At 40.7% G+C, this 288358-nt stretch overlaps 4 protein-coding genes, 1 long non-coding RNA gene and 1 other non-coding gene across 14 annotated transcripts; 2 read left to right on the top strand and 4 right to left on the bottom strand.

Moving 5' to 3' along the window:
• The first annotated feature begins 409 nt into the window (after positions 1 to 409).
• Positions 410 to 134651, top strand: PIP4K2A (phosphatidylinositol-5-phosphate 4-kinase type 2 alpha). Of its 6 annotated transcripts, XM_069006651.1 has the most exons (12): positions 22910 to 23089; positions 24392 to 24602; positions 24696 to 25010; positions 81526 to 81623; positions 82738 to 82834; positions 99155 to 99307; positions 110999 to 111145; positions 113773 to 113811; positions 123419 to 123532; positions 127014 to 127257; positions 128147 to 128250; positions 130014 to 134651. In XM_069006651.1, exons 4-12 carry the CDS (start codon positions 81559 to 81561, stop codon positions 130092 to 130094), a joined length of 1044 nt encoding a protein of 347 aa, XP_068862752.1. In that variant the 5' UTR covers positions 22910 to 23089; positions 24392 to 24602; positions 24696 to 25010; positions 81526 to 81558; the 3' UTR covers positions 130095 to 134651. The 6 variants fall into 6 exon arrangements, with proteins under 6 accessions (XP_068862754.1, XP_068862752.1, XP_068862753.1 ...); XM_069006652.1 differs by lacking the exon at positions 24392 to 24602; XM_069006649.1 differs by lacking the exon at positions 22910 to 23089 and having other exon boundaries at positions 24322 to 24602.
• Positions 134652 to 168548: 33897 nt separating this feature from the next.
• On the bottom strand, positions 168549 to 176876 carry LOC138106285 (uncharacterized). 2 transcript variants are annotated; one of them, XR_011148959.1, is made up of 4 exons: positions 176730 to 176876; positions 175818 to 176057; positions 171016 to 171151; positions 168549 to 170502 (listed from the first exon to the last, which is right to left on the bottom strand). It is a non-coding gene; the product is annotated as an uncharacterized lncRNA (long non-coding RNA). The 2 variants fall into 2 exon arrangements; XR_011148958.1 differs by lacking the exon at positions 168549 to 170502 and having other exon boundaries at positions 170726 to 171151.
• A 14859-nt stretch (positions 176877 to 191735) lies between these two features.
• On the bottom strand, positions 191736 to 226081 carry SPAG6 (sperm associated antigen 6). Of its 2 annotated transcripts, XM_069006655.1 has the most exons (11): positions 225983 to 226081; positions 225787 to 225882; positions 214895 to 215061; positions 211346 to 211529; positions 204449 to 204654; positions 203428 to 203601; positions 200927 to 201079; positions 198406 to 198597; positions 197089 to 197205; positions 194190 to 194335; positions 191736 to 191979 (listed from the first exon to the last, which is right to left on the bottom strand). In XM_069006655.1, exons 1-11 carry the CDS (start codon positions 226005 to 226007, stop codon positions 191913 to 191915), a joined length of 1527 nt encoding a protein of 508 aa, XP_068862756.1. In that variant the 5' UTR covers positions 226008 to 226081; the 3' UTR covers positions 191736 to 191912. The 2 variants fall into 2 exon arrangements, with proteins under 2 accessions (XP_068862756.1, XP_068862757.1); XM_069006656.1 differs by lacking the exon at positions 203428 to 203601.
• Positions 226082 to 236237: 10156 nt separating this feature from the next.
• On the bottom strand, positions 236238 to 246884 carry BMI1 (BMI1 proto-oncogene, polycomb ring finger). The gene is made up of 10 exons (XM_069006657.1): positions 246377 to 246884; positions 241235 to 241368; positions 240732 to 240828; positions 239969 to 240024; positions 239796 to 239846; positions 239427 to 239535; positions 239291 to 239336; positions 238654 to 238752; positions 238254 to 238334; positions 236238 to 238168 (listed from the first exon to the last, which is right to left on the bottom strand). Exons 2-10 carry the CDS (start codon positions 241344 to 241346, stop codon positions 237839 to 237841), a joined length of 981 nt encoding a protein of 326 aa, XP_068862758.1. The 5' UTR covers positions 241347 to 241368; positions 246377 to 246884; the 3' UTR covers positions 236238 to 237838.
• Positions 246885 to 248347: 1463 nt separating this feature from the next.
• On the bottom strand, positions 248348 to 251917 carry COMMD3 (COMM domain containing 3). 2 transcript variants are annotated; one of them, XM_069006658.1, is made up of 8 exons: positions 251738 to 251915; positions 250736 to 250847; positions 250568 to 250631; positions 250445 to 250479; positions 250072 to 250132; positions 249930 to 249986; positions 249769 to 249828; positions 248348 to 248707 (listed from the first exon to the last, which is right to left on the bottom strand). In XM_069006658.1, the coding sequence occupies exons 1-8, from the start codon at positions 251868 to 251870 to the stop codon at positions 248648 to 248650; spliced, it is 582 nt and encodes a 193-aa protein (XP_068862759.1). In that variant the 5' UTR covers positions 251871 to 251915; the 3' UTR covers positions 248348 to 248647. The 2 variants fall into 2 exon arrangements, with proteins under 2 accessions (XP_068862759.1, XP_068862760.1); XM_069006659.1 differs by lacking the exons at positions 250445 to 250479; positions 250568 to 250631 and having other exon boundaries at positions 251738 to 251917.
• A 28938-nt stretch (positions 251918 to 280855) lies between these two features.
• On the top strand, positions 280856 to 280929 carry TRNAN-GUU (transfer RNA asparagine (anticodon GUU)). The gene has a single exon. It is a non-coding gene; the product is annotated as a tRNA-Asn (tRNA).
• The last annotated feature ends 7429 nt before the right edge of the window (positions 280930 to 288358 follow it).

Consider the following 288358-nt stretch of genomic DNA (forward strand, 5'->3'; position numbering starts at 1 on the left):
ACAAGTATTAATTTGAGACAAGAATATGCATAGAAGTCCTAAAGCCAGAAGCTAAAGTTCTTCAAAACCATAATCATATAGACACCTTATTTGCTTACATACAGTGCTTTATAAAATGTTTTTGATAGAGATCCTGGTGTATTTCCTGTGTAAATTAATGGCAACCTATCTGTTGATTTATGGAATTTCAGGATCAGAGCTAAGTACTAAGGTAATTATAACAAAAACATGTAGGCTTACAGGAAAACAAAGAAAATTCTAATCTGTTGATTGATACATTGTGGCAAGTGTTTAACCAGCTTGCTTATTAATGGCTGTAAGCTAATAAACACCACTTTAATTAGTTTAATCAAGTACCTTATTCAGAGTAGTGATAGCTGAAATTGTAAAGTGCTGTGTAAGCTGAATATGACAGAGCTCTCCTGGACACCCAGAGTGTGAGTGAAGTCAGGCCAAGCAAATCTCTGAAAGTATAAGGTATATTGTTATTTATTTATTTACTTGTTACCCCTCTTGATCCTCTCAGAGAATTGACCCTGGCACAGCTTACTTGTAAACTTGCCCATTAACTTCTTAATAGAAAAATGTCCTACATCTGTATAGACACTGTCTTTTTGGAGAGGCAGACATGTGCTTCATGTACCGGAGTGCTAAGGAATGATCAGCTTTTGTACTTGGAAGCGGCTTTTGTACGATAGAAATGGTGCTTCCGTGCATACTCAGCAGTGTGCAGTATGTAGGTAGGGCAGATATTTGCAGGGGGGCTACAGGAGAGATGGAAGTGCATGTGCTGCACATGCTGGCCCAATGGTGCAAGGCAGCAAGGAAGGAGGGATAATCTGCACTTAAAACGATGTGACAGAGACAAAAGAGAACAACATTTGGGATCACTAGAGTAGGATGAATTTCAGAAGCTTTTCTCTTTGATGAAATGTTGCTTTAATTGTTTCTCTTTGAAATGTGTCTCATTTCTGATGGCTGTTTGTGTGGAGTGGTAGCAATGTTCAGCACTTAATGCATTAGATGGAGAGATCTGGGATTTATCTCTCTATGATTCCCTGTGTGACCTCCAGCTAATCGTTTCCTCTCCCTGTCTCAGTTTCCTTATCTGTAAAGTGGAGTTAATAATCCTTTCTATCACCCAGTGCGTAGTGAAGTTGGACAATTCAATTAATAGTTGTAAAACTAATTTAGCTGCTGGGGCAGAAAGTGATAAAAAACTGTAAGGAATTATTCATAAATGTGGTAAGCTATCACTGTCCAAATCTGAGGAGCAAATGTTCTGCTTCATATTTTTCCTAAATTCTGCTAACTTATTTGCATCACCATTTGTCTTTCTCTTTACTTAACATGTTTGTATTAATGTAAGCAAAATCTTTTCATATGGAGTATTATATTAGCTAACTAATATTAAACAGGATTAAAGATATGGGCCATATTCTCCCTCAGTAGAATACCAGTGATTTTAAGTTTGAAGTTGAGACCCACTGAGCTATTGGGTGAATTTGGCTTAGTCTTTGGTGTGGTTTTATTTATGTTTTTCAGCCAAATAAAATATTATCAGACTATGGACTACAGTGTTTCACACTGGTACTAATTTAGTATATTTTGATTTTCAATTGTAATAACCATACATCCTGAGGACTGTCAGAGATATTCATATAGTTTAAAGCTTTATATTTACTAGCTAGCTGTACAGGCTTCCATAGAAGTAGACAAAAATCCACTGTGTCCTTAGATGATTGTTTCTCTACATGCAATTGTGTGTATAGGAGGAAGGCTAAAAGCAAGTACAGTATTCTGTTAGCTGCCTGGCTTCAATATGCAGGTTGCAATAAAGAGTAATGAGGGGTATACTGGTGGAAATCCTGTTGAAATCATAAGGCTTTACAAAAAGATTAAGATATTGCAGGGATGTGAGGGCTGAGAACATAGAATCATAGAATCACAGAATCATAGAATGTGCTGAGCTGGAAGAGACCCATTAGGATCACCGAGTCCAACTCCCGGCCCTGCACAGGGCACTGCACTCCAAGAATCACACCACGTGCCTGACAGCATTGTCCAAAGACTTCTTGAACTCTGTCAGGCTTGGTGGTGTGACCACTTCCCTGGGGAGCTGTTCCAGTGCCCAACCACCCTCTGGGTGAAAAACTTTTCTTGATATTCAATCTAAACCTGCCCTGACTCAGCCTCAGGCCATTCCCTCGGGTCCTGTCACTGGTCACAAGAGTGAAGAGATCAGTGTCTGCCACTCCTCCTTGAGAGGATGTTGGACCAAAATGAGGTCTCCTCTCAGTCTCCTCTAGGCTGAACAGACCAAGTGACCTCAGTCACTCCTCATAAGGTTTCCCCTACAGACCCTTCACCATGGCCCTTCTTTAGACACTCTCTAATAGCTTTATATTGTGGTGCCCAAAATTGCACATGCTAGAAAAAGCTCTTCAACATGCTGGGAGAACAGACTGCAAAATTTGTGATGAAAACCATTATTGAAACTCCCCCCCCCTGCCCCAACCAATCAGTTAATATCTGTGATACTTTTCCCAAATATGCTGCTTCATGACATCAGCATAAACACCAGCATTCCCTGTCCGTGTCTACATTTCTGGTCTACACTGGCAGTACATGAAGTGTCTCCTGATGGAGATAAGGCTTGCTGGATCTACTCCTCCTTGGTTTCAAGGCTGATTTCATATTAGCTCCAGGCTCAGCAGATGATACTTTGTAGGACTACAGAGTTTGGTCTACCCTCTCATGCATGAAACATCAACTGAAGTGGCCAGGATACGAAACTGCTATGACCAGATCTATGACTCGAGTGTGCCTCCCATGTTAGAAGCTGAGGGATGAGCTTGGGGCAAGATCGAGAAGTCCCCAGTGAACAAGACTTGCGTCATTCTTGAGCTTTGAGTGACTAGGGCAGAAAGAGCAGAGATCATGGGGATGGCAGGGAAAGTCAAGCTGTTTCATACATCCAACACTTGCAGTGTTAAGAGCAGAAGTAGGGTAATATGCGTTCCTAGTAGGGTGGTACAATGTTGGTTTTGTCTGTAGCAAATGGGTAAACAACGTTTCAAATACCTAATTCATTGTGCTATGGGTGTTGAGCCCTGTAGGTCTGCAGATGACTGTGAGGCAGGGCAGAGAGCAGCATAGTTGTCACAATCAGCTGATACTTTCTGTTATAGATTTTTTCCCCCCTGTTACTTGTAGCTTTGCACATCCCCGGTGATTTGGGCTAAAAAGGTCCATCTTGCACAGAAAAATAATATTCAGACAGTCAATTTCCCTTCTTGTAAGATTTTTAATTCTTATAAAATCACAGATTGCTCATGCTCAGTAGAGAAATTTGCATTTGGAAAATAAAAAATGTGCAAATTCCACTTTCCTTAGGGTACTCACGTGTCTGACAGCTCCCAGGATTGCCAAGATTTCACAAGAATATCTTTGCAACTTGAGGACTCAGGGACAAAGCTGAACTTTCTTTATGATGAGCTGTACTTTGGAAGAGGTGAAGCTGAACTTGAAGCTGATCCTGTCCTATGTGAAATCCATTGATACACAATAAATAACAAAAACACACATAATTCTGGGTTAAGAAGTACTGAGAGCTGAGAGTATTCTACTCGGGAACTTGTAGAGTGACTGCAAGCTTGCCCTGTGCTTGTACAGTTTCCCAGGCATGTATCCCATCAGTGGACAAAGATAATGAGCCAGAAAAGTGCAGTAGAATAGGAAAGTATGAACCAAAAAAACCCAACAGAACAACGAAGAGGCAAGTGGGAGACTGGCAGTCTAAGCCATTACAAATATGGTGCAAATATACCTGCAAATGTTTTTTCTTTAATTAAATAAATATTTCATGGCAAAACAGTATCTTCAGAAAATCCCCACTCAGTCTTATAAATAACATTCCAAGTCAGAAGGACTTCTCAATGTATTCTCTCTACTCAAGGACTTCTTTCTCTCAGGTTATATCTTGTTGGTTGAGGCAGCTACTGCACCTTTGAGACAGAGTTAGATACAAGAAGAGTGAGGGTGGCTACATAAAAGCAGCTGCATTCCAGTATAATCATGCAAATTGGGTTGGGGTTATGCCCTAAAAGTTCTGTACCAATATAGACTATTCCATACAATGCCTATATGACCCAAAATACCAACTAAACTATAAGTTTTCCAAAATGCTGTGAGGTATGGGGGATTTTTCACCCTTGAAAAAAACACTCCATATAACACTCTGGTTACCCATCTAGAGAGATGCATGATCACCCACTGAAGTATAAAAATAAAGTGCACATTTTCAAAGTCATAAAATGGAAGCATTTGGAACAGAAGTAATTAAAAAGACAGCCAGTACACTTCCTGTGAGGAAATTAATTTCTCTTGGTTGTATCATTGACCTGTCCTCACTGTTCCCTGTAATAGGAACCAAATGCCAGATGCCTCATAGTGTTACTCTTGCTAGGTTGCCTCATCAGAAACAAATCTTTCCCCACGTATTGTATTGGTTTGGTTTTTAAACAGGCTGGTCTTTCTTCACAGCCAGAACTGACAGTTCCCAGTGGCTCTTTTATAGCTGATATACAGGTGGGGCTCTGGGAGAGCTTCACCTCTAACTTTGGATGGCAAGAGCAAGAGGTGTCTGTCAGACCAAGTCATCCTAACCTCCTTTCCTAATTCACTGAGAGGAAATAGAAACTTTCTAAGCATGGTCCAACTGTCCTGCTATAGCGATCATTGGATCTTTAGTGCTTAGAAAGGAGTCCAGATGACTAGTTCAGATGAAGTCTTCTGAGTTGAAAAGAACACCCTCTTTTGAAATTAAAATCTCCCTGTCCTTTGCTATTCTATAGTTTTTAGTATCAATGTGCTTCCAAGCATAAAAGCAAAGCTTTTAGAGAACTACAACCTCTCAAACTGAAAAGGAAAGGAGAGGGGAAGGGAGGGGAAGGGAGAGGAAATGGGAAGGGGAGGGAAAATGGGGAGGGGAGGGGAAATATGGAGGGGAATAGGGAAGGGAAGGGAAGGGAAGGGAAGGGAAGGGAAGGGAAGGGAAGGGAAGGGAAGGGAAGGGAAGGGAAGGGAAGGGAAGGGAAGGGAAGGGAAGGGAAGGGAAGGGAAGGGAAGGGAAGGGAAGGGAAGGGAAGGGAAGGGAAGGGAAGGGAAGGGAAGGGAAGGGAAGGGAAGGGAAGGGAAGGGAAGGGAAGGGAAGGGAAGGGAAGGGAAGGGAAGGGAAGGGAAGGGAAGGGAAGGGAAGGGAAGGGAAGGGGAGATAGCAGGTTTCTTTGACTTATTAAAAGCAACTGCATTTCTTTAGAAAATTATAATAGTAAGGAATATATTTAGCTTCCAACACTTCCAAAGGAAAAAAGAAAATAGATACATCTAAATAAACATATTTAAGAGAATAGATGTAATCTCTTGCAATGTTGATGTTAGCCATGCTATAACAAGAGAAAGGAGTGACAGCAACTCATTATGGTGACATGCCTTAATTTTCCAGATCCAGACATTCTTAAAATAATACTTGCAGAGTAAGTACTAGATGAACTCAGAAAATATATATGAAATTATACATTTCATTATATGAAATATAAAGTATTATTCTTTCCTGAACATTTATTTCTATATCCAAAAAAAGGTAATAATGCAGGATGAAAACTCTGAAATTGCTTCAAAAATTCATTAAATGAGTGCCTAAATAATTGCTTTGACAACTAAAGAAAAAAGTTAAACTTACTTTTTTGGTATTTCTCTTTGGTACAGTTACCTTTTCCATTTCAACCAATGTCTTGAAAGTGGCAATTCACTGCAATAATCTAATATCAAGAAAGCACAATTTAATCTGGGAGCAGAAAAACTATTGAGCTTTATTATAAGCTATTAAAAAAATGTCACTGATATGAAGAATAAGATATTCTGTTCTGTAAGAAACTAATGGTGAGCCCAGGTGAACAAATTTAACAATGATTTGGGATGAATTTTCCTTTACGTTTTTTGCTTTTGTGATATTCATTATCCAACCAAGATTTAGAGAGACCACAAAAATATTTAGAATCATCAAAATTTCATCGCAATTTGTGAAATAAATGTAAGTTGAAGATGTGCTTCAGATGCTTGTGTTTTTTCTCAGCTATCATCGCTTGATTATTCAGGTTCATTAGTTAGTCAAATTACAGAAATGTCATTGAAGTCACCTTGTAAATGTCAAGCTGAATGTCAGCTGACAGCTGAAATGGTGGCATTACTGAAATGCTTCATATGAGGGTACTTTTTGTCACAATAAAAATGTTTTCTGTCCACTGAGACAGCTGTGACTCAATGGTACCTAATTTTACATTTGTGTACAGAAATACAGAAAGGATGGTTTCTGCTTTCAAAGGCTGCAGGGGAAACAATTTCATGAATCTCAGTATGAAAATCTATTGTAGAACCTCTTCAACATTTCAAGTTGCACACTTCAAAATAATTAATTCATGTGTTATTTAATATTATGTTGGTGACTTTCAAAGAAATTAAGTCAATAAGTTTATGTTCCAACCTCAATGTTTCTTTTTATATACTAGTACAACCCCTAATTTGGGGATGAGGGGGTTAATTCCACCCTATTTATCTAATTGTCTACCCATGCTGAAACAAGCAGAGCAGCAGCACTGCACTTGACTGTAAAGTGGTGGAGTTCTTGATTCTGCTGGCACACTGGAAGGCTTTTGGGCCATTGTGCAAATTACAGTATAATGCAATACCCTAGAAGAAATAATTATACCCAGCCTCTGTGAGCCAGGAATCGCTCACAAAAAATTTGAGCCTTTTAATTTGGTTACATATAATGTATGAAATGCAGTTCTTCCAAAGCTAGTGGAACCAGGGGGAGCATTATGATTATGACTCTCTTAATACATTTTTCCATTTAAAAACTGGGATCAGGCCTGAACAGAACAAAAGGATGAAGTACGATTTGAATGCTAGAGACTGTGTGCAGGATAATATGAAGGGAAAACCACAGTTAGCATGTGAGTAACTGCTCAGTGCCTCTGCATGTCCTGAGTATCTGCTCCGTAAGCTGCCCTTTCAATAGCAGTTTATACATTACGAGTATGACAGGTAATACTGAATCATTCTCTGTTTTTTTTCCAAATCTTTAGAAAGGGTAAGAAATAAGGTCACTCTCTGTGTAGTGGGGGAAGGAGGTCTTTGTGGTTCTTTTTACTATCTCTTTAAAATAAAATGTGAAAAAGCTACTTTGCTTTGTTATGGCTAAGTCAGATTCTGATTAGTTATATACCAATATGGTTCTCATGTCTTTTGAGTATCTTTTTTTCGACAAGTTTGTAGCCAGCACTGTAGCAGGTTCCTATATTGCAAAAGATGAAGGATATATTCTCATTAATTTAGTGGTATTGAGTTGCACCTTATTTAGCCATTAGCAGTCTTTGAATTTAAAAGCAGTATTTGGAGAATGAGGTGTCCAAATTTGTCCGTTTGCAAGGGAAGGATGCATCCAAGCCTCTGAAAGTGCAAAAAAGCAGCAATGTTTCAAAGAGTACAAATGGGACACAGAGGCAGTGTGCCACACTGGCCTCCGAAACCAAAACTGCATTATCATCATGGTGTGCATGATGTGTGAGAGATGCCAGTAATCTCAAAAGGCTGAAACTTCCACACAGTAACAACATTTTAATTACACGTGATTCTCAAAATTAGTGAAATTACAGTGAAATATGTCTAAATTTCTATTCCTAAGACAAAAGAGTGGAAGAAACAGAACTTTGCACATCACAGGAAGGGCGCTCTCAAGCAAATTTCAGGTTATTCCATTTCATTCTCACAGATGTTGAGCAATTAATCCACACCTTTAATCACAGTATAATCAAAGAGCTACAGAGATAGAGAAATACAGTGTCTGTAGAGAAACAGAAGGGTCTCAAAAAAAATTGTTGACTCTCTCTGCATATCCAGTGGCAAACAGAAAACCTCCACATTGAATATGTTTATGGGAAGGGAACATACTCCTGAAGATGGTGTTTTAGAGGTGTAGTGCTGATGAGATGGCTCCTGGCTATTGTGGCCAAAACATGCCTTGGAGCATGCCTAAGGCTGTGATTCACTGATAAATCAACCCTGCCTGCCTCCTTGCCTCTCTCTTATGCGGGTGTTGGTGCTCCTCTGATCCACAGTTTACCAGTTCAGGGACTTAAACATAATGCTGGTTTTGTGAACTGGATCTCCTCAGTTTGAACCATGCAGCAGTGGTAGCACAAGGGAGGGAAGGGGGACTAGTGTGGGAGGGGTGAAGGGTGAAGAATTGCTAAATTGTGATGGAACTGCAGCATAAGTGAAAGTTAAGACAAAAGATTATTTAGTGACATGTTTTATACTTGTTAAGGTTAGAAGGGACCTCTGGAGGTCATCTGGTCTAACCCCTCTGCTCAAGCAGGGACACCAACAGAGTTGCCCAGGAACATGTCCAGAAGGCTTCTGAATATTTCCAAGAGGGAAATTCTTCTGTAATTATGCCATGAATAATTTTTTTTTATTCCATATTAAGTTTTCTAGGAGTAAAGTGGATTCATGGGAAGCTGACAGATAGATGGTATGTTAAGCCCCTGAAAGGAATGAGTACATAGCCAAGTGGTTTTATGAAAAATGTTTTGAATATTTGCAGAAATTTTCAGATTTGGGACTCACAGAAGTTGAGCTTCTCCTCACATGGAAATGTTCCAAGAATTGAGTAGTCCAACTTTAGCTTAGGAAAACTGTTACCAAGGATCTGGATTTTAATCCAGACAACAGTGCTTTGGAATCCCAAGTCCTTCTCTAACATCAGCAATTTTCCCTGTAGGTACAATTAGGCCTGCTGCTGGTCTGGCAGAAATCAAGCCTAAGGGGCTGAGCTTGCAATATGACATCCCTCCTGGGAGTAGGGTCAGTGTTGGTGTTGGCATCCCCAGATAGCAATGAAGTGAGCATCCTGTACAGAAAAAGGGAGGGCATCAGAGAGGTTTTTTTAAATGGTCTTTAAAGGTTTCATGTCATCCAGAGACATGCAAAACAGATTCCAGCCTGAAAGGGGAAAACTTGACAGATTTTAACAAAGCAGACCAAGCCATAGGTTATAGACTGTTTAAGACAATTGTATTGAACAGTTGTCCATCATACCTGAAATGCATTAGCTGAAATTCAGTGATGTCAGGAAATTAAGATTTTAATCATGTAAATCATCTCCTAAACAAGATAACTTTTTAGAAAATGACTTAAAGGGTTGAGGATTAAAATGCGTTAGTTACTTTGGATCAGGTCTCTAAGGGTTTTGACATTGGTGTGAAGAAAGAAGCTTGAACTTAAGTATTGAAAAGTCAACAGTGAAGGCTTTTTTGTACATGAACAATAAAGTCCTTCACTGGGTAAAGAGGACTGGGGTAGAGCAGTGACTGTGGCCAGCCCATCCTGCATGCCAGGATGAGGGGCCTCCCAGCAAGCATAAAGCACTGCCTCTTGGCAGGAGGCAAACAGGAGCAAACAAGCACAGGGTGGGTACCAGATTAGCCATATTGTCACAGACTGGCAAAGACCTGGTGCCCCGTTTGCCAGAAGATACTGATTCATGTTCCTGACTGCCATTTACTTGTATGGCCAACTTATTCTAACCTCTCAATGTCTGTTTTCCCCATCTGCTGAGTATCAGTTAATTAAGAAATCAACTGTAATTTATTCCATGCTTTAGAAAGCTAATATGATACATAAATACTAAATAATACTAGTAACTTCCTTTGGGATACTTTATAAACTTTTCCTAAGCTAGCAACAGGTCCCATATGTCCTGTCAGCTAAAACTTCAGGTTTCTCTCAGCCGAAAAATGCTCAGCAGGGAAAATGTCCATTCTGGAAATTTCCAGTGTTGGGAATTTCTCCCCATCAGGAAGATAACAAGGCCCAAACTGGTTGTTTCTAGCCTTAGAGATGGGAGGTGCATGGTTTCATTTAATTTCAGACATGAAGGCTGCCTGCTACCTCTTTTTTCACTGCAGCAGCTTCCCATGCTGTAGTCACCTGCTATGCACTGAGACCCTGCTGTATCCAACTTCATACTGGCCCCAGGGCTTTCTTCCTTTTGGACTAGGGCCTTTCCTTTAAGCCATAAATTTTCATTGCCAAGGCAAAAATGGTTTTGCCAAGGCCAGTGTAAGTAAATCCCAAGGCACCCAATGGATCTCATGCTTCTTTGGGTAAAATTCTCCTCAATCAGAGTGATGTTCCTGAATAAAAATCAAAAGAATCAGTCCTCAGATGCTGTTATTCACATTTTCTTCACTTTAGGTACCAGCTTGCAGTAGTTTTACCATAGGATAGCTATTTTTCAGGTAGTTCTTTTTATCGGAATGTTTTTCAAGTGCACTTCTGCTCAAGTGATAAATACGTAATCCATGACACTCCCTTACTCTTCAGATGCTTGCTTTGTGTCTATTTGGTGACATGACTATTTATTGAAGTGGTTAAAATATTGTTATAGTGCTTCACTACCTCCTACAACACAGAGGTCATCTTTCTGAAAGGACTTTGGGTGTGACCAGAACTCTTTACTGAGGTCCAACCCAGTCAGTTCACCAGGTGAAGTCAATGAGGGCACTATTTATGCTGCTGAACTTTTAGTGTCAGAGATAAGTGGGGAAAAAGAGAAATTTTCAAATTGGAGGCTGATTTTTGAGATTGATCATTACTTTTAAGCTTGAAAAATTTCACCTGGACATAAAAAATATGCCTATTTATGGACAGTTTTCAGGAATGAGATTTTAAATCTTAAAATTTTCTACTCATGTGAAAATCAGTTATGAAATTCTCCAGGACAGTGGGGGAGCCTTTAGAAACTGAAAGTTTTAACTGTTTCAGCCATCAACTTTAATCCCCTGTGCTCATGTTATTTACATGGCTGTAAATTTTCACATATATGCTACATTCATCTTACATTTAATGTATCTATCCACTTTGTTAGACTGTTGCCTAAAATTGTTACAGCATCGTTATTGAAACATTTGGGAATAATCTCAGGGCTGCAGTACAAAGAAGTTACCTTCTCCTGTAAGTTTCATAGGAGAATATTTTTATCTTTCAATGTTTAGTATTGCTATATTCATAATTACTATTTAGGTATTACTGCTATTATTACCTACCAAGTGGAGTGGTATTTGGAAGACTTAGGAATTTAGTATGTAATTTCCTTGTGTACCAGCTGGGATACTCTAAAGCTAGATGGGGAATACTGTCAGGGAACGGTGCCTGTGATGCTCCTAAAACATAGTGAAGAGCTGACCCGTGTAGCTCTCCATGCATGGGACAGAGGAGGTCACATTTTCCACTCCAGCCAGTCAGGGTTAACCACAGCACAACCACTCCTGTACCATATATTGTGCTCCTTGTCATGAAATTACTATTTTCTTCATAGAAACCAAATTAAGATAGAATAGACTACATATATTTTTAAATAGTTCCTCATCCAAAAGATACTCTGACTTGGCTTTTTTCCTACTTTTCCTTAGAGACTGCTGGAAGCAATAATATTTCAGGTTTATTAGAATGCTTAGAGAAATACATCTTTCTCCTTGAGAGATTTGTTTCAAGCTAATACTACTTTCTGCAAGTGAACATAATGAAGGACAGAGCCAAGAGGAACCTGGTAACTGACAGAAAACATCCCAGTAATGGATAAGAAAGCAAATTAGTAAAATACTGACATGATAGGTTATACAAATTGTTTCTCTTCTCTGAGCAAAAGGGGAAACATCACTTGCTACCTGACAGAGTAGGTCACTTTGATCACATACTTTATGACACCTTCTGTCCCAGCAGAAGCTATTTAATTTCATTTATAAGGTAATTCTTATTTCAAAAGAACAGTCTCATTCATGGTTTCTCTGCTACTTTTTTTTTTTAATATCTAATGCTTAAACCTCCGAAGTAATTTTCTCATCACAAAGAGCATGCAGAAGAGGAAAGAAAACACCCACAGCTTCCTCCCTCCCTCTTCATTATATTATGTACTTGTCTCTCCTCCGTTTCCCTTTTTGTGAGCTCTTCACTGCAGCAGTCTTTCTGACTCATGTATTTGTGTGTGTTTCTGCCTTTGTGCAAGCACTAAATTACAAGAAATAATATTTTCTTGTAATTTTTAATGGTGTCTTAACACTATTCTTTGGTACTCAGATAATAATCTTGAAAAATAGATTCTGCCTGACAATTAGTGAAAAGAGCTGACCTGCTTGCCATGTATAAGAATAGCTAAAGCCTCTCCTTTGCAATATTCAGCAGCCAAAATAATGCAGAAAAAGACACAAAAATATCAGATTACATAGTTATATTTACTGGTGTTTACTCTGCTTTGGAAATAGAAGAGATTCCACAATCTGCCCCACGTTTTCTTTCTTCCCCTTTCTTTCCCAGCAGGATCTGAACAGAAACCATGTGGTTTGCAAACAGTGAGTAGAATGGAAACAGTTTCTTGCCCCATCACAAATATTTAAGCATGTCTGATTCTTATTTTTTTGGAAAATTTTCTGTGAGTAAATATTGGTTCTATAAGTGTCTGCAACAGTAAGTGTAGTGTTGGTCCAGTGTCACCAATACCCTTATTCTGTACTCAGCACAGCCTTAAAGTCTTGGAGCCTTTTCCTTCCATGGGTAGCTTAAAACATTTCTTAAACTTGAGCTCAAACAAAACTATAGCTATTCAAGGAACTGAAAAACACATTGGAACATGGGAATATTTCATTTGTAGACAGCCTCTGTTTATCTTTGCTTCAAAGCAAAAACAAAGCCTCTTGGCTTCCTTGTTGTCTTCTTCAACACAGGATGGGAACTCTGCCTTAATTTCTGCAGGACTATGCAGTACCTAACATCAAAGAGCTGACATTTACATCAGTATGAAAACTCCTGCAGCACTGCACTTAACTCTGCAGTTTGCAAGCTTCTCAGCTACCCTTTCTGCTTGCCTTGCAGAGGAAACGTGGCTGCAGCTTCATCTCCAAGTGCAGAAACAGCGACAGCATAAGAAAGCTGAGGGCCAAATTAGCTGTGGTTTGCGGTATTTCTTCTTCTGCTTCCATTTTCTGCTCTCTAGTCCTACCCACCTCACACATGTAAACCCATTTACTTTAGACAGCTTTGGGAGTACATCACTTGTTCACCTGTGATTTCAGTCCTTCCCCCCTCAACACCCCCCACCCCCACAATGAATCAATCACCAAGTCTACTTTAATCACAGATAAGATGCTCTCCTGGTACTAATCATTGTAGCGTCTTTGATTTTAAAGGAGCTATGTTTTTTTTTTTCTTTTGTGAGAAAAGGAAGTAGCTGGGCTTAAAATATGTTCTGTGCTTAGAAAAGACATTCTTTTTTGCTTATAGTAACTCACATAGATAATTCTCTACCCTGACTTCCTCTGTGTTATGTCAATTGTCATCCCACTCTGCTGAATTTTGCTCTCATGCAAAATAAATACAAACTGGATTCTTGAACATCAAAAGAAAAAAAGTAAGGAAAGTAGTTAAAAACAACACAGAATACACTAATAACCAATTTTAAGCTATTATAAATCACATGCTTATATTGTGTCAGTTTAAAATAAAACATGACTCATATTATTTGGCCATAATTTTACAATTTTTACAACTTGCCCCCAGTGAAAAACGGGGCAAGTCTACTTTCATTTACTTGTCAAAACAACATCTGCAACGTAAATAGTGGTGGTCCTTGCCCTGGCCATATCTAGCTTTCCAAGTCCTCTACTACATACTGCTAGTGATGTAACATAATCAATTTAGAGTAAACAAACTGATCCAGCTCCTATGTACAACTCTTTTCCTCATGGGACCACTGGCTTTCTCCAAAGCTAAATTTCTGGAAATCATCAGGCTTCCCTAGTAAAACTGACAGAACCTAAAACCTGTTAGCTCTGATAACAAACCTGGGAGATGTGCTGCTAAAAACTGCTATGCAGTTTTCTATGATGTTGTATAATGATCAAAGCTTTGTCTGCACACAGGTCACAGTGCTTGAACAACACTGATAATCCCTGCTAATTAATCCCATTCCAGGGCTCTGGTTACTGACACCAAGCCACACATGCAGACTGAGCAGTATCTTATCATCCCCATGATCACCAAGAAGTGCCACCTCCACTGCTAAAGCTTACCAAGGAAGAAACCTCGGGCAGAGGCACCTCCTCAGCTCTAGATTAGCTGTAATTATTCTGTTTAGTGTACTTTTTAAGGCCAGGACAGGCAAAGCACTACAATATCTGAGGGTAGAAGATGTCATACATGTAAAAAGGTGCTCTTACAGTGTAGAACAGGAAATAGCCTACCTTTGCTAGTAAAATGGTTTAGTGTAAACAGCTGCAGTTACCTCTGCACCTGGATAACTCTTTACATTAAAACACTACTCATCTAATGACAAAACATTAGCAAAGAAGAAATGTGTAGATCAGGCCTCATACACGTGTGCTTTCAAACACGTGCAAGAGCAGAGTTTTAGTAAACTGAACAAAACCATTACCATGGCCTTACATAAAGCAGTGGTGGCCTTGTGGCTTGCAGTTGCTTAGACCTTTCAAAGATGAGTCCAAGTACAGCCTTGCAGCATATTACCATGCTCTCAAACACTTTTCTCTTTATTCAGGTCTACAGCATTTTGTGCAGTCTCTTGGAGATGTCACTAGATTCTCTTTTGGTCTTGTGCCTAAGCAGCTCTTACACCAATCTTCCTTCTGGTCTCATGAGAAATCAGTTTCTTCTTCTCTGAAATTTGAGCTTTATGTAGTAATTACAAAGTAGTTAGACTGACAAGTATATAATTTGTTTTCTCTCCTTTTGTGTTCTGGTATTTACCAAGCTGATTGTTTGCATTTATTTTATAAAAAAGTAATATTTTAAATATCTATTGGCATCAGGAAAGTTTTTTTAGTAATTAAAAGTGATTTAAGGAAATTACTATGTCTGGTTTTCATTTTCTTACAGAATATTTATTGGAAAATATGTATTTTTCATGTAAATCAAAAGAGTTTGAGACAAGATTGCTAGTTAGGGTAAAAATTTCTTTAGCAGAACCACATCACAATTTACTGAAACGAAAATATTGCAAGTTTTTTACATTAGAATAAAAAATTCCCATAAAAGAGAGACCTGATCGATTTTAACCTTCTAATAGCATATTGGGGTCCATTGTAGGTTTTTTTAATTGACTGAAATAATAGTATTTTACGAAGAAGCCAGAAATAAAGAAGGCAAATACACATCCGTCTTTGAGATGGACAAGGAGAATTTGAGGCCATGCAGGCCACTCAGCTGAGCTGCACTCCTTGGGAATGTTACATACTGAATCTCCTACAAGCATTTCCAAGCACAGGAAAGATAAGAAGGTGATTGAGACCAGCCAGCACAGACTTATCAAGGGTAAATTATACCTGAACAACCTGATTGCCTTCTGTGATGAGATGACTCGCTCTGGGATGAAGGGAGGAGCAGTGAATGTTGTGTACTTTGATTCTACCAAGGCCTTTGATATGGTCTCCCATTATCTTCTTAGAGCCAAATTAGTGGGGTATGGATTCAGTAAGTGGATGACAGCAGGGGTAGAAAATCAGCTGGACCACCATGCTGGAAGAGTAGCAATCAACAATATGAAGCAGAACTGGTGACTGGTTGTACAAGTGGCCTCCATCAGGGATTCATAGTGGGGATAACACTTTTATATCTTTATTCATGACCTGGATGGTGGGATGGAGTGAGCTCTCAGCAAGTTTGTAGGCAGTAAGACATTGGAGGGAGCAGCTGTGGTTCAAAGAATCTGGACAGACTGGAGAATGATCTGACAGAAACTCATGAAGTTCAAGGGCAAATGGGATCTGGGATCTTGCATCTGGGACAGATTATATAGGCTGTATTAACAACAGTGTAGCCACTTGTCTGGAAAGCATTTATTGTCCTCTGTTCAGTACTTCTGAGGCTGTATCTGAAGTGTCTGTTTGGGGGTACTCAGGATGAGAAAGGCATTGACATACTGGAGCAGGTGCAGTGGAGAGCTATAGACACCACCAGGACAGCTATAGAGCTGCGTGACGTGCATGTGTGAGCAGACTGAGTCACCTGGGTGTGTTAAGCTGTGAGAAATGAAGGCAAAGAGAAGGTCCTACTGCTGGTTCCAAACACCTAATGGGAGAAGAGCACAGAGAAAACAGAGCCAGGCTCTTCACAGAGAGCCCAGTGACAGGACAAGCAGCAGCAGCAGCCAAAAGTTGGGCCAATTAGATTCTTATTAGATATACTGAAAAATGTTTCCTCTGTGCAGGTGGCCAAATACTGGAAAGGTTGCAGGATTTCCTTCTTTGGAGATTTCAGAACTGGAATGGATCAAATTGATGGGTGGTGAAATGATGACCGTGGGATTTCTTTAAATGTAGGTAGGGCAGATGTTAACTTGTTATTGAGTTTAGATACTGTATGGATACATGTGACGCCTGATTTTCACAAGAGCTTCAGCATTCAGTTACTGTTCTCAGAACTCAGGGTCTTGGTATCTGAGGTTTTGAAAGGAGGCATTCAAAATAAAAGGATGTTTCTGTAAATTGAGCTTTGAAAACTCTGTATCTTACTTTTCCATGACTTTCAGGAGAATCTCCAGGGCTAACCTAATTGTTATCAGCGTAGCATTTCAAGGTCTCCAGCAGAAGAATGCTAGAAAGTCCTAGAGCAACACTGAAAGAATGCACAAGCATAACCTTTTCTCAAAACAAAACCTGCAGTTCCAGGGACAACTGTCTAAATTAAAACACGTGGGAACAACTGTAGTTCTGCAACAACTCTTCAGCTATTGTAATTGCTGTGATTAACCACAGTAAGCACAAAATGCTAAAATGGCTTATGCTAAGGAGCCTGTAATTCTGGGCTATGAATTGAAAATACTTCTGAAATTTTGACAATTATAAAAATAACAGCTAGAGGAAAATGGAACCTGCAGTGTTTGGGGTTTTTTTACGAAACAAGATAAACTCTCCACCAAGCATTTTTTCTTAAATGATGTGCAACTGAAGAATTAAATACTAAATCTTATTTCTCAATCTATTATTCAATTGTGTGTCCTTTTATGTTTTAGGAGTTATTAAAAGCAGACAGAGGAAGCTTTCAACAAGATAAAGAGCATATTTTGGGAAAAAAAATAAAGCTTTTATACAGGCAAGAGAGCAATTAATAGATTATTCAAAATGGCATTTATTACCTGATGTTGAGCAAAATACCTTTTAAGTTGAAGAGTAAACAAGAAAATTTATATACAGAATGTCCTTATTAAGCTTATATTCAATACCTTTTGTAAAATATCATTATTTTAATAGTGAAATCTAGTAAGTTCAAGGAATTTGCTGGAGAAAAAAAAAGGTTTCGATATTGTATATACTGCCCTCTAACCCCCCAGCTGGAGTAACAATGTACAGGAACAATTCTGCAATTTCCTAGCTGATAACACGTGATAAAACAGGAGTTGGATCAACAGAGAGACACTAGAAAATCCCAGTTGCTCTAGAAAGCTGCACACAAACAACTCCCAAGGTTGAACTGTAGGGTCTGTGAACCTAAAAAGGGTTAAAAGCCTTTTCTACAGAAAAAGGAAGAGGTTAGCCCTTAAAGACCATATAAGCTGCAAAACCTGGCAGTTGTGGCTTGTTAAACTGCTGGGAGGTGGAACTGGCAGCTGTGCTGCCAAAGTGGGGAAGTCATAAAAGGGAAGCAGAGGGCCCCAGAGGGAGCAGGACAGTTGGGTTTGCATTTCTCTGCCTCAGAGAATTGACTTTGAACTAAAATGGACACTGCTACTGCTGGATGCCGGTCATAGGGACGCTCTTAGTCGGCTTGTTTATGGAGAGCCAAACAAGGTGAAAATCAGCTGTCTCGGCTTCCACAGTTTTTAGGATTGTGACTACAGGAGCTGCACCGGGCTGTACTAATTTCCCAAGCCCAGACTAAAGTGGGATGCTATTTTTTCACCCTTAAAAAAACCAACCAAACAAAAAAAAAAGCAAGCATTACTTATGTTAGATGTCTGGTCTCAAATTGGAGCTGATAATCTCTTTGCAGGGCTTTGGTTTAGTACTGTGCTTCCTGTTGAGAAACAAAAATAAACTGGTATTGCTTAAAATGAAATGTCAGAATCCTTTTAGCTTAAGAAATTATCTTTGCAAATTAATTTAAACAATTTTGAATTTGTATTTTAAATTTTGTTCCATAGACCATTTGGAATCTTCTGTAATAATGTGAAATTCTGTGACTCCTGTAGCTCTTGATGGCCTATCTAAAAAGTGCAGGCAATGCTTTCTGCCTGTAAACATATGTATCCATGTAATCATTCCCCCATACAGATTGATTTGTTCTTCTGAATATGGAGCAATTAAGGAGTCTGCATTTTAAATAGTTGGTAGATACTGGTTTTCTATTTCTCCTTTTCTGTTTTGCAAATGAAGGAAAGTACATGTCTTAAAAATATTTGGTCTGATCTTTTCATATTTCCAAAAAAAATTGTAATGGTTAATAATTTGACATCCTTGTTGGTTTTGTGCTCTTGTAGAATATTAACCCACTTCAGACATTATTTATTTTCATTGTGTCTTTAACATGCGTTCTTTTTAAAAACTGACAGCATTTTAAAACTGCAGGGTAGATTTAAAGTAACCCAGCTTGGCTTGAAGTGACATGTGCCCAGACCAATTTATGGAGTAATGGAACAATTTATGAGTCTGTCTTAGCTGAAATTAGTTTCTATGGCAGTTGGCCCAGGGAAACTCTGTGAGCCTTCTGTTCTTTGCAGCTGCAGAAAATAATTGTGAAGGGAAATATTACCTTCCAGTAGCTAGGCAAAGCCTCTCAAACTATGTGATATCCCCATCCTTCAAACTGGAGACCTGAACTCATCAGCAGAAATCCTCTGGGTGACCAGTGAGAGAAAAAGCAATTAATATAATTTTTCATACTGAAATAAAGTAACAAATGAGTTTTATGTTTAAACAATAATGCTAAACAAAACTCTGTGGCAAGCATCAAAAAGAGCACACAGGTTTTAGAAGCAAGCTTGCTAAATCATGGCTAATCCCAGGCCTTTCTTAAAATCGAAGGTGAGAGCTCACACTCTTGTTTTAATTTATTCTAACCATTGATGAAGTCAGTCAAGGGCAGACATTCATTAGCACAGTCTTGCTAGATTGTTTACAGTTCTTCTCTCTCCCTTGTCCACCAGCTTCCAGTTGGGAGTATCTTGCACCAAAAAATGGGACAAAGCAGAAATTTTAGTACTAATGGCAGCAAAAGTGGAGCAGAATGGACAATGCAAAATAAATAGTTTACCCCAAGCCGACTTTGTTACATTTTACAAGCCTAGAGGCTCTTCCTTTTGGTCTCCATCGATGCTTCTTCATACACTCTGTTCTATTAAGGATAGTAAACTACTTCATGAGAGGCAGAGTACGTTCTCTGCTGGCAGAAAGATCTGCTTAGTGATCTGGTGGTATCACACCTCTTTAATAAGGTTTCCAAGCACTGAGTTGTCCCTGGTTGTGCTCTCTTATATTCAGTCCTTGTGGAGTGCAAAAACTTTATATTCAGTTATCAAAAGACTGGACATTCCAAGTCTCAAATGCCTGTATATATTGAGGGGTGGATTTCTTTAGAGTAGGAAGTGCCAGTCAGGATTTGAAATGCACAGTAACCCAGAGAATTCATCTCCTCCCCTATTTTCCTAAGTGCTTTACACAGGAACCAGATCCTGTCTAGATTTCTAAGAGGCAGCTAAGGACTCACTGAAACTTCAAAACAGGTTGTACTTTCACATCTTGGTCTTTCATTTTGCTGTCAGTGCCTGGACCATCATCACAACATCTAGAGTTAGTTTGCTCACCAGTTATCAGTGAAGTGAAACAAGCAGTGTTGCCTGCAATGCAGCATGAATACAGTTGTGGAGATATGTGACCCAAGAGATAGAATTATAGAGTCATTTAGGTTGAAAAAGACCTCTAAGAACTAGTCCAGCTATTAACCCAGCACTGCTAAGTCCATCACTGAAACATGTTCATAAGGGAGATGTCTCTCTGTGGGCATTACAGGCAAAAAAGCACCAGGTTTAGTCTTAGCTCTGAAGTGTTTTAATAGTGTCCCAGAAGGTCTTTCATCTCCCATTTCTGTATAGGCACCATGAATGCTGACTGCAACATATATTCACGTGTCATGCTATAAAAAACTGCTAACGGACTGAAATACAACTTCCATGTCATGACAGGCTGTATGAATGAAACTTCCCTCACACCTGCACAAAAATATCCCTAAGGCATAAAGGAACAAAGAAAAGACCTGGATTGTGTACTCTCTCTCTGTAGAGAGCCTACCTCCAAGTCTTAGCTTCCAGTAAGGATTAGGGTACAGTTAGAATTAGGGTTGAGAGGACAGCCTGCTGCTGCAGTTGGAATAGGTTTACAAAGTAGCTTCAGAGAAAAACAGTGCAGAGAGAATTTGGAAGGGAAAGAGTTTTGGTGTGGGCATTGGTGGGGTGTCCTGGTCTAAGGCTCGCCCTGTGGTCATAGGGCTGAGAAAAAGAGAAAGCCAAGGCAAGGGCTAGACAGTTGGAAGGGGCTTAGAGGAGGGCTCTCAAAGTGAAGGGTGGGCTGCAAAGAGAAATTGGCTTCAAGAACTTCCTCCTCTGGGCAGTGGCTGAGGGTCATGTCTGAAGCTCAACCTCTGAGATTAAAGTCAGGGTTAGGCTTGAGAGAGGGAACCATGAGCTTCTGCTGCAGTAGGACTGTGAAAGAATGGATAACTGGAAGTGTTAGCAGCAAGGAGAATTTGATTCCCAGAAGTTTTCTGTTTGACCTAGCCCAAGGTGAATTGTAGCCCAAGGCTCAGCCTTTGGCTGGGTTTATTGATATGGTTGAGATGGGTTGACCTTGGTTGGATGCCCATCAAGTTACACAATCACTCCCCTCCTCAACTGGACAGGGGGAGCCTCCTTCCCAGGTTCAACTTCACTCCCAATTTTATTCACCTTCTCCCCCCACTGGGGGCATGGAGATCTGTGGCCAGTTCGTCACACACTGTCTTTGCTGCTCTTTTTTCCTTCTTCCTCCCCTGCTCCAGTGTGATGCCTGAAAGATAGGCTGGAAATAAATCCCCATAGACTGATGTCTATAGAGCAGGTATTTGTTTATTGCAGCACTCGTGGTGAGGGGGATTTTTCCTCCTAACTCACCCGCCTTTGTCAAGTGCTGTGGTATATTTATACAGTAAATTTTGTTTAATGTTGCTATGTCATTACAGCATCATCACATATGCACCGGAACTAATTTACATAGCATGATCTCATGGTTATTAGATAATTCTTTGCACTGCGCATGCACTTCCCCAATTTGGGGTCTTTGGGGGTCTTTGATGAAGGATTCTAAAGTCTTCGAACTTGAACTTCTCAACTTTGTCTTCAGGGCATGTGCAGTTACGATGCTCTTCGGTCCATCTGGTCTTAACCAGCCTGAATTCTTTGTTTTGTGGCTAATTGGCTTTGGCTTGCCAATTTCTCATTAGTACTACACTTATCTATCTCTAAAAGTATACTCCTGGTAAGTTTTTTTGGGTTTGGCTTTGTTTTTTTTTTTTTTTCTCTTTTTCTCTATTCTGCACATAAGCAACTAGTTAACTATATACTAGCCATTATATTGTATAAAAAGTTATTAATATTAGATTATATGGGTATCAAAAGTTATGATTAAGGTTATATAAGCATCAGGTTATAAGTATAGAAGTTATGATTCAGGCTACATAAGTAAAAGCTATGATTCAGGCTATATAAGTATAGAAGGCTTTGCTTCAGATTATATTGATATTCTTCAAGTTTTATTGATAAAAAGTCATGATTTAGGTTATATTGATATTAAGGTTACATAGATATCTTATAACTCAAGCTATATAAGCACTTTGTTACTTTGACCTAAGTTATATAGGTATCAAGTGTGAGGTCCCGCCTACAGGAGACAGCTCTCCGTGAACTTCTGCAACATGAGTCCTTCCCACAGGCTATAGTTCTTCATGAACTGCTTTAGCATGGGCCATTTCTGCAGGATGCACATCCTTCAGGAGCAGACTGCTCCAGCTTGGGTTGACATCTTCTCACAGAAGCCACCCCTATAGCCCCCCACACTACCAAAACCTTGCCATGCAAAGCAAGAGAGCCTAGAGCGGCACTGAGAGTTGACTTAGAAAGGAGGTGGGCTGCAAAGAGAAGTTAGCTGGGAGACTGTTTTGTCTTGGGAATTAAAAGGGGGGGCGGGAAGGGGAGCATGACACCATTTGATTATGTTTACATCAGGATTAGAGTTAAGGTTGGGAGAAAGAGAGAGCCTAACAATCCAGCAGGAAGGCTTTTAAGGGGAAGTCTAAGTTCAAGGAGAGCTTGGCACGCTGCCTGGTCTGAGGCTCAGCCTACTCTTGTGGCTGGAGTTACAGCTGGGGTTACTTCTGATAACACAAGAGAGTGTAGTGCTGCAGTTAGAACGGGCCTAGGACACGTGGGGTGCAGGAACAACTTTGTTGCAAGAACTTTTTGTTGTGACTGGTGCTCAGCAGTCCTGGTCTGAAGCCCACCATACAGCTTGTGTGAGGGTTAGGGCTGGAGCTCAGAGCTCCAGGTGGAGGGAGGCTTGGTGAGAGCAGCTGATAGGGAAAAGCTTGGGCCACAGGGATAGCTTGCCTGCAAAAACTTGCAGGTGGAAGCAATGGCTGAGGGGCCTGGTCCAAGGCTCAACCTAACTTCTAGGTGTAGGGTGAGGTTTGAGGTTATGTTTGACAGAATGAAAGAGAGAACAGCTGCAGCTGGCTCAGGGCTAGAAAGTGACAGTCCCAGGAAAGTGTAGGCTACCAGAAGAACTTGGCAGCAAGAACTTCCTGGTGTGGGCACTGGCACCACATCCGAAGCCCAGCATATGGTTTGTTTGAGGCTTAAGGTTAGAGCTGAGAGACACAGAGGACCTGGAGCTGCAGCTGGAACAGAGCTAGAAAGGAGCTCTTAAAAAAGGTGTGGGTTAGGGAAAATGGGGCAGGGACAATATCTTCTTGAGGGCACTGGCTGGGGGTCCTGGTCTAAAGATCTGTGTTAATGTTAAGGTGGGCATTTGGACAGAGAGAGCCTAGAGCTGCAGATGGAGGGAGCTTAAAAGGGAACATGTCAAAGGAAGGGGTAGACTGTGAGAAGAATGTGGCTGTGACAATGTTTTGGTGTGGGCAATGGCTGGGGACCCTGCATTGTGACTCAGCCCTCAGGGCTAGTGGTGGAACTGGGGGAGAGGGAGCCCTGGAACTCCAGCTGAAGGTGTTAAATGGGGTTTGAAAGGGAAGTCTAGGCTGCAAGAAGTGGACTAGGAAAATTTTTACTTTGGGCACTGGCTGGAGGGCCTCAGCCTCTGTTCTATTTTAAGAGATAGGATTACAACTGAGGGAAAGAGACATCCCAAGAGGAGTGTAGGCTGCAAGTGCAAGCAAGTTTTGTCTCTTCAAGTGACCTCTGTTTCCAGCTGCATCTGTGTCATGGATTCAGTGGAAAACCTGTGCCCACAGTGGTTCCTACAGGAAAGACAAACACAGGCAACCATCTTTGTTCGTGGTACTTAAAACTGAAGAGGACAAATCTTTGCCTCAGACTTTGTCATGTAGATAGCCTAGACCCTGGAATTTTTAAAATTCTGCTGTAATTGTTATGGTCAACATCTTTTGTTCTTCTGATAAAACAACCTTCTTTAGTGAGAACTCATATTTGCAGGGACGAGCTCTTTGGAATCTAGGCCAAGATGACAAGAAAGTCTTCTGGAAAAAAGAGCAACTTCTTTCCTCAGCCTTTCCTATAAAAAACCTACTAAAATGTTTGCTATTTATTATTTATAAACCAAAATGCTTCACTATTTACTCTGCAAAGATGATGAAAGACACATACGTGGCAGATGTTAGTCATGTTGATGTGTGCAGCATTGCACAATGCTCAGCTGTCATGTTCTAAGCATAATGTAAAGGATAAAGTGGGTACTGAACTCTTCCGAAAGTCTGACTTCAAATCTATATTTAGGCATCTAAGTGACCTGCTTTTATTCAAAGGTGCTAACTACTCAGCTGCTTCCATTGACTGCAGCAGAATATAACGGATTTTTTTGTTGTCGAATCTATTTTCGAGAAAAAAATTACAGTTTAGTATCTTTGTAACTCCAAAGTAATTCTGCTAAAAAAAAAAAAAAAAAAAAGACAGAAAATTAAATACATCTCTCTTTTCTCCTACTCTCCATAAGATGAAGGGATGATATAATAAATCCCACTAACTGTTTCTATGCAGGAGGGAGATTAAACATTACTGGTTTCGATTCCAGCATGATAGATAACTTTGCCATTGAGATCACAATGACAAAAGAAAAATAGAGACATGCAACACATTTTTAAATTTATGTAAGCCTGCGTTGGGGTCCCAGACTCATGTGTTGACCTTAGTTGTCCTGAACAGCCACACCTGTGAACACCTTCTGCCCAGGACCTCCAGTTAAGCTCAGGTAGGGCACGGTTTAGGTCTTTGCCTGAGCTATGTTGTAGGAATACCTTTCTCTAGCTCTGTATTCTGGCTATACCTTGGACCTCTCTTGTAGGTGGCTTGCCTGCACGTCCATTTCTGGCCCTGGATAGACTCTGTGCCTACATTGTGCCTTCCTGGAGGGACCTGGTTCATCACCTCAGCTTCTCTGGGACTGCTGATAGGACGTGTGCTGTTGCCAGCACCCTGCTCACTGAGTGTGGGCCCTTTGGGACCATGCCTTGTCACTGAGGGCACTGGTTGCACTGGGATGACCCCCACTGCGGGTTTGTCCACCTCATGGAGCAGCCCTGCTCTTGTTTCTGCCTAAGGATCTGGTTACCTTGCTGAAGTATCAACAGATGAACAAAGCAAGATCTACAGCAGAGAGGTCAGTTGATATTATTCAGAAGCGGATGGATGACTTATTGTAAAGGCACAGGAGATGTATGCTCTGTGTAACCCGTGGGTACTGACCCTGAACAGTGACGGCAGGTGTCATGGGGGTTCCTCATTATACAGTGGAGCAAAGTGTATGTGGTTGGTATTTCTGAGCTGAGCAGATATGCTTTTGCAGGATGTCGCCTGTCACTGCCCACATCCTCTGTGGCCGTGGAGGCTGTTAAGAAACATTCTGCTGGGGGTATAACGGGACAGTGAGGTCACAGGGGTGCAATACTCCTGCACAGGACCAAGCTTTCTGTATTAACTGCACGCCGGCTGCAAGGAGCCGCTCTGCTCGGGGAGCCGAGCTGGGGCGGGAGCAGCTGGTAAAGCCCTGCCGCAGAGATCCCACTCATTCCTACAGGTCCCTTTACAGAGAGGGATCTGGAAACCGGAGTAACTATCACACAAGCCGCATAAAGTTACGGTGTGAGGGACCAGCTAGCTAAAGACTAGGGCGACGACAGGCCTGGTTTCCCAGAGAACTGGAAATGAGTGTGAGGAGCGGACGGCAGCGGACGAGAACCACCTTCCCCCCCGGGCGGCACCGAGCCGCAGGCCGCTCTCCCTGAGGGGAGGGAGGCGCGGGCGGCCCCACTCCCTCACCGCCCGCGGCCGCGCAGGCGCCGCGCGCGGGGAACATGCGCAGTGGGGCGGCAGAGCCGACGCTCCGCGGCTCCCGCGGGGGCGGGGCGGGCGCGCTGTGCGTGGCGGGCGGGCGGGGGCCGCTCCCCGCGGGGGGGCCGGGGCGGGGCCGCCGCGCCGAGCGGGGCCATTTCAGCCGCCAGGCCGGGATGCGTTCGGCGTCCCGTGGCTGCCGGCCCGCTGACCGCCTGCCCGCGGGGCTGCGGCGCTGATCGCCGACCGCCCCTGTCCTTCGGTCCTGCCCGCCCGCCGCTCTGCCCCACACCAGCCCCTTCCACCTCTGCCGCCGGCAGCGCCATGGCGGCCCCCAGCAGCATCGTGCCCGTCATGGCGAGTAAAACCAAGACCAAGAAAAAGCACTTCGTGGCGCAAAAAGTGAAGTTGTTCCGGGCTAGCGACCCGCTGCTCAGCGTCCTCATGTGGGGGGTCAACCACTCGGTAAGCGCCGCGGTTCGACGCACACGAGACTGCCCGCCTCGCTGGGGCATCGCACCCGGGGGCTCTGGGGGCACGGGCGGCACCGGGGCAGGCACGTGCCGCCAGGAGCCCCCCGCCGGCTGTCGCCTCTCGCCACGGCGGGGCCGGGAGCGCGTTACCGAGTGCGGCGGGGAGCGGCTGCAGTGCCCTGCCCGGGCGCGGGTGATGCGCGGGGCCGTGCCGAGTGCCTGCGGTAGCCCGTGTCCGCCCTTTCGCCCCGCGGTTCCGCTCGGTGGCAGCGAGCGGGAGGGGACGGTGCTGTGAGCGGAGCCCGAGCAGCTCCGCTCTTGCCGCCGGCCGCGCGCGGGCGGCGCATGGATGTGCTGCAGTTGGGAAAAATCCCGGTTATCAATGGGAACTGGCCAAGTTCGTCCGGTGTCCGTGCAGTTTGTTTCGGCAAGTGTCCGCTGCTCTGGTGTGCGCGGGGGAGGGGAGGAGGAAGGGCTTGGTGTGGTAAGGCGGCAGAACTGCACCATTTGCGAAGTGCTCCATCACCCTGCGGGGACGGGCGGCCCGGGCTCCGGGAGAACCCCCGGCCGGGCGCTGGTCTGCGTTAAAATTAGGAGCCTGGTAAAGATGTCACATGGTTTGGGCATTATGAGGCTCAGGTCGCAGCTTTGCATCTTTAAATAGCCACCGTGGTACGTTAAAAGTGTAGAGCCCAAAGATCGCCAAAAATCGGGTATCAGGGCAGTTGAGCAAAAAAACGTATTCCCTTCTGCTGGCGGAGCGAAGCCTGTACCCCTGTGTCGGGTTTGCACGGGTTACATCTGCTGCTGTGTAACGAGCCTGTAAGAAAGTCAATGTGCAATTTGAGATTAGACTACAAATTTTGTAACAGCCACATGAAACCGGCAGAGCAGCCTGTAGTATTAACTCGCTGCTCCTTTTGTTTCCTACACATCCATATCGCATGAGGTTTTTTTCCTCTATGGATGTTTCAGTGGTTTTTGCCCAAAGCCTGGAGTCTGTACATCAAGCCTGAGCTCTGTTAGAGCTGTGCTAAACAGGACAGTACCTGAAGTGAGGATCATGGGGAATTGCTTGGGCTGTACATACTAGACAGAGGAGAAGCTCCAGTGAAGTTGAATAGTCTGCTTAAGGTAGCTCTGTGAGCCGTAGGAAATGGTAACAAAGGATTTCAAGTTTTCTGTAGGTCAGTTGTGAGCAGTGACATCCTATGTCTTGAACTGATAAGGCAGTAGTTGTTTATCTACAAAGCAGAAATATCTTTAATTGTAGATATTATATATATGATATAATGTATTTATAATATATAAAAATGATATTCTGTTTGCCTGAATTGGGCATAAATACACAAATTTCTTTTGCTCCTTCTTTAGTGGCTAGTGTTATTCATAGAAAAATTCCCAAACAGGCCTCTTTAATGAAAGCAAGCAAGCTGGTAATTGCAGGGTGAGTGACTTGTACTGAATGGCAGCATGTGCTAGCTGTTCACTGTCTCCCTGAGGACGGAGGGAGATCACTGATGAAAACAGAGATCTTCCTGTTGCAACGGCTCATTGCTATGTGAGTTCACACTGGAAATACCGTTACTTCTAGAGGAAAGACCTCTTCAGTGCAAATAATAACCAAGTAAACAGTGACAAACACAACACTGTATGTGATCACTATCCTGCAAACCATCTGCTGTAGTGTGCATAGCTGTTCCCACTAGAAAATGTAATAAAGTGTGTTGGTTCCTGCGCAGAAGATTCAAAATTGTGAACTGAAATCCTTTCATTGGAGAGACTTGAAAAACAATGCCAGCAACACAACAGGCTCAGAGAAAAGAGGCTTCGTTTTCACATGAAGATGGTTGTAGGTGTGAATATCTGTTGTGTTCTGCAGATAGCATTCCATTTCCTTACCCCATGCAAAATGTGGTGATGAGTAATGCTTGGAGGCCCTGTGGAAGCGAAATCCCTCTGAATGAGAGAGCATGGAAAAAAAAGTTAATTTGATACACCAAATTAAACATCTTTTCTTGGCCAAAAGGCAGCATTGAAGTGTTGCAGGCTCCTGTTAGATGCTTTTCCTGTCATTTTGTAATGCTTCATGTGGCACTGTCCAGCAAATGAGAATAAGTGCAGCATGATTTAACTCTGTTATCACAAATAAGAGTTTCTCATGGGAGAAATACAAACAGTGTGTGGATTAATTAGGAACAGGAGTTAAGGATCCTTAGGTTTCTCAGCAGAATAAACAGAAATCTATAAGCAAAGGCTAGACTAGGAACTGAGCATAGACCATAGTTCATGATGATACTAATTAAACTTAGAACATAGTAATAATCTGAAAAATTGTATTTAAGACTACCTGCAGTGCCTATCTATTAATGAGACAATAGAAGTCTCTGAGTCTTACTGTCTTGGGGAATACATATATATCGAAACAGTGAAGTGAGATGCAGTTCCTACATTTCTGACACTGCTGCATGTTTTGGAAAGATATTAGTGAAGATATGAAGGAAAAAGATTATTTTTCTGTGGGTTTATTAACTTTTTAACCTCAGGACTATATTTGGTTGTTGAGTTTTGGAGGATTTTCAGAGTTTGAAATTGAATGTGTGAAGAAGTTAAGGAAAAATATAAAAACTGTTCTCTTAACTCTCCTGTCCTAGGAGACAACATGAGTCTAAAGGGAAAACTTGAACATTGGTGCCACAAAGCTGAGGGCTGACACCAGAGATGTGAATTCTTAATGAGGGAAAAAATTTGCAGAGGCATGTCTGTTACCCAAGGTCCTTATCAACTACCCCCCCTGCCCCCCCCTCCCCTCCCCCGTCCCATTCAGGAAACTGTAAGCAACTCTCAGTTGCTGTTTACATAGAAGTAGAGAGATACCTAATGCAAAATCCTGCTTGGTAATGCAGTCAAATTCAGTCATATCTTCAAAGGGCATGTGAGAGGAAAACATGTGAACATTACCCAAATGTCTTACGAAGCAAGAAAAAATGTGTTCACATTCAGAGCCATAAATTCACTTCTCAGTGTTCTGACATATGCTGTGGAATGAAGCTTGCTGCTAACTGAAAGGGAAAGCAACTGTGTCCCATTTTGTTGATCTGATTATAATACTGATGACTTGTAGCAGCAAAGACTAATTGTCAGTGCTTGGATCTTGCAGGCATCTGCATCATTAACAGTTGATTTTATCTCAGTCTTTTACCCTGTGTCAAAGATAATCTGGCTGTGCTACTGAAATAAATATTTAAACTCAGTGGTTAGTATGACTTAAAGCTATATTTTTAACAACCTAATGTGATTGTATTTCATTTACAACTGATGTGGTAAATAACATCCCTCTCTTACCTTTGTAATGTCACTGCTGCTGGATTTCCAATAACCGTAGGAAGGAGGAGAGGAAGGAAGGTGGCTGGATGTAACTTGTTGCCTAGTGCTTTTGGAAGTAATTCTTCCATCCTTATTTCCTGTGCCTAAAAATGAGAGCCACAGATTCTGTGTTTTCTGCATCCTATGACAATCATCCCAGGCACAATGATGGTGAGTGTGCAATTAGAATTGGTTGCCTGCTTCTGTTAGGAGCTTGTTAGGAAAGCTGGGAATTTGTAGACTTAGGCCCTTCAAAACATCATCCTGAAAGATGGCAGAAAAGTAATACAAGTGTGATTTTTTTGTAACTGATTTTGAGATAAAGAACAGACTGCTGGAGAGCTTGCCTACTGTGTCAACCATTAACTTAAATGTATTTAGTAGAAGAGCATGAATGCCTAATGAAGTTATTGAGCATACTGTACAAGTTAAAAAAAAAAAAAAAAGCCAACCAAAAACAAGCAGCCCCCCCCCACCCCAGCCCCTGGAATCTGTAATCGCCATCTGTTTCTTGGAAGATTACAAGCGGATCCAAAAATTTAACAGTGCCTGACTTCTCACTAGCACTTGCGGCCTAATAAGCAAGCAGAGCAACAAGAATACATGGATAAAATTACTTCCCCCCAGCATTTTGAGAAGTACATCAGAAAGAGTGTACTTTCTGTGTCTAGAGAATTCAACACGTAATAAACTCCATGACCTTCTTCAACTGCTCACATGAGGTGCTGTGAGCTTGATGCTACTGTTGCACTCTCACTTGTAATCTTGCTTGATCTTTTTAACAGAAGTGGAGCAACACCAGGACAGAATTATGAAAAGAGAGGTGTGGGACTCCTATCTATCAGTGTACCTCCTGGATTCCTTCACCTTTAGAGTTAGAAACTTGGGGGAGGGGGGGGGGGAGGAGCATGACAAGTAAATGCATCTTTCCTCCCGTCTCATGCAGTAAGATATGTTTGATCACATTAAGAATGCTTCTGTATCTGCAGAAAGCTACAAAGTGTCTGTTCTAGTCAGTTTTCAGTTTGGGTTTTTTTTTTTAGCTAGTATGCTGATCTTTACTGTTACAAACTTTTATCCAGATACATACACAAGTAATTCACTTATTAATGCCTGTCCTTATGTTTTAACATGTCAATAGAGAGCTTGTTAGGTAAAGTGGAACTTCTTGGTTGTGGCATAGATGACTTCTTAGTCCTGACTTGCCTAGCATCTCTCCTAAGAACTTTCTAGCCAGAAACATTGTAAATATAGGAAAATGATACTGAAAAAATGTTATCGAATTGTTCCACAGAAAGATGAAACCGAAATAATTGAAAACTAGGTTATGCCCTTTGGAATAAAAACTACATGTTTCTGATTAGTTTTCATTAAACAAAGGGTGAGATCAGTTGATGAAAACAAGCCCACAGCACTTAGTACTGATGGTATGCCTTCATAAGTTAGAGGAGTTGATAACTTCTGTGTCCATATTTTTAATACAGTCTTAAATGATGGTGTGACTGGTGGCACCCTGAGGATATGGGACCATAATGTTGACTCATGGCTCTGGCTGTCAGCACAACAGGTTGGTTAGAAACTGTCTTGGGGTGGAGAGGGCTGCTTGTCACTTGACAGCTGTGTTCTTACTATTTGTATTTAATGCAGGACATCGCTGCTGCAGCTGTGTTATAAGTGGCTTTTCAAAACTAAGGCTAAGTAAAACTAAAGGTACTAATCAGGATTTTAAACAGTGAGCTTGGAAAATAAGAACATCTTATGAATTGTTTAATGTTGGACTGTGGGAGAAGGCTCTTTCTAAGAAGCCGGAAGAAACAATATTAAAAAGCATTGATTACATTAGAGCAGATAATAAAGCAATTAAAACTATTTTAAAACAGTCAGTTGGGCACTCAGCCCAGATGTTTGCATATAGAAGGAAGCAGAACAGGAAGAGAAATTTATTGAAAACTTGGTTCTTTTTTGGGTGTCAAGCTCTGTGTACTGCAGAAATTAATTTGATACGGCTTTTGCAACTTAATGGATGGACTAGTAAAAATTGTAAATATTATGGTTAGGTTAAGGGTAGTAAACATGCCTCCATGAAATACAAGTGGGAGTGATATTTCATGTCCTTCTGTAAACTATTGAAAGGGACACATACAATAGCTTCTGTTAGGGATGAGAGTGGAGGAGCTATGAAAGAGCTCTGACAGCGGTTTCAAAATTGCTTTCTGTAGTTTCTCCCAATCTACAAGATAAGGTGCTGCAAAGGCTAGGGTCATTTTTTTTCCCTGTGGGTTTTTGAAACTGAATTTCATTAACCCCAGCAGAGAGGGCTGGACAATGTTCTGTGAAGCAAATAGGCAGTGTGAATTTGTTTTGCTGGTTCAATTTAGTTGTCTTATTTGAGTATCCTGCACCAGATGCCTTAAGAGTCTCTAGGGTATTATTTTTGAATTCCTTGCTCATTAAAGCAGATACTTGCATTATGCCCATTGGCCAGGGCCCGGTAGATGTTTATTTTCCTTCTGTAGTTTCATGGTGGCAAACTTTGTTTACAATAACTGACTCACCCCATTTCTCAGTTTCTGCTCTACAGTCCTGTTTTCTGTTCTTCCTTGAAAACATCTTGTGCCTTAGGGATCCATACACTAGCTGTACATTGTGCAACCTCATGACAACTTTCGAGTAAGGTGAAACTAGTCATTATTTACAGCTCTCCAGTGTAATCTTGCCAAAACTAAGCACTCGGGAGTTGTAGTCATTTTGGCTTAGGGATATCTTGACTTGTTGAGAGGTTAGTCATCTTGGTTGTTAGCTATGAGGTTTTAAAGGTTTGAAAGTAGTATATATTCATATTCCAGTATGAACTCATTATTTTATGTTTACTTCCAAGGCATATTTCCGTGTGTTTCCATTTCTTTTACGTGGTACTTACTATACAAATGTCTAACACAAGTTCTGGTTTCTCTTCTTCATTATTACTGTTGGTAAACCATGTGTTTGCACTTAGCAAAATAGTTGAAGCAGTCCAAGAAATTGCTGCCTTGCTATGGGATGGTAATGACAAACCTTGTTAGTTTTCATAGTCTACATCCTGGTACGTGGTGAAATGGGTTAGCTTTGAATTGTTGAGATGGTGACTTCTTGCATGTGGTTTGCTACGTGATCATCTGTCTTATGATCTTCCTGTAAAGTCTGGGTTGTTCTATAATAAGTTAATCGTTTTATGTTGAGAGATTGCTTAATAAGGGTGTTGTGAAAATTGTTTGAAGTAGCTGAATGCTGTAGTGATGGATCTCAAACTGAAAAGAAAACATTAGGTTTATCTTCAAAGGACGGGGTTGAATAGTTTGCAGTAGAAGTACCTAATGACCATACATCTTGTAGAGTACTTGATTTTCCTCAGGCTTGGTGAACAGCTACCTTGTGTACTGAGGCAAGGTAATTAGTCTAGTCCAACTCTTTTGTGTGCATTGTAAGCTCCCAAGGCAATCCTAATATTCACAGCTGTGAATATATGCATGATCCTTTTAGATTGTAAGACAAAACTGAAAAAATCACATTCCCTTATGTGCCATTATTGAAAGCCTGTGGAGCTCCTTGGTGAGACTGAGACTTGCAGAACCACCTTTCAGCTGCTTGAGCTAACTGTCTTCAGTCTTTTACTTTTCCTCATCTCACTCCTGATGTCTTAGTCATATGCTGTCTCACAACTCTGCTATACCTGTGTTTGCATTTTATCAGTCATGTCTCTGCCATTCCAGTCTTCCTGGTTAACAAGTTCAGCCATATCTGTTTTCCTTATCAGTTATTACTCACCTCCAAAGTAATAATCCAGTAAAAATAATGCATTTTGAGGAGTTTTTTAGATGGACCATAATTAATTGAAGTTCATGGCCCAGCTATGCAAACAGCTGTGCCAGCACAAAGAATGTGGAGTTGATGCAAAAACAGAAGAGATGGAGGAAAATAACTTCTTTGTAAGGAAGTGCCAGTTTAAGCTAGTGTAGGATTAGACAAACTACAGCCTCCATAGTACTGAAGCCTGTCAAAGCTGGGGCTGCTGGACTGGTTTCCATTCTCTCTGGTAGTGCTCTGATCCTGTGGCAAGTTCATTTGGGGAGATATGCTAACAGAAAACGAGTGCTGAAAAGTGAATGGGCTAGGGGTTGTATACCACAAAAGGCCATATTCATAAGTGTCAGTCCCAGCTTAAAAGAGGAACTGCAAACACTGCAGGGAGCATAAAGGGAAGAGTCTGATGTACATGTACTTTAAGGTGATTTTTTTTATAGTAGCTTAGGACAGTTGGAGGGACTTTTGTATAGCTCTAGTGTGGGCTTTTTGACTGACCACTGATCTCCTATCTATAGCTCAGTTTCATGTGTAGTGACCTCAAGTTAAACTGTTGTCCACAGTAAAAAAACCACACTTGAGTAGAGAACTCACTGTGGATTCTGCACTTTCAATGAGGAGACCTTTCTCAACTATTTTAGCCTCTTGAAATAGTAGTGTATTTTGAAAAAGACAGAAGTGTCTATATTGTACCCATTGGTTTCTGGTCACCTCTACATCTTGGATTTTAGAACCATCTGACTTCATAACTTGCATATCCAGAGACTAGATGTCTTCAGAAAAGTAGTAATGGTTTCCTAGGGGCTGGAGTTTTTGAGGTTTCTTTTAGAGCTAAATGCTAACATCTGGGAGAACTTCTGAACAATATCAGTTCTTGAGAATCCTACCTTAAATAGTCTCTTGCAGGCTATCAAGTATGTGGCTGTAGCAGTCACTGACTTTTTGGGATTTTTTTTGGAGGGGGGAGAGAGGAAAATACCCAAGTTGGTTTGCCTAAGACCAGTTAAAAGAAAGCGGCTTATTAATGGTTTTACTATACTGAACTGAAATTGAGAAATATCTGATTAGCTTGTGGTGCCAAGCCTCAATAATCATGTTGCCCACTGTTTTGTAGACCTTTGCTAGATCATGTGGGTACCAAAAGTGTTTTTGGTACAGCAGGCTATGATGTCAGTGCTGCTGGCTGTGCTTTTTATTTGTTTGGTATGCTTCTTTTCTCTCTCAGAAATGTAAGTTTTCTGTAGTGTTTATTGGTGTTATGGTGTGGTGTGGCCCTTTTGGGTTGGGTTCTGGGTGATTATAACAAAACTTTCTAGAGGAGCTAAGAGAGAAATACCTGTTAAAGTTTGTGGTTGCTGGGCCCTTTACAATGTGCAAATCTCATGTATTATGGTTTCCTGGAGCTGAGCAAAAGTCAGAAGATTGACATAACGAAAGCAAGGTTGCTAATCTCTGAGCTTCCCACTTAAGTCTTTCTGACTTTTTGTATTTTGAGCTGGATATAGGGCTAGTTTTGGGAGACCAAGTTGCAAAATACCAAAAATTGAGAAAACAGTTGAGTTGAGGAATGGGATATCTATTTTTACTTCTGGAAGAGGAAGGACGTATCAGCACACGCTGTCTCAGCTGGCTATTCAAAAGAGCTGGTTGTCTCTCTGGGAAGGACAGCAGTCTCAGACAAGCTGACTTTACTGGAAAGTCCATACCAAACCGTCTCAGTCACTGTAAACTTGCAGGTAGAGGACTCAGAAATGACTCACTCAGACTGAAATGCAGTGTCAGATGCTTGACACCAACTTCCTGTGCAGTGCCTTGGGGTTGATGCAAATTAGGGTCTCCCTGCTGCTCTCAGTGTGTGTTCCCCCCTGCCCTCAGCAGCAGAGGAGAATTGAAAAGAAGTTTTCTTGTTTAATAATTCTTTTCAGTCTTAAGCAGAATTGTCAGATTAGTGTGCTTCCATTCTGACTCATGATTCAATTTGCAGTGTGTGGTATATTAACCAGCCTTATCCTATGATTACACAGTGGACAGGACCAAACAAGAAAAGCTTTCTGGATATTTGTCAGGCTCAGAGAAGACAGGTGGTAAAAGTAATTTACAGAAACAAAACCTTAATGCTTGTTAACAAACCCATGTACCTGCTTGCAGGCAAAAAGCACTGCAGCCACTGATTCTGGAACCTCTTGCCCATTCTGTTCCTGATATAGCAGCTTTACCAGCTGTTATTTTGGGCTTCAGCTGATTCAACAATGCTGCTTTCTCTTTCTACCTACAGCTGCAGGCAGTTGTGGCTGGTTATTTCATTTGAGTGAGCAATGTCCTTCAGGCTATGTTGGCTCAGGGATGTTAATAGGGTTCAGATGTCTCTGAACTCACAGAATCCCAAACCCCTTGTCCCTCCTCTACTTGTTCTGTTGCAGTACATCAAAGCAAAACGGTATAGAAATATTGAGTATCTTGACTATTGCTAGTGCGCTATGCCTTTTTCTTGGTGTGACTGTGGTGGATTTCTCTTCCTTCTCCACAATCTCTCCCACCTTTTGAGGTTATTTTCCCCATGTTACAACAGTTACCTGGGGTTGGTATTGGTGCTTTTAGTCCACTTTACAAGCTAATTACCCTTCAGATGTCTTTTTGTGTACTTGATGAATCTTTCAGAGAAGTGTATTGCAACTTTCTCCTTGGAAGATGTCATTCAATAGGATATTTTTAATATTCCTGTCTTGTTTAGGAAATCTCCCAGACTTTCATATTTAAGTCAAGTTTTTTATTTTCCTGTGAATGACTTGCTGAGGTTCCTGGCTGAATGTGACTGACTTCACAATTAAAGGTTAAGCACCTAAGAAGTTACTGGGAGAGCCTGAAAGTAGTGGTTGCTCCTGCATAATGTGCTGGTCACCTGAAAGCTGAAGATTCATTGGGTTCTGATGGGTGATGACTCCTTTACAATGTGCTGCTTCTTGCTAATTACTCTGGAGCAATGTGTCTGAGGTCTTCTTTACCCCATTATAAATGCCCTTCAAAATGTAGAGACTCCTTCCTGAAAAGCCACGTTTCTGTTTTACAGTAGAATGTATGTAATGATAGGTAGTTTGGAGGATGTCTTTGTATTGCTGAAGTTGCTAAGCCATCCTTATAGTATTTGACATGTAAAAATGCTTGTTTTATCCATGTGCCTTAAGGCTTACTAGGGTCATGAAAACATTCTTCTTGTTTGATTTTATCACAAGATAGCACACTGTTCTTGTGGCAGTGTAATGCTGAAAAGTTCAGAAATGAAAAACAGATGAGGGATATAGAGATATGTCTAGCTGGCAGACAGTAATTCAGTCACTGAAGTTGCTGTTGCTATGTGCATATGATTATCTCAATAGCAAGGCTAAAATTCACTTTAAAACTGCATTCACTGCTTAAGAGATCCCGTGGGTTTTTTTTATTTACAAGGTTTAAACCATCATATTTTAATATGTGTTACTTTATGTAGTTGAGTTGGCCAGGATGTCAGCTGAAACCTGGACACAAGGGCATAGACATCTTTGTATTCAGATGGTGGAAAGTAACACCTGAAGTAACCTACTTGCTTTTGTTTGTGTTGCCATGGGACCCCTTTTGAATTGAAGACATCATCCAGGAGATCCGTGTCACATATAAGCACATAACTGAGATTTCAGGATTGCTTGTTCTTCAGTCAGACTTGTATTCTGACCAATAGTGGCCTTTTGATAAGCAAAACTGAAAGGAATCTGGATCATCTGCATCTCGCTGAATCTTGAAATATATATAGCCTATTCCTCAAAAAATAAAAGCAATAAAAAGAAATAAAAAAATAAAAAGTAATAAAAATAAAAGTAATAAAGTTCTGTGAACATTGGACTTGCTGGTCAAAGACTTTGAAAAGAGTTAATTTGGGACACACTAATTTCTGACATGGGAAGCACTGTATTTAAAAAACAAAAAACCTAGGCCCTTCATTAAAGGAAGAACATAGATTTGGTTGTGTGGAGTTATCAAAATGAAGTTGTATAGCTACTCATAAAGACAAGTAGTTTTACTGCAAACGTTTCCCTGATTTTCTTCACCTGCTATTGCAAACAAACTCAAATAGTGGTGCAAGCTGGCATGGATCATTTGGATGATGAAGTTTAATACAATCGCTTCAAGTAGGTGGAAGAAGTAATGGAGAGCCAAGATAGTAAAGCATGGTCCTTGAGCTGCATTTTCTCTGCACCTTACCATTGCTTCCCTAGCTGGCAAGTCTGAGCTCAGAATTAGTTTGTCAGATTCATGCTTGCTGCTTTTCCCCTTAACTTGACTATAAGTTTTTCACAGAAGTTGCTGTGTAACCTCCCGTGTTAGGCAGCTCTGCTGAGGCATGTGAGTACACAGCTTTCTGGGCACTATGGAGTGTATCTGGGGCTTGGCTCCATGCTTTTGATGCATCCTGCTTTTCCGTACTGTGCAATATGGACTGATAGTAATTGTTTGGGTAGTAGTGTTTTTCTCTCTCTTCAAGTCATTGATATGTCAAATACTTGAAATATTATTCTGTGAGCTGTAACCATATAGGGTACTTAGTTTAGGGAAATTATCTCTCAGTTGTTGAAGTTTTAGTCTAGGAATGCTGAAGTTTGTTACAGCACAGTTGTTGATGTAATTATGCCATACATCAATCTCTCTACAATTTGTGCTAGACTTCTTAACCACTCTTTGAAAAACATGCAGTTTTTCAAAGTTTTATTTAAGTTTTCAGGTATATCTAGCGTCTCAGAGCTTTGAGGTAGGGTGGACAAAAGGGGCGAGACAAACCAGCAGTGAAAATGCTCAGCTTTTGGACTCCTTGAACATAAAATAGTGCAGTGAGTCACAGCACTGTCACTTCATAACTGAGGGGAGCTTGCAAGTTTTAAAATTTTTTAAAATGAACTATCCAAAGGATTGGTATTGTTGAATTTTACTGTGTCTTCCAGGGCAGATAAGCTGATTTCCTGCCTAATTAACTTATTGCTTTCTGAAGTGTTTTCTAAAGCCTTGAGATCCTGTGTATTTACATGTATTTGCATAAGTAATGCACAAGGGAAAGTGCTTAGGAGTATCTGACTGGGGCTTCTGGTGGAGTTGGCAGCGCTCACTGTTGCACAAGGTACCTGTTTCACAGCTCCCCCAGTGAGCAGACAGCTTTGCAGCCACCTTGGAGGGGCATGGTAAATGGAACAGTGATAGAAGTGCAGTCAAACAAATCCAGCCTGCAGCTCTGCTTTTGGGCCAGTCAAGCTGGCACAGGTCATGGACGCTGAAATCTGCTCTTAAAGCATCCAGGGTGATTGATTAGAGAGAGGTGCCCGTGCCGTGGATGTCTGAAGTTTTGGAATGGTAATTGCCACCAAAAAATTTGAATGAAATAAAAAATAGCGCAAGATTAGTCCAAATCTGAGTTAAGCTAACCATCAATGAAAACTCCACAGCATTGTTAGTCATCTTCAATTATCCAGGCCATGACTTTGTTGCACGACTATTGTAAATATAAAATATATCCTATGTGAGTATAAACATCATCTACCTAAATGACACTTTCCTTGTCACTTAGCTCCAGCAGTATGAAACCAAAGACATTTAATCTTGTTAATTCTCCATGGTGGTTTAGTAATGAACTATTTAAATTATTTATTGGTTTCCCCCCCTTCCAAGGTGTACTTAAGGTCAGGAAGTATGAAATAACTTAACCTGACACCAGTAATACTGCACTGTAATGCCTTCACTCCTAAAGATTCCAAGGATGTAAAGCTGGCATTGCACCTTCACTCTCCACAGGTGGAAGGGGAAGGGTGTTTTGCAAACTAGAGGGGAATTTTCTTTGGGGGATTACGTAGTTTTTGGTTGTGTTTTTCTGATTTCTGGCCAAGTTGTTAAATATAAAAGCATGGCTTCATTGTGAGTGTGGGCCTCCCTAAAACCTGTCCTTTCCACAGGTGAGCCCAGCTGCTAGCAGTGTGTGTGTGTCTCTGGCCAGCCAGGTCAGCTGCTTGCCTGCTGAAAACTAACCCTGTGTGAAGGCAGGCAGGGAGGAGCAGAAAGGACAGGAATGGGATGCCAGCACTGCTGGGAACAGTGGGCAAGAGAGAGTGCTGGGAGTTGAGCTGTTTGATGCCTTGCTGCAGAGATAAGGCTAAGCCTTGGTCTCTGCCAGCTGTGAACCAGATCCTTTTTGGTATGCTGTTGGTTTCTCTTCCCTGCACGGAGAGTAGTGATTTTGAAACTTGGAAGGTTGTAATGGTGATCCCCGAGAGGAAGAGCAATAGATGAAAAAGTGAAATCTCTCTCAGCTGCTGCTTGAAGTTTCTGCTTCTCTAGGTTTTACCAACAGCATTGTCCTAATAAGCCTCTCTATTCTTGAGCTTGTTGTCCTCTAACAAGAGATACCAAGTCTCTTAACACTTAATCACTATTGTACTTTCTATGTCAATAAAAGAAGCAGTAAAATACGACAACTCTGATTTTGGCAGTTTAAATATCCATCTTTTAGGGGAAATGTTTTTAGATGTATATGCAGCAAATTCTAAGCAACTAAAATGTAAGGGAAATGGAGGTATAGTCTCTGGCATGGGATTTTGTAAAAAATCCCTTTGGAATACAGATAGTCCATATCCATGGTAGCTTTTGGTATCTTGGAAATGCTTCTGTTTCTCCCAGTGGGAGACATTGACACCAGTTTTAGTCTATAGCTGAACCTAAAAATGTATGTGTTGGACTTAGTCCATCATAGTATTCTGTCTGTAAAGTTGTGGGTTTTAGTAAGTGGTAAGGAAGCCTGAGAAAACTGTTCCCCTGTCTCTTCATCATGAAGTGGAAGAATTATTCTACTTCTTTTGATTAGTCCTCTGATGAGACTCCTTTCTGGCATTACATGAGACTATGGAAAGTCTTCTTTACAGAAATTATATCCTTTTCTCCGTGCCTAGAGTCTCTTCCCTTCTATTTTTGAATGTGCATCACTTATGCCTCCATCGCTGTGTCCCCTTCCAGTCTAGGGTTGTGTCTCTAGTAAATCTTTTCCCCTGAGGGACAATTTATTACTTACTCTGAATAACAGTCTTCCAGATAGGCAATGCTATATTAGCTTGCTTGCATCTGTATGTCTTTAGGGACTCTGACTATATGCTCCTAGTAGGAGTCTTGGAAGGGATAACTTGTCGTTCATTTTGAGATGTTGCTTCACTTTTACCTCCTTTTAGCAGCAGTTGTTGGTCTTGGTTCTATTCTTTCCTTTTTTTTTCCCCCACTGTTCTAAGTATTGTGCCTTTGGCCAAACTGTTTTCTAGAATGGAGAAAATACTTTTAGGAAATTAAGTAGTTAGTTTCTGGTGGGATCTGACAAGTACTGCAGTCAGTGCAAAAGGGACAGGCAGAGCTGCCTGGCAGGATGCAGGAACAATGAGTCTGTCCCGTTGTGATAGGAGCAAACTCTTGGCTTTGGTGTCTTGCATCCCTTCAGTCTCATCCTTTCCAGTTTTAACTTCACTCATGTTGGGTACACTTACAAGACTCTCACAGCAGTGCTACTCTACAAGTATCTTGGGCAAGCAGGTATAGTATTTACATGGGAAAAAAAGAGAACTGTAATTGAAATTACATATGTTTGTGCAGCCAATGTGCACCACTGTGTGTTTTACATCTAATAGTTTAACTGGCTTACTAAAAATGACCTTCAGCATCTACTATTGGTCCAACACGCTGTTTTAATTTGCCTTTGTTGAGAGACTGAGGTCTCCTCTCTCTGCCGCTTCAGTAAGAGACATGCTTCAGATTCAAGTGGTTTCTCTCCTGAGTGACCTATTTGTATTTTCTCTTGTGGTCTTTCTATTAGGCTGTGTCCCAGCAGTATGAATTGCAGCAGAGCAGCAGTGCTACCTGTGGCTTGAGGTACAGGGATAAATAACTCTGATCAAGCCCTTCGCAGCTGTGTCTGTGGCTTTAATAAAAGGAGGCTGAGTTGCTGTTGCTTAGTTTATGCTGGCTCTAGTATTTGTCTGATGATCCAGTAAATCAATTCAGCTTGCTAAAAGACCAGAGACTAATCTGGCAAAAAGTCTGTGTTTTGGGCTTTTGTTTAGTTCTTATTTTTGCTGAATTCATGGGCTGAATCAACTTGTTTTCTGATCGAAGGGGTTGTTCACAGAAAGGGGGAAAAGGAGGCAGGACTATTCCCACTTGCCAAGTGGCAAATCATGTAATTAAGCTTAGCTGGGAAGCAGAAGGCTGGAAAAACCACAGCCTGAGCTGGTCTTGCTGCTGGCTACTGTCTGGGTAGGTCACCAGCTGAGCTCAACAAAAGGCATGTTGAATGCCGGGGGGTGGGAGGCTGGATCTGGCTGACAAGCTGGGTTACTCTGCCATGGAGCTACATTGGAGAAGGCGATGAGCAAAGTTAGCACTGTAGTGCTGCATCGTATTGTACAGTAGTCTTCTGAGCTTGAAAGAGTTACTCTGACAATGAGTAGTCTTCTGAGTTTGAAAGTTATTCTGACAATGAGTATTTTCCCTTTCTTATGCTGTTAGGCTTCTGTACATCAAACCTCATACCTGGTGGTACTTAGATACTTGGACTGATGTGCTTTCAAGAGCAGCTTCTAGTCTGTGTGAGTTGTAATGCACACACTTTGTGCAAATATTCTAGCTCTTCCTTAAATGATGGCAGATCTTGATGTGGGCTAGAGGAATTCAGAGCTGAGTTGACTCCATGTATGACATGTGCATCAAATACTTCCAAAGTATTCTGGACCTGCAGCTGAACGAGTATTGTGCTTTGTGGGGTGTTTTGTGCTTCCCTTTCTACCACTGTTTCTGCAAGAGTTTTTAGTCATCACTACCTACCTTGATTTTTATTTATTTTTCATAACCTGGATGTTCTGATATCTTACCTGAGTAAATACTGTGAAGGTCTCCAGAGAGAATTATGACTGCATGGCAGATGTTCTTGGGAGATATTATACACATCAGATTTCTTGGTATGTGGCAAACTTAACTTCTCATTTTGATATTAAAGACTTTCAGGTAGTGTGGTTAGTTTTAACACTTCCTGCTCTTTTCAGGATTCTCTCTACAACACTGTTGTAAGAGCTGTGTATTGGTGCATGCCATGACTAATGAGCAGTAGACTTGAATGAAGCGTTTGGGACAAGAATTTTGAGGCTTGTCTCTAACATACCAGTAGATAGCTCTGCTAAATGCTTGAAAGCTTTCATTTTTGTCTCAATAGGTTAAATTTCATACTTGAATTAAAATCTTAGATGCTGCTTATGGTTTGTTGATGTTAGGTGTCACTAGTGCCTTTCCTACAGTTCATTTGTAAAATGTACCAGAGTTGCAATTTAGGTGGCATTAAGTATGTCTGACTGTGTACATCTGTAGCATGCAAGTGTACTGGTGGTGAGGTAGACAGCTACTTTTTATATGTGCCACAAAAGAAAATTGTAAATACAGTACCAAGAGTGGAGAATGGCATATTCTAGTAAATCCTTGTAATTTCAGGGGACTTAAAACACAATCCGTGGTCTTGGCAGATGGCCAAGGACCCAGGCGGCTTCTGGAACTCTTCCAGCTGTTAATGGAGTGTGGGTTCTGATTAAATTTACTGTGGCCACCGAGTCTTGGTCTGCTTGTCTCTGTGTTAATGTACGCTTTTCTAACTATTAATATTTAATTTTAAAATCTGTTTTAATACTCAAAAGTAGCTTTACAGTATCCTCATGACATAGATCTCTCCTTTATGTTAAGCACAACAAAGATTGAAACACCAGCGTGTGAGAGGCCCTACCATAAAAACTAGCTGTTGTAAAAGCCTTGAAATATTTGTGCTGGCAGCCTTGCAGCCTCCTAAGAAACACTACTGCATTAGTTATGTGAAATCTGTTCTACAGTTGACATAATTAACTGGTTACAAAAAATAAAATCTAATATAGTAGAATTGTGGCATGGTCAATGGGGCCTTTGACAAGACTTCAGGGTGGTAGTTTGGACATGAGCCTGCTGGACTGACTGCTTTTCCATTTTACTATAGCTGAAAATGCTGCAAAGAAATGGAATGGCGGGACAATCCCTTATACTTCCAGATATGTCAGTGAAAGGAAGATCATGTTAAAGCAAGGTGGTTTTAGGATGAGGTTATTCTTTTAATTTGGAAGAAATGGGGAGTTTGTTAAACTTCAGACCCCACAGAATAAATACATAAGAATTGCTAGGCTCAAGTTCAGTTCTGCAAGAGCACTCTTGTTAAAAGGCTATAAATGCTTTTTACATCAATAACACAAATAGTTTGAGACAAGGGGAGGAGTAGATTACTGTAACATTTGTGTGAGCACTGGTATGATCCTACAGAGTAGATGGCTATATATTGGATTAGTTCAGCTTTCTACATAGAAGTATGTTAGAATTTTTAGGTTTTTTACATTATGAATTTTTCAGGTCAAGGAGTCAATCTAATTGAAGTCAGTAGTAAAAGGTGAGATAATACTTTTCATGGAAAATATCTTAAACAATTAATGCGAGAACATAATTGTATGAAAGTCTACAAAATGAATGGCTATGCCTCAGTAAAATTCTTTTAAAGAATTGTTGATGAGAAATCTTCAAGTAAGGCTGTATCTGTAAGAGAAATAGAAGTCACCCATCTGAATTGTTTGAGGAACTTTTTAGGTTCTTGAGTAGATGACTTTTGTTCCTAATTATTAATATATCATACTACTGGGATGTAACTGCAGTGATGTCATATAGATTGGTTTTAGTGTCTTTGAAATGCCTTTTCATACCTTCAGTTTTGTTACATTCTGTAATATTTGACATGTTTTAGTGTGCCGTTACATGTGATATATTATAGAGGTCTATGAATTTTAAATAATTACTTTCTGGTTATGAAAAAAAAATCTGATTTATTGCTGCATTTCTTTCTCCAGTCTTTTGTTACTTACACTGGTTAGCTTACAAATTGTTGGAAGTGAACAGACTAAGGTTGTTTGTGTAGCAAAAGTTCCTGCTAAAATTCCCAGTTTGATGAGAGTCCAGCAATACTTACTGTGTTATGTCTTTAAGCAAGACTCCTTTGTCTTCACTATACCTTTTTTTCATGCTGAAGAGATGGACCAAGACTCTGTAGTGAAGGGAGGCTATTATGTGCAGGGTAGTACCTTGATTCTTACAAAAATGGGAATGTTTATTGTGCAGAGGAGCTAGAAAAAATTCAATTATTTTGAGGCTAAGGCTAAGTCTAAGGGAGGTGGAACTAGGGAGCTATGTTCTGTCCCTCACTGAAAAAATGTAGTTAAGTGACTTGTTAGTTGCTATGATGTGGTGAGCATTAGATACACCTATTTCAGTGTGTTTTAAAGTAAGTGTTCTACTCTGAAGGAATATTGAATATTTGGAAGTGAAATGTGAAATGTTTGGATGTTAAATATGCCAAGTACTAAAATCTTGTTTTAAACACTGAGGTTTTGGAGGCAGACGGAAGAAATATTAGTGAACTTCCATCTTGTCTTATGGGTGGATCAAGTTCCTGCCTTCACAATCTTGAACTACAAGGTAAACTGTTTTGGAAATGCATTAGCCTCATTCAAAACACCATTATTCTGGAAACTGATGAGAACCCATTCTATAGCTAATGTAAATTTAATGTTGTGGTGTAAATTGCAGCTATTCATATCTCTTTTGTATAAGAAGTGATGCACAGTCTGCAGTCTGTGGGTGGGAAAATGAACAAAATTAAATCTGAATGATGCTCTGTTCAGTCTTTGTAGTTTAGTTCTTACAGACTTTTAACTGTTGTTGTTCAGCACAAGTTTTGTTTCATAATTTGAATGTAATGTTACCAGTACATAAGAATTAACTTATGTGGAAACTTGATTTATTCCAGTGCTGTTATCTTGCAATGAGAGAATAAGCTGATGAACAACTAAAGTTCAGCTGCCACTCTGTGTTTTAAGCAAAACAGAAAACAATCTGGCAGACATTTAGGAGAGCCGTAAATCTAATTTTATCGAATCGATGCCTCTGTCTTTTGGTTAGGGTGTTTTTTTTTTTTGTATTGTCCTCCCTGCCCCTGTTTGGTTTTGGTTTTTTAAGGGTGTTGAAGTCTAACTTGAGTCAATGGAAGTGTCTGCTTGTGTAACACATACACCACACGTGGTGTGGCCCAACTGTGCTTATTGCACACTTATTGCCACACAGCATGGCTTAAAGAAATGGTAGGTGAGAACAGACTAATTTGCATTCTTTAAAGGAAGATTTAAGTCATTCCAGTCTTTTGTGCCTCATTAAATACGTGTATCAAGGTCCATCTCATTCAAAGAGATGGTATAGAAAATACAAAAAAAGAACTTATTAAAAAGAACGTAACAGACAGCTCTTAAAACCTAAATCTCTCAAGGTGACCTGGAGCATAGTGAAGGAGGTGGAGATATGATGTGGAGATCGATTGTGAAACAGAGTGCCAGTGTGTGCTATCTAGCAGAATTACAAGAGAGCAGAAGAAGCCTGGCTAGCATGGAGACAACTGCCTTCAAAATGAACAAACAAAAGAGCAGAAGGAATGTTCAAATGTGTTAAAATTATGAGTCTAGTAATCTTAATGTAGAAACACAGTGAAAAGATTGTGGTTAACAAAAGGCATCAATGATGCTTTCTTCTTACAGATCAGAAGGGTTCCACTGCCTGTAGGAATTGCTGATGATGAAGATGTAAACATATTATGAGGATGGAAGCATATGTAGTAGATACAGCTTTTTCAGGGAAGTTAAATAACTTGTGTCTTTGTTCAGTGGGGAGGAAACTGGAGATTTCAATTTCTGAACTTTTCTTTGTGGGGGATTCCTCAACTGGTGGCTCTAATGTGATAGAGGCAGGAGAAGAGTTTGTGGATGTAGCTGATAACATTATCAGCAGTGAAGTACAAGGATAGGGTGGTATTAACTCTGGTTCTAGATACTCAAAGATGAAATAGCAGAATGCTGCTGATGTGTAAATTCTTGTATAAATCTGTGTTGCCAGTGCTATAGAGAATGGCAGGTGTGGTGCCAAAATTTGCATAAGGGAGACTATAGCACTTGTAAGGCTCTGATGCTAATGTTTGACATAGTCCAGTTCGTAGTGTTGTTTAGCAGCTATCCACTACTGTCCTTATAGTCTCTGCCTTCTCTTACAGTTAGTGTGACTTTTGTAAGGAAACCTGTCTTGCAACTTTATGGAGGCTGATGGAGGATCAATAACTATATGGATAAAAGTGATTTAGGTGTCTCTAATTTCTAAGTGAATTTTGAGAGGGTCCCTCACTAGCTAATAAGCCATAGCATAAGAAGAGAACGTCTTTGTGCTGATAAATAATTCCTTAATTTGTAAAGAAAATAACGTGGAAGTAAATGCTTGGCTGTATCAGTAAAGAAAGTCACTTCTAGGCAGAACAAATTGCTGTGGGAATCTAAGACTTTGCTAAATTACCTGGGAAAGCCCTAGTGACTAGTGGAGAAGAAAGCTTGCTGCTGATACTAAACTAATTGGGATTGTAAGGGTCTGAAAGCTGAAAAGAACCACAGAAGAAGTCATATGACTGAATTTTTAGTGCTGTCATTTGTCAGGAGAACAGGTAGCTGCATTGAGGAGAACAGCTCGAGCTTTATGTATAATGATGGATGCTAAACTGGCCATAACCATGCAGGAGCAAGGTCTTAGTACTGTTATAATTTAGTAGGTATCAAACAAGCAATTGTCAGTTACCAGAAGAGGAATACAGGGTAAACTAGAAAAGCTTGCTGTGTTACTGTGTAAATCCAGTTTGTATCAGCATTATGAGTACTTTGTATGGTCCCCTTCCTGCTAAAAGGTATAGTAGAGCTTAAAGCTCAGTTGGGGGCATGAAGGATGATGAAAAATATGGAACAGCTTTGGTGTAGATACTTGACTAAGCGTCAAGGGTTGTCAGCGTGGAAAATAGATCTGAATAGAAGGAGAGCTGAAGTCTCTAAAGTCATGAGTTAAACTGGGGACTGGGCAGGAAGTGATTTCTGCCTTTTTCCATGAAAGATGTAGAAGTCAGGTTCAAAACCACCAAGTGGTTCTTCGTGCAGCTGATTTGAGACTTTAGAAGATAAAAGCTAACAATCTTTATTTAATCTTAGGGCACAAATCGTTGTGATGTACTATAGACTTGATGTCTACATTGCAAGAGAAGGAATGAATTTTAAACTATCAAGGTGATAGATGTCTCCTTTGTCAATGACAAACTATTGTTGCTACTCCAATTCAAAAATAATGCATATTTTCTATGTTCATTCTTAAACATATTACAGCACAGGAGAAACTTAATCTGATTCTAATGATTTTACTGTAGTGAATTTGAAACCAATCCAAAAATAATGCTACCTTTGTTTTTAATGTTTCTTTTGCTTACCGTAAAGCCTTTCCTAGCTAATTACTTGAAGTTTGGTTATGTGTTTCATATTTGTTCTTAAAATCCGATGGAAAATACTACTGTTTGAGAAGTGTTGTGATTTGTAGTTGCTTTTATGAGTTTTTGTGGGAATGCTACTCTGACCAAGCTTAATGTTCTCTTCCTCAGTTTAAGCTGTAAGACTTCAATCAGTTTTGTTAGACACTGTAGAAAAAGCTCATCACTGTGGGGAAGGTAGCTGATAAGGCCTGTGTTTAGTCTTTGCTTCACTATCTAATCTTGGTGCTTTCAGTTGCACATCTAAATAATTGAAGAGATGACCCTTCTAAAGGGACAGATGGAGGGAAAGCTCTGCTGAAGAGTTTATTATAAGAAGTAAATCTTGCCCTTGTCCTCAACACACCATGTCAGCTAAAATTAAAGATTGCTTTCTTTATTCAAATCATGTAGCTGGCAGCTTGGTTAATTAGCTTTTTTAAACACAGGATTTTTACAGTTGATGAGTTTCAAAACTTCACCTCAGTGCTGCATCATCCAGGAGTGGCAGTGCTTGCTTCCATGACCACTGGCTTTGTTTAGCATATATGTATTTGTGATGTGTTATTTTGACTTCATACCGTTTTTTGAAAACATAACTAAAATCTGGTCTTGCATGGAGTAATACCATTATTTACTTTGTGTTGAGATACAAGACTGAGCTGTAACTTTAATTTTTTATACAACTTTTAGGAGATGAATAAAGTACAAAATTATGAGAAGTGACCTTTTATCAAAGTCTGAGGTTGCCGCTTGTTCTCTTTGAGTCTTAATGAAAAAATGTAATGATGAAGTGAAAAAAGGAACTACAATGAGTGGTCAGAGGTGAAAACTATGCAATCTCTTTACAGTGTCTAACAAAAACAGTAAAATTGCTTTGATGCTTTTACTTTGGCTTTAACAGGATCTGAGCAGTTACTGAAATGACTTTATGACATAAAACATCAAAGCATTAAAGGAAATCAATTAAGGACTACTTACCTACTTCTCTACATGATGTGTAGTTAAAGGCTTTCTGTTCAGTGTACTCTCGTTAATGTGAAAGGGGATTTTTTTTATTATTCAGATGAATATTTTAATAAAAAGAGGCTTTTGTATGACAACATGAAATTTAAATGCCTTGCATTCATTATGTTCTGGTGGACTTGTAGTTTCTGGATAGTTTGTGATCAGATTCGCTTGCCCACTTATAAAGCAGATCTTATATGCTCTGTAAGACTATAATTTAAATTGCTTAGACTGAGCTTACAGGAAAAGATTACTTGAAAAATTAGTAATTGATATTGCTGAAAGTTAGACATACTTTGATATAAAAACTCTTAAATTTCGTTGATATGACCATATGCAGTCTCAGCTATAAATAAACTTCCGTGTATTCTCAGCAGCCTGTCAGTCTAATTGCTGTGCCTGAGAGAGGATAAAAATGTACTTAAGTTTATCTCTGTGATAGCTTCTCCCTTTCTTCTGTTTCTCACTTCTTATTTTATTTGGAGTTCAAACAGTTGAATCTGCAAGCTCCTCAGCATCAAGCTTCATGGATGTGGGCAACGTTGGTTCTGTTCCTCAATGAGGTGGCATCCCAATGTATTATTGAAATGTGCAAAACTGTTCCATGTAGTGGTCCTGAAAAAAACACCCTCTGCATTGTTAGACTTGTAATCTGTAGTTTGATTTGAGGGTATTTAGAGTATGTTTTAGAGTCATTTGAGGATGATTAGAGTGTTTTAGGGTCATGAGAGTCTCATCCCTTTGCCTTGCTCCTTAATGCATACTCCAAGGCAGTTTATGGTTGTACAACGCCTTTGCCTTGTACAGGTCTGATGTGTTATGCTGTTAGTTATCTGATAATGTTTATGCTCTTTGATGTAAATTGCTTTAAGGCTTCAGAGTATATAAAAGAACTTGGGCTACAGTTCTGACTCCTGTAATTTACTCATATGCTGATGCATCTTGTTAGGTCCAGTAACATTAAGTCTTTATAATAATTTCCACGCATACAAGGTTTTTTATTCCCTATTACGCAAGCATGTGGACTAGACATTTTAACTTTGCTCTTATATGGATACAGATGCCAGCAGTGATCCTAGAAACGGGAACTTCCTGATCCTACTTTTTATATAAATTAGCAGGAGTTACTAACTTCAAACCAATGTTGTTGCACCATAAAATTCAATAGTAATGGATTTGTGTAGGTAACCAGAGCAAGTAAGGATTTTGTTTATAGTATACAACAAGTATAAGCTATTGGTTTTTTTTCTTTAGATCTTTGGAATACTGGATGCAATTTTTTTTTTCTTAGGGGAAAAAAAGAGACTTTATCTTACTTTTGGAAGACAGTAATCCTTTTAACCTCTTGCAACTATACCATTTTAGATACGTATCAAGAGATGAATTCACAAAACAGATGGTAGGAGTAAGTGCTCGTGGCAAAACAACAGTGGAATAAACAGCAGCAAGCAATGGTTTTTGATTTGTCCAGGATTTGCCATGGGTGTGTTTTGGCAGAAGGTGTGTATTCACTTGATCGCCAGCTCTGCTGGGTCTTCTTCCTAGCAACAGTTGCCATCAGCTTTAAAGTGTAGCACTAGTGTCTGAGCTTTTAATATTAAAGAAATGTTCTTGAACATGTAAATAAATTCATTTTTGAGTAGGAGAATGAAGAGCGTGGTAAAAGCATAAATATGGCTTATTTTCTCTAATGAATTTATACTCTCATTTGACATGCAGTGACCATTATTGGAGATAAATACAGTAGGAACTGAAATGACAGAAAAATAGTGATTTCTCTGAGAAGGTATGCCATGGCTTCCCAGTGGAATGACCCATGGTTTGACTGAAGCACAGTAGAAGAGCATTGTTATAAAATCAGATATCTAAGGCTTTATCTAGTTTCCAGTTAAATCAATAAGACTAACTGATCTTAATGGAGTTCTGATTCTCACTCCATCCATTTGCTGATAGCTTTGGGAACACAAGGGACTTGATTTTCTTCCCAACTCAATGTAAAAAATTTTTTCTGGCACTCCCTTCTCTTCCCAGATCTGACTGCTGCCAAATGGACTATCAGCAGCTTTGTCTGGACCCAGAATTTGGACTGCAAAAGCAAAGTGTGGCTTGGATGTGTGGTTGTTTTATTTAAAGCAGAGATGTGAAGGTACATTCCTGCTGTACATCCCCTGTGGCTCCCACCTGCCTTGGGAAGGTGGCCTCTCGACGTCAGGCCTAGTGCTCACCACCTCTCCCCACCTAGGCACAAGAATTTGTCCTAGTACTTCAGGAGGTGAAATGTATTGTTGAAGAATAAAAATAACAAAAAAGAGCTTTTGTCTAGGGTTTTAAAAATAGCTTGACAAGGAGTTGCCGATGAAGGCATCATCTAATGCCTCTGCACCACTAAGTTACTCAGGCAAGCAGTTATCTCTTACAGATTAGGTTAAAACCCCATTTTAAATTGGGGTTTTTTTGTGTTTAATTGGTACAATAGGCAACACCATTACTCTTTTTCTAAAGCTAAAAGTGTTAGTGCCAGTAGTGCTACAATACTTGAAATTTTAGGGTGTTGTATGCTTTTTTTTCAGATTTTTAAAGATCAGAATGCTAAACTGGAATAAAAGCTCATTTACAGTAAGTACCTTGATTCAAACTTTAGACTGTTAAAATTAGCTTTGTCTGGCAGAGGTCTACTTGTAAGTGTTAAGAGGGTTTTTTTATTTAAGCTTATTTAGCTTGGTAATTTAAAATTACAAGAGTCTTCCCTTCTTGCTCCATGTATGAATAAAACCAAGGTATGAGAGAGTGAAATATGCTACCTCCAAAGTCTTGAAAGAAAGCAAATAAAATTAACCAGGTTGGGTAGTGAGGCACAGATAACTTGAAAAAAGCAGCTTTGCTAAAGTCATTGGTCAAGATTGTTTAAGCAGTTATCATTAGCTGGTTTCCATTTTAAAGTTATTTTTCAGTAAGCTATAGAAATTCTGAATTAAAAAGCTACTTTATGATAAACAATTGTCAACTGCTGTTTTCTAATATTCTAAAAAGCTGAGGAAGTCTTTATATCTCTGTTATACAGGTTTACATGTGTACTTGCATATACCCTATTACTCAGCAAAACATAAAAGATAGAATTAATACAGTGGAAAGTATATGTAGTCACTGATCAATTAAAATAATAGTTAAAGCTCAAGCATTAAGGTTAATAAGTATTATATAAATCAGAGGGTTTTTGACGTAGGTGATGCATCCCTTCGTGTTATACCCATGCTGTTTTATGCAACAGTAGTCTTCTGTTCTGAAACAGGCTCTTCCTTTGACCTCTTATTATTTTATTACTGAACAAGATTCAAGGCTACAAATGGTTAATTGTGACAACCCAAACATGTTTTTCAGCTTGAAATAGTGCTAATATACTATTGGGGATTTACGTGCAGAGGCAAAAGGAGAAAGAACAAGATATGTTGTGTTTTCTGTCTCCTTTTTGTAGCAAAACTAGACCACAGAAAAGCTGAAGATAATCTTAGAGACTTAATCCTTTAAGTATATGTAGGCATGAACTCTGTGATCATTTGAAAAAATTGTGGAATTGAAGTTTTGTAAAAGAAATGTCAAGATTGATCCAAATGCAATAGGAATAGAAGTGCGCATAGTAAGGTCTTAGAAAACTGCAGAAAAAAGGGTTAAAAATACGGCCTGTGTTGATAACCAAGGTCACCATTCCTAGCTGTAAAATGTGAGGAATGTGCTGTTTATGTCAAGACCAAAAGGCTAAAAAAAAGGCCCTGAGGATGCTGCATCCCAGCACCAGGAGAATAGTCATGAAGGAGCAGCACACGTTGTGTGTTCCCTTGTCCCTCTTAACTGGGGAGAAGAACCTGATAATGGAGAGACAACCTGACCTAAAGCTCATGAGACTGAAGTTAATGATTTTAAGACAAAGGACCACCTAGTATTAATCAGTGACTCCTAAAGAATGCCAAAAAAAGAGCCTAAAATTCATTTTATCACCAGTTGAGGACCCCAAAAATTTCAGGAGGACAAGACTAATTGTTTTCCCTCTGTCAAAACTTGTGGTGGAAACAACATCTTCGTACTTTGGGTTATGTGGGAGTGAGAGCGAGTGAAATCTGAAAGTGTGAAGGTGTAAAATCAACTTGCTTTTTTTTCCTTTTATTTTATCTATCCTGTAGTTTTGTACTGGGCTGCATGGTGCTAATTCCCCTACAATAGCTTTCTGGAAGATAAATATTTAACTTGCTGCTATTTTATTTTACTATTTTTGACTGCTGAAGTTGTTAGGGAAATTTATGTTTGTTAAAAAATGTGTTAAGAGATGCCTGGACTTGGAAAAGCAATACAGTATCAGATGTCTTTACTTACAATCCAGCTTTCTGCAGGCAGGGAGGTAGGTAGATATACAGAAGGGTAGCTAAGAACTCTGTGGTCTTTATTATACAGAAAAGGGGAATTATCTTACATTTGGGGTTCCTTGTCATGCTGATAGTACTTACCATTAGGAAGTAGCACCTCCTCTGCCATCCTTATCTAGGAATGGACTGTCCTAGTGCTCTTCAACATTTGTCTTGACAGCACTTATGACGAAAAACTGAGGGATAAGACTGGGGTTAAGAGCACCTAAGTTATCACCTGAGTATGTTGGTTCTAAAAGATTTCTGGAGAACAATTTGCAGTAAAACATTGGAGGGCTCTGAGTTCTTGATGTGGTGTCTTTCTGCCCTCGTAGCTACAGCATTACATGAGGCTGCTGAAAGCAGTGAGGACTGCCAAGGGGCATAATAGAGATATGCCAGATGTACTGGTATGTGAAGCTACCACATTAAACTGTGAACTAATTAAAGTGGATACAGGAACTTGCAAAACCTCCAACCTCCAAAAAAAAAAGCAAGCTCTGATTTGCAGGGGAGAAGAGGTGGTTCTTGATGGACGAGTGAGCAAACACTATCTGTGGGTCTGCATTTGCAAGACACTATATAGCCAAATATAGGGACAGGGAGGAAAAAAGGCTGCTCTTCGTTCTAGGAAATAACTTTTTTTTTTTTCTTGCTGAAAGCAAAGACTTAACAGTATTTAATAGTTCCATGGAACCGAAGGTATTCATATTACTACGTAATGAGCACAGCTAATTATTTATGGTTGATGAACATAGTTAATTCTTACTTGCTTACCACCACCATGATTGAGAAATGAGAAGAATAAAGTAATCCAAAATTCTCTAACAAAACTGTCAGCCATTGTTCTCTACAACCCTGTGAAAGTTTTACTTTTCGTTTCCTTGTGTTAATAATGCATTTTTATTTAAAAGTCTGAAAGACCACAGGGCTGGTTTATCAACCTGCATCAGGGTCAGACTGCTCCCTCAGTTGAAGAATTCCCACTCTTGCAGTGGTTACTCAGTTACAGGTGTTTGGTTCTGCAGGTAAAGCAGAACTTGTGCTTGTGCTGCAGGACCACTGCAGCTCAGGTCCTTGTGCTGCTGCTCAAGGCAGAGTTTAGCCACTTAATCTCAGGGAAAGATCTGGTACAAACTGGTTAATGTGGGGGGCTCTAGTATCTTCATTTGCCACCAGCTGTACATTTTAATCCACATGCATTAGAACCTAAAAAGGGGTTTCTGAATAGAAATTTTACATCTTGACACCAGCAACATAGTCTCTTTTACTTTTTTTAACCAAGTTTTGCTGCAAAATTGTTGTCCGTGCAGGGTAGTTCTTATCATGGCACCTGACTCCAAACTGACAAGACTGGATTGCGGGAATGGGGGTATTTCCTGTCAGTAAAAAAAGTCAGACTTGCACCATGGTTCTACTTAGGATTATAATCACTTTACACTGGAATTTGCCATTTTGGAATGGAGGATTACAGTTCTCTATGGTTGTCTTTAAAACATTTCAATCTAATTTTGTTACTGACTGTTCATAATGCATGCCTTTGAGCTATTAAAAGGAATTTGATCTTCACATTTTTCTTACAATTTCAATTAAAATAATACTGCCAGACTTTTAAATGCATCATAAATAGCAGCTGTAACAACTTCGTCATGCCTCTCTTTAAATGCTTTTTGCAAATGATGAATGTTTAGAAAAACATCCTTTTGGGACAGGAAAATTAGAAGAAATACAGCTTACAGACCAGCACTTAAATATTTTTACACATAAATTAGTCTAGGTCCTACAGTTGCTGCTATAGTGACTGAGAGAAGAGCAGAAACTGGCCAAGCCTGACTGTGTTTATGCAGCCTCAGAGCACTGTGCGTGACAGTTAATGACACCATGTTCCTCCCGAGATGGGAATGGCTAGTACAGATCCTCTGACAATGAAAAAACATCCTTGTGTAGGGAGGCAATTGATGATTTCATGAAAGAAATCAAACTGACAATAATTTCCATTGAAATCTCATTTTAAACCCTAAATATTGAGGCCCAGAGGAAACAATAGTGAGCCAGCTGTAGCATAACCTTTACTCAATGAGTTACTTGGGTTCTAGAATATAGTGCTTTGTTCACAAGTTTCTGTGGAAACTTAAACACAGTAAATATTAAATTCAGAGTTAAATAGCTTGTAGAGACTTGAAGTCTAATGGAAGTGGAATGGAATATCAGTTACTACTTGCTCAGAGAATGAATGCTGTCTTCAGGATAATGTTTCTGAAGTAAATAGCACATAGCAGGGGCTCTTGCAGGAGCAATTGATGCAGCTGTGACAACGTGCATGGGATTTCAGTGGAAGATTCCAGATCTGTGCAACAGGGGATCTCACTCCCTCCTTACTCCTTCAAACACCTCCAGAAAGAAAAGAACGAGCTGTTACCAGCAGAGAAACTTGCTGCCGAGACTTTCCTTAGTCTGATAGTCTTTACTCATATGATGTACCCTAGTGAGCAGGTCAGTTTGCAATCTTAGTAATAGGTTGCATTTATGCTCTCTATCCTAAATATCTGTCATAATTTTAAAAAGGAATAAAAGGAATGCTAATTGTTCTGATATCTGGTTGTGGCTACTCCTGAATTAGATGACCGATAAGGTGGTTTTAGTTGTTTTTTTAAGCATCTTGGAGATAGAGATTGCTTAGCAAGCGCCTCAGAAAAACTTGCTGCCTAGCTCTCTTGGTGCTAGAAACAGCACTCAATTTCTACTTTTACTGTTTCCTTAGGGTTTAAAAACATTAGTTAACCAAGTGGTATGTCTTAGTAATGATGTTATTTGTGCAACTTTCTCCTTACTTTGGAAGTTTTATCAGTGAAGCATTTAATAGTTTTTCTTTTTGCGTGAAAAGCAAAAAATCAGTATGTTAATCTGTTTTTCTGAAGTTTTTCTACTGGAAAATAATGCATGTTGAAAAAGAGGGTAGTAAATGACAAAGGATATTGTTCCCATTACCAGCAGTAGATGTTTTAGGAGTGAATTTGCTTTCTGGAGAAGAACCTTGCTCAGTCGTGGTAATTTGTGTTTTAGGAGGAGGTGTTCATTGTTTGAGAGGTGAATACTTATACCTTCCTCACATTTTAAGATACAGCTGAGATAACATGGTGTTTATCATTCACTGCAGCTAGACCTCAGGAGTTTCAAGCCCCTTGCTTTCTTCTTGCTATTGCTACTCTTCCATACACTTGTATCACAGTCTGTAAATGTTGGTTTCATTATATCATACAAATAACCAGTAAAGAGGTTTCTGTAGTTATCTAGGTGCAGAATGTAAGTGGATATTCTAAGGTGGAATAAGGAGTATGTGAATGCTGCTGTAAGCTGCTGCTGAGCTGTAAACTTTCAAAGAAAAATAGGCAAGGCTCCTGTAATGTTCTGCATTTTTCCATGGAAGTGCTTAGAATATGTGATGTCTTGATCAAGCACCAGAGCAAACAAAATAGACCTCTGTTTTTATGGGCTGAAGAATGTATCAAAAATAACAAATTCAGTAGTATCAATGAAAAAATCCTATACAAGCGCCATCATCTTCCTAAGAAATATCAAGTCATTCCTGTTGTGGTATCTTTCTCTTGTAAATTACATGCTTCCTTGTCACAGCAGCATCTACAGCTGATCTGACAACAAGTGGTTAGCAATTAAATGGATCCTTTGATTTCTATCATACTGTCAGCTGATGATAGTTGGCTTGAAACAACAGAGATTCTTGTGGTATTGTGTGATCTCTACAGCTCCGGATTGTGCAGAAGGGAAGAAAAATGCTCCTTTTCATTCTGGCATCATACAGAAGCTGATCAGAGCAGCATAGTCTGCTTCTTTTAGCCCACACTCATCTCTGATGCTTTTTAAAAAAGTCACTGCTTCTTTCTAAGGTAATTTATGGATATTGTCATTGTCCTTGTCATGATTCACTTTCTTCTTGTACCAAGACAAGCTGTAAGAGAGTGGCAAGTCAGGTGGCAGTGGTCCTGACTGTTCCAAAACAATTCCAGCAGCTTGCAGTGCTCAGTGGTGTGGGAGTTAATCTCCCAAAACTGCCCTTATCCACAGCCTTAGAGGAGCTGCACAAGCTGCTGCATTTTCCTTGTCATCACTACTGTAGGAGGAATGGGAATCTTGTCTGTAGTCAGCTTAGTGGTTTGGAAAATGGTGCTTTCTCCTCTAAAATAAAAACAGATTGGTCAGACCAGTAGCCCATAACTAGAATGGCAACTCCTGCCCTGAGGTGTTGTGCTTGCTGGGAATTCAACCAAAGAGGTGGGACTGGGGGGAGCTTTGAAAAGCCTGGGATACCAAACTGCAGTGGTGATGGGGCTTCAGGAAGGAATAAAGGGATTTCCTCCCTGTGGAAGAAATGATTCATGTAATGAACAGTCAGCTTCTTACATTTGATGTGCCTAGTTTCTTTACCAAGGAGAAAGTGTGTGAGGGTGTTATAGAAGCTCTCTTTATTATATTTAACAGTTATTTGGTAAGATGGGACAAAAAATAGGTCTGCAGTATTTTGTTATATTGCCTGATCAAAATTTCGTAAGTTGCACTTCGAAATGAATGTATTAAAATCTATAAGATATAGGTTTTCTACATCTTTGGTTTCCTGTTTATCAGGCACTGTTTTGAAAGTGTGCGCTGAGTAAAATATAGCCAGACTACAGACGTGCACTACATCTTCTCTAATCCTAACCTCTGTAAGGACAGAGGAAGAGTATTTTGTGGTGTGACTTCACTATTCCTATTGTAGATATATGATTTGTAGATATATAGATTTGTTACTTTGAAATTTTTGGTGTAAATAGCAAAGCTTGGCATTTGTTCCTTTTTAAGGAAAAGTCCTTAAACCTTTAATTCAGTCAGAGTATGTGTTTTGCTGCAGCACCCTGTAGTTGTCAAAAAGCACAGTAGGGACGTGTAAAAGTCAGGAGTTGGCAGTGTGTGCTGGTATGCTCCAGCAGACTTTCACAAATGAGGTTGTTATCTTCTCTAGCAATTCTGGGAAAAAAATGCTGGTCTTGAATTCATGCTAGCTTTTTCATCGATCTTCAGGAAATGTAATGTGATTTGTATACGTGAGAAACTCCTATTGAAAAGTCAAAACAAGCCTGAATTAAGTGAGAATAGAAGGACTTTTTAGAGTAGTCCACTCTAAGGTTCTTACATCTGTCTGCAGTGATAAATATTTATCATGAGAGCAAAATTGTTGTGTAATTTCAAGTTCTTGAGTTGGAGGGAGTGTTACTGGTTTTTTTAATGCGCTAAAATAAGGAAATAACAATAGTTGAAGGCAGACTCAACCCTTCTATTTCTGTCCTAATTCTTTTTGCTTTGAGGTTTAACCATCAATGTGAGATAGCATCTCACTCCAAGACTTCTCCTTGCTTGATTAGGGATTCCTAACGCTGTTACGGACACTGACAGTGGCGTTACTTACTTGGACTAATCTGTTGCTACTGCAGGAGCAAGACGCAGTTCTGTGCTTCCTAGAAGTGTGAGCTTTATAGCTTCTGGGATGGGTTTTGTGGCCTGGGTTAGGCTCTAAGTGGGCCAGGTTTCACTGTTGTGCAAGTGGGGCCTATTTAAATATATACCTGTGTGAGTTCCTATTGCCTCTGTGTAGACCTTAGTCAATTTTTGGGTCTGATAAGGCTGAAATCACTTACATGTATATTCTCAGCTTTGCAGCTCGCTTCTTTAAGTGCTGCAGGAGGAAACTTGAAAAACTTGCCTTGTGTTTCCATATCTTGAAGACCTGCTTTGGACTGATCTATTGGATCTGAGCCACCTGTGGGGCTTTCAATGCATTTTATATTTTCGAGCTGGGGCACTGTATTTTTAAACTAATTTTAAAACTTGCAGAAGGATGAGTGCTATAATTAAATACATAATTTCTCATGAGAATCCCTGATTTCATTGTATTTTTCAGGGAAATAGTGGTAGCTTACTACTGGGGAGTGCAGTTTCACACTGTTTGGTGTTAAAGCTATCTTTAAACAGGCAGTGAGATGTAACTGTTTAACAAAATATGATTTTCCTAATATGAATCATTTATTATGGCTGTATGTAGGTAGTACAATGGGACTTAATACATGAGTTAATATCAACCAATAAATGTGATGGCTCATAAGGATTTTTGTCGTCCAAGGAAGCAGAAATTATCTAAAGAGGTGAAGTAAGAAATTGGATGAACTGTAGACTCCATGTAGAGCACTGTTTAAGCAGTCTATAGAGTGGATTTGCTACAAACATTGGTTTTTATTGAGGGCTTGTATGTTTTTTTGTGGTTTTTTTTTTTTTTTTACCATTGGGGAAAAGCACCTCTGCATTTCTTTGCTAACTGAAGATATTCTAGAATAATCAGATGCTAGAACCTACTGCTAGCTTAGCAATACCAGATAATATGAGAAGAATTAGTTCTATTAATTCAGTCTTTGAAAGCTTTGAAAGCTCAGCAAACTCCTGGAGCTTCAAAATATATGCTATGTCATTTGCTTATTTATATCTGTGGTCCAGCAGTTGGGACTGTCACAGTCATGTCCCATTGGTCTCCTGGAAAAGTCCCCTTCAGTCTGAGGCAAGACACCAGTAGTTTAGATCCAGTTTATAACTTGACACAAATTAATGGAAAGCCTTGGTATGGACAGAAGGACTGTCATGGGGTCATGCTGTGCCTTGCTCAGGGTGAAATAATGTACAACAGTGTAATACTGTGCTTAATTCACTCCTTGCCATCGTGCCCTGTATCACCCCATCCCACTCTCTCACACTGGCTGTGGCACTGATGTGATGCATCGATGAGCCATTTCAGCCAGTTAACCATTGAAAGGAGGAGGAATCACAGTAGCTGTTCCTGTGACTCAGCAAAGGGAGAGACACAAGGACGGGATGCACCAGATTGTCAGGCTCTTTGTAGTTCCCCACCAAAAAAACCTGCTTTGACATTAGGATTTGTATGAAAAGTGTTTTTTAGGAAAAAAGGAAATACCGTTTTGAGGCTCTTTGCCATTTGTTGTTACTGAGGCTTTATAACTTTTGTTGTTCAGGTTATAGAAAAGCAGTTAAATTTAATTCAGAAAGCAGCTGACTTAGCTCTTTCTTGCAATAACAAGATTTGGGGCAGAAAAGATTGGAACAAGAATAACGCTGTTGAATTTGCAGTGCTTAACTTACAATGCAGAATTGCTGTTTTACCCATATTATTGTTCAGTCTTTTGTTTCCCTTCCAAATCACTGTGTGTGAAAGGCCAGGTAACCTTCTGTTGATTTATTTTAGAAACATGCAAAACTAAAAAGGTAGTTGGGCAGATGATGTGCCCAGAACAACTTGTAATTCCAAAAATAGCTGGTTTAGTTTGAGCGTCATGCTGATACCTTGGGAGTTGCCTGGGTCTTTTTTTTGTTTATTCCTTCCTACCACTGAGCTTCTGTCTCCTTCATTTAGTTTCTTTCTACAGAGCTCTTGGCATTTCTTCCTCTTAACCTGTGGGTTATTTCCATTAAGTTACTGTAGTTCCAATTCTGCAATCTAGCCCTCATTCTCTTGGATACAGGGAAGGCAAACACTGAGTGTCTTTTTTTTTCAGTGGTTTTATGAGGCAGCTCCACAGATATCATTTGTAGGTATTTTTGATCCACAGCCTTTGGGATAGAAAGTCAAGCAGCAGCTTATAACATGATGACTGTGCATAATGTCCGGTGTCAGGAGACATCAGTCTGCTACTACTACATATTAGCTGAGACACTCATGGTTGTAGTTATGTCAAAGTCAGAAACACTAAGGGTTTCTTCAGCACTGCGTATCTGTCTGAACTCCTAAGACTCCAGTCAGAGGTACTTCAAATGTCTTGTCTTTAAAGTATCTGTCCTACCTTGGAGGTTCCACACAGTATTAGGTTGTCTTGAAACTGAATATTGACATCAGCATTCATTCTATTGTGCAAACAATGGTGGCTTTTTTCCCTTCTAGATAAAAGAATTGTTCTTTCTGTTTTAAAGGCTCTGGCTTGTTTTATCATTAATTCAATGTCTTGGTGTGGCATTTCAGAGAGAGAGGAAGGCTACCCACAAAAAACCTGCTGTGAAACTAGTTTAATCTGTTCTGCTTTCTTTGGTTACTGGTGATTCAGCAGAAAACCAAGAGATTATTTTGGAAGAGATCCTGACATGCATTTATAAAAGACGCCATTGAGATGAGTCCCCATTCCTGACTGCTGCGAAGTGTTTGCAAGGAATCTTTCTTGTGACTGTAAACTTCTACTCACTTTTCATAATAACTGCTTGCCCGACTTGATTATGTCTGCAGCCACAGATTTATGTCACACCTGGTCTAAAGCTTCTTGTAGGGCACAATTTGAGAGGGAGGGGGGAGAAGGAAATGAAGATACTTGGATTTAAGTGCTGCTTTGCCCACAGGCAGAGATCTTCACTGGAGCTGTAACACTGGGAGGTGAATGACTACTGTGAACAGAGCGTCCTCCTGATTTGTTCTGGTCCTCTCAAAAAGCAAATCCATCCTGTAATCAATTAATTATTTGCATTGCATGTAGAAACTGTATTTGACTTTCACTGCTGTTGCATTCATCCTTTCCTGATAAGGCAGACTACCACTTCTGGAGGTTGAGTGTGTTGTGATTTTTCCAGAAAAAGAAAAAGTGGATATTTTTAGCACAAGCCTGCTTTCCAGGGTGCTGTTCATCACCATGTTGCTAAATGGCTCCTCACCAATGTGGCAGCAGGTTTTTGCCTCTGTGCTCTTAGGATAAAGGTGTGTTGCTTTTTGTAAGAGTTGCTCTAAGGCCTGTCAGCGCTTTCCAAACGTACAGTTAAGCACCTCCAGTTCATTAACCATTTCTCAGTGCTGCGGCTACAACTAAATATTTTAATTTGAGCAGTGACTGATGATAAGAGCATAGTTTATCCTTGAATGGCAGCACTCTTGCTTTTTAGTAACTTAGATTTCCTAACTAAAAATCTCACAAAATCAGAGTTGATGTGGTTATAGGTTAAATAGTGCACCCAGGATTGTATATTTAAGGTGTTTAGGAGTCTTTCTACAGTGACAGTAGGGGCAAACTAGTGCATGAAATAGAAGGGTTTCACATGGAAATTATATATGCTAATGATTATATACTGATAAAATTAGACTCATTCCACGTGAGGTGGAAAGTCTGGCATGGTTAAGACTTCAAAAAAGAGTAAATAGTTTTTGGTGGTATAAATGTATTTGCTAGTTGCTCTTTCTAGTCTAGGATTATTTTAGCTAATGACTTCTTTTCTTTTTTTCTTTTCCCTACTTGTACTTTTATTAAAAAACAGTTAATAATCTGTGGCTAATTGTAAAATACAACTCTAAAAACATTAGAAAAATACTCAGGAAACATAATATATTTATTTAAAAAGAGAACAGATCTCAAACTAGTTGCAGTATAAATGACTGATAATTCAGACTTGGAGCCAGGAAAATATTTTTTGTCAATAACACTGCATATTTCATGTTGAAATGTGTTGACAAGACACATGCTTATTTATAAAAGTCTCATCAAATTAAGTTTAAGAAACCAAAACTAAAGCTTTGTATTTTTTTTTCTCTTCTTTCCTTTTCTGCCCCCTCCTCAGCCTGCAGTGAGCATTACTGTTAGTTCAAAACACTTGCAGAGGTATAATTCTTGCAGAAGGAGTAGCTGCTCACAGGCTTTCTGCTTGTCGTGTGTCTGGTTTGGGTTTTTTCTCCTAACACCTTTGTACGTACCCTTTGCTGTTTGCTTGTGTGCATTTATACTCTCTGCAAGGTAAAATGTATTTTGCGTGAGAGTCAACAATCTTTGTCCTTGGTCTCCAAAAATTGTTCATACTGCATAATAGTTCCCATAAGTAGGTGCTTTGCAAATATTTGAATAGCAGAGCAGCAGAGGAATGATAAATTAAATCCTCTGTACCTCTACAGCAGCAGATGTCTAGAGCTGAACTGGTCACCCTCAACTCCACGGGGAATTAAAACACCTCTTTCTCTGCACTAAGGACAGTAGATCTTATGGCCTGTTTCAAACACTTGGCCATGGCAGGATCATTCTGGACCCAGTTTATTGTTGACTAGGTCACTGCCGTGGTAAGTTGGTAAGTGCATCTGAGTCTTGTGCTTCGTCTCATGTTATTTCCATTGTCAGTTGAATTCTGCTTAATTAATAGTTGCAAAAACTACTTCTAACTTAAATGATTGCATTGAATCTTAGCAGCTTACAGTTAAATGTTTCAATCAATGTAATTTCTTGTCTTCTTGGGAAGACTAAGGTTTGTTGAAGGAGGATAGAGGAAGGAAAGTGAAGCGAGTGAGAAATTATGTAGGTGTTTGCTGTATTTCCTGTACATCAGGAGTTGTTAAAGGCTGATTTTGGTTGGATCAGATGAAGAAGAGAGAAGGTTAAGAGGGTGTTAACAACTTATTATGAATATTTGAGGTTCTTCTTGGTCACTGTATAGCTGTGAGCTGGGAGCAGGCTCTGGCAGGTTGGATCTTGGATTTGATTTACACTCATGAATGGGAAGTGTTTCATAACAATTGAAACAGCAACCAATCTGACAGGTAAGTAGATGCTAGTGAAGTGTCTCAGGGGTTGTTTTGGGAGTGGGGTGTTTGGGTATTTTTCTAGTAAAAGCACACAAGTAAGCTGCTTTGGAAGTGCCTCCACCTCAGCTAGTGAAGGCCAGATTTGCTTTTGGTTTTACTGCTTGCCCGGAGGCATTAATGTAAGCAGGGCACTTAAGCATACTGTTAAAAAGCACTTTGTGGCCAAATTCAGCCTGTTATTCAAATACATTAGTAGCACAAGGAAAGCAGGCAATCTGTAATTCTTATTAAGGTAAAAAGCAAGTTGCATAAATTTCTTTGTTGAAACAATTTACTTAATGTTTTGAATATTATTTTCCTCTTTTTTGCACCAAATGCTTTCCATATGCTTTTAAAGTGTTAACAATGAAGTGGATGCTTTAAGGATAAATTATACTTGTATTTTCCCCTAGGTTCTATAAAACAACAAATTTGCAGTAATTTGTGAGCTCAGGAACATCTTTCCTTTAAGCACCCGCTTCTCAAAGAATCTACTGTAAAAAAATATTAAAATGACTAATTGTATAAAGATGGGATAGATGCTATTAAAGAGCCACATAAGCATTTCAATAATTTTACTGCAAATGCATTTCTTATCTCTGAGTGGGACCTTAAGTCCTCTGGATGTTTTGCTTCCTCCAGAGCACTTGTTAAAATACAGCTGAAATGTCTGGTGTGTGAGATGGTGTCAGGAGCTAAAAGAGAGGTTATTGCAGTTATACTGGTTTAAAAAATTGTTCTTGTTTTTTTCAAAAACAAACAAACAAACAAAACCTTATAGCTGGTGACAATCTGTGAATTAGCAGTTCTGAAAGGTAAATTGGACAATAGTTGTTTTCATATCACTCTCTCCAGCATTTGCTCTATCAGGAGATTCTTTAAATAGCAAAATTCATGCTTTCTCAAGTTAAAGTTGTTCCTGTTTTATGTCACTGACCTTTTATTACTTTCTTAGGCTCTAAGAGCTGTATATTTTACAGAAAAAACATGGCTTGTACAGTACCAATAGTCAATAGTAAATTAATCATTTAATGCTAACTTATGTCTGTAGTGGATTTTTATTTTGACTGTAATTTAGAGACATCTCAACAACAATTAATGCTATCTCAGTTTGAAAGGTCTGACTTAAACCTTATCTGCAAAAGTTTATTTTTCATGTTCAAACCTCAGTTAGAAATGTTGTCCGTCTAGTTCTTGGAAGCACAGACTTTCCCAAAATTGAACACGAGTCAGTGGGAGCTGTTTCTGTTGCGCTCTCCTGAAAACCAGGTGAGAAGCACTCTAAAGTGGGCACCCAAAAATCTTTGTAAGGTTGGGTGCATCAGCCATCCTTTCAATGGGAATTGGTTCCTCACAAGCCTAGTTGATAGACAAGAGCTGTTTTCTGTTTTCAATTTGTTTGTGAAACTGCACTCATTCCAAAACAGCTTGTACTGTTGGTGAAGTAAGCTACACTCACATGAGGTGAAGTAAGCTACACTGGCAGAGGTGAAGTAAGCTACATGAGGTGAAGTAAGCTACACTGGCAGAGGTGCAATTTTTTTGCTGGCATAAATTAGGCCTGCTTTGTGGTTTACTGATGACATTGTCAAGTGCAGAGCTAGCTCTAACTGCATTACAATCTGAATAAAACAAATTTCCAGATGGTAAACCAAAGTGAAATATGAGAATACAGTATTCTGTATATATGTTTCATGTGTACTAACACTTCAAAAGAAGTAACTCAAATGCCTTCCTGGTTGGTACTAGTCCTTAATTCCACCCAACTGTTGAGGAAATTGGGTTGCTTTCCTTGTGGGATTCATCTGAGCTAGTTGTATTCTCTTTGACATCTTTTATTTCATTAAGAAGACGCTGAGAAACAAAACCTCTGCTTCTTCAGAGAGATGAATTACCTTGATTCTTTGTGAATGCCTATACATTGGTTCCTCTAGAGCCAATTTGCACTGCAGGTGATGTTCAGGAGTCCTTGTGTTGGAGGAAACGGAGGACCTTTCCTCTTAAGTAGTGGGCAGGCATGAACAAGATACGTGTGCTTGCTTTTATGTCTTTCAGCCCTGTGTCTGGTAAGCACAATCGCTGCTGTGGTTGGAGAGATCGCAGTACGACAGCGTCTGTTTATCCATCATTCAGTATTTTAAGAGATTAGTACAAGGCTATTCTTAGCACTGGCAGATAGATGGTATGTTATTCTAGAATGTGTATTTATTTAATGTTTTCTTTAATGGTATGTGTTAGTATTTGAGGTCACTTGAACTAGCCATGGCTGTATGAGTCATTTTTATCCCATTGGATTTAGACATTGTGGTCCAAAACATTTTTTTTTACCCTTTTTTTCTTTTTTTTTTTCTATTTTCCAGTGGTGTTTTTCCCCCCCTCTGGGATTATGACCCTATAAGAACAACATATTCCTCATGTTGTGCCAAGTGCAGCTCTGAAAATTGGCTTTAGTTGATCTGTCTTGCCTTCTGGGCTTATCTACTACTAGACAGTAGAGGTGGGAGGGAGACAATACAGGGAGCCTGAAGACAAGATGATGTCCTTACAGTGCTGGCAGCCTTGCTGTGTTTGAAGGCTGCAAAGATGTCTTCAGTCTAAGGGAAACAGAGATGAGAATTGGAAAGATAATCTTCCTAGCCAGAAGTTCGGCAGAGCTTTTGGTTTCACTGCTGTTTGAATTCAAGTTTTAAAGTTTGTGATACAAAGTTTGTTGGCTGATAAAGAGTTTATTGTCATAACTGCTTCTGTAAGCCTAGGCAGAGATGGTGTGCTTCACTATTTGTCGCTTCAAACTTTAAAAAGAAAAACTTAACACTAGGTTTGTAGAACTTCAGAATCATTGGAGTAAATGATTTTTTCCTTAATATCTGGCTGTCCAAGAAAGGATACATTTGTCTTGCATTTGATAAATATGCAAAAATTTTTTACAAGTCATCTCTTATATTCAGACAGTATATTTACCTGGGAAAGATATGTAAATATTGAAAACTTGTCATACAGAATTGAATTAAAGAAGGACAATATTTAAAGACGAAAAGAAACCTAATGTTTTTCTTTTAAGTGATGTATACTTTTTCAGTCTTGTTGATGCTTAGGCATAGCAGTTCTTAGCCAAGAATTGAGGATTATTCTATTTTCTTGATGACTGCTTAGCAATTGTACATATCCTTGCTGTGAACAGATGAAATTCTGTTTACTTGGGCATCAGAGAAATCTCATCCATTCAGGTTCCAAAAGGTAGCATGAGACAAAAAAAAACATGTCAAACCAGGCTCTTCTTAAGTGACTCTGAGCAGACTTGTGAATTCTAAAGCAGAAGTTTAAATGAAGCTTAAATTGATAAGCAACTGATTGATATTGATATGTAATTGATTTTAATTCTGTTTTGTATTTGTATTTAATGAAGTTAGCACTATCTTTCTAAGTAGGAAAGTCCACTGTGTGCCAGTCTCCTCTGAAGATTCTTGACAGTGGGCTGGCAGGCAAGAGTTTTGTTTTTTAAGAGAGATCCTTTTTTAAATCCCCTTTGTCAAGCTCCATCTGATAAATTGCAAAGCAATGCACTAAACCAGCATTCTTTTTCCTAAGTTAAATAAAGCAACCTTAAATATCCTGGATACACAAACTGGAAAATAAGTTAATCAAACCAAGTTTTATACTTGACATCATAATATTTTTTTTAAACAAAGGAAGTATTATCTGAAGACTATAATCAGTTCAACTCACAAACATGCTTTAAGATTTCAAAACTAGATCTCTTCTTCCATAACACTTTTTAATTAGGGGGCCAGAAAAGGCAACCAAGTCTTTTTTTGCTATTTTGACTCCCAGTTGGTTTCTCAACTCTGAATGACCTATCTGTTCAACTTCGTTAGCAGAAAGGAAGAAAATATTCTGTTTGCATCTGAAAAACAAGTTAGTTACCTAAAACTGGTTTTGCAGTTCAGCAAACTTGGGGTTTTCTAACTACTTAAATGTTGGCAGCAAAATCAAATGTCAAAATAGAGGTTTAGTCATTAGTTCTGGTTACTGTTATCTTTCATTTGTCATATGTTTTACAAGGTATTGAAGTTAAAATTTCGTTTAAATTTCAAAGTACATTTTTTGGATGAATTTTTATTCACTTTGTAATAATCACATCTCAGACTGCAGGCAGCACTCCCAACTTGAGGGGCTTTAGCTCATAGTCCAAACACTTTAAGCTGAGGAATTGCAAAAGGAAGCATTTTCTCTGCTGCCTCTGTTTCCCTGCCACCTTGCAGTTAGCAGGTTTGGCAAGTCATCCAAATGAACAAAAAATCCTTTTTTTGGCAGGTTTAGTTTGGGTTTTCGCTCTGCTTTGTCACACAACTGACCACACACCTGTGTAGGTCAGAAGGGGAAAATTTTCAGTGCAAAAGCAGGCAAAAATAGGGCAGATCTAAAGTGTAACTTTTATGGGGATAGTGGCAACACTGACTTGTTTGAAGCATGGGCCTTTGTATGTTTTTCTGAGAACATCTGTGGCTCACTGAGCCTGTTTTCTTCTCAAAAGCTTTCTTGTAACACGTGTCTCTTCTAGATTTCCTGGAAGTGCCCCAGTATTAACTGCATATTTTTAGTCAAATTTGTACAAAATCATAAATGCTTTCATAAATAATGGGGAGGGATCAAATGCAAGAAATAAAAGCCTGAGCTTACTTGAAGTAGATACTTTTAATCCATCCTGGGTTTTTTATGTTTCCTGATGGATTAAAAGCGACGAGCACAGTCCTTAACTTGCTGCATGTGAGCTTCCCTCTGACTCCTTATGGCTTAGAGGGCTGACACCTCACACCTGACCCTACAGCCCCTTCATTTTTCTGCTTCTGTAGAAATTAATAGTAGAAATCAGTGGCTGTGTTGTCATTAGTGCAGGTTACTGTTACTTCTCATTTTATGATGTATTCTACAAAGGTATGGCCGCTTGTGGTCTCAGTCGTCTTAAGAAAAATGCCAGTGTCTTTTATTGTGAGTTTCTTTCAAAAAAAAAAAAAAAAAGCTTTTCAGATCTTTATATCTAAATGAAAACTAAGGGCAGTATTTCCTTTTTAACACAGCTTTTCAGAAAATATTTCTCAGACTGAAAGTGGAAAAATGAGTGTGTGTGCACAGAGGAACGTGGAGGGCATGAGGGTGCACATTCCAAATCATTGCCTGTGCTGGTGCAGTGATGCAAAGCAGCTGTGAGTTGAATTAACTGGCCCTTGTGCTGTGCAGGCAGCCTGCTCCTGTCTCTGGTCCCAAAAATACTGCTTGGTTTGATACCATGTAGCTTCAGGTCTTCAAAAGTGTAATGTTGTGCTCACTGTGGGTGCATTATTCAGAACTCTTAATTTTGTAATTTTTTTTTTTTTAATTTGCATTGGAGAATTTCCTGTATTCAGATTAGCATTAATGGTTGAAAATGTGTGTTGGTAGCTCAGGGCTTTTTTTATTAAATTATTTATGTGTATATGTAAGATATGCATGTATGTATATGAAATTCTTGCTTAAGGGGTAAATTAAATCATTAAATGCTTTGAATTTGGATTTTCACGTAAGGAAATAATCAGAAAGCTAGACTTTTTCCTCATACTGTTCATTAGCAATACATAACCTGAGTCAAGTGTCAGTGATAGAGAGTTTCTGTGGGGTGGTTCTGCTCTCTGAGTCTTGGAAATGTGTTTCCTGAGTTCAGGAGAGGAAATGAGTGGCAGCTGATCAAATACTGTCACCAACCATCTCATCATGGGAAATGCTTTTTGACTGGATTTGGAGCAGTGTTACCATGGCCAGCATAATAGAAACTGCTGCAGAAAACCTCGTGTCATTACAGTTTGGTTTTGTCTTTACAGTTTGAAGTGATGTTTTGTTGTTGCCGTGCTTACTGAATGACAAAGTTAGGCAATTTCTGTTTGATCTCCTTTCAGAGGTACTGTGGCACTGGTGCATGTTCAGATTAACAGCACTAAAACCACTGGGGTTGCTCTTTATTTATGGGCTATAAAAAGTAAAAATAGAAAGCAGATTTATGTCATCTTGCCTATTGAACATGTCCTATTGTCCCCCTAAGCTTATGAAATCCTCTGATCGCAAAATTCTGACCTGTAAACTGAGGAAAAAGGTTGTGCAATTATATTATGTTGCTTTTAACAAATTACATTTTATTTCATACCAAGGGATAAAGAAGATATTTACCTTGAGTTGTATAATTATCTCAACTCCCAATTTTGTTGGACTAGGAGGGTAACAGGACTTGGGAGCCAATGAGCTCCTGGTGGGTCTGCTCCACCCTCCCCTTACACCCCTCCTCTTATGCAGGGCTGGGAAGGCTTTCTGGGGTTTTGAAATAACGTGCAGTAATTTAAATACTTGGCCTTCAGCAAAATGAATATTGCAGTTGTTATATCTGGGCAGTTAACATCTCACAAGTAATGATAATAAATTAATGAAATTTTGTATATAGAATTACTGCCAAAATAAATTGAGATTCTGTGAGGAAAAAGGATGTCCAGAGCAGAAGCAAAACAGCTCATTATAACCCCACCAGGATACTGGTCTTTCCCAAACACTGAAAAAGTGGCATGTCGACTCGTTGCTTCAGTAGCCAGGAGCTGCAGAGTATATATATCTGAATGAATGTGTATTTTAATGTCTGTGGGAAGGGGAGATTGTGTGTTTAGAAACTGTACATAGGATAAGTCAGTGAGCACGAGGTGGACAGGAAAGTGCTGAAACAACCTCTAAACAATCCCAGATACCTGTTCTGAGCTTCCTACTCAGCTTGGGCTCTTTTTGGTTTCCTTGGGACTTAAGGTCTTTCATGTCTCCTCCCAGATGTCATATTGTCTTGACTAGCAAGAGCTTCTGCTTTTGCCTTGACAGCATTTTCATAAACAAAGCCTGTACAGTGGCTTCATGCAGCAATAACTGTCTGGATGGCACTCTGTTACGAATGAGTGTTTGAGATCGCTTAAAAAATCATCAGCAAGGGTATCAGCAAAAGCCAGATTTAATATTAAGCGACAGTATGACAAAGTTCATTGGCAAGATTCACTCTACCACTTACAGGACAGTTAAGGCACAACAAGGGAAAACAAGCAACAACAAAACCAAACAAAATCCAGGCAATCAAAACAGAAATGAACTGACAACTATCTAGGGGTGTGTGTTTAGATGCTTGTGATAAAAGAGCAGTGAGGCCAAGGGTGGCCTAAAACATCCCTTAACAGCACTCAAGCTTAATGGTACTTTAACTTATACCTTAAACCTAATAATTTAACAAAGGAACAACACTTAATTTATACCTAACTTAAACTTAATTTATAACTTAACCATGACAATTTAACAGAGGAATAACACTTAATAGCATTTAACCTAACTGTAACTTTGAAGTTATACATAGCAACTTAGCAACAGATCAATACTTAGCAGTATTTAAGTAAGGTTAAGTTGTAAGTCACAAGCTTACTTACAGGCCTAACTCACTTCAATATCCAAGGTACTTAAACATCTAAGAAAGCAGCATTTCTCTCAGATTTGCTGTAGCATATGCGTATGTGCATGCACACAGATCTAGAGAGTCAGTGCAAACTAGGTACCTGTGAAAAATTCCCCTCAGAGGTCAGTGAAATACTTGCTTTGAATGCCCTGCGTCTCCTGATGGGTGAAGGATTGAGCCTCAAGGAATGGGGCTATAAGTCCAGGACTCATTGTTCGGCAATCCTCCCAGTTTGGCAAACATGAGAGTTCACTGGCTCTGAGAGGCCCCACTCAGAGGGAGATCACTGGTTGCAGCCCAGAAGAGCTCAAAGGACTCATTTTGGACCACTGCTTATAGGGTTTCAAGCGAGTGGGCTTTAGTCATAACAATGTTTCATCCTGAGCACGCTTTGGGTCGGCACTTTCTTTGAAAGTGTGAAAACAGGAACATTATGCCATTCAGGTAAAAAATTTCCAAGGCTATTCCTAAGGAAAACAGGAGCTCATCAGAGTTCCTGGGAGCAGACTGTTTCTGATAAGCTTGGGAAGAGCTGAACCCAGGTGCTGTTTTCAAGGCTGAGGCCTAAGGAGCATTTCTCAGAGCTGTGTGGCCTGGAAAGGGGGTGGAAGGGAATGCACCACCACACATCCTGATAAAACCTGGAAAGCTGAAAACCCTCACAGGTCACTACAGACCTGTTAGCCCAACCTCAGAAATTACACTACTTTGAAGTAAATGATTTTATGGTAAATCTGAGAGGAATACAGTGCAACCAAGGTGCATCATAGAGGTGTATGGAGGGATTTCTCTAAAGCGAGGAAATGCAAGTCTTACCCATTTGGACATCTAGGAAAGTATTTTGCATAGTGCTTACATGTGAAGTTATTACTTTTCCTGAAGGATGTAGGTTGAGGCTGGAAAAAAAAGGCTCATTTAGCTGCAGGCTAAGACATGCTGGCAGAGCAAGTTCTGTCCCTTGTGCTCTCCAGTTGCTATGTTGGTCCATGCTACCGAGAGCAACTGCTGCACCACTTTACAGAGTGCAGAAATATGGGTAGTTTGACCTTCGTGTACTTCCAGTGTCACTCTTGGTCAGTTAATTAACTTTTAAAATTAGATTTCTATCATGCAAATAGTATTGCTGCTGTTTGCAGAAAATTTGCCTCACAGCTCCAGCCTTCCCCTAATGGATAGTCAGAAATGGCCAGAAGGAATCATGTTTTAATGTCATCTTTTCACAAGTCAACAGTTTTCTAAATAATAACATATTTGTGAGGTTGGAAATATGACAGCACATTAAAGCTCCTTCACAATTGGTCTTCCTCCTTCTTTAATACTGTTGCTACTAGTAATAATAGTAATAATGTGAAATGCATTACCTTCCTTATAGCAGCGTAAAAATAGGCAAAAAATTGCCTTTTCTACATTTATTATAACTTGTGAAAAATAATGAGGCCCATCTGATGCCTTAAATTGTTGGTTTATGGCATTTGTTCTGCATACTTCCCAGTTTGTTTTTCTTAGGCAGGATGCTCTTAAAGCCTTGCTTTTTATTAAGCAGCCAAGTATTATATGCAAAAATGGTTCCTTGGGTTTCTTTTCCCATTATACTTTGCCTTTCTTTGTTGAAGAGAATTTTTTTTTTTATTTTCATTTTTGAGTTACAGCATTCAGGTAAGGCTACAGCATTTCCATGTTTGTTCAACTGCTTCCTGGAATTTTGTTTAATTTCATGGACTCATTTTTCCTATTTAGAAATATTATACTTGAAAAATATAGTCTTCAAAGCTGTTATGAGATGAGCATTATTTAATAGACTCCTTTAGGTTTGTTTTCTGGTTGGTTGGTGAGTTTGGTTTTTCTCCACAACTGAGTAACATGATTAATGGAATATAAGTGTAATTTTATTTCATTTTGTTCTTCCTTGTTGAATTCTACTAGAATCCCCAATAAATAGACAATTAAAAAACTTAGCAGCACATCTATCTGTGAGTTGTATATTTTACTTTGTATATAGAATTGAACTTATCTTCTTTAAACCTTTCCCTATGTCATAATAAGCACTTGGTGCCTCCTAGCATCTTCTTTTTAGTCATTCTCTTGTGAAGCTTTTAGGACAAAGCCAAGTGAACTAAAAGTTTATCTGTTGCCAGATAAGCATTTTGTTTTTTAATTAGAAAAATACAGACCAGATGGCTATCAGACCTTGTGACAAGTGTGTGTATTTTAAATCAGTATTCCAAACAGTAATTGAGGATGCCTATTGCTGTGAAAGATTGTGAAAGTGCATTGACTTCCCAGCATAAATTTAAGTTTCAAGAGAACGACTTGATATTTTTGCTCAAAAAATAAAATGTTCTTTTATCAGTTTTGTGGCAAGCCCACTAGCTAATAGCTTGCAAATTATTGTCTGAGCTGTGTCCCTTGCCATCTTGTCGTCTTAACAATTGCATTTGCAAACAAGAATGAGCTCATGTGTAAAGCATGCCTCACAACTCATCCAAATATGAAGAGCTTACAGTGCTTTACAATTTTCTTTTGGCTTGAGATTGGATTTTATTTTTGTGTGCTATTTGCTACTAGAAGTGTTTAGCTTGTCAAAAATCTCCACTACAAATAAGTTATGTTTCTATTATTCTATTTCCCATTTCATTAATGGGCATAATATATTTGTACATATTATGACATTTGACCTATCTTTTAGGAGAATGAGGGATTATCATGGCAGACATTATATCTGAGCTGCTTAATTTATTTTTGGCCTTTGATTATTTGGCACATTATGAGGTGTTAATTTTTGCACTTATTGAAATGTGTAAGGAGATTCATGGTAACTTTAACCAAATCTGTAGAAATATGACTTTACGCTTGTCTGACAGTATACAGCAGCTGTTCTGGATATTCTAGACTGTGCAAATGTCCAAGACACTTGAAAGACTTAAAAGCTTGCTTCAAAACAGTTGTGACAGGAATGTGATTTCAGTGCTTTTGTTATAGATTCTTTAAACCCTGCCGCTCCAAACTCTCTGAACAGGAGTGATAACAAAGCTATAAAACTCTTTGTCTGGATTTTTGGATCCTGATACTCTAAATTTAAAAACAAACATGAATGCTCTTTGAAAACGATTTTTTTTCCCCTGTTTTAGGACTGTATTTGGTATGTCACAATATCCTGTTCAGAGCTTTCTTGAGTATGTCGCAATATCCTGTTTTCCATATGGATGCATGTACTACAGACCTTCCCTGCCTAAACAGATCCTTTTGCTGTGAAAAACAGCAGCTAAGAAGTCTTATGAAAATACCTGGGGTCTGCTGTGAAATTTTTTGTTTGCTTGTTTTAATTCAAAGGCAGACTATAAGATTTCAGAAAGGTCTTGCTGTTCTTTTTGATAAAAAGTAAAAGCTGTAATTGAGGTGTTAATTTCTCAGTATTGCTAAATATGATATGTATTTAATACTTTTTCAGAGTATTTCAGATATTCTGTGGTTAGTACTTTAGGAAAAGTATGTGTTAAGGCAGTTTGGGATACTTTTGGTTCAGTTGGGCCTACTTTTCTAGTATTAAATTATTGAATTTCACTGAAAGCCAAAAATCTAATTACAGGCATCACCTGAACTGTAAAAACACAAAGCTGCTCTGGTAATTTGTTCTGTAAAACATTTGTTCTGTAAGACATGTAAAACTTAGATTCTTTTATGTAGCTGCCTATTACCTGGCAAAAAGGTGGTTTAAGTTGGTTTTTTTGAATTTTCTTCTCTTCATGAACCTTAAATTGAAATTATTCTAAAGACTCAGAGAAGGTTAAATGCTTTACCCTCTGTTTTTCTTAGTCATATAATTGCATTAATTTCAGAACTTGACTCTGAATAGGTAACTGGAAATTCCTTATACAGAAGTTTTTTTATGCCTTCTAAAGTCTAGCGCATTGTGAAATTAAAAAAGAAAAAGCCAGTATAGTTTTTACCTTGCAGGGTACTGGGGGGGAGGTAGGGGAAAGAGATGAAGTTTTGTGTGATTGAAATGATGAAAACCTCATTTAAAACAAATTAAGGAGTATTTTGCTGAACTGATTTATTTCTCTGCAGCAGAACTTAGCTTAACCTTTTATTTCTCTTGCAAGAATGGGTTTGAGTGTAATTTAAACTGTCAAATGACATTTATCAAATGATGGTTTTGCCCTGTAACAGGCAAATGTCTTCCACAAAATTGATTAGCTGCTGACCTCATCCACCCTTTTCAGACCCTTCAAGGTAGATTTCAAAGAGTTGTAAAATAATCACTTCGCTTGCAGTTTATACTTCAGCACAAGGCGTTTACTGTCCTGGTAGCAATACCTCAGTGTGTTCCACATCTGGGAAGGAGAGGATGTAAATGCCTGCCGATAGCTCTGCCTGTCACCACTCGGCCTGTTGTGCTTAACCTAAACCTCTACTCCTTACAAAATAGGAACAGCTTTGGAAATGGCTTTTTACAGGACAATAGAATGAATAAGTTTAAGAAACTTTATCTTCTAGGTGATTGTGCTCTAGTGATCAGGAAAATACTCTGTTTCGTAAGATCTACAGGGTGTTCAGTATCAAGAAGGTGCTGGAAGAATGAGAAATAATAATCTCCTAAATGTAAAGTTTTATACCCAAAGACTTTTCCTCCCTTGTGTTGTTACTCTGCAGCCTTGTTGTGTAAGACCAATCCATTAGAAGCCCAATAGGCTTGTTTTCATAAGCATTAATCTACCAGTAAATGAATTAACTGTGCCATTGAGGAAGTCTGTGGCCTGTTCAAAATGGTGACTTTGTGTCTGAACCAAAAATATTGTTTGATATTTTTTCTCTTCAGATTTCTGTGCGAGTTTCTTTGCCAAAGAAGCTGTGATGCAGAAAGTAGAACCATGAACATAAAAATCTCAGAACTGCTGGTGGTGTTAAAAGTTCAGTTCTGTTTTTAGATCCCAATAATTTCTTTCTTCCGAAGTCTCCACCACTCCCACTTCTTCCAAAATCAGTGTTTAAAAATACACAAATTTGTGAAAAATGAACTTGACTTTCTCTTAGAGTAACAAACCAGTTGTAGCTTGTTTGTCTCAGATGATGAGACTGCTGTGAATTAGCTTTCAGTACAGAAATAGAGCTGGGAGATAAACAGCTGAAAAGAAAGTAGCACTTCCACAACTTCTGCCACATCCAGCATCAGGAGCAGCAGGGATTTTCCTGTGTGTGAAACTGCCAAGAGCTGTAACTGCGATTGAGACGTTTTATCAGGCTGTTCGGTGTGAAAACACCTCATCCCTCCATAGTTTCAGCGAGTCTGGCGGGCTGATATGTTAAATTAAAAGGAAACAGTATCTATGCTGTATACTAAAGCTGCAACATTAAACGTGAAAAACTCCATAGAGGCTGGAGGTTTTAAATAATAAGAGGGTTTCAAAAGAAACCGCTAGGCATTGCTAAGTAATCTCAGTGTGATTTGTGGTCTATGGGGATTAAATTTTGGACATTGTGCATGGCTTCTTTGGGTTTTTTATGGGGTTGTTTTTCGTTGGTTGGTCGGTCAGTTGGTTGATTTGGGTTTTTTAATGAGTAATACCAGCTGTAATGTGTTACATAGGTTTCTTGCTATAGGATCATAGCAATAGGCATCAGCTTGTATCTGTTGGAGAACAGGATTATTGTTCTGACTCCTCTAGCTAAACATGTAATATATGCTGTAAATTGCCTTTATTATATGCTGTTTAAATATCTCATTGTCTGCTTTGCATACAAGCAATTTATTGCTGCTTATGTTCTGACAGAATGAAAACTAATGCTTAATTATGCATTGCCTTAGTAATGTGGTGTTTAAGGTGAATGTATCTGAATTAAATAAGGGCCATTAATAATGCCTAGCAATTTATGATATATTCATTGCTTGATTTCAAATCATATAAATTAGAGAAGCTTATTTGAAATGTCACCAATATAAGATGGCTTTGTGGGAACACCTCTCTGTGTGCTAATTTCAGAATCATTACCAGCTGAGTCTTACTATTTATTCAATGTCCAGTAGGCTTTTATTATTCCCTTATTTGCAGTTTAATTACACCCTCTGTTTTCCTGACAGTGTGAATTCAATCCTAAACCTGCAGGAGCAAAATGAGTTGCAATCAGTCGTTTTTTGCCTGAAAGCTTCTTTTTGCTGTGGCTGCCTCCCCTGACCGAGCAACCACTCTGAGCCACATTTTTTTCGTATGTGTGTTTAAAGGGGCAATGGCAGTCTAAGGCTTTTAAAATTCTTCTGTCTTAAAGCTTGTAAGTTGTTGGGAGATGTTTCCAACTCACATAACCACCTGTGTTTATACTAATATCACTGAGATACTGAATTAATTACTTAAAGGAAGGTTTCTGGGTTGCTTATTAATATTGTGAGTGCATGAGTTTACAAATGTTATTAATGCACAAGGTGTTTATACATAATATGCATGGTTACTGTGCAACTAAAATTTTAGTCATTCATATTTAAAATAGTACATTCTCTAAGGCTGTTATATGGGATTTAAATTCCTCAAAGATACAGTGAGTGTTGTCCATTTCAAAAAGGACAAACTGCAGCAAAATTTTGCATTGGCAACAATAATTCAAGGCAGTTAAAGGATGCAGGTTGCAGGACTAAAAGAATTTTCCTTTTCAGTATGATGCACATGCATTTATTATAGAGATGCTTTAAATGTGGGTTCTCAGAAGTAATTGTAGTTAAATGAGTGTTTGTCCAGTGAGCTCTTTTTGCTTCATTTATGCTTTGCAATTATCTCTTGTGGGAAATTGTTTCTTGCTTATGATTTTATTACATTCAAAAGCACTCCTTAGAGGAAAATGGGTATTTCTTAGGTAATTATTACAGCTATTGTTACACAGTTTCTGTTGTAATTGGGAGTACTGAACTTTCATCCTTGCACACACATCTCATTTGCTATTGCTAAGGGAAATAGTGAATATGCTATATATAGTAAATATAACTGTATTTAATGGGTAACAAACTTGTCAAAGGTATCACATGCATCTTAACACATTTTCTGTTGTGCTTAACTTTCAAACTCAGAAAAAGAAGCAAAATACTCATTTGAGATAAGTTGGCAGACTCAAAATGTTTTCTTTGCATTTCATATTGTGTCTTTCAGATGTGACTATTTCTTCACACAGTGATGGCGAAGTAGAGAATTGATCCCTCTGACCTTTCCCCTTTTCTTTTAGCTCTTCAAGAGCCTTTGGGGGGGGGGGAGAGGGGTGTCATGGATATTGTTTCTTCTCCCTCCCCCCCACAATGTGGTTCCAGTTTCCACCAAGATCTAATGACACGGGTATTCCGTTCTGTCTTGTGTGCATTTTCCAGTCTGGCCTCATCAAATTTATCCAAAAATGTGCTATTGCACAAAGAACCAGACCTTATACTTGAAAGGTATACATTAATTTTAAAAGGTTTAAATTAATTAATGGCCTGTACTGCTGGGATATGCCATTACTCAGCTGGTGTGCTATAACAAAGGTCATCTCTACTGTGTGTTCATCACCTGCTTTTTTTATTTTCCCATTCTGCTAGAAAGGAATTCCCAAAAATATTAGAGAAATTACTTCTACTTACCCCAGAGTTGGATGAATCTTTAAAAAGCACCCTGAAAAATTCACTCCTCCTGTAAAAAAAACCCAAACTGTCAAACCTTTTGTTAGTATGCATTTTTCTGCTTGACTGGGGAGTGGGGAAGAGTATACATTCACATCTTGGAGGGAACTTCGTAGGAGAAGTATTTGGGAATTTTTTCCTAAAATCAAGGAATCCCCAAAGTGTGCACATACCAAGGCTTTTTCCTTCCACTGTGTAGATGATGCTTATAAGGCCTACAGGCACAAGTAAAACTGTGCCATTATACAGCACAAATTTAAATATCCACAGCATGAAAGCTAATATATAGATGTATGCAGAGAAACTTTATATCAGCAAATTAAGAAAGCGAGTACACATAAAAATTTGATCAATGCAGTTTTGTTAATCTAAAATGTAAATTTGCAAGTGAACTTTCTGTTGTTGTAGATAGTTGAAGATATTTGAATTCAGCATTTTTTGACAGTATTCAGCAGAAGTTGTTCTTGGGATCACTTTGATCTGGATTGTGTATGCATGTAGGTTTCTGCTACTCTTCGTTCAAGTGTGAAATTTGTTGTGTGATCTGGCAATCTGAAAAAGATGGTAATTCTGTAAAAACAAATTCAGAATTTCATATCTCTGTAATGTGTCTACATGTCCCTAGTTTTATTTGTACAGCAGCTAGACTGGTTCTGCAGACTTGTGGCTTCAGGGTGAGATCGATGTGCGGTGGTATCAACTTCAGTAAAGAGCATGTATGTTGGATGTAGTGATTTTTCAATCAGTGTTTTGTTATTTTGTTATATTTAATGATGTGCCATCATGATTTGTTAGGCTTGTACAGCTGTGTTTTCAAAAATTTATTGGAGTTTCCTCTTTCTCTCCCTTTGGAGTGGGAAAAGAGTGTTCTCCCTACAACTCCAAGGAGTGGAGCACTTTGAGCTTATCCCAGACATCTTTCTCTTTCCTTTCTCTGCTCTGGTTATAGCTGCCATGCTTCTATCTAGAACTTTTCAGGGCTTTCCAAAGGAGTGTTCTGTAAAATTCAACAGATCTTAGCAGTTTTCATGTAGGTTGCAAGGATCTGAATGATAAAAATTGAGACATGGCAGGGAACAGTACTGGCACTTTAAAGTATTGAAAGGTAAGGAGACCACCTGACCTGCCTGCCTGTGTTGGTTTCTTTCTTCTGCTTAAGAGCTAGAAGACTCTTCACTCTTTGCTTATTTTGTTTAACTTCAGTTCTGCTAAAGGTCATACTTGCAGGGAGTGCAGTTTTTTTTCCTCCAGTATTTTTAACCTATAGCTGCTTCAGTGACAGTTTCTCCAAAAGCTTTTCTTAAGCAGGGTAGAATTTACCAGCAATTAACATCTTCCTAGTTGAAAAATAGTGGATAAGCAGTGCTAGAGAGTAGAGGAGCACACCTGTGTTGCTACATCCAGCCCCAGTATGCATTTCCATTAATAGAGAGTGGGGCTTCCCTCTAAACCATGTAGAAAACTGCTGAGAAAAAATGTGCTCTGTGTGAGCAAAAGGATTTGACTGGGTAAATTGAGATGCATGACCAGGGTGTAGAGTGCCATAAAAACATGGATAAAACGTGTCATGGGTATTTTGTGACTGTTGTTGTAATGAGTATCTCATTCCTGGTTTGGAAGGACCACTGCAAGCTTAAGAATTCTCTGTCTTATATTTATCATGATTTAGTTAAACTTAAGTAAAGTAAAGGTAGATTAATACATGCAATACTAAAAATGTGCCAACAAACTAGGTCATGGTAAAGTTGTCCACATTTTATAATAGCGATGTGGTCAGAAGTACATTAGAAATGTAAGTGGAAAAATCCTAATCTGGAGAATACTGACCATGCTCATTTCAAAGCTAGAAAGAGGAGGTGGTCCACATAAATGTAAGAAAATAAGGAAAACCTTGGGACTTGCATGCACATCTATTTCTAAGCAAAAATTTACCTATTTAAATGGTTTGGCCAACTTGAACAATCAAAGAAATGCCTGAATACTGTGACTTACGAAAACTTGTCTGAGTTTTGCACTAGTGTAAGCAACAAACCCCTGCTTGTTGAGCTGAAAGTAAGTGCATTCATGTGGATGTGAAATTTCACTTTGTTTTCTATAAACAGTTCAAGATGCAGGTGTGTAAGATTACTTCATAAGTTGCAGGGGTAAACAGTCATTGGAAATAAAGAAGTTGAATCATCTTTGGAAAGCACAGCTTGACTGACAAAACAAGAACAATGTGTTGGTATAGGAGGCCATTTTGCTGACATTGTCGTTGACCTTCCATAAAAAATATACTCCAGGTGTGCTTTCAAGCACTTTTTTTGTTTCTGAAACAAGTATAAATATGGAATGCTGTTTCTTTTCTTCCAAAGTGTCACTCTTGAGATAGTATTTGATCTGGAAAGAATAAAACTGCTTTTGCATTCTTTCATTACTTGCATTCACTCCTGGGACATATACACAAGAAATAGTAGACTTTCAGAATTAAGACACATATATGTAGCATCTTCACAAAGACATCAGCAACTAAATATATTCTGTTTTCTCTAGATCAATGAACTGAGCCATGTTCAAATCCCTGTTATGTTGATGCCAGATGATTTCAAAGCCTACTCAAAGATAAAGGTGGACAATCACCTTTTCAACAAGTAAGTACAAGTAACAATTTTGTGTAGAAGTGGATAGTGGCAGTGATATTTTTATGAAGTACTATGAACTCTGTTATTTTTCAGTGCATGGGACTGAAGTTTTGATGATTAAGTTAATCCTGAGATAAACATAACCATCTGTGCTGTTCTAAAAAGCAACAGCAAAGGCTGCTGGGTAGAATTTTTCCTCCATATGGTTTATTATTGCCTTATGAGTATCTTAGATATTGAAGGTGATCCTTTCTTGGTGTGATTATTTATGGCTGATATAAGCATTTATTTGTGAATTTTTAAAAACATAAATTCATGTGCACGTGCTCTTTATTAAGGGTAGTATTTGAATAAGAATGAGAATCTAAAGGATATATCAAATATGAACAATGTTCAGCTTTTTATTTTCCATAATACAAAATCATACCAATCGTATAGAAGCTTCGAAAGTATTAAGGTCATTTAATGTAGTATCTATTGTCTCTTAAAAATAAAATGTCCCATGAGCAGTATGTACAGACGTATAAAACTGTTAGTATTGGTTTGTGTATAACCTGAATTTTTTTCAAGAATATATGTGGAAAAGAAAAATTCTGCTACTTTGGATCTTCTGCTCTGTGACAAAGGTCAAAATAACTTTTCTCTTGTACAAGTCTAAAATGAACACTAGGATATTAAAACTAGTTCTGTACTGAACAAGTCAAATTTTCTTGAAGTTTTGTCACTGTTATTACTTTTTGATGTCACAGATGGTATAGTAATTCTTGTATAATCCAATCTAATATTTCACCTTTGAAGTAAGTTTAGGGCAGTGGGAAAGCACTCTCTTCTGCTTTTGAGTCCATGTTTCAGAATTGTCAAAATACAATTTGTGTTCATTTCATCGTTGTTGTAGTTCCTTAGCTACAACATAATGATGTTATAGCAAGCTAATAAACATTCATTAAACATTGTGAAGGAAAACAAAATAACCCAATCCCATTGAAAAAAGGAAAGCATTAGAAGAGATTGTAAGAGGATTGTTACCCTCAGCTTTCTATGAACAGCATTGAGACAAAATTCTCTAGAGTTACTTATTATATATGCACAATAATGAAGTTGAAATGGTTTCATCTTCTTTCAGAGAAAACATGCCAAGTCATTTCAAATTTAAGGAATATTGTCCAATGGTTTTCCGCAATCTAAGAGAAAGATTTGGAATTGATGATCAAGACTTTCAGGTAAGTTCTCTTTGAAAAAGCCTAAACTGGCAAAATAAATGTTTCTGTTTTACCTCTTGGCTTGCCCAAGCTGTCTTCTGGTTCCTTCTGCCATATTTAATCCTCTGTGTTTCCCATTAGAGTACCTCCATATAAGCCACGTTATTGAAGTTGCAGGGTAATATCTCTTGCAATAAGGAGGAAAAATAATGTCTGGACACTACTGACAAGAGATTCTATACTCAGCTGAGTCACTTCAGTTGCTTCAGTGGTCTGTCTGTATGAGATGTGGTTTCTGAAATGACCACAGATTTTTTTTTTGCTTTTTATTTGGTTTTTTTTTCCCCCCCCCTCCTGCTCTTTTTGGTTAGAAGAGTGACCTGTGGCCTGCCAGCTTCATCCTGCTTCATCATGTCTTATTTTCTTGTTGTTAAGAGGATAAAGCAGATACTGCAAACCAAGAAATTGCTCTAGATTTGGCAGGGTTGTTCCATGCAGTCAGAGTTTCTTTCTGCCTTTGCAAAAGAAAGTCCTTGAACTCTGCTTCAGCCTCATTTGCCAGTTCTTACTGACAGTTCCCTTTTCCATTAACAGTTCCTAATGCACAGCGTTTCAGTCACAGAGATAATTCCTTCTGCAGTCACACTGCAAGGTGTCCTGTCCTAAAGAATACTTGCTGTGTAACCCAGTACTACTTCTTCTCATGCTCTTTTAAACTATTTTGGTGTGAGCTGCAGTTGTATTTATAATGTCACTAAGATACATTAAAGAATTTTTAAGAAATGGTTTAAACTAAACAAATATTACAAAATGCATTTGTACAGTAACGCTCCCATTCTTGCTAATGGAGCAAGCTAAATGTTGCAGCCAGAACCTATATCTGAGTCCTTCAACAATCCTTTTTACCAATTTTCCCCTTTTCAATATCAAACAATGTGTTAGAAATGTGTAGGTGGGTTAAAACGTGCAGGGACATAGATGGAGATTAGATTATGGACCTCACCATACAGCCACTGTAACCTTGCTAAGACATTTTGCCAGTCAGGGGAGAAGAGGATTGTTGGTTTATTTTGGTGGAGCTGTCATGATTGTATTCCACAATTTTTTATTATCCTGTTTGTGAAGAACTGTTTAAAAGGAAATGCACCAAGACTGAGGCCAGCAGTTTAAACAGGTATATCAAATTACATCCCTGGTTCAGTTCTGCTCATGGACCCAGGAGGATCCTATTGTTTGAGAAGTTACTTGATCCCTTTATATGAAGATTTCATTTTTCTTGACAAAGGAAAAGGATGAGTGTCAAAGAAGGAAGACATGTGATTGCTCTTAAAATTGTGATGTCAACTTAATGCTTGCTATCTTTAGAACATGGGCTTTTGACATTACTAGACAATGGAAGTCACAGTTCAGTAAATATGTTGGAAGACTTAAGATGCTATAGTGAGTTAAAACTGGCAGACTTGGCATAATCAAAAATGCTGCATTCCACAGCACTGTGAAATGTTTCCATCTGCACTGTTGTTCTGCAACAGAAATTCCTGTTGTAACTATGTTATAGTGCTGTTTGGATTTATTAATGATAACAGTGATAAAACGGCATTAAAGAACTGTCACTGGATAAACTGTCCATATTTTCAGATTAAAACCAAAAATACTTCTTTGTAGCTATGTGTTGTGGGTTTTTGGTAATGTAACCAATCAACCATCCAAAATAAGAACAAGTAACTACATCCTGGTTTTTGATACAAAAAAATTATGTATTAGAAAAAAATTTTAATGTTACTTAGTATTTAAAGTGTATTTAGTGAAAAACAGAAGATAATGAATATTAGTTTTAACCTAAGGGAAGACAATGTTTGCCTTCACTATTGTTTTTCTCCTCAGCCCAAGCAATTTATCACTCTGAATTTTGTTTCTACTGGACTAATCTGATTAAAAAGAAACTAAATTAAGTGCTCAAAGTATTAATGTATTTTGAACTCACTTCCAAAATTAAATTATTTTTACAGAACTAAACATAAAAAAAATTTGTGTCACCCCATGTGCAAGATAGGGATTATCCCTATTAAAAGTAGAAGTTGCTTTCATTTTAATGTTACAGTCTCTGTGATTTAAAAAGGGAATCTAATTTTGACAAAAGGAGTTTCAGTATATGTACTTATTTTCAGATAATCTTCATCTTCAAGGAAGTTATTCCAATTATTATTGGTTAAAATGATTATCTTAGAATCAAACCTGAAATTGAAAAGTTCTTTGCGGTGTAGAAGTGAAGGCAAGCTTATGGAAGAAATATTAAGTTACTTTCTCTGGATAGTTTTTCTTATATAATGGTTTTCAGGAACGGAGTCCTAGTCAATTGTGAACAATGTCATTGCTATTACTGAGCCAGAAAGGATCGGTTAAGATAAATAAACTCAATTACCTTGTTCATTAGTCAGACACATCAGTCACAGTCTCAAAAAACATTCTTTTTAAATGCCTTCATTTTCAGAGTGTTCTGCTGATATCCTTGATGAGTTGTTCCAGAGGGCAAATAGTCTTTCCTTATGAGTAAACACTAAAAAAACCCAAAAAACTACTCATGAAAAATATTGGTAGCATATGCTCTAAGTAGTCGGCTATACTAATTTTAATTTTTTACATTGTGTTTCTCACTTTGTAGTAGTTTTGTGGACTGCTTAACCCATAGACTTAGTTCATGTGTGGAATAATTAAAATATGGGACTTGACTTACAGAGACCTCCTTTTCTCTCTGAAGAGAGATTTAAATCTCACAAAGTACATGTTTTTCCTACAAGTAGTCTTGACTTTACAGTCAGAGGAATTCCTTAAATAGTGTATGGTTCATGCCTTACAGGAAGCCATTTCTAGCAATGGCAGTTAGAGTTCCTGGGATGAGCTCCCTTCCTTCACATGACACAAACCAGCTCCCTTTTTTGAGATGTTTTTGATAATCTGTCCTGCATCTCTCTATCTTTCATAGCTAGTTGGGCATCTCCAAGAGATATTTAGTACTGAACTGGGATTGAAGTTTCATGGAGATACATACATGGCTGCTAATACTGAGTGTGGACTTCCTTGTGATTCGTGCTTTATTATGGACAGCAGTGTAGAAAATACAGCATGAAGTTAATGAAACTTTGAGTTTTATTCAAAGTTTGCCTGTAGAAACTTATGATAAACTAAGTCTTTAATCTATGTTACGAAATTTTATTCTTATATAAAAAAAACTTCTAAAACAATTACTGCATCAAATTAAAAACTGGTCTGGCTGTTTTTTCTTAAAAAGGGGAACACAAGTGATGATTAGTCAGTATGAATTAAAATTGCATTTAAATGATGGAAGAACTTTGAAACCATCTTACCCATTTACAAAGACTATAAATTATCAAAGGAAAAGAGACTATTGTTTCGCTTTGTACTGTTAGATGTTACAAGAAAAGTACATATGGATCTCTGATTGAAGATACCTTTTTTAAGTGTCAAAATAATTCTAAGAGCCAGAGCATTAAGTAATGACCGATTTTGCCTTGATAGGGTAAATTATGTATTTTTGTTAGTGTTTTCTTGTTTAATTGAAAAAATCCTTCTAAAATTCACAGGAGAATACTTGAGAGCATTAACTGTTTCTAGTAGAAAAGAAAAAAATTGATTAGAAAACACATACTGTAAAGTCCCTCACTACAGCACTAAATTAATTTTAATTTCTGCATTCCCCCTCAGCTTTAGACATTGTAAAGGTTATTCTTCAAAAGATTTCTCCCCCCCTACCCCCTCCAATTAATCAGATAGCTGTTTTTCTTTAGGGTTTCTTTTCAACTCAGTTGACATAATTTTTTTAGCTTAGAAAATCCATGAGTAGAGTTCTATTAGAAGAATTAGAGGATTAGCTTCTGTAAACTGCAAAATTATGAGAGATTAGCAGACAGGCAGCTCACCTAACACCCCCCCAACAATCTGTAGAAAAATAGGATCTACTACTGTTACAAATGCTTCTGCTGCTGTTGCTCTGGGAAGGGAAACTTTTTTTGCTATGTTCCAACACATCTGTTCTTGCTTAAAGTTATTGCTGAATCCTACATCTGGATTCTGCTAGGCAAAAGAGGAAGACTGGGTTCTTGCCCAATAAAGTACAATTGCTCATACCAGAGGGCACCAGCGTCCCTAATGAGCCTTCTACTGGGGATGAGGGAGAGCACAACTGACTTCCCTTGAAGTTTTAGTACTCGGTGTAATAGGAGACAGGCTCAGACCTGACTTTTCCTGTCTGCAGGAGCAGTTTGTAGGGATTCTCTGTACAGTACAAAGAATTCATAAAGAACTTTTAGCAGATAGGTCTGTAAGTTCTTTTTAATTTACTTATGCTTGATATTTCTCTAAACATTTTTCTATATAAAAGATTGAAATCTAAAATAATAATGACAATTCCTGCTTTTAAGCAATTTCCCTAAAAACAAACCATATGAACTCAGTATCTTTCACTTCTTCTGATAAAGCTGTTAAGGAGACTTTTCAAAATCTCGCAGAGCTCTCTATGCAGAAGGATTTGTAGTCCAGACTCATAACAAGGCATCAGGAAAACAATGCGAATTCTAGGCTTGTTTTATAGATGTCAGCCTTCAATATAATTTTCTTTTGAGGTATCTATGCTTCAGATCATCAAAATTCTTACCAATCTCTAAATATTTTTGCTCATTTTACATTACTTATCCAGTCCTAAAACCATCATCTTAAGAACTTAAAAACTACTTTGCAATCCAAGATGATTCTTCAGACAAACAAATATTAATCAGAGCTCTCAGCTGGTGCTTCTGCACTGAAATTCATGCTTTAATTTCTTGGCCCTTGCTTTGGGAAAGAACAAGCCACCTCTAGCATCAAACTACAGACAGCAAGGTCAGCAACAACTATGTTCGGAGCTGGAGCTTATTCCTAAGACAATCGCTTCAATTAATTCAATAAAGTACATTAAAAATCATTGGAGCAACAACTGTCTTGTACAGAAAATACCAGTGGTAGTAATTTTATTTTAGCATGGTAAGTCTGTCAGTGCATGAAAAGTTCTTGGGCTTATCTGTCAGATGAGATTCCTGTAGCAGAGTATACAGTTTGTGGATCCCAAATGGACATTGACACCAAGACATTCAGAGCTGCTGACATTTTGTTTGACATGGGTATAGGCAGTGGTGGTAATAAAGTGTTGAATCAGCCATAGTAACAAAAACTGTGCTTTTTGTAGTCTTTCCAGCACATAAAAAATGAACTTTGCAATCTAAATCTAATGTTCTAATATTTAGTGCTGTAAGTGTCAGCCCAAATAATAATTTAGAGGTGGTGGAACTTAACCTTAGAATTTCTGTTGCCATATGTACTAACTTGTGGTTTCTCTTGGTTTTCCCTAGAAAACATTTAATTTGCCTTGCTTTCAGCTGTTCCTTGCCTAAACTGAGTGTCATTCACAACCGGGCATTCAAACTAGAAAATAGTAATTTAGCATGTGCTGGCAACATCAAAAGAACAAACTGATAGATGCTCCCCAAGTTCTTACAGACACAGCTATTGAAAGGAAGGCATCAAGCCAAGCTTTGCAGGGCTAAAGGGAAAAGACTCCCAGAAAAGGAGCCCTAACTCTTTCCAAAGCAAGTGTATGCCTTAAGCTGACATTTCCAAATCCATATCTACGGTCTCAATAGGATAACTTGATTTAGGAAAGACCCTCATGTTTTATTCATTAACTCTCATTCAAAAACGTTAAGGAACCCATAACCTTTCTCTTGGTGGAAGGATAGCTCAATGCAAAAAAGAAAAAGTTCGTGTTTCTCCTTTCTCTGTCAAAGTTTTTCACATCTTTCACCATAGCAATCACTCCCTGAATACAGTTTTCTTACAGATGTTCATAGGTGTTTGGGTGTGTACATTCACATCTTGGCAAGATCATAGGAGAAGCTTCATATTTCTACTGGGTGCACCACACGACCAGTGGTATCCTGTTTTCATCTTTTGGCACTCCCATGCTATTCACCATAGGCCTTTTGAGAGCCATGCTTATGAGCTGACAGAAAATCATAATGCAAAATTGTCCATACTTCTGGCAAAGGCAGGGGGAGGTTACACCCCTGAATGTGCTTGTAGCGTGTTACTGGTAGGTCAGGTATGCTTTGCTCCATGCCAGATTCCTTACACACCTTCCAGTGTCAAAGATCAGTGTTCCCTGGTCGTGCTTCCACAAGAGTGTTTCCAGATAGGAGCCTGCTTAATGGAGAGAATGCACAGTGCCAGCATACAAAATAGACCCAAAGGTCTTCCCTACCTGTCCCTGTATGACAAGCCAGACATCTCTGAGTTTGGTGCTTCTGTTGTTACATTGAAACACCAGTGCTTTGCCTTTCTTACCTCTACAGGTCACTGACAAAACACTGTCCTGAAAATCATCTCAGAAGTGGGCTGCTTGTTTCAATTTACAGCAAATAACCTCGGAGCATCTATGTCAGTTGTATGACACTGTCTCTCTGATGTCCTTTGTAATCAGTAATCCAGATCTAATTTCCATATCCACGATTCCTGAGGTCTTGTAAAAAAGATTAAAAAGGGCTGGGGGGAGCTCCAGGCTTGTCCTGTTGAGAAGCTGTGCCTGGGCCAGAGAGCACCACTGTAACTGCTGTGGCAGAAGAACAGCCAGACCGTGTGTACATCATCCTCCAACAGTGATGAGCCACTGCCAGGCTTTTCCACTGACCTATGATTTCAGTCATCACAGAGCATCATCTGTGCACTTGTTTTTGCCTATTTGTTCATGCAAAGCTTGCCCAGAGGCGCTCTTAAATAGTCTGGGATGTGATCTGATTTGTCTTTAGGGTGCGTTGAGCTTGTGAAGCTCATTTTAGTTTTCCACAGCTTTTGGATGAGATCACAGCACCAGAAACTGTTGTTTGCCTTTGTTCAGACGTTATGAAATGAGGAAGATTTAAATCAATGAAAAGCTGTTAAGCCAGTCAGTTTGAAAGATTACTGTTGTTCTAAAGTTCTCTATGCTTTACCACCAGAATTTTCCTATTGCCCTTTTTCTTAGGAAAAGCTCTGACTCAATGACAATTTTTATTAGGCTTCCTTTTTAAATTAGTTACACAGAGTATTTGTATTAGATCCAACACATAGTTCACATGTTCAAAGTTTCTAAAATACAATCTTGTCTGCTAAAGTAGCAGTTAGAAAACAATGACATTTACATTAGGCGTGCGAGAGATTAGAATGAGCTAATTAAATTGACCTTTAAATCTCTCTACCCTCTTGGAGACTGGGGCTAATCCTTGGCCTCCCACTGTGGAGATAAAAATTCGTGCTGTGAACATTTTAAGCAAAGTGGGCAGACGAAGAAGAGCCTCACCAGCAGTTTGAAGAGGGGGGCAATACTTTGCCAGTTACAAATATAGTTTGCAGTTATGGTGTGAGTAGGGGGACAAGTTCTTCCTGTACTTCAGTGGCTTTGCTCCATGTGTCTTCTTCACAAAAATAGTTTCAATTGGAAAAAATAGCTCCAAACAGCTTAACTTATTACTCTCAGAAACAATCAAAGCCTCTCTGGAAATTAGCTTAGTTTTTTTGATATCTGCTATTAGTATAACTAACATCATGAGTAATGTCATTACTGTTATTTAATTACAGTAAGTTGCTATTTGTATTGACCAATGTGCAACATAACAATAGACTTCCAAATGATAAAGCATTAGGTAGTGTTTTAGATGGTTTCTAAGGATTCTTGAGGATGCTTCTTACAAAGTATTTGTCTTGATGTTTTGTGTCTTGGATTTTTTAAATTCTAATTATTGCGGAGCTTTGTAATAAAAACCCCCAAAAATTATATAAATAATGGATGATTAAATTACAACAGTCAAAATTTAATTGTCAGTGAGCAATTGACATTTCATGTAGTGAAACCTTGAGAGGATGCAAAATCCATTCAAATGTCAAAGTGGAATAAAGACAAAGATTTTGTACAAAATCCACTTTGATCACTGGGCATTCTGAGCCTGTCCAAATGAGATCCTTTTTAATACAGTGAGATGAATACTTATATGGATAAAAAAGGAGTGCAGAACTACAGAGATGAGGGCTGTGTTCAGGGAGGTGGTAGCTCTGAGAAGGAACAAGAGGTCAAAGAGGACAAAAGAATTTAACACTGGTGGGACCTTCGGACTAGAAGGAGTAACTGCACTACCCTAGGGTAGATAAATTATAAGGCATAAAAATAAGATCATAAAGAGTTGTAACTTCTTTTTGACATCTGTTTGGTTTATACCTGAAGCTAATAAGCATAGTTTTGATGCTAGCAGTCTTTTAAAAAGGAAGGTGGAATTTGGATGTAGAAAAAGTGTGAAAGGAATTGAAGGACAGAGAATGCCATGTGCTTGGGAGTGAAAGAGCCTGACCTGCTCCACTTGAAAAAATTAGAGTTAAGAAGGAAGTAGTATGTCAGTATTTTTGCAGAAAAAGAATACTAGGTACTTCAGGGGAAAAAAAAAAAAAGAGTCACCAGAAAAGGAACTAATTAAAATTCAAAATTGGACTCCCCTTTTCAGCAACACAAATGGCTGAATACTAGAAAAACTACAGTGATGAATCTCGGTCTTCTGAAAGTGGAAAAAATCAGAACTGCCTTTCTGGAACACGCCTAATCCAAAAGTAGAGATTGGAGTTCAGTTTAGGAACTGCTGGGTGAAATGAAATAACTTCTGATGGGTAGCAGTTGTGTTGGATTCTAGTTTATGAAATTTTGTTAAAATCTCCAGAAGCTCCTGTAAATGTCAAAGAATTGTGGATCAGGTCCTAAAAGCCCCTATGGAAAAAACCCTTTTTTCTTACCTAACACATATTGTAGGAAATAAAACTCTGTGCAGATTGCTGAGAGTTCGGGAAAGAGGAGATAAGAGTGGGTCTATAGTGAAACTAAACAACCTTTCAGGTAATTTGCTGAAAAATATGCTATTATTGGGTGAAATTATGACATGTAATTTAGGTGTGCTGATTAACTTTTTTTTTTAATCAAGAACTCTCTGGGAAGTTAAGTACTAGTAAATGGTGTAGCTTTTAGTAATTTATATTTAAAGCTTTTTTTTAAACTTTTATTATTTTATCAAAATTAATTCTGTGGCATGGGACAAATTCTTTGTGATTTGTAGCCTCTCAGCACTGAAGGTCAAATTAATATTTCTAGTTGCCTGCTAGTCAGTGCAGTATGGGTGATATTTTTAATATTCATTTATGTAAGGGCACTTAAGCTTCCAGCCAGTGACTTGTCAGAGGTAAATTATTTGGGAAAGAGGGGGATGTATGGAGAAATTTATCTAGTAGAGGTATCTGTGAGCTTGGCATGTTAAATATGTCTTCAGTTGTATAAGTAATTACACAAGTAATTTAGTGTAGTCTTTAAGTGACCTCATGAAAGTATTCACACTTTAAAAGTACAAAACCTTTTCTTTCTCCTGAGACCAAAAAACCAGCAGGCACAAGATTAAAACTTCACAAATGAGAAGTGAATCGGGAATTGGCAGAACACGCACACTCGGAGCAGGAGACTTGCAGTGAGTTGCTAAGTGAAGCTGTTAAGTGGAACAGGGTATGCGTGGCTGACAGATGTTTTAATTGTGCCAGAGAACCAAGGCACACTGTGGAAGAGTTGGAGAAGGCTGGGAAAATCTGAAGAGGACAGGGCAGTCTGACCCTTGTTTCTTTGAATTTTGAGCTCACTAATGCTATTGTATAAGCAGCTGATTTTTATTAACTTAATGGGGTTAGTACCTCCAACATTGTACAGCTGGACACGTGCTCTGCTGGCTCCTGGCGTGGCAGGGAAGTGCTGTGTCGTAGCAGAAAGTAATGATACAAAGGTTGTTAGATCATCAAACCTGTGTCTCTTGGAGGGTAAGAGTTGGGCATTTTTTGTCTCCATCTGAAGGATATCCTCTCTCTTCTCACTTTGTGGCTCATAGATATGTCTGTACTAAGTGAGGAGTGGCTCATTTCCCATCTGTTCATATTCCACTTAGTCTTCCCCTAATTAAGAACTAGAGCCAGAGGGAATTCAATCTGGTATTTGCCATGATCTCTCTCTCCGTGTCTCTCCTTTCCCCCTCCCTCAACCCCGTTTATATTTTCCTTTTGGAAAAGGGAGATGCTTATGTTTCATTATTTATTTCCTCCCTAGTCCACTAGAGATGCTGCACTTAAGAAGGAGATACTGCTGCCAGGGACCCCAGTGGGTCTCTCTTAACTGAGTTTACTGCTGGACACAAGGAAGCAGAGGAAAAGCCCTGCAGTGATCTCTTTAGACAGGTTAAATTAGCTTTGCTTCCAAGGAATTTGTGCACAGATGTCTACAGTGCAACTTACCTTTCTTAGTTTTTGTACAAATCATCACTGAAATTTATCTGTGTTCTGGCAAAAGCTGCCTGGATCCCAGGAATGTTCTACCATGTATCATCTCAAAAAATGCATTCAACAGTAAGAGAAAAGTCTATACATTGTGTCCAATGGCTGTCTGAACAGGACAGTACAATTCAAATAAATGGGTGTCTTTAGTCTGTCTAATGAGCACTACTGCATAACTTTCTTATTATTGTCTGCATTAAGATAAACTTCATTGACATAAAAACTTGCACAAGATAACCCCAGAATAAGTTAAACTTTTTTACTTATCTGAATATATCTAAAGCCTAACTTAAAAGTGAAATTTGATACCACATGTGGTGTTTCTGATACTTCTTCCTGGTTATAGGTTTTCTAATGGCTGCGCTTCAAAGCGGCTTAAGTATGGGACCTTCTTGGCTGTTTTGTGTCTTAATTTACAAAAGAAACATTTTCTAATGAAGAATCTCTTCAATTCCAATATATGTATTATTAACTTGTTAGTATTTGGCTCCATGAGATGCCTGAACAGTTTGAGTCCAACAGTAAGTTAGCTTCACCTACATCAAAAGGGAAGAATCACGGTGGATTTAAAAAGCCATATAATTTCCTCTTTGAAGCCCCTAAAATCTCCTAGTTTGATCCTTTCAGTGAAGCTGTTTCCTGATCTTACTTGTTAATGATGATTTACCAGTGCAAGCCAATTCTTGTCATCTCTCTACTTAAAGATTCATTGTTGTCATCACCAGGCAACAGTAGATGTATTTTACTGAAGACTGATTTCTATCCATAAACAAATATAACTAGTATAGTTGAGAGACAGGGTATTTTGCAAGGTACCTGGAAGCTTTACTTTAGAAGGAATTTGAACTTTTCTCTGTTCACAGAAGTGAGAATTAAACATTACAAATAAAATAATCTACATACAAAACTTAGCTGTGTATTTATCAACACAAAGTGGCAATTACCAGTAATTGCACAATATTATATAATTAGATTTATTTTTCTGCTTTTTAAACTGTGCTTATTTAACAAACTTGAGCATGTATCAAAACAAAACACAGAAAACAGTAATATTAAATGTCTTCAATGTTCCACATGCTTTTAAAACTCAAAGTAACTACATTCTGTATCTGAAAAGTGCATTGTACTGAGAGACTTATCGCAAGAGTGGGGAGTTAATAAAAATAAAGTATCAAAGAGGTTATTTAATTAGATTTAATTATTTAATTGTTTTTATTTAAACATGTTTAATGTTTAAACATCTGATCTTAATTTATTACTAGAGTCAAAGTATTGTAGAGAGGGCACTTGGGTTATCTGTGCATGTATGCTGCTTAGCATAAAGTTGGTTGGTTTATTCTGACAAATTAATATGCATGTGGTAAAATGATAGCTGTGTGCATTCTTAATTAATCTTGATATAGATAACTCATAATAAAGTAGCCATCTACTAAAAAATAAATGTATCATTATTTGTAACCCATTAAAACATTAAGAAAAAGTAAAGTGCAGCTACATCATTATCCAGATACATATTATATTCTCTTGTTAGTGACATTTTTGGTATGATAGTTGTATTTGCAAATTGACTTTCATTGTAGTTAGCAATCAGGCAGAATAAATTTTCATTAGGGGAAAAAAGCTACTGCTGGAAAAACAGGCATCTGTAAAAAGTCAGTGTCTTTTCAAGGTTTTCTCAAGATGATTTAAAATACGGCTTTATTAATTTCTTCTGATGGAGATGTATTTCCTTATACTTAATCTAAACCTCCCTTGGTGCAATTTAAGGACATTTCCTCTTGTCCTATTGCTTGTTACCTGGGACAAGAGACTGAGTCCCACCTGGCTGCAGCCTTCTTTCAGGCAGTTGTAGAAAGCGATAAGGTCACCCCTGAGCCTCCTTTTCTCCAAGCTAAACATCCCCAGCTCCCTCAGCTGTTCCTCATCAGACTTGTGCTCCAGACCTTTCACCAGCTCCATTGCCCTTCTCTGGACATGCTTCAGCACTTCAATGTCCTTTTGGAATTGAGGGGCCCAGAACTGGACCCAGGATTTGAGGTGTGGCCTCCCCAGTGCCAAGTACAGGGGAACGATCACTGCTCTGGTCCTGCTGGCCACACTGTTGCTGATCCAGGCCAGGATGACACTGGCCTCTTGGCCACCTGGGCACTTGCTGGCTCATGGTCAGCTGCTGTTGACCAGCACCCCCAGGTCCTTTTCCAGCTTGCATCTTTCCATCCACTCTGTCCCCAGCCTGTAGCACTGCAGGGGTTGTTGTGACCCAAGGGCAGGCACAGGCACTTGGCCTTGGTGAACCTCAGAGCTCTGGCCTCTCCCCATCAATCCAGCCTGTCCAGGTCCCTGTGCAGAGCCTTCCTGCCCTCCAGCAGATGAACACTCCCACCCAACTCAGTGTGTCTGCAAACTGCCTGAGGGTGCCCTCGATCCCCCCATCTGGATCATTGATGAAGATACTAAACAGAACTGGTCCCAGCACCAAGCCCTGGGGAACAGCACTGGTGACTGGCCACCATTACAGCTGGATCTAACTCCATTCACCAGCACCCTCTGGGCTTGGCTTCCTGACAGTTTTATACCCATCCAGCCAAGCCTTGAGCTGGAGATGCTGTGGGAATTGATGTCAGAGGGTTTCCTGAAGTCCAGGTAGGCACATCCGCAGCCTTTCACTCATCCACTAAGAAGGTCACCCTGTCTCAGAAGATGAGGTCAGTCAAGCAGGACCTACCTTTCACAAACCTGTGCTGACTGGGCCTCATCCCCTGGTTGTCCTGCATGTGCCATGTGATGCCATTCAAGAGGATCTGCTCCATGACCTTCTCTGGCACTGAGATCAGACTGACAGGCCTGTAGTTCCCTTGATCTTCTTGCAGATGGGCATCACGTTTTCTAATGTCCAGTCAACTGGCATCTCTTTCATACCCAGTACAACCCAAGCCTGTGTTTCACTTAAATATGAAAATGTTTTCATGAAGCATATTAAAATACACCTTAAGAGTATTTGAAACTTTGAGTTCAGTTCCTTCACATTTGCCTCCTTCTCCTCCTTCTGATGTTCAGTGGCAGACTAGCCAATACCCTCTTTTGTAGCTTTTTGTAGCTAAACAGCTTAAATCTCCTGCCAGGTTAATTGCTTTCAAAGTTTATATTATATGGATTAGTTTGAAGACTAGAGTTCTGTGGGAAAAATACATTCAGAATACTGTGGTTGCTGCTTTATTGCAATAGTTAACCTCAGAATAATATACCCTTTTATGCTGAGAACAGTAACAAGTAATTACTTAGTAGCCTTTGTTATTACTAACTGAATTATAGCCTAATAACTTAGCAGTAGTTTAATTCACTACATACACTAATGGTTACCCATGCATTCACTGTTTTAAAAATTAAAAATAATTAAAAATAATTATTACATTACATCGTATTTTCAATTTGTGATAAAGGCAGCTGAATTTATCCTCTTTTTTTGGCTTTTAACTTCTATTATCAGCTCTTCATCTTGAGCTATTAAATATAGGCCTGGAAATGAAACCAAGTTCTGACTGTAGAGTATAAAGGGTTTCTACCACAACTCCACAATTCAATTTGAAAATTAATGGAGTACTGGTTTCAAGTGTAGCATTAAGAAAATTTACTTGGTTTATGGTAATTGTTCCCTTGAATAGACTTCAGTACATAAAAACTTTTCAGTGGTGGAGTGGTGGGAAATTAATTTCAACAGAAAACATCTGAAAACAGGCAAAGAAAACTGCTGTAATACTTAAATTCTCTACTATCTTCAATATCATGTGAGGTGATGGTGTATCAGGACTTATATCTGTTAAAATGTTTTGCTGTCCAAAAGCCAGTGCAGAGAAGGAACTGCAGTGTCTGCAGTGGTGTCCTTAAAGCTCTGTTCTGATTAGTCTGGGAAAATTGTTGATTTATAAACCTTAGGGAAGCACCCCCATCCTTTCTTTCACTAGTGAATAGAGAGGATAATGGAGAAAGATGTCAGTTTTTATCATAGATGTTATTAATTATTCTATTTCATTGTACAAGCCTAGAAATATACAGGAAGAAGTGCAAAAGATTTATTTCTCCTACATGTCATAATTAAGGTTTTCATTCTAATAAGCCCTTGTAGAGCTGTGTGCTTTTAGGTGATTTACTGTTATTCCTGCTACTCCTGAGTATTTCTGCTGAACTCAGTAACCTTGTGGGAAAATGGTTTTATTTCATGTTAAATTGATTTCAGAAAGCACCCCACAGTTGGGATAAATTTAGCAGTGCTTGAAGGCCTGTTGAAATCAATGGATCTCCAAAATACAGAGACATAATTGTATGTGTTCAAGTGTCTTCTTAAACTGGGGGCTATAGTTGCCCTAACTTCTTGGTTGAGGTTATTACTTTATAATAATTACTGACCTTCTGTCGCAGGGGTTGAATCTGCATGTCCAGCTCCTGCTGAAGTCTGTAGAGTGTGTGAACAGGTTTAACAATGGTTAAAACTTCCAAATAAAATATAGGTCCTACAAAAATAAAATTGTGTTGGCTTGGTACCTGAGTGTGGTAAATGAAGTGTATTGGTAATGACTCTCTCAAAGCATCATTGTTCTTCTAGTGTAAATCTGTTTTGTGACTTAGTTCACAGTGCCTTACCACACCACACAAACATTAATTCTGTAACTGTTGGAGCTGAACTTTTGCTGTTTAGGAATCTGCAATGTTTGCATTTATATATAAAATTTTATTTAAATTATCTTTAAAAATAAAATGGCTTTTCACCTAGCAGGGAGAACATTATGCTGTGTGAATGTGGAAAGAGGGAAAGTGTATTTCAGTTTAGCAAGAGCTGTTTGTGCAGCATGGTACAATGAGGGACGATAGCAGGAGCTGGAGTTTTGTGCTGTGAGTAGGGATATACCAGATGGTTACTGCAAGTTTGTTTTATAAACATAGAAGTGTTCCAGTAGTCTATAATTAACTTGTTTAACCTTTTCAGAGTATGTCCATATTTATGGAAATACATGAGGGGTCCAAGAACATGGTTGTTTTCTCATGTCTGTGTTGCTGCTTATTTTTAAAGTGCAATTCAAGTAGATAACAATTGGCGTAAGTTCTTACTGGTAAAGAAAGATGTTTCCAGGCAAAAACAAGTTGTTATACTTAGCCTGATTTTTTTGTTTGTTTTTATAAAGATAAAGAAATGTTACCTGAATACTACTTATTCTCTGAAAAGCAGAGGGCTTCTCTTGCTTCTGTTGAAGTAATTTTAAACTTCACTCTAAAAATAGTTCTTAATCTCTGGCAGTTTTTCTTCTAAATGCTATACAGTCATTAATTAAATTTCCCCTTCTGAGAAAGTATGGAGGTAGGTCTATTTTACAAAAGGAGGTATCGTGCAATACTATTTGCTTAACTCTAGATATGAAATCATTGGAATAGCTCTGGTGCTAGAACTCAGAAATGTAACTGTGGTCTTGGTTATGTAACAGATCTTGGTTATGTACTCTGTCTCAAGAGCAAATCCTCCTAGTTTTTAAGTGAAACTGTAATTATGGATTAATCCTCTATTTATAATTATTGTGGTGTAAAGCAGCGTTCCTTCTGGATTTTTAATTACTGTATGTTTTATTCCCAAAAGCTGATAATGTTTATGTATCAAAGTCCAATAAATTCTCATTAAATGTTGAGAATGAGTTTTGAACCACTGATGAGCAATACCTTCCTCCTCAAATATGCTTTTCTTCTCAGAATATTTTTGAAGTGTTTTCTCAAGATAATGTAGTCTGTGAATACATGCTTTGTGGAATTCAGCTTGGTGCTTATGTATTGAAAAATATCTTTATTAAATGTAAATTGTTTATATTTGCTCTAATTAAAAGTTACATACTTTTGTCTGACATGATGCTTTTTTTGCTTTAAATCAATTGACAGAATTCATTAACAAGAAGTGCACCCCTTGCCAATGATTCCCAAGCACGCAGTGGTGCCCGCTTTCATACATCTTACGACAAAAGATATATCATCAAAACTATAACAAGTGAAGATGTAGCAGAAATGCACAACATATTGAAGAAGTACCATCAGGTAATATATGAACTCTACCAAGGTGTGGGATGTCGTCTTAAATATTATAATGCCAATCTCTTTTAGAGTCTTAAAAGTTTTAAATTAATAATTATGGAAAAAGAATCACTTCAGACTTTTTCCTGTTTGCATCAGCAATTTATTGTATGTCTGTAATTCACAAGGATGGACTTTTCTAAATATCTGCACTAGCATTTCATGAAAAGATATGTCTATATGATAGAGATGACTTGGAGGCTGTGAGGTCCTTTGCCTTACTAGGAAAGTGGTCTTTCTTTTGGCTAGTGGACTCCCAGGCCTGAAGGTACTTTATTCTGGGCTTGCTTGGAGATGTCTGTGTACATGTGTATAAATGCTGCAGGTGACCTCTTCTTTCTGATATGATCAGTGAATGTTCTGTGTTTCACAACAGATTTCGAAGGAATAAAGTTGTATTATATAAGAAATTAAAATTGGATATGATTAATGTAAAATTCCTACTATTAAAAAAATTGGTTTTGATAACGTGAATTTTCATACACCACAGTAAAGTTAAAAATGAACAGTGGAGATCCCTCAAATCAGCCTTGATAGCTGCCACACTGTGCTGGTGTATAGTTTGTCTGGTTGGCAGAGAGGGGAGCAGAACCTGGGAATTACAAAAAGCCTTAATAAAATCAGTGCTAGTTTTCTTAGTCCTACATGTTTGAATAAATTCTAAAGCTGCAGAAGTCAGAAAAGCCTCTAAAAATCACCTAAAATATGCTACATAATAGGAAGGGGTTTTAGTCCCTCTTTCCATCTTCCTTCTCCTTTCCGTGAGTTGGAATTCCAGGTAAAGACTTAAGGACTTTTGGGGTTGGGCTTTTTTATTGTTGTTTAGGTGGTTTATTTTTTGTTCTGCAATGTTCTTGTTTGTAGTAGGTTCTTTATAACACATTACTTTTGTAAAACCAGTTTTAACTTCTGAAGCAGGAGGCTGAAGCATTCTTTCAGGGTGCTTGGAACTGAAGGTATTGCCACCCATCTTTGTAAATCTCTAAGTGAGATCTCTGAAGGCCTTCCAAGTCCAGAGTAACTTGGGAAGCCTTCAAGGAAGTTAGATGTGAACTCTTCTCTCTTCCTGTGGTGTTCTTCTGTTTAAATAACATGTAGGACCATTGTGTGTTTTTTCTAATGTGAAGAAATATTACTTTCAGAAATATTCTTAAGACATCTCCTAATGACAGTTTTACCAAAGAAATTTTTAAACCATTATCTAATTGTATTTTGGGGTTTTTTTTAATGTGAGTTTTCAAACTTATCATTTTAGTTTTGAACTGAAAGGGTTTAATCTGTGGAGCTGTACAGCAGAATCGAAGTTTTAGTCTGTTTCATGTTTGGCAGTAGAAGCTGCTATTAATGATACAGGTTTTGAGACTTAATCCAGCTGAAAAGTCGTTTTGCTTTTCAAAACAGTAATCTTTCAAGACTATCAATGAAGACAGTGCTAACATGAATTAACTTAATAATTTGGAATCTTTTGTCATTAATGCTTTTCAACATCAGAGTTCATATTAGGCTAGGTTACAAGGAATAATGATCTGAAATTTATCTCTACCAGGCACCTAATTCCACTTTATACTGGAAAATCTTTCATGTAAAAAAAGCTCTCATTGGTGCCTCCAAGAGATTCATAAAGACACAACTTGTGTTTCTTCGTGTCTCGGAACTTGAAAGCACTGTACAAAACTGTAAATATGGAAGCACTCAAGTAGAAAGACAGTTAAATAGCTGGACTTTTTTTTAAAATAAGTTCATTTCAGTATCTTCAGCAATGTACTGAACAAGACCTACATTAAATCCACGAGCTCTAATGACAGCTAGCACAGTGTCCTCTGTGTTGCTGCTGGAAATTGAATGCTTGGGATCACTAGATGCAGCAGTTTGTCCTCCCATTTCTCTAGATGTTTTTCAGGCATGTGAAGCTTATCTTCACTTGCTTTTCAAAGTCTAGCAAACCCCCATTATCCTGGTGGGAAGGTATTAATAATTCCCCTGACCAAGTTGTCCCACACAGACTGGCCTTAGCCTACCTTTCTGCTAGCAAACAATGCAATGTCAGACACCATCCACTGGCACTTGAGCTCATTAATGGTCCCTACTGTGTTTTTGATTTGGGCCAGTTCACTATCTCCCAAATAATTCTGGGCAAGAACAAAGGCGTTAATTAAGGTGAGTTAATATTTCTACTTAGGAGTTTGAATATAAGCATCCTTTTTTTAGAGGGGAGCTTTGTAATTTAGATGTGAGTTATTCCATTCCAGCTGCTACTGGTGCCTGAAGACAAGCCAAGACCCTGTCTATTTCACTGGTGTGGATGTAACTATGGTTCTGTAGGATGGCACAGTTGCAGTAGTACAAGACTTTTCAGATGCTGCACTGGTACTCCTGTAGAAATCTTTGTTAATAAAACAAGTTCTCATGAGTTCAGTTTCATTTTGGCATCCTGTTTTCCACCAATAGAGGAAGTGTCAAGTTCCTTCTGTTGATTTTCATACCTTACTGTCCAGTATCTTTCTTGATTGTTAATAATTGCACACTGGAGTACCAAATATGGGATTTTTAGGGAAAAGTCTGCTTGCTAGCTTTTCTCCAATTTCAGTTCACTGATTGCCAGCAGCACTCACCACATACGTGAAAATTCCTGGCCGAGCTAAGTGTGTTTCACAGCCCTAGTGTGATTGGGAATGGTTTGGAACTTCTGGAAGCACGCCTCTGCAGCATACCCTGTGCCAGCCTGCTTTGAGAGCAGAGCTGTATTTGAAAGGTTCGGCCTTCTGAGAAAGGGAGTGTGCAGACCCAATTATGTAGTACAGGGATCATTCTGGAAAGAACAGCCTTTTTCAGGTGCATGAAGTCTGGGGAGGTGATCCATGTGAATTTTAGGCTTTTTCTCCCTTGTTCCCCCAAAGGAGAGAAGTTAGATCATCTGTCCATTAAGAACAGTGGCTTGTAAACTTTCATTATCTTGCACCCTCTTTCACCTGCCCAAGAAGGCAGTAATTATCTTCTATTACTTCTGACATAAATATGAGTGAAATTTATGCCATTTATGACAGATGATCTTTCAGGTTTTGTTTTTTCCCCTCTGCAAATTCATTCCAGGTTTCTTTCCCAGGCTGAAACTGTGTAAGTTTCATTTAAACCATAATATTTACTCACCTGTTTCCTTATTAAGGCTAATAGGACCAGGCTGATAGAATCATTCTAGACCTTGAAAGCACCTTTGTCCTTGCTTAGGGACCAAACAAGCCTTATCAAATATTTTCCGAGACAGCTTGAACTGCTTAACAATAAACACCAGAGGAGACATCTATCTTGAAACTGAGGATGCTGGAGAGGGGACCATCACAAGGCGGAAGTGTGACTGGATGTGTCCTTCATTCACCAAAACAGTTTTCATCCTGGTATTTGCAAAAAAAGCTGTTGTTTTCCTTGCACCCTTTTGAACTACAGAGCTACCAATGAAGCATCTGGGTGTTTGTGTGATTGGCAGAGAAATGTAGCACAGCAGCTTTTCCCATGAACCTCCAAAATCTAATTCCAAGTACTAGTTATTTTTTTGTCAAGTCACCAGAGGGTTATATAAAGACATGTAGACTGCCACTGGCAAGTAGAAATAAAGGTTATTTTATCAGGAACTGGAGATCATGGAGAGGTACAGTTCACAAGCCCATCCAGTTCTTTTAGTCCTTCCCCTCTCCATCTGTCTGAAGGTGTAATAACCTGTCAGCTCTTTGGAGCTCAGAGGAACCGAGGTTGTAGTTATACAGTCTGTGTATGTAGGAGTTTAGAAAAGGAGTGGGAATAGTTCATGGCCTGTAGACACTTGTAAGTTTAAAAATCCCAAATCTAGATTGGTATTTTTAAATCATCAAAGACAATCTGATCAAAGATAATTTCCAAGCCTAGGGCTACATGGTAGAAATGTGTAAATAACTGGGAGTGAACTGGGCTTGAAGAAGTGTCAGGAGAAGTTATAGAAATAGCATATATGTATACATAGTGATTGCAACTTAAAGTTGTTGAATTGTAAATAATAATCTTGACAATTGTAAATTATACTTGCTATCCAAAATGATGAGTTGCATTAGTTCATTTCCCTGTTTATGATGCCTTTTTTTAGTGGCAGTCAGGCCCACAACCTCAGACAGATGATGAACACTTCAGTCTAAACACTGACTCTTTCTGTGACCTCATCAGATGAGTCTGACGCTTTTAGTATTGAGTAGAAACACTAAAGATAATTATTTTCTTTCCCAAAGTTAAAAGGGGAAAAAGCTAAACAAACCACTAAGCAAACAGAAGGAATAATGCCTTTCTCCATGTTTAAAGCAGCAAAGCGTCCTGTGGTTTATGACTAGACTATAAAGTCCATCATGTATGGATCAGCCTTCTATCTACATTTCTAAGACAAAATGGCCTAGAGCTAGGTTTTGAAGTGTTATGGTAAACCCAAATACATATGTGACATGCTAGGTTCTTAAGTGAATCTCCATGCTAGTCAGGTTCTAACTACAGTAGTATTTTTTGATACATAGTTTGAAATACTCCTTTTATTCACATTTTAATGATAATTTGCAATCAGTTTGGACTGCTTGTATTATTGGTATATTGTCCAATAATATATAACTCTTCTCATCACTCTTAGGTGTTGCTCAGCTGAATGTCATTTACTTATCAAAGGCAGTAGAACCATTGATATGCTCAAATGGGTCAGACTTTCAAGTATTAGGAAAACTATTACTGTATGGGCTCACAGATTTAGTCGGGCCATTTAAAATTGTGTGAATTAATCAAACATGTTTATATTAAATAGTACTTGAGAGCAAAATCAAATATTCATTGGAAATACCTCCAAATCTAGTGCGATTTTGTTTTAAACCTAGGATCCTGACCCCAAGAGCATGGACTAGAAAAATGGAGTTAAACCTACTGCTCCCCTTGACATTGTTAAGGGAGAGTTCAGCGAAGTCATCTGTGATAAGTGTATTGTCAGGATTTCACCCTGTTTAAGGAATGGGTAATAGCCTGCTTCCTCCTAAAGGAAAACTTTCTATTTCATCATATATTCAAGTTATGTTTATCTGTTTCTTTTGCATATATTTTCAGGTGCAAAAAATTTATTAATTTATATAAAATACGTATTGTATATGTTACTATATTCGTAGGTATTTTCTAAAGTACAAATATTATTTTCAAAGGCAGAAATCAGTAACAGTTGAATAAAATTCTGAAGGCAGATTTTATAGTATCTGAAATGTCAGAATCAAGACATCCTGCCCTTTCCAGTGACATTAACTTGTTTTAAATCTTAAATTGGTGTAAATTCATCTAAAAGAGGAGTACTGTGCTCTTTGAGAACAGATGATGGACAGGATAGAAATTTTTAAAAATAAATGAAAGCAATTTTAGTGTCTTGGATAAACCAACACATTTTAAACCCTTTCTTTCTTTCTTTTTCATTAAAATTACTTCAAAAGGGATGACTTATTCCTCAGTGCTGACACCCAAGTAACTTTAGTAAAGAAGAGAAATGCCTTCTCAAAGCAGATGAACAAGAGGGAATTGTTAGCGTACAAACCTTCAGCATAAAGCTCCTCATGAGTGCAGGTAGCCTTTAGGTTTTCTATAGGCAGCTGTTCCTGTTGGTGGCACAGTTCTCTTCCCTGCGCAGGTAATTGTATGCAGAACTGACACCTATTGCACTGCCTGTTTCCCTGGCAACAGCAGAAATAGTGAATAGTGGTAAAGGAGAGGGACTGCCCATTTACTAGAGGCAGCAAACAGTGGAGTGATGGGGAAGTGAATGGGAGGAAAGAATAGAATGAGCAAAAAAGGGGAAATGGCAGCATACAAAACAAAACAAAAGCAGAAAAATATGACCTTAGCTTCTGGAGGGGAAAAAAATATGAAAGAAACAGGAAAGCAAACGCAAGGGGGGAAAATGTAGGCAATCAGGTGAAAATAGAGGAAATTGTACCAAGAACAGAGTTCAGGGCTGCACAGGAAGCAAGGAACAGCAGAAGATTGTTGTGTGGAACATAGGAGAAAAACTAAAATCATAAATAGATAAATATTGAAACAGAAAAACATTATAGTAGACTAAAAACAGTTTTGTCAAAGAATTGGTGACAACGTAGGCTGGAGAATATCCCAGAAAAGAAAGGGACTAGGTGCCTAGGAATTTGCACTGGCATGGGCTGGTCAAGCTGGTAGGTTGCTGAAGCAGAGCTACATTTAAGTTTGTATCATCTTTCCTCCACATCAGTGCTTGCACAGGTTATCAGTGGCTTCCTCCCAATCCCCATCCCTGCTTTTGCTTCATGAATTGCATCCATATGCATCACAAAAAAGGGAAAAGGTTAAAAGGCAAAGCAAGGCAGTATAATGTAAGGTTATTTAAACACAAACATGAATGAAGAAGGATATATGCCATGTAATGGAGACCCTGATTCTGTATGTCCTGAAAAAGTAAGAGATGAAGATTTTTTGGGAAGTTTGCAAAGAAATGCAGTTGAAAAAAGCCTTTCAGCAGTTCTTGTAAGAATTAAGAGGCAGCATAAAACACATCCTCTGCCCTGTGCTAAGATAACTGACTTGTAAAGCATCTTTGATCTGAAAAAACAGGAGAAGCAGGAAAAGTAGAGATGAGAATGTATGTGTTCTCATCCAAGCAGTCTACATTTCACTTGCATCCATGAGGCCCACTCTTCCCATAGAAGACATGACCCTGAAAATGAGAAACTCATTAGAGTGGTTGTCAGATGGAATTGCAGAGGGGTGATATGCAAAGAGACCACACAGACTGGAACTGTAACCAAAAAACACATTTAAAGTCTTCCCTGAAAGGTGCAACATTTCATAGGTAAATAACTACGCAAAATGGCAGAATGGACTTGGCTGCACTGGCTCTGTTGAGGCCTGGGTTTCACCAGCAGATGTTTTCTATGTATTTATTGGGTTTTGTATATATAAGCTATTGCTGCTGTGCACAACACTTTTCAGAAGAGGTTAGTCCACACAGTGACTCAATTGCATCAATAACAAGTATAATGATCCTGGTAACAGATCTGCACCCTGGATAGTCACCTGTGGTGGTAACATTGAGATTACACTGCACTTTGAAGTAAAAATAACTGGCCATGTCTGAAACAATGTGAAGTGTAAGGCTGTGAATCACAGGGCTTGTATATAAAAACCTGTCTATTTATTGAATATTTCTTCAAATGAAATTACTTTCTTACATGGCTTATTTGAAGAAAACAGCTTTATATGCCTTGAAAATCTGTAACTTTCTGGTGTGTGATGTATTTTGGCTAATTAATCCTTGCAGTGTATCACATAAGTACTCAATGCACAATACTCAGTTATTAGGGTACAGGAAAATGGCAATAAGCGGAATATTTATAACTCTTAACAAATTCTCAATCCTTTTAGAGGGGAGTGATTCCACATATCAATGTTTGTGCACAAAATATATTGGTGAAGGGTATTTCTGATTGCAGACAAGAGGATACAAAAGAAAAAGTTGAGTACAAAAATGACTATCAGTGTCTAGTCCTGCACAATGTCCAAAATGGTTTTAAATCTTTATGTAACTTGCTATTCAGTTTCTTTAATGGAAGTATCTAGGTGCATATATAGCATGTAAAAGCATTTGATAATTCAAGCACAATTGCCTTAATCATGATACAGAAAATTGTGAAAATAATATATAAAGGGGTAACAGAGAATGAGCATGTTGTGTATTTCTGAATTAATTTTGCAAAATAGGGCTAACTGTGAGAAATAGGAATGTTGACTTTTCACACGGAACAAAGATAGATATAATTCAGATTTAATCTTCACTGATGTCAAATCATTCCACAGATGATCTCCAAGTGGAGGAGGAGAAATGGTAGAAGCAGAAATTTTACTGTTTTTCCAAAAAGAGCCAAAAGTAGTATAACTTCTTTGCCAATAAATGGTATGCATTATGTTATCTTTTTATGTATCTGATACCTTACTAGCACTGCCATACAGAAAGAAGAAGCTAATGAGATAGGAAAAGTTTCATTCTTCCTAAGGAATCTTGAAACTGTATTTATACAAAAATTAATGAGAAAATAGGATCATAAAGAATTTCTTCCTAATTTTCAACTTGAAGCATGGGGTTCAAGAGAGCTCAGAAATTTCCTTATTTGAAACCTGTGCTGCACAGCTGATAAAACATGTCAATATGCTGATGTTACTTTAACTATGTTAATGATAATGTTGTCCTCGTGCTGTGCACAAACATGAAAATTGTCTGAATTAATAAAAAAATTATGGGGTGTTTATTACAACACTCATTTAAAAAACGATGAATTTTGTTACTGCATATAAAGACTTGTAAATGTATTAGCTGAGTATCACAGTTTTATTTAGCAAGTCTGCTTAGTACAATTGTTTTAATGTTCTTTTCAGAAAAAATTAAAGGAGTGAAGGTCTTTTTCTTTCACTGAAATTTAGCGGTCCTGTTAAGCATGTACTGGCTTATTTTCTAGGCTCACTTTTTTTCCAGCTGTGAGTGGGAAACTTCAGGAAATCATTCCTAAAAAGCACCTTGAGGTGACTAAATTGCCACTTCCTTTATATCAAGATGGACAAATTGAAAATCTGCCAACCACAGTCACCAGTGCAAGTCCTGCTGGACTCCCACCCAAACAGATGACACGTTTTGCCTCCTCTGTGATGCAGATATGGGGGATTGATAGTTTCAAAGGTAGGAAGTTCTAGACCAACCTTGTAGATGCTGAAAGCAAGTGGCATTCCTCCCTCTTTCCTTTGTCCTCCCACCAGGATAAGAAATACTGTCATAGGAAACACTGAAATAATTTTAGAGGCTTTTCTTTAAATTGCAGTGGCACAAGTGTCCCCAGTCAGCAGCAAATAGGAAACAACTGTGCAGTACCTGGCCTGCTTTGAGAGGGTCTCTTAGAAGTCTGCAAGAACACGGCCGTGTCCCTTTTTATCAAGAGGAGTGGTACTAGCAGAGCTTTTTATGTCTTGTGTTGCATTCTGGTAACACTGCCCTTTCAGAAGGCTTTGTTTGCACACTATGAAAATGAAACAACAGTGCTAGCAAATGGCAAACCCTAACTTAAAAATAGGACTGAGGCAACTCTCATTAGTGGCCTTTTTGTCCTCGTTGCATAATACAGAACAGTCTGGGAGGGGGTTATGTACTGCTAACCAAATAATTTATTTTCTGATATTACAGTGGGTATGTTGCTCGTGTTCTGTTAATGGCAGTGCCGTTTTACAGATGGGTACACTCAGGACCAGAAAGGTTAAAATCTGAGTGTTAGCAGCAGCTAGGGTTGAAGGGATGGTCTAAGTGTCAATACTGTGGCAGTCACAGCTGAGAGGAAGGGCAGGGGGTTACTAGTCTGGTACTCAAGATGCCTAGCTGGCATTCCTTCACATGGCACAAACTCTCTGTGTGATTTCAGATGAAGGTTCTGCATCTCAGATCCTCATATGGAAAATTGGAACAATAGTATTTATTTTAATTCAAATTCTGTAGTTAAAAGCCATAAGATTAGGAATGGCTGGGTCCGTTAAAGAGTTGAGTAGCTATGAATTCTATGACACTAAACTCTTGTTAGAAGCTAGATTCATTTTCATCATTCTTGTAGAAAATAATCATCTTCAAGTAGAAGTCAGTAAATATTTTTGTAGAAACAACCCTTCCTACTTTTTATAAAGCTTTGCAAAAGTATTTACATTTAGGATATATGCCAAGTACTTGATGTTTATAAAAAAAAAAATCAATGTATTTTTGCTAGTGTGGATTAGTGCTTTAATGATTGGTTTTATGATGTTGTTAACAGCCCTGTGACTGAAAATCCTCCAATTTGAGAACTCCAACTTAAAACTTCTGTTTCTTTTAAATACAGAAATCTTCTCAGGTGCAAACTGATCAGTCTTTGTCCACCGCTTACTGACATTGCTTTTGTGGCCTCTTACTGCCAAGCTTTTGTTTGCATTTTGGGGCATTACAGTCGTACTCCCTTCCTAAGATTCTGATTTGTATTCACTGAGTCTCTACAGCACCTTAAGATATTTTGCCTATTCAGAGGCAGTTTGAGCTTAAATGTACTTTGCTGTGAAGTGGCACAACTACATCATGACTTTGTTCCCTGCTTCAGGGCTTGAACCTCCAGTACAGCTCCAGGGCAGACAGAAAGGAGAGTTACAGCCCAAAATGTGCCAGCAAGATTCAACAGGGCTCATGTGTGTCAAAATTGGGTTCAATTCACAGTCAACAATTTCTGTATTTGTTGTTCATTTCCTTTGTTTCTTGGTGGACAGGATTGTCTCAGGACTCTTAAGTCTTTCTATTTTTATTTTGCCAATTAAAAAGTCTGTCTGTGATATGTGCAGATTCCCATTTAAAGTGAGTGAGAAAAATTCCTTAGAATTAGCAGAGGAACCCAAAATTGCAAAATCTCCAGGATTCCGAGAGCTTTGTTACATACAGTATTTGTTACCAAATACTACCTGCCTTTGTTAAACAATTCAAATGGCTTCTTCAGTTAACTTGTTCTAAATGCTTCTAAAATCTGTGTTTCCAGTAACTGAGTCACTTTGGCACAAAAGAAACAGCAGCTTCAGTATTCAATGAATATTTAAAAGCTGACTGTTGGTTAGATTTCATGTTTCCTATTTGGGCCTTGAATTTTTACATTTTCTCCAAGTTCCTCTATTTGAGACCTGGTACTAACAGAGAGGAAAGCTGGCGAGTCCTTTTCTGGTTTGCATCATTGTGGCTTAACTTTTCCTTGGTTCCACAAAATACATAAGTGAATGTGGTTGAGTAGGATTAATATAGTACGGGCATTTTTATTCTGGGAATTAAAATTCATCCTTCAATAGTTCTCATCATCAGTGTGTATCTGCTTTGTCTGCTTCCTCCAGTGGTCTTTCTAATAGAAAAATTACTTGTAAGCCAAGTGATTAGAAAAAAAAAGGCAGGTTGCAGGTGGCAAATTTTTTCAAGGTTAATAGCCCATTTGTAATGGAATATAGTGACCTTAAGGAAATATAAGGATTTGTAAATAAAAAAATACAGGGAATTTGCACTTCATTGCTCAGCTCTATTGACCCTGAAATGCAACCACCACATAGGAACTAGCAGAAAGCTGGTGATAATAAATAATACCCCATGCTGGTGACAACACCATAAATGTTCATCATAATAAACAAATACTGAGAATGGAGAAACATACAATTTAAATATGGTCTGGGATAACACAGTACAAATTACAGCAGTGTGATATTAAAAAAAATACTTGGGTTTTGACATAAGCACCAAATATTCTATCTGCTTAGGTTGCTTTTTGTGTTAACATGGAAGTTAAAAAGTCTGTCAAATGGAGTCTCCTCTTTCTGTGAGATTGTCTGTGGAAGTCAAGAGTTATAAGTTAAGCAGTTCAAGATTTTCATTTTTAAAAACTGGCCTAAAGGCAGAATAACTTCCTGATGAAGGGGTTTGTTTTTGCATAATTTTTTTAAAGGTTTGTCACCACACAAATACTCAGCAAATAAATGTGTTGTTTCTTGGTATTTTATGTCTAAAATCTAAATATAGATTTATATAATATATGTCAATCCTCATTTCTGTGTTTTCTTTTCATTCTGCAGTTTATTGTGGAGTGTCATGGGAATACACTTCTTCCCCAGTTTTTGGGCATGTACCGGCTTACTGTTGATGGAGTTGAAGTATATATGGTTGTTACAAGAAATGTGTTCAGCCATCGTTTATCTGTTTATAGAAAATATGATTTAAAGGTGAGAAATAACTGCTGATTAAATAACTGACAAAGTAGCTGAAAATCTTTATATAAATGTTAGATTATGCTGATGCTTGAATATTGCTCAGAATTTTAATTAAAATTGTGTTATGCAAGAGCCAGCAGAACTGATTTAATTCTACACCTAGGTTTATCAAAACTAAAGGATGGTTTTGTAGACATTATACAAGTTTATTTGTTTTGTGCGTTTTTATGCACAGCAGTTTAGCCCAGTAGGTTTGCTAAATGTTGCTAGTGGCTAAAGGTAAAACCTTCACACTAGTACAATGATAATTCTGCTTCTTACAGGTTTTTATCAACATTATGGAAAGCCACAGTTGATTCTGCAGAGGGCTTTTATGAAACGACTAAATAACATCATTTAAGCTAATAAATGCTACTAACAAAGTACATCACTATTGCAAAAGCTTAATAATTTATGTGATTTTTTAAAAATAATTCAAGTGAAAAGGAGAAGAGTCTTTAAAAAACCAAAACATCTGCTTTTATCATAAGATCTGTTTTAGTTTTGTTTCAGAAGCTTTATCTGCTCATTGTAATTTTGACAATAGTTAATATACAGTGCTTACAACAAATACCCAAAATGTAGTCTTAGTCTTTCTACCTAAGGGATTGTATTTTAATTTCCTTGGTAAAGTATCCCCTTAGAAACCTACTTCTTTCTAATACATTTAATTTATATGTGCTGAACAACTAAGTGCATCTGCAAGCTTGGTTTAAGATGTTAATTTATCATTCTATATTAAGAGATTTATAATGCTATGTAGTGCACCATTCTTTTCTACTGTCAAGTCTCCTTAGCAATTGCTTGGATAGTTGACTGAACCTGATTTATAAGAACTGATTTCCAGATTGTCAACAATTTACTTTCTGATATTTAGTATTATTGGCAGCAGTTGTTACCAGAGAAAGTTATTTCTTTTAATTTGAGAGAACTGTGATTTAGATCATCACAACGCCCAGATGCATTAAAAAGGGCATGAAAGCACAACAGAAAGAAACAGTAATTACATACAGTATGTTCTTAACATTGATGTTAACAGCTCTTGCTGTTATTTACCTCTGTGAATGCTTCTGTACTCTATTCAGTTTGTCCAGCTGGACAGCATTGCTTTAACTTCTCATGCAATTCTAATTTAACACCAATATCATATTCCTCAAGACAAACTCCTTCACTGAACAGATTTATAATGACACTGCATATATTATAAATTACTTTTTCTTGATATTCTTTGCTATGGCATCTGCAGTTGTAGATTCAGAGTTCTTTTTTGTACATGAATATTTTTGACACCAACTCAGAACTCACTTTGTAGCGCAAGTCTCTACCTCTGTAGATATGGGAAAAATAGACCACAGATCAGCATAGGATTTCAAAGATATTTTCTTGTCCATGGATGCATTTTGTTACGATGATTTCAATGTCATTTTGTTGCCAAGTGTCAAATTTGACATCCTCCTTAATTTTTACTATTGTGACTCCTTTTTTCTTCAGTTTGGTTTTCAGTTGATCTTTTTTCTGGCCTAATAGTCTGTTGGAGCACAGAAGACAATATAAAAAGTGTCTCCTGAGTAAACTAAAATGTTAGGCTTTTACCAGGTGTTATTATCAGTGGAGAATAATTCAGTGAAATCCCTGCTTGCTGGGCCAAACATAATAACCAAGAGATACTGTCCCATACATCTTTTCTCTTCATCCCTTCTGAGTTTTCTAAGTTTCTGTAAACAGAGTAAAACATGCTATAAAAGGATGTGGTTGGGTATCCTCACATTCTTTAAACTAGTAGGACTCCACTCCAGCACTTCTTTACACAATGCACACCTAAAAAACAGCAGAGCTAATTTAGCCATCTTTCAGTGTCCAGTTACCATATTTGTAGTTACTATTTCTTGCAGTGCTATTATGTGATAAACAAATGCTGGGTATTTAAAGGTGTGGTCCTGCTCCAAGAAATTTGTAAGGAAACATATACAGTCCTTTTTTGTCAGCTCCAGGTTATTCAGAAAGCATTATATTGCCTACTAGTTTTAATCTAAAAAAAAAAATTTTAAAAAATCCAAAATGTCTTTGGCAAGCACTGTAAGTCTTGTGAATCCACAGTTGGTCTCTTCTTTTTACTCCATGTTGCTGTGAGATGCATTGTTCTTGTTTGTACTTTATGATCTTTTAAATACTTTTTGTGTTTATATTGTGTGACATCCTTTTCAAATGCATATTACAAATGTCCAGTTATACAGAATAGGCTATTCCATATCCATGCACCTAAATTGGCACAAAAAGAGGAGAAGTCTGCCAAACTGAACTTCCAGCATGAGACATTCAAAATGAGGATGAGAGATGAGGAAAAGCTCCAGGAATTAGGAGGACAATAGATGTAGAGCATTTGAGGATTTAATCCATCTTTCTTCTCTCATGATGCATCTTCTTCACATGATTGCAGCAGTTCAGCAGTTCTGGACATTCTACCTACTGTATCACCTTTCTTTAAAACATTTCTCAAGTTCAAAAGGATACAGTTCATCCACTTTTTGACCTGTTATCATAACATTTTCAAATTAGTTTCTGACATATGCACATTTTTAGATCCATTTTTTCTGTTTCAGGGCTCTACTGTGGCTCGAGAAGCCAGTGACAAAGAAAAGGTATGGTGCATTTCTGTTTCTTTTTCAATTAATTAACCTGATAGCTAGACTCAGAACAAACATAACCAGTGCTGTTCTGTCCCTTTCCTTTTTTTCTGCCATATTCTTCCCTCTTGAGTTCTACCTTATCCCTCCTTTATCTTTCCTCTATTTCCTGCAGACCTTTGAATATTGGTTTGCAAAGGTGTTGAAATTTCAGAGGTAAGTGAGCCAATCCTCTACCTCCTCCTTTTCCTTTTCTCTTCTCTTAGTTTCTTCAGGGCCTGCCCTGTGCTAGGAAAACATCAGAACTTTGTTCCCTTCTCTCCTGCTTCATCTTCTTTCTCTTCCTCTTTTAATATTGAGATTTATGAATACTCTATGTCAGTTAATGGAATTATGTGATGGGACACCACTTCTAAACTGAATGCGAGGATGAACCACACCTTGTATTATGAAAACCTTTGGGTATGTAGACTTCGTACAAATGAGCAAATGACTGACAGATTTGGATGTACATGTAGCTATAATGAGAGACAGTCTCCCCCAAATTCTGGGCTGAAACTTTGCTCTAAAAGGAAATAGGTTGCTTTGTTTTTCTTCACCTCCAACTTCAGTTTATTTGGGAAATTTAATGTTCTCAAAATCAGTTTTTCTTTGTGGTTTTAGCAAAATAGCCAGATGGCATTTTAGGAGAGGTTTCTCTGGAGATTCTGCAGATAATTGGAGTGAAACATAGTCTCCATCATCTAAGACTTCTTAGAGCTCAAATTTGGGTAAGGTCTAACAATCCATGGCCCTTGTTTTCTTAATTTGTCCAAGCACATTCCTCCTGAATTAGCATGAGATCATTCAACAGTTCTTTTAAGAGACTTCATTTTATGTTGTCCCCAAATTCCATTCAGATAATTTGGTTTTTTCCTAAGCAGTAGTTGTACCATACCTGCCTCTCTGAGTCTTGTACAGATCACACAACTGCACTAAGTAGTAAGGGACATGCAGTAGCTGTCAGTTCTTGCTGCATGAAAAACTGTGCCAAGTTTTTCCACCTTTCCTAAGGCATGATGGAACACTTAAAATTCTTCTTCCAGCAGTAGGCAATACCACACCCCACATGCCATCTGCAGCTACAATTGTCAGCATTAGCTCTCTTTTGCTGTACTAGGCCCTCAAGATCATGTCTTGAATGGTCTCCATTCTTTCCTTGTCATCTGTTTTTGTTCTTGTTTAGTGGTGCAACTGTAGTGTTTTTAAAGGGGAGGGATTAACCCTTCAGTGTCTTGCAAACAATACCTAATGTCATTGAAAATCTCTGCTGTACTATTAAAATAATCTGACAGAAACAAGGAGGCTATTATTTGGATGGGACTGCTTCAGGTTGCAGCATTAATGCTTGGAATAGTAGCATAAAATTTAACAATATTATGTATAGTCAGCTATACAGGTGCTGATACTATACAGATGTTTACTGAAGTACTTTTGAGCAGTCTTAGGAATATGCCTCATAATAATAAATAGATTATTAATAGTACACATATACTGTAGTTAATACATTGAGTGAGAACCTCAAAGAAACAGTGCCTTAATTTTGCTCCTTTGTAAGTTCATGGCAAAATTACTGTTGAATTAGCTTATAGCTAAGTTGAAATGAAATTATGTAGTTTTATATAACTGCATAAAACAATTATTCTCTAAATTTTATGTGAAACCATAACTTCTGTAAGGCAGATAACAAAAATTCTTATCAACTTCACATCTAGAACCTTCCCTTTGATTTTGAGTACTTCTCTGAAAAATACACATAAAAACCTCATCCCCCTAATTCTTATTCTGCTATTTTAATAGTTTGATTTCTTGGGGATGGAACTGCGCAATGCTTATTGATGTTGGAAGCAGACAGTGTGAGGCTTTCAGAACAGCTTTCTGTCCCTCATCATTCCCCTCAAACCCCAGTGCAATGCAGCAGGGAAGTGACAAGCTTGCATTCAGAACAAAGATTTCTAAGAGAGGGAATTACTGGGTAGGCTTCTGTGTTCATAGAGGGAACAACATTTTACACACTGAGACTCTTAGGGATTCAAGCAAGGGAAAATTAGTATTTTCCTTATTACGTGGGTTTTGTTTAAGTTTTGGAGTCTGCTGTTAGATTTGAAAGGGCCAGAATACATTTTGCCTGTGGATTGCAGATGTTCAGAACATTTGTCATCACTATGATCTGACTCTCCTGCAGTAGGCATGACAACAGATTTACCCACTTAAACTACTCAAATGTTTCTAACACACAGTTTCTAGGCTTAAATAAAAAGGGTGTTGTATATTTATATGAACAGACAACAAAAGTTTGGTTCTGAAACTGAGCAGTGCTAAAGAGCTGCTGTCATGAGATGTATCTCTGCACATGTGCCACTGATTTCAGGACCTTGAGAACTCTTGACCTGAATATGTAAATGGTCCATTATTCCTGAGTGGCAAGTGGAGCCCTGTAGCATGTTTTTTTACTTCCATTTTCTCTTAAGTAGATGTCAGTATTTCAGACCTTTTGATGTTATCTATGAGAATCTCAAATCAATCTTAGGATTTGAAAACAACTGGAAAAATCTGACTTGAAAAGGGGGTGGGGGGAGGGGGGGTAAGGCATTTTAGCAAATTCTCTGAAGAGATTTTGGCATCTCCTGTCATAAAAGAAATTGCCCTGAGTGATTAAACAAAACCAGACAATCTGAAAACCTTGGCTAGTATAGTAAATTATTAGCTAATTTTTAGCCAGATGCGAGCTAAATCATCAATTTATTATCTTGAAATTACATTAATATTAATAGAATTTCAATTAATGATGGTAAAGGTATGGTTATTCACATCTGAGAGAGTAATAAAAGAAAGGAAGCTTTTGGTGCTAAATGTATGGCTAAAATGTCTGGCAATGGCTAGTTTTTAAATGGGCTTTTAAGTAATTCATATTGAGTTTCAAATGACAACATTCAAGTAATCAAATGGTTTTCAGAATATCAAGAATAATATGTTTACTTCTCTTAAAACTGCAGAAGTCAGAAAACAGAAGAGCTAATATTTCAGTCACATTCTAATGCAGACTGTAAATCTTAGATAAATTACTTTGTAAAGGCAAATTTGGTGAAATTTATGTTCTCAAGCCTTCTTCCTATCAAACTAAAAGTTTTATTTAATTAGTAAACAAGAGACAAATATGCAAAAATATTTAATGGATAAGAAAATGGAGAAAAAAATATGATTCTACTTTCGTTTGGTAGTGTAAAATAGGTGTTAGTATTCAAACATTTTTTAAGATCATTTTTTAGGAAGAAAAGTCTGATTGAGAATGGTCCTTTTCCATGCTGTTTGCAGTTTACCTCCTGTTTGACTGTCTTCAGCTGTTTAATATCCTAACATATTGATGAGCAGCTCTGAAAACTGTCATTTCAATATTTCGTGATAATCAGTGCAGAAACAAGCACCATTCCTTTAAATTTCACCTTAACACACAATTCCTTTTATTTGTGTTACAAATTATACTTTCAATAATAAAGTCCTTACTTTCTTGGCAGCATGTATCATAACATGCACTTACAGATGCCTTGGATTTTGAAAGAACAGTATGTTTCAACAGTTGTCAAATTCTAACAGCTGCTCCTTTTTATTTTTCAGGCTTTACTACTTTTTTAAAATTTTTATTATAGTGGGCATTTTCTATTTATTCTTTGGACAATTTTGCCCTCTTAAGTGAAACGAGGATAATGCAGAGCTCCCCTGGTGGTCTGGCTGCTCACAATTATGCTCTACTTGCAGCAGAATATCAAATTAGCAGTAACAGCTGAGTCTACTTGTACTGATAGAATCTAAGCTGTTGCTTGTGAGTGAGCAGCTCAGAAAGAAATTTGAAGAAGAAAAATAAAACCTAACTGAACTGATACCCACCACATTTCATCTTACTCAAGCAATTTCAGAGATTATTACATGTTTTTAAACTATCTAAAACTGGTTGCATTGCCACCTCTTTAGTATGTGTTGTTTCATAAATCACCATAAATGCAGAAAAACTGTAGTAAATACAATTGAACAAAGGATTTTCTATTTGAGTTTCTTTTTTGGAAAAAGATTGCCATAGTTGACAGCTATGTTACATCTTAATTAAATTGTGTGCAGAATACTTAGCTGTGATAATTAGATTGGAAGTTGTCACTAGACATTAGCTTTGTGTTTTACTTTATATATTACAACATATAGTGATTAACTGATTTCTGAGGGGAAAGTATAACCCAAGGAAGAAGGGCTTTAGTAGCAGAGCATAGCAACAGCATCACTCAGTCTTGTCTCAGTTTTTTTTTTTACTTTTGGTGTTACTACATAACACTTAATTTGAGGTAGATCATTCCAAAATGTGAGCTATATTTTCCTGCTGTTTTAGAATTGCTAATTTCAGAACAGCATTTTTTTACTTATCTTATTAGTGTTTTCAGTCAGCTTCATGTGCTGATCTCACACAACAGACTTGTGAAGTGTCTTAGATTTATCTGTGAAATAAATCTCGAGGTTGCAATGTACAGAGATTATAACTTTCAAAACATCACACTGCAAAGACAGGAATAGACATTCAGGATCTTGTTTCAGCATTTAGCCTTCTCATGACACCCAGCCCCATTACAGTTTTTCAAAACAAATCACTAGTTTGCATCTGTTTGGTTTTGGGGGGTGAGGGGTGTTTTGTTTCATTTTTGTTTAGAAGTCTGCTTTCCATGTGTTAAAAGAATTTTTAAAATAACCGGAATTCTGTGTTGCATTTTATATGTTGCAAGTTCATTTTGCAGCAGGAAGACATTAATGCCAGGGGTAATTCTGGATGCATTTCCTTGAGCATTGAAAAAACAGTTTCTATTTTGGTGCAGGCTTGAATACCTAGCTAATTCTACAGCATCCTGCAGTTTTTTTTTTCTCCTACAAAAATACTTGTTGTACTGGTTAAAGTCATTCCAGTGTTTCCCCTCAAGCCCTATTTTGGGATTACAGCTCTATTTCCATTGCCTTTTATAGACCTGTGATGTCAAGTGGAGCTGCAGACCCTTGTTTGTATAGAAACCCCTGTCTAGGGCAAGACAATTTGTACAACAAATTTGTACAACAAATTTGTACACAGAACTATTGGAGGCAAGAAGCTGCATAATTCAGCCTTCCAAAGGAAGTTATTCTTCCATCTTGTGTATCTAATGACTCCAGACTTTTGATTCAATTCAAAATCTCCTGTTCCAAATTATTGCAAACTATATTTAGCATTATAGCCTTTTTTTTTTCTAAATACTGCCTTCCATATATGCTGATGAGCCCAGTACTTTAAAAAATTAAGGTGTATGTAGGCCATTTGCTGTTAAAGAAGTCCTGAGTGTGGACCTTCACTTTTGGCAAATGTTTTACATAATTTTCAAACGTTATAAATTGTAAGCCAAATTTTTCCATGGTTAGCTGTGCAAATAATGTGACTTGTGACTAGTTCCAAAGAAAAAATAAGGGTGCTGTGCAATGCTTCTCCTAAAACCTAAACTTTGCCTTTGTTAGATGAGAAATTGCTTCTGGGTTGTTAGGACAATTAGTCTTTTTCCTTTTTCAATCAAACACTTACTTGGAAACCTACCTGACCTACATCTATTTTAGCAAGCTGCTTCCAAAATGTCAGCATTAATGTTAGCTAAGACCATTATTTTTGATGTCATGATGCACACAAAATCCTTTTAGGGAAACAAAATTGATAATAATAATAATTTCGACTCATTAGGATAGGATGCTGAATTGAGACATGCTAAGAAATATGCAAAAAACTATTTCCATGTTCATCTAGAAGTAAAGCTTCAGCTGGTTCCTACATTCCAAGATTTTTTTAACTCAAAACAGTATCAGCTCTTAACCTATACTTTTATTTTGAATAAGGCTTTACACATTCTGTCATCTGAGTTACTAAGAAATCTTTATTGATTTTCAGCCTCTCAAAGGCAGTGAAATCTTCCTGCCATTAAAATTCTCTGTGAACATGATAAAATTTGGAATGCAAACCTGAAGTGTTCCAATAACATGCTTTTTTAATAAATAAATATTTAATATTTATGAAATCTGTTATGTCTTTCTTGTATCTTTAAGTAGGGGATTAAAAACAGTGGAGGTGGTTCAGAAAGAAAAGCTATTATTAATTTAGTGGAAGTAGTTAGATGCTCATCTCCTGTGCAGCTCTTAAAATATTTAGTTCTTTAATGACAGTAATATGTTCATTATAATGAATTACATTCTAGGAGAATCTTTTTCCAACAAGGATTTTGCTTCATTGGAAATATTTGAGACATCATAAAAAATTAACCATATCAATTATTTCATTAAAGCAAAGTCTCAATTTTTTTCATTCAGATAATGTTTTAAACTTCCACAATGTGATTCTATTTGTGTTTATTTCAGTGTGTAAGAAAATTAACATAGTAAGATTTTTTAACATGAATAAATGTATTATTAATTTTGCATAACTACAAGAGTGCCTCCTAGTTGAGTATTTCGTAGGTTTTGATTCTTAAATTCACAAATCAATTTTAAGACAAATTTCAGTTCAAGTACTACTAGAATCACTACTGCTGCTGGCTGTCATTAGTAATATATGGGACTACAACAGTATCCTAGGACTATTCAGCTTTAAATGAATAGGGAGAATAATATTGCTTAGCACACCAAAAAAAAAAAAAAATTCTTTGTCTAATAACACCTGGAAAGACAGAAGAGAACAGGCTGGGAGGCATGATGCAAATAATGTGGTGAGGGCAACCACACACTGGCACAGAGCTTTTTAGCTTCAATTTCTTAGATGAGACCCATTGTTTTTCTTCATCTTTTTTCTTCACATGCTTCAGAACTGGCTTTTAGCTTATGTGGTTCTACACTTGCCAAGTCCTTACAACTCTGGATATTTGGGTGAATAAAATTACCTCAGATAAATATCTTCAGAGGTATTACCATGGACTGGGGGAACCTGCATACAAAGGCAGTGGAGAGTCTGGCTTTTTGGAAGTGCTGACTCACTGCCCTGACCGTCCTTGGGAGTACCCCATGGGTCTTGTGATGGCAGGCAAGAACTGCAGCAGTGTCAGCTTTGTGAGCTCACTTTTATTAAAAATAGATCAGAGACAAGGTTAAAGTGAAGTATGGCACCTGCACAACTGGCTTACCATCCCTAGCATCTTCCAAAAAAGACACTGCTTGTAATTTTATTTTTACTACCGTAGGGCTGTCCTGAGTGGCGAGGCAGCTTCCCCTCACACCCCCGCCGGTGACTGGTGCTGTGCTCTGTGGGAAGCCTGCGGCAGAGCCTAAAGGCAAAAAAGCGTCTCAGTACCTTAACCACAAGCACATCCTTCCTCTGTGCTCCCCCCCAGCTTTAAACGACATTAGTAGGGTTTTTTTCTGTGTTAATGGGTTTGTTTCACTTTAACCTCTGCCTAATTTAATCAATAACTTGGATATACTTGGTGGAAAAATAAGCTGGGGATTTTTTTTTGTGATTTTGGGCTAAAAATGAAGGAAGCTTGGTTTCCTGCATTCTTTTCACTACTGCTTCATCTTAAATTATTTCATCCAAATCTCCTCTCCGTTCTTAAGCATCCCACGCACTGGATTCCATCCTCCGGTGTTGGCAACATCCCGGCATCCACAGTCCTGCCTCTGCAGAATTAGCCCTGTCCATGGGACAGTATGCTAGTTTGAGTATGATAATCTCTACAGCTGTTAGCCTGGAATGCATATCTGATGTTACCCCTGCTCGTTTGTGTCCTAAACCTCTTACTGAGTAGGCCAGAAAGAAAATCAATGCATGCTGTGCAGTCATATTGTGGTAAACAATGCATTGTGAGCTTCTAAAAGTGTCCAGCATTGTTTTTGAGTAAAGCAGGAGAGCACTGCTGAACAACTCCTCCATGGAGGTGGAGTCTGGGATGAATGAATGGTTATAGCTCCATCTCAGCTGCTTGGGTGTTTGTTTTCCTTTTGTTTCAAATATAAATAGAGGATCTCTATTAGAGGGTATTTTAATGTATCAGAATGTTCTAGATGCAAGACAATAATAATTCAGAGCAGCCAGACTAGGACCTTATTTTCTTCCAAACTTCTTAGGTATCAGGATGCCATGGATTTAATAAATGATTCATAACTATTACAATGTTACTAATTTCTTAAGTGGTTTTGAACAGTTATTGGAAGAAAAGGATCACTTTTCGAAACAAGAGTAGCATTGTGGGATCTCAAGCAATTCACAAATTCCAGGTCCAAAAAATGAATTCAGGCAGTTAGGGAACTGAGTATTTTGGCCACCTCAGTGCACACAGCCCAACAGCAAAAGAATGTTTGGCCACTGTGGAGATCTATAAGGGCCTTTCAGAGTCTGCTGTGATGCTCGCATTTTAATGCTGTACTTTCCAATATATATATTGGAGCAGAGGAAAGAACCTCTCAGATTCTTTTCCTTACTATATCATAAGAAGAAAATAAACTTTATGAAAAATACCATCTCCAATAAGATTATAAGCAATGTCTGACTAGTTAAACTTCTGAAGGACACTTCTGTAAGCTGATGTTAGCTGCCTTTTATTCCTAGCAGAAGGACTTTCAGATTAAGGGGAAATTACTTATTCGGGATACTCACTAGTTCATGGCCACTGACAGTTCATAGGAATTGCAGCACTGGTTGTTCCATAACATTTTCTTTGTAAAGAAAACCTGTTCTTCCATACTGTTGATTGAAGCTGGGGTGGGGAGAAAGGCTGTTCATTGCTCTTAATGGGCCAATTCTTTAAAAGCTCTGATTGCAGGAGTTACTATTGCTACTAGTTTGCTCGACCAAATGCCCTGAAGGAGCTGCTCTTTTGTTTGTTGGTTCGCTGTGGTTTTTTGAGTAAACTTCCAGTCACTACCCTTTAAAAACTGAGCCCATTGGAGCTGTGTTAGTACTGAATGCAGTGGTTACTCTGACTTTCCTTAGCACTGTTGCAAATCACTTCCTGGGGGAATTGAAGATGATCAAGTTGCTCCAACATCAAGGAATATTTAATTACATATTGAAGAGGCAGTGGTCTTCTCTGGCATTTGCCACTTTTAAGCAGGATTTCATAATTCATGTTCATTTGATGCTTTTCAGTAATTATTTGGTATTAATCACTTGTAAACATTCACAGTAGTTGTGCAAAATGCAATCCAATCTATAAGATCTGATGTAGGCTCTTTGTTATGAGGTATAGATTGTGTTTTGACTTCATTTATTGCCAGTCGCTTTGACAAGTGACATCTTGGAAGAAACTTGTTGCAAATCAGTGTTCAATGCAAATCCAGTATTGAGTTGGAGATTTTGTCCTAGCTGCATTTACTGCCCAGTAAATATATACCTTCTAGGCTGTTTCCAGGAGGGATAAACTAAGGAAAGAGCTCCATGGGTGCAGTTATGGAGAGCTGCATGCTGTGAAGGAGAGGCAGCTTAGGGGTGCCCTCTCAGGTACCAGGAATCTCTGGAGGCCCTGCTGCCAGCTGGGGCTGCGCCAGGGCAGCGGCTTCACCACACTCCTCTTTGCAGTCCTGCTCTTACAGGAATTTTTATTTGTTTCAGGCCAAAGATCTGCCAACGTTCAAAGACAATGATTTTATTAATGATGGCCAAAAGATTCATATTGATGAGAGTAACAAAAAGATGTTCCTTGAGAAACTCAAGAAGGATGTTGAGGTAAGAATGTGCCTGTTCAGTTGCATGTGATTAAAATGTGTGGCAAATTACGGATATCCCAGGAAATAATACCTGTGATTCATTAATGAAAATTCTTGTTTATAAGACTGTAAGCACTGACTGTTTTAAATGAAACACAATTTAAACTTTCAGGAGTTGATCACTGCTTTGCTGATGTGATAAATGGCTTGCTGCCATAGCTGGTTGCCATACATTGTTCCTGCCTTGATGATGTGATGTTAAAATGATAGTACTGCTTAGTACTTAAATGCTTTACAAGCCTAGTGCTTCCAAATGCCCCTGAGAGAGAGGTGAGTATTGTGGGTTGTATTTTACAGGTGGAGGTCCACCAGGGCTAAGGCCAAATACAGACTGTAGTCCATAAGAGAGGAGGGGCTTCTCCCCCACTCACAGCTGTGCATGTCCTTTTTGTTTCATATTAGTAATCCAGTTTTAAATCATTCGTAGTATCACAACAGTAGAGTGCTTCAGTAATCTGAATACAGCAATTGGATTCTCATTATCTCAATGTAGTCTTTCATATAAATTTGTAATTTGCTGAATATTGTAAATACTTGAAAGAAAAGTGTTAATGTATGAGTTTAATGTATTATTTTTACTGATTTTATTTAGCTAATAAAATAAATATCAGACTAACTTGTTCACACAACTTGCCTTTAGTTTGCATAATCAAAAATATTTTTCCTAAACAGAATATTTTGCAGCTTTATACTCAAAGCCTAAAATCTGTTTTCAAGTAAAAAGGCAGAGACTTGGAAGAGACTTGGTAGGAAAATGTGTCTGTGACTTAATAAGACTTCCAGCTATTTATATCAAAAGAGCTCTGTGAATTGACTTTTCGAATTCTTCAGATCTGTGTCTCATTAGTTGCACAAAGCAAAATACTGTTACTTTAGAATTTACCCAGTAATTTGCTTTTGAGAAAATCTAATTTCCCATCATAGTAACAATGGGAAATTTATGGTGGTGAGGATGATGAAAACGTAAATGTTTTGTGAAATATCAGTGTGTGTTTATTTTATATTTAAAATACTGTGCTCTACTGATATCACAGCTCTAGAGATAAGTTTATTTGGGTTAAAATTTTGTGCTCTTTTAACATGTACTGCTGTTGCTGACTACTGCTTTTACAGTAAGTATGTTGCAGATAATATCTTAAGTATGTGGAAGGAATGTGGAAGATACTTTCTTACCCCAAAAAGTGGATAGTGTATGATCTATATCATTTACCAGACTGGGAATATAATGGTAGATTCCAGATTATGTCTTGAGAGGCTGTTTTTATGGGTTTGAAGTTTACACAGAAAATTGTTTAATATCCATGTAAACCACTGGTGTGAAGTGATCTGGCTCCTGATTTTGACAATGGCAAGCTGTTCTTTAACCTTGCTTTTCTTCTGCTGGTTCTTTTGCCCTTATTAGATAACCGATAGACACACTTTGTAACCAATGTATAAATGCTCACGTTTCACTACAATGAAAAGAAATGCAGCAACACTTAGCATATGATCATCCTATCAGGCGGTATTTATAGTTAAACATATTATGGAGTACTATTCTGAGTTATATGGCTTTATTTCTGTTTTTCATTAAGTTTTGTTTCTATATTTCTCTCCTAATCAAGTCATATGTCCCCTTTCTGTGTGCAAACACAAATTATTACTGCTGTTTTGGTGTCCCCTTGTCTATTTTCCCACCTCCTTACTCCATTGCAGGTGTCCATGGACTACATATTTTTTCCATTTAAAATCAGATTTTTTTTCCTTGTGCTGATCTCCCTAAGTCTTTTTGCTAGCAGCAGCACACTTTTTTCCAAGAGCCATTCTCTTCTAATCTGTAGCTCACTGTTTTTTCCCAAGGGCGCACTCTCTTTCATGCTGTTCTGTGTTATTATTGGTAGATTTTTTTCCCCTGTATTTAGCAAGTAGTGAATAATATGCCTGGAGGTCTTTCACCCCATCACCTTTGGCTAGTCTCATCTGTTTGTCTTGTGTATTGTTGTGCATCATCTCTTCAAACTTAGATCCCTTCTAGTCTTGTGAAGAGTCTATTGTTGTATTATATTGAAATCATTAAAAAACAGTTTCTTCTTCTTAAAACCTCTTCTCAATCTCACAATATTTCTTCTAGCACTTGAATTTACAGCTATCTCCAGCTCACCTCTTTTCTCAAAATCAGATTTTGACAAACTGGACTTTCTCATTACCTAGTATTTTATACTCACCTTTTTCATCACCATCACTATCTGTGCCAAAGTCTAGCTTAAATGCCTTCTTTCCTGGTCTGCTGTAACTTCCTTTTTATAACCATTTAGAGTTTATAAAAACTGAAGCAATTTTTATTTTCAGCCACTTTCTCTGCATGCCATAAGCATGGACTTCACAAGTCTGAAATCACAGTACTGCTTTTAAGCTGCAGCATAGCTCTCTCCTGTCTATCCCTCACCCCCTTGAGCTGTTTATCCCATTTTCCTGCTTTTATACCTTCCTTATTTCCATCCTCCTCTTTCTGCCTTATGCTGTTCTCCTCAACTAAAATAATTTTGTACACAAGTGTATTCATCTTTTAATTTTCTAAAATCTCCGAATCTTATTCTTTATTCAAAACCACCGTTTCATTCACATACATGTTTTGCTTAAGTGATGTAAATCATGAGCCTGTCACTGTGAAGAGAATACAACATCATCTCATGTCTTCAGGGTGTAAAACTTCTCAGCTTTCTGCTGCAAGAATAATTGAACACTTTTTCATTATTCTTTAATAAGACTTATAAGGGATTGAGAGGGTAGGTTCAGCACCAGACCATAGCACACTGTGCACCTGCTAGCACAGAAGCTGGTCTGGGCACTGAGCAGTGGCAGAGCAGTCCCCACCTCAAGTGCTGTGTGTGGTCTTGGGCACCACAACATAACAAAGATATAAAGCTGTCCAGAGGAGGGCTGAGAGGATGGTGCAGGGCCTTGAGGGGAAGCCATATGAGGAGTGGTCACAGCACCAAGCCTGACAGAGTTCAAGAAGCATTTGGACAATATTCTCAAGCACATGGTGTGACTCTTGGGGATGTTTCTGTGCAGCAGGGCCAAGAGTTGGACTCGATGATCCTTGGGGGTCGCTTCCAACCCATGGTATTTTATGACTCTGTAATTTAACTGAAACACAAGACAGGAGTAACAGTCACTGGTTTGCAAGCACACTGCTCTTCACTACACATTTTTTTTTCCTGAGGATTTTGGAGGAGTGGGCTACAGTGTAAGTTTAAAGTCATTTGTGTGCTGTTACTATGTTTTAATAAAATCAAGTATCTCTTTGCCAGCTTTATCACTTAATCTTCCCTTTTGCTCTCTGTCAGAAGTGCCTTAGAAGTTTTCCTCAACTGGTGACACCTTTGTGTAACTTCTGTTTGTAAGTGGAGGTTATGCTTTTCAGCAATACTGATAGATTGCTTATTATCACTTTCTAGTTCCTTGCTCAGTTAAAACTCATGGACTACAGCTTGCTGGTTGGAATTCATGATGTTGAAAGAGCTGAACAGGAAGAAATAGAGTGTGAAGAGAATGATGGAGAAGAGGAAGGTGAAAGTGATGGGACCCACCCCATTGGAACCCCTCCAGACAGTCCAGGAAATACACTGAACAGCTCACTGCCTTTGGCTCCAGGGGAATTTGATCCAGCTATTGATGTTTATGGAATAAAATCCCATGAAAGTAAGCAGTAAAAGAAATATTTTTATGTTAAGGTGGTTTGATTCTTGCATCAGAATCCTAAAGCCCTCACACCCATATAAAGGCAAATGTAAACTGGAAAATAGAAGTTTACTCTGTGGAAAAGGAAACTTGCTCTTTGGTGCAGCAGAAAGGAGATTTCTGTAATGCTTAGCTGTTCAGGTTCACCAGTTTTCAGCAGTTAATTCATGGGGTTTTAATCCCTTTCAGGAAGTCTAGTATCTATAATTGGTCTTTTCTGGCAGATAACACTGTTAAACACAGTCTAAAATGAATGAGAAAAGAAGCATTCCAGGTTATATTTCACTTTTTTGGTTGCTTTTTGAAAATTTGTGCACTCATACCCAATTTCTATGCTCCAGATAAGAAAGTCATCATAAGGAGTGTGTAAGAAGCCTGAAACTGAGTTTGATGTTAGTGTGTAAAACTAAGTATAACTAGTTACCTGTGGCTGTTCAAGACAGGAGAGTTACATGGGGTTTTTTTCCATAAGCATTGACACAGATAAATACATGGTTTTATTCATAAAGAGAATATGATCTTTTTGTTGACACAGAAGCATTACCTTTCATATAACACTTCATTATTTTTCCACAAAGAAAGATGTAATCCACATTACTTTAACTGAGCAATAATTCCTATTTCTGTATGCTATTTTTTTCTTTTACACTCATTTAGGGGGTTTTGCATTATATATGACTGCAGTTAAACTCTCAATTAAGGAGAGCTTGAGCCTGTGGTTTTTACAGATCTTCATTATGAGTGACATTGACCTGTCTTAGCTGCTGATTGTGTCTCACCAAGTCTCCTTTGTTAGGAGGCGGACTTGTTTTCAGAAGTCATTCTTACTGCCCTGTGTTTGCCTTTGCAGATGCACCCAGGAAGGAAGTGTACTTTATGGCCATTATTGACATTCTTACTCATTATGATGCAAAAAAGAAAGCTGCCCATGCTGCAAAGACAGTAAAGCATGGGGTAAGTATCTGGGTTGGTTTCTTCCTCTTACTCCATTTATATTCATGCATTTTTGTTTACAGGACAGTTCAGTAAATCTAGGGAAAGGGGAAGAAGATCAGAATTTTTTTCAAGTTAATTGTGCAATAAAAATGTACAGAGTAACTGCTACACATGACATGTTGAGAGTGGAACTCCTTTTTCAGCTGTATGCACAGCTTTCTCACCCACAAAGAGCTCTAGTGAGATGCTTTTTAAGACTTTGTCCTAAATTTGTGACATGCACCTTATTCTTGCAAACAGAGCTGTTCACTGCTCTATGAAAGCTGTCATGAATCTAATTTCAGATGCAGATCCTAATGATGGTTTCGTTATTTGGTACAGCCTGATGAAAGTTAGTTCTTCAACATATAATGTGGCTCACTCTAGAAGACTTCTTCAGAAAAAAAGAAATACCATTTGCAAAATCAGGCATAAAAATAAAATGTACATATTAAATATTCAGAGGCTGTTCAGTGAAGGCTTCTGTTTGATGGCCATTATTTAATTTTGACTGAAATTGCTGCTTAGCAGCAGACAGCAAAAAAACATGGTGAAACAGCCCAGTCTTCCAGATTTATGATTTATATCTACCATTATCACTCCTGTGGTGATTTAAGGTTCAAATTTCATAAACTTTTAAAAGACAGCATATTCATTCATGAGGCTAAAATCCCTCCTGTGTCTAAGTATCTGAAGAGTCAGGGCATTGTGGGAAGTTTTACGCAAAGGGCTCAGGGCTTTTTAATTACAGTAGAGAATGATGTGACCTGCAAAGGCCTGTAGGAGGTATTTTTTTGTCTGTCTAAAGCAATGCTTTCATTACTCTCTCTGCTCTCTGGGCAGCTGAAAGTTGATGCAGACCATATGCAGCCATTATCTGGCAATTATTATTGAACTTTGAAAGTAGCATACTTTAAAAACTCACACTTCTGGCTTAAATAATGGATAGAAATAAGTTGTGAGCAACAGCTATGATTATCGAAGCTGATTGTGATCAGAACTTATTACAGAAAATTACTTTCAGATATCCATTTTGTTTATTTCACTGTCTCCATCCTAAGCCACATGACACTGAAGTTCATTCATGAATTGCATGCATGCAACTTTCCTCTTTTGTAAAACAGGAAAAATATAAATAAAAATGTGGGTAAGGCTCTGAAAAACTCGAGTAAAAATATGAATGAAATCATGACTTCGTTGAAATAACAATTGTATGGTTTATTCAGTGAGTCCAGATTTAAATGCATAAACGTTGAAAAAGTGTTACTGTTACCATGTATTTCAAACCAGGCTATTTAGCATTCAGATAACAGTACATGTTACACAAGTGTTGACATGCCAGATCTAAGTATGGCAACTCAATCTTCTCTGTATGAAGGCACTGCTGCTCAAGAGACCAGAATCTGCTGGTGAATCAATGGGTAGCATGGCTAATTGTGCTGTAAAAATTCACATAGAGGACTGAAGTACAATAAAAGTAAAGAGAAGTATGGAAAGTAAAAAGTATATTTCAGAAATGGAAGATAGCTATTGCAGTGGTGAGTACTGGCTATCAGTGTCCTCCTGTGAAGCCTAAAAAGGCACCAGTAAGATTCTGCTTGAGGGCCATTACAATTTGTGTTTCCAGTCTTTGCTTCTGAAACTGCATATGAAATTTATTGAGTAACATCCTCAGTGACAAAAGCGTGAAATAAAACACTGGTTCTTCCTTCTTTCTTCTCTCCTCCCAATTCTCTGTATAGGCCGGTGCAGAAATTTCAACTGTTAATCCTGAACAGTATTCAAAGCGCTTCTTGGACTTTATTGCCAACATCTTGACGTAACCTATCATGTTACATAGGACAGACACGAGACCTGGGGACAGCAGCAGTGGCTACAAGTGTAGGGAAAAAATGGAACTCAGAGAAGCGCTCATCTTACAGAAAGAAACCCCTTTGTTTACATCTGCTGGCAAAGATGACTGAAGTGGGGTGGAGTACTCGCTTTAACAGCTGCCTGATATTCCCAGCATAGTTCTAGCTATTTCTGACTCTTTTGTGTGTGCAAAAAAAAATTTTAAATAATTTAAATAAATAGAACAGCTTCCTCAGAGTGCACTGTGACAGTAATACTCTGATGCTACCAGCTGAAGTGGAATAAATGAGTAAAGAGGCGTGGGGTGGGGGTGGGGAAGAGTAAATGCATGTTAAATCTACAATATTGATATCAAATTGTAAACTGTGGATCAGTTTATTTTTTGAAAAAAGATACATGACAGTATTCTTCATGGTGATGATGATGATAATAATGAAGACCTTACTGCGAATGTTACACCCTGCACACTGGCACTCCTTAAAAAAAGCATCTGGTGCCAGAGGCTTTTCCCATTTGGTTTAGCAGTTGGGTTTTTTTCCTTTTCTTTCCTCCCTCTCCCGTTTTTGTCTTCTTTTTCAGCACATTGTGTCAGGAAGTTCAGCCTCTCAGACGTCTGAGAGCTGGCATCTCTTACCTTACAAAGAGCTAACGTAATTCATGCTATGTGTACATTTTTGCTATGGTAAACTTATATTAAGGGAAAACTTTGCTTATTTCACTTTGTTACCTGAAGTTTTCATTTGTTTTATATTCTTGCAATATAGGAGCTAATAAGGTTACAAGTGTAAAAAAAGCTTATCTGAAGAAGCGCATAGTTTTGGGCAATAGTAGCTCCATCTGCTACCCATCCTGAAAGATGTGCACACTGATAGAAATTCCATTCCCTTGTAATTTACTGGGAATTTGAAGTTTAAATGCTTATGTTGTACTGTTGAAACAGCGGTATTTTATTATAGATTATCCCTTGAAAAATGAACCCTGAATTTTACTGTTTACATTATTAGGAAAGCAGGGATATTTCTGAATTTCAGAGCCGTGTACAATATATGACTTTTGAGTTTACATGTAAAGTTATTTTGCAGTACAAATGAAGTAATGTTTGTCATCTTCCAAGAGGTAATGTGCAGTAGTGTACTAAAGTGAATGTCTCGCTCACCTCCATCATAGACTCTTTCACGATAAAATGCGAAAGGATATTTCAGAGGGATTTTTCCCAAGGTTGTCTTTCAGCATCAAAATGACCTGTCCTACCATTTACTCAATTTTGATTGTATAGTACATTGCCTGAAACTGTGCTGATCATGTTTAACTTGTTTAAAATTTTTAAACATTGTATTCCTTCTCCTCTTGTATTTTCCCTGAAAGACTCCATGCTTGAAAGAGACAAATTTACATATGCTTAAAAGTTTATCTACTTATACACTGTGCTAAAGCTGTGCCTTTAAAATTTCTTTATTGAAATTGTTAGATTTTGTAGGCAACGTAAGAGAAGTCAAACCTCCCTCTCATCGTTTCTAACTGGGATCAGGAGTGCCAGCATGCCTTCTCCATAACTAATGTCAGTGCTGCTCAGCTGCAACTGTGCATAACCTGTGTTGTGGTTCACTTCAGACGAGCCCATACAACAGCAACCCCTTAATTACACTCTCTTCAGCGGCCAAAGGCAATACTATTCCTGTTGCTGTGTACTAATTTTTTTTTCCTTTCCCTGACCTTTCCCACAGGATTTTTTGTTATGTTTGACTTAGTGATGTCTGCAGCACTGTAATGTATGTGTATACTTTTGTATTGTATGTATTTAAATAAGTTGGTACTGCAGCTTGATTTTTTTTTTTTGTCCTCTCCCTAAACACCCCCGTTGTCGACGTTCTCACCCAAGTTTCGTTTTCTGAAGCTTCTGAAGGTATGAGGCCACAGGGAGACCTTGGAATAAAAATAAGGTACTTGGAGTACATATTTAATTGCGGCCAATGAGTGTACATTTTTAAACCATTTTAGACATTTACAGCAAAGCATTCTTTTTGTCTGTGTAGCATTTTTGTCACTCATTCTTGTTGATAAACTGTTTATTTGGACGGGGCAAGGAAGACTCATTATTGTGTATGTTAGTGCTTAGATTACACTCCAAACATGAGCAAGGCTTTATAAAATAAAGCACTTTGATGACTCACTAGGTAAATCCTTTGTTCTTGTGTTTCACCTATGGTTTTGATTGCTTACAGGTGAATTTTGGATGTTAAATGCCTGTATAACAACGGAAAAAAAAGTAAGACAAAACATAAACTTGAAAGTTTTCACTAGATTTTAACATGCTTCTTCCATGCTTATGTTAAGGGGCTTGAAACATTTAGTCTGGGGTTTGGGGCTGAGACTGCCTCTGGGAGTGAATACTGAGGTTTGTAATTGGCAAATCTGTGGACTAAATCCTAGTAATAATAACAAAAACAGGAAGATCATCCACAACAGTTAATTAATAGAAGGATTGGCAGAACTGTGCTATCTGTGATCTTACGCTAAAACAATTATTTTAAAAGTGTTTGGGAGTAAGTCCAAACTTTCATGGGAAGGAGACAGGGATTTTTGGTCTAGAATTTCAAGACTTTGATTGTCGGGGCTTTCAGTGCATGAGACAGCCTGTGCTGCACATTGTGGGCAAAAGGCAGAAAAGTGTCTTTTTGTCTTTATTTTGTCTTAACTTTTAATTCTTTAAATACATTTGTCACTTTCTAGTCTTTTCAATTTATTGCACAGATGTAGCAAAAAAATATTTTCAGCAGTATTACCCGTAAAATACGTGACTTAATTAATGATAGATATACCCCAAAGACGAGGTGGCTGAGGAGCTATTCTGTTAAAAGTAGGTGAAATGATAGAGAGTGGAGAGATTCAGCTTCTTAATTGCTCACTTAATGATGTCTGTAGTAATCCAAGGTTGCACTTCATACAGCTGCTCCAGCTGTTGAGGGTTTAGTGTGAGCATGGTGCTCAAGGAATGCTGCTCAGGTTACGTGGACCATTAGCCACGGGGGGCAGCAAGCAGCTGCAGGACCCTGTCTTTAGCAGAAGTGTGTATATAGCAGTGTGTAAGGAAAGGTTATCTTTCCTGAAGGCAGTGATGATATTCCACGTAGGAGATCCAGCTGGCTTGTTAATGCAAGACTGCAACAAAAGAAAAATGAAAAATTCTTGGAAACAATAATTTTCTATGTCAACTATATAACCTAAACATATAATCTGAATTTCTAGCTCCTTCCCTTGTGCACACTTCTTTTCCAAAGTAATACTAGTTGGCAAGTCCCTGCTTCAAGTGGGATGATTGCATTCTGATGGTCTCAAAGCCTACCTTTATCCAGTGTCTGCTCTCTATGTGCTGTCCTTTTGGTTTCTCTCAAACTCATATATTTAATAGGGAGAAAAATACAAAAATAGAGAGCAGTAAACTTAGAGGGGAAATCTGTTTCATCTCTGTCTGTCCTGATGTCTCTATGGCAGGAATTGTTTCTGGCAATCAGCATATCCCTTACAATGCCAAGTGACAAAGGCCATTTGTGTGAGTTGAAATCATTAACAATTGCTTTATTAAAACTGTTAAAAAACAGGTCTGGAGAGGACTTGAAGAGGTAGTTGTAGACTACCAGAGCAGTTCAGCTGTAAATAAACATTGGTGAAAATCGGGTTAATCTTTTGCAGGGAGGGTAGTTCCGTGACTTCCCTATGCTATCTCTTCCCATGCCTCACTAGCTCTATCACTATGAAGATTTTTTTCTAAAATCTTACCTGACTACATTACTATGCTTTAAGCTCATTAATATTTGTTCTGTCTACAGTGGACCCTAAGAACAATTTATTCTCTTCCAGTTTCTCTTAATGTGATCCTGCCTCTATGTACTGAACAATGTAAATATTAGCTTTTGCACATATTAAATTGAATATTCCCTCTCTTACTTAACAAAATTATCAAAATGCTTTGAGCAAGGCAGAATGGCCTATTCCATTTTCTGTAATGCCTAATTTAAAAAAAAAAAAAGGTAAAATGGTGCTTCTTGAATTTCTGTTTTGAGAATTTCTTAGCCATTCATTTACCATCTAATAAAAAATAATTATCATAATTGCTGTTTGCACAAAATGCAGTTTCAAAATGAGCACCGCTAATGCTTGGCTGTGGTTGTTGCTATAACTGCAACTATACTGCTTTTCTTTTTTCCCAAAGTAAATAATATCATTATCTTAGCTTTTCTCATCATATTCCCTTTTCACAGCTTCTTGTCTCATCTCCGTTAGTGATAATCAAATAAAATAATTATTTGGCCATAGGTATTAAGATACAAAAAATACTTCTTGCAAGGTGGCATAAATTCATTCTTACCCAGTGCTCTGAATATTTGTAGGCATTTTAGTTATTGCCCAATATGCTTTGAGCTTATAAAAAGCTTCTACTTTGTTCCAGCTTGATCTGATTCATTCGTAGTGACTCATTTTATTTAGCAGTGTATGTCCTATTGGAATAAATGGTGTTTGTGTAAGAACCTTGTGTTTTGAAGATGTTTAGCACTTCCACACAAGCCTGGAAGGTAATTTAACTCATTGCATTTCTGGTATTTCACCTTGCCCAAGGCCAGAGCACTCTGCTTTCTTTTCCATTTTATGTGTTTTTAAGTGGATGCATAAAGCTATTTTGTTACGAGGGTATCTCAGTCACTCTAATGTCTAGAGTGCATGTGTCGTACCAGGGCAGAGAGAAGGGCTGGCTCCAGTTGCTGGGCTGACAACAATTCTAGTTTGTCTTCCACCACCTGAGGATAACAGGGTCATGTTTGATTCTGGTTAGGAGAAAGTCCTGTGTTCCTGAGATGTGCCTGTTTATCCCAGCACCTTGGATGTGAGTGATGCATAAGAATCCTTTCTGCCAAGTAGGTCTGATTGATTCGTGCCTACTTTAACCAGGCTAAACTGAACTTTACACTCTGGGTCAGGGCCCTATCTTCCTTCACACTGTGGAATTGCATAACAAAACTAAATATTTTATGCCTTGAAGGGCTTTACTCTTTTCTCTTAGTTCAGAAGTAAGTCTTAGATAGAAATTTATTTGTACATCAGCTGCACCAAAGACTTTGTATTTAAGGTGTTAAAATATCAAATCGTACTGTGCAATGATGATCATCTCTTCATAGGGAAGAATGGAGAGAATCTGCCTTTAGTTAAGCAGTGACATGCATGCTGGGCTGCTTAGTACTGCTCTGCTGCTTCAGTCAGCAAAGATCTGTGTGGAAGGAATTACAGTGTTTGATCTGATAACACTGTGAAGTGCTCAGGAGCAGAAGTTTGCAAGTTGTGTTTCACATGCCACAAGCTACAGCATCACTGTGCTGGGCTGCTCTTTCACCCCAGGATGCAGGAGAGTGGGATGGCACTGAGTCAGTTGAAAGGCAGAAAGCTGAGTGCATTTGTGGCCTTGAAACTGGACCCAGCAGTACAATGGTGCTTTCGGAGGTCCTGGTCTGGAGGGAGAAAAACGTGCTTTAGGTACAACACAGTCACTGGTCACAGCCAGCATGGCTTCATGAGAGGAAAGTCCTGCTAATCAGATGTGATTTCCTTTTGTGACAAGGTAACCCACCTAGCTGATCAAGGGCAGCCAGTTGATGTGATCTTTTTTTGGATTTCAGTAAAGCTTTCCATGCTGTCTCTCACAGTGTCCTTCTGCACAAGATGTCCAGCTCACAGCTGGATAAACACATCATGTGGGAGGTGAGCAACTGGCTCATGGGTTGGGCACAAAGGGTTACAGTGAATGGGGTGACATCAGACTGGAGGTCTGTCATTAGTGGGGTTCCACAGATTGTGGTAACAAGGATTTTGGGTAAGAGGAGAGCACAAACCAAAAAACCTTTTCTAAAGCAGCAAGGAAGAGACAGTACTGAGGCTAGTAAAGAAATAAAGCTGAGAATGAGAAACAAAATACAAAGAAACTACAGAGAACATACTCCCTGGGTTTGGCATCATCTGCATCTGCTCTGGGGTCAGGGAAGACAATCCCATATGGGAGCAGAGAAAAATCTCAGACCATAAAGATTATAATGCAAAAGGAAAGGCATAAAATATTATGTTGACAACACCATAAAAGCATTTTTACAATAGTTCCATTCTCACCTGAAATAATGGGAGAAGTGCTATGGTGTAGGATTGGAAGTAGAGCAGTGGAGCAAATCAGAGAGAACTGATCAGCCTAGAAAGTAGACAATAGCAACCCTAAAAAACAAACAAAAAAACCCCACCCAAAACAAAACAAAAAAACAAACCCACAGCATATTTGAAAGCAAGGCAGTAAAAGCTTCAAGGAGATAACCCTGTAAAACATAACTAAACTGCTGGACTTGTATCATATGCTAATACAGGAAAGACTGAGCGGGAAGATGGCCACGTGAAACATTTCCGTCATCAAAATAAGCTTTTTCTGTGACCCAAACCAGTCTGTGGAAACATTGTTTGGATGGGATATTCTTCTGACAGAAACATTTCCTCAAGCACTGTGTAGCCTGTATCTCCCACTGTTTTAACTCAGCCTCTTCGTCAGACAGTCCCCAGAAGCACACCTTGTGGCTCCATTCAGAGTGCTGAGTTGTCTGGCCTAACACGATTGTTTTCATGGGCACATTTGGGCAAGGGAGAGCTGATAAAAGGAACAGGCTCTTCAGATGAGAAGATGGGTGTGAAAACACTGTCATTCTCTTAAGGTCCACTATGGAGCAGCTGTTCCTTCTCAAGTATTGGGGGTTTGCTTTGAACCCTCAGTTCAGCCTTTAAGTTATCAAGCAGGGCTCTAACTTGCCCTCTTGGGGAAGGTGCATCAAGTGTCTCATCAATTCATTTCATGATGCTGCAGTGGAACAGCAGGTCACAACTCATATCCTAAAAGTCACCCAGTCTGATAATATCCATTGCAGTTGAAGGCTCATGTTTTAAATGTATGGTTATTCTGAAGAATTAGAATACAAATGTTTTAAATACAAAATGCTTCCCAAAATGGGGTTCTGTACTTAAAAACATCCAGAGATGAGCTGCTGTTGATGCCTTTTCCTGGTCTTAAAATCAAGATTCAAATAGAAGGGGAAAAGGGATTTTACCTTGGTATTTATTTTAAGGATCCTTAGGTGCACCACATCCAGATGGAATGCACCCCAATGCACACTGCAATGCACACCCCAAAAGATCTGGTATCACATTATAGGTATTACTAATTAGCATATCTATCAAAAATTCCCCAATGAGAGGCTCAAGTGAGCCCCCCTCCCCAAGGAACCTTCCCCTGGATGGTTCTATCTTAGTTTACAGAATGTGTTCTGGAGAGGACTTTGGGGTCTGAGGCACACTGATCCCTAACTACGAAGCTTCTAAAATGTTTAGTCTCAGCTTGGCAAGCAAGTCCAAGAATGTAGGCAAAAAGCACTAGGAATACAGAAGTTGTAAAAAAGGTTTAACAGGGGTATAAAAGAAAAGGCAAAAAATCTTCCTGGCATCACTGTCATATATTTTCTTGTGCTGGTGAACAGGGCTCATTATCCAGACCCTCTCCAAAGGCACAGTGCCCTACATTACCACTGAGCAACTGTGCATTTACTGCCAAGATTATTACTGAAACAGCATTTGTTGGATTCTTGACAAACATGGCTTCACAGAAGAGGAGAAAGAAGTTACAGAACTGTTGTTACTAGTCAAATTCCATTGCATACTAAAACTAAAAAATAAGCTTTTTCAAACAGGTGAGAAACAAAGCAGGTTACACCCTGGTAAGGAGGAGTATAGATCTCTAATTTTGTGCAAGAGGGTGGGAAAGATACGCAGATACCCAGAAGGTGATGGCTGAAGATGATCTGCAAACAGCCAAGCATTATGCTGTTAAATGCTTTATAGATCAAAATTATCAGCTTAAATTAATCTGTGCTTTATAGGCAGACAGTGTAAAGAATGCAGCTGGGACATAATAGGATCAGAGTAACCAAAGTCAGGGAGTAAATGAGTTACACAAGCTGTGAGTAGAACAGAAACCCTGCTGAAACCCTGCTCAGAGAGAATTGTGCTTGCTGGACCTTGTGGGCACCCGGGCAGGCGTAGCTTTTACAGCCACAGCCCACATAAATACAGAGGCTGTGTCTGGGAGAAAGGAGTGGTTGGAAAAACTGTTGTTATGTTTCCAAACGTACATTCTCTCATTACATGGAGCAACTAAAGAAGAGAGTTTTCATAAGAGAGCTAGCAGACTTGCCAGCTCCTAGAAATCTAATTTCACAGCCAAGCATAACCAGAGGGCTACATTTCACAGTTTCTCCTGAAAATAAAAGGTGGAAAAGTTCAGATAGTTCAAAGAAACCAGGCAAGGATCACATACAAACATATTTCCGGATATTTTCAGGATTTTTTGACCAATATTTGGGTTTAGGTCTTTCATATCAACCAGATATTTCCATGAAGTCTCAGCTAGGAAATCAGTTAGATGTTAACAGCCAAACTGTTTCTAATTGTAATTGTTGCTTTTTTGCTAAACGAAGTAATTTTAAACAGACCTCCTATGTAGCTTAATGTGGTTTTCAAGCAAGCTGCTCACAATAACTGCTTTAGCCCCTTCTTGTTTATTCCACAAATCAAAATGTTACCTTCCAAACTAATTCACAGCCTGGAGTGCACTGCTCTGGTTTTTAATCAGAGTAATAGAAAATGGTCTCATCAACTTCCTTTACACTGCCCCCTGTGCAGTCACAATCAGGTCTGGCTTTAGCTATGACTTCCCTATAGCAAAGATTTACCGTGGTAAAAAGCAAGTTGTACTATTTCTGAAGTTCATTCTGTCAAGCACATGTTATTCCTTCAAACCATTATTCACTTTGGAACACATTCAACACATCAAAAGAAATCCAGAGGCATTTGAAATATTTTCTAACTTACAAATAACTTGAGTTGGAAATTATAACTTGATCCAAAGCCCAGGAAAGTCTGCATCTAAATTCAATAGTTATTGAACCAGGTTCTTCAAGCATAACCTTTTCATCATCCATGACTCACGCAAATTAGTCCCTGTGAAACTAAAAGGTGTTGCTGTTTTAACAGTGCCAGCATAAACTCATATTTCCAATCTTTCTTACCATGGATCTAGATACATCTTGGTAAAAGTACTTATGTTGTTAGCCCCCATCCCAGGATTTCCTTAGGATGCTTATTGAAGTTATTCTGCTTTGTACCAGCATAAGAAGTATGACTGTTCTTGTACTAAAAGCTTTACAGCATAACTGCAGCTTTAAAAGGAGAGTCAAACTTCTCACCAAAAGGTTTACTGACTATAACTATATTGAGTATAAATAGTTATCAAGACAGATGTTTGAGCAGACCTTCTCCTGAACAGAATCTTCAGTCCCATTTGCCTAATGCTCCTGTAGTACTTAACAGCCAGCTCAAACATCCTTTCAACTGTCAAATAAATTCCCACAGACCAGATGAGAGCAGAACAAATCCAGCTCCAGCACACACACAGAGTATGTGCTAGTTTTCCTACAGTGTAATTAGTACCGTGCAGCTTCTCAATGCAACAGGAGAACTCTCTATCCTAACCAAGGGAAGGGAAAGCAAGCTCACTGTGTTAGACCTTCTCAATTCCAAAAGATGATTAAATACATAATTTAAAACACAAGCATGACCATTTCAACTCTAAGTTGACTGAAATGGTGTAGTAAGATGATGCTCTTCAGCTTCAGTTGCTCTGAAACCTTCCATGGGAAGTAAGACATGACAGAAGCTTGGTTTACAGCCAGACACAAAAGCTTTAATGCAGTGTTTCTTTCACAAATGTATAATATGAACCAATTTTTCTCAAAACCTTTTCAATATTACTCATTTTTGACCAAGAAAGAAATACCACAAAATCAACTCAAAATAATTTTATTGGAAAAAAAACCTTGGAGAGCAATTTTAGTCCTAACAATGTACGTGTCAGTTTGCACCACTGAAGAACCTATTCCTTTGATAAGTATCTTACCTGTAATGTGGACCTATGTCAAGGGACTCCTCCTCCAAGTTCTAATACAGCAAGATACAGAAGAACCTGCCCAGATGTTCTGCTGACTTTCCTGCTGTCTTGCTCTGGTGAAGATGAAAAGAGTACCAGCAGAGTAATAATTACAGTTGCATTTATGAAAATAAGTTGGAACAAGAATCTCGATAATTGTAAGCATAAAACTCTTTCACTCACCAAGTTTCATCATGCAAATGAACAAAGTATGTGGGAGGTGAGCAGAAGAGAAATGAAGGGTGACAGCTGTTAATGTACTTGGATGTCACACACCAGTGGATGTTGTTAAAGAGCAGAATGGTGTCAATTCCCATTTTTGCAGCTATGGCACACCTCTTTATTCATGCAACACATGATACACAATTATCCTCCAGAGGTCACAGAAGTCAGCTATCCCTTTCATCTCATTCACATCAATTAGAAAAATATGCCAAGGTTCATTGAGATTGATTTTTTTTTACTTTTTATGGCAGTTAAGGGACTGATCCTTGACTCCAGAAGTTCACAGCCTACTATCATGTCCTCAGGGCAAGGGTGGGGGCTGCAAACAGGGGGAAATATGCAGCTGTTGTGGTAACAAAGTGAAAAAAGTTGATACCTTTGGTGGATGTGCCAAGGAAATGTTACTAAAGATGCCCTGGAAGTCACTCTAGACAGAAACAGTAAGGACAAAGAAAAGGGGTGTTCATGGCCTGACTTGATTTTAAGGCAGCAATTTCAACACCCACAATCAGCTACTTGTAGGGCAGAAGTACCAATTGTGCTGGTTCTGGGACAGCTACCAGCTATTGTGCCCGAAAAATCCATCTGCAGCAATAGTATTAGCTGTGAGTGCATGTTTCCCAACGTGGTGACATTCCTTCTGCCCTCTGGCTTTGTTCGGGCTTCAGCCGTGTGACCAGTGCAAATCTATGTGTGCCAATGCAATGCACAGGAGCAGCTGGAAGCCATTGTTCAGCAGGAAAACTGTGACATATTTGCCATGACAGAAGTGGTGGGATCACTCACACAACTGGAGAGTTGCAATGGAGGGGTATAAACTCTTCAGGATGGATACGGAAGGAAGGAGAGAAAGTGGGGAAGCCCTGTATATTAGGGGCAGTTTTGACTGGAGCTTAATGATGGTACCACTGGCATTGTCTTTATGATTAAGAACCTGGCAGGTATCATGATGGGGTCTGTTACAGACCTCCCAACCAGGCTGAAGAGGCAGATGAAAAATTCTATAAACAAGTGGGACAAGTCCTGCAGTTGCTAGTCATGGTTCTCCTGAGGTACTTCAACTTAAAATGTGGGAGTTGGTCTCTATTCCCAAGTAATAAGTGACAGGACAAGAGGAAATGGCCTGAAGTTGCACCAGGGGCAGTTTACATATTGGCTAATAGGAAGAAAATCTTCACCACCAGGGTTATCAAGCATTGGAACAGGCTGCCCAGGGCATTGATGGAGTCCTGTTACAACCCACCACAGAAGGTGAGGGTAACCCAGGTTCTTGTTAATAGATCCCTTTGGGCAGATTAGGGTGAAATGACCCTGAGTGATCTGTGTCTGTGAACATACCTACATAGGATTTGTTGTAGAACAGTTTGGTTGCAAAGGAAAGGTGTGTAGCCATTTTGGTTATTATTTTCTATAGTAATATAACAATATAAAAGCATTGCCACATGAAAGTGCAACATCATCATCCAAGGACCTGCACAAGGGAAAAGAAAGAGAAGGGACGAGCATGAAGCACAAAATAAAGGAAGAGAGACGGGAGCAGAGTGAAGATCTCATCTCCCACAGGCCCTGCAACAAGATTTGGCTGCTTATAGTCTTGGTCACGGAGCAGATCCATCGGGTGGAGGAGGAAGTCCTGAAGAAGTGGTGGGGGAAAATCTCTGGAACACACCATCTTCTGGGATTATATCCACTCAGGTTCAGGTGGGAATGCCCAGGTACCTCCTCCAGGGCGGGGAGCTTGATGCAATAGCATTGATCATGGGATGCTTGGAAGTCTTTGACACCTTCTAAGACAGTACAGCTGCCCATTGCATCAGCGCCATTGAGTCTGTTATGGCCCATCAGCAGAGATGAACACCCCAGGCCACAGCCAGTGTGCCAGTATTTCCCCAGAGGCAGGAAGGGGCAGCCCCACAATCCAGTGGTTTGTGCAAGGGAGGATAATTTAGCATGAGGAGAGGCACAATCTGTCTCCACAGGATCTATCTTGCTCAAAGCCCTCATTCTTTCACCCTCTGTCTTATCAGATCAGAGGTGTAGCTATTATATGCCCAAAAGCTCACCTCCATCTCAACAAAGCACCCTTACACACTCCACAAATAGGGGAATGGTTTGAGCCATTATCACTTAACAGTTCAGTCTTTTACAACTCCGCGTCCCTGGAGGTATTTAAAGACATGTAGATGTGGCACTAAGGGACATGGTTTAGTGGTGGACTTAGCAGTGCTGGGTTAATGGTTGGAGTCAATGATCTAAAAGGTCTTTTCCAACCTAAACAATTCTATGATTCGATGATTTTCTTCATTGTTTTTAGGAGTCCATCCTCAGATCCCCTGTCCTGTGCTGGGCAGTTTTCCCTTGCTTCTTCTCCAAGATGCTTTTTATGCAATATGTGTATTTCTACATATACAGTGACATTCTGGATATATATAAGCAGTTGGAGGACTGCATGGGATCCAAGTATTTCTTTGGCATGTAAGTTGTAGTGTAATGTTCGAAACCATAAATACACATGCAGAAAAGTGAACAACGATGTGTAAAGTTAACAATTTCTTTTCAAGCTTCCTTTTTGTATTACTAGGCTTGACTTTAAAACAGAGCTGAGTTAGACCCTCCTGTGCCGTTTTAGGTTATCACCTCATCAAGAGAGAAATCCTCTTTAAAATTAAGAATAGCCTCCAAGTTCAAGACTAGAAAGCAAAATTATTTCCAATGAGATTAAAAAAAAGAAAGAAATCCATTCTTCAGCTGATTCATTGAAACAGGCAGAGCACACTTTGCTTTCTTGGATGAACACCTGTACCTGTTTCCCCAAAGTACTTCGTCTCCAGAAGCTCCACATTCTCCACTCCATCACTGCCTCATACACAGCTTATGGGAAAGCAGTGCACAGCCATAATGAAAAAAAACCCACTTTTAAAATTTTTTCTGGCGTTACACAGCCCTCTTAAAGGAACAACAAACCTAAGACAAGGCTGAAGTCTCCCTGATTGTCAGAAGGCACTGACCGGCTCTGCAGCAATCTGCACTAGACAGCCTTAGCCCAGATTTCCCCAAACAAGGCCCCTTTTCCAGCTACTTGTCATTTGGAAATAAAATACATTTCCTGAAGTTTTTGTCCAGATCAACTGTGATAGGGCCAAGGGTGATGGCTTTAATCTAAAGAGGGAACCTTTAGATTAGGAATAAAAAATGATTTTTTTACAATGAGGGAGGTGAACGTGTTGTCCAGAGAAGTTGAGGGTGCCCCATCCCTGGAAATGGTCGAAGCCAGGCCAGAGGGGACTCTGAGCAGCCTGGTCTAGTGAAAGGTGACCCTGCCCAAGACAGGAGGGTTGGACTGGCTGGTCTTCAAAGGTCCCTCCCAAGCCAACCCCACCAGTGATTCTGACTGCACATTTACACACCATGGGTCAGACACTGCCTAGAAGCTTCAGATGTGCCATTAACAGGCTGCACAACTGTTAACATTAACAATGCACAACTGATTCACACACCCACAGTAAGGCCAAAATACTTCTGAGTGCTAAATTTATTGCACATTTACAGTGGATCCAACATTTTCCAGAAGCTTCAGGCTCACTGCACAGGCTAAGCACAATAAAAGTGTAGCAGTTTTGTCTGGGGAGCCCCACAGGCCTGGCATGGCAGCCTTCACTCTGTGGTTAGAGTGAACACGGCACAGCCGCGGCATCGTTGGTGGTGCCGGGCCTGCGAGACACAAGGACACCAATCCCTGTTCCACAGTGTAATATGAAGCAAATCCATGAAATATATGTAATATGAAGCAAATCCACTCCTCCCTCCACTCCTCTAGATGCTGTAGAGGAAGGTGCACCGACTGAAATCACTTACCACTTGCAGCTGCAGTTTCACTGGAAGCAGCAAAGAATCATAGAATCTGCTGAGTTGGAAGGGATCCACCAGGATCATCGAGTTCAACTCCTGGCCCTGCACAGAACCATCCCCAAGAGTCACACCGTGTGACTGATAATATTGTCCAAATGTTTCTTTGAACTCTGTCAGGCTTGGTGCTGTGACTTCCCTGGGGAGCCTGTTCCAGTGCACAGCCACCCTCCAGTGGAAGAACCTTTCCCTGATATCCAGCCTAAACCCCCCCTGACACACCTTCATGTCATTAATCCTTGAATTAAAGTCCACTGACCTTCATCATGCTTCTGCTGGTATTCTGGCTGCCTTCCCAGGGGAAAGATTCTTGCTGGCTGGCATAAAACCATTAACAGTATGTACAGTTGTTTAATCAACATTATGTACAGTTGTTTAATTATAGGTGTTTCTTCCACTTGTTTATCAAAAATTAGATTCTACCATTATAAAAAAATTATCTAAGGACTTCTATATTCATATAATTGTCCTGTTAATATAATGTATATTATTGTAACTAATGGCAATGGGACATCAACAAACAATTGAAGTTTTGCTGACATTTGTTATTATCCACTTTTGCAATTACACAAAATCCATTTTTGAAGGTGTACTCTTACTACTGTCATGATAAATGCAGCATGTTAGTGAAGCAGCTTACAATTTCAGTTTAAAAGAAATACAATAATTAAAGCAAGAACTTTCTTTGCACAACAGAGGCTGAAATTCCTAACATCTGGAAAATGAAAAATCTCTCAATCATCAGGCTACAAAGTCTCATCAATTACTAAATCTATCTAGATATTCAATACTGTGCTGCATTTCTAAAGCTTCAATGTAGTAGTTTATGAAACATGTTCTTCCCCCTCTTTGTATATAAAACAGTTTATTTCAGGTAGTATATGGACTGATGATATCTCAATTATTTTCAAAAAGTTATGTTTCAACATATCACTTGCAATAGTAAGTAGATTTTGAAGCTGTCTGGCAACTACTTTTCTTAAAGCCTTGGTTTTGTGAAAATTGATCAAAACTGGTTTAAAAGCTGAACTATGACCCAAGATTGCACTGCTTGTCCTGAAGAAAATAATTTGCAATCTATGTCATCTAAAGGAATGGCTTTCAGACTACCATGGTGTTTCCTTTTTTTTCTCAGAATATGTATTATTGGGGAAAATAGAATACAGAGGCAAAAATATTTTCGTTAACTCCCACAAGTCTTTTATTAGACTCAAGAGGCAAAGAAAACATGTAACACCTGGAAGTCTGATGGTAAGAGGAAACAGGAATTATTTTTATCTATTTTCCCTCTACACCTCCACTACATTTCTTCAGCCCCTCATTAAGTCATATGTCATCTTGGGAAGATACTTTTTTTTCCTCCAAACTTCCTCTGACAATGCATTAATTCTCCAGCTCATTTCTGCAGCATGGTGTTTTTCTTTCACGTTTAACCTTCTTAACCTTTTTGCCCAAAGTAATATGTTCACACACACACACCCCCCTTTGGTTTTTAGTTCATCATTAAAATGGTATTCTGTGCTTCAAACAGGTTAATCTCAAGTGTGCACCACAGACATTACCTCATCTGTGCAGCATATGCAGCTCAGTACATGCAGTCTCCTTTATGTGACAATCTCTTCAAGATTGCAAATTATCATTTCCCTATCAGAAACATGAAAGCATTTTTCACAATATGAAGAGAATGATGGCACATAAAGGCACCATCAAAACTTGCATTATCTTTAAAAGACAATGAATGTGGGGTAAAAACAACCTACAAGTTCCTGTTCACTTAAAATCAACAATGGTGCCATTTAGTTTTAAAAAGAATTTAAGATTTTTTTTTTATGTATGAAGTTTATTTTTAACTCTGTAAAACGTTCAAGGCTGCAAACTTTTCTGTGTCCTAGCTATAGAGACTTCATTACACCAGAAAGGATACCAACAATTTAAAAAATTAGGCAACTTACGCACACAGCAGTTGTGCAGTTGTGCAAACTTAACTGCTTTGTCCAATACTAGAACAGTCAAACCTGCATTGAAGAAATATTTTTAGTGCTTTTTGTGCATTTTGGCACAGATTATTTATGACCCAGGATAGCCAGAAAATTATTTCCATAAGCAGCTTGCTTTTCTTCTTTCTTTTCATCATTTTTCCTCTAAATGCTGAAGCTCACCATAACCCATATGTACACTCCTTTACAAGTTCTGCTGGTGGTATTTTCATTACTGTATGTAATTTGTGGCTAGCTAAATTGCACATATTTAGCTTTGATAATTTTAAGCATTTATGGTTCAATCCTATTCATGTTGATAATATTCCACTAGATTTCCAAAAAGAACAGAACAAGTGCCTCAAAAACAAGTATTGTGTAGCCTGCCTAGAGCTGAATCTATTATACTCTCCTACATGCTATATTATTTAAAGGAAGCTACGTAAAGGGTACATTTTCTTTTCTATCTCTGAGAAATAAAAACCCTGATAGACTTGCAACACTCATACATGACTTAGTTATCTAGAAAACAGACACACACTAAATAAAAATATTTCCAAACCCACATATATAACACTACAAAATCTTCTGATCTAACCAAAGAGTTTGCGTTTGGAGTCCCCATCTCCACTAACACCACAGTCGCATCTGGGCCATTATGTTTAATAGCCCTCAGTGGACCCACCCAGCTCTGAACCCTTTAATACCTTTGGCCTCCACAAGTGTTGCATGTATTCTCATACTTTTCTCTCACTCCAGTCCTAGGAGCCTGAATTAGCTGCACTGGCAGAAACATCCAGGAGGCTTGAATATTGTGTTTAGAGGATTAAAATGGTCAATAGGCCAGAGCAGAACAAAATATTCCCCCAACAAAAAATAAAACGGAAGGAAGAAATATCTCAAAAAAAAAATTAAATAAAATAGGAATTTCTGTCTTTAGAATTTTCTTTTTGGTAAGTTTAAATATAAATTGGAAAAAAAGTCTGCAGAAAAAAACCCCTGCATTTCCTCATCTCACTCATTCTACTTTTTCCTTCACACTGTTCCAGGCAAACTCCAAAGACAACAAAGAACTGACCCTAAGGTTGATCTCCATCCAATGTCTTGTATGATGCTTTTAAGTCTGACTAGATTTAGATAGCATATAATATACAGCACCAAAGCTCAAGGAAAGAAAGAAATTTCTACATTAAACACAGATAACAGCTATATTACTTACTAGGAGACATAAACTACATCCCTGATAGTAAAAGATAAATCGCTCAGTATTTCCAGGGCTATGCATTGACAAAGTCAACAGAAGGGTACAAAATATAAAAATATTTATTTAAATAATAAAATTAACTGAGTAAAGAGACTGGCTTTGTATATGGCTTAGAATTCACTAAATCTCACATTTCATTGAGGAAAAAGAGAGGTTGAGGGAGAGCAAGTACAGGGCTATGGGGATGTTAAGGAAACACCTCTCCCAACAAATACCAGGGAATTATGATAACATTGCACCACTACATTTCCAACATAAAATTGTTCCTGAACTCTCTATTCCTCAGCCTGAGAGAAGATGAATAACACAAGAATTTTCTGTCAAGCCTGTTCAGATGCACAGATACCATCTGCACAAACTCAGCAAACAGACACAAGCACAACAGAAACATGCAAGCAATTGTAACCAAGACACAAATTCTACACAGTATAAAATATTTATCATCGCCACAGGTGGTGTAACAGTTTGTTGTGCAGATGCTCACATGCCTGTCTATTAAACCTATGAAAGAAGCGGGCTTGCTAGCTTTACCTGGACTCAGGGCAGTGACTGAAACACAAAACCCTTAGGTAGAGTCCCCCGAATCTCTTCTCTTTGGGTGATTGTCCTTTGCCAAAGTTTTCCTAAAACAGACAACTGTTTGTGGACACCAGTGTTACTAGAAGGTTGATAAGATCTGAAAGGGATCTAAAACTTGTGGCTGTGACTATTGCAACTGGAGTTGGTATCAAAGTAATTCCTCTGTCTGTGCTTTATCCAGAGCCTCAAACTCACACGGTGCACAGTCCCATACCCAGAACAAAGTCAGGTATGCTGGGGAATACTTCGGAGCACCTACTTAAAAGCTGAAAGGAGAGATCTGATTGCAAAGACCCCAGAGTACTAAATCAACCAACAACCAGAGCTACAGCCCAGACTCAAGTCTCCAGATGCTCTTCCTCTTTTCATTTCCTCTCTGAATTGCTCTCTAACATCTGTGTTTCCTTTTAAATACCATGCTACAATCCAAACCATTTGTAAAATATGTCAGTTTATACCAGAGTAGAGTGCTACTAGATAAATACAGGGGTTATGTGGAAGTATACACAGAAGATATGGCAGAGCAAATGTCCAGAATGAAGGATCTCCTGTCCACAGTCCCTCCAGGCAGGGTCTCCCAGCTCTCATACACATGCTCATCTCTGGTCGTTGTTTGCCTCAATTGCTGCAGTTTCTTATTTTCCCACCTTCAGTGGTAAGGCAGCCCAGGGAGCAACACACTGCTGAGGAAATGACATTTCTAAAAGCAATTCAGTTTCGTCAGTTTTTTCTAATCGAGTCTCCTCACCTTCAAATTCATTCTCAGAGCGAATGAGTTTTCAATTGCATGTTTACATAGTGCTGAGCCCTTGGAAGGCAGAACTGACTGGAAAGACAACGACCAGGAGCTGTCTCGACTACGTAACAGTTTTAAAACCCAGGCGGAGACACAGAAAGTCATGGAGGAACGGCACAAAAGCCTGCTGTTCCTGCCTATAGCAATATCTGCTCGTACTCCCACCTCATTAATTGCTAGTTTTCCTGATTATAGAAACAGCTTTTTCTGCTGCTGAAATGTATGGCGCTGTGCCATTTGCATATGCAAACTGACAAACGAACAATGAACCAGTTGCACAGTTCCTTAGAGAGCAACAATGTAGAGGATTTACGACATGTATAAGGCAACAGGCAGGGAGCGAGTATGGGGAGACGGACACACAAAACAGCTCGTGATGTTCTTTATATTGTTCTTCTGATAAATAATCTTTCAGGCAGTCTATTGAAATAAAATATTTAACACTTCAGTAGATTTCTGACACTGTATTTGGGAAAACAATAGAACTAAAGATCTGTGCAACTTTGATTTGCCTCCAGATGCTTATCTGTTTATCAGATTTTAATATATGATCTCTGATCATATGATTGCACACTGTTCAGCCACAAGGCCTTTATGTTATTCCATGCAGAGAAGACAGTGTTAATTTAACAAACACAAGACCAGAATTCTGTTTTCTTCCTGTTATTCAAGGTATAATCCAAGACTTTATTTGTACATGCTATTGAAACTGTACTATCCTAAAGGAATTACTCATTTCCCTATGGACATTCATCACTGCATCAAATGTATAATTTCTCTAATTTTGTGTTATTTTTCTCCTACATTAGATGTGAGACATGGTTATTACTCCCATTTTACAGACCATGAACTGGAGACAGGTTAGGGGAAAAAAGATAAATAATGATTTTGTGATGCCTGTGACCTATTTTCAAAGCACTGGACATTATATAGAACTTCATAGATTCAAAGCACAGCTCTCATCATACCAACTCCACCTCTGAGTGTCTTGCATTACCACAGGTCTTATTTCACAAACATGAAAACAGTGATTGCTTAGAGAAGATTTGGCTTAAATAAAAATATCATCAGGAAAATGTAGAGCCCTGCAGCAGTGGCAAGGATAGGCCTCTGTTTTCCAGACCATCATTTGGCTGCTTTAATAATTAAACAATGGTTATTCCACCTCTACGGCAAATGAAGAAATTTTACTGAAGGCAAAACCCCCCAAAAGCAGCAATTGTATTAGATGGAGGGATGCTGAACCACAGGGCTCACCACCACTGGGGCTGGCATCCTTAAGTTCACCACAAGCACATCTGCCACCTGAGGTAAGAAAGCAGCTGGCAGCAGGAGTATGTTGTTCCATCTGCATGGACCAGCACTGGAAGGGAACATAAGGCACAGCTCACCAGAAAACTTCTCAGCTATTTTGTGGTTGACAAAGAAGGGCAAGATTTAGGCACCATAGATCCCATCCCTGCTTTAAAAATCAACACAGACTTGCAGCCTTCCTCTTTGGGATTGACCCCTTTCTGCCCCATCCTCCACTCTGCATTTCAGGCTCACCCACAGCCCTTGTACCTACACCAAGCTTCTCACCTCTCTGCCTGGACAGCCTGGTTCCCTTAAAAGTACAGAAAATGCCAAATTGTGCCTCCTTGTTTTAAAACACAGAAAAATTATTCAGAAGGTATGGACCATTTTGCCTGACCTCAGTGGACAGCTGAGTAGAAAGCAGAAGGAGGCTGTGCTGGTACAGCTGGATCTCCCCTAGGTGTCTGACTTGGAACCACACAATAGGTGATACTTAAAATAAAGATAATAAGGCACATATAGATTAAAAACTATCTTAATGAAGAATATCAAAATGTAAGATGACATTTAATTAGAAAATATCTGAAGGGGCTTCTCCCGGGAGTAGTTCTCAGCCTTTTCATCTATTCATCAATGGTCTACTCAATGTCATAAGAGCTTGGTCAGTAAGAGCTTGTGCATGGCACTAAAACCAAGGTCTGCAGAAAGTAGTGAAGGGAACATGTTGTTCTTATGAGCTCTGATAAATGGACACAGGACATTTACCAGAGCTCATAAGGCTCTGATAAATGCCCTACAGGATATTTCAGAAAAGTCTAATGGAAATCAGAAATGCAGGGGATGCTGGAAGAACAGAAGACTATGTTGAAAATCAGTTTCTCAGAGGGAAGTTGAAAAGGCCATCCAGAACACCAGCCTGTGGCATAAGGTGCAAATGGAAATATTGAGTGAAAGGAATTGATTTTGCTGCAGTACAATTCATTCCCAAGACCACTACTATGTGCAATTCTGATGCCCACTTTTCTAAATCTCTCAGCTTCCTTACAGAAAGCTGTACAAAAGTGATAAAAATTTGGAAAACAAGTCATAAAAGTGTGAGCCAAGGAACAACTGCATGCCTAGGTTGGGCTGGATAGCTGTTCTCCTTCCTGACCCTGGAATAAGTTTTCCACCCAACTCTTTCATGGACACTGGCCAGACCTGTACGTTTTGTAGCCTCTCATGAAGCCAGCTATTATTTTCTTCATATATCGCATTTAAGTTTTCTGCTATTAAGTACAGGAATCACAAAGGAAGGATTTCCCCATGGACACAGATGTATTAATTTGGCTTCTGATCTTAGGAAAAATACGGATGTCCTTTTTAACTTCGTTTCCTAAGGAAACCGAGATGCAAAGGCACCATGTGTCTCTGTATGTGTATGATCCAGTTCTCATGCAGATTCTCTGGCCAGCTTTAACCAAATGTAACAGGGAGGTACAGACTGCTTTGAGCTATGAAGTTCCTATACATCTTCAGAGGAACAGGAGTTCAGTAGAAGAGGGGGTCTAAGCACCCTGCACAAGGAAAACTGGAAGTACAATCCCCCAAGGTAACAGGCACTAATACACCACGTGAATATTTACTCACAGTAAAGTTCCATTAGGAACTCAGGATCAATCGCAAAACACAAATCTGTAGGAAGTGCTGGAAGGGGTGAAGGCAGATGGGCAGAATTATTTGTTCTGGCTCCCCTCAGAAATAGCAGAGCTTAGCCCCAGATGCAGAAAGGTGCTGACAGGCCAGAAGTCAAGGGAGGGGAAGAAAGCTGTCCCTCCAAGATGTGCCTGGCACGACTGCTCCAGGACAACCAGGACAGAGCAGGCCAGGTCAGGGCAAGGTGGTGCTGCCATGTCAGAGGGAAGAAACCGTGGGGAAGGTTCATCTTCCCTGCAGCTGAGCTGTGCCTCACCTGCAGGAATCCCCCGCCCATATCTTCTCTGATCAGTTCCCTTTCATCACAGGAACCTGCTGAGCTGGAAAACGGATTATAAGTAACTCCATGTATGAAAAGTACTCAGCAGATTCTTCTCCATTGGACTCCTTTCCTAATTCCATCTATGAAAGCAGTTGGCAGGTTCTTCTCTGCTTGACTCCTTTACTAGCTAAAAATGCAGTCACCTAAATATAGGTGAAACCTGTACCAACTTAAATGAATCCTTCTGGTGTTAAATATATGCAGAAGTACTAGATACATTTTTTTTTAACTAGGAGGATATATGGTCCAACTCACTGTACTGTTATGAACAGGGTATTTTGGATAACATTTCATAAACTTCCTTAATTAACTAGCTTTGTAGTAAAGTATCTGAATAAATTCTAATGCTCTATTTGGCTGGTAATCTGCAAATAACACTGGTATCAGATAAAAACAAAACAAGGAAATAACTAAATAATTAGTAATAATTCTATAATTATTACTAAATAATATTAATCCTTTTGTTGAAATTCTATGAATTACTACAAAAAATTCTAATAAACTATTAACAGCACTTCCTGGAAGCTCTGGAAATACTATTTCCCCAATAATTTTCTCTTTTCCTCTGTTTTCCTAAAGATTAAGTTTACATAAGAGTAAGCAATCCTTATATTTTTAAAATTTGTTAGTATTTTTCTCTTGTTTAACTGTCATTTTCATGGACATAATTTGAAAAAAAACAGCTTGTACTTTTTGTTCTGATCCCTTGAGACAAATATTAGAGGGGGAAATTTTACAAAATCTAACACTATCCCAAGGGTATAGAAAGAGCAAGTGCTCAAGCGGTATCAAACTCCTTATGTACCCAGCTATATTTCACAGAGATGCCACACCAGAGAACCAAATGTTTCTAGAGCTAATTTGTCAGTTCTAAGACCACAAAACAGTCACTTCACATATACATATTTAATATGAGAGGATGTTTTTATAGAAATAAAATAAATGTTTCTGCTTAGACAGCTATAGCATTTTCAGCTGGTAAAGAGTTCTGTATCTACAGGCAAAATCCATGAACTTTAACAGTACTGTAATCTGATGGTACCTCTGAAATAGACCTATGTCACAGCAATATATTCCTTTAAATATCTTAGGTGGAAAAATCCTCCAGGGGAATAAGTAGGACAAACATGTTTACGATTATTCAGCACTGTAGATTGCTGAACTGGTGATGTCAGCTATACAAGGCATTTCTGCAGGGGAAAAAAAAGCCACAAGATAGCACTCGAATGGCCCTATCTATGTCCCCACACTGAAAGAAAATGCCTCATCCTGCTGACCCAGAACAGGTGAGAGGGATCTGTGCCCTCACAGCTGCGTGCAAGAAAAATACACCAAAAGTAACAGTGAATGTATTCGACTTCCAAACAAATATGTTTCAAAGATAAAACAATTTCTGTATTAGCAGAAAGCATGCTGTTAACAAGAATTCTTTTATATTCAGTGCTTTTTAACATTTCTGGAAAGATGAGGCAAACCGATTCCCTTAAATTTTCAGTACTGGGTGTTGAGCACATCCTCCTGAACGGCGTCCCTTCTGCTGCAGGCAGGAGCGAACGCTGTGTTACGGGATGACACGGGCTGTGTCCCCGACGTGACATGGGGCATCTTGACAGGCCTCGCTGCCACTGTGCAGCCGTGCCAAGGAGCTGCCTCGGTTCCGCAGCGGCTTCGGCGCTGCGCTGGCTTGGCATCACAGCACGGCAGCTGTACAGGGGTGGGTAATCAGAGCCGGGGCTTGGTTTTCTGCCACTCACAGCCCCGCTCTGCTCGTCGTTAGGGTAGGCAAGTTAACAGCATCTAATTATCCCGGCCCTCTAGTAATGAGACTGTGCCCCCTGCAGTTTCCATGGGATACGGTCCCTCTCCTGCCTTCCTCTCCTGAGCTGCGGGGCACAAGGCTTGCTTCCCAAAATTGCTTTTTTGGGGGGGCACAAAGAAAATCTGGGTTGAGACTATGTTAGAACAGCTAGCAAGGGCTGGATCCTGGCAAGGAGTGCACTGTGAGAGCTTGGGCAAAGAGGAGCTCTGCATCTCATTAACCGCTTTTCTTTGCTGCGAAGGTACTCAGCGGAAATTCTTCATCAGCACAGAAATATATTCTCCGGAAAAACGTCCTCTTTCTTCTGGAAACGTTCTCTTTCTTCTCATATCCTCCTCCATTACCAAGCAGGCCAGAGACATCTGAGTGCCATTTCCATGCTGTCAGACCGACTTCAGGCACCTCAGAGCCACCACCACTCCTCCGGGATCCCTCCTGCTGTGGCGCCTGCCCATCGGGGTGGGATGCTGCTCCCGGGACAAAGCTCAGGCTGAGCTTTAGTGCTGAGGGCATTATTCCTGCATGGTGGCCTTTCCAACCAAGCCTGCTAATTAATAACTGCAAATTCACAGGTGATATGTTACTGGCCCCACGAGTACCATCCAAAACCATTTTCTTGCAGACAGTTCAGCACAAGTTTACAGAACTCCGGTACTATTAGTATTGCAAACAATGTTATTAACACTGTTGCAAATAATACACAGTACAAATAAAATACACAGCAGATGTTAACTCTGCAGAATTACTGAGAACTAACAACAACACAGGCGTCACTGACTATCTCGGTTTCTAAAGGACTATGATTTAATCTAAAACTTCCCTTCTAAACAAACTATGGTTTCTGTTACATAAATAAAACACTTCTCTGGCTCAAGCCTAGGAAGCATTTTGACCCATTTACACCGTCTTGGTTTCCTGCTCATAGGTGGTAATTCTAACATCTGTGTATGTTTCTAAAATCGGAACTTAAAACACAACTCAGTTTACCTCAAACAGGGGCAGTATCTGCAGGCTCAAGGAAAGAGCTTTCTGTAACACTTAGGACTCACCAAATCTGCACTGACCTCGGCTGAATTTAAGAAGGCAAAGGAATGCAAATTTTTTTGCCCTATGGGAAATACTAGCACTCATGAATCAGGGGGAAATTCCCATTGACTTCAACAGGGCCAGAACAGCGTCACCTCTGCCACTGTAAACCACTCCAGCAAGTAAAATTTTGGGAGGAGGCAAGTAACAGGCCACAGACTGAAAAATACCACCGCATAACATTATTTTGCTATTTACAGAGCAGCTAATATGTCTAGTGACTTTCAAAGGACCTTTTTGTTTTTAAGAAATTTAGCTGCTCACGACAACAAGAAAGAATGAAATGAGAAGTATCCATTTCTTCACTCCCATGTGGTTGCCTTAAGATGGGAGCTGCTGTAGCTGTGTTCAAGCGGGGGCTTTCCAGACTCTCACTTTGCCACCACTTTCTCTGTGGGGCCTTCTCTGGCCTTCCCACCTCGCCAGATCATTTTTTTAGAAATACTAATGTATTTGCACTACATCACTGAGAGGCAAGGTGGCATTATTCTCTTAGTTGTATATGCAAGACATAAAATGAAAGAAAAAAATTAAAGCTGAAACATCAGATCTCTCAAATGATTTTCTTTAGGGAACAGTAAGGGCTGGCTGCTCCCTTGGGGCCAGCAGGGCCGGGGCAGGGACCAACAGCCATGGGCTGGGCTGGCACGGGGTCTGGGCCATGGGCAGGGTCAGAGAGGCCCCAGGTGAGGCACAGCGAGACATGTCAGTGCCTTGAGTTTTGGATCTTCAAACTGGAAACCCTCAGAGCTGAGTCTTGTGATATTTTCCTGTTTTGTAGTACTTCGTGGATTCACAGCATAGCTCTCAACAGCTTAAACAGAAGCTTTTTCCAAATCAGATCCCCTTCAGTTCAGGTCTCAGCTGCTCGTTAAGGGCCAGAACTAAGCACAGGACAGAAAAGCCATCTCAGAAAAGTTTGTGGCAGGGGCCAGCTCAGGTGACAGATGAGCTGTCTCATCAGAGGCAAAGCTGCTGCCTGTGGGGCTTCCCCTCAGGAAAAGCAGTGCCTGCTCCTGTTCCCCGCCCAACACTGCAGTCTCTGCCGGGGAAGGACAAAGACTGAAACTCAGTCTGGACTCACTTGCAGGGCAGGTGGCATCTTCTGCCTTAAATGAGAGAGTCTTGCAGCAAAGATAAGGTAAAATTTCAAAATCTAAATGGACCAAAAGCCCTTTATAGTAAGGCCATAGTAACTCACAGGGAAAAGTTTCATCCTGTCATTTCCTACTTTTGAGTGCTCCATTCAATGCACTGTTTCTTTTGATGTGAATTCTCTTGTGTGAATTTCTTACTCAGAAAAAACCCTTCCACTGAGAACACTACACATCACGAAAAGTAAACTTTTCACTGATAGAAATTCCATCTATCCTGCACTCCATCACATGGCCTGGAAAATCAGAAGCTGCAGATGAGTCCTGAGTGACTTGTGCTAATGAAGGCACATTTTAGGAATGTGCCTAGGAAAGGGAGGTGCACAATTTCCCAGTAGAATTCTGAGTTATTAGAACTGGGGGGTGGAAATAAAATATAGCCATAACAATCCTTCAGTCCTCATTGCTCATGGCCACACAAATAGCTCTGGAAGTCCAGCACAGCAGGCAGCACAAGGACAGGAATGAATAAACTGGAGATAAGGGGGGAAGAGCTCCTTACACAGCCTTGCCACCAAACATGAGATCACAACTAGAGCCAGCAGCATCTCCTGCCTGGTTAACAACACTTTGTGCTCACATGGCTCTTGCACCTAGTGCTGTGGTACATCATTTCCTGAGCCCTAATTTAAAAACTTGTGGTTTTAAGCAGTTTTCTGAAAGCTTGATGCCATGTTTCCATACAAATTATTAGTTCTCACCCTTTCAGCTTGGAAGGCAGGATATAACACTCGCAAACACTGGCACTAGCAGATCACATGCAAGTGGACAACTCCAGCATCTGACATAAAGGTTCCTTATGTATTTTGTATGAGAATTACTGCATGAAGTGCATAAATCTCATAGGGGAGAGAGACCTAGCCTCCCTTCATCCTGGCAGAAGGTCCTCAGCATGGACTTTGTGCTCCCTTCTTTTTGTCTGTCTTGCTGGCCCAACAAACCTGGTATTCCTTTCGGCACAGCACCCCAGCTTCACAGAATGACGCATGTCCTTGGTCAGGAATAGAGTCCTCAGTTACCACCGCACTGGGGAGAAAGACAAAGCTTATCTCCTGAGGCTGAAGAAGGCCCTAGAACCCAGGTGCCTTGGGAAGGGCTGCAGGCCGCAGGAGTAGCGCTCTGCCCGCTGCTCAGAGGGATGGTTGAGTGAGGAAAGAGGCGTGGCTGGAACACTATCTGCAGCCCCGGCGCTGCGCTGTGCCCTCCGGTAGCCTTGCTTCAGGCTCAGCGACAGGGGCCAGGCCACTCAAGGGGTCTGTGTTGGAGACCGACTCGTTCTCTCACTCCCAAAAGACGATGGGAACAGACACGAGTCTGGGCAGCACCTGCAGACGGCAGCCCCCACACGGGCGCTGGAAGATGGCTCAACACCCAACTGAGGAACCGGCGCTCGCCCAGCCCGTCCTGCCTGGCTCGCAGAGCCCACCCCAGGCCCCTCCGACCCCCGAACAAAGGGCCGGGGCGAGCAGCGGGAGTGGGTCGGTTCTCCGAGAGGGGATTTCCCGGCGGCCGCGGGGGACGCGACGCCGGTTCCGAAATGGGGCGGCAGCTGTGGGTGCCGGTGCGGAGCACCGCCCCGCATCGCCCCCGGTGCCGGACGGCGCTGCCGCGGCCGGCAGACCCCGCGGGACTCCGCGAAGGCTGCTCCGCTCCGCCCGGACTCCCTGCCTCGAGCCGAGCCGGTCCCCGGGAGCGGGGGCGAGGGGCGGCTTCTCCCGGCGGTGGGGTTTCCCGAGCAGCGGCACAGCATATGGTTTACATGTTGCACTACTGCACACAAGGACTAACATTCAGCCCAGGGATTCACTTGACATAAAAAAAGCCCTAATTACAATAATTTAGAGGTGCCTGAATGACAGCAGGCTCAATTTTTGGTTGAATTTGCAATTAAGGGGAGATAATTATGCCTCGCACTAGAGCAGAGTATTAATATTTATGGTAGGAGCCAGAGGCTCCTGTGGCTGGGAGGATGCGGAGGAGCAAAGGTTGAAGCCCCGCGGTACCGGCGAAGGGAAAGTTCGGAGCCCCATAAACTAGGGAGACGGCAGCTGCCTCCATCGTGCCGATGGAATCCAGACCCCGCCAGAGCAGGCAAAGATTTATACACATCCTTTTATATATATTTATATCGCCTGAGATACGGATACTTCCTCTATAAACCTTGTACCATTCAGCAGGCACCTCCTTTACCTACTTCGGTTTTACTCCCGACTATCGATCCCGGGGGCTTTCCATGCCTCATTAACAGATTCGTGACTAAATGAGTAGAATTAATTTTTAAACCCCTTTAATTTACTTTATTAATTACACACATGCGCCCTTGCCTACCCTATGTGTCCGGCTCACTCGGCACTCCTTGTGTCGGGGAACCGGTCACGACAGGGTGAGAGGGGATTAAATGGGGAAAGAGGTGTCTGAAACCTCCCCAACATGTCTCTTATGTCCCAGCGCCAGGCACTGGCCGCCCCCCCGCCCCCGCCGCCGGCTCGCCGGGGACCGGGCATCGCCCGCCAGCGCCTTTTAAAGACAATTTACCATTCATTTAGCGGCGCCTTCGCCGGTGCCGGGCTCAGCACAACAAAGGCGAGAGCCCCAGCGCGGGGGCGGGGGCGCTTCTCCGGCAATTTCGGCCTCCTGATTTCGGGGAGAGAAAAAGGAGAAGGCTGTTAAAATTAGCGGGAGCGCCCTGGAGCCCCCCTCGCCCTTGCCGCAAGCCGGCGGCTCCGGGAGGGCGGCGGGTGCCGGGCGCGGAGCGGTGCCGCGGCGGCGGAGCGGCGGACCCGGGGCGGCCGGCGCCGGTCCCATGGCAACCGGGCGGCCGAGCCCGCAGCGGGCGGGAGGGCTCCGCGCATCCCCCGCACCGCAGCCTGCGGACGGGCGCGGGCCGCGCACGGAACCGCCCCGGCGGGGCGGGCGGGAGTGCGGTGAAGCCGCGGAGGAGCGCTCCTGGTGCGGGGGTGGTCCCGCGTCCCGAGCCGGGGCTCTGAGCTCTGCGGGCCGTGTCCGCTGCCGCGGGCACCGCGGCGTGAGCGGCACTGGGGGGCACACGGGCCGCCTCCCAGCGCGGACGTCTCATGCGGGTGTGTGAATGACTCAAAAGCAAATGGGCCCCTGTATTTGTATATGTCACATTCCTGTTGCCGCCGGGAAAGGCTCATGTATCTTTCTCCAGGACAACCCCCACCAATTAAAGTGGAATATTGGGAGTCAGCAGCCATAATTTGTTTGGTTTTCCGTCTCTGAGGACTGCCACTTGCTCGCAGTATAGCCTTCAAACAGCTACATTCCCAGCCCCCAGTTCTCATGCCAGTAAATTAAACCATCTTTATTAATGTTTATTCTTTTAAAAATTCTTTTAAAATCCTGGCAGATTTTATCACTATGTTGAAATTCTGTTTTATTTTCATGAACTAGAAATAAGAAACTGTAGAGAGAAGTACAGCTCTGAATAGTTACATCATTTACAATGAAAGTCAGAGGTGTATTATACCAGTCACCATTGGCTTTATAGAGCTTGTATCCCTTTGTATGCCTCACCATTTCCTGACTAAGCTGCTGTTTTCAACGAAAGGGAAAAAAAATAAATAAAACCGTGGATCAGGTTTTTTGGGGTTGAGAGATGAGTATATATACTTTTTACACGCACAACACCATGCAAATACATTGTGTTGCTAGTAGAGCTGGCTGTGCCATTCAAAGACTTTATGCCAATAGGATGATTTATTAATGGAGTTTGCATGACATTTCCCTGCACTGCCTGCAGAAAGGCATCACAGCATCATTGTAAACTCATCAGCACTGCATGGGGAAAACAAGGGGATGCTGAAACTACAGCTGGATGGAAGAGAGGACTGTAACTGGAGAGACTTAAAGCATCTCCCTGTGAGGACAAATCCTGCCCCCAGTTTTCCACATTTTGAGCACTCCAGTCCAAAGGACTAACAAGAAACCTTTGCAGCTTTTAAGCCTGAGACTCTGTGGGATTTAAGTGATTCAGTGACTTTGTACCTGTCTTTCTACACAGAATTTAGGATGAATTTTATCCATGGCTAATCCCATTGACTTCAAAGGGAATGCCTGCATAAGTGAAGTGGTTGATGTTTATTTAAGTGAGATCTTAAATATGTTTTAAAAAATGAAACAGCTTTGCCATTTAGTTTCTGAAGTTACTTCTGCTTTGATTCTCTTTCTCTGAAAGTTCAGTTTTTAATTTCTCTGTAATTGAGTATTTCTCATCAAGTCCTCAATTTTTCTGCAAGCGGAAAGCCTTGATATTGTTCAGAATCCAGTAAAAAGTGAACTATGGTATAATCTAATCCGGACTCCGTCAGAGAGACCCATGGACAAAACATATGTTGTTTGTTTTGGCTTTTAAAAGCACGAGTTAAATGCAGAGAAAACAGCATGGTGAGGTTTTAATCAGTGCAATAATGTTTTAAATCATAGAAAGAGAAGATGTGTAAATCTGTTCTTGTCTGGTTTTCCTTTTCACTTTTAATTTCAAGAAAATCTCTAATTGTAACTTCATTTTCTACTTATCCAAATGCTCCTTGAGACAATTTCTTTTACAGTAATTCAGATTCCCATTTCTGGTAGCTGGATTAAGTCAAGTCTTTGATGTCTTTTCTCTTCTGATAAGTTCAAAGTTTCCTGTTTTTGCAAGGTCCTCACGTTAGTTGATTTGTTTATTATTGGTTTAATTGAAGTGCCATTCTCATCACCCCCAGTCAGCACCTTTTTCCAAAATAGCTACGAATTTCAAAAAGTTAAACATGTCATCTTGTTGAAACCGAATAAAAACCACATCAGTGAGCAAGAGGGCTGTCCACTGAGTAAAATAGTCTCCAGGCTTGCCCATAGGTAAATGGATTGTGTAGGCATGTAACATCCTGGAAACACTGAAGATTCCTAAGTGCAAGAGAAAAAAAGCCTGTGCCATTACCTTAAAATGTAAGTAAAATGCACAAATCTACAGGTTAAAAAACCAAGAAAACCAAAAAAACCAAACCACTTTCCCTCCAGAGAGGAGCATCTTTCACCATCTATGGATTACCATTTTTTTAAGGCAAGTGGGCAAAAAGATAAATCAAGCTGCAGAGTTTATCTGACGAATGCTGTCTTCATATGAGGACCTGTTTGGTCTTTATCTTTTAAGCAGAGAGTGACTTCAATTGCAGTTAATATAAAGATTTATTAACTTGAGAAGTAAATATTGACCAAGGTGAAGCCAAGGTCAATGTTTACCTAGAGGACTAATAAATCTTTGCATTAACTTAAATATGGAAGCTGATGGGCCATATTTTGCTCTCAAATCAGTATCTACCCTAAATTAGCCCTACTAAGATACCTTTGTATTTGCACAAAATATGTTTAGTTTACAAACTGTTGTAAAATACATTCTGTGTGGATTTATCAGAAATAGGAGAATTAGACAGGATAACTGAATATTTCTTCACATTTGAAAATCTGACAAATACATAACTGTAGACAGCTAGAATTATTTTCTGCTTGAGGGTGAACAATGATTTAAGTGAATATAGGTTTGGGCAAGGGTTTTGTTTTATTTTACACTCTGGTAAATATTATAAATTATCATGGAGATAAGAGGATACTGAATTGATATTACCAACTTCAAGAAAGCACAAGCTTTTTTCTTATAATTTATATCAATACTAGTGTTGGCCCCATCTTTAGGACATGACAGGTGCCTGTTGTAGGTAAAACAACTAAAATATTCATCAAATCTGCTGGCCTGCCTTTCTACAGAGCCTCTTGAAATAATTTCAGTGTTACAGAGGTTGAGTGCTTTTGTCTTTATGACATTTAATTTCTAAGCCACACAGCTGTGCTGTTTTGTTGACCCTCACAGATGTAGCATTTTAGCTTATTTCATAGGGATTACTGGGCCTTTAACTTGTAAAGAAATCACCAGTCCTTTGGACCTACCACAAATATTCTACTATAGCTGTCTCTACGTGCCTTAGAAGAATATCACCTTTGTAAACCTCTCAGGATGCTTCATGAGTTTTGACAGAATTAGTATAAGTGCTTTTCTCCTTTGTTATCTCTTTAATAGATTTTTTTTTCTGGGTTCTCTGTCTCAGTTGTCTGGTTAAAATGCCGCTTTCTCTGTTCTCAGGAACAAAGAAATGGCTCCTGTTTAATTTAATCAAATTCTCTGGTCCCTTTCTGATAGAAAGAATAGTGGCCAATTTACCTCTAGCACTATTAAGTCCCCAACAGTTTTCCTGTGTTTGATTTCTGTATGTGCTTTCAGTACAGCCTTTTTTTCCCCTACCCATTTTCCTTTGTTTCCCTCTCTTTAGGAAGACTGACACAAAAGAATATCTTACCCATAACATATTCTTGTAGCAAAATCTAGTATTATTTCATTAATTTATTTCTTGACATTTATTTGCAATTAAATTAATTCTACCTACTGCACACATGAGGTTTTAGCAAATGAAAGCATTACTTCTCCAAGTACCAAATCTTTCTATCTTTGCTTTGCTTAGCCTTTGTGCAGCAGAAATCCTGTTGGCTGTAATGGAAAAGCAAAGTATTACTGACTTTAACAGTCCTGCTTGTGTGAGAAATGAGTCTTGAGTTTTGTCTGTTAGTAAATGTGTTCTGGATCATATTTCACAATCAGACTTTCATACTCTCACTGCTAACATTAGATTTCTAGGCTCAATTTTTTAGTTACGCTTCCCATTCATCACACAGAATAACTGATCCTATAAAATGAATCTGTGTTGGATGAAACAATAAAACGAGCATCCAGTCTCTGCTGCTCACTTTTCTCATGCAAGTGGACCCCTTGAAATCAATAGAATCATTCAGGGGAGTCAGACAAGCAAGAGCTAACTCAAAACAGGTACTCCATGCTGCCCAGAAACAAACTGCTTCTGTCCTCTCTGCCTCTATGAAATAAAGGTGCCTCAGGTTGTACCAAAATTATGAAAGGAAAGTAATTTTTAAAAGAATTGTAGGGGGGAGCCTATTTAAACCCTGATGGCTAGCTTTTGCATGCAAATAGTACAGTTTGGGAGATGAGCAAAAATGCTGTGGTCAGGAAATGTTAAATGACTACATTTTTAAAGGAATTGTACAACTGTAAATAATGCACAGTTAAAGCTTTTCTCACTTGTTTGGAACAGCAAATGCAACCTCTAAATTGGTCTTTTCTTAAATAGTGAATGTTAAGGCAGAAGGCTGAGAATGCATTAGAATGTTACTGCAAAACAGTTCTGCTGTTTAATTGATTTGTTTTCAGTTTGTTTGCATTCCTTTTTTATCCAGTGTTTTCAAATGCACTTCAGAGGGATAAAATATTGTCCAGTTTTGGTGACACTGTCACTGATACAGTAATTTTTAACTTAAAGTGAGAAAATCTTCACAGAAAGGGAATCTGGAATTTACTATGGCACATGGTGGAAATACAGATTTCCAGGGCTGTGTTTCATGGAAAGAAACATTCCTCAAGGCTCAGTCAAAATACCTCAGATGCTTCTCAAAAACCCATGAAGAAGCTGTACACTAAGATTTACTTGCTTATATATTTTAAAATAACAAATATATTCAGATCTCTCAATATGCATTTGTGGTTGAGATTCAAACAGGAGAAGAGCTTAATTTTGTTTATATAATCGATGGAATACAAATTTTATTTGTGAGATTGGTGGAATATAAGTCATACTACACACCAGTTTTCTGTAGCAATGAAAATCTAGTCAGACTGATGGTGTTTTATCTCTTAAGACCTGAATCTGCAGTTATTTTTAGGTATTTTTTTAAGCATGGATTGCTCCCCTAAGTAAAGCTATATACATGTTCATGCTGCTCTAGTTTTACTGTATTAATCATGATCTAAACATTTACAAATTGCCTTCTAATTTCTACTATATCATGATAATTAGGATCTTTACAAATACTACTCTGAAGTCAAAAGCCTGGCTAAAACATCAATTAAAACCTTAAGTTATGTTACTGCCAATAAGTGGTCATTAAGGGCACGTGAGGGCAGCCAGCATTGTTGTAGAATCACATTGTTAGGGGTTGGTCTCTAAAGCAGATGTTTCTCATTTTTATTTCTTTTTTTAAATGACTTATGAAATCTTAAGACAACTGAAAAGATAGTGAAGATTTTTTTTTCTATCAATAATTCATTATGAATGCAGAGATAATATTTTAAACACTAAGCGTTAGTATTGATGAGAAACAAATAGTCCCTGATCTGTGGAGAGAGAAACATTGCAATAATGCTGATGGTTTAGGAGAATGCTCACTACATTTTAATGGAGAGAAGAGGAATTAGTAGCTTTCTCTAGTGTGACAATTTTCCAGCAACATGAGAAAGGAATTTCTTCAAATACAATATACAAGCAGAATACAATTTCTTCATGCACTGCAATTGTTCCTACTTATTGGGAGGATATGACTCATTTTCAATGCATGCTATGAAAAGGTAGATTTTTAAATCTGTTCAGTAAGATTTTTTTTCATTTAGTATATCATACATAGTCAAAATTAAAGTACTGATCAGCTTTCTGATGATCTTGTGTTTTCCTGCATGACCTGTGAAGTGTACTGTTTGCCCAAAAGGAAGTATTACTGCTAAGAAATAGTCCCAGACCACCACTTCCAAATGAAAATAGTTAATTAAACAAATCTCAGAGTAGGTGAAAACTGTTAATTTCACTCACCTCCTTATTCCTGTATCACATTGCCATCCTAATTAATTTAATCTTCACTGAAAATGAAGTATAAACTCTTGTTTGGGAAGTAATAATCACAGCATGTAACAGGCTGAAATACCGTTCTTAGTCAACACCAGCTGTTTGGCTTGAGGTAGTTTGTGGTGTTGAAAAAGCATTTAAATTATACAGCAGCAGTGGACTTTTAATGGAATATCTGTTTCCACTAAGCAGAAACCTCTCTGTTGAATCTAAACATGAAACAGAGAAAAAGACTCACTCTCACATTTTTAATTTTTTTTTTGGTCAAATTTCAGCACGAAGTAGATGAAAGTATAGGGGATAAAGCCCACTAATGTAAGGAAAAAACAATGTCCTTCCTGCACATGCAATAAATGGGATTCTGAACACAATTACTTTGTAAGGTAAACCACATAATAAACAGAAGTTAGTGGCAGGCTAATGCCCAACAAAGAAACAGGGCAATTTAACATGCCTTGTGGTATCTTCAGTGTACAGCAGAGAATATTTCCTTTCTCCAGCTATTTTCATCTCAACTCAAAAAGTGCAGAGTTAATGGAATGGAAAATTCAGGCAACCCCATGCTCCTGATTTATGCATGAGAAACACTTCCTCTTACATTTCTATGATCAACCATTCTCTTTTTATTACAATTAAGTTATTTGCAGTTTGTTTGCTTTTCATGAGCATGGATGTTACCTGTCACAAGTTAGACAGGACACAAGTACTTCTGAGATACTCCAGAGTTCTGCTGACATAGGCATGTAGGTCATGGTGGCTAATCCCCTAATATAAATGCAGTTTTACTAGCCTAATTTTGCTTTTTTTGGTCACAGTACCTAATCCCCTAACATAGACTCAATTTTACTAGCCTAATTTTGGGTGTTTTTAACCTCTAAATTCCGTGGAAAGCAATCCCATGGTTGTATGGTGGGCATTCACAGCTGTAGGACTGTACTGGTACATCACACCACTCTCCCTACCTTGGTAGCATCTTCCTAGCATAGCCATGACAAAAACATCCACCCTAGCACTGCCAGTGTAAGTGCAAGCAGCTCAGGTGTAAAAGGCAGGCGTTGTGTGGAACTATCTGTACATGCAAACCCTGACCCGCAGCGTTATTTGCAGCCCTCCACCAGATACCTACATTTGACCCTTCAATGTCAACAGAAATATCTGACTACCAGAACCTCGTTGTCATCTCCTTTCATTATCACAGGATTTTCTTGGGCCTTTTTTCTGTTCTTCATATTCACAATGCTAAGCTTCCATATTAATTAAATGTCAACATTCACTAGTCTGAGACAATGTTATCCAATAAATACCTGCCTGAAGCCAACTACAGGAAGGGTGGAACTCACACAATTTTTAATACAAATTATTTGTTCACAATGTTTGATCAAATTAATCAGTAGCAGAGTAAATGGGAGCTGTAACCATGTCTGAAAAGGATGCCAAAAGAAGTATTAATGCTGCTGTTGTAGCTCATCTCTCCACTTTGCCTCCAACAGCCCTCGTTTTGGGGATGTTCTTCCTCTCAACTGGAGCTGCGTTGTTGTCTGTATGCACAACAGAATAAAGACAGCAGGAAGCCTCACACAAACAGAGTCTTATCTAGATCCCATGGGGATCTTTTTCTTTTCCAGGTGTCTCATTTTCAGTTCACGTAGATTTTTACTAATAAAAAGGGGGGGGAGGGGGGCAAGAATCTTGATGGGAAACCTAACAATGCACGGCCCTTTTCTCTCACTTGGTTTGACAATTTTAGCCACTGGCTGTAAGTGATGAAGCTCTCACGGGCAGATGTTATTATCTTGATTCCCCAGGTGAGGAAGCTGAACCAGGGGAGGGGAGGGGCTGCCTGGTCGCCCCAGCCCCGCGGAGAGGCTGCAGGGGAGCCCCGCGCTCGGGCTGCCCTTAATCTGCAGAGATAAGCAGCGCTTTTGGGCAGGTCAGAAATAGCATGTGGTGACATAGACCTGCCGGGAGCCTCAGGCCCGCTCTCCGCAGCACCTTCCTCCAGGCAGAGGGTTGGATTCTGCCCCATGCCGGATCACTCTCCCGCAGCTGGGAATTAATGGCTTCCGCGCAGGAGGAATGATACGTTCCTCATCAGTGCTGCAGATGGAGCTCCAAGCAACAGCCAAGGCAGGGGACTTCCACCTCCTCCTAACCGGAGGCAGATCGAAGCGGATGCCCTACACGCAGAGGGCTCGGCAGCGATTTCCCTAGGCTCTGTGCCATCCAGCCGCGCTGCCAGCTCCTGGCAATCTCAGCAGCCATCCAGGTGGTGAGAGGAATGGTGAGCCCAGGGTGTGCTGCGGGGCTAGAGGTCTTACTTCCTTGCCAGGCTCTTTGGGATTTCCCGCCTTCCACATGCTAGATACCTTCCTTTGGATGGGGTTTGCTGGGATTCCTGGGAGAAGCAGCCTCAACCAGCGCCTGCTGCCCCTGCACCCCCCAAAGCACGAGGTGAGCGGTGGGACCGTGCAGCCCTGAGCCTCCGCTGCATCCCAGCTGGGAGAAACTCATTTAATTGTTTGTTGTTGCCTTTTCTTCTGGGGCGTCAGCGAAGGACGAGGCAGCTCCGAGGCAGAGCCGCGTATATGAGCTCAGTGCTGTCCGTGGGTCTGGCTGATACCTCCCTTGTCCCCCTGCACCATCCCCACCCTGCCTTACTGCTGCCGTGCTCTCAGCTGTAGCAGAGCTGAAAGCAGGGGGTGGCAGCATCTCATACACGCTGCTTCAGAAACCCTCGAAAAGGACCTGGGATTTCAAAACAAAATGCTGCCACTGCCAGCACCGCAGCATTCTCATTACAATTCCACAATATCTATATCATCTATCTAAAACCTGGCAATTTTAATGACAAAGTACTGCGATGCCACCAAATATTTTTAGAACTAATAAAACCTCCGCAGAATATTTCCCTGACATGTATTAAGATCCAATTTCTGCATTCATTAGTAATATCAAATAGAATGTGGTGGATGGTTATTGGGAAAAAATTCATTCAATGTAAATTGATTTTGTATTATCAGGAATAATGTGGAGAGAGGCTTTTCCAGCTTCTTGAAGCTTCAGCCATTCCACTGCCTGCTGCAGTTTATGCCCTAATCTTGTGAGATTTACATAGCATTTTAATTTTCAGTCTTGCCTGCATTTGCCAGCTGAGGGATTCTTATTATACTTTAAATTAATTCCAAATTCACATCACAACAATAGTAAAAAAATTGACTACTGGCAAAGCAAGAGGCCAAATATGACTCAATTAAAATAATATGTATCACTATTAATCACCTCTGCCTGTTCGTCTACATTCCCGTGGTGGTACCTCCCTCTGCAGCAGCAGCATCTGTGAGTAAAGCCAGCTCTCATCCCTCTGCTCCTCCCTCCTCCCGCCGCCTTCCTGAGGGATGACGAGGAGCCCGGGAGAGTGGGAAGGAGCCCAAGGGGCAGTGCTAGGAGAAGCCCGGGCTGAAGAGGAGCCAGGCCAGTGCTGAGCCCTGTGCCGCCATGCGCTGGGCTGCCCCCCCTGCCTCCCCTGCTGCCTTGTCAGGATGTCAGGAAGCGTCCGGTCCTGTCGGTCGCCAAACCGAGCCCTCCGTGCGTCCGGCCGCCCGCCGTGGCAGCGAGCAGCCTTGTGCCAGCGGCCGTGTTGTCCTCGGATTTGTGCAGAGCTCAGATGGTTGCCAAAGCTTAACGCTTCAAATTGTTATTAACAGTTAATGCACATAAAAATAAGGCAGGACTGATGACAAAGAACAAAAGCAGAGCAGTAATAATCACACTCCGCAAAACAACCCCCCCTGGCTAAGCGAGCCAAAGAGGGCAGGGCTCCCGCACAGTTTGCCACCAGCCAGCCATCAGGTTAATCTGAGACCAGGCAGGGGCTGGCAGTGACAAAGGGGACTTTGGAGGCTGAGGCTGGAGGGCTGGCCCTGGCTGCCACCTCCTCAGTCCCTGCCATGGTCCATGGTGCAGCAAGTGCACTGAGGTGCAGAAACAGGGCGAGCTCTGGGGTAAGGGTCCCACAGGGCCTCGGCCCGGGGCAGCTGCTGGCAGCTGGAAAACAGGGTGATGAGCTGAGGGCTGTTCCTTTGGAAGCAGCCGACAGACTGACAAGCCTCAAATCTGCTCAGTGCAAAGCCCACGTGGCCCTGACGGTCATGGAGGCCAGGTTTAACACAGACCACTTGGATCTGTCTCTCCCCTGTTCTGTGCTTTATGCAATCACTGGCAATTTCTCCAGAAGGGAACATATGACTGCTGGCTCTGACCAACAGCCCTGTGCCCACACAGGCGGTGGGAGCCCTGCTGCATGGGAAAGCCCAAGCACAGCACTGGAGAGCAGGGCTGCTGTCTCTGTGTGACAGAAAAAACAGAGCCCCACACATTGCAGGCTTGCCCAAATGTGATTTTGAAAGTCATTACACAAGGCTGGTATTGCAATGCCTGTCCATGATATTATGGAGTTTTAGAAGAACAATCTTATTGCTCTTCTGCATCTGTCTAACCAACAGCAGGTTCTGTTGCCCCCAAAATCATTTAAATGCGACCCAGGAAGCTTCTCTTGGAAAGAGCTTTGGCAAGGTCTCAACCTTTGATAGAAATGGCCAGAACTGTGTGTGCAGGAAGTGATGCTGTCTTGTTCTCCCCTCTCTTTTTCCAGATAAGTCCTCTATGTGTCAGCACTAGATAGAGCCTATAGCACGGAGACAGCAGTCACTAGAAACCACAGACAGCTTGGTTCAAAGGAGAGCAAGGAAAACCACGCACTAGTTTACAGTAAGCATACGTGTTTGATCTGGCTGTGCTAGCTGCTCACAAAGCGCCCAGCCCAGTGCGTATGGGCTCCATTTCATTTGAATAAAAACACTTTGGGTAGCCATGGAGGAAACAACTTGCAAGAGGCACTTGCTAGTTTCACATGAGTAATCACTCATCTGAAACTGGTAACAAAAAAATGGCCCTGTAGCCAAGCACATCAAACTTCAGCTTGACTAATTTGTGACTGGTTATCTCTTTGTGAACAGTATGTTGAATCTAATCTGGGGGAAAGTGGGTAATTAATGAATCAGTCAATGACACCAGCTCAGTTAGGGACAAAGCTCAGTATCTCTTCTAGCTTGGGACTGTCATTTGTTGCAAATGATCAAACACCTAAAGAAAGAACATATTTGCTGAAAAATGTACTGAGCCAGGCAGATCCAGAAGCATTTGCAACACAGCTGGGCTTGGCTGCTTCCCTGGGTTACTGTTATACCACAGCTTTCCTCTACCGAAACAGCAACACAAGATGACGCATCAGGCAGGTTAGTAGTAAAAGAAATTATTTTTCTCTCGATTCTCATTGCTGAAACTGCTGGGAGAGGCATTTCCGATTTCCTTCTGCAGTAGCAGCTCTGGCCATCATGTAGTTTATCTGACCTTTGGCTATGCCACACCATGAAATCAGACACCACTAGGAGGGGGGCCAGAACAAAGCCTGGAGAGATTAATAAGAGCATTATTTGCAATGTGGCACAGGGCCATGAGTCACCGTGCAGCCAGGCTGCTGCACCTTCTGGCTACAGGAACAGCCCAAGATCTGCATCAAGCTTTCTGCTTACAAAAAAAAAACCCCAACCCCAAAAAAACAAAACAAACAAAACAAAACAAACAAACAAACAAAAAAAAAAACGCCACACCAACAAAAACCCCACAAAAAAAAAAAAAAAAAAAAAAACACCAACTTAACCTCAGTTCTTTTACACAAAAATCTGGTCAAAAGAATGAATGGGAAAAGAAGAAAAAAAAAAAACCTCAACTGGTGTGGGAGCAAAATATAAAACAAAGTTAATGTGTGACTTTCATTCAAAAGAGTCTATTCTTTGCATGATTGTTTGGGGCTTTGGGGGATTAACCAAAAAAGAAAAAAATTCTGCTTGTTCAGCCTGATGTTAATGTTGGTGCAGTACTTTCATTAGCACAAAGATTTGCTCACATGCCCCTCTAATACCTTCCACCTTCACAGCTGCAGTATTCTAGGGTGCAAATGCAGTTCTCTCTGGCAAACAGAACTTCATCTGATGTCATCACGTGCAGGTAGCTTGACTTGGAGAACACTAAATTCTGTGCAGGTCAGGTTCAAAGCACTTGAGGATAAAGAAATATATGTAATTATTATTATTACAGTTCTATACCAAGCCCAGATAATAAGAAAAGGAATTAGATGTCTTATCCTCGCCTGCATTTGACTGTATGGTTAGAGATCAGTGACATCTTGATTAGGAAACAAGAATGATATGAATCAAGAGATTCAAAATTAATCAAGAAGATGTGACTCACAGTGAATCAAACATGAACAATATGAATTGTGCTCCATGTTAAGGAGTTCCCTGATTGTACCAAGCTCCAGCAGGAAAGCTGAGACCAGAGGGAACCTCTGGGTGAGGAGCAGAGGGGACAGACCTCCTGGAAACAGGGCAGCTTCTCACAGCACGTCCAGCCAGGAGGAGGCTGTGCAGGACTTCCTACAGAAAACTGGCAGGAGTGTCCTTCTATTCGGCCCTGATTCTTATGGAGCATTTCAAACATCCAGGCATCTGCTGGAAGGGTAATACAAGAATGACCAGTCAATCCAGGAGCTCCTTATATTGCACAAGTGATAATTCCATCATGTGAATGCTGGAGGGGACAGCTGAGGATTACACTGACCTTGACTTCCAGTGCTGAATGTGGTCATAGTATCAGCTTAGATTTATTTTCTGACACCATTATTAAATTCCAGATCCAGAACAAGGCTGGGAAGGTAAGCTACAAAATAATTACTCCGGATTTCAGAAGAAGAAACTTCAGTTTACTGAGTTGCTAAAAAAAATCCCTTGAGATGCAACCATAGCGTGGAAATGTGCCCAGAAGTTCTGAATGATTTTTAAAGACAACTTACTGAGTAGCTCAGCAAAAAATTATCCTGTTGTGCAGGAAGATGGAATTTCAGCAGAATACTTAATTGGCTACAGAAGCATTTTCTTAATGAAACCAGATGCAAAATGGGAACATACAAGAGATGGACATGAGGGTCAGTACCCATTTCCTGAAAGAACTGGCCAGTGGGATTGTAACACTGCTGTCTGTGACAGCTGTCTAGACTGGGGAAGTCCTCAGTGTCTGGAAAAAGTCTAACACCTCATCTATCTTTAGAAAGGCGAGAAAGAAACTATCTGCTGATCACCATCATCTCGGTCACTAGAAGATCAGGGAGTGTGCCCCTCTTGGGGTCCACTTCTAAGGCCATAAAGGACAAAAAGGTATTTGGGAACAAGTAGTATGGACTTACTGGCAGCAAATCAAATTTGACTGACCAGCCTGCTTTCTAAGATGAAATTACTGAATGTGTGAAGATGAAAGTGCTGGCTGTAATGTACCCTGTAAGGTTTTGACACCATCCCACATAATGTCATTTGGAAGCTTAGAGGATGTAGGCTAGAAAAACAGGTTGAAAGAGGGACTGAAAACTCTCTGGTCATGCCTGACAGGTCACCAGCAAGCAGAGGTGCACCCAAGGGGTCAGTACCAAAATCCACACTGTTCAGTATCTTCATCAGATACCTTGATGGTGACACAGTCAGATTTGCTGATGACTTAAGCTGTCTGCACTGACAAATGGCAAAGCTTCAATGAAGAGGCTCCTTTATGTACCTGAGATCTGGGCCAACAGAGACCTCATGATGTTCAACAAGGAAACATGATCTGTTCCACGCTGGGAAGCACCTCGCTGAGGAGCCATCCAGGTTGAAAGGAGTTGGGGATTACAGAGGGCATAAGGCCAAATGTGCCAATTTGGAAAGGGTCCAGTAAAGTGCTGCTGAGATCATCAGAGGCCTGGAGCAACATCAGAGGGGCTGAGGGAGCTGAGCCTGTTTAATCTGATCAAGGGAAGGGTAAGGGCTGCTGGAACAGGGTGGCTATATAGAAAAGAGTCAAACTTGTCTTCTAAGTGCTAAAGGCTGTAGGAGTGGACATATGCTGAGGTCTGGACAGAACATGTTCTCTGGGAGGGCAGGGTAACCCTGAAACAGGTTGCCCAGAGAGGCTGGGGAACTTCTTCTCCTGAAGGTGCTTCAAGATTTAGCTGTAGTGTGGCTGACCTCATCCACTGTTGGTCACAACCCCATTTCAAGCAGGATGTTGACCTAGATGAACTCCCTGATTCTAGAAGTAACTAAACAAAATGATAAAGGTATGAAATGATAGACAATATGATTATAAATAAGATTAAGTGGATTCATTTCCAACTTGCAAGAAGGTTACACCATTTCATATTTTTCACAAAATATGTGATACAGTGATTCCTGAGTAACATTTTAAAAAACTCCACAATCAGGGCAGCAGTATGCAACAATGAGGAAAGACTGTAACCCAAAGAGTCAACTTGATCATTTGCAGGGGCACACTGAAACCATAAGCTTTCCAGTGCAGCCAAAAGCAAGCTCAGACACATAGAAGGATGAAAGACTCACAGCAGAAGAGAGCCCATGCTGAGGAGCAGAGGTGAGGGAAAGGACTTGAATATAGGCCAATTATGCTGCAGTAAGTTATGTCACCTCTGACACTGACATCATGGGCTGTTCTGCTGACCACCTCCTGAGTGGGAGACAAACGAACAGGAGTGAGTCCTAGAGGGTACAAAACGTCTTACAGTATGAGTTGGAAACATTTCAGGATGGTATCTTCCCAAAGGTGAACCACAGTGGAGATTGCTGCACTGGTCTGAAGAGACAATCCCACATTTCTCAACAACACAGGGGCAAAACTGAGTTTTGTTGCTTCTTAGCTGGAAAGAAAAGAGCTTTTATGGGCACTTTGATGTGTTTTCCTCCATCTCCTACACTAAGGCAGAGCTCTGCAAGCCTACGTCCAACCCACCAAGCCTGTGCCAAGCCCTGCAAGCCCTTGCTCCTGCCTCTGCCCCAGCACTGGGTAGGAAACTCAGTGGACTGTGGGCAAGGGCCGCAGGGATATGGTTTTACCCCTGCAGAACGCCTCTCCTGCTTCCAGGAATTTGCTTTCCTGAGCCATCTGTCCGTTCTACCCTCACCCAACACAGTTTGGTCTCTACATATTTAGACAAGGAACACACTCAGCATCTCTTAAAGCTTCCCAAAAGCTGGAAGTTGAAGCTAGACCAGCTGAAACAGGAGACAAGCCACAGTTATGTCCACAACATATATATGAAATAAATAACCGCAATTAACTATTGAAATAAATTAATGGTGATTGGTGAGCAAATGCTATTAAATTGAATGTATGTTTGTCCCAAAACCTGGTGTTTTCTGCAGCTATCAGGCTTGAAACATGACTTATCTCTGGGTTGGCTAGGCGGGAGGTCATCTAGATGAGGACTCTGGGTCTTTCCAGCCTTAAACTCTGTGGCTCTGTGGAAATGATGTGTCGGAGGGTTTTCCTCATCGTAGCCAGACTGAGAGCTTGAAATCCACATGGTTACTGACAACTCCCAACTGTCAGTAAAGCTGTTTTACAGAAAGTGTTACATGACTGATGTCTCTACAACTGCACTTTTCCAAACAGATGGGGGAAAAAAAAGGCACCGGTCTCGAATCAAATTAGTCTTGATGGATTATGCAAAAGAAACTTAACACATGCTCCACATTTTGAGAAACTTCTAAATATAACATCTCCATTGAAAACACAGTATATGACAGTGCTAAAAATACGTAAATACACATTTATAAAACTATTTTCACATTACAGAATGAGGATTACTTCAAGGGGCTGGAAAAATTACATTTTCTTGATGCAGGAGCCCCATGTCAGGGTTGCCACACCTTGTTTAACCTCACAGATAAGCTCATTTTTGAAAGCTTACTGTTTGACTTCTCAAGGTTTGTCTCTATGGGACACAGGGCAAAGATAAAAATGTTCCCATTGTAACTGATGGTGTAATTGCATTTAGAAATAATAAATCCATGACATTATGGAAAAATATTAAAATAACACACAAGAGAAAATATGATATTTAAATTCTGTTGCAGCTGGAAATGTACTGTAATAAAGAACTAACGGGTGAATCTTGGTCAACACTCTGGGTTTTTTTAATTATAATTAGACAGGGTATAATTTTATTTTACTAAAGTAGTTATACTGGTCAAACATTTACTGCACATGCACTTTTACTCACATTAAGGTATGATGCATCACTTTCAGGAAAGAGATACAGCAATGTAAGAGTAACACACTAGCAGACCTATGTACCTCCAAGTAATTGTACTGGTTTAAACTGAGCCATGCAGTTAAGGGAACACGCTGTGTACGTTCAAATAGGTTCTTGGAAAGTTAGTGATATTCTGAAGATAATAAGTCTTTTGTAATTACTTGCAGACATTAATAAAAAAGCAGTCTCAGAGATAGGACTTGCAGAATAAAAAATCCAGAATCGGTATTTGCATGAACAAAAAAGGCAGGGATTTTTTCTGAAAAATTTCAAATTACACCAGTAAAACAGGCCCTGAAATATATAGCAAAAAGGGCCCGTATAACACAGGAATTATTTTCCCAAGAAAATTACATCTGGATTCATTTATAGCCATTTTGGTACTCCAAGTGATAAAAAGAAAATCACATCTCTAGGTTCTTTACTCCATGTAGAACCTGCTTTGAAAAAAAGAACAATGACAACTTCCTAATTAAAAATTTGAGAGCAATTTTTAAAATAAGAGAAAGAGTGTCCCATGTAATTATCAAAAAGAATTCACATCATTTCAGGAACAACAGCAAAAAAATTCAACTGTAGCCTCCTACCTGGTACATGGCCAGGGAGTTTTCTTTGGTGAGACTGTGGCAGCCAGAAGAGGCATAAAAATTATTGCAGCCGTAGATATTAAGAACAGTAGCACGAGGGACAATTTTATTCCTCTTGTCAGTGAAGAGGCCAGGCCATCTTACGTGGCTCAGTAAAGACTAGTGTGGCTCTGTGAGAGTGGCAGAAGAACGTCCGTTTCTCCACAGGGAACAGCCAGAGTACCACCGTGGCGAAGGCACCTGCAGTTCTTGCAACAACAGAATTGTAACTGGGGGCACTGAAATAGTATTAACTAGTGCTTAAGCAGTGCTTTTTTTTGGTCTTCAGTATGTTTTACAAACATTAATTTGATTCAGCACTGGCTTATGGCAGCTTGCAGCAGCAGCCAGATGGGGCTCGCTGCCCCACCAGGCACCCACACGACTTTGCAGGGACGTTTGTACGGTGGGAGGTGCTGCCTGGGAGAGGACCTTGTTCAGGCATGTGCTGAGTCAATGTATTTCTCTGGCAGCCTGTACCAGCAGAACAATTATAGTGGCCAAAGAGTTATTTATAACTGTCCTCCCACAACAGGATTCTTGAGGGAGGATGTTGGTATGAGCACTTCTATTCCAAGTGCACACACAGCTACACACACCGCAGCTCAGTCACTATTCAATGCATGCAGACTACTCCTCTGACATAAGTCCTGGGGTTTATTTCCAAGGAGGTCACTTTTACAGGGGGAAAAAAGAATGCAGCTCCAACCACAGTCAGTCCACACCTCATGTGAAAGCCTGGAGGCCTCCCCACAAATTGCCATAACTTCTTCATGAACTCATCAGGACTGACAGCATGGTTAAGCCTCTGACCATACAAACAAACCCTAATGCTAATGTGGCTTCACACACTTTGGCTTGCTTTAGACTCACCTCCTCTCAGGAAACAGCCACCATGCAGCTTCAGAAGCCCATATAGGAGTGGGGAGAAGGAAATTTATTCTTGAAAAACTCAGGGCTCAAACTTCTCACCCTGCAGGAAAGCTACCCCACCGCATGCAGCCAAGCCTCGCTCCCTGCTGGCTGCAACCCCTTCAGTTGCTCATGTGGAACAACTTACAAAATCAGATCAGTGCCTAACCAGTTTAACTAGTAACCTACCACAGGTGAAGATTTACTTCCATAGTATTCTTACTTTCTTGTACTCTACAATATTGATGAGCCAGTTAGAAAAAAGAAAGAATCTGAAACTGCAATGACAAATGCCTCATCTGCAAAATGCAGTGGCATGTATGGGGCCTCCAGCATGTCTTCTTTATTGTCCTGGCTGGGAGCAGGCTGGTAGGAACAGAAATAGTCCTTAGGCACTCCAAAATGTGTGCCTGTGAGTTTATTTTCTTTGTTTTGCAGTTTCCAATGCAAGCGTGCAGCCTGCCTGTCTGCTGCGAGAAGGCTCTGCAGCATAGGAGACACTGCTTCTAGCACTGAGGTTTTGTACATTTTCTTTTTGCAGCATATCCCTGTGCAGGGGGAAAATGTGCATTTTGCTCTTTGTGCACAGAAAATGTAAAGAAACTGGGAAAACATTACAGGGTTTTTTACTAACTCTCTCAACAAGCCAACATAATGGTAACAGAAGACCAAAAGCAAAATCTCCATGAGAGAGAAAACAAAGCCTGTCTCTCTTCCGTCTTGAATCTCAGGGTCCTGCCAGGCAGGCATGATGCTTCACACATTTAAAGATGCAAAGCACATAATAGGAGCTGTATCATAGGGGAAATAAATATGTCTGCATGCATTTCAAAGAAGCGAGGCCAAGCACAAGCCTTTCTCCACCGTTTTCCTTCGATACGCAAATCTCTTTCTTTATGTACTACCACAGTGGTAGAAGGAGGAGCTGCAAAAGGGAGACAGGTGACTGATTCAAAAATTAGGATTCAAAACCTCTTGCACACAGACTAGAGATGTAATCTTTTGTATTGATGGCACTGAATTAAGAAGGTTTCATTCATGGTGATTCTCAATTTATTTCAGCTACACAAACACTGGTTTGCTTTGGGGGTTCAGAGAAGCAGGAAAGATTTCATAACTCCACTGTGTCAGAGTTTGACAGCTGGTTTTCATTCCAGACAACATAACGGATGTACTGCAGCTATCAAGGTGCCAGTATCAAAGAACCAGCAGATATGTTGCCCTTCAAAATTATTTTTATTCTAAGATTCATGTGCTTTATTGTACTTTCTTTAAAAAAAAAAGGAAAAAAGAGGGGGAAAAAATCCCTCTTCTTGGTGGCACTAAAATTAGCAATGCCTAGAATAGATACCAAAATTGTCTTCTTCCCCATTTATTTTGCTCAGATGTGAATGACGCTGCATCATGCATGGAAAAGGAGCATATTAGTCTCATTCTGCCGGAAAAACAAGCACATTACATTGCTGAAATGTCAAATTTCCACCATGCATTTGATAATAGACTGTGTGCTCAGTTTCTTGCATCCGTTGTAGCAGCTCACTGACGATACGCTCTGCCCCTGCCATCAGCCAGCTGCCCTTTGGATTGAATTGCTTCAGCCAACTGGGGCTTTACCAGTCGCCCTTTCAGGTGTGGCCTGGCCTGTCAGATGACTGGGTATTTCAAAAATAGTTAATACTTCTTTTAACAACAGAATTCTACACCTGACTGATCTTTTTAAATTTTATTATCCCATAATTTTCCATCTTGCGCTCTTCCCACAAAGATTTTGGCTACCGTAACAGGTGAAAGGTCACACCTGGACATCATCCATCACCGTGGCATTTTCCCTGCGCTGCGATTGCATGCGTGGCTGTTTGTTTTGCAGGCTGTGGTAAGCAGGTAGGAACAGCTCCAGTGAGAAGGGCTGTGTGCTGCCGATGCAGGTCCCCAGATGACTTCCATCATAATTTTAAGGCTCTGCATGTCATGAAATGCCCTGACATTAAGTTTCAGTCTGTTTCAAATTATACCAAATGCACATAAATCTCATTTGAAGTGGTCCTCCTCAGACACAGGCTGTGACAAGCTCAGGGTGAGGAGAGCTACATAATTAGGAAGGATTGTTATATCCTAGTTATCATTTGGGACAAAAAAGAAGAAAAGTACTTAGAGTACCTTTCTTCAACTCAGTTACCAAAAACCAAGACTGGAAAATATCAGTGATCATACACATCTTCTCTGAAAACTCTGGAGAGGAACTGGCTTCTAGAAATACTTTCCCTCAAGCTGTAGCCTTGTGAAACCTGCTTGTCTCCAGAATCTTACAGCAGTAGTTGAACTCTCAAGCTGTGCTGTCATCTGCCTGGGTTTAGACACACTGCTGCTGCAGGCTAGAAAATAAACGTAGGGTCAGTACCCAAGGGATGAGTGTGTAAGAGGAGAGGAAGGAGCCTGTATCAGTGAGAAGTGACCCACTTAAAGAGCCCCAGCCACTGCCTGTTTCTCTTCCCCCACCTTGCCCCCTCCTCAAGCAGCATGGGATGCCACATTGAGCAGAAAAAGCAGTGAAGGAGGAAGACTAACACACCTCCAGGCACCGGAAAGTAGTCAGCATCTCCAGGAACAGGAAGGGCTTAAAGAAGCAGTGAGCACAGAGAAGATGTTACCAGCTTGATGGAGGAGAGAAGCACTGTAAGAAAACAAGAAAGAAAAGTGGACAAATTAGCTGAATAAATTTTCTGGTGAAAACAGCTGGATGAGCATCTCTGGAGACTAAGAAAAACTAGAAACAGAATGGAGAGATCATCATCATCTGTCCATGTTTATAATGATGACAGATATGACAACCCATCCAATGCAAGCATTCCCATTGTGCTGTGGCACTTTCTCTTCCCAGAACAAAGCTCCTTGGCAGTTGCATCGAGGACAACAAAAAATTGACGTTTTACTGCTGCCTCCTGTGTTTTTATTTACTGTTCGCTGTTTCTTTTTTGCTTTTGTATTTTCATTTTTTCCTGTTTTGGTGATGATCAGTAAAGAGCATTACCAGCAACACTGCATTGCCTGTGAGCAGGCACAAGAAAATTCTTTGCTGCCTTACAGTTTCTTTCACAAGCTGGATCCTCTCAGAGGCTTCATAGCAGCATTTGTCCCTCATCAGGTGTCACGTAAAACACCTCCATTAATAGCCAAGCCAAAAACTTTTCATTGCAGTGTTTCTGTAGCCCAAAGGGTCTGTACTAACTATGTTATTCAGTTTTGTGCTCATGCCTTCGGTTATATCCTGATCTCTATGATTTGAGAGTACAGTCTCTCTCTTCCCTCTTCAATACATTGCCAATGCAGATATTTCCATCACACTGTAGGGAATATCCCACCAAGTACCAATTATATATCAATAGCAGGTATGAGACCCATGACAGAAGTTGTATTACCACTTAATCGCTACTCATCTCTGTATTTTGCTGACCACTATACGAGTAGCCATGTAAAATACCTTGTCCCTCTGGAGGGAAGAGCAGGAAAAATAACTGGCACCTAAGTACTCCCTTCAGAAACTGAGCAACTGTGTTTTGAACTTAAAATAAATTAGTTACTGACACTTCCCTGGATGGTGGTTTCCACTCCTGAGAAAAGCTCCACTTTGTCCCTGACTACCATTCATCCACACCCCTCGGTCTCAGGCTGCACAGGATGGGGAGGGTAGCCCAGGCTGTCAGTGGGCTGGCAGCCTGCCATTGCAACTCACAGCCACAAAAAGGACTTCAGAAGGGGCCCTGGGAATTGCAGACCAGGAAGTTTGCCATCCATCCTTACTAATGGCAGGAGGGTCTAAAAAATTAAAGTAGACAAGGATAAACATGGTCTGTTGGGAACAAAGCACTGTGGCTTCTGCAGAGAGAAACCCTGCCCCACCAACCCACCACAGCCCTCACAGTGCGCCAGAAAAGACAGAGAGTGGGTGCAGCAGACACAGAACTGTCCAATTTTGAAAAAACTTTTGATCAGGTTCTATACCAAAGCTTATCAGAGAAACTAACTCACCACATGATGGGATGACTCTACAGATAAAATTTGGAGGCAGGACATGAAGCAAAAGATAAGGCCTAACAGCCACTTTTCAGGGTGGAAAACAGGCATCAGCAAAATCTCTACATTTTGGGATTTATGGCAGGACTGGCTTTACTCAACATTTTCAGTGAATAACTGAATAGGGGAGTGTACAACAGTTTGTATGTCACAAAGGTCTTTCAGGCAAGTAGCTCTAGAAGGACTTCATAAAATTGAGTGAGTTGGCAATGGCTCTATAAGCAGACACTAGAAGAGTTAGGCAGTGATGAGCTCTAACATCCAAACCCAACCACTGGGGATGCTGGGGGAATGCAGAGAGGACAGGCTCACCTGCTCTCTGTAGGCAGCACTGTCAGACTCAGGGCTGGATGGACCCACTGGTCTGGTGCAGCCATTGATGCCTTACATTCTTAATTGTGCTCCAGCACACCATCCCAAGACACTTCCCAGTTTCAGTGCACACTGTGATGGAGCAAATTCCCAGCCTGGCACTAAGCCTGAGATGTAAAAACCCATGGGGTCCAATTGCTTCAGTCCCCAACGTCCATCCACGTCCTCCTAGTAGCTGCCCAGCTGGCAGGCTGACCTGCCAGGCACACTAAATATAAACCCCTTCAAGGACCACAGAACAGTTAAAAAGAGAAGGAATCAGATCCTGTAGATGTGCTTTTGCACACGTGCATTCTCTCACTTCCTCCTTCCCCAATATCAGACATTGCAGAGTAAAGGCCCGTTCAAAACCGACAAACACTTGACTGGAGATGCCGTCCTTCAGCTCTTCATCGTTCTGTGGATTTCTCTGGGGTCTGATGAGCATCCTTTTAAGGTCCAGGATCACTCACCATCCCATTTTTCCTCTTCAGCCTCCCGGTGCAGGAATGCCAGTCCCTGGGCCGGGGAAGGGCGGTGCTTTTCGTGGGCAGAGGCTGCCGGGGCTCTGCCTGTTCCTCCACAGCCCGGCCGCGGAGTGGGTAGGAGTCAGTGGCTCAACCAGTTCCGTAGCCACACTTTTGGCAGCCAAACTCGGCCTGATTCAGTTCCCTTCTACCACGCCAGGGATCTCTGACCCCACGCAGCAGGTCCCTGTCCGAAACACCTCTAAGGAAAGGAGCCGAGCCCCCGCAGCGGCGGGGCAGCCGCGCTCCGGCTGCGCGCTGAGCCCCGCGCCCGGCGCGGAACCGGGGCTGGGAAAGCGAGATCAGGGCAGCAAGATGTAGCAGCATGTGAACTCTGTCAGCCCTCCGTGCTGTGTGCCTCCTGCACGGACAGGTAACGGATGAATTCTCTGTGTCTCCCAGCTCCTCCCGCTTCCCCCGTTGTTTGGGCTGTACTCTGAAGCCTTTCCTGCATTGCGTCCCATTTTTCCAATGCCCAGTTCCATGATCTCGGAGATTCTTGAGCTCACTTTACCGAGGGAGAACTGATGAGCCCAGACCGAAGAGAGACCTCTGCTACCACTTAGAGGAGCTGCATCCCAGCTCCCCTCCCCCAGCCCCTTCAACACCACCCACACAGCAATCCATCAGCATCACCCTTGGAGCATCTGGGGGCAACATGTAATTAGGAATGATGCTGTCTGCCATTTATAGACACACTACTGCAGGGAAAGGCTGGTGAAAGTAATACCCACCGACAGACATACCTCAGAGCGTGCATCGAACATTAATGGGGAAAAGTAATGGAAAGGTGGAAGAAAGATACAGAGAGGAGAGGGAAGGATGAAAGCAGCAGTGTAATCCACACAGCTTTAAACCAAAGCAGTCATTAAAATATCCTCTCAGTGTGATTGTGACGTAGTTGTATGATAAAAGTTTATTTGAATAAATAAATCAATCCTGTAAAATAGAAGCATCCTCTCTTGCTGGGTAAGTAGAGCAGCATTTGCTCCATGATTCCTTTACTCAGATACAACCCAGCAGAAACTGCAGGCATCCACACACTGCATTGCCAATGCACAGGACATCATGGGGGGGCCCATGGTGTTTTTCTCTCAAAGTCTTTTACTGCAAGAGATCTTATTTGAGATTTGCCTGACAGCTGATACTGTGTGTCTCAAGCATGCCTGCTCCTCAGTTTGGGAATGTTTCAATTATTTCCTATTTTGAATCACCATCTTAATTTTTTTTAAAGTATTTGAAAACTTGGTTGTGCCTATCATGACACTGTAAGTATTTAATATGCAGGTTGTGTGTTCACTCTGGAGCATACATCAGCCTATTGTCACAGCAAAAAACAGCTGTTTGTGAGATGCTGTAACAATTCTGCCAACACTCAGTAACTAGCCCTGGATAAAGCAAAGTCAAACAAAAGGAGTGTGAAATATGACAAGCAGTGTGTGGAGTGGTAACTCAGAAGGGCTGAAGGAGATGGCAAGAGTAATTAGCCAAATAAAAACAGGGGACAAATTATTTAAGTGCATCATGACTTGGAATCAAGGAACAGAGGGAGTATGTGAGGACTGGAAAAACATTGGAAGGAGCTAAAGTAGAGATTCCTGCATTTGTCCCACAGAAAAAAATCATGTAGGAGATACGTGCATCAGTGAATTTCAGTTAAAGAAATGAAAGGGGGGGGAAGAGACAGAGAAGAGGTAAGGTAATCGAGAAGACAGTGACTGAACCACTACTTTGCTCAGTAGGAGAGAGGGAAGGAAGCAAATGGACCAGCTGCCCACTTAGGGCACAGCAATGTGGCAACAGACGACAGCAAAGACCTGAGTTCTGTGCTTTTGGGGCTATGGCAGATGCTCTTCTAATGGAGAGTTTTTCAACTGCCGTATGAAGCCAGATCAATTCTCTCCATTGCTTTGTTCTTTCACTTGGTTTGCTCATCTGCAGCAGTAGAACTGGTGGCAGTTAAATAGGATGGAATTTATATCAGGCTTAGAAATTGTACTTGCTGCCTATGGCTTCCCTGCAGAACAGCTTCGAATTACACCACACTTGTGTGAAGTTGCAGAGTTTTGTCATCTAACCAGCCCACCAGTCCAGAGTACATAATGGGAGCTGCACCATTGTCATCTGACTCCCATATGCCCCAGCCTGGAACCTTCTGCCAGTGCACAGTCACCCTCAGATCAACAAAAGCTTTTGCCTGGCTGACGGTTTTCAGGACCAGCTTCCCAGACAAGTAGGATGGCCTGTCTGCACCATTAGCTAACTAACAACCATCTTTTACCTATTCTTCATGTGTCTATCACCACAGGATTCCAACACCACTAGCACCACATTTAATTCATCTGCTACAGATTGGAATGAACATTCAGCTGAAATTTTATTAATTTACTTGTGGATTTTCATTAATTACCTTTTAGTTTTGTGGATTTTTGCAGTTCCTTCAATAGTTATTGCTTAGGGGTTTTCACACTATGATCCTGAGAGGTGACTTAATTCTGTATGAAAGATGTCTAGCTCTGTTCATTTGGACTGCTCACATTGAGGGAAAGGGAGAGGTATATCCTTCTTTCAAGATTCAAATAATATTTATTGAGATTACAGAAAATTACTTATGGCCTCAGAGAAGAAGGAAAAATCCAGATTTTAGATTGCTTTTGTAGTTTTGTGCCTTTCCTTTAGGTGTGCAATGATGTAGCTCTGTCTGTTTTCACACAGAAGGAATCCAGCTGAGAGCATGTTTTATTATAACTCCAGATGATGTTCAAGAGGATGAAAAACTCATTTTTCTCAGGTGGTCAGAGAACAATTCCCAGTAAACTGACATTCTTTCCTCTCTGATCTGAATTCTGCAGAGGAATTCAAATTGTTTATAAGCCATGTGAAAGATGTTTAAAAAAAAAAGGGTGGTCCTAGACTTTACATTTTCAATTACTTTTCAATCTCTTAAGAACAGTCATTTAGGTCAGAGTAGTTAAACTGCTATAAAACAGCTGCTAAAGCAGTCTTCTATTGTAAATTAAATGGCAATTTTACCAAACATTTGCATTGCATGACTACATTAGAATAAACACAAATCCGGATTTTAAAAAACACTTAGGAGAGGAAGGGTTAGGCCTAAAGTAGTGATTCATGACCTCATGATAATTTGAGTCCTTGGCAAAAATTTTAATAGATTTTGTTACTAGTAGGTCAGGCATGATATTAAAAAAAATTACAAAAATATGGGGAGATGGTCCAAACTGGAGCTCTGGAGCTCCACACCTCAGAGGGAAAACCAAGATTCTGCTCTTGCTGTCAGTCAGGATGATATATCACAGGCATAGCTGTAGCTTCTGAAATGGCAGCTTCTTAAAACATACTCATCAAAGCAGCTCGTTTTCTTCAGTTTAACCAAGGGAATTATCAGAGGAAAATGAGTTATGGTCACCTATACACTGATGGCACTGGTGAACAGTAACAACACTCAGCACTCATAGCAGTTTTCAACTTCAAAGCGTTATGAATGTCACCCCTGGGACATCCTGAGGAGGTGGAAGTCCTCACTGTGCCAGAGCCAGCCAGGTAATGTTGGTGCATTGATGCCAAGTGCACATGGGATGGAGGCAGGGAGAGGAACTTGTAATCTCTCTGCCCTGTAGACAAATGCTCTGGCTATGGATATACTCTGTCTTTTCTAAGGCAGGGTGGGGTCTTGATCCATGCAAATTAAGGACAGATTTCAGTTACCCTGCTCTGGCTGTGACAGCGTACAAGCAGCGCAGGCACAAGGCTCACTACCCTTGAACTCTCTTCAGCCTTCCACTGCCAAATTTCCCTGTCTCTTGTGTGCTCGAAGACCTTGTAGCCATCTAGGCTAGGCTAGGATTTGCTGGTCTAGGATTTGCTCTGGAGTGACTGAAAGCAAGGGAGTTTCATATTGTTAAACTGCTTATAAATCACATAAATTATCCTCCTTTCCATTTCCATAAAATAAAAATGTCTGTAGGAATCACGATCCAATACTTGGCTGGCACGAGCACTGCCACAGTGCCCCTGATGCAGGCGCCTGTCCCCAGAGCAGGAGGCAGAGCCCCATGACCGAACTCAGGGACAGCTACAGCAAGGAGGTGTTTACCCATGAAAGGAGATGGGAAACTTGAAGCTTCCTTAATAGCCATTTCCCAAAGCAGGTAAGAGCTGCAACACCAGCACATTACTGATTCTTCAAACCTTCCTTTCTATCTCATGCTCTGCATGGCTGCAGATTATGTTTCCAACACAGAGCATGAGCCACTCCCCAAACCTAGATAGATTTTCCTACCATTCCCTCATTTGAAGCACTGTTGGAGAAGAAAGGAGGGAAGTATTTTCTTGCTTCTGCTTTGTTTCCAGCAAAAAGCAGAGCTGTTCAGAGCACAGTGATGCAGATCTAGGGCCCGATTCTCACTGCAATGGAAATCAGACGTGTGCTGCTGGCCTTGATGGAAATTAGTACCAAAAAGCTGGCATTAGTGAGCAGAGGAGCTGCCCGTGACCTGCTCTCCATCAGCCCCTACAGATACTTTACAGAGGCAAGTCTTGTGAAAGCAGACAGAAATAATTTTGATTACATTTTGGTTGACTATGCTTGTGAGTGTGTACATATGTGTATACAGGGAGGGGTTACATAAAGACCAGGGCAGACTACAAACAGGAGCTGTTCTTTCCAAATTTTATACATTACTTGAGTCACAAAATATTAACTGCACCCAGCCCACTGAACTCCCTTCCCTCTTTGTTCATATTCACTCTAGTATATCCATCATTTTTGATTCTCTGCTGATTTCCATTGTTGGGGCTTATTTTCTGTGACTTGAGAACCTGAAATTACACTATACATCTTTGTAGTTCATTGAACTAACCAGCATTTATTTTAATTTAGTAAAGAAACATTTGGCTGGGTGTGACCAAATAAATACTGTGTCTAAACCAACAGAAATATACTTTGCACAAGGCTATAAACCTGTCTCAGAGCTCTAATGATATTGCAAGTCAATGAAGCTTCAGTGTTCTCATTAACATGATTCCATCAGACCTCTATGTTGCATATTACTAATTTTTAACAATAGATTGTAATATAATTTATAGCACTGTGGGGCAACAAAGGCTGGATCCTGGTAGCAATCCAGCCTTTTAGGTTGATAATGGCTTTAGCACTGACCTGATATTGAAAGGTGAACATGTACAGAGGGCATCAGACCTAATTATAAATAGGAAAACAGTATGCATCACTCAAGACAAAACTTTCCTTGAGAGCAAAGGGCACAGTTCTTGTCACAAGATTATGAAGAGTTTTGCTGCTAATTTTGACACAATAAAGCAATCAAAAGCTTTGTTTTAAAGAAATACGCTAACACACCTTTGTCACCTCTTGAAATTTAATTTTTGTTACGAAAGGAATAAAATACACAACACCTAATGTTAATCTGGCTACCTATACTTTAACTCAATTTGGAAGCAGGAACAAGCATAGAATTATGAACAAAAAGCAAGCCTTCAAAATCTCCGCGGAAATATGCTAAACTGATGACATTAGTACCCTTGCATTGTTCCTCTCCATGGCTTGCTGATGCATGAGAGTGAACACAACCAGTTTCTGCTACGGACAGCAGCTCCCAGTCCCTCAGCACCTCGCTGAGCACTCAGAGCCTCGTGATCTGCTCTCCAGGCGGGCAGGACACAGAAGAAATGTGTTTAACCCAAGTAGGAGTAACTTCTCGTGAAAGGCAGCACAAAATCATTTCCTGATTTAAAGGCATTCTCATCCTCAAAGTGTGCCTTAGTATTGCTTATACATATTGTCTAACTCAGTCTTTTGTGCTGTATCTAGAAATACAGTACAGCAGTAGTAACGTAATTAGTATTTTCACTGGCTAAATTACAGCGCTGGCTGCAGAATAAAGCATAGTAGCATCAATATTATCAGTTAAGTATTATACAAAAATAACATCAATAGTTTTAGTATAGTCACAAGATATAACAGCTTTCTCTTTCTCCATAATCCCTTTAAATTGTGTCAGATGAGGAAACTCGCAAAATCCACTGACTTTTAGTTCAACTCCAATTCTAAAATCAGCATCTCCAAGATTTCCTAGGTAAATTTTTATAGGTTCTTGAACAATATTTCTTTCTGAATATGGTATTAGTTATAAAGAACTTAAGTTCTGCTGCATCAGTCTCATATGAATTTAATTTTCCCAGCACTTCTGTAAGTTAACAAAGGAGTAGAACAGATACTTCACAGATGAAGATGATGAATCATAGGGATTTGTAATAATTATCTAAGACCATAAAAGCAATCCTATGTCAGTGCAAGAAGTGGAACCGCTGGCTTTGCAATCCAGTCCTACTCCATATTTCCTTTCTCCCCTGGTCATGAAGGGAGAGCTAAAATTCCAACAACCAAGATACTGGAAACCAAGCAGCCATTAAGGAAGAGATTGAGGCAAGCACGCTTTCACAGACTCCTCACACAGTGAGACAATTGTCTGCCACCCCTACATACCCAGAAATCAGAGGACTCCAATTTATAACAAAGTTGAATGCATCCCATGGCATTTTCCATGCCTAAAACTCCCCTTTGGCCAAGCTCATTCACAACCCCCTAGACCAAATCAAGAACACTTGAAGATCTACTCACACTCCATCCATTTCCTAATTACAGTAACTTTATGCTTTATTTCACAAAATGAGATTCATTTCCTCTACCAGTTCCATTCAACTCCTTCAACATTTTGTTCATTTGTTTGTTAAGATGCAGATCTCCAGCAGATTGATCACTTCAGATGAGACAAAGCAATGCCTTGGTAAATCCCTCTGGACATGCAGAACATATTATATGCACAAGAGTTGAACTCCTTGAATTTCCCCTTTTCAGATCCTCTAGGTTTCCAGTCATTCAGATAAAGAATGGAGCTTTTGTAGGCCAGTTAATCCATCCACTGAATGAAATATGGTAAAAGTTCTACACATCCACATGTTCTTTCAAGGCCCTGGTTTACATCTGTAGATGTAATAATAACTGTAGTAATGCAGACAAAAATCATGGCTCGGGCCCTTAGAGAAGATCTTTAGAGACTTGAGTTGAAAAGTCCCAATGCTGCAGTCAAAGGAACAGGCAAAATTATTTAAGGGCTTACATTTATTTCTGCCAAAGCACTGGCTTAATTTTCTTTGTGTGTCTTAATAAGCCACCTCTGTGAGAGGGACTCTTACTTGAAATGCCTGTACGTCCTAAGCTTCAAAGTAGGCACCATTGAGTGGGAAACCGAGACAAACATTCAAAGGCAGTGTAAGGCCCAAGCTGCAAAATGAGCCTGTTGTTCATCTTCTCTAGCACCACAGTCACACACTCGCATGAAAACAGCATTTGAATGAATTAAAATGCAAATCTACATTTTATTATATGAAATTGAGACAAATGATGCACACTTGAAGCCTGCCAGAGTAGCTATTACAAACATTAATATAGTTTTAGAAGATGACTTAAACCAAACGAGATGACGGAATAGAAACACTGCAGAAACACCTTGTGAAACACTACAGGAAAAAAGCAACTCTTGCCATAGTTACATTAGTCAAATACAAATTAGCAATAATTCTGCTGTAAAGGACTAGATCTGTCTTGTGCAGACATGTACCTCCAGGGAAGCCTTCTGCCACAAGGTGTTTGTGCAAGGCAGGGACGCAGCCTGCCAGCAAAGAACAACTGCGCGGGTCTCAAACTACGTGGGAGAGGACTTTGCACTGACGCAGCTTAATGGGATGTGGCATCGTCCAAGAGTCCTGCAACGAGAGGCCAAACAGCCACTGGCCTAGGCCAGAGCTGCCCAGTGGATGTAAAGATGTATTTATGCTAGGTCTGATTTAGATTGTACTCTACACAATCAGATCGCTTTGAAGGTTTGCCTTGTGCAATCATTTCCTTTGTCAGGAATCAGAAAAAGACTGTGAAAAGACTGTGAACAAATTGTTTAGGCATTGAAATTTAACCCTGTGGAATCCTTACAGTGTAGCACAGTGTGACACAGCAGGAGCACATTTGTCAGGGGACTGAAGCCTCTTTGCTCTCTCTGCACAAAACATATACATTAGCATTGTGTGGGGTGGGTGTGCTCCCGAGCACACGAGGCAGCTATGGGGACGCACAGCTCCATGTCTCTGCCGCCTCCCATCTGCATGCAGCCCTCTGCACCACTTCTGCTCTGTCAGGGAAAACAGAGGCTTCAGATCCTTCAAGACTGTCTCAAAGCCCTTCCATTGCATTTTGTTTCAGAGATTGTACAAGATTTGATTTTTAAATATCCGTAACGCACATGAGAAAATTACTCTTAACAACAATCTTGTTAAGAGTCCCAAAGTTTTTCCACTAGTGTCCTAGCATTCAGAATATAAACACTAAAACCAAAAAGGCATTTGGTAGAAGCTAGTCAGTTCCAAGGCTTTTCACTTAGCTGCGAGCTAAGGAAAGAACTCAGCTGGTGTGGATTCTATACCAACATTCATGACACCAACAGTTTCTGTCCCAGTCTCCATACAGTAAGGTACTGTGCATCCCCTACTCCTCCTGAAAAGCAGAGTCTGAGAGCACCAAGTACTTCACAGCAGGAGCACAGTCCTCTGTAGAAATAAATTTTAACACAGGATAGCCCACCAATGTTTCTGTGAACTGTTGAAAACTACGCTGAAAAGAATTTTAAAAAAATAGTAATTCGGAATTTGGCAAAGAAAAGCCACTCTAAATAATTTCCAACTGCAATCAGTCTTTGCTCCGGCTTTATAAGTAATAGATGAGACTATCCTTCTTTTATAAACCCATTCAGTTATGTTTAAAAAAGTAGACAAGTTTCTCTCCTGTGGAGGTTTTCAAATATTGTCTTTCCTTGTGGCTGCCAGTATTTTGATATCCCATTCCAGAAATATTGTTTAATAGTCTTCGGGGAAAAAAAAAAAAAGAAATTAAAAAAAACACACACCCCAAACTGCTGCATACGAGAAAAAGAAAAATGGTTAGAACAAAAAATGGTAAATGACAGTTATATATTAGGGAAGACTAGAGGGTTGTTTGCTGTGTGATACACCAGAGGAGTAAGCAGAATGTAAAAGTCTTTTCACTCTCCACAAGAAGGTAAAAATAGTTTCAGGATGTTCTACAGATGGGGAAGAGCTCATACCTCTATGCCAATGTAATCTGCAGCTTCAAGACTTAAGTTCTAAATGTGTTTCAACTCAACTCTTCAGCTATTTCAGCTCTTGAAGGACAAGTCCCAAAGCCACCTTAGTCCCATCACTCCAATCAGTGCGACCTAAGTGTGCTCAGATTTCCTCTGAATGTGCTCAGAACTTTGCTAACAGTGTTCCTGCAGCCACACAAATGTGCTGCTGACCCCCACGGAACCAAAACTCCTGCAGTCCTTCCCTTTGTGTTCCACAAAAGTTCTGACTTCACCCTGTCCTTCTCAAGTGGAACAACAATGCACAGGCCAAACAGCATATTGCTCCTTTCCTCCACAGCGAATCTTGCCTCAATTAGGAGGACTTCTGCAGAAGATTTACTATCTACCAGGCCAGGATCACCACACTATCATATCATGCAGAATTCAGCCCTTGTATCATCTTCAGATCTGATTATTTCTTTATTTAGCTGCTACTAACATGTTTGGAGATGTAAAATCACAACATTTTACTTCCTCAAAGGTAGCAGTAGGAGATACCTCAGTGCAGAAAAAACACCATAATTAGAAAAAGCACAGGGGCCAGCTTTTTCCCTCCTCATCAAGCTTGGGAAGCTTTAAACAATATGCAAAGGCAAAAGGGGAAAATGACAATAGTACTGAGAAGGCTAAAATTTGAATGAGATAACAAATCTTTCTTGTGGAAGGAAAAGGAACTGATTCTAAAAAAGCTTCTGTGATAAATCATCACTCCTGCATGAAATTCCATTCATAAATGTGGGAATATCTGGTAGTGATGTTAAAGAAAAACAAAAGGGAACAAAAACTTAGCAACAAACAAGTTTATAAAGAACAAAATAAAGCTTGCTGGAATTTCTGAGCTTTTTCAGTAGTTCAAACAGTAGAAGGAGATTTGAGAATCAAGCAAGGCTTTCAACAGCTGTATTTGTATTACAGTCATAAAGGCATAAATGTGAAATGCAGCTCTAATAAAACACTGAAGTTTATAAAACTGGTTGGTAATTTTCCACCCTTTCCAGAAGTATCTCAGAATATCCAGGGGAATAATACCTGAAAGAGAAACATTTTGTTTGTGTGTTAGACTACAAGGCATGTTCTGTGCAAAGTAATGAAACACTATGCATATTTCTACTGATCAGGAAAAAAATCCTAGCATTAAACACTGGTCAAGGAATTCTACAGTTACTCCCCTACAATGTTTTAACAACATGCATTTCAACTTACATTATCATTTATACTTGGAAGTCAGGTTTTTAAAAATATATTTAGCTTCTTTTAGGGCATGGAGGTAAGTGGCTACATTTCAGACAGGTTCAGCTTCAGCTGCCATAAGCATTGTCTTTACTAAGAAATGTAGATGTTGGGTTCTTTTGAAATTATGGCCTTTAATAAAAAAGCATGAGTTTACACAGAACTGTGGGCTGCCAAATGACAGTAGTTCACTGCTGTTTGTCAGACATAAGCACACACCCCAAAACTCATGTGCAGTCTAAATCCATGTGAGGGACACTGATTCTGGAACAAAAAAAATTGTCATGGTGACCTTCTCCCTCTAATGCCACTCAAGGATGGACATTATCCAGAAGTTCTCATTAGAGTAGGACTCTATGGTGCCATTATTGTCCTGCAGTTATTCAACTGGTTTTCCACAATGGACCAACTACATGCATCCAATATGCAAGCATCAAAGCTGAATTTGGTTCTTGTTTTACAGGTTAAAGGATATCTGAAATTTAATACTGTATTATTCTAAAAACATACATCTCAGTATATTTCTTGTTTTGCAGGCACATAGATTGCCACTTCTGAGCCCTGAAAGCTTCAACTATAAAGAGAGAGGAACACACCTCCATGTAATGTAGGCCTAAAATACACTCAAAAACATCCCCAATGCTTTCCCTTAAAGGAAGATCCATTTATCTTGTTGATTTTCATTTTCATGATAATTTCTGCATAATTCAACTCTTTTTAAACCTCACATTACTTCTCTGATTGTAAAGCTAACTTTCCAATGCATTGCTGTATTCAGCCCACAAACAGACTAAAATAACAGGTCTCCAGGACAAACCCAGAGCTGGATTCTATCACAGCTACTGTGCCTCAGGCAGCACAACCAACATCAGGCAGTAGCACAGACAGGCAAGCAGAAGATGCTCAAAGGGGCCTTTTTCTTTATTACATCCTAGGCTAGATGAGTAACCTTTTTTCATTTACAGGAGTGAAAAAATAGCTGTAACAAAGAAACAGTATTAATATCCAGAAAGGCATAAGCAAACGTCCTCTTTCTCTCTCAAGTACTAGCTGCAGAACAAATTTTCTTTGACTTTGTTTCTACCCATTTGACAGCCACTGGCTTTTCTTTGTGGAGAAAAACAGGGCTACATTTTGTGTGACTTAGTTTGTAGCTACTATTGGCTGAAGAATTCTGCCGCTATAATTAAAATTGATGATGCAGATTTTCAGAGCCTGTAGAGGGAGTACATGAGTACAAGATCCTTCTGATGTGTTGATGGAGTGAAGGACTGGTAAATGGATATCTAGAATCTAGGAGGGCATTTCTCTCATTATTACAATTTAGGATGGTGACATTTTGACTGTAAGCTATTTAATAGTGTTTCTGTATTCATTAAGGGCAAAGTTCAACTTGGTGCAGACAGCTGGTGTATGGTCCTTTTATATAACACTTAAGCCTCATGATGAGGCTCAGGGAGGAAGGGCAGCTGTGGGCAGACCAACTGTGCAGGAGAGCCTCTGGACCCTCTGTACATCAGAGGAAGTTTCAAAGGAGCCTCTGAATACACTAGTTCAGACACACTGTTAGGAAAGTCAAGGATGCAACCAAAGATTCACCAACACCTGTATTTTGGAGCCTAAGTAATCCACAAATAAGTTACCAAAATAAACTAAATTTCCCACAGACATTCATAAATATGAGTGGTTGTACTGAAGACTCAGAGTCCATCTGGGCAGTGCAGGACTGACTTTTCTTCACACTTTCCTGCAAGAGCCTGATTATTTGGGCTTTGTCTACAGACAAAGAAATTTGATTCCAAATACAAAAAGAGAAAGTGTTCTAATGTATGTGTCCAAAGGTTGTGTAACCACTGGGGCAATTAACCAAATATTATGCTTTGGTTTTATTAAAACCAAAATTCACAGAGGAGTTAAATTACTATTTTAAATCCTTCCTTTGTGTTGTTCCTGTGAAAAACATCTAACAATGTTATAAGTATGAATTCTTTAAATTTCATTTTCCCTACCTTACTATTTCCTCTGGATAGCAATTGTTAATAGTGTTGATATATTCCTGAAGAAGTGACCCAGGTTCTGCTTTTATTTCCTGAACCTTTTTAAGTCCACCAGTTGTTACAAAGAGACGACGTGCTTTACTGTCATGTGGTAACACCTACACACAGAATAGTACATTTAAAAAAATTCTTTTGAATGAATCTGTATGCCACTAGATTCAAATACTGCTTGTTTGTTTTTAATTCAGAGGACAGATAAAATGGAAAATCAGAGAAACAAAATCTGTAATGACAACTGTATTGTAACACCCCATTGTACAGGGAAAAAAAACATAAACCAGCCATTTATGATTACAACATAATTTAACATGTACTTTAATACATAACATACATAAAACAATGAATTTAATATTTATCCTTACATAAATAATATTTCTTGTATTAATCCTACAGAGACAATAAGATTGTGGAGAATAAATAGATAATAAAAACAGAACACTAACATGGAATAACAACAGCATCTGTTCCACTTAAACCAAGTTATTCAGGTCTTTTATGTCAGTTCCCATAGTTTAATTGTAGAGCTGAATTTTATATCATTATAATGATCTAGTATAGATTAGTGCATGAAAACAATACTGAGAATTGTTTCAAGTGAACAATACAGCCTTGAAGCATTACATGCTACTATTAAATTTCTAGATATTAAAATCCTTTAACACACTCTGTAGCCATGGAAGCCTTTTACAAACACACACACAAAGCAAAAACGTGAAGTTTCTGCAGCCAAAGGGGATGAGAAGCAGAAATGATCAGACAATAACATTCTGTGCTCCCTGGGTGATGCCAATACGCAGCTCTGTCCAGAGGACGGGAGGGAGGGAGAGAGGGATGAAGGGAGGGAGGCGGGGGCTGGGCCAGGCAAGCGAGAATGACAGCATGTAGTCCATAGGCCCATAGGGCTGCAATATTATTTAAAAAAAAAAAAAAAAAGAGAGAGAGAGAAAAAGACAGAAAGATAATGCAAGATGTCAGCTGCATCTACAGCAAAACCAGCTGCGTTTAAAACCAACTCTGAGATTTACAGATTATGAAGGCAAAAGCATTTTGTAAGCTTCTACACTGGTCAGACATTAAGCCATAAGTGTGACTGTATTTCAGTGTAACACAAGAGCCTCAAATGAGGAAGGGAGTGCCTAAAAGGATGAAGAAAAAGAACAAGATTTTTTCCATGCATACAGGCAAACAACCTTCATTTCTGTGGTCCCTCTAGGCTGTACAAAATCAACAGACAGGTAAAGAAAAAGCAGGAGAGCACAGAGACTTCTCTCTATTATATACTCCACAGAAGTGTCAGGAGCAACTGTGATCTTTTCGTTGTGGGAACTGAACAGACGTCTGTTTTCACATATCTCCCACAACAAGAACTGCCAAGAAGAAACTAGCAAGGAGACAGGATACGGCCCTTTCCCTGCCTTCCTCCTCCACACTGTGACTTCCAGTCTGGATAAGACAGCAGAAAACTCTCTTGGAAGGGGCTCTAAAGAGAGAGAGCACCTCTGAGACACAGTCCCTTCCCCTAGTCCAACCTGAGACAGCACAGAATTGCACAAATCCTGAAAATGCTAATGCTAAAATGCACAGTCCAGAGTGAAAAACAAATAGCACCCCATTTTGAAGCACAGCTTGGAAATAAGGCTTTTACTGTGCTATAAATAAGCCCTCAGAAGTAATAGACCACAGCTCTAAGAATAGGAAATTCCCAAGCTATGGTACAGGAAAGAAAAATGCTTTTACTACAGAGAACTTAATTTTAAAAGTATACTTCAGAAGAGCAAATGCCAGGCAAGTATAGTTCAATAACATATCGGCAAAGGAGAAAAACAAAACAAAACAAAGTATCAGCTAATATGAAGGGCATAAAGCCATTTCAATAGCAAGCAATGTTCAAATATACCCTGGGTAACCAATTGCTATGCACTTGGCTCATTAATAGCTCCAGTCAGCATGGAGAAGCAAAAGGGACTGGATTCTGTGCAAATCTCCACTCTTTGTACAGAATTAGCAGGAAGACAGAACAAATTAAACTGTGGCAACATAATCAGGAATCTGCACTACCAACAGCAGGGCTTCCAGATCTGTCATAATCAGAACTGAGTATCTAGAGTGTTTTATTTGACCATTTCCACAAAGAACATCTCACCAATGGAATTTGGTATACCCTACTAACAGGTTACACTGCAGAGTATTGCACAAAACATAGTCCATAGTTGAACAGGATTCCCAACATATGCTGAACATGACAGACACTGCAGATGTCCCAATTAGTTAGCAATTACTTAAAAATTTTAAATATTTTTATTAAATTGTATCACTTATACATGCTGTGTTCAAATCAACAATGTAATTAACAACTAACTTCCAAAATTTTGAGAGGGATGAGAAAAGATTTGGAATTTTTACACTTACTTGAGACTGAAAATTAATCGGGATAAAAGGAATGAAGCCTTTATATTATTGTAAAATACCTGACTTAAGTCACTCCTGTACAGACAGCTTGTACTTTATCTAAAACAGATGTGACTGGGATTTATGTGATACATTGGCTCAGTGAAAATATTTGCACATGAGTTAATATTCCACTTAATCTCAAGAGGCAAGGAAGAAAAAAACACCTTGCTTTTAAGAAACTGTTTTCCCAGTCTTAGGATGAATTATAGCAGATTCCAAATGAAACAGTATCCAGCTGTATCAGACAAAAGAACAGGATCCAAACTGCTTTTGAAGAGGATGCTTGAGCATCCTGAGAAAACAATAACACCTTTAGAGTGACTTCTTCTTTGGAAAGATAGCTTCCTTGCTAAATGGGAAACAACTAACAAATTACACACCAAGCAGCACCTTTTCTTACCTTACTAAACTGCCCAATAATATGCTTCATAATATTGGGAGGAGCCTCATGAAGCAATGGTTCAAGTGCTGGAAGATATGTGCATTTCTGAAGAATGTTCTTTAAGGCTTTCTTAGTCTATTGAAATGCAAAATAAAATTTCTCTAGTAAGACATCAATGAAAACAACAAGAATTCATATATATATCACTGAAGTCTGATCAAAAAAGCAAATTGATCAGAATTTTCAATGAGCAATTTCTGAATAGAAACTATGGTATCTATCAGGTCACTTAATGAAGAATCAATTTTCTACTTAGATTTATTAAACCTCAAAACCTACAGTGCATTATATTCTTATTATGTTATCTACAGTCAAAGTAATGGCAATTTTCCTTTGACTATAATGAGCTGGAGTAGACCCTTTAGGTAAATTGAAGTACTCTAATATAATAAGAAAGTTAAATCAAAACACATTTTAAAAGATTGTATTTTAGAAGTGGCTTACTAGGAGAGGCTGCTGGTCTGGGATAGCAAAGTGCACTACTGCCCAGGCAGGGGGGAAAAGAAAGTGAAACAATTGTGCATTGCTGCATATTTCTGAAAACAAACTCAATGTTGATTGATACAAGCAGTAGTGACCTTCTTGGACAAGATTACAGGTACAGCTAATTTGGCTTCAGTATTTTTGGGACCACTAGAAATTACTATATGAAAGTTACTTTACAGATCTGGAATGTGGTATTTCAGTGGAATGTGCAGAAGCATAATGCAACATGGGAGATCATATCCTGTCCTATTATACTCTTCAGCTGGTTCACTTACTGTTGCTCAAAAGCACACTTTACTAAACTGCAACTCCACTAGCTCCCACACAAGGAAAGGCCCTAAACATGGGCAGTTGCATGTTTTAAAGAGCAGAGCCTTGATTAGCTGTTACAGTTTTATTATAATAATAAAAATGTAAACAAAATTTCTAAAAGGACTATAATATTTTCTACAAGAGCTTATACTTGCAAAAAAAGAAGTAGATAATTAGAAACGAGTCACAAGAAATTACAGCATTTATGGACCTATGCAATTCTGATCTAAACTGGGAAAAAAAGAAGGAATTAGACTGCGATGGCTATAGCATATGATTGGGTACTACACCATATGCACATGCATTAGGACCAGCCAGTCCCCTAATAAATGACACAGCCTTCAGACACCCTGCACCCAGGAAAGCTGTGACTTGGAGAGCATCAATAAAAACACATATAATTTAGTAGTTTTTAAGCACTTAAACCTCTTGATTACAATCAATATACCATACTGCAAATACTACAAATATACTTGCTTTCATTTTAAGATCTTCTGAGCTGCGTGTGTCCACATAGATATCGAGCAGTGTGGGCAGCACGTTTGCTACTGCAACATGACGTGCATGCTCAGCAGTATGTCTTCCAATCTGTCCCAAGGCCCAAGCAGCTGCTGCCTTAATATGATCTTCATGTTCTTCTATCAAGCAGACACACAGTGGTGGTATTCCCTGTAGCATTAATCAAAAGCACAACCTTTACAAATGTAGACCGGGGAATGACAATGCGAAGCAGATACAGATAGTTAGAAAATGTTTCTCTATTTACACCCTTCTTCTTAAAAAAGCTGTAAGAGAATGCATGCTAGCAGTGTCATATTTTTACATCATCATGATTAGCAAGAATTTTAATAAATCTTAATAGATACAGTTAAAGAGAAACAGATTCAATGTTGTAAGTCAGAAGGCAGTTTGAAAAAAATGCAAATTTAAGGTATAAAAAGAATACACAACATAGTTCAGACTGTACTGAGTAAAGGTTGCAGATTTCTCAGACTAAAAATAAAAGAATTTGAGTGCTTATGATTCTATGAAATCAGTTTAAGACCAGAAGGGCTCAATCACTGAGTCTTTCTTTTTTATTACCCAAAGCACTAAATTTCAACTTATCAACCTCTTCTTGAGTCCAGCAGTTTATGTTTGACTAATCCAATCACTTCCAGAAAGGTTTCAACTCATGATTTGCAGGCATCAAGAGATGGAGATCTCACATCCAGCTCTTACTAAAGTTTTTCTGGTTCAGAGTCTTTATACTTTCTCAACAACTACTTAGCAGCTGGTATTTTATGCCAGAACACTCCAATAGGAAACATTTCATGCTACTTTATGTAAGGCAAGGCTACTAAACCTCTATCCCAAAAACCTTTTTCTCCATCCCATGAATCCTTCTTTAGTCTTTTCTGCACAGTTTTCTGCTTTGTTGTTTTGGTTTTTTTTCCCAAGAGCCTTTTCAAATACAGACAGTAGATATATATATATATATATTACTACCACTGATAGATTAACTTCTCTTTTCCAATAATGCTTCATCTTCTATTCTTTCATACCACAAAGGACTAAATTGTTGCAGTTTTTTTTGCCACTGCATTACAGCAGAAGACCACAATGAAGTGTTTGTCCAGTATGATTCCAAAAATCATAGTTCAAAATTCATCCTTTCTAGGTTAGAGTACCATGGAATGGAGCTATCACTTTACATCGTAACATCATCAGTGTCTAACTGCATGTGGTTATGGTTCCAGATTACCAAGCCCTGTCCTCAGCACTGTGAACTGCTCCACAAGCTTAGCTTCCTCCGAAGCAGTTTTTTTTAATGGGTTTTGGGTTTATTCAGGTTTATTATTATTTCTTTTGTGGATCATTCATTAACATATTTAATTTCATCAAAGTTTGCCCAGATCCCTACAGCAGCTCTCATGGCAGTTCCACTGAGTTATTACAGGAATCACTATTACTCTTCAAAAATTTAACACTTAGGGGCTTCTTCTAGAAATTAATCCTGGTTTCATCCCACTTAAAACACTCAACAGCAGGAGCGTATTTGCTCTAGGCATCCCTGAAAGTGGAAAGGAAGACATATCCAGAGAAGAAGGGCCTCCAGAGAGGGAAAGAAAAAAGCATCTATTTCTTTAGTTTTAAAATACAGAGGAGCATTTTTTTGATCACTCCTACTTTCCTTGCATACTATATTATGTTATGTTGTAGCACCTGTCATTTTTCAACTTGCATTTCTACTAGAAGACATTTCTGTTCCTCTGTTTATATTGTTTTGTTGTTTCCACTTATACAGTATATTTTAAATGACTGACATAGCGTGAAAATGGGTCAAAAATGTTTGTGAAATAATTTCCTTCCTTCTGTCATTAGTTAACATTATTCACATCAGACTACTATGCCAGGCACTAACTTCACCTATTACAAACATTGCAAATTCTCCCTCTTCAATATCATTGCCCAGCAGAATTTATTTAAACCTGAAAATGTTTAAATATTTAATTTTACTCATTTGAAATGTCACTTGCACAACTGAATCAAACCACACTACATTAGAAACTGAGGTCTTTTCAAGTCTGAAGACTGCTGTTGCAAGATACTCTAGCAGTACTAGCAGAGTCATGCTAGTACAATGAAGAACTCGCCATTAAACACAGTTGTTTCAAAGAAGGTTTTGATGTAGCCACAAATACACATTTTAAGGGGAAGCAGACTACAGAAATTCAGTGTCTTATTTTCTGTACCCATGCAATTGCAACACAGAAAAATCATGCACTGTAATACCAACTAGGATGTTTTGTAAAAGGTTCAACACCATAAAGACACCCTGTTATCAGGTTACCACATAATTTCACTCATAGCAAGCAGCAATACGAGGAGAAAGTGCATTCATCAAGAGCAAGTATATAATCCTGTCACAAAATACATTCTCTGCCTATGTTAATTTGTCTCTGTACCACAGAATACTGCTGAAGAACCATACGAAGACAACAAAGTGATAGCTAACCTTGGAGACAATCACTGCCATTGACAGGTTCTCCGAATGAGCCGCCACATAACCAAGTGTCATGATGCCAGGCAGTCTGACAGTCCCTCTGCAGCTGCCAATACAATCAATCACAGCAGCAACTCCGCCTGAATTTACTATAAGCTGTGAAAGCTGAAAAGATAAACAGAAGAGATTAGATACTGTGAAGTATCAACAGGCATAAAGTACTACATCAGAGAAGTCTTTTAATGTATTGCTGCTGATTTACAAAACAAAGATAGAATAAGAGCGATGTATCATACAGACTGTTGGGAACTAAGTGCAGCATGAAGTTTTCAGAATGAAGCTAATTTGCCACTGTGTTTTTGAATGACTTTACTTCGAGGAAATCAGGGTTCTGAATTCTTGATTCTGTATAGCATGGAACGACGTATTCTCAACTCCATCATCACACGCCAGAGAAATGTGCAAATGACAGCCTATCACAAATGATCTTGAAGATGCACCTACTGAGCCAGATACTGTTTCATCCTAGTGCCCCCTCATTCCCAAGCTAACATCCTATGTTCTGTGCAGGGACAGAGGGAAAGGCCCATTCCTCCTCTTACCTGCATTCTAAATTACCTCTGTGACATAAAATCCTTTGTGGATCCTCACACTGAGGCATGAAGCCAAGGAGAACTATTCTGGATGTGCAAAACCAACTTGGGCTGCACCACTCTGCCATGTTAGCATGCTCTGAGGGAAGTGTCTAGGGAATACACTTGATGGGCAATGGAGTCTGCCCCAGAATGCCAAATTACACAGCCATGCTTGTAAGCTATGCAACATGGGTTTTTTCCAAAAGGAAACGTCTCATGTCAGTTGAGGGACAGCAGTAGAATATGTATGATATCAATAATGCATAGAAATTAAAATTATTTCTTAGTATTATTATTATTTTCTTCCACATTTTTAGGTATATCCCATTCTCCCTACAGATTCCAAAGCAAAACGTACATGTTCTTAAAAGTCAAAATTAAATTAACAAAACTGAGGCACGTGAATTCCCAATCCAGTTGATTTCTATAAATATGAAATCCACCTTGGTCTTAGAGCCTTTAAAAGGGGGTTGTTTCCTTCATGAAACAGCCAGATGAAATTTTCAGTTATTACTTAGGAAGATCTGTTCACATGATTGTGAATTACAGCCAGTGGCAACCAAGTCCTACATCTGGACACAGCCATGTGCACTTGCATGTGCAGAGCTCCTGCCGTGTCCCTCAGCACTCGCTCTAAGTCCCTCTGATGCTGACCTTCACGTGAATTTTACTGCATTTGCAGATAGAGAGCCGAGATTGAGAAGCCATGAGTCTCAACTGACAGCCAAGTCCTCTAGAAATATCATTTGCCAGCCTGTCTCCACTACAACACGTGTTGCTTGAGTAGAGTTGCCCGGAGATGGACAGTCACCTCTGTCACTCTGAAGTCAGACATGGACTGTGACCTTCCATTGGGGTCACCAAGATCCTTCCTATGCTCCTTCGGAGAGCTGCTAGCACAGCCAGTTCCTCTTGCATGGAGGATCTGGTGCTAGCAGCTCTTCTGACTTTACCTGCAGTCCTGAGTTTGGTCTCTGGCTTCTGACTCTAGGGCCCTCTTTGATAATGAAAATTTCTTCACTTTTTTGAGGAAGTGAAGTTGCACTGCCCATGAGGTACAGAGAGAAAGCAGGAAATGTGCCAAGACTGTAAACTTTTATCACCAGTTTAAAGAGTGGCAGGCTGAAAAAACTGCACAACATTCATGTTTAAACACTACTCAGTTGTGAAGTTAGTACCATGATTTTGAAATGACTATGCTCAGCATTAGTGTGTTCCACAAATACACGGCTTATATTTCATTCCAAAGTCATATTAAGAGCCTTTTAATTATCTCTGTGGTCTGGCAGATTAACATAGTTATAATCATATGGTTTTCCTATTTATTTTGTATTGACTTTGCCAAACATCCCTACCTTCCTATAGGCAAAAACACTCGAAATGCTCAAATTACAAACTCAAGTTACCATCAAGTTAATAATAAATAAAGAGAATTTTTGACCTGTGCTGTCATTGGAAAAATAATTAAAACGTGATCCCAGTACCCCTGAAGATTTTTAAAAAGACACACAGCATCTATTATTGTTAAAGGATGATCTTGCAATTTATTAGCTGGTATCATGACTTCTGTGAGGCTTTTCTCATAATATTTTTAATATCTAGGACTGACAGTACTGTCAGCCTAGAACTCCCTCTCTGTGCTGATATCTCATAGAATGAAGTAGCTAGGTATACATTTTATGACTCCCAGTTTCCTAACCCAATTCATATTCAATACACATCTCATAATATCAGCAAGCATTTCCATATTTTCCAATGAACATGCCAAACAGCTATTTGCCCTCCCTTTCGAAAAGCAAATGACAGAATAATCTTGTATTTTATTTAAAGTGTAAAATCTAATGATATGACCTTGTATTTGCATTTTCAAGGTTTTACCTCAGGCGTATGCTTTGCTATCTCTCTAATTAAAGTCGCACCATTTTTCTTGACATATTCATCTGAGTCCTTCAGGCATGTGAGCATAACTGGGAAAATTTCTGCTTCAACCACCAACTCTGCAAGATCCACTGAATGCTTTGCTATCTGGCTTAGAGCTGACAGCACCTGACGCTAGTAAATAAAAATTGTTATAAAATCAATAGTATACAAACATCCCACAACACACACTCCCCCTGCACACAAAAATCTATTGCATCAAGGAAAACAAAGAAGGATAGGGAAAACAATTACAGCTATTTCACAGTTCACTGAGTCAATTCATGGACAAATATAATGGCACAGAACATTTGCTGGTTCCTGAATAAAAGTTTCTCTTTTGTTTTATCCCATTCAAGCTTGTATGTATTAAAATATATATATACACACCATTTAAAATTGTAATTTAAAATTTAGTAAAATCTACAGGAAGTATTTTTATTTGCATAAATTGGATCTGTCAGATCTTACATTAAGAAATTTTTGTGGCATTTTTATGTTGTCTTCTGTTTGTTAGAGCAAGACAGAAAATTTATAAGAAAATTTTTTTGTCAATTAAACGCTAGTGATTAAACCTTTGACAACAGCTATTCACATCAGATAGTACATTCTAAAACACAATAATAAGTTCACTATTAACAGGCTTATTGTATAATCTTTAGTATGCAAAACCTTTTTTGTAACTGAAATGTGCCAATTTTATCTATTGAAAGTATCTGTTGCATTCTTCATATACTACATATTTCTTAAAAAAACCCATACTATTCACTTTAAAGATTAGTTTAGCTGTTCTTCATAGAGCTGCAGTTTATAACCAGTAGCTAAATTTGTAAATATGTTCAGAACTCTTTGTCACTAACTACATAGTTACATTTTGTTAACACCCAAACCCAGAGCTTCTAAATAAATATGCACATCTGTGTCTTTGATTCAATCTCAAGTAATGACTGGTATAATGGAGATAAAAAAAAATTAAATGTACCTTCAGTTTAGCATCAGGGTTCGGGATCATCTGAGCTAAGTGAGCGATAGCTCCTGCATCCACTACTGTCTGTGCTAACTCTGGAGAATGCTTTGAAATATCACTGAGAGTTGAAGCAGCAATCCTTTTCAAAGCAATTTCTGGCTCCTGGATACAGAGCACTAAAAGAGGAACAGCGCCTGCATCCACCACAGCTTGTGACAGTTCTGTAGGTCCAAGGAAAGTAATTAAGTGAGTATGGGTGACTGACCCTTGTGCAAGCCATTTTTCACCCTGACAGATACAGCAAAGGAAAAAGGGGAGGGTGTAGTTCACTGTCTCGACATCTGCATTTCAAATCAGCCCTCCTGGTTTCATAAACCGTGTGGACCAATCCACAACTGAAAAGAATGCAGGTCAATAGATGGACCCCCATTTACATGCACACATTTGAGGTAGATTAGGCTGAAATGGTTTGTTATTCTGTTTTCTTTTTCTTTTTTTAAAGTAAGCAGATGTCAGCTGTTTAAACCCTGGCTATTCTACACTGATCAATAGGAAAGCATTTTATGCATGGCTAACAACAACACAGAAAGCCAAAGTACCAAAATTTTACCAACCAGCTAATTAGAGAGCATTTTACCCTCTTTAAATGATAAGCAGATATTAGCATAGATCAAATGCCAAAAACAAAAATACAAAAAACATACATAAAATATTTATCTTACATAAAAGAATGGAAAAATGGAACTTGCTGATCAAAACTAGTCTTTGCTACCATACACGGGATGAGACAGAATTTATATCTTAATGACAAGAAAATGTTATCATACACAATTAGACAAATGAGAAATATCATCAGTGATATTGTGTGTCTGAGATTAGCACAACATCCTTAACTAACTGCACCTTAAACAAACAAAAAAAAAAATCTGAGCATGTGATTAGCTGACATGGACAAAAATTACACTATTAGAAATTCATTAGCTCTCTCTGTGTATGCAGCATTAATCACAGTCCTAAAATGAGAATTACTGGATATCAGAAGCAAAATTTATATTATAACCAAGCTGTGCTATTTTAAAATAGTGTTGAAAAAGTGGTAAAAACCATAGGGGATTCAATAATCTATTAGGTTTTTCGTTCAGTTTTGCTACACCTTATTATGCATATCCATTATTATCTTTAACATTTATCTTGACTTACAGTACCATGGCAACATATGGCTGTTGTATTTCAAGACTCTAACTTAGCTTTTGATTTATAGTCCATCCATAAAGAGATTTTCATACTAAGAAAAATACAGCATACTTCATTAAATATACATAGACTAATATAGTTTTTCATGAAATCTGTAAGTCATGTCATCATTATGTTGTTAATATCCAGATAATGTTCCAGACCAGATTTGTTTTCAATTAGTGAGTTATAGCCACACACTGCAATACATGTGATAAGTCAAATATTTACACTGTATGTTATTTTATGATACAATATTTTAAAGAAAATGTAAATATTACATCTAAAATATGAAATATAGCAGTAATTTTTAAACTAATACAATACCCTGAAATTAGCTTAGTTAGCTAGAGCATGGTGCCAATAATGGCAAAGTTGTGGGTTCAACCTCTGTAAAGGCCATTTACTTAAGAGTAGGACTTGATGATCCTTGTGGGTCCCTTCCAACTCAGAACATTCTGTGAATCCGTAAAATTAACTCTACAAAGTTGATTCTTCAAATAACTATTTGACTGAAAATGTATCGCATGCATCCTCAAAATACACTCAGATCATAAGATTTCAACAAAACTCAAATGCTGTATCTTCAGTTTTACAAGCTTGAAGCGAAATGTACCTGAAATGTATGTAAAAACAAATCTGGAAACGAGCTAATCAATATAAGTGGTATGAGCTACAGTCAGCTTTTTGTGGAAAAAGCCACGCTCAGTTTCTTCAGATGATGCATTGTTGCTGTACACTGACCAAGTGGAATACTTGGTGATCTACTGACCAACAGTCCAGACTAACCCATCCGATTGTGCCTCAGAACTTCAGACCAACCAGTTCCATTGGCCACAGTCTGCTGGGAAATGCTAGTATCAGGAATCTGATGTCAAGAGGGACACGGTGCTAGAAGAACGGGCTTCTTTGATGTCTTATGAGCTAAAATCATGAAGTTCAAGCAGGGAGAGAAAGAGCAATACTTTCAAGTCACAGCTACACTCAGGCTTGCAAAAGCAACCGTGAAAGTTATTTCAAAAGAGCAAACTAAATCTGATTCCATTTAGATCAGCTCTTGATATTACAAGTCTGATATCATTTAAATACTGATGGCTACTGTTGGTCATGGGTAATTAAACGGTTTTTCTTCCAGTGGTGTTTATAAGGATCATGGCTAATAACTTACCACATGGAGCACTGGACCATGTGTCAAGACAGACAAGTCGTAAATGGACTGTCAGAAAAACAGAAAAGCTTAGGCAGGGAAGAAAGGAAATACAGTACTTCCCATCATGTTTCCCTGCAAATTCAGTGCAAAATTACAATTCTAAGTATTAAGGATTCTATTATAAATTGTAATTTTTTTTTTTTCCCCCGCAAGGAAAGGGTCAATTAATCTTCCTAGATATTGGTAGAACATCTTTAATGCCGACTATACACCAAAGGATTCCTGAAACTTTGCCATTCAACTAGAAACACAGAGGTGGCAAAAAATTAAGACTGAGAAGGAGTTAGAGGAGAAAATAAACTTGTCAAGAAGAAATTTTTAAAACCAAATATTGAGTCAGAAAAAATTAAAAGAACTGGAACAAATCACAGAAAGACTCTTCCAAATACTATGCCAAGGCTGTATTATAAGGGCAAAGACAAGACCCATAGCTGCAGAGGATAACGACAGCAGAGAAAAGCTAATGTATGAACCTCATGTAATTCCACAGAAGGTTATGAAAACTACAGGCTTGGAACTCACACTGGAGTACAACTCAAGGAACTTGTCTGAGTACATGATGGTAAAGCTGAACTTCTCCCTATGTGAGTGGAAGTAGGAAACCTAACTCTGTATGTTCAGAGACAAGAGAACTATGGCTCAAAACTGACCATAAATTAATCGCTTTCACCCAGATCTACATGAGGAAGATTTTAGCAAGTGGAGAGACTGCAGACAAGACTCAAATGAATGTAGAAGAAAGACTAATAAAGACAGATTTTGGACTCTGAGATGCCACCAGTTCAACTAGAAGTTGTACTAGAGTTGCGCTGGTTTGTGTTAATACAAAAGTACTCATCAGGGACGAAGCAATTAATTCTAAGTTGAAGCCTCGTCATGAGTTTACATGATCAGGAAGAGTGGAAAGCAAACAGAGTGGAGTCAAGATCCTACCTACATACCCACTGAAAACAATGGGAAGTCTTACAGGATTATCTAAATTAGTTTAAGGTGTTAAAAAAAAAACCCCACTAACATTAACATGTTGGCAATAATAGTACAGATTAAAAAAAAATAGATGAGGGAAAAAAGATGAAGGTGAGAAAGCGAACATGCAGGTTGTCACCAGGGAAAGAAAATCAGCTCAATATTGTATTGACAATATACAATATTATATCCACATAGTAGAGCAGCAGCAAGACCCCTAGTTGGAAGGAAATGCAAGTTTCAGTTCAGACCAGTTCTCAAACAGACCTTGCTGTGGTAGCAGGTGCATCCACAGGAAACAACAGGTTTTGACCAAAACAACCACCAATACTGTATTTTTCTGAGGACTGTGTGGTCATTTAACGGCCACATAGAAAGACTCCAATTCCCACAAGTGGCCCAAAGGCTGCACTTCAAAATCAGAGGTTTATGCAGGCCACTACAACCACAGTGCTAAAGATTCCACTGGAACCAGTGGGAAAACCTTTCATAATGAGAATGGAGGTTAGACTCAAATGACTGAAGAGCTGAAGAACCCGTTCTAGTAGCTGATGCTGCTTTGAGGAGGAAGCTGGACTAGAGATCTCCCAAGATCCCTTCCAAGCTGAGCTATGATCCACTGTATGACAGAAAATGAGCAAAACTCTGCTCTTAGCAATATGCTTCAGTATGAATGGTGTTGTTTATTTTTGTTTTCCTATCAATTTACAGTATACTGAAGCAGGTATGAGACAATCAATAAGTTACACCTTTAATGTAGACTAAGAAAATGGAAAGCCAAATTATTTGCATACTTCAAAGAAAAGAACTTTGCACTTTAAAAGTAACTGAATATGGTATAAGTAAAATGTTACAAAATACTTTTCATGGACCTGATGGTATTTATGGTATTTGAAACACCCTACATTTCTGTTTAAACACAAATAGTAGAAATAATGAATAGCAAAATCACAGCACATTGGTTTGTACACTTTGGAGTGAGATCACTATCTGAAATTCAGCTCAAAGGGAAAGAAGGAGCAGAACTGCAAGGGCAGTTCCTAAATTTTGGAATCTGACCAGGCAAGATTTCTAGTGTCTTAAAACCTCATGAGACATTTGTCTTGACCTAAAATCTCACAGGCCTTCTGGAGATATCTGTTCACATAAGAACTGCATTTTAAGAGATTTTTATATGAAGTCAGTACAGAACTTGCTAACCAGAGAATGTTTTCATCAGAGGGGGGGGGGGGGGGGGAAGCCTAGATTTCTCAAAATTGAAGCCTTTTCAGGGGAACATACACTGCAGTTCTTAGACAGTAGCTTTAGTAGGTCATGGTTGCATTTCTGATAAAAAGCAGAGAGAGAGACCCTCAACATTGAAGTTATCAGTGAATGCCAAGAGCCTTTGATTGCACTCACAAAGACAGAAGTTCACATCCTGCCTAAAACAGATCAGGACTTTAACCCCAGAGATATGCCCTAATTATTGAACTTTTCTTGCTGGAGCAAACAAATCTCCCTACTCCCCAACCTTTTCAGGAGAGAGAAAAATTCTTGTCTTAATATTGTCCCAGTTCGGAACTGTAACAATTTTTGAAACTGAAAAACCTTTTGTGGCTGGGGGAAACCATTTCACACCCAGCTCTACTTTTAAAGCTGCATTATGTGTCCACAGACAGTCAATGACAGAAAATCATAACTGCCAAATTTGGTCATCAGGAGCATGTCAGTCTAATCCAGAGTTTCATGAACAGTAAACACCAGCTATTGATACAAAAAAGTCTCTGTATCCCATTTCTCTATCTCTGTATCCCATCTCCAACAATATCCTGTTGCAAAGGCATGCTTGTAGCAGTGTAAGAAACATATCATGCACAGTATAACTCCTCTACTTTCAATAATCATTTTAGAGACATACTGTGACTGTGTTATAGAGGCAGGTAAATCCCCTAAATTGGCTGTAGCTAGGCAATTTTTTCAGGGATCTTTTGGTGGGTTTTTGTTGGCATTCAGGGTTTTTTTTACTGATTACATCTACTGATCTATGTCCTGATGCTTGCAGCTTGGTAGCACTCACAATTTCAACTTAATTTCTGAGGACGCTGTTCTTATTGTTGTTGTAAATTGACATAACGTATGCACCCATTCACCATCAGTGAATAAATTATTCATAACCATGGAATAAAAATTTGTACAAGGAATTTGTTGTCTTCAATACCCCCACATCACCTCCATCTTTGCAGACAAGGCTGTCACAGAGTGAACTGGATCACCCTAAAGCTCAGTCAGCATTCATGCAGTGAATAGCATGAAGGGCAATTGAAGTGAGTCAATATTGATTTACTGACATAACAAAACTGCAGAAATGTTCATGTTAAGAGTAACACACACACACACACAACACAGATTTATACAAATGAATGCTTTTGATATTTAGATAAATATCTTTCAGATGGAACAAACAATTATTTTCCACCAAGGGTGGAATTCAATCCTGATGACCAAAAGATAAAAGATCTTTACCAGAGAGGTCTCCCAATAATTAATTTGTTCCCCAGAAAATGCAGTCTGTTAGAAAGGTGCTAACAACTTTGGAGACTGTCCCAGAAAGCTAACCCTCTAAGTGGGAAGAGTGGAATCCCCCATGCCTTCTCCAGTCCAACACATTGTATTGATTAAAAAACAAAGAAAATCACTTCCAAAATCAGTCTATGTACATTTTAGAGCCAAAACCAAATATAAAACCATAAGTTAATGTTATGATCCTAAAATTAGTTTAAACAATATGAACACTAACCATTTCTCCCACCCCTTCCAGCTAGCAGTTTCTTCCCTCAGTACTTTCATTCACAGTCTAAACTTTTACTTGAACCATATAAATAGCTGGTAAAAGAACTATCAACCACGTGGATCAGCTTTTAAATAGGAACATGACACCACCAGTGAGTTATACAACTGCCTGTGAGACAGCAGTGAACTGCTCAGTATTGGATTCCTAGGATCTATTCCTGACTCTCAGAGAGCAGTGTGGTCCACTGGCTAATGGTAACACAGTCAGTGCAATAAATTTGGCCTATTTATCCTGTAGACACTGCTGTAAGCTGAATGAAACTTGCTTCTCCCTAAGCTTCTCCATTCAACTATGTATATAAAACAAGAACTAATGTCAAGCAAAAGAAATTTGGTTCTGCAGTAACACTTAAACAATACATAAAGATTCAGAAATCTCTTCATGAAGAGGAACAAAGCAGAGTGTCCTTTCCAGGCCACAGACCCTACTCCCAATCTCCTCTTAAAGCACCTCTCATAACTGGGCACTGCTGGTGTCAGGTATGCCAGTTTCTCACAAAAAGGTACAGCATTGTTGGAATGGTACAGTTACACTAGGGTTTTATCCCAAATTTAAAACTTTGCAACAGTAGAGAAGAAAAAGCATCTTGTTCTATTTACCAAAATAATGCAATTTATTATAATTATCACATAACATTAAGCTCAAAGATAACACACGTGAAGCTTGTTACCTGGATTGTGTCGGGCAATATACCCAAATGCCCAAGATGCACCTTCTTTGACTCCAGGGTCAAAATCTTCCAAGCAAATCACCAGCATTTCCAGTGCTCCACATTGAACTATTGCCTGAGCTAGCTGAGGAGAATGTTTAGCAATTGCTCTTAGCACAAATGCAGCTGTTTTCTTGTAGTAACGCTAGACAAATCAGAAACAAACATTCACTAACATTGAGAAGTTCAAAGCATGATATAGTACAAACATACCTAAATTAGACTTTTTTAGTAGAAGCAATATCTTATACAGATCCAAATCAGGACCACTAGACATCACACAAACAATGAAGCTACAGTTCTTTGGGACAGCTCATGATATAAAATCTGCAGTAAGTGCATAAACAAACAGAAAAAATGAGAGAGCTAAGAGGGGAAAAGACAGTAGTCTAGGTAAGTCTGTTTAAGTGAGTAGTGAACAACAAGAGCTGCAAAAACAATAACTCTTAACATATTTAACCAGATTACACAGGTTATGCAGGGCAAGCTCCTAAAATAATTCTACCCATCTGTAACACTTGCAAGGTTTTACACTTTCTAATACAGATATCTTCACAACATCTCTATGAGAAAACACTGTTTGCAAACAGGAAACTGAGACAGAGAGAATTAGATACAATAAAAGAGTTCAGGATCTGAATCCTGAAATGCCTAAATACAGCTAGGATACTGAAAACCCATCCCACCAACACCCAATATTGAATAACCCTCCATTTTGACCCGCAATTTTACTCCTGCATGTGTCCAGACAAAAGCTCACTTTGAACAGGACTAAGCATCTTGGCCCTTCTGTCATAAGAGCAAGCGAAGTCTAAGCTCTTGTCTCAGTTCCACCCATCTCCCTCAGTGCTGGACCAAATACATGTTTTCAGCATGTACATATAACACATGACCCTGCACACATCATGGGGCTTCCACATAAACTGCAGCAGTGATTTCTTCTAAAAGCACAGTTAAGTCCTCCTGCAAAAAAGTCACATTTCAGTCTCCTCCTGCAGTTTTGTAACTGCCATTAGGAGATGGAAGCTGAAGATTAAGTTTCCACTACTGCCTTACATTTTCAAAATCCAGAGCCCAGTTAAAGTACTCTGGCCAGAGAAAACCATGTTGTGACAGTTTCCTTCCCTCATGAAGAACAAGATTCATGGGAACACAAGTAACCTGCTGCTGTGTCTATGTGCCTGGAGCATACCCTCCAGCCTGGGTACTGCCAGATCATCCCTATGGACAAGCTCTAGAGGACTCTCTCTCCGTATGCCAGCTGGCTTTGATCTCATCCCAAGATGCTTGATTCTCCCCTGCTCTGCACAGGGAGCCTTGGCACTTTCCTTTCTACTGTCAAGGTACCCAAAATGTAAACAATGCAAAGGCCACATTCCCTCTGGATCAAGTCCAGAAAAACAAAGAACCATGTGAGTGCTTTTGTGCATCCTGTAAGGTACCCAAACACCTTCAAAAGTCTGATCTGAAGCACTAAAATATGGCAACAGAGCAGTACCTGCAATGGCCCCCCAGGCAGTAAAATGTACCCTGGCCCTAAAGGAAGGTGACACAGCATAACACATCCATCCACCTAAACTCCTGTTTCCTCAAAGCACAATGGCCTCATCTATTCTACAGGAAACTGTCCCTGCCTTGTGCCTTAAACCACATTCAAGCATTGTTGATTAGTTTCATGGCTGGCATTGGCTAAAACCACATCAGAGAGCATGCTACTGATTAACAAGCACAGTCATCTTCCAACACATGCCCTTACCTTCCTTAGTTTACCAGTACTGATATAAATCCTTAATGGCAAAAGTCCAGTCTTCTAAGTTAAGGCCTACAAGCAGGTACATTAAACATCATTTACAAGCAAAGCATTCAACCTCATTTAGGGGGAACAGAAGTTAAGGGAAACACTACAGACAAATGGTCAAATCCCTAGATAATGTAAGTTACTCTAAGTTTTGCTGAACTCGATGGGGCCATAGTTGTTTGCATAAGTCTATGTCTGTACAAATATGGGTATGTTGTTTCTGTTAAGTAATTATGCTCCTGGCAAAGAAAAACACTTCTTTGTTTTCATTATTCACAAACAAACCGTATTCACAGGCACAGTCAGAACACAGTGTAAAACTGAGGTTTGCCCCGTTTAATTGATAAAACATTGATCTGGGATGTTACCCCGTGACTGTTCCCCATAAATCAGTAGAAATAGTATTCACTGTGTGCTCAGAGAATCTCATCCTTAAATATAGATGATGATACACTAAGAGTGAGTGGAATAGAAAAGGGTTTTTTTGCCAGTGGGAAGTGACAAACTGCTTGCTAAACTCTGCATGAACTGGATGAGTTTCCTTCACTTGCCCTCAGTCACAGGCATAGTAGGCTTTCCATGACCTCACACAAGTCTTGCTGCTGCTTCCCCTAATTACAGCTACCTCAGGGTACTCAAGCTAATTTAGTGAGGCTTGCAAGTTGTAGCAGGGGGTAATTTCCAAACCAATGGAGGGTAGAGTTTTGTTCCATGTCTTCCCTTAAAAATAGAAATAAAATAACCAAAATGCTTATAACCTTGTCTAATTAAAATCTTTACTTTCTTTTCATACTATACCACTATCTTGCCATCAAAGTTTTTCTTTAGCTTTTTCTTTTTCAATTTTAATTGTATAGGCAATGATTCTATATGTACAAAAAGTATGCAATGAGTACATTTACATCTTCATTTTTCTCAAAAGATTGAAAATGAAAAGATATAGTTTTCCAAATTATATTTCCATTGAAAACCTACTTTTCCTAAATCAAAGCTGCAACATAAGTATGGTTGTGATATCAGTACACTTAAGCCTTCAGCTGTCACTTTCCAGCTGTTAGGAACCTTAGTTGAAAGTATTTCTGTTAATCTAGGTTAGCATCATTGGAAAAATCAAAGCTGAAAGAGACACAGAGCTTGAAGAAAAATGTGAGGAAGGGAGTGAAAGAGACCAACAGATTTATTTGCATTGCAATTGTGACTGTACTTTGTTTGGTTTTGACAAATATGAAGACGAAAACCTTTCAGTATATTTTCCTGTGTCAGAGGTTTGTTATTTCTCATGCTACAGATTTCCAACAGCCTGTGTTTGGGGATATTAGGTATTCCATTACAGAAGCTCAGGTTTTTTATATGTATTTCACAAGTGTCTGGTATTATTGACAAAACCTAGCCAATTATCACCACAGCTTCCAAACTGTCTCCTTTTTGAAAAGGGACCTTTTACAAAGCATCACTCAACATTTTAAAAACGTTACAGCGCAATGAATGTATTTCCTATAGTGCATTAAACAGTAATATGATATTTTAAAGTCAAGCTTATTGAAGTCAGACTTAGGCATACAGTACACAGTGGTCTCTCATGGGTTCAAACATACATGCTGCTCTGACTTCAGTACATTTAATGTCCTATTAGAATAACAGCAGACACTGATTTTCCTTTCCCTGTTTAACAGTTTAAAAAAATATTACTTAAAAGAACAATCATGCCTTACATTCTCCTCAGGCAGTGCACATATGAGCTGTGGAAGAATGCCTGCTTTCACAACTGCCTCTGCCAGGTCCACGTCATAATCAGCAAGTCTCCCAAGAGCCAAGGCAGTAGTCTGTCGAATACTTGGGACGACATCCAGCAAAAGAGGTCTCAGCAAACACACTACACCTGAGTTGCAGCAGGAAGAGAAAAGCTGATTTGGTAAGCGGAAGTTTTTGTAAACATTTGCCTTTACTCATAAAAACCTATTAAATTACTCTTCCAGCTAATAAGAACATGTAGGAAATCCAGGTGTTCCTCTGAAATGAAGTCGGCACTTGGATAGCACTGCTGACATATAGCAATGTTTCTGCCCATTTCTCATAGGTACAAAACAATTCTGAAACATAAAAAAACTCACATGTAGAAATAAGGTGTAAACAAGTATCTATAAAATACATCTTAAAGTACATGAGAAAATAAGGTACATTCAAACATACATAAAATGCATGTGTTACTGGGTGCACAGGAAACTTCATCTGGACATCCTGGTGAGAAGACATTGGCATGTCCCTCGTTCATCATGCCAGAAGAAACTCTACATTGAATTATACCAAATTACATTTCATCTGTTATAAGCAATGGCTGATTTGAAGACCAATATCCATAATATATTACACTCCAGATAGAAGACTTGTAGATTTTCTTATTATGTTATTATTTATGATATGTTTTCACTGATGAGTTCACAGTGTTATCAGCTAAGCATAAAGAATGTGAAAGTAGCAGCAAGGGAAACTATAAGCATCTACAGACTGAATGACTGGATGACAAAAGGGCAAGTGAAATGGAGCTCATGCAGGGAACCCAACTCCAATCTCACATGTGCAGTAGTGGACCCCAAAGAGATTACTACCAACCAGAAGAAAGATCTCCCTGTTAGAATGGACAGTTTCCAGCTCTTGCTCAGTAGTAGAGAAGAAACTTTACCCACAGAAGTATACAGAGTGCTCATGATTATTTGTAAAGGGGTAGAGGCTAAAACAGGGGTCATCACTATCCTACATTTAATACCTTCCACTACGAGTAGAACTGAAAAAGGTTCAGTGAAAGGAAACAAGGATGATCAAAGATGATCAATATGTACGTGGAAGCTCCTCCTGTTGAACTAAGACTCTTCAGTAGGGATAGAGATGAGATCCAAATGGTAACATAAAAAATGTGATTTGTAAGGTCTGGGAAGGGAAAATTACTTGTATTGTGATCCCATAAATGTGCTGTCCCTGTAGCAGCCAGCTGCATGAATTAATACTTTGGAGCTTTATACCTCAGCCAGAAACCAGTGGTCTCTGAAAACAGAGATGTGCTACAACAGAACAGCGAGCACTCAGAGCTACAGGTATCTTCATATCAGCTTCCTTAGCCCTTTCCACTAAATTTTTCTACTAATATAAAAATCTAGTTGAGTACAGTGAAAGAAAGCAAGATTTCCCTTCTCAAGGGCTCCTATGGTTATTAGCACTGAACAAGGCCTTCTGGTGCGACAGTTCCACAACAGGGGGATCACTGCCTAATGGCAAGTAACAAACACCCAGGTGTTCAACAGACACTCCATGACAAGGAAAAGCTGAGGACCTCAGAGCAAGGAATAGTCCAAAGGGATGGAGGCTATAACAAGTTACACCTGTAGCATACTTCTTTCCCTAAAAAGAAAAAAAGTAAGTTGAGCAGCAGTAAAAATCTCACCTTTATTTTACATCAAAACCAAATTGCTCCCAGCAAGAAGAAAATAGCCAAATCATCTATACATGGCTCTGAAGGGGCTGGGAAGGAGGACACACAAAAACGAACCATGGAGGCCATGCTATCCATTAACAAATTTGTAGGAAGGTCAATACTCCAGACAAAAGCTGCACTGTCATGAGAGGTACAGCCTCCAAGCATGTTCACAAGACAAAATAACATAGGTTTCAGGGGGACATATAACAAAAGCAGAAAAGTAAACTGAACCTATGGAAACAGGTCTGTAATGTAGCTGGGGCCTCCTCATCCTTCTGTTAAAGCCACTGGGAGCTGAAAGAGGCCTCCTGTGTACCAAATGACAGAAGATAGATCCTCCAGTATTGTAAGATCAATGTGAATTCATTTAGCACTTCGCAGAAATCACTACTTCAGAATGTGGTCATCATACTGACATCTTCTCACAAACTCTCCATAGCAGGTATGGTGTCGTTAGCACGTTATGCTTCATGTCGAAAACCCCTAAATACTTTATATGACAAATTAAAATAAAAACAAACATATGAGCTGGGGCCAACACCATGTATCATCTGTTATTTTCTAGCCAATCATCTGCACCCTCTGTGGGAGGGTATTTTCTTGTCCTTCCCTCTAACATCAGGTGCATGGTCAAATAGCTGCTGAAATTCCTAAGGGGACCCCACACTGTTCTTACTATCTAGATTGAAGGTATTTCAGTGAAGCAGGAACACCTAGAAATAGTTCACTTATATTTAATGTACAGATATTACATTTGAGCCCTTGTCTTGAGATAATATGAAAACAAGATTATTTAATAAATAGAAAAGAAAAAAAAAATAGAGGGGGAAAAATAGTTTTACTGATATAAAAGAGGCTGTTGCAAGTGGTTGAAGGAGAGGAAACGGAACACTTCAGCATGCAGTGCCCTGACCCTAAAAAAGCGAAGAGCCTGATGGCTGGGACATTAAACTAGGATGTGTCAGACAGTTCAATTCTGATGATCTTGAATCCAGTGAAATTTAAACAGACTAGAATCACTTTACCTGGGAGCTAGGTCCAGACCACGTGACACATTTCTGACCTTTATGACACACTTAGGCACTGCAAAATGTAAAACCACATTTAACAAGGTTTACATACGTATATGCTTTAAGTTGTTCCAAATGTGAGATTTAATTAATTTGTATTTTCAAGCTGATACAGCTTTCACTTTTGGAACAGCCTAAAAAGCCTTCAATCTGAAAATGCTCCCAAGCAGCATGCCTCCCCACGACCAATGCCTTTCGTTTCATGACAGTATAAAACATGTAAAGTTTGGTGATGACATTTAAGCATCAGCACAAAATGTTCTACTGAGAATTACTTTAGCTGGTACAACTTATACTGAGGAAAGAGATGAAAAATGACATCGGAGTTACTGTTTGAAGAAAGACACAAGATGCTACAAGAGGGTTAGGAAAAAAAAAAACAGGTTTAGAAATAATAGCAACTGTGCTGGTCCTCAAGGAGACTATATTTTCTTAAAGTCATGTTTGAATGTAAGAAGAGACAGTGTACAAATAATTATAATGGAAAGAGTTTTGGATAAACAAGACATCGAAAAATCAATTCCTGTTGCTGTACAAGCCTTATATTGACATCAAATTAACTGAGAATTGAGAGAAGTGTATAGGCCTAAACTATGCCTGTGCATTGAACATAATTAAAAGCTTTTACCTCTACTTTCCACCTTCTCTTAAAACCACTTTCTTTCTCTGTGTCAAGATGCTTTCCATCAGCTCCAATTACTCTGCAAGACCAACTGCTTGAGGAATTTTCACCATTGCCATCATTTTTGCATCTTCAGCAAACCTAGTATTTCTTTCTTTACAGCACTTAGGAAAAAAAGAATTAATTCTCAGAGTGTGAAAACAGCTACATAAAGATTCTACAGTCTCCACTAAAACACCTATAGGAAAGCCAAGATATCCAACCTTTTCATCTATGACTTTTGAACATAATGCTGTAAAGGACAGATGTGCCTGACACAGGATAAGGCTTTCCTGCACTGGGCCCAACCCAGCTCTTTGTTCCAGACACAGCTGTATTTGGTCACCTCCTCTATTTGATCTCTTCCTTTCATCTATCCTGTTTACAGCAAAGTCTACTCCTCCAAAGAGGTCCAAGCCAGGATTCCTATCAGCATTTTTAATTAACTTCAAATGTATTTAACATTACTTAGCCCAGGAAAATAGGCAAGAACCTTCCAACAACTTCCTTTTATCTTGACCATTCACTCAAGTGAACAGGGCCATACAGATCAGGGAGTAGCAGTGTCTTGTTGCGGAAAACTTTAGAACTCTTTGGTCTTCTTCTAAATAAGTCTGTTGTGACAGAAGTAGGAAATTCATTAACTCTAGTTCAAAAGCAACCACACAGAAAGTAAACTACAAAATAAGGCATTTAGACTATTGGACTAGATTTGTTTTGGAAGAGTTCCCACTAGCACTCAGAAACTGAGTAACAGAGAATTACTGCCAAATATTCTCTCTTGCATCACAGAACCTTGACTGGCATTGGGCAAGGAATGATTCCCCTTTCTATCCTCAGTTTCCCACTCAAATTTGTTTCAAAGAATTACACACTTTAGAAGCTGAATCACTCTTAACACACACTTCTCAAGTGGAGCTGTTACATACAGGCCTGATGCATTTTCTTTTAGTGAGTGAGTGCTGGCTGCTGCCTATCCGGAAAACAAACAAACAAAAAAATATCACTCAGGGCAGCAGCAGGTTCCAATTTTTTTTCCTTCTAAGTTTCTGTAGCAAAAAACCAGTCACTATTCTGGACACAGCAATCTTTGCTTGGCCATTTTGATTTCTTGGGGAAAACAACCTGGAATTAATGCAGAATACCTCTACCCTCCCCCCATCCCCATCAAGTTCTTATCAAACTTGACCAGTCACAAATCAGAGAAACATCACTACACTGGAAATTCTTTTCATTTCTGCATCTAAGGGTGACTACTCCTACCTTATCCTCTTTCCTTAAAGTAAAAATAATTTCTGTTTTAAAATGTGGAAATAAAGTCATTCTACACTACTGTTGTCTCTGGACGCACTCTTGTCTTGAAGATGCTGTCCTTCTAATTTATGCTTTGGACCAAGACAACATCTTCTCATTTTTGTGCACTACCTGTTACATTTAGAACATTCACAGAGCTAACACTAGCACAAACACTCATCATATCAGCTTGATTTTTCAGAGCTCCTCATGTCAAATTCAGCTGACTTAACAAGGAAATAAAATGGAAATTCATTTCTACCTCACCCCAACACTCTATCTTCAACTACCCTTTTCTAGTAGCTGCATAGCAGTGAGTTTTAAGTCCCCTACTTAAAGCAAACTTCCCAGAAGAGCAGTGAGAGAGAACTTTCACTCATCTTGACACAGCCTCTTCCAGAGACAGCAGAGTATGCACGCCTGGAGTACATACTCCTCAAGTATGACTCGTCATGAGAAAGAACTCCTCAGTGCAACAGTTCCACACACAGCACAACTACTATCCTTCAAAGATCAAAGGGAACACGAATTCAGTTTGGTAACAGACTCTGGCTAATCAAGTAATTCATACAGCAACTACCAGATGGTGTGGGACATAACAAAGATTCAGTTTGACAGTATCACTGAAGATTCCTGAAGGATCAAGGAACAGTAAGTTTCTCCTCCTTAGATGCCGGACCCTGTTTCTGCATTAATGAAGCAGAACTAATCCTGTTACGAGAGGACAAATTTCTGAAAATACCCCTTACAGGGCTATTAGTGGCCACCATGCAGTCATGAACAGACACACCAAAACGAAGGTGGTCACAAGGAGCTGCTTTTTTTTTCAACATCCACTCAATTAAGATGAGACTGAAGTTTCTAAAAAATTCTGGTTTTGACATTTTACTTGCAAATCTCCAGACAGGCCAGGAGACTGAGAAGAGGAGGTATCCTGGAACAGCTGAGCTTTCAGTTGATTGAGTAACAGAAAAAGTCAATCCTCCAGCTTCAGCTGCATTTATTTTCTCCTTCTTTGTCATCTCTTGTGCTTTCCTTAAAACAGCCTCCTTATTCCCTTCATCAGGCACCACGATGTCAAGCCTTTGGGAAAGCCCCTCTCCACACCTGATCTACTACAACTGCAAAGGCAACCTTTTGCCTTTCATGCCACATTGCATAATCCTCTCCCACTTCTCCTCCTGCTAAAGCTCAGTAAAGATTTTAACTCAAAATAATTTTTTTTTAAAAACACAAACCCAAAACAAACAACAGCAACAAAACAACCAACCAAAAAAAAACCCCACAAAAACAACAAAAAACCCCCCAAAGCTGTGTGCATCCTTTACAAAAGAGAGTACATAAACCTCAGTGTTGAAACTGGCTACATGGGGGCACTGGTGTCTGTCCATGCATATCCACTTGCAAGGTCCAAATGCTCCCAGTAGGCTTTCTATTAAGCACTGTGCTATCAAAGCACAGTCTTTAACATTATATGAAATATGAAACTATATCCTAAAATCTGTTTCCAGAGTCTGATTCTAATTACACAGGGCCAAGTGTCCAACTGTCACATTCAAAAAAGGTACATTTAAAGAAAAAAAGTACATTTAAAGAAAGAAAATTTGAGAAAAGCATGAGCAAAAAGACTCAATGTAATGGAGGAGGGAAATCAATTTGAACAGTATTTTCTTAAAAATAAAAGCTTCTAAAAGCAATCCAGAGATTTGGAAATACAGCTTTTAAAATCTGTCACCAATGGAATAGGTCTGGAGTCAGGAGAGAACTAACACTGCTAACAGCACTCTTTACCTACAGAAAGACAGACCACGAAACAGGGGAAAGTCCGCCATGCCGCAAGGGCTGGTGGTAGAGCCCTAGTCTGATTCAGATAAGCCCTGCCTCTAGCCCTTAGCCTCTTGCCAATGTGGACTGTGAGGAACAGGTACAGGAGAAAACGCCCAGAGGTAAAAGGGGAGGAGAGAGGTCAGTCCTGGAGTATAAGGCCTGAGAAGCAGCTTGATACCAGGCACAATGGGAGGGAGACCTGGGCTCAGGGCTGTGGGCTGATGGAGTGGGAGGACAGTTGGAAGAGATTCACTGGGAAAGGATCTTTATTTACAGTGATATTTTGGAACTTTCCTGGAACCCTGCAGACTGGCCAGCAAGCCAGCAAGGCAGAAGAACAGCAGTTGAAGTTATCTGCCCAAGATGATAAAAGTATCTAGCAGCAATGTGAAGGGAACCCAGGTGTGCAGGGCCCCAGCACACAGGCAGCTGCACCACGCAGCTTCAGATTTGTTTTTCCATGTTCCATACTCAGCTTTCCCGATGACTTCCATAGCCATTATGCTTAAGAATGTGATTAGCCCCAAAAAAAGGGGTTAAAGAGCTGATCTTGTAATATCTTTAAAGTCAAAGTAGCAAGATTAAACTGTTTCTTAATCACAATGATAGCCTTAAATAACTCACATACTAAAAGCAACATTCTCATCACTATATGTTCTAATGCAAGATAAATAAATAAAAAATAATCAATCAGAAACGAATACCCAGAAGTAATTATTCTGATACATGTATTTATCCTCAATTGTAAATGCCTCCAAAAAAAATCAAAACAAAATGCAATTTCAAAGGGCTTGTTTATTTACAGAGCACTGCACTTCACAAGGAAAAAAAATGAAGAACTAGACCCTCAGTGCCTACCACTCTTACAAACATACTAGAAGCACTTCAGATTTTCACCTAGCTCTTCCAAAACACAGAGAGCTGCCTAAATCTCAGTGCAAGAATGACAGCTCAAGTTCATCTGCCATTATAACTGAAAATAGCCTGTTTCTGGGATTTTAAATTTTGGGAGGATGAGGGGGTGTGAGCTGAAAAATGCATTCCAGTACCAAACTTCATGGGCAGTAGCTGCCAAATGAATAGACTTATTTTTAAAAAGTATATTTAAAGTAGTTACTACCAAAGTAGCTTCTCCCATTAGTCAGCAGCCCTCAAGAAACAAGATTCGATAAAATGTCTGTCATTGTTTCACATGTATATTTACTAAGTGGAAAAGGTCTAGGAGTTTTGGAGCAGATTTTTTTCTCCAAGTATCAACTAAATAAACATTCAAAGGACAAATCCTGCAATTATTCATGGTAGTATTTAATCATAAGAAACAACTTTATCAAAGCAGAGACTTGGAAAACACACAGGAATGAGTTCCAACAAAAGAATCTCTCTGATCATTCCTTGCACTTTCTTGCCACCAGAAAGCTGTTAAGCTCCCAGGCACTAACCCCCGAGGACATTCCTGACCAAGAAAGAGTGCCATGCAAATGTGTCAAAGTCCAGGGCTAGATTCCAGTTCCCCGGTTACAACATCTTCAAGATTTCTGTTCAGTGGGAAAAGCAGCTCCGGAACTTGACGAGACACAGAAGCTTCAGAAGACAGATGCCCTAAGAAAAGGTGTGTTTCCTGTTAGCCCTCTCTGACCTTCTTTGCAGCTTCTCATCCATTTTCCTTACAGGTTATACATAGGAGTCTCCACAGTAATGGTACCTTAAGGTTTCTCAACAGTCAAGCCAGCATAAGGGACTCATGCCTCTGATCCTGGCTGCTTGCTCCCCTCCAGGCTGCCGTCACCGAATTTGCAACAATACCACTGCTTGTACCTGGTTTAATACCACAGAAGCAGGGCTTACAGGGTAGTAAAGAATTACTTTGTCAACGCTTCCATCTTTCATGATGTTAGCATGGTATCCAGAGACATCTCCACAAAGAATAAGGTCTCAAACTAGTATTTATTTTCCTTATAAGACATTAAGTATTTATCAAAAGGGCTTCTAAAATGGGATCAGATACTTTATTCCTTGGGCACTCATCTTTCACTCTTATTCCAGGAATATAAACTGAGGCCATTAATACAAGAGTACATCACAGTACATTTTAAGGATATAATTTTGTTCAGATTCAAGTCACTGTAATCTTGCCTTCTGATTCTGCCAGAAAAATACTAAACCCTGGCAACTTTTGAGATCCAACAAAAGAACCCTGCAAGGTGCCCCTGACTCCTACAGCTAACATAAAATGACAGCGGGCAAAGATTTTCCTCATCTTCTTAAAACAGTGATCTCCATAAGGTATGCCTAGAATTCTTATTCACCAGAATAAGAAACAAGCCCCAAATCCTTTTAAATATGGATTTATACAAAGAAACACATATAGACAGACATCATTCTTAAATCACAGCTCCAGCACTCACTAGATTAAGACCATAAAAGGCACAGCAGTTATCTGCTAGACAACTATGTCCCAAAGTATTTGTGTAAGTGTTTTAATAAAAGGACCAAATAAAAGGACCACATATAATTTAGGAGGAGGTTTTAAAACTTGTATCTAGCACATCCAGAAAAGGCCAAAACAAACAGCTCTCATGGCAATTATATAACTACAAAGTATTTTGAAAGACACAGGTGGGAAAGATGGTAAAATATTTTTTGCCATACAAATAAATTGTAACAGCCATCTTTGCAGACATTCTCCTCTTGTTCAGCATCTGAAAAACTAAAGCCTATGGAAAAGCAGCTCAGTACCAGAAACAGCCAAGCAGGAAAATCTACACAAACGCACATTTCCACATTACCACCCAGAGCCTGACCCTTGCAAAATTAACCTTCAGACGAACACCAGCTATGTGCAGAAGGAAGTTTCAGGCCTCTGAACCAATTATTTGTTCTGCATAAGCAACAAATCAGTTCTGAGATAAAGTTACCAACCACATTACATCAAAATAGTTATTTTTAAAAGAAATACAATGCAATTAAAGTTAGCTTAGCACTTTGATTGCTTTCTTAAAATAGAAACTTTCTTCATTTTTAAAATGCTGAGCTGCAAGAAGCCTGCCTATATGGGATCTCTCTCTGGGAGCTGCTAAAACCAGGACTGTAAAAGGACACAGAGGGACCTCTTCATACAAATAGGGCATAAATTATTCCTTTAGCCTAGACGTCCCTTTGGCAAACAGAGATCACTTGTATAAACTACAGCAGTGGCATTAACTCACCAAAAGATGGAAAACAAAACAAAAAAATCAAGAGCCACAGCAAGGTAATACAAAAGGCCTGGTGTCAACATGCCACTCCCATAATGAAAGGAAATGTTTCCTTAGCAAGAATTTAAGTGCTAGATTTTTTAATAAAACAAATTTAATAAACAGTTGTAAATACAATAACAGAAAGCTGTAAATATTTACACCATTGGTTTTCTTTTTTGTTTGCTTGTTAGATGCCATTGTATTTGAGAAAAGACTGACAGCTTTACTAGATCTGGGAAACAAGTATTTAAAACAAAATTTAAACACATCAAAACATAATCAATTCATGAATACCACATGGCAAACCAACCACTGATCTACAGCATATTTTCAAACTGTCATTCAGGTAATCAATTATCAAGCACTTCTTTTTCCTCCTTTAAGCTCAGGAACTTTGGCCAAGCGGAGTGGGTCTGCCAGATGCCAGCAGCACAACAGCTGGTAGAAGTGCTCCCGCAGCTCCTCTTTCTAAAAACGTTCAATTTGGCTCACGACATCCCATGACAGCAATATAACAAAAGCAAATCCTTCCTAAACTGAGCCAATCTGCCGGCAGAAAGCATCGAAGAATTAGGAACAACTTGTAAAGCCAGTACAAAAATAGTTTATTCTAAAAGTAGGATTTCCTTGGCAACTCAGTGCTGGCTTCACCACGAATTCCAATTTCTGTGCTTTATATAAAGCTATATCGGAAGCACGAGGAAGTAAATTTAAAAAAAGGTTATACTGAGAAATTTTCCTTGAAATAAACTTGAGGTCACAGCCAGAGACATCCACCCCCGCACAGGCAGGCGGGGCACCCGCCCGTAGCCGACCAGCGCAATTTACTTTCCCACCGCATCGAGGGGGACTCGACAAGCAGGGCGGGGGCCAAATCCTACTGGAAGAAAAAAACTCCGGAAACTGAGCGGCCAACGGGGGAGGAGGGAGATAAAAAAAAAGGAGACCAAGGAAAGGCCGCGGCGGCTCCGCGCTGTCCCCGTCCCCGTCCCGCGGCGCGCAAAACCCCGCGGCCGCGCACGGCCCGGCCCCGCCGGCTCCCGCGTACCTGCACTTTGGAGAGTGTCGATGCTCTGCGGGCGAGCGGCGAGGTCGGCCACCGCCTGCGCGAACTGCGCCCGGGCGCGCTGGTACTGCTCGAACACTGCGGGTGGCAGCGCCGGGGCGCCGAGTCAGCGAGCGGGTCGGCGGGCGAGCGCCACGCCACCCCCGCTCCCCCAGCCCCGGCCCCCGGCCCAGCCTACCTTGCAGGACCTGCCGCTGGCTCATGGCGGCGCCGGGCGGGCTCCGCGCCCGCGGGGATTTCCGCGCTGTGGACGCGTCTCCCTGGCAACCGGGCGGAAGCCGAGAGGCGGAGGGCGGAGCCTCACTCGTGACGTCAGCGCGCCCGCCCGCCGCGCCCAGTCCCGCTCCGCCCCGCGGGGCTCCGCGCGCCGCCCTCGGGCCTTTCTCGTAGGGACGGGCCGGGCCGGGCCAGGATGGGATGGGATGGGATGAGCGGCGGCCCGGCGGGCTGTGCCCGGCTGGCGGCAGGTCGCACACGTGTGTCACATGTTCCCTGCCGGTACAGGTGTGGGTATCGGCACTACAGAGGTTCGCGGGGGCGTGCGGACCAGCAGCTCCGCGGAGAGGGGATCGCCGCTGTGTCACGTCTGTAACACACACACGGCACCTCAGGGGGTGTATCAACATTACGTAACATGTAAAACGCGTGCAGCGGGTGTACGCACTCACCTCTCACCGGCAGGCAGCTGCTACTCTCGGGAGCGCTGGGGAACGGATGGGGACGGGCAGGGAACGCGCAGCGCCCGCGGAACTGTGCCGGGCTCATCGCAGGGACGTGTCCGGGCCACAGCCGCGGCGCGTCGGCGCGTCGCCGAGTCCCGTGCAGCGGAGGCTGGCGGGGGATTATCAGACGGCCGGGCCGGGGCCTGCCCGCCCCCACTGACATTTGGGAGCGGCGCCGGGCCCGCCCCGCCGGTGCGCATCGGTGGGACGCGCTGCTCCGCCGGGGGCGCGTCCCTTGTCCCGCTCCGCTGCTGCGCAACTTGCCAAGGGCCCAGCGGGCAGACAGGGAGAGCGTCGCCGCTCTGGTGAAATCCAGCGCATCTCCCGGCAGGTCCTCTGGGGTCCACCTGCCTGGCTCCCGCTTCCCTCCGCTCCCTGGGTGCGGAGGGAAAATAAAAATTAAAAAAGAAAAATAAGGGCAACTAGGAGCTGATCGCCCCCCGCCGCGCCTTTATTCTTCGGGAAGTGGGGTCCTTTGATTTCAGTTTTTTCTTTCCTTTCTCACCACCGACGCGATTCCTCCTCGGGGATCTCCGCTCTTGCCTTATGCCGCCGCGACGACCCACGCAGGGGGTTTTTGCATCGCATGGGGAATAAACTTGTCCCGCGCAGGGCCGCGGAGGCCCCCTCCACCCACGGCCGCGGAACGCGGCGGGGCAGTGTGGGCAGCGTCGACGTGCAGGGTCGAGCCCGTGGGCTACAGCCACCGCCCCCGCCGGGAGCCACGGGAGAAGTGCGGCAGAAGAAGCGCCGTGTCCCGCTGGAAGGAAAGGCTTTTCTCAGACGATACACAGCGCAGTTAATGATCTGCCCGAGCGCACCCATCCGCGCAGAAGACCCGCGCAGCGGCAGCTTCCCGCCCCGCTCGGCCGCAGGTGGCCGGGAGCAGCATCCGCCCTCTCCGTGCAGGGGGAGCGGCGCGGGAAGGGGCATGGCGGGGAAGGATGGTCCGGCAGCAGCCCTCTGGTTCTGCCTGGCACAGACACAAGTTACTCCTGTGCACAATAGTGGGGGGAACGGGTGGTGTAATTTTTTTTTTTCCAACAGCGTATCATTCTGGTAGATAAGATGCGCACTGCCTTCCGCTTTTTCCCATCTTGGTGTCCGGCCATAAGGACTAATTGCGAATAATTCTCTTTGTAACCGGTCGGCAAAGACATGGTTGCATCTGCGAGTAAACACAACCTTGGAGGGCTGTATAGCAACTAATGCAAACGGTGGGACTGGAAAATTGCATCAGTGTTATCGGGGTTTGAAGAGAAACAGACTCTACATCTACCCCAGTGTCTTTTGAGGGCGATTCCCAAGACGCGGGATACTTGTGAACGAAGGTAATAGTTAGCTCTGCTATTGATCAGGCTGCTCCAAGTGAAATTGTGATCCACAACAGAAAATCAGAGTTAATATTAATAAAGAATGTCGCTTTCTGTAGTCACACAGTATTGCATAGTGGCTTTAGGATTTCATAGGCTGGTAATTTGCCCTGCAAAGCTCTAAATGTACAAAATCAGATGACTGACACTATATAAACATGTTATCTGATAGGTAATATAAAGTTTTGTCTCATACCTTAAAGTTGGAATGCTGAAGTTGCTTCAGCTGCCTTTTAAAAGTTTAGAAAAGTGTAAGAGATTTTTTTAAAAACCGTCTGAGTTTGCTCAGCTGAAAAGAGAGGTGCTAATGTACACAATATCATGGTCTAAAATGAGCTATGTGTTTCCGGGAGTATTTAGTGTAAAAAAAAAAAATCTCTTTAAGCAAACAAATTAAACAGGCGATGTGCTATTCTTTACAAATAAAGGGGACAAATAAAATCAGATTGGTGAGAAGGTCGTTTGCCACAGAAAATATTTTGGGAAATTATCACCATGTGTACTTGAGAAGGGAACAGCTGTTAAACACATTTCTTTATACTTATTTCTGTTCCTAAGTTAAATAAAAAATAAACAAATGGTGATTAATTACTTCCAGAGGTTTTTTTGTTATGTTAAAAAAAAAAGCAGATGTGTCGATTACAGATAAATTGATTTATCTGTCTAATTAAGTCTAATGTTTGCATAAGGAACAACCAAACGCACCCTGAGTACCACCAAGACTTGCTGTTACACTTCGTTGCTTGATACTAAGTCTGTTCACATGGTTAATAATAATAAAGAGGAATAAACACCATGCAAATGCGGTCTACGGAAATGTCACCGGTTCTCGCAAAAGTACTGAAGACGGAAAATCATTTATGGAAATGACGTAGTTGTGAGACTTCATTGCCTACTGCTGCGGTGCTCATTAGTAGGAAACCTGTATCCTTAAATGGGTAGTGTTAGTAATGACTGCGTTACCGCACACGTCAGCTTGAAAAATAAACCGGAGACCAGGGGAATAGGCAACAGTTATCCAAATAAATAATGTGCCTTCACTTTCTAGTGGGTGTTCTTTAATCTCAGACTTTGATTCACTCGGAAATACTCCCGGAACGGGGCGGGGAAGCATCATTTTCCCCAAGATGGGGAAGGGCGAAGTTGCCCCTGGAGTTTTTTGCAGGGTGAGGGGCGCCGAGGGTGTGGGTTTTTGGTCTCGTCCCCGCGGGCGCGAGGCAACAGGTGACTCAGCTCCGGGAGCTGCCGGGTCACCCCCGCAGGACCCCGCGGCTGGAAGGGCACTGGATGCCCCGTCCAGGGCCGGGCTCTCTGCCCCTCGACGGCTCATGCCCCGCTGTGCCTCGGCTGGTCAAGCCGTGGATGTTCCACTACGGCTTAAAACTGCACGACGCCCATTAAAAGGTGAGGTCTTCCCGCGCCTCGGTGCGGCGGCTTCCCCACCGGCTTCGGGCGACCCCCCTCCCCACCCGCCCCGGGACAGCCCGCTGGGGCTGCGGGTCAGCCGGGCTGGAGGCGGACCGCCCCCGGCCGCCCCCCGCGCCCGTCGGCGGGGCGCTGGGTCTCCCCATCTGCCTCTGGAGGGTCTGCTTCTCCTGCCACACGCCTGGCAAATTGTTCAAGGCGTTGAGGAGATATTCATAGGGTTACAGAAATTAGGACTTTTAATCCTGTATTTGTACGACTCAGCTCGTTTGGTGGGAAGAGCAACGCGCAAACTCTCCCACGGATCGGAGTTGGAAGTCCTGGGCTTTTGAAAGCCAGGAGTTTGAACGTGGAAAGGTTAGTGGGAGTGAATGGGATGTAGGCAACTGAAGTGTTCTCTCGAAGAGTACACTAAGTGAAGAATCTCCAGCTCCACGTATAGCCTCTACTAAAATTAATTTGAATCCTTGAATAGTTTATTTCTCAAATTTAAGTTGGGCTGTGCCATTACCTGATTTTAGCAAAAACTCTGTCAGATAGACCGTAGGAAATGGAGAGTTCTCTCTTTTTTCTCCCTAAGCTTTGTCTCGGAGCTGCAGGGACTCATGCCATTCTGGGGTCCCCTCTCCAGATTTTTGGTGGCGAGTTTAGTTTGTAAGACCTTCCTATAAAGTAAATTATTTCTGTGAGGCGCAGACAGAATCGTCGAGGCACTTCAGACGCACTAGAAAGAGGACTTCTCCTTTTTCTTCACCCAAGAGGACCACGCTGGCATTTGAGCAGATATTTGTAACTGTAAACGTGTAAACGGTACAGATTTGGCTAATGGAGATTGGTGCATCACCAGTATACTAGGAAAGGCTGAATTAAAATTTTAAGGGATAAGTAAGTCGGAAAAGGGCAAAACATGTCAGGTTGACTTGCAGGATGGGACCGGGAAATATTAGCTGGTAGGGCTGAGCCCTTTTTACCACGTGCATATGGTTACACCTCTGGTTTCCTGCGGAACTGTCAGGGCTTGTGCAGTACCATTTAAAAAAAAATATTTTTGGGACGTTCCAAAACTGAAAGCCAGAGCTTAATTTATTCTGGGGACTTGAAAGGAACGAGGTCTTCCTTTGTGTCTGATGCTCCGGGGGAGGGTGTGTGTTGGCTTGGCGCTGAACGCTGCCCGCATCTACATATGTAAACCCAGCAGCGCTTCTTCCCCCACCCCCCCACCCCCCCCCCCGCCCCGCGCCGGTCGGATTGCAGCTCTCAACAATGCTACCACACAATGCGAAATGCGCGGAGCCTGCGCGGCTGCGGCTGAAAGCCAATATTTAGCTCTTGGTGTGGAAGGACCAAATCTGCGCGGTGCCCAGCGGAGCCAGCAGCTCGCCCCGCGGCCGTCCCGTCCTCTGACACCATTATTGTCCCTGGCTGCTGCGGTTAGAGGGGTGGGAACAGGCAGCAGCCAGACGACAGTATCCCGGTTTGCAGAAGAAGGTGTAACGAGAGGCGCTGGCAGCAGCAAAGGCTGCAAATCGCTGTCGTGTGGTTGCTATTAGCAACAAATCAGCTGAACAGCTTGCAAACCCCGAGCACCTAGGGCGGAGGTGGCAGGGAGAGCGCCGGGGCTGGGAAGGCTGGGGCTGATGGGCGCTTTCCCGAGGGGACCTCCCGTGCCGCCCCGAGCTGCCTTCCTGCAGGACGGCCGAGGAGAGGCAGGCCAAGGGGAGATGCTGCCACTGCCCTGCACTCCGCTCCAGGAGAGGGGAAAACCAACCCTCTTAAAAGAGACAAAATGGCAGCTCATGGCTTGTAGGCATCCTTCCCGGCGCTGAGCTCTGGTCTCGCCTCCGCCGGTCCCCCCTGCTGCCAGCTCCTCCGTGCCCGGGGGCTCTCCCTGCCTGCCCGGCAGCACAGCCCCAGCCCGGGGAGCAGCAGCGCGGTGTCCCCCGAGGCTCCAGCCGTAGCTCTTCGCCCTTCGTAGCCAGCCTACCCAACCTAGAAATAAGTGCCATCCCTTCGGATGGGATACGTCCCGACCGGCTGCATCGGAGCACCCGTTGGCCGGGCGGAGCTGCGGCTCCGCGCACCCCAGCTCGGCTCGCGCGCTGCCGGCGTCGGGAACCTACGGAGGGTGTGCGCAGGCTCCGCACCCCGCGCAGTGAGAGCTGCCTCGCAGGGGCATCCCTCACTCAGCATCCCCGCACCTTGGCCGTGCCAACACCTTCCTTTCAGCACCCTATTAGCACAGCTTTCTGGGTATCTTGATTTTAGTTGTTTGGGCTTTCTTCTGGTTTTCACTTTGTTGTTTGTTTTGTTGGACGTTTCTTTCCTCGTTTCACCTTCAAAGTTTTGGGATTGTGTATGCAGAGTTTTTTGGGGGTTCTTTGGTGGAGTGTGGGGTTCTGTTGTTATTTTGTTGGGGTTTTTTCTGATTTTTGTGTTTGGGGTTTGGGGGAATTTTGTTTGGTTTGTTTGGTTTGGTTTGGTTTTGGGGTTTTTTTTTGTAGACGCAGTCCACCTCGGAGGCCTCCATCAGCTGCACGATATTGTCTCAGAGATCAGAAAGTGCCTCGTTGAGAAGGCAACTCTGGAGCATCCCCAGCACATGGAGAAGGAGGACTAAGAAATGCCGCCTCTAGCAGCAGTGCCTGGAAGCTCTGCGCTCAGCGGAGGCCCCAGGATGCGGGACGGCTCCTCCCGGCCTCGGCCTCCTCCACCGGGGATGCGGCAGCCGAGAGACAGCGGGGGTGCGGAGCCCGGCGGCGGGCGCGCCGAGGGGGAAGGGTTGCTGGCTGCCTCTGCTATTGGAAAGTGCCTCCCTGCCACTGCGGAGCTCTCACCCGGCCGCTCCCCGGAAAATGTACCCCCTCCACACCGTTGAGAGCATCTGCGTGGGGAACGGGGAAGGCATCTGCCTGTGCCCGGCGACAGGAACATACATCCCTTTGTCTCTCTAGGCGACGTGCGATATTCAGCTGCGGACCATGAAAATAGATACGCCAAATGGCTACCGCGACCCCCTCCTATCCCTCGGGGAGGTGGGCGCGCCCCGGGGCCCCACCGTACCCCCGGGAAGGCCTCAGCGGGAGGCCGTGTGTCTGCGGCAGGAGGGACGAGGATACAGGACCGCGGCGCCCCGCAGCTGCAAAACCCGGAATGCTCCCGTCCCGGGGCGCATATCCCCAAATGTCCGGGCTGGCCGGAGCACCCTAAAGGCCAGGAGGCGGGGGAAGGCAGAGGGGACGCAGGACGGTGCGGAGCCTGCGGCGGCACCACCACGCCTCGGCGGAGGGCGGCTGCGGTCGGGGGTGCTGCCTGCCCGGCGTGCCCGCCGCCCCCCGGCCGGACCCGGCACGGCCCGAGAGGTGCCAAAGACGAGACGGCGCACCCGCCGCGGCCGCCGGAGGAGGCAGATGAGGCGGCGCTGGCGGGGCCCGTGCGCGGCGGGCGCGGCGCGGAGCGGCCGGCGGGTCCCCCCGCGGGTCCCGCTCCGCGCAGCCCGGTTCGAATCTGGCGGCGCGGGGGAAGTTCCGCGGGCGCGAGAGGTGCGCAGGCGCAAGATGGCCTCTGCCCGGGCGCGGGGGGCGCGGAGCGGGGCGGCCCGCCCGTGGAGGGGCAGCCGGCGGGGGCCCGGCCGCGCCCGCGGCACCGGCGGCACCGGGCGCCACGTTTCCACGCCGGCCCGAGCAGCCGCGTTCCCGCCGGCGGAGGCAACGCGGAGAGAAACGCAGCAGAACCGCATCTCCCGGCTGGGCTCCCGGGGCAGGCGGCGGCCGCCCGCCCGGCGGCGGGGAGGCCCGCGGGCTCCTCGCACCCCTGGGGCAGCGCCCGCCGCCAGCACCGCTGCTCGCGGCCTTTCCGTGACTGCCGCTGTCTTGCCCGTCGCGGCCGCGGCTTCGCAGCAGCGAGCGGGGATGGAAGTCCCTCTCCCTGCCCAACCCCGGCAGGAAAACCTTTTTTGCTGTGGTGTTACGTGTCCTTCGTGCTCTACCCGTTACTGACACTGGTGACTTTTTTTTTCTTTAACCCACATCATCACTGTTAAATAAATACAAATATCCCATCCCCAAAGACGGCGGGACCGAGAATTGCCTGGTCCACACCGGGCTTTACAAGTTTTTCTGTTGTCAGGCGGGACTCCTCTGTTGGTCGCGGGGAAAGGGAGTGAGGGAGCCGGAGTTGGAAAAAAATCCTCGCTGCCAGAATCCTTGCCATCCTTGAGTTAATAAAACACAAATCAACCGTGGGTCGGAGTTCCCGGAACGGGGCAACGACATTGAGCTGCGGAAAGCGGAGGTCCGCAGCCCTTGGGACGTGAGGGCAGGTTCTTCTCCAGGCGTCCTCCGGGTAGGAGACGGGCAGAAAAGATGAAAAAGAAACTGTTTATAGTAAAATAAAGGAAATCCGTTTCAAGTACGCAGAGTAGGAGCAAGAACGTTAAAAATTAACAACGGAAACAGGAAACACTTATCTGAGTAAACATTGTCTCAGAATTTCACCGTTTTAAAATTGGGAGGGCGCGAGGTGCTCGGCGGGGCCGCCGTAACTCTCCTCCCGCTGCGGTACCTGCGGCGGGGGCCGCCGCCGACCGCCCCGCGCCGGGGCCAGAAATCGGAGCCCGGCACGCCGAGACAACCCGATCCTCGTCAGCCGGTTTGGTGGCAAAGATCGGAACTGCAGGAGTTCCTGCGTGGTGAGAGATGAGCAGTCCAGAAGTGATGTTTGGAAGGCAGGAGCATTCTGCCGCCGGGGCAAAGGAATCGGCGGTTCGGGGCCGCGGCGAAGAAGGAAAGCGCAGGGTTGGCGGAGGCGGAAGGAAGGAGAATTCGCCCCGGTACCGGCCATGGGAAGACTTGCTTTGGCTGCCCTTTGAAAATCCCCAGCGAAACGAGCGACTCCTGGGGCAGCGGTGCGGCAGCGGAGGTGACGGCGGCGTCCCGGCGGCCGTGGCCAGAGAACCAAAGGCATCGCCTCCTCCCTCCGGCCGGGCGCCCGCCGCTGCCGCTGCCTCCGTCGTCGGGTTTCTGTGCCCCCCATCATTCAAAAATCGGGGAGCGTCGTCTTCGCGCGGCATTTCATGGAGCTCCCCCGGTGCTGCACGGGTCCCCGGCACCTCGGCGATGCCGCCCGCCGCTCCCCTCTCCTCCCCACGGGACGCTGCCTGTGTCGGAAATTTGCCGGCGGTACCCGTTCGCCAGCATCGGTTTTCTGGAAGTCATGGGCGCAGGTTGTTGAGAGAAATGGTCAGTGCTGGGGAACAACCATCTCGACTCATCAAGCTCCTCATGCTCCCCTTTCTCTCCCGACATATTTCTGCATTCCTTCTCCCTGTTTCTGCCCGTCTTCTCCAGATGCGTATGGAGCTTTTCATGCTCCCTCTGTTTCTTTGCCCGGGGCTGGATCCCGAGTCGTGCCGGACACAAAAGCGCTTCTTGGAGCTGCAGGCAGCTGAACCAGGGCGGAAAATTTGGTCGGACGAAGGTAGAAAAACATCCTTTTCCAGCGGGCACAGACTACCCTTGCCTCTACCCTTGACCAGATTGCTTGTTGAACAAGCTCAGGAAAACGCAGCAGACTTCGCCTTTATCCCTCCATCTATATAAACGCAACGTTGGATAATGAAAAGATTCCCCTCACGCGTACCGAGCGGAGATTTCTTTCCTACCAGGGAGAGAATTTAGGTACTTGTGAAAGGAAAACCTGTCAGTATGTATATGCAAAGGAAAATATTGTGAAACTGGGAAGGCTGACATAGCAGCTTCACAAGTAGAGCACCAAGATGCTATCTTTGATCGTCCTCCCAGTTGTGCTTAGCACTATATACGCATAGCAGTGCCATCTGCGCAGGACCAGCAGCAAAACAAAAGTTTCACATGGCAGTACAAACATCCTCGGCGGCTTCTGCAGCTCGGCAAGAGAGCTATGAGAGCGTTTGTTCTTGTTCAGACAGGAGATATCAAATTAGGAGATGTCGAAAATATTGTAAGAGCTTAGTAAATCTCGAAGGGAAATATCCAACTCCTGTTCCACTGCCGAGTGCTTCACGGGCACTCCACAAAGACCGAGAATAGTTCCGTATTGATGCTAAAAGTCGTGATTAACGGCTACTTCCAGTAAAATTAAGCACATTTTCATCAGTGTGCTAACGTACAAGACTCTGCTGCAGGTTCAGGGCTGTTTTTTAGGCAAAATAATTCAACCAGTACAGTGTGATTCACTCATGTAGCTGAGGGAATCGTGCCAAGATAGACATTCGGTCGCATTGAGAGGTATCTTTGTATTAAAATGTATTTAGTTCCACTGGGGCTTTAAAAAGTAACCCAGGGCAGCACAGGCAGAACATGGCCCTTGCCAGGACAAAAATCAAGTTCTTCCCTTCCCAGGCTGTGCAGTTTTAACAGGGGCTAAGTTTGAACAGATAGGAGGTAAAACCTGTGGCTGACTGGGATATGAGGAGGCACCACTTGCTTATTTTCAAGAATAATCGGGGTCAAATAAAGAACAGCAAATGTTTTCAAGACAGGCAACCAAAACAAATCACTACAATTTCTAGGTTTTTTTTTTCTTTGTTATTTTAGAATGCTATAGTGTTCTGTTCACTAAAATCTTTGGTACACCTAGAAATACTTCCCATAAGAACAAGATGTTTGTCCTTTAACACCACATTATCAACAGAGGTAATTTGCTACTTTTCAATGAATTATCCCTTTTATTTGTTTATTTCTTTGATCAGCTATAAATGAAAGTTATTCGTGTATATAAAACTGAAGTTTTTACTGTTGAAATTGAACTGTACATGTTTACTACAGGAAAAAATATCAACTCTTGTTTAACAAGACATATACATCAATAAGCAATAATCTTGTGGAGGATTTGCAATCACCTGGTCTATAAAAACAAGCAGGACAAGTAACAGCAATTTATATGCAAAAGTAATGATTTAATGACTATAAGCAAGACAAAGCAATAAGAATTGTGCTTCTTTTGCAGACTGGAGACAATGAAATGTTTAACTACAATTTTTCCGTACAAACATGAAACAATATCCATATAGAATAAACACCCTCACAAATGTATAACTGATGGGTGATGAACACACACAAAGTTCGACCAAAGCAAAGCACAAACTGAAAAGTGTTCTGGGCTGTTCATACTTTATGGTGGAAAAGTTCCTCCTATTGAAAAAACCCCACCCTTAGAAGCCTCTAATAAAATGCACCTACTTGCAGGCCATTAAAGAGAAGGCATTCTCCACAATTTATTGGAAATATTAAAGTACCAGTTAAATTTTAATGAAGTTAGTACTGTACCATATACATATATATTAAAACAAATTTAGATAAAATGCCTTCATCCAGCCCTTGCTGGTTCCTTAAAATTTATATCAAATAGTTTATGGCTTCTATAATGATTCCATGTGCTTTTAAAAACACAGTCCCACCACACCAAATAATAAAAAGGTAATCAAACAGGTCTAAAATTTCCACGTCCCTTGAGGTTTTTTTTCACTGTATCGCTTCAACATTTGGTAAAGTAAAAATATTCCATTTGGAAAAAAAAAAAAAGACAAAGCGAGTAAAATCCTTTTAAGATTGCCAATTGCCTCCAGGTTATCAGAGACTTGACTGTGCTTTCCCAATACTGTAGCTCTCACACACAACGTGTTTCTTGCAGTATGAGCAAAGCTCAAACAGGCGGCATCTGCAAGGGTCGAACCAGTTTAGAAATTTAACAACCATATCATGAGTGCATGAAACACAATATTTTCTTTATAGTATTTATAAATATATCATACAATACTGTTTCCTGTTATGTCATATACCAATATGGCATTGTACAATAAGCATAATGCCATCTGATTCTTACAAAAGCGAATCATTTAAACAAGTCAGTAAATAAAACGGTAATACCCGCTTTTAGGCATACAGATTGTAAAACTGAAGTTTACTTTTCTTTTGATCGGTTCTGCGCAGCAACAGAGAAGTAAAAGATGCAACATAAGAATCAAAATGGCTAATACGCAAAAATTGTTATTCACAGTGACATGGCTACATATATGCATTTTTCTATGCATATTCTTTCAATTTTGTTGGATTTCAAGATGAAAAAGCACTTGCTTTCTACAGGTTCACAAAACAGTATAAGAACAATAACAATCGAAGAGAACGCAATGGAGGAGTTAGTCTGGATTAACAAACTACTTCCCAGGATTTGTATTGACTTCTGGAGTCTCCTGGCTCCAGATGATGGGGACAGAAACAACTCCACATCATTCAGAACAGGTGAAGGTGTAACTTTTGTTTGCTTCCCAGTCCTCTGAAAACAATTTACATTTCAATCTTGCGTTTCCATTAACGTCCATCCTGAACGTCACCTAGTCCGCCTTTTATAGCCAAGTTCAGTGTTACTACAAAAGAAAGCAATTTGGATGATAGTCACATGGATTAGCATCTATAAAGCTGTAATGGCATGGAGAGATCTATATAAAGGAGGGGTGAGGGTGGTAGCCTGGTTGTTGCATCAACCAGATGAAGTGGCCGAGGAGCCGTTTATTGATGTTTTCCGAGCTCTGTTGGTAAAGGAGGACTGGTGGTTACTGTTGGGGCTGCTGCTGGTGCCATTCATGGTGCTGGAGATGTGGGGGAACTGGGGGTGAGGAGACTGGACTGGCGTGCTGGGGCTGGGCAAACAGGAGGAGGTGGAGGGGATGCCTCCTGCTGGGCTGCTCGCCTTGTCGCTCCCAGAGTCACTTTCCAGCTCCCCACTGTTATTCAAGCCTTCCCTCTGGTGACTGATCTTCATCCTCTTGCAAGTAGGTCGGACTCGGTATTTCAAGGGCAGAGGCCCATTCTGCAAAGCAAAAGGAAGACCCTGGTAAGTGCCCTGCCCAGGCCATGACCTGCACCCTCCTGGGAGGCACACTGGAAATACTCACCCGCCTCCAGGTATAGATGTAGGCAATATCCATTAGGGTGTAGTAGTCCTTCAAAGGCTCCTCTTCATACATCACATCGATCTGTTCAAGATACGAACCCTTGCATTAAAGAGCATCCAGGCATTTACCCCGAGCACATGACTGCTCTGAGGTAAAAGTAGCCCCACTGTCACAGATATCACAAATACATCAAGGAGCAATTTCTTAATACTTTGGTATTTACAGCACTAAAAAAATTACAATGTCACCAAACTCTACAGACAGATATTTTAAACAAAAACCAAATAACGTATAGCACACACCAGAAATACTTGGCTGTTACCACTTGCTGGGACTAGCTGTAATGAGAAAATGAGTCCTACAAAAAAAAAAGCCAAACACATTTTTTCCCCACGGGTACCTGGAAAGTGTTAGGTATATCCATCTTACTCCGCAGGAACTTTCTTAGATGCATCACTGTCATTGCTGCTGGGCAGCGCAAGTATCTTTTGTCATTCACCTAATGGCACAGTAAAGAAAATCAGTCTACTGAGAACGAGCAATTACTCCCACCAGTGTTGTATTCCAACATTTCATGTTGAAAAAAGTGCACCTTACTAAATTATGAACTACTTTACAACAATGCCTGCTGTCTTAGAGGGCACATCAGAAATAAGCGGCAAATTACAGTTCTAGAGAAAGTAATTTAAAATTGTAACTAAATTTATATGTAAATATTTGTATTATATTTAATATCTTTTCAGGTTACATATGCAATATATATTATTTTCTAATAGATTAAATATTTTCCCCTAACTTTGACAAAAAATCAGATTCTGCTTTAAAAATAATACTACAGGTATTTTTAATTTTAAAAAGTTGCCTGCATATACAGCTGTATGAAGATGTTTTACCTCCTCTGTATCTAGTGCCATAATAGCAGGTGTGCTTCCTCTAGATACACTTACCTACATATTTTTCTCAGCTACAGACCTGCCCCAAAGTTGTGTGTGTGTGTGTGTGATATGTTTCCTCTGGAGTAAAGGAAAGTTATTTACCTCTTCCTTTGATTTTTCTTTGTCCTTATTTCCTTTTCGCTCCAGTCTGTGAGAAGAAATTACACAATTAAACAAAAAAATAAATACAGGTGCTGCCAAACAGGTAAACATAAAATTTTGCCATTCTGGAACTTGCCTATTCTGGTCAAAGAATTCAATGGATAAGCTTATTATCTCGTCGTCTGTTATAATTCTTTTGTCTTCATCAGCCACTTCTCCTCTGTCTTCATTAGAGCCATTGGCAGCTGCACAGAAATTTCCACAATAATTTACATTTTGAAATTCAAATCAGGAAGAACAGCAATTCTCAGTAACAAGAAAAAAAGATCTTCACAGTAAGATAATGAATGAAAGCTACCTGACTGTTAAAACAATAAACTTTTATTATGCTGACTTAACTTCTTAAAATTCTGTGACAGTAATACATCACTTGTAAGTTAAAAAGGAAACAGTAAAACATCTAGATCAATGCGACGTATTAAAGTTGCGAATGAGAAGCTTTTACCATCAGCCGACGGATGAGCAGCATAAAAATCCCTTCTTCTTTTCATTTCATCTAGATGGAAAAGCATATATTTTTCTTTTAGTAGTTACTCTGTAACTCACGGTATTGATATAGGATAGCAGTTCTGGTTTTGTTTTTCTGCTCTTAAGAAAATACCTGATTTAACTACTTACTTTTGAAAAGGCCTGGTACTAGCTTGTATACAATATCTTGGAGAGTTTTATCTGACCTGAAAAAAGAACAACCCCAAAACAAAATTAAGCAGATGAAGCAATATTTTAATCCAAATGGCAGCTCCTCACTTATAAACTTTCACAACAACGAGGCATCTTCTACAAAGTGGGAGGCCAGTCATAAAAAGTTAACTTACAGGACCTTGTAATCAAACTAACCCTGCTCTAAATACCAGTCTGAACCAAAACTCATCTGTGCTACCACAACTGAAAAAGAACTCTCTCAGACTGAAGGCAGGCCTTAAAAACTACATGTCCTCCCTAGAGAGCAAAATGCAGTGCTGACAACAAAAATGTTTCTGAAAGGCAAGTGATACTTTAAAGGCTTTTGCCTCTTAGTTTGGAAAGTTGCAGCAGTTTTCATGACTAAGAGCTGTGGTTGGAGTGATGCATGTCTTGGAGATACAGAAAGTAGAGGCAAGAACTGTCGGGGTGGTATATGTGAGAATGGGGGAGAGGGAAGAGGCATCAGTGACTGGCGTATGCTAAAAAAGACCAACAATAACTTTCTGTCTCACATCTAGAGGCATCTTCAGTTTCAATCAGTGAAGAAACTCCAAAGAGAGCACATACACACGAGTTAGCTTGTAAATTGACAAGCCCTTTCAGATTTAAATTGCAGACGAAGAGATAACATTGACACCGGTCTCCCCATATAAAGCAAAACCAGAGATGCAGTGTGCACTTCGCAACTTTCTCCTACCTTATATTCAAAAGCGGTCGGGTTTTGTGAACTTGGACATCACAGATAGGACAATACTTGCTGGTCTCCAAGTAACGCACGATACAGGTCTTACAGACTGTAAGTCAAACACCACAGGCTTTTAGTGATGCTCCTAGGTGCCACTCAGATATGCATAGATAAAGGTGCGATTTTCTAAACTATGCAAGCTACAGCAAATCGTCCATTGTCAGCAACACACAGCTTAAGCTAAACAACTACCCAAATAAGCTGCAATTACCATGAAAAGGAGACGCCTATAGTACATATATTATTACTTTAACAAAGACCGTAGGGCCGTCCTCAGAAAATCTGCACGGCGGCTGGAACACCTACTTCCCCTCCCGTCGGGGAGGAGGAGGGCAGCGGTCCCGAGCCCCTCGGGGGGTTTGGGCTTGGGAGGATTTTTTTCGTGTGTGTTCCCAGGATGCCGGGAAAGGAGGGAAGCGGCGAGGGAAAAACGCGGAGCGCCCGGTCGTACTTACAGGAGTGGAGGCACTCTATGATGGTTGTTGCATCAATGAAGTACCCGCCGCAGAGCACGCACATGAGATGGGGGTTTAGCTCGGTTATTTTGATTCTGGTTGTTCGGTGCATTTTGGCGTGGCGAGGAGCGGCTCTGAAAGACACACACACACAGAGGACCGGTCAGCGGGGACGAGCGCGGCGGCGTCCCAGGTGCCGCGGTCCGGCGCGTCCCCTTCCCCCGTGCATCGCATCGCATCCCCCGGCGCAGGGGAAGACCAAGCACGGAAGACGAAGGGGGCGGCGGCGCGGGGCCGGGCGGCGGGCGAGGGCCGGTCCCGAGGCCGGCGGGGCGTCCCCGCACCGCACCGCCCCGGGCCGGCCTGGGCGCAGCCCCGCGGAGGGGCGGTCGCTCCGCGGCACCCACCGCGCCGTTCCCCGGCGGGCACGGGCCGTTCCCCAGGCGCGGCGGCACCAGCCGGCTCGGGCTGCGCTGGCGGCTCGGCGGCGATGCGGCGGGGAGCTCCGGGGGCGACACGACGGGCACCGGGCTGCCGGCGAGCAGCACAAAGGGGAACCAGCGCCTCCCGGTGCGGCTGCCCTGGCATTTCCGGAGAGCGGGGAGGGGCGGCGGGGGGAGGGACGGCGGGGGGGGGGGGGGGGACACACGCACCTCGGAGCGGGGCCGGGCACCGGGGTGGCGGGGCCGGCCCGCCGGGGGGGGTCCGGGCGGCTGCCGCTGCGGCTCGGTGCCGATCCGGATCTGCTCCGCTCTCCGAGGGGGTTGCTATAGCAACTTACACTTACACTTGGCATCCTGCCACCGCTGGGAACACACGAGAGCCGGGCGGGGGGCGGCCGGGGGGGCGGGCCGGGCCGGGCCGGGCCAGGGGGTGGGACGCGGGGCCCGGGGGCTGGCGGAGGGGGTAGAGGAGCCAAGGAGCCCGCGGGGGTCTGGGAGCCCGGCTGCGAAGGGAGGGGAGGGGGAGGGCGGGAGCGGCCCGGGCGGGGTCGGCTGCCACAGCCCGGAGGGTGCCCGGGCGCGGTGCGGGGCAGCCCGGGCTGCGGGGGCGGCCCCGGGCTTTAGGGTCTCAGCCTGGCGGAGGCGAGTGCCAGAGGCTCCTCCCGAGCCTCGGCCATTTCGGATCCTCTCAGGGGCCTCTCTCCACGTCGACTCGGTGCGAGGAGCTGGTCTGAGATAGCTCCTCTCCCCCTCCGCTCCCTCCCTCCCTCCGGCGAGCAGAACCGTGCCGCGCTCCCGGGGACCGAGCCCCCTGCACCGCCAATGGGGTGCCGAGCCCCAGCTCCCGCTCCACCGCGCCGGCATCCCCGCTCCCTCCTTCTCTGCTTTCCTCACTTTTCTCCTTCCTACCCTTCTCTCCCCCCCAGCTCTTTTTCTTTCTCCTTCTTTCCTTCTCCCACCTTTTGACGCTTGTTTGAAAACCATCCCGCAGACGAGGCGAGCGCGGTGCAAAGTTTTGCAAAAGGTGTAAAGAGATTTGCAGCACCAGAGTAAGATGCTTGGACGGGAGAAAACAAGTCTCCGGATCCTTAAGCAACCCCCCCTTTCAGCAATAAACCACACCGAGAGGGGGGAAAAAGCCCAAACCGACTTTAAACGGTACATTAGTGACAACATGCGAAGGACCATGTGACCAGATCATTCCTAAAGCTAAATCAACACCTTGTCAACACAATGCAGCGACAAGAGTGAAAAACAAATGTCATTTTCACAGTCTGAAACCCATAAAACCCCATCGCATGTACTGGCACCAACGCTAGATGCACACATACTGTTTAAAATGAGAGGGAATAAGAGATAAAGGGAAAAGTACACACGGGGAAAAAGCCCTGTCAGACACGTCAATAGCAGAGTAAATTATTTTCTGTCAACCAGATCCTAAAAAATATAATGTAACAGCGTTGCTCCAGTCCAAGCTATTAATTTCCCCAGGTCGGTGCTCCCAGCATATCAGCTCCCGTTTTTGGTCCCCTCTCCTCCCGAGGCAGAGCTAGCGAGCCACCTCTCACCTCAGCATCGTATGCTCAAGATGCGAGGTTTCCCGCAGCCACTCGCAAACTTCAGTGTTAGGCAGCGAAAAAAAAAAAAAAAAAAAAAAAAAAGAGGCAACATACTAAGCTTTCTAAAAGCTTTGAACGTCGGCCAAACTGCCCAGGACAGGGGTACAATATTCGTCAGAAGTGTGCACAGCGCCAACGAGCGACCCCGACCAGGAAACTTCTCTGGCTGCTGCAGGAGAACCCTCGAGTGAGCAGCAGATAAAACTCCCCAGCATCAAGCCACAGCCGGCCAGCACACAGAAGAGCGAAGTGCCCAGAAGTACCAAGACAGATCAGGTCCCCAGAGCTGTTCCCAGCACCGTGTGGGAAAGCAAGACCCCCGCTGCATTGTACTGCGGTTTAAATGTCGCTTCCAGGGTCCCTGACCCTCCGCTTCTTCCTTTTAAACTGATACCGAGGTTTTGCTTTTCCCAGAAAAGGCAGAGACGGCGTTTCTGCACGCCTCTCTGAAGAACCCAGTGCCCTGAAGCCGGCGGCTCTGGAGTCCCTTTAGGTACTTACACATGGACAGGCTGCTTTCACGGTTCTGTGTTTTATTTGTTCAAGTCACTACCTTATAATTCATAAATATCTAAACCAAAAAAAAAAAACCCCAGCAGTGACCGAGGTCACACAAGCCGGCTGACCGAGAATTCCTTCCCAACCCTGACAGACTGGGACAAACCTTTCAAGACATTAACGCGTTTATTTCACGAAGGCATAGCCCCTTCCTAAATGGAGGGGGATTAAATTCAACCGTGAAACCTGTTTTGTCGAAGCAACCCCTAAATGCGGGTTATTTATTGCCCAAAGTTAGCACATTTTCAGCGCACTATGAGCTATCTTGAAAATCAGTGATTTTCCCCAGCAAGCTGAACTAGACACCCAATTTCTCCCCAAAAGCGACCCGCACAGGCACACGCGTGTCTGTGCCTGCGGGGATGTAACATGTACGCAGCACATTTTACTACAGCAGCCTGAGTTTAATATCTTGGTACGAGGGAAACCCTTTCAGATGTTTTTTCTGCTCCTGCTGATCACACGGTGAATGCCAACACTTCACAGAAATACAAACAGCCTCTCAGCCAGGACAATATATATTTACACATTGACACATGGAACAACTAAACGTAAAATATACGTAGATGATACTTGCTAGAAATAAACGCTGCCAGCCAACCGATTATACAAAGGCCTTAAACAAGTTATGTCAAAATAAAGAAAAACAGAAGTGCATTCTCCTGCTAAGAATCACCTACATTATTAAAAATCCATAAAGGCAATAAGCTATCAAACCTTGCTCGACAGGTCTCTAACAGAAAATACATACATAAAAAATAGGAGCATCGCTCGGGTAGGTTTGTGTACTTTGCACCCATCTCCTCTCGGAAAACTCTCATCAGGAATAAAGCAGCCGTCATTCTACATCTTCACCCATTATCAGCCAGAGCCACTTGTACTATCGAGCCTGTTATTACTCTTACGCTTAAGAATGACCACATACGTTTTAAAGGAGAGGACAGTAGTTCTTTCAGAGAAGGCACACGAAGCTCAAGTATCTCTGCCCAACTCGCTGCAGCGAGAAAAGACCTGAATATTGGCAACAGAGTGCAAAAGGACTCCAGTCTCTTAAATCACCTCCCTGGGACTAGGCATAAGACACAATCTGTCTACTTAAAAAAATACACTAAAATGTTAATTTTGTAATAGCGATCAGGTAGGTCAAGACTTCGTGTCTCTGGCAAAGTGCAACACAAGTTTCAGTTTCCAGGACGGACTGCACAGAGTCACTCAAAGTAGTTTTACTGGACTGTACTGAACGTCCCTGGTCCTAGGGACAGTCCCATAAGAGAAGCTGCTCTCACCACTACAAACTTCGCAAAAAAAAATTCTTTTAGTACCAAGCTTGCAAATGGGCACACATGCCCAGGTTTTCTTCAACTTTTCTGGAGAGTGAAGGAGTGAATCAAAGTTTTTAGAGGCTGAAAAGTTACTACCTCACTTTTATGGAAATGCGATTTTTTTCCTGCTTATTTTCACCTGATTATTTGCAAATGTTTACAGCAATCACACAGAAACATCCCGCTTTATATATTGCCAAGGCCATTCAATTATAAAAACATAACACCAGCAGCTTTCAAGTACTGCCCATAAGCAGCACGAGGAGCCCACTCGTGACATCTTTAAGACCTGACAAAGTATTTAATGTAAATCTACCCTTCCCGGGCTCAGGGGAAAAAAAAAATACCAACCAGAGAAAAGAAATTCACACACGCCACCCCCCCTCCGCGTCCCGCAGACACATCACCTTTGCTCCAAAGGCTCCAGCAAACCGCACGCCCCAGCTCCCCAAGACCGCATTAAAAGTGCTATCCTTACCCCCCAAAAAAGTTATTTCTCGGCGTTGACCACCCCTTGCCTCTCCCAGTAGGCACAAACCCCTAAAGTTTACCATTTAGAGCAGAAATGTAAGAGGAGACATTGGAAACAACTGGGAACCGCCATCTTACAACCCATCCAATTTCACAGAAGTACTTGTCCAACTTAAGTTAATAACATTTTCTGCTGGGTGCCCCGGCGCCTAACAACCCCCCCAGGAGGATCGCTACCCCCCGCTGGCTCCGTCTCTATAAAATGGGTGCGTTATCTGACATTTTAACCTCCCCCAGACACATTTCTTTCGGGGAGGACTGAAATCACTTGACCCAGGCAGCTCCAGATTTCACGAACGTCCCTGTTTAATCAAAATCTGCCTTTAAACAAAGGGCGCTCGGGCCGGGCTAGCAGCAGGGTCGGGAAATATAAATATTCTCCTCGGGGGCCATGTGCACAGAAAGGTTTTAGGGGGCGTCTGGAGAAAGAAAGGAACTAAAATTTGCAAATGTGGGTGCGTAACGCGAGCGAGTGCACAGGCTGCTGCTGCTGCTGCTGCGTGTCTGTATGTGTGTGTGTGGCTAGAGCAGCCTGTCAGCGCTTTTCCCATACGGAGAGCTCGGGGGACACCTAGGCGCCCCTTTGCAGCCCCCAAACCGGCCGAAAACCGCCGCCGAGCCCCCTTCGCCCCCCGCCCTTGGTAAGGCGACACCTCGCTTCATACGTACCCGGAAAACGGAGCCGGTGGGTGATGATCGGAGCGGCCAAAAAAGACAATGAAAGTTAAAAGTCGTTCAGCAGAAAATGAATGTGAGCCAAGCGGCCATCTTGAAATGAACTGCAGACGCTGTCAATTGCAATAAGCTTATTGCCGCCGCCGCCGCTGCGCTCCGCTCATTTTAGTTACAGAACGCCCGGGTCTCCTCCGCTCTTCGCGGGCCCTTCTCGCTCGCTCCCTCGCTCTCTCGCTCCCTCCGAGTTGGCCGCCCGGGCGGCTCAGGCGCTGGGAGCGCACAGTCTCCCTGGTCCGGATGGGTCCTCTCTCCACCAGCCCATTGTCTCTCCCTCTGCCCCCCGCTCCGCCTCGCGGCCTCGCTCGCGTTCCTTCTTTTATTATTATTGTTATTATTACGAGTATTATTGTTGTTGTTATTTCATAGTTGGTGGCGGGGACCCGGGGAGGGAAGGAGGGCGGGCGGGCAGGCGGGCGGGAGGAGGGCGGAGGAGGGAAGAATGCAACGCTGAAGGCACACAGTGGAAACTGACACCGTCCCCAAAATGGCTCGGAGTTCGCCCGCCCCGCCAGCGTCACGTGGGGCGCCTCATTCCTTAAGGGCGGCCTGGGAATTAGCGGCGCTGCCGCCGGGGCCCGGCAGCCTCCCCGTGACCCAATCCCGCAACCCGGCCGCCTCCTCCCCCTCCGCCTCCCTCCCCTCCCCCGCCCGCCACCCCCTCCCTTCTTTCCCTCCCTCCCTCCCCTCCCCCCGGCCCTGCACGCGCTCGCCCGCGCGCTGCCGATGCCTCCTTTTCCTCCTTTTCCTCACCGCCCGCCCCGACCCTCGGCCCCGCTCCGCGGCTGCCGCCCGCCTCCCCCCGCCCCGCCGCAGCCCCAGTGTCTACCGCCCTCCTTCCCCGCGCTCCCTCCGCCCGCGTCGCGGCTCCCCTTCAGCGCCTGTGCTCCCCGCTCTCGCCCCGCGCTCCCCGCCCTGCCCGGCGCTGCCCTCTCCATCCTCGCCGCGCCGCAGCCCCACAGCCCACACGCCCGCCGGCCCCACACGCCGCCCGTCACCCTGCCCCCGCAGCCCTCGCCTCCCTCCGCGCACTTGTTGCGCGCGCCCACCCCCGGCCGCCCCGCACGCCCCGTCCCGCCGCGGAGGGACCTCCGGGGATCCGCACCGCGGCCTCGCGCCTCCGCCACCGCGTGCGCGCTGCCGCGCGCCCCTCGCCCCGCCGCGCCCGCCCGGGGCCGCGCGGAGCCGCCGGCGTCGAGGCGACGCGTCCCCTCGAGGGCCGCGCGGACGCTTTTCCGCCCCGAGCGGTGGCGGGAGCGGGTGTCGCGGGGACCCACAGGGTCCCCGCACCCCGCGGGCGGGACGGGCAGCCGCCGGAGCGGGAGGGAGCGAACCGGGGAAGCCCTCCCGGTGCTCGCCTCCGGCGAGGACAAGACGCCGCCCGCCGCTCGGGCGCGGAGGAACGGAGAGGAAGAAGCTCGGCTCCGCGGCGAGCGACCGGCCGCCGCCGCGCATCCTCCGCGGGGCAGCTCTCCGTCGCCGGCAGGTACGGACGGACCGCGCCTCGGAGCCCCTCCGCACCTGCCCGCGGGAGCGAGCGGCCCCGCGGAGACCACCGGTTCCGCGCGCGGCCCAAGGCGATCGGGAGATGCTGGGAGCAGCCCCGCCGTCGAGCCGCAGTCGCCACCCGGCTCCGCTCCATTCCGCGGACTCTGCCGGCCTCCCGTGAGGCGCCCCGGGTCCACAAGATTAAAGCGAATCCTTTCTTGTCCCCCGCACCGGGGTCCAACTTTTACTCGTAGGAGACATGCAAGATCGGCTGGAAATGACAAAGCGCGGCGCGCGATTTAGCAAACGCGCCGTAGCCGCGGGACGGGAAGAAGGCACTTTCGCCTCACTGAGCTGATTTAACGTTTAGCATCTTACTTTTAGGTACAGCAAATTCGTCAATAGAAATTGCACAACAGGAGCAAATAAACTTTTATTAGATTACGGAGAAAAATAAGCAGTGACAGTTGTAAAAATATACAAAATAAGACAGAAGGAATACCTTCATGACAAGACAGTTCAGCAAATATTTAACAGAAGTTATTAAAACAAAATTACATGAGCAAGTAATACCCAGTGCAGACGTAAAAAAGTTGTTTCACTTAATTCACATGCAAGGGCTTTAAAAAACCCCAGTTTGCATCAAGAGATGAAAGACATTTGTCATTTAGGAGACACTTAGGAAGAAGAGTGCTTCAGCAGGCTGACACCTTCCTTTAATCACATCTGAGTCGCTCGTTCTAGACTTTTTGCAGCATCTTTTAGTTTTCCCACTAAGTCCTAAGACATGAAATAAAACCTTAGAATAAGCATATTTTTAAAAGGCCAGCTAGAAGAACAGAATACTTTTTTTATACACAGACACAAGTGAAGCCAGCACCTCCGTAGCACGAAGAAGTGTTGCAACTGATGAACAATGCAAGGAAATAATTAAATAGCTCTGTATTTTACAATGTAGTCAGAAAAGTGGGAACTGAAGGAAAACACTTTTAAAAATGTATTTGCTCCTAAAATACATCATTGCTATTAACACATCGATTTTATTGGTATTGCCACAATGGCTAATGCTGACATTTGCTTCAGGCTTTGAAGTACTACATGGATTTCTAAAACACTGAAAATATTTTGAGTGCAATTTTGTACCAGGACCATTTTCCAGCTAAAGCACATCAGATTTTGCTATGTGTCAGCAAACCAACTAGAAACACTCATTACTGACAAAAGGGCAACTTTTGAGACACATTTAAAAAGATGAGGTGTAAACCTTAAGTTTTAATATCTTGTTTTTCCTCTCCCACCAACCCCTCTTCCCGATCCTCCACAGTTTGGTCACTTCCAAGCATTACAATACCTCTATTGTTCAGTTACACATTTAAATCACTAAACAAAGATCAACGTTTGTTTCAGGACATTTCTTACATGTCATTAACACCACTGAAGAGCCTTCAGTTCCTTCTCTATTTTTAATCATGACACATTTAAATCACTGAACTAGCTTCTTTAATAATTTCTCTAAAGCACGGGAAATCAGAGTTTCAGAAAATGATGAATTTCCTCCCACACATACATATGGATTACAGTTATGAAAACAGGCAAAATATTTATGCACGTATGTAAAATACTACCCACACAACTAAATTCAGTTACTTTGCAACTTTATTTGAAATAGACAGTAAAAATACACTTGGATAACTTTTATGGAAAATTCTCTTACCCTCCCAGTACTGGATTTTTTTTTTTTTAAAGTAATGGTATATATGATTTCATTTTATTGGCAAGTTGTTAAAAACATGTACATCCACAACTGGGGCTAAGTATAGAATGATGAAGGAAACAAGTACCTGTAATTGCTCCATTGTACAACTAAAACTAACATCTGGGTGTGATCCTGAATCACTGCTCTGAAGGGGAAAAAAAAAAGCAAAGAAACAGCAATGTCTATTTTATGTTAAAAAATAATGAAATTGCATTTTTTCCTTTGAGGGTGCTGGGAGTACAGTACCTCTATGTTTAAGGTCACCAAATAGGAAGGCTGGTAAGTTTTATGAAGTTGATTGTTCTACATTAAAAACAAAGAACACGTAAAAAAGCCAGGTCTCAGCATTAAAACAGACTAAAGAAACACCTTGATCTGTTAAAATTACCTTGATCTGATATTCCAAGCGCCAAGACACATCAGTTACATGGAGAGGAGATCTGCCTATGCTGAAAGACAAAACAATTACAAGTTCCTTATGCTAAAAGAAAAGGTCATTTTCTAAAGCCGTCCATCAATAAAGAACTTTTTCATGATCCTGATAATGCTTCTTGGGAAGCTCAAAAAGGTTTTTTTAGAGTAGAATTCCAAATGAAGAAAAGTTTCAACAGCTGTTTTCTAGAGTTTGTTAAAAATGCACTTTATTTTTTAATGGAACAATATTACTTACTTTAAACACCTAAAGTATGAAGAAGTGTCTTCCAGGACAGTTTCAAACTAACTGTAAGCGAAACCATGTTTTTGCTGAGTGATTGACCTACCTTCCCAACATGATTTCCAATGCATCCTTGTTTTTCTGGAGTGAGAGAAAAAAAAATATTTGCTAGGTTCAATAAATTCCTATTAAAGGAGAAAAATTAGTATGTTAAAATTGGTTTAAAAACCTGATATTCGGTGCAAAATTGTTCTATTCTTTCTTTATCCAGTTTACAGTCTTCTAGGCATGTGCTATAGGGAAAAAGAATTTATTAGTTTTCTGTTAACATTAACTCAGCAGTACACTTTTAAGTAACAACCACTAGAAAAATGGTGTAGCTTTCACGTACAAGTACCTTATAGCAGATATGTCAGCTTTCTGCTTCCCTGCCTCCAGAATACACGTTGCAGCCGCAGCATGGCAATGTTTTAATATTGTAGGGTCAATATCTTTCAGGTCTGGATCGTCTAAAATAAATGAATTACTGATGACACACTTATTGGCCAAACCCCAGAACACTATACCAAAGGTTGCTGCTCGCTCTTTGAACACTATCTTTCCCACAAAAACTTCAAAATGAAACACATTTGGTGTTTCAGAGTGAAAGGACGGAGCAAGTAGGCAAGGTGTGAGGAGGCGGAGGACAAGGTGAGGGGCTGAAGCACTGGCTGGGGCAAGCCGTACCAGGCGGGGCTGTGCGGCGCTGCGCGCCCCACCGCCTCTACATCTCCTTTCCATTAGGAAAAAAAAAAAATAAAAGGACGGAAAAAAAAAAAAAAAAAAAAAAAGAAAGGAGGAAAACCTCAATTTCCTCTGCGAGCCCCGTCCGCGATCCTCAGCAGCCTCTTAATGGCGAGGAGCGGGACTGGTGCCACCGGCCGGGAGGGACACCGGGACCGCCCGGCACCGGCGGTTCCCTCCGTCCGCGGAGGCGGCGGCGGAGTCATTAACACCGCAAAATTAATTGCACGGCCGTGCACCCTCGCTCCGGGGCTGCCGTAGGACGTGTCCACGCGCGAAACCCCCCAGAGGGTCGCAGTGGAGCGGCGGGGAAACACTGCCTCCTTAGCCCACCCCACCCCGCGGACACGAACGCGCGGGGGGACCCTTCCCGACCCGCCCCTCTCCTTGGGACAGGTGGGAGCTCTAATGAAGAAGGCGCGCATTAGCGATGACACCCCGCGCAGCGGCACCCTGGAGCCGTCCAGGCGCAGGAGCCGCCCCGTGTGTGTGCGTGGGCACCGTCCGGTCCAGCGCGGACACGCGCGTACATTCGCGGAGGCGGGTGGAGCCCCGCGCCCGCCTGCGCGCTCCGCGGAGCGGCGCGGCCCGCACCCCCCTCCGCGCCACGCCTTACCCAACCCGGCCTGCGGGTGATCCAGAAGGCTGCGGAAAGCGGCGCGGAGGAGGGCGGCGAACGGGCGGCGGGGGAAGCGGCGGGGGTCTCCCAGCAGCCGCCACCCGCCCTGCGCGTACGGCGACAGCTCCATTGTGGGCGCCGTGACCTTCGACACGCGCCCACGTGACGCGCGCGCAGCTGATCGCGGGCGCGAGGCGGGGCCGCGGCGCGGGGCGGGCGGAGGCGGGCGGAGGCGGGGGGAGGCGGGGGGAGGCGGTGCCGGTGCGCGGCCGCGGAGCCCCGGGCGGGCTGCGCCTCCTCCCGCTCCCCCTGCCCCACCCACCCCCGCCGCTGTCCTCTCCACGCGTACCTAGCGTGACCCTCGTCGCTCCTTGGGGCTTGAAGTAGGAGGTGATGCTGTTTTCGTGGGAGATGCGCCGCAAGGGCGTGTTTTGGGGTGTAATTCGCTCTTAATGAATCTTAAAATGCTCGTATCTCGTGAAATCCCCAAAGCGCTTGTATCTCAGTAGATGTGTAAAGTGCATGTGTCGGTGTGAAGTTTTACAGCCCACAAATGTGCTGCCGGCTGTCTCAAATCCTCAGGAACAGAGCCTTATCCCTTCGTTACATGGAATCATAGAACCATTGAGGTTGGAAAAAACCAAGATCATCAAGTCCAACCCTCTACTGGATACCACCATGCCCACTCAACCATACCACAAAATGCCACAATCTACTCGGGTGTTTTGACATTTCCAGGGATGGTGACTCCATCACCTCCCTGGGGAGCCTGTGCCAATGCTTAACCACTTTCAGTAAAGAATGCTATTTTGCCTCTGTAATGTCTGTATCACCAGATATTCCATCTCCCCATGGTTATAGATTTGCATATCAAACCACGTTTTTTACCTGTGGTCATGGTCAGTTGAAATGTGAACTCACTACTAATTTCTTCTTTCCTAAACTAATTTTTTAACCAGGATTGCTGTTGTATTTTGGCAAAAGGCTTTGCTCATTTTGACATACAACTAATAGTTACAGATAGACAAAACAGCCTTTTGTGGTGATTTAGGAAAGACATACACATGCTATCTGAAAACATCTCTAGGAAAATCTAATAAATTCTTCACAAGGTATTAGCCTCTTATGGTACCATTTTATTTTTAAGTATTGAAACATTGTCATTGTCCTCAAAAATACTAAAGTTAATAACTTAAAAGTAAACAAAAAAATAGTGTGTGGTTGTATCTCAGCTGAGGACCAATTAAGGACAGATGTAATAAAAAAAAGATAAAGGCCTTAGTGTGTTACACGAATCATGATGTATATGACCTTTGGAGTTCATGTACAGAAAATATTTTAGATTTAACTTTTCTCTTTGTGTGGATGGTCAAGAACATTACCGCGTTACTTGGCATTCTTTATTGAGCAAACATTTCTGCTGAATATTTCTTAAAGGGAAATCCAATGTTGAAAGCTGCTCAGCCTAAAAAAAATGTTAGTAAAAGCTAAAGGCCTTTACCAGATTCATTATTTTAAAATAATGTCTATATAATGTCAAAAAGAACAAAAAATTTTATTCATCTGAACTATTAATGGTAATTGACTGGTAGCTGATTTAATCATAAAGCTGTTTGGAATTTTGTATCCATCACTCTCACGACTTACAATCTGCCATCTAAAAGCTTGGTCCAGCTTTGGAGGCCAGTTCCAGCTTTGTCCAGTACAGATGGTAAGATTAGACTTCATCACACCTCACCACAACACCTTTTATGTTTATTGGAATCATGCTACATTTCAGATCATCCCTCAACTTCCTTTCTTTTTTATTTTTTGTGATTTTAATATTTTTGTGATATTAATTAATTAATCTTTTCCACAAACCCAGCCAGTGCATGCATCTCCTTCAGTATGGACGCAGAGCATGGGCTATCAAAAGATTCTGCCTCCAGTTTCCTGCCTCCTGTGGGCTGTCTGGCCACTGTGTTATGAAGACTTGTGTTCAAATTAAGGTAAAAAAAAAAATCATACTGGCTGCAGGATCAGGCTCTCAGTTCAAACTCTTGTGTACAATGTTAGGCCTCACAATACTGTGAAGAACAAACACAGAATGTTTTGCAATATGATCTGACATACTACCTCTGGCCTGATACATAAAAAGTAATACCACCGAATTGACAAACTCCAAGCTTCAGAGTCTGGCAGACAGAAGTCCCAGGTTTTTTTTGTTTTGTTTTGTTTTTTTTTTTTTTTTTTTTTTTTTTTTTGCCAGAAACAAGAAAGGGGTGATGACAGTCTGGTGGGCTGACAAAATAAGACTTTCTCTCTTTTTTGGTATGGTTGTCAAATATAGACATGATACCTAAGAAAAGCCAGCATAAAATGGAGGAGAAGAAAAACTGTAACATGGAGGAGAGGACAGAGTTCTGAGCTGTAGAATTAAAAAGGTAAAGAGAACAGGGCTATAAAAAAAGGTTGTCACCTAAAATATGTTAAAATATACACAATAGGCTATGATTGCACGTTACAGAAATTTCTTCTTCAACATTCCCTTATCATTTATAGCATATTGAAATCTATAAATAAAGATTTATATCTATAAATTAAGATAAAGATCTAGCTTTAAAAGCAAGACAACTGCTAAAGATTCACTGCAAGATTATGTAGCACATGTAAACCTCACCACAATTTAATCACAAAATTTATATTATCAAGTCCTCTACCCAGTCTCTCAGCTTGCCTTTTTTTTCTTTCTTTTTCCTTCCAAGAAGGACATGAGAGGGATTCAGATGGAAAGATTGCTATGAGATTTTACAACTTGTATAGAGTATATACACATTTTAAGACCTGTTCATTAAAATTTCCAAGAGAAATCTAACCTGTATATTGAATAAATAAATTATGAAGGAAATGGACAAATACTTGAATAATAAGTAATCAGGGAAACAAACTACCTCAGTCCATGCCAGATAGTAATTTTTACAGCTTGTGCTTTGTTAGTCAAAACAAAATAATGCAACTGTTCAAAATGAAGGGAAATCATTAGCATCTCCAGAGGACTAATTCATAAAATTTAAGCATTTGCATAAGTATTTCTGAAAAGTCTCAGATTAGCGTTTTTTCATCTCTGTATTGCTCTTCAAAGAGTTAAGAGACGGTAATATAAGATGATATTCTAATATCAGTTTTCTGCCAAATTATTTCTGAATTCTGAGAGTTTCTTCCAGACGTTAATGGAATGTCCCTAGAACTTTTAAGTCAGTATCAGGTCTTCTTTATTATAAATTATATTTTTCTGAATAAAATCTTTTAACCAGATCAAAACAGTAAAAAGAAGTCAGTATTTTCTACAAAATTTATTTCTTGCTGGATTAATATCTTAAGAGAAAACACGATATTCATATCCCAGTCACTGACATGATCAAAGAAAGAAAGAAAAAAAGTCTGCATACCCCAGAAAGTCCAGGAAAATTTCTCTCATAATCACAGGCATGAATGTGCAATATAATAGATAAAATACTGCCTTGAACCAGGCAATTATGTGGATTATTTAATTGGTATGATTATTGTGAGCAGTCCTCATATCTGCTGAAAGTGCTGTGCTCATCACATATAAAGAAAATATTTGCTTTCAGAATTTTTTGGTATGTATTAATTTCAATAAATGCATTGTTTTTCTAGAGACAAGGACTATTCAATAAAACATGCTTTGTTTGCTTACAAATAGTTCTGATTAACAGTTAAGGAACTTAGGTTTTTATTTAAATATGTGAAAGCACTGAATTTATTTCAGTAAGGTAAAACCTGTAGTAGCTGAACACATTTTTTACCAGGTATTTAATTTTTTTGTTCTCATTAACTTGAAAACCATTTTTTCTACTAGGTAGTATTTTTGGAGTTAAGTGAGATTAATTTATTAAAAAAGAAAATGGTCTTACCTATTTACCTTTTGATTAGCTTTATTCAACTTGCTTTTATCTTCTCTTTGTCAAAACTTTAAGTCTTCTGATTTTCCCTTCATACATGAAAAAGCCATATATTCTTAGGCTGTAAAAAAAGAAAAAAATATCTAGAGCTTTCAAATTTTAATTATACACTTTTAAGCTACTAATATTTCAGTCCTTATTTAAATACTCAGGAATAGAGGCAACCAGAGAAGTACCAATGCAGAAGTACCACATTACAGTTCCTCTGATTTCTAACAATTCAGAAAAATCTTAGATATTATAAAAGTTCCATTACACCCCTATTTTATGAAAACCCAAATCAAAACACTCAAAATTTATTTGAATTTGTATTTTATAATTTCTTGCCAGATAAAAAAAATCACAGGGATAATTTGCATACTTTATGTCTAAGACCATGCAAAAACCTCAGCAATAAAAGAATGTAAAGACCTATGGATATGAGCCAGAGTCACTGTGATGTACATCCTCCAGGATAGCAGCTTTGTCATTTTATGTGTTTTGACTTATTTTGAAGTCCTTCTAATTAAATGGAAGTCCTGTATTCACTGATTTTTCAGTTGTTCTCTGTTCTCTTTCCTTCTTACCCTTTCACAGAGAAATAAGGCTACGCAGTTCATAATGTGTTTGCTCTTTCTTAGGATAAAACTCTCATGTGTTTGATTAAATTCGTGGAGGTTTACAAATGAGGCCTACATAAAGCACGCTGCTTTTAATGTCAGATGGAGAAATACAAACATTCCTGCTGCTTTACTGGAATTACTGTTGTAATTCCGTGTCTAGTCCTGTGCCACAGATGAACAGTTTGTCATATTCACAAAAATACTAGGAACTGCTTTTTAGTTTTTGTATTGGTATTCTGTCTTTGTAAGCAACACTTATTAGAAGCAGATCTTAAATGGAAATTTTTGCTACTTTTCAAATGACCTGACATAATTTACAGATGCTTCAAAGTTGAGGCAGCTCTCAGATACAGATGTCACACACTGTATTCAAAATTCTTTACATCTAGCTTTATTTTTTAGATTTCTTGATAAAAGTCTAATCTGTATGTGATTTTTAACAGTAAGCCAAATACATTTGAAATTTGTTAATGTTTTAAGTAAGGCTTTTTACATGTTTATACACGTGATGGTAAGATTGTAGCCTTGCTGGCAGAAACCTGTAAGGAGGATATTATGTTCTATTGTCAAGAAGCATTCACAGTCTGTCACATTAGTGCTAGAAATGTGTGTAGAAGAGTAATTATTATAAGCTGACATCCAGGAAATGTAAGTAAAAATAGATAAACCTCAAAGGAAAATTAAGCTGTGTGGCTTAGGTACTATTTGTCTCCAGATGTTTAATGTCATGACACTAAAATGTTATTCAGCATAGCACCTAATTTTGCTACGTAAAATAATTTTGTATTTATATAACCAACAGAAATGTGATTTTCTTAGCTCTGCACTTAGTTTCCTACCAAATTAGATAAAAGCAGAAATACAGAGAGTTACCAGTAATCCAGTATTTAGAGGTACGTGACATAACATTTTTAATTATCTTTATACAGTTCCACAGTATCAAGCAGCAAAATTATCTAATTTTGCTAATTTAATAAACAGATTTTCTAAAAAAAATTGTTGAAACAGATGTTGTAATGTTGCAGCAAGAACAATGCCACTACATGGCATTTTTTGCTAGAATTATACCTGCTGTTTCATGAAAATGTTTGATTCTGGTCATAAAGTGAGGCTTGCATGCCAAAATTATTTATGTGTTAAAATTTGATAAATAAAGTCCTGCAGACTGGCATTCACAGTTCCCTTTTGGCAGCAGTGAGGAATGGCTGAGTAATAGTTAGGAAACGGACTTACTTAAGATGGTTTATTGCATCTAAAGATATTAGGGCTAGATCTAAAGCTAGTGTGAATCAGCATATCTGCCTTCAAATTACTTATATTGCATTGTGTCAGCAGAGAATCTGGCCCATATCCATTATCTAGAGGGAGTATCAACTACTACAAAGCATACTTATCTAACCAAAAGCAAACGTAGTGTACGTAGCTTATTGATGTTTCTTGTAACACTTATGTTAACCTTTATAGTGTGATAAAAATCTGGCACAGTTATGTATGGTTGCAAAGGATCTTGCTTTGATAATATCAACAATTATAAATTAGCACTTATTGCTTTTAATGCTGCTTCAAATTACATTGATAAAAGCTTAACTTGATATTGATGAGAGGACTAGTAATTTAGGATCTTGCTGTTGCTCTAATTAACTTTACTGGGAGCAGAATTAGGCCTCTCCTCTGAAACAGATCTTCCTATCAAAGTAGTACGAAGTGGTTTGGTTTTTTTCCCTTTAAATTTTTTTTTTATATCTATAGTGTAGTTTTTGCATTCTCCTGCTGCACGTATTTCGTATCTCGTGACAACCACATTTTACAGAACCACTAAGTTTAGAGTCCTGGCTTTTACGTATTAACAAATGTGTTATTCAAGTCAGTAAAATCACCAAGAGTGACTTCAGATGCAGAGGCATCTGCAGAGTTCCAAGTTAAAAGTTTTAATTTAAATGACTACCCTGTGATACACAGAGTAGCATAATAAACCCTGGTTCATTCTTTGTTTGTTTGGCTCAATTAATGAAAGAGGACATTTAGTAGTTATCAGAATTTTGGGCAGTAAACACTGGAACTAAGTAGTATCTCAATAAGTGGAAATAATGCTGCAACCATTACCCCTGTTCAGCAGCTGCTCCAGCAATAACTTATAGGCAAATCAAAGCACTGAATTATATGGAATTTTACACATGCTGAATGGTCTGCATCATTTATATTATCAAGTTTACTTCAGGCTGTAGAAATAGTTTTGCTATTAAAAATACAGTTGTGGTTTCTGCTCATTTTAAATAGCAAATGACACTATGATCACTCTGAGAAAACAAAGAGGAATGCTTTGGTGGCCCTAAACTTATTACACTGGCAACACCACTGAAAACTACGAGTGTCCATGTACTCTCTGTTTCATGCAAGATTTATTTGTTGTGAGAGAAAACCCTGATGGTTGGTTAGTGAATTAGGTCAATAAGCAGTAGGATAGTGATAGGGGAGATTCTATTGCTCTTGGGGATTTAGGCTTCCTAGCACGACATTTAAATCAATAAGAATCATCAGCTACCCTAATCTGCCTGTACCAAATAGCACTGGGCCTAAGGTGGTGGAGAAAAATTGGAAGAGACCCTGGGAAATTGCTTTCTTTTCCTTGAAAAAATTAATGAAATATGTTATGTAGGTGCTTATAAAGATTTTTATCATCCTTTCTGTATCTGCAATTTTATGAAAAATACAATGTAATTTCTAAAGGTAACACTAATTATAATCATAACCACTTCTTATGTATGCAGTCATAGAATTCAACTATTTTTGCAAACGCATCAGTAAGCTGTCAAAATGTAGAGAAGAAAGCGGCACAAGGCGAGAAATTCCAATTACAGTATAAACAAAATGTTAAGATCCTGTCTTGCAGCTGCTGGCATTAGTTAATACAATGCTGATACAGTTAAAATTACAACAGAAAGACAGAGTTAAAATTACAAAGCTATGTACAACCAATACGAAGAAATTTAAGAAGTCTCTATTTTGTAGGTAAAGTGAACACTTAATCAGTAATAATTCAAATTGCTGATGATACAAACAAGAACTATACAAGCCTGTCAATGAGATTAATGATAAATCTGTGTTGTTTTCACATTCTATGAGTACACAGGAATTTAAGGTGAATGTGCACTACCACAGCAGCTCTAAGAAATCTGGGAAACAATGTTTTTCTAAAGGCAAATTTATTTTCTTCGTTTCTTAGTAGCAGTCAAATGTAATTTAATTTTGGTCAATTTTCCATGTAAAATCCTGAATTACATATGTTATACAGGTGATAACAATTTTAGATAACGTGTAATAAACAGTGCCTCACTGAAAAAAACCTCTTCCCCCCTCTTGCCTTATGCTTATTATAAAACATAAGTAAACCCTTTCTTTGTTCATATGGTTATATTTATTAAAAGGATCTTTGCAGACAAAAGAGTGTATCTCAGACCACCTTTCAAAATAAGTGTTAGAAGCTCCCTTCAACTCCACTGTATGCTCATCCAGGAGCACGTTAACCTTAGAGAGCTACGTCAGCTTGTAGCAGATTTTGCTGATGGCATCATTCTGATTCTGTCAGCCAGGAAGTCTGCTTGCAGTACCTGCATGGGATGTGTGTTTGTTCAGTCAAATGTTATTGCCATTATACCATTTTACAGCAATAAAGTTCCATTGAGGCCAATTAGGAACTACTAGAGTGGAGACTGAGCAACAAATTTCAAAATTTGATCCATCATTTCTTGGCTGTCAAACCCCATGCCCATCTGCTCACATGGCAAGCAGCCCATTTGCAAGTGAGCTGGACCTTTCCCCTAAGAAATGAGTGACAGGGAAGAACAGTTTAGTTGGTCTGTGCAACAACGTGAACAATTTCTTTTCCTGCAGGAAGTGTGGTCTGGTATCTAGGAGAGCTGGACAGCATTTGCCTTCTTCCACTTAATTATATTTTTTGACGTGTACATTGTTAGAAATGGTTAAGCAAAAGAGGAAAGAAAATCAGGGGTTTACTGGTACTGTTTGCTGCCAAGAAGACAGGTTGTATTGGAACAGGTGCTTTGAAAATCTGTGAAAGCCAGCTGAAAGGTGTCAAAATGTGCATAACATGAACCAACAGTTCACAGACATTTTGTGTGAATTTGGTATTGTATCAGGAAAGTTTAGAAGGAACCCTCAGCAGAGATTGTCTGCCTTAGGAATAGCCAGTCAGCTTAACAGGCAGACCCCTTGTCTGCTCGATCACAGTGTGTGTGATGCTCTCATGCAGGAGGGAAGACAAAGGAAAGAAAAAAGATTTCCTTCTGTTACATTTATATTCTTCATTATCTTGGAATCATCAAATCAGGAAAAAAGATGTAATAATCTCTTCCTAAAAATCTGTTAAGCTGATCATCTAGCCAAAAATAAAAGTAGATCAACTGAGACTCCATAAGCTGTATTTGGGTGAGTGATTCACTGCAGAGTCTGTGCAGGTAAAAGAAAGTAGAATGTGTGATCCTTTTTTTTATCGTACCGGTCAAACTAATGCCTGTGAGCCACACTTGTCCCTTGACCTTGTTAAATGTGGCCCACGTGTTGGAGGGAGTACAAGAAACTTTTCTGACACATTCCCTTCCCACATGTTTTTCCTGCAGTGTGCTACTGTAGATAGTTCTAAAACACATGGGACTACAAGTGGGTTCCCCATGTGCATTTAAAACCTAACAGAGCTGCAACAGTCAAAACCACATGGGGATAGAAAAGGAACATCAGGGAAAAAAAAGCTTTTCAACTATTTGTGCTCATGTTCTTCATGTGCTCAGAGAACACATGGGAGAGCAAGAGCAAGACAAAAAATACAAGGGAGAGCAAGAGAAGAAAGGAAGAGGAAGAAAGAAGCAGACAGAAGCAAAGAAAAAGGAACAAAGCAAGATGGCATTGAAAAGGAAAAGGAGAAAAGACAAGTGAGAAATGAGAAGGCATCGCAAGGAAATGACAGGAACTGACAGGGAAAAAATCATAGAGAAAATAATTTCACTGCTTGAAAGGATTATACCAAGTAAGCTTGCCTGTGCTTTTCATTTCAGCTTTATAGACCGTGTGGGTGTTTAGTTTTAACAAATGTAAGAAGAGGCATCTTGTGCACATTCCCCCATGTCATCCCTCCTTTCGTCTCCCAGTGCTGCATCTTTGTTTCTGCTTCTGCTTTCCGTCTCATTCCGTCTCCTGTTTACCCCTCCCCTTTTTCTCTTCTCTGCCTCTCACAGGCAATGAATAAGATGTAGCATATAATTGTATTAGCAGGGCCAGGTTTTTCCCAAACTTGCCTTAAAAATTGAATGCCCATGAGTATGTTGTTATTCTTTCAGCCTTTTTTTCCCCCCCAAGACTCAGTGGTGACAGCCTGAAATCCTCAACAGAAACCTAAGTGAGCATTTGAGTGAAATGTGACTTTTGCTCCAGGCCAGTCATGGGATATGGTCATAGTCTTGATTTCGAGGAGCTTTACAAGAAGTCAGTGCTGAGAAATTTTTCACTTTTTGGTTGGTGAAGTCAAAGAGGAATAAATAAACTATCTCCCATCTTCCTCTCTCATGCTTGTGGACCCACATCCACATCTGCAGCCTCTCCTCTGGACTTCCTGAGGTGCACTGCTCTCTGTGTGCTCCACTTACCCTGTAAGATGTCATTGGAAAATACAGTTTTGTGTGTTGCACAGCAAATCTAAGTATTCTCACAGAAATATATGAATATTATGTTATCTAATATGATACATTTGGTTTAATTTGAATTGGAATAAAAATTAAATAGCTTTGAATCAATTTTTTAGTAGATTATCCTCAGATAGCCTTTTGTCTCATCTCAGAATTTTTTCTTTGATTTGGGGATGAAGATGATGCTGAGATTTGGCATTGCATTTAGATTTACGATTTTTATCTTTAAAAACAAAGGAAGAGTCTTTAAATATGTCTGTACTCTGGTTTTGTCCCTACTTTCTTTGGGTCCTGCACTCTATTTTTCTATTTCTTGTTGCTGACCCTTTTTAGTTATATGCCAGGATCTCAAGGTTTCCAAACTAAAGCCAGGAACTCAGGAGGATGAGCAGCTTTCAGGAAACGGTCAACAGCTCTCAGGGTGCAATTCTAAAGGTCATTTGTTATCACATCTGTTCCTGTCAAGGCATCCTCTCTGAGGCAAAGCCCATCTGAGAGGCTGGAAACCCTGGGAGGTTCTGTGGTAGGATTTTCTCTCTCATGCTGTATGATGAGACTGAAAAGAGTGCATTCAGCTGTGGAGTTCTCCCAGTGTCAGGGAAAACTGTCAGAAACCTTTTCCCCCAGCTCTGTTTCACTGTGACCTTAATTTCCCAGCCACTGGCCTGACTCTAAGTGCAACTCCCCCCAGTTAATATTAGGATTTGTCTGATTTCCCCAGTTCTCTTAAGGCAGAGTAAAACTGGAGACCACCATTTGGCAAAAAGTCCAAGATTTTTTGAATGTGGCTGTGATGAATGAGAGTCAGAAGAGAGGGGAAGAATGCTGGGGTTGAATGACTAGCCCAGAATGAATGCTGGGGTTAGCTTTGCTAGTGCTGGAACTTCTCAGTGCTGAAAGTTGCTCACTCCATGAAGTGAAGTTACGGAGCTGATTAGGCTGGGCAACTCATGCTGCTCATGCCTGGAGGTAGAGTCCTGCTTTGTTCTTCCCACCATCCACTCACATCACTAGGATCACTGTGCCACATTGTACTAGAAAAATGCCGTAAGTATTTAGCATATAGAGGTGGAAACAAGCACGCATTTTATGACAGTAATCTAATTTGAGATATTATCGTGATATTGTAGCTCTAACAAAAAAAATAAAGGCAGAATTTAGAATATCTTGTACTGGACTGTTATCTAGTCCAGTTTTTAAATAATATGTGAATATAGAAAAATACCTGATTAACTTAAGAACTGTTCTTATATTAGGTAGATAATATGTGTTTTAAAATATAAGCACATTCCAGAGTACTTATTCACTTATTCTGTTATGTACAGGACTGCATTAGACTAATATTATCACCCAAAACATCTCCTAGCACAATCTGGTAACGCCCTGTTGGGATCTATGTAGGTGTACCATTTATTGGCTAGACTGCTTTAAGTAACTAAACTATTATGTGTCTCTGTTCATATTTTGGAAAATAAATTGTTTCTGTAATTTAAAGAAAGTGAAGATATAGTAGCTTAGAGAATAACTCATTTTTGTGCATAAATAAGTTCAGACAGATTCTTCACTCATTTTAAAATTTCTGTTAAATTTTAATGTCTCTATTGCCCTATGAAGGTAAAAAAGGTAAAAGAGGTACTTTGTGGAAGAGGCTTTCGTTCTTGTCTACAATGAAGAGATATTCCAGAACTGTTCCACATTGTATTTTACATGGCAGACAGAGGATAAAAAATGGTGCATTCTGCATCTGTCACTATTCTGCATCTGTCACTCAAAGAAAATTCCCCTTTCTCTTTTAGGGAAAGTTGCCTAAGGATGATGGGATATGGCTGATAGCAATAATCCATATTTAGGCAACTAGAAGATTGTGACAACACTAGCTAGAGTAAGGGAATGCAGACTTAAAGTCAAAACATCTGTTATGGTAACTTTAACTTACCCTATTATTTCTAGTTGTTGCAGTGTCATAACTTACATTCCTACATCATCTTGCCATAAAAATATACATCTAGCTTTGAAATTCAGCTCTAACTTTAAATTATTTGCTTTAAACTTCATATAATAAAATAAATACTCTGAAACATAGCAGTTGATCTTTGTGTTGGGTTTGCCTGGACTGGTTTTTGTAGTGAGAGGGCTACAGGGGTGTTTCTTTGAGAAGGTACCAGAAGCTTTCTCCACGTCCAACAGAACCAATGCCAGCAAGCTCCAAGACAGACTTGTCACTGGCCAGGGCCGAGTCCATCAGTGATGGTGGTAGAACCTCTGGGATAACATACTTAAGAAGGGGGAAAGAAATCCTAGGCAACTTCAGCTGGAGAGAGGAATGAGAATATGTGAGAGAAACAATTCTGCAGATACCAAGATCAGTGAAGAAAGAAGGTGGAGGAGGAGCTCCAGGTGCGGGAGCTGAGATTTCCTTGGAGTCTGTGGTGAAGAGTATGGTGATCCAAGGTGGAGCAGCGATCCACTTGCAGCCCATTGGGAATCCCACGCCGGAGCAGGTGAGTGCCAAAAGGAGGCTGTGACCATACTGGATGTCCACCCTGGAGCAGGCTCCTGGAAGGACCTGTGACCTATGAGAGAGATGTCCACACTGGAGCAGGTTATCTGGCAGGACTTGTGAGCCCACAGGGATCCACACTGAAGCAGCCTGTGCCTGAAGGATTGTGCCTTGTGGAAGGGACCCATGCTCCAGATGCTTGTGACAAACTGCAGCCTGTGGGAGGTGAAGGACTGTCTCCCATGGGAGGGACCCCCTGCTGGAGCAGGGGAAGAGTGTAAGGAGTTCTCCTGAGGAGGCAGGAGCAGCAAAGAAAATGTGATGAACTGACCACAGCCTCCATTCGCTATGCCCCTGTGCTGGGGGGGAGGAAGCAGAGAAAATGGGGAGTGAAATTGAGCCTGGGAAGAAGGGAAGGGTGGGGGCAAGGTGTTTTAAGATTTAGATTTTATTTTCTCATTACCCTACTCTGATTTGCTTGGTAATAAATTAAATTAATTTCCCCAAGTCAAGTCTGTTTTGCCCATGATGCTAATTGGTGAGTGATCTCTCCATGTCCTTATCTCAATCCATGAACCTTTTGTTATATTTTCCCTCCCCTGTCCAACTGAGGAGAGTGATAGAGTGGGTGGACACCTGGAATCCAGCCAGGGTCAACCCACTGCAATCTTTAGACACTAATTGTACAAGTAAGAGATCTTCTACTTGATAGATTGCAAAATGTGTTGCATTTTATCCCTGATTATGAGAATAATTTGATTTGCCTCAACACAGCCATTAAATGGTTACAGAGAGATTGATTGTAGTGTTATGAAGGATTTCACAATTAATGGTTTTATGAGAGAGATTCAGAATATAAACAGGTTTTGTGACTATCCTTAACTGGAATATATGAATGTCTACCCTTCCGTCTCTACAACACTCAGCTTGCCTTGGAAATTTTTGGTAGAATAGAGATTTCTTTGATTTTCCAGCCCTTCTTATCACAACATGTTGCTGTATTGCCAGGACTATAAAAATTAGGACATGGTTGCATAAACCACAGGAGACAAATGCACAGAATAAAGTACTACAACAAATGAAAAAAAGGTGTACTTTGTTATGAGCCTGATCCTGTTACATGATAGGTCTCAGGCAGAAGATTTCATTCTGTAAATTTCAGAGAGGATCGGTCCCATGACGTCTGCTAGGAAATGTGGATATTAATTCTGATTCTGCCCTCTTTCTACCAGTCACTCTACTAATCAGCAGCAAGACATGGTGCTGGTAACTCATAGCTGCCGTGTGGCTTGAATATAGGCGTGTCTGCAGTGTCTGTGCCTGGGCTGCCAAGGCACATTGCATGTCCTCTGTTCATGCACTGTGCCTGCTAGAATAACGTTATGATACTGGACTTCCAAAGAATGTATTAACTTCCTGACTCTCTATAGTAATATCGTACAGCTGGTTCAAATAAACATTCCAAGCCAGTGCATTTTTCATCTTGAAAAAAATAACAATCCCAAAGAAGTTTTGTATTTATTCAATGCTTACTGTCATTGCCTTTGACACCGAGCACAAAATTAATAGTTAAAAAAAATTGGAGTTACTCTCTAGGTCTTTGCATTGATTCTTGTTGTTCTTCATTTATTTTGTTGACCATTGCCGTCAAAAAGAGAGGAAAAACTGCTCACGGCATTAATTTTCTTGAGTTATTGCACTGTTCTGTCTCACTAAAACTTTATTGTGGTTTTTTTATACTTTGAATAAAATGTAACTGTTTTTAGCTGAACCAGAACCCATTTAAAGAATTCAGATCACTCTTGACTTTACCTACCTATTCTGAAATGTCACTGACATTGATACAAAAACCAGGTAATTAATATATCCCCATTAAACTTTTGCATACTATTAAAAATATGTTTGTCTCTTTCTTTAATGATTCCATTTTCAGTTCACCTATTAATGCCTTTATCAAAAAAGCTGCTGAAACATTATGACTGGGAACCATGGGCAAAGACATCATGTAAATAATGGATATTTTGGCTGGATAAGGACTGTAGGTTTGGTCATATCTGATGGCACAGTTTTTGTAGTTATATTGTTGTAGATACAATGACTTTTGGCTTCGGAAAGAGTACACATTATTAAATAAAGAAAGATTATGCTCCAAATATTGTTCATCCACAACATACTAATTCCCACCAGAGAAAATGAAATATGTCACATCCTACAGATCTTCTATTTCTATTTCATACTGCCATTTGTTATGTAATTTCCTTAAGAAAATGCTTAGATGAGCCAGGTTTCTGAGTTAGTTTCTTGTAATCTAAGCTGTAATTAGGGAAAAGTGTGTGGATAGAGTTATGGAAAATATTGTGCGTGTCTATCCTTTTCTGAATTTTGTTTTAATTCTTTGGGCTAATTATGAAGAAAAAATATATATTTCCAGTAAGTTGTGGAACAATCAGAGTTATTCAAATATATGTGATGCCCAGTGTTAAGGAGTATTCAAAAGCTGGACATTAGTTTTGATCTCTCATCCAATTGGCAGTGATGTAAATGGGAATGTGTCCCTGATTTCAGTGGGAGCAGGGATAGGTGTTAGTTTTCATTTTTATATAATACATGAAGAAGGCAATTGTGTATGCAAGACTTACAGTGATGTCAGATCTACATTTTTATATGTTTTGTTACAGTCTGTGAGTAACTGGACTGTATGGATATAAATCTGTCTTTGATTAAGATAGATTATTCTGGTGTCCCGTTAGAAGATTATTTTACATTAAGGGAGTTATCATTGACGAGTACAGAACCATTCTGATTTATAGTACTTTCTGAAAAATGTACACATTGTGAAAAATGCTAGCTTATGTCTGGAATTAAGAGTTAGATGCATGTTCTTTTTATTCTGCCTTTGCATTAAGAAAAACTACTCTGCCTGTTACTGGTTCACATAGTCAACGTAAATTTGCTTTTCTCAGACATCTTTACAAAATTTACAGATAAGATTTTACGACTGGAAGCAAGGGAGTATTGTAAAACTGCAGTATTAGGCAAAGTACATAAGAACATTCTGAACCCCCAAATGCTATATTAAGGTCACACACGTTTTAAATTAGGGCCCTCTGTTCTCACTCATAAATGTCTCAAACTTTCAACTTCTGATCTGAAACTTTTGGTGTTTGAATATTGTAACAGTAGCCACTGGAATTAGTAGATACTGACCCTTGTGCCATATGACAGGGTGTATGTAACTGTTCATGACCCTGGCCAGGTTCATGTGACTTAAGCGAAGAAATTAAGGTTAGCCCATCACTGGAGCTCCTGCAGGCTGGAACTTTATAATGCAAGTAAAGATGATTGGGTTCTGAATTAGTCTATCAGTATAAAGTACACTTACATAAATAATATTATTAGATTTAAATAATCTTCTTCCCATTCACATGATATCAATCATATTCATAAGCATAAGGAAAGCAAAACATAGCTCAGTCTCACTGGCTTCAAATGTGTGGTTGTTACCAGTGAATGCCTGAGCATTTCTCTTTTATGTTTTCAGCTCAGGTTTTTTAAAATTATTTTTGGTATTGTTTCTTTGTTGTTTTTCTTTTGTTCTAACTATCTGCAAGACATGTTACATGACAAGCACTGAGCATCTGTTTCTGTGGAGCATTCTAGGAAATGGAGAGTTATAAATATGTATATCTGATGATAATATGGAACTCTGACAAAGGTACTCCTGCCTGTGTTTTTTGGAGTTGGCAATACAAAACTATGGTTTATAGAAATAATGGTAAAAATAACATTCTAAAAATGTACTAGTTGCCAAAATAATCAAAAATACAAAAATGTTTTTAGTCCTGGGTAGAAAAGCTCTTCTTTGAAATATTTGCAGAAAAATATCCCTGCATCTCCCTGTCCCTCAAGATCCATTTTCTGCAGAGCTCTTTAAATGTGAGAGAGTATAGAGTTTTGCAACAGTTTACTGCTAAATTTACAATGCTGGTGACAAAGTCATTCTTAAAAAATGGGATAGACTTCTCCCAGGAGTTGAACTCTGGTCGGGTTAATGGATTATATGGGCCAGACTGTGCCTGTGACTACTCCTTACCCAGTAACACGTGAGATCCAGTCTGGTAAGAGAGATTCTGGGAGCCCAGCACCCCGACCCTCTGGATAACCTTTCCAACAGAGCAAGAATACATCAGGGTCATGGTCATGCCTTTACAGTGACAGGAAAGCAGTGGGAACAACCTTCCTAAAGGTACTATAAGACAACAGCATCTCTACATCTGTCTGATTATAGAAAGATTGACTCTTTTGAAATTACTTCTAATTTGTGTAGTTTGAAACAACCACCGTCAAGACTTCTGGTCAGCTCATGGATGGCTGATTGTTCAGCTGCATGTTTTGATTTTATTGATTTGATTTTATGAGGTTGTCCATTGTCCCTTACATGGCACATTAGCTGAGATTGGCAGGATGTAAAATTGACATTTTGGAACTCATATTTACATGTTATTTTAAATAATTTTCAGAAAACCTCTGCCACGGCAAAATGCAGAAATAGCCTGAAATGGTTTGGTGCATTAAATTGGGTGGAGGTTTTTGTCCCTATTGACTACAATAAGATCATTGTGTCCCAAAGTCTTTATCACACCATGTAACTGGGTTTTGGAACCTTGCTGCTGTGGGCAGCTTGATCTCACTGCCAGTGATATTGGCGGCAAAATCCCTTTTTTGTTGTCTTTGTCAGAATCAGGATTGGGCTCCCCAGTGCCTGCAGCACAGAAATTGGGTGGCTCCTCAGAGTCGCTGTGGTCACAGTGATTTCTCACTCTTCTTTGTCTCGTAGAGCTGCATCAAGGGCTGCTCCACAGCAGTGAAACTAACACAGTTCAGAGTATGAGAGAAGCACACCAAAACTGAACAAATTCACTTCTGAAATTTAAATCCCTTATAAAAGGTGGAAAGATTACAGGTATCAATTCTGGCATGTCTCTTGGGTTGGTCATTGCCTTTGAAGTGACCCTGGCCTCAGATCAGAGGAACTTGCTTTGCATTGCTTGGTGGTGGCCAAGTGGGATGGGCGGTGCCAGATGGAGCCTGTGGAGAAGAGTGGGGAAGGAGCACTGGTGCTGTGGCATCCATGGGGCTGGCTGAGGGCCATGGTGTTCTCCCAGGATGGCCATCGTGGCCCAGTGGGGTGGGCCTGGTGGGCACTGCAGGCTGTCCAGGATGCGGCTCCCCCAGGAGAGTCCCGTGGTGACCATCAGGGTGTGTTCCCAGCAGGGACCAGCTGTTCCTTGTGCTGGTCCCTGATATTTGTGTTAGTAAAGCACAAAAGTGTGTGAAATCCAAACCCTTTGCAATCCCTCCAGCTTAGTGGTTCTGTTCGAAAAACAATTACATAAGATGCCACCTAAGGCAAATTGTATAAAATTAAAATAAAGGATACAGTGGTATATCCTCAAATTTCATGTCGGTAGGAAGTTTTAAAATCCTCAGCCTTCCAGAATTCCTGTGGTTCAGTGCTTGGTCACAAGGGGAGAAAGTACAGTAATCCCGCATGGAAATAAATGTGACTGAATCCTGTTTGCTTTCAAATAATCACATTTATTTACATCAGTTTAACCTCCATTTAAAATGTCATGTATATCTCAGCTAGATTAATGCATGTGAAAAAAATAGCCTCTGTGGGAAGTGTTTTGAGTAAGCAATTTGTTTTGCTGGTAATTAATGGATTCTTACCTAAAGTACAAGTTATAAATAAAAATAAACTAACAGTGAGTGGTAGTTTGCTGCTGTCATTCAAATAGTGGACAGTTGGGTAATTACAGACCATCAAAGAACCGCTGCACTGCTGATTATTATCTTTTAAGAATTTGCCAGCCTTTCATCGTTCAAAAGAAACTTGCATTGAAGTCTTTAAATATATGCTATTAATAAAATAAACCTATTAAGTGGTGTGATGGTTGGTATTTACAGCTCACACAGGGGAACAAGTCACCTTTCCTTTGTTGCTTTGTCTGATACAGAATACCACGTTGTGAAATTGGCAGCCAAATCTCATTTAGCCACGTGTATCCATGTCAATACCAGGGGCTTCATTCTGCAAAAGTCTAAGCAGCTTGGCTAAGAAGAGGAGCTTTGGAGCAGAGTTGAACTATACCTCTGGAGAAAGTTACTCAAGTGTCTGTAAGGCCAGATCCTGATAATGTCAGAAAATCCATGTGCATGAAGCTCATGTGCAACCTTTGAACTGAAACCAAAAATCATCAGTGAGGAAGATGTAGCCATAGTTGCATCTGCTCTGAACTAGAAATGCATATAACTTCTATCACATTTTTATACATACATTTATGTCATGTGTTGCTAAGATTTGTTATTTAAAAATCCTCATGAGTAATATCTTAATATGTATTTACAGAATTTAATTTTCAAAACTAAGCTAGATGCTAGACACAGAATTATTTTTCACAGTTGTGACTCTCCATTTATCTAATATCAGAATGATCAAACCATACATTTCCATGGGAATTTTAGTTAAAAGCTGGATTTAGGATAGAAATGATGTTATAGATATCCCTTTTCCTCGTAGAGGTAAACCCACATTTAATACATCCCAGACTGTGATCCTTGTACTGACTAGAAGTAACATTTGAACCATAATATTGAAAAATGTGTTGATGCACACAGTGGTGCTGGAGACAGTGAACTTTCTGTGCTGGGGGAGGAGGGGACACGCAGCGCAGAGCTGACTGTAATAGGTCTCCGTCAGAACTGAGCAGAGCTCTCAGAGCATGTCAGGATCCAGCACTGCTGTGCTCATCTGCCTACAAGCCCTGCACAGGCAGCAGACTCATTGTCTCCAGCAAAGAGGCATCCCCCACCTCAGCTGATCTATATGGTGTGTCTGCCTGTTTATCTCATGTTTATATCAGAATAAAAGAGTCACTCCTTCATCTTTCATTCAGAATACTTGAGTATTCATCTTCCATTCAGTAATAGAATCAAGAGATTGGATTACTCATCTCAGTAGCATTGCCAGGATGGGGATTGTAAACATCTGTAAACAGAACACAGAAATTATAAATAATATAAAACAAATGCTAAATATTGCACTCTTTGGTTGCTTTCATTGAGCCAAACTCTAATAATCATTAAGGCATATAAAAACTATAGAGACATATGGGTTAAAGGAAAGGTCAGTTGCAGTCCACAGCTATTTTTAATTCATTGAATTGTTTTTAGCAGGCATATCTCTATGTAGCATAATCTCTTGCCCATTTTCAGCAAAACATCCCTAAATTCATCATACATGAAAACAGAGCTGGAGGAAGAGGAAATGAACAATTTTCTAATTTATGCAATTTAAGAGAAAAAGGGGGAGTCTTTAATGACCATTAGCTGATGAAATACAAATTATCTGTACCTACCAAGCTGCAAAAGCCTGTTGAAGATGGCAGAAATGCTGCTTTTAAAGGCTTCTGGAGTCTTGTGAGATTAGTTTTGTTATAAATCTGCTTGTGTGTCATTGAACTGGACACTGTGATTTGTAAAAGAGCATAAATACAATTTTAATCATTAATATCATCATACTTTTTTGATGTGTTTTAGCTTGATGGTTTTGGCATAATATTTAACATGTTCTAAAAAATCCTCAGTTAAAAAATGAAAGCATTTCAGAAAATAATCTATCTTAAGGTTGCTTGAGAATTTAATTGAGAATGATTTTAACATTACAATTGTGTTATCTTAATTTAAAAAAAAAAAGAAAATTTCGAGGTACACTGACAGACTCATGTACACTTGTGGGAGTTTTTTTGAGGGGTGGGGGTTGGGGGTTTTTTGTTTGTTTGCTTGGTGTTTTAAATAAACTGCAAGGAAGAAAAAGATTACACCTCTGAGAATTTGGAAATGCCAGTCACATGAATACCTAAGGAAAGCAATTGTTAAAGTGCTCCAAGTGTTAACAGAATTTTCCCAAGATAGTTAATGTGGTAATGACAAGAGTAGGAAGGGCTATAAAACTTAGAAATATGCTGTACACAATCATGTGTTCTTTATATTTTGTATCTACACTTAGGTAGTTAGTTGTGGAAGCTGAAGTGATGTACAGTGTATTAGCAGAGAGAGTGGAAATACAGGAAAAGCTAATGGTACTACAGTTACAGGATGGCTGGATGGAAAACTGAAAATGCTGGATCACGTTCTTTTGAAAAACTGTAAGAAGCTGTAATGCTGGATCATTAGGAGTCTCTTCAGTAGCAACTGGGATGTGTTACAGTGGAGGTTTATTAATCCACCATTTTTTCATGAAGAAGAATTTAAAATATTTACAATAATGGTTTGGAGACAGTAAATAATTGCAATACAAACTTGAGGAAATCTAGAAAGGCTTTTATGTAAGGAAAGAAAAGTGAGAAAGGAGAAGAGAAAAGGAGTAGTTTCAGACCTTTCAGGCCTAGAGGGTTTCTGGGCAGGTGAAATGATGAGATTTTACATGTTGTCTGACTGTTCTTGGGCTTATTATTAGGGCCTTACATCACAGCCTCAAGGAGAAGGAGGAGGACTTCAGTATTGTCAGAATGTGCTGCAGTGCACAGCCTGTATTTCCTTTTCCTGGGAGGGTTATGTTGTGTGTGAAGGGCAGTGTTCTGCGTAGCAGTAGAGATATCTGAATGGAAGACCCCTTCCCCTAGGGGTGGCACATCTCACTAAATGTTCTGGTTGCTTGAGCCAGGGGCATTTTGACCAAAATACATTAAACTTTGGAGATGTGACCTCCTCTGTTCTTTTTTTATTAAGTAGCGCATGTGATTCTGTATTTAGGGGCAATTTTTCATCTTATTCACACTTAGTGAATTGTATGCATGTGGAAAAGGAGAAAGAATTAGCTTGTGTGTGCTTCTGAAATAATTGTTAGTATAGTCTAATATTAGTTATTTTAAAGTCCTTCTGAAGTTGCTCATGGCAAGGACAATGGCAAAAAAGGATTGTAGTTCCTCGTAACACTCTTGCTCTGTCTTGCCTTCTACGGACCACCTATATTAAATGTCCAAACAACAATCTTTGTACACTGTATTCATACTTTTAGACATCTATCATGCTTTTATTTTACCTTTCATTTCCTTGGCAGATGATGCTATAGGGAATTAAGATAAAGTGCAATCATCTGTCCAGTTTCTTTCCTATACCCATATTGTGTATTATACTCTCAGACCCCACAGTGTTCTGCTAGAGATTATACAAGAAATGATAAATCCTCAGTAGGAGCCATCAAAGCATCATTGCCAGTTTGTAGCCGCCAAGAAGACCCTCACATCTCTTTCACTGTCACTGCATTATTGATTAGCTTGTGAAATACTGAAGCTGTATTGATTGCAAATATTTAGGGATGAAAAGGGAAACATTGTCCTCAAAGGTATTTGCAGTCTTCTCTCCTCTGTTAGAGATCTTCCTTCCCTTGTATTTCTCTGTCTGTCTTCTACCTATTATGTACAGGAGGCTGACGTGTTCATCTGAGGGCACTGGAAAGGTGGGCAAACAGCTGCCTCACCCTGCTGGGGCCAGCAGCCACCAAAAACCTGAAGAGGCAAACGAAGGACAATGCTTACATAATGATTGCTTGATTGCTTTTGCACACACATGCATTTTGACAGAAATTATAGGAAGCAAAACCCATTTCCTGTTTGTCTATCTTTTCATTAATTTGTATTTAAAAATTATCTTAATGATTCAGGCCATGAGGCCCGAAGCAGTCCTGCCTAAGATAGCACATAACTGGCTGATATTCTGGTCCCATCAGACACCAGAGCTGCTGAAATCACAGCGCATTCTGTCAGGAGACTCATGGGTTCTCCTAATCCAGCTACAGGAACACTGTGCAGACAAGCTAAAATACAAGACCTGAGAAAAATCTTAGGTTGTCGATCCATTCGGGTGAGAGCTGAAAAAGGACTTTGCAAATGCAGAACTGTAAAATACACAACAAAACAATTCCCTGCAAATTCAACAAGTTAACTCTTGCTGTCCCTTCTCCAGGAAGTGCCTGCTTAGGAGGGATGCTGGCACATGCAGGTGGTTTCTGCCTGGTTAGTGTACAGTTAGTTCTCTGCCTGGTACTTAAGCTGAAATCATTAACATGTGTCTTGTGTGTTACCTGAATGAAAGGCGAGTTCACGGGTTATTACTGCCCATTTTTTCTCTTTGCTCCTGCACTTCCCTGTTTCGATTACAAATCGCCCTCCAGGCACAAAGCAAGCTGGACACCTACAGTGCAGCTAAAGAGTTATTTGCTCCCTAGGTGGACACTAATGAATGACTGCAGTGCTGCCCTGAGTGAGGGGGTCCCCACTATTAAAGTTTAATAGAAAGATCTGAGAAACTGGGGGCCAAGAGTAGGAGGAGGGGACAGGAGGCTGTGAGTAACTCTCCAAGTGCCTTCTCTGTTCCTCTGCTGTAGTGGAGATTATTCCATCCTTTAGGACAGGAGCAACAGAAGACAGGTCAGTTCTCTCTGTGTTCTTCTTTTGCTTTTCAATATCTTTTGCAAGATATTGAAACTGCAAAAATATGGTGGTTCCTTTCCACCATAAAATCTCTGAAAGCAGCAGGAATGTGGCCTGACTCAAAAATCAGCTAATTCAGATTTACTTTCATTTTTTTCTTTTCTGATTTTTTTATCCTTTCATTTCCCTCACACTACCTAATGTCCTCTTGTGTTTCTCCCTAATAGGTCTCTTTATTCTTTACTGTCCCTTCTTTTATATTCCTCTATGTCATACTTTCCAGGATTTGGGATAAGGATAAGTGTATTTAATTTGCGGGCTTAAAGGTGACTGATTTGGGTTTTTAAAAATTTTTCTTTAAATATTCCAGCACCCCATGAATTTCTGTCCATGCTAAGTGATGCTAAACTATCATAGAACAGTAGAAATACATCGTCTATTATTTCAACCAATGTAGATATAAACCTCCTCAGTTTTTCTCTCTCCCACTGAATTGGAGGAGACTAATCACTAGTTTTAGTTTTGCTTTTAGTTTTTGCAGCCCCATCATTATGAAACTTGTCCATGTCTGAGACCATATAAAGAAAAGGGTTTTTTTATAATGTATATAGAGAGATGTGTCCTTTAGTTTCTCTCTGCTGTGCATTACTAAGAATATTCTGAATATCTCTCACACAGCATTTACAAGGAACAAGACGAATCTCTTGTACACCATTCCTATTATAACGTCAAGGAGGAGGTTTTTATTGGAGGTTCAGACCACCAATAGGTTTGGTATCCTGAGGTACTACAGGATGTTGCTCACATTGCAAGGGACAGCTAGGGGACAGCAATGGAAGAAACTTCCCTGCACCAGAGGAGTTTGAGAGGGTTAGAATTCTGCTGGAGATTAACAATAACCATAGGAATTCAAGTTTGGTTTCAGAATGGAGTATCATAACCTCCCTCCCTTTAGGCAATAGAGTTATAGGATTAAAGATCTTTGCTGATATTTTGCTAGCTGAAAATAAGTGTAGCTGGAGAAACTAAAATGTATTGGCTTCTCCATGGTTCTTTGAACCCTCTGTGCCATCTGTCACACAGAGCTCTTCTAGAAGTCAATGCAAGAACACTTTGAGCCTGTAAATGCATCCTGAGAAGAGCACTGATACTGGAATTTGATTTATTATTTACTCTTTGAAAAGTGGTGTTGCCAATACAACCTGTCAGCACAGGTTTCTTAAGCCTGCAGCCTGGCCAAACATGTTGGATTCCTGTTTGGAAGTATCTGGACTGGATCCACAAAGCTTACCTGGGTTTTCCTTTCTCACTGTCGTTCCATCAGACACTCTGGCTGAATTATAGCACTTAGGCAGATGTAAACCTGACTAGTGTGATGACCTGCAAAATAACTTAGAACTGGTATTTTCTGGTGAGACTTTCAAGGAGATGTGTTTTCCTCAGCATTGCAACGATACGAAATTTGTGCTCTTCTCATCTCTTAACAAACTATGGGTTTGGGTCTAGTCTAGAATTTGCCCTTTATTTTTTCCCCTGAAATTTAACCTGATTAAGAAAACACTTTTATGCCATGCTAGTAATCTGATTGTACTTGAAGGTAACACATGCTTTCATATTGCTCCGAATACAGCTGCTTTCCTGAACTGAGGCCTATGCTGAGAACTTAAATGTGAATTCTGGCCCTCAGAAAATGGTAAAATAGGTTGCTGCTCCTGAAAACACTGGCTGGAAATTCCTGTGCTTTTATGTGTCTTATGTAGAGTCAACATTAAAGTTCAGTTGCATAAGGCTCATTCTTATTTTCATAATATTCACTATTATTTTAAGAACTCTTAAGCATTCCTAGTAGGTGCAGTTCAAAAACCCTGCAAGGACAGGAGAGTCCTCCCTTTCTTACCATGACAATAAGACATGCTTGAGAAAAATAAGTGCAATGTGAGAAGCATCATTATTGCTGTTCCCATTTCTTATGCCAGTAAAGATTTCTTCTTTTCACTTTAGATTGTGTATGGGGTTCTTTGTTTGCTTTTTTGTTTAGTTTTAGTTAGGTTTTTGTGTGTATGTGTGTGTGTGTGTGTACTACTGAACTGACTGCCACAGTGATTGCACTCTTTTCAGTAGTCACTCAGAACAGATAGATTGCAGGGAATGGCAAAATAAAATTCCCTTACAGTATGTCAGTTGAGATCTGAAGATCAATTCTGAATGCAGCCCTCTTTATTTGGTTTGGGGTTTGATTTTGTTCTGGTTTTTTTGTTGTTGTTGCTGTGGGATTTTGGGTTTTGGTGGCTTTTTTCCACTACTGCAGACTGTATTTCAAATTATTGATAGTAGCAAAGGCTGTTCTAATTTTGTCACAAGTCACACTGAAACAACTTTTTGTCTCTCCTGAACATAGTGCAACTATATGTGTTGTGATCCAGAACCAGGCAGCCTATGCCATTTCCTTTTGGTAAACATGGAGGTTGGGAGTATGGCTGACTTTTAGTTTACCCAACAGTCTGCAGCTGACATGATTTCTGGATTATCTCACCTAGTCATCTTTTGTGTGACTTGTATCAGAAGAGAAGCCAGAGCTAAGTGTACTAGATAGCTCAGTAAAATACTATTGTTTGGTCTTGTTCTTTGCTTTTAGGGCAAATTGATCAGATTTGGAGGGATGTCCTCTCAGTTTTAACACTTTTCTGATTTTATTAACAGACACAAGAATAGAAGTGTTTCATTGATAAAGTCTTTAAAGAAATATAAGCCATCTTTGTACCTGGAAAGCAGCAAATTTGTATAAAAACAACTGAAAAAAAACCCCTACAAATGCATTTCATTGGAAGAATAAAAGGACAGAAGTCTTGCAGTTGGTCAAGAAAAAACTGTCAATACCTGTTTTTTCCAACCTTTTGAATCCTTCTTCAGGAACAATGTTTTCCATGGTTTGAGGCTTGCAGCTCCATTTAAAAAAAAAATCTTTTGTCATGGAAATCTTATTCTCTGCCTGTAATAATTCTAATAGCAGTGTTGAATTGCATTGTCTGTCCATTTATCTTAATGTCCCAGTTCTTGTAAGGATTAGAATTGTATATTTCCAAGGAAAGCACAGGAAATCTTTGGATGGTAAGCTAGAGACTTCTGTTACAAAGTAAGGAATCAGAAATACATTTGGGCACAGACTGAGTAGCTGTTGCAAAATTTTTTTGTGACTATGAATTTTTGCAGTTTGGGCTGAGTTGTAACTTGAGAGCTGACAAATAGCTGACCAAAAATTACACAAGATAATAAATAAAGTAGATGCATGTGTTTGTGGGGGAAAATTGTCCTTTCCCATGGGAAATTGTAGAAATAGAGTCGTTAATGAGTAATTCTGTGATATAACTGGGAAGATTCTTTTGTTTCTGCTATATCCTGTTGAATTGATTTTGGGAATTGGTCCTGGTGGAAAATTAGATTTATTTTTTCTGAGCAGCAGATAAATATATGACATGTTTATAAATCTCATAAACAATACTGGTTTCACCCTCTGTCCTGCAGTAACTTTCTCTGACATTTAAGAACCAAAGATTATATCTGAAGAAGGTCACAGATGTCATAACAATGAACATTTAAGCTCACAGATTTAAGAATAAAAAAGAAAATTATTATATAAATTATAAATTAGTTCACATTATATACAATTATATTTTAATATATTAACATGCAATATATTGTTATACATATATGCTTTTTATAGAAATCTGAACCACAATATGATTCATAATTAGTGAATGCAATAATGGTATTCAAATTACATATACTAGATTCTGTAAAGAACTAAGTAACTCCAGATACAATCCACAAGAAACAACGTATCAAGGAACAGAGCTGTCCAGAAATAAAGAACAAAACCCTGATAGGAAGGGTGAATATTCTGAAGTAGCAGCCCTCTCTGGTTTCTGAATGTCTTAAACAGTACTTAGGCTCTTCCTTTCTACTAAAGATACAGTAAGACACCTTCTGCCAAGGGTGGATAGTGGATCTTCTCCATTTGCAGAGCAGTGATAGATAATGTTGCCCTCTGGTACAGTGTCTCACTGGTCTGTGCTTCAACAGTCAGCCAAGTCATCCATGTTTGGATCTTTTGCTGACCTGTGGGTTTCAAGCTTGAAGGGGTAATATTCACAGTTGTGTATGTTCTTTTTATTTTCTTTTTTACCTTGTAAGACTTTAAATGACAGACTCTGAGATTCAGTGAGGAAGACTGCTGAGAAGAAAGGTGCCAAGTGACTGCATAGCCTCACTGACAGCACTCTTCTCACTGTCCCGTGCATTGAGCAGGCAGCCTTGAATGTCTAACAGCAGGTGAGATAGCGCAGAGTTAGAGATTGTGTTCAGTATCAGCATAGCAAATATCTTTTTTAGATCTGGCCTCTAGACACAGCATTTGAAAATAGCCTACATTCATTACAACTCATGTGAATATTCATGTGTATAAAGTAAAACATTTCAGGGCCCAAAATCCACACCCAGCCTACAGGTCTGTAGATCTATGAGTTAGGCCTTTAGTCAGACCAAAATCTTGTTTGTTCCACTTAATACCCATTGGCTTGTGCCTAAAATCGCAGGACTGTTTGCTTGTCCTCCTACACAGAGCAGAAGTGGTCCAGCCTGTGGCCTGATTCTTCTGACACTGAGAATAGCAGATATCTGGGTAGGAAAATATGCAGCAGGAGGCATGGTGCCCCAAAAAGCAATCTTTAAAATAATTATTTTAATTACTCTTCAGGGCTTGCATATCTTGTCTTTCTCTTCCAGGTTTTAAATTGTGTCGGTCAAAAATACACAATAAAAGAAAACTGAGCCATCCTGAGACAATGCTGACATTTATGTAGGTCTTTTCAAAGCATTGGAAAAACTGGAAGGGCTGAGCTATGATCAGTAAGCGATCAGTCCAAAGTTATTGACTGGGATGAGAAATGAAGGCAAACAGTGTTGATGAGCAAGGTTTGTGCATGATTGTGCAAAATATGAGACTCTGTGGTTTCAGGAGTGAGCTGGGACTTCTTGGTCATGGATGGACGAATACCAGGAGATAAGCAGCACTGCTTGGAAAGCAGTCAGTGCCTGTCCTGGTGTTGTAGTTGCCATGTGCCTACACGACTCCAACAGCTTTTAATGGGCAAAAGAGCCATCAGGCAGAGCTTCAGGGAGACATAGGGACAATATGAAGCAAACAATATTGTAAGATTTCAAAGAGATTCAAACGTTATCAGTCTGTGAAATCAAAGGGGAAACATTTGCTCAGGTTTGGATGTGAAACTTTGTACTTGCAGAGCTATAGATATAGATTTACTGTAGGTACTCTGGGAAGAAGATTTTAGTAAAATAATAAATAGGAACGTTAACTTTTCTTCACAGCTCCAGCACTTAGAACAGTAAATACCCTTAACCTGCACACATAGAGGACTGCAGAGGACTGCTGCCTGTTTTAGACAGTCTAACTGCTCCCTGCAGTCACTTAAAATTTCCGTCTAAATATATTAATAGGGAAATTTTGCCATGCTATTTGGAAATTATGTGTAACTCATCAATTAGTAGCACCCAAGAAGAAGCAGTTTTAAGTCAGATTCGTGGGTTTATTCCCAAAAATAAAGAGCATTGCTGCGAACAATGATTTTGGGAAGTAGTCTTTCCTATTGGGTAGGAGAAGAAAAGCCGCCGTTTTCACTGTTTCCTCAGTGGATTTTTTGCGTGTCGCGAGGCTCGCAGTTTAGGGTACCGGGCTCGGTGTGTCCGTGGTGGCCACCAGTAGTCACGGCAGGGGCAAAGAGGCGGCGGGGGCGCGGCTCTGCAGGACTTGACTAGTAGGGCGGAGGGCGGTGCAGCGGAGTCTCTGTGGCGCAATCGGTTAGCGCGTTCGGCTGTTAACCGAAAGGTTGGTGGTTCGAGCCCACCCAGGGACGGATTCCACTTTTGGGCTCGGCGCCGCCCCCGCCGCCGGCCGTCGTTTTATGCGTGTGCGCCGGGGGAGGATGTGAGATTAGCGCTGGCGGCCCTGCAGGCGCCGCGTGTTGCCGGGCAGGGGGGCCCCCGGCGGGGAGCGCAGCGCGGCGGCCCCAGCTGCGGCGGGGCCCGCCCCGAGCTCCGCGCTGAGCACCGAGCGCTGAGCCCCGCCGCAGAGCGGTTGCCCTGCCCACGGCGCCCCATCTCCTGCGGGGCCACACGGCCGTGCCCCGCCGCTCCGGGGCGAGGGATGTGGGACACCCGAGAGCTGCTCCTCCCGGTCCGTGGCGATGCGGTGGCTGTGAGCTGCCCCGAGCGCCGCTGGCTGCGGCCGCCGGCTGTGTCCTGAGGCCGGCGGGGACCAGAGCGCCCAGAGTTTCTGCACCCCCTTCTCCCGCGGCGGGAGGTGCGAAGAAAAATACAGTCTTCGAGCTGCTCCGGGGTAACGAGCGATGCTGCCGGACGACTGGGGTTTGCTCCGGGAGGCGCTCACGGCGCTCCAGCCGGCACTCGAACGATCGCCAGCGGACAGCCCGGGTGGGAGACGAGACTCGGGAACAAACGCCGTTTGCGAGGAGGATTATTATAATCTCTGACGCGTGTGATTGTGGCCGGCGCTCCGCGGCGCGGTGTTAACGCGCAGACCGGCGGCCCCGTTTCTCCGCGGCGGACGAAGCCCGCGCAGTCGGGTGAAGAGAGGCGGGGGGCACGGGAGCCTGGCGGCAGAGGCGGCTGCGGGGCTTCCGCCGCTCCCCGGGCCCGGCGGGCAGGACCGGGACACCGCGGTGCCCTGCGGGTCCCTCTCCGCCCGAGGCGGGACGTGTTCCAGGCCCGTTCCCTGCTGGCAGGCGGCGCGGCCGCTCCGGGCTCGCCCTGTCCGCACGAAGCCGCTTTGCATAAATGAATGTTAAAAGCAATTACGCTGGGAGCTTCGCCTGAACGTGTCAATTAGAAGTTGGCACCTTCGCCGTATCCGAGCCCGAGAGCCGATTCCAACGAGCGCTCCGGTCGCGTGAAATCCGGCTGCCTTCCAGCCCGACCTCTGCCAGCTCTGAGAGGATCTATTTACAGTTTAGAGAAAACAGGATCCGTATTAAAAATGCCCCTTCCCCAGCGAAGCTGTATTTCACAGATCTTTCTGTTCAACCCGCCTGGTTTGAATAAGGGATACAACCTTCTCAAAGGTCAGGCTGTGCCATTGATTTACCATCGATGACAAGATACGGCCCTCGCTAGACAAGATAGCAGAGAAAAGACATGTATTTAGAAACACCGAAAAATCTTTTGAAAGTAGTAAACCTTAAATCGTTGGTGTGATGGTATATTTTTTCTCCTATCATCCACATGTTTTTCACTTCTGTAAAACACTTTGAAAAACTGGCAGTCGTGTGCTGAGCATCAGGGGAGGTGTAGCTCTCTGCAGGACCCACCTATCACCGTTAGCCACACTTAACCCGTAAATATTTCCTGCTGATAGGGAGAATTTTATTTTAACTAAAGTGGTTCAGGTAAATTCCCTCCTCTATATTTCCACGCTGTTTGCAGTGCAGGATGGATTCAGCCCGGTAGCACTGCATCCCCCGCAGCCAGCAAAGCCTCGCAGGGGATGAAATCTAAAAATCTGCATTTGCCAGTGCTTGGACCGTCGAGCTAGCAGGCAGGCATCAAGAGCTTACAGGAACCACCACCAACAAAAAATTAATCATGTCAGGGTGAAGCAGCAGTGGCTGGAAAAGCAGTAACAATTTAGAAACTAAAATTATCTGATACTTCATAAGGAAAGACAGGCGTTTCTGCTCCCATAAAGCAAGTCTTGCTCTCCTTAGCAAGTCACAGATGCGTTTTATAGGGGTGGTTATTGCTGACCATGGGGTTTGTTAACGCTCATTCCAGTTGCTACACGTCGCTGTGCAAATGTGTACTGTCAGACCTGTTAAAATAGATGCGGGATGTGAGCATCTACACCGCGATCCTGCTACACGTGTGCAGGAGAAGGCTCTTCCAAAGGCACATCATGGGCTCGGTAATACAATGCGACGTTTAGGCAGTGCTTGATAAACTCATTTTGTAGAAGTGGAAAGCTCGTGCATGGGAAGTGCCTCATCCCATCTGCTCACTAACTAATTACAATTAAGGTTGTGGAGAACGGGAAACCTGATACATTTTTGTGACTAGACAGGGAATCGAAGCTTTCTTTGTATGAAGAAAAATTTTTTCAGAGGTCAGTGAAGCTTTCCGTTCTCAGCCATGAAAAAAGCTTCTCATAGCTGTGTAATGTACCCAGACAAACCAGCCGGTTCTTGCCTTAATCCATTTATCTATATGCAGTCTAGGATAAACGCTGTTCTAAATGCAATGGGGGACTGCATCGTCTGATGCTTTTAGGAAAAAGACTTCACATATTCAAAGTGACCTCTTAACCAACACCGAGATAAATTCCAGCGTAAATATTTCCACCCGATATTCCAAACAATTTCTAAGGCAGCTGGGGAAGACTCGCCGTCGAGATGTTTGGGAGAACACAGAACCAGCGGACCGCCAGTTGTCTCAACCTGGCATCACCAGCGCCTGGATAAACCCCAGCAACCCGCAACGCGCCGCGGCTCTTTGTTCGCGCGGCGATGGGACGGGGACGCGGGGCTAGGGGCGGCCGGTGGCTCGGTCTGGGGACAGAGGGGACAGCTCTGCCGCGGTCCCCCGCCTCGGGCAGCGCCCGGGGGCTCCGCACTCGGCGAAGGGGGAGCCGCCGCCGGCCGCCCGTGGCCCGGCCCTGCGGGATGCGGGACTCGCGGGAGCTCGGCGCTCCCCGCGGGTGCGGGTCCCAGTCCCCTCTCCGCCGTGTCCAGCGGAGCCCTGGGGGATGGGGAGGACACGGCTGCCCGCACTGCTGAAGCCCCCGGCGCGAGCCGACCCCCGCAGCTGCTCGGGACACTCACAAACACAGGGACACGCGGGGACAAAAGAACACTCCTCCCCCGCCACGGGAAGCCCCAGGGGAGAGGTGGGCTGTGCGTGGGATCCGGGGGGGATCCGCGCCGCCCCCGCCCTTCGCCGGGGCTTCCCGCTGCCTCCTGCCAGCGGGCGGGGCCGCGCGGAGCCGGGACCCCCCCCCCGCAGCCGCCGGCGGTAGCGGGACCGCGGCCCCGCCGCCTCCCCGGCCCCCGCGGCCGCCCCGCCCCGCAGCTGCTCAGTCGCCGCCCGGGAGGGGACGCGGGGCCCGCGCGGAAGTCCAGGTGCGGGGCGCGGGCCCCGCCGCCCCCGCGGAGCCGCCGCGCTCCGGGCGCTGCCCCGGCCCTGCCTCCCGGCGGCGGGGGCGAGCGAGGCCGGCCGGGCGGGGGCTCGGGCCGGGGTGTCCCGGTGCAGGGGCGCATCCTCGGCGGCGAGCGGCCGTGCGGGAGCGGCGTCCAGCCGGAGCGGCGGCCGGAGGGCTGCGCGGTGTCCGGGCTAGGAGCGAGGCCGTGGTGAAGCAACTCCCTTTGAACTTTGGCCAATATTTAATGACTTGGGAGGCAGATAAGATGGGGAATAAAATATTCATGGTCTCAATAAAGACGGGGACCCGGAGTATTGGGAAGATGAAAAACTGTACAGCTCGCAGAAAGGGTGCAGAAAACAGCCATCTTGAATATTTTAATCTCTGGCAAGTGTTTCTTTGGAACAAAATGGATGTTGGAGGGAAACAGCATAGTTAACATTACTGTAGCCTTCCATTTCTAACACCATCCCTCTCGCAGAATTCAGCTGGCACGAAGCGGGGAGACTGGAAGGAACGCCACAGCCTTTCATCTACCTACAATGGCAATAAATAATCATAATCTGAATACTGTGGTCTGGAAATTTAGTACCTCTCTAAGTGATGGTGCTTTTTTTACCCACGATTTATATCGATTTGTTTTCATCGACATAAGTCACATGTAATGCTGCAAAAACACTCTTAGAGCTCATGCAACATAAAGAAACAATTGGTCTGTGTTCAGCCAGAACACAGTGGTAAAGATTTTTTATTTTTTATGATATTATATGTTGTTACCATCACCAAAGTCAAAGGAGGTAGTCCTACCGATTACCCTGGAAATTGAATCAGGCCCTGGGTTCAGAGTTTGTTGTGTATTCATGATATGAACCTATTATTCTAAGGATTCATTGTTTGGCCATAAAAATCACTCTAGGCTGAAATTAGGCTTAAAAAGTCCCCAGCATATTTCCACTTCTACTAAAATGGGATAACAGCTGACTTTATTTTTTCTTTCCTTTTCCCCCCACCTCAAACTGATGGTGAAAACAAATAAAACATGCTGATTTCAGATGCTTTTTGTTTTCATATAACTGCAAAATACCTTTTCCATCTTTTTTTTCCCCTCTAAGAATTGCAAGGCTATAATATAATTAGGCCTTCACAAATTTTAAATATTTTGTTGTTGGTTTTCTGTTTGTTTTTTTTTTTTTTTTTTTTTTTTTTTTAACAGAGGAACAACCGACTGAAGTGAGGGGTGTGGTGAGAGCAGAGACAATAAGTCAGGGACTCAGCTACACAGGCTCAGAAAGGCTCCTTCCCCAGGATTATTTATTTATTTATTTATTTTCTCGTTGATGTTTGCTTACTTTGTACCTACTCCTTCACAAATAAGCACAGCAGAAACAACACACTTAAGAAAAAAAAAAAGCAACACACCAAAAAAACCAAAGACAGCTAAAAAATATAATGCAGGAATGGCTGGAGAGCATTGTCTGAAGATTAAAGAATAGGATTTTGAGACAGAACTGCTTGATTTTATTCACTTACTGATTTCTTTAATGTCAATTTGGGCAGCAGTTCTAATCCTAATTGTTAAGGATAATATTCCCGTTGAGAACTGTCTTGTTCTTATTAAAGTTTCTAATTTTTCAAGGAAATTCTGAGATACTGCATATGCAGTTCCTGATTATTTCAGCATCTTGGTACAGCATTACTTTTTGTATCTGAACATTTTTGCTTTAATTTCTCAGTTCCATACCTTCCCCCATGGATTGATATATAAAAATATATTTAGCATCTCTTTCATAGACATTCTGATGTTTGTACAGCACTTCTTGAGGCTGTTTCAATCAAAAGGCACTATGAAACCCAGCAGCTTCCTAGTTATTTTTTTACAATTGTAGCACATAGGAATCTCCAAAGAATAGTATTTGTGAAAAGCAGAGTGAGCAAAATTACTAAAATGCAAATGACAAGCTCCATCAAAGGCTAAAATTACAAACTTGTGCTTGTGAGAAAAAAATGCATAGCCTAGAAACAATAACCTAGAAAAGCAGGCACTGACTTCTTAATGGACAGGTCTTGTTCTGAAAATGAAAGTGACACTCAGTTCAAGTTTTTAATATTATCTAAGAAAGAGTAAGATTTCAACTAGATTGAGTAATACTGGGGACTGCTATAGGGCCCAGAGAGAAAAGCTGTGTCACATTTGCTGAAAGCTTAAGGAGCTGCATTTAAATGCTATGGAAATCCGATTTATGTGGGAAAGGTATGTAGGGTTCCAGGGAGGAAACAGGGTGTGAAGAAGGATCAAGGAGATATAACACTGTATTTTGTCCCGCAGATGTGAAGGACAAAGGAATTTTGTAAAAATAAATAGAAGAAATATATTATTTATAATTTATAAATCAATAAAATAGAAATTAATTTAAAATTATTTTATGATTACTCAAAATACATATTTTCCCCCAAATAATTGTGTTCACAAGAAAAGAAATACCAGTATAATAATTTTCCTGTAAAGAATATGACTTTGATTCATGAAGTTCATTTGCCTCAACGTACTTAAAACATTGTTACATGAGATAGGCTCAGATTTTTTTTTCTGTTAAGTGTTATATTCCTTTGTCATCATAGCTTTGTTGGCAAAACCTGAGAGCTAAATTTCACCTTCATAGTTAAAGAGACAGGGAAAGGTGTGGGAATACTTCTATCTACACTTTCCAGAAGAGCAAGGAGTATCTGGGAATTTCCAAATAACTGAGGCCAAGGGACTGGTGATCTTACATTTTATTCCAAATGGACAAGATATTCTGGTTACTTTATTTTCTCATTGTGTCATTGGCATATCAGGCTGGGCAAGCAACTGTTAAATGCTTGCTAGAGTAGTGCATATATTGATAAGGAATAAATGGTTTAACAAACTGAGGGTTGTTTGTAAATATATCTGCTTAAAAGTTGGTGCTGCTAAATCCCTTGTACTGTTTAAAAGATTATTGTAAAACAGTGAAGTCAAATGGCAGGATTAGCATGATAATTTTTGGTGTCCTTTTCACTTTACAGATTCCCTGCAAACATTTCTGGTTTTGTAAGACAGATGTGCTCTTCAGATCATGTCTCAAAATATTTCCTCTTTTTTGGTTCGATTGAAAATAGGCAGTGACAAGAGGTTACTACTCAAAATTAAGATCCTCAGTTTAATGTGAGGACATACTTTATCTGATTTTTTTTTTCTTGGGTGACACAAATATTCTGAAACTCAAAAATTTGAGTTTTACAGATGATATCTGTAATTTGCTTAGCCTCAGCAGAGTGAAAGTGATACAGAAAAGGTCTGTGCCGTGACACAAAATGTGCTTGTTACTCTTGGGCCTTACGGGGTTGCCAGCCCTGAAGTACTTCCAGTATAAATGAGAGATAAAACTTGTAATTAATGATGTGCAAAGTCTTGAGTTTAGACAAATAATTGCAAAAATGTTTTATTCATTTTCCTTTAATATTTAGCAATGGATTCTCGGTTTCTCTGGGTCTAACTTAAAATGAAGGAAAAAAAAAAAGAGGACATTTCCTCTTTTGTTTTCCTTTGGGCAGCACAGGTCTGGTCAAACTGAAGGCGGAGTTTTCCCAGAGGTGGTGGGGCCGTGGCTGTCCTTGACTTCCCTCGTATAAATAGCTCACTCCCTGCTTGTAACTTGTTCTGTTCTGGCATATTGTCCAGATCTTGAAAAACAAGGATCTTCTGTATGCCTAACCTAACCATTCCCTTTTTTTTCAGTCCTAAAATCCAGCACTTGCTTTTACTGCTGTCACATACCTTTAAAATCTCAGATATGCTGGCTGGAAAGGTAATAACTAGGAGTTTATTGTGGAAGGAAGATAAGATTATCTGCAGTAAAGATTTATTATTAGAAAATGAATAGCCTCATTTTCAAGATTTAAGAGACTTGTACAAATTACCTGCTGGACGGTTTTTTAGTTTCCAGTTCACATTAGTACTGAAAGAACTGTTTGGGGCCTATTACCCAGCTTTTGGAAAGTATTCTTGTGGTGGAAAAATTTGTAAGTGATCTGGAAATGAGGACTCATCTGGCTAGTAGATGTTCATAAAAATCTTAATGACTTCAGCAGCCTGAGGCTGTTGAGGCTGGGCTGGG

This window comes from Aphelocoma coerulescens, chromosome 2 (genome assembly GCF_041296385.1).
Source record: "Aphelocoma coerulescens isolate FSJ_1873_10779 chromosome 2, UR_Acoe_1.0, whole genome shotgun sequence".
In the NCBI taxonomy this organism is placed as follows: domain Eukaryota; kingdom Metazoa; phylum Chordata; class Aves; order Passeriformes; family Corvidae; genus Aphelocoma; species Aphelocoma coerulescens.

Bases quoted from the DNA above. Each gene is read 5' to 3' on its own strand.
- COMMD3 (XM_069006658.1), bottom strand. From the start codon at position 251,870: ATGGAGCTGTCGCCGTACGCGCAGGGCGGGTGGCGGCTGCTGGGAGAC. The intron at 250,480-250,567 runs GTTTTTAAACCA...CTCTCACTCCAG, and splicing joins AATTTTGCACCGAATATCAG to AAAAACAAGGATGCATTGGA. The intron at 250,133-250,444 runs GTAGGTCAATCA...TTTGTCTTTCAG, and splicing joins TTGGAAATCATGTTGGGAAG to CATAGGCAGATCTCCTCTCC.
- PIP4K2A (XM_069006654.1), top strand. From the start codon at position 26,006: ATGGCGGCCCCCAGCAGCATCGTGCCCGTCATGGCGAGTAAAACCAAG. The intron at 81,624-82,737 runs GTAAGTACAAGT...ATCTTCTTTCAG, and splicing joins GACAATCACCTTTTCAACAA to AGAAAACATGCCAAGTCATT. The intron at 127,258-128,146 runs GTAAGCAGTAAA...TTGCCTTTGCAG, and splicing joins TGGAATAAAATCCCATGAAA to ATGCACCCAGGAAGGAAGTG.
- SPAG6 (XM_069006655.1), bottom strand. From the start codon at position 226,007: ATGAGCCAGCGGCAGGTCCTGCAAG. The intron at 203,602-204,448 runs GTACATTTAATT...TTTATTTACTAG, and splicing joins ACCCTGATGCTAAACTGAAG to CGTCAGGTGCTGTCAGCTCT. The intron at 201,080-203,427 runs GTAAAACCTTGA...TTATCTTTTCAG, and splicing joins TAGCAAAGCATACGCCTGAG to CTTTCACAGCTTATAGTAAA.
- BMI1 (XM_069006657.1), bottom strand. From the start codon at position 241,346: ATGCACCGAACAACCAGAATCAAAATAACCGAGCTAAACCCCCATCTC. The intron at 240,025-240,731 runs GTAGGAGAAAGT...TTCTTTTTTCAG, and splicing joins CGACCGCTTTTGAATATAAG to GTCAGATAAAACTCTCCAAG. The intron at 239,847-239,968 runs GTAAGTAGTTAA...TTTTCCATCTAG, and splicing joins AGTACCAGGCCTTTTCAAAA to ATGAAATGAAAAGAAGAAGG.